At 39.5% G+C, this 206,588-nt stretch overlaps 2 protein-coding genes and 1 long non-coding RNA gene across 4 annotated transcripts; 1 reads left to right on the top strand and 2 right to left on the bottom strand.

Annotated features, from left to right (window-relative positions):
* Nucleotides 1-24,184: 24,184 nt before the first annotated feature.
* Nucleotides 24,185-99,043, bottom strand: LOC137296492 (TBC1 domain family member 10B-like). The gene is made up of 9 exons (XM_067828284.1): nucleotides 98,605-99,043; nucleotides 88,514-88,613; nucleotides 78,265-78,372; nucleotides 69,260-69,366; nucleotides 58,993-59,173; nucleotides 43,057-43,131; nucleotides 41,106-41,220; nucleotides 33,374-33,528; nucleotides 24,185-29,860 (listed from the first exon to the last, which is right to left on the bottom strand). Exons 1-9 carry the CDS (start codon nucleotides 98,766-98,768, stop codon nucleotides 29,744-29,746), a joined length of 1,122 nt encoding a protein of 373 aa, XP_067684385.1. The 5' UTR covers nucleotides 98,769-99,043; the 3' UTR covers nucleotides 24,185-29,743.
* On the bottom strand, nucleotides 66,994-68,805 carry LOC137296501 (uncharacterized). The gene is made up of 3 exons (XR_010957645.1): nucleotides 68,739-68,805; nucleotides 67,362-67,448; nucleotides 66,994-67,139 (listed from the first exon to the last, which is right to left on the bottom strand). It is a non-coding gene; the product is annotated as an uncharacterized lncRNA (long non-coding RNA).
* Nucleotides 99,044-99,045: 2 nt separating the features above from the next.
* Nucleotides 99,046-203,587, top strand: LOC137296459 (ataxin-2-like protein). Of its 2 annotated transcripts, none has more exons than XM_067828252.1 (20): nucleotides 99,046-99,761; nucleotides 108,757-108,793; nucleotides 115,537-115,590; nucleotides 116,930-117,001; nucleotides 124,851-125,004; nucleotides 141,851-141,975; nucleotides 145,012-145,100; nucleotides 153,980-154,180; nucleotides 158,893-159,104; nucleotides 161,528-161,725; nucleotides 163,306-163,349; nucleotides 169,415-169,512; nucleotides 177,253-177,313; nucleotides 181,038-181,200; nucleotides 182,590-182,750; nucleotides 183,842-183,974; nucleotides 187,569-188,174; nucleotides 189,691-189,813; nucleotides 198,417-198,518; nucleotides 202,985-203,587. In XM_067828252.1, the coding sequence occupies exons 1-19, from the start codon at nucleotides 99,679-99,681 to the stop codon at nucleotides 198,470-198,472; spliced, it is 2,670 nt and encodes an 889-aa protein (XP_067684353.1). In that variant the 5' UTR covers nucleotides 99,046-99,678; the 3' UTR covers nucleotides 198,473-198,518; nucleotides 202,985-203,587. The 2 variants fall into 2 exon arrangements, with proteins under 2 accessions (XP_067684353.1, XP_067684358.1); XM_067828257.1 differs by having other exon boundaries at nucleotides 99,447-99,761; nucleotides 189,694-189,813.
* Nucleotides 203,588-206,588: the final 3,001 nt, after the last annotated feature.

Genomic DNA, 206,588 nt, shown 5'->3' with positions numbered 1-206,588 from the left:
AATGTGTATATTTTTTTATCCTTTAGTTTTATGAATTTACTGGAATCAATGATTGATAAAAATAAAGTGTAATTAGGATTCCTCTGTCATCTGAAATGTGAGTGACATGTCCTTTGTTCTTTTTTTCGTCAGAGTGCTATCTTGTGTGGTTGGGACATTGTTGACCCTGTGCACTCCCCACACCCCTACATCCCAGAGAAATCATGAAGTTTAGATGTGAAAACATGCCACATGAAACTAACACTAAGGATGCCCTCCAGATGTCAGTATCAGATGGCCGGTCAAAGACACACAGTTTGTGTCAGTATCAGATGGCCAGTCAAAGACACACAGTTTGTGTCAGTATCAGATGGCCAGTCAAAGACACACAGTTTGTGTCAGTATCAGATGGCCAGTCAAAGACACACAGTTTGTGTCAGTATCAGATGGCCAGTCAAAGACACACAGTTTGTGTCAGTATCAGATGGCCAGTCAAAGACACACAGTTTGTGTCAGTATCAGATGGCCAGTCAAAGACACACAGTTTGTGTCAGTATCAGATGGCCAGTCAAAGACACACAATTTATGTCAGTAGAAGGTCTCCAACCTGAGATATTTTATCACAATTTTTACACAATGTGCATGTACATTTTTCTGATCGTATTTGCATGATCATCTCTTCCCACTACATGACTGTCATGACTGTACTTCCCATTTAAAGTTTACATTCACTGTTGTATACATAGCCACGTTCTTCAGGCAGCTGTTCTAAGTGAAGTTTTGGAAAATATTCCACACAGTTAAAATGTATAGTTAAAACATGAACTGATGTATTATGAGACATATTTGTAATGTTTCCACAATTATTTTCAGGAGTTCACTAAAACTAAGTCTCAAAGTCTCATTGAAACTTGGGGAATTCTTAAGACACTTTCTGCTTCTAAATGCCCTTCACACATTGGCATCATATTTGCATATTTTTTATCAGTTTGATGCATGATCCTCGTACAATTCATTGGCCTGGAATACAAAACATGTTGGAGGCATGCTCCTTTAGGTATTATTTGAAAGGAAATGACCCTTAATTCCAACCTTATATAATGACTGTTATGGTTACGGTCTTGCATGCCAGTGACTGTTCAGGTGTAAGCATTTCGTAACTAGCATGATTGTCTGGTTGTGGGAAATTGACTCAGCAAAAAATTTGATGTCACAAGGAGCTACTTACAACTTATTGACAAGAATGAAATTAAATGAGGTGGCCACATAGAGTCGGTACAACTCTACACCCTAGACATAACCTGTGTTCAGAGAGTCTAAACCCTCCTGACTAACATTTCATTTATCAGGAATCAAAACATTAACGATATCACATGTACTTGACTGATACAGAAATTATCTTGCCCTAAAATAAGTAATGCAATACAGCATATGACACATGCAACAATAACTTCTGTAATGACCACACAGTGGTAAGTGCTTATATTGCTAATCCTACTTCAAGTAATCTTGTTCACACATTTACTGACGTTTTGCATGATTACTCTGGATGACCTGAAGGCTAATTTCATGTGTGTAAGAGATTGGTCATTACCTTAGGTTAGGATTTGTATGGAAACATCAGTGAACTAGTATTTATTCCATGCTAGCTTAAACCAATGTCTCCTTCTGCTAAAAATTAAATGCTACACCTTTTACCTTTAAACACTCCAAAAAATGAGTAGTATTTCAGCAAGCAGGGGAAGCTTTTCTTCCTCTTGAGTAGTATAGGGAATGACAGTTCTAAAACACTTTCAAGAAAAGTCTCTACAAAGCCTTATTTACTAAATAAGGCTTTGGTTGGGCCCTTAGTTCTTGCTACTATTACCCCTACTACTTAACGTGTGTTGGAGGTAACACTGTGCCGTACGGTACGATCAATAATTCTTCTCTTACAAAACCCCTACCCGGCCCATCCCTCAAGTAGTACAAGTTAGGTTCGTCGGCTTTCATATCCACTTTATCTATGTTGTAAGTTTTGACTGACCATATAGGATCGGTGGCCCGCTTACGGCTATCACCCTCGTGTTCCCCTGGCTGGTATAGATACATTACTCCTACTACTTAACGTGTGTTGGAGGTAACACTGTGCCTATGTCACGTTTATATCGATGAAACAGTTTAACGTGAACCGCCTACGATCTCTTTGGTGTTCATAATAAAGGCTTGCTGGGCTTTTTGTATCCCCTGTTCTATGTACTTTTTTTTCTCGTCCTCGCTGATAGCAGACTTACGAGACTTGGATCGAATATCTTGTTTCATTCCGTTATATTTTTTGAGTTCAGATAGGATTGAACGAAACTCCTCTTCTGAGATCTTACTGTCAGAGAGTGCCGTGGAAATACGCTCACTCACTGTGTTCAGCTTTGCTTCGGCCAGAACCCTGATCTCGTCGTGTTTCAATGCCTTACGATTAAGTCTGCGTGATACTAACTTAAGCGCCAATCCTGCTAACCCTGCCACCCCTGCCGTTATTTCAATACCTAGCACTATAGGTGCAGCCACGATGGTAGCCAACAACCCAACGCCTGCCGCCCCTAGTCCCATGCTGGTTGCCATAAGTGTAGTGTCAGCCCCGTCCATGATATTGAAAGCTCTATTGTACTTTTTACATAGTGCTTTCCGCGTGTCACGGTCTTGTTCTAGTTGACGTTTCACATCACATAACTGCCTCAAGCGGAACCCATCTACGGTTTCCAGCGTCTTCGCTACTTCCTCTACGACTGGGTACAGGCCCATCCTATAATATATATTTTGAAAGATATTTTAATTGGGTTTCAGTTAATAGTCTATCAATGTATTTGAAACCTACAAGGGATAGATCATAACTAATGATAATAGGTGAGAGGCTAATAGACTTTTCTGTTGTAATAAAAACCCCACTGAGGCTTATTAAGCGGTTTATAGAACCCGTGGGGGAATCTCGTTGTATAACAATACGACAATATTGGTCTAAGTGTTCGGTATACCAGTGTATTACCAACCCGGGTAAAATTTGGCGTCCTTTCGAGGAGTTTACCTGGTCAAAATACGTAAAGACGACTTCTATGATGAGTGTGTAGGGGGAGGATATTCTATCAAGAGACCCCGGGGTCAAAAATTTACTGCTAAATGTTAATTTATTATCTACTCCAGAACTTAACCCATTTGTTTCGTTATACAAACTTATCGGAGCTCCTAAGGGATTCTCCGGAATGAAATCCCCGGGCCAGATACCGTTGTTCCTAATCTTAGAGATCTCCCACGTATCTGCGTCTATTGTGATATAAGGTGAGGCGAGTGTTAAGTTGATCAGCCATTTGGGCTCTTTTAAATCTGATAACGACACCCGTCTGTACACGTTGTCTTTGAAGTGCAGGATATATAATTCATCTTCCTCACCAGGCTGATCGAATCCCTCCGTATCTCCTAGGTCGTTAAGCGTAGTGTTGGGACGATGACTGGTCATTATTATACTATTACGATATAATTTCCAACTGGTTTTCTGATAATAATTCAGGGGTGAACTTCATACCCATGAAGTGTATGTTGTCAGGCAGGAAGATCTTGGTTAGTGATATCTTGTTTTCCATGATCACGTTGACCCCCTGCAGACTGGTGTTGGAGCCGACATTCACCCGCACGATAACGTTGCAAACTTGATACTGGTGTCGTTTCACCCACCCGAGTTTGATTCCCTTCACGATCTCGACATCATTCCCCGATGGTTCCCCTAGGTAGACTTTGATGACCAGTGTTGAGTTTGCCGGTAGACTCTCTAGTATACTGACCACGCCTTCGAATTCAGACACCAACTGCAATGTCACGTTTTGTATGGTCGGTTTACTCGATAGCATGTGGGCTGCCATAGTGTTGACTGGGCTGACGACTACGCTACGTCTCTGAGTTGGGACGTAAGCCACGAGCAGGGTTCCATTGTTCACGACTTTGTTTAGGTGGTTGTCTTTGTTATCCGTAAACACGTAAGGGGAGACGAGTCTAATATTGAGAAACCAGTCGTCGTTATCGGGTAACAACACCCACTTGTCATCTTCGGTGAAGACGAGCATATATGGCTTGTTTCGGGCGACGGTAGTGCTCTCAACATCGTCTAAGTCGAACAGTTTACCCCCGAACGATGGGTATATTATCCAATTATTATTACCGGTGTTGACAAGGGCGTACTTAGTGTTGACTGTTGCTCTTGTGGTATCTACTATATCACTTAGGGTTCCACCGGAGGGGATTTCAACGCGTTTGTAAATGTTGTTTTTCAGTTGCAAGGCGTACGATTTACCATCTACTCCGGGAGCGTCGAAACCGCGCGTGTCTCCAAGGTCGGAGATCCCGATATTGACGCATTTTTTCACTCCGGGCCCTTGTGCGCTGGTCATTTTACATGAAGCGTTAAGCTGAGGTATCCTATATTTACAGGATTATGATTTATATCTAACACCGATATTGTCAGCTCAGGTATGTTGCCCTGGGTTAATCTCTTATACTGTCGTGGTGAAAATGACTCGGTTCTACCGTCGTTGTATTTCTCAGTTTTCACCGGCACTGCTCTCAGTATAGTGGAAGGGTGACCTCCTTGAATGTTGTACGTTGTGCTCACCTGACCGAGATGAATGTACAGCTCTCGGTACGGTACTAGGTCGGGTAACTTCGTGCCTGTGACGGTTGTTGTTGGTTTTATCTCGTCAGGAGACATACCGAGTATCCTCGCTAATGGTCGGCCGAGCCTCAAGGAGGTTCTTCCGTTGTTGATTAACACCACTGTGCCGTTTCAGTCGTTCATCTTGAGTTCGGCTCCCAGGGGTTTGAAGACCTCGTCGTTTAGAGAGCACACGCTGTAGTAGCCGTCAGTTATCTGACTGCGATTTCCACTGACGAACAGCTTATTGTTGCTGGCGTTGATGTTAGTCCATTGCGGTAGGTAGGTGATATCGCAGAGTGTGACTTCGAGTTGACCTGACGTGTTATCGATCGCGTGCGTCAGCTGAACGGCCTCACCGCTCGTTATTCCTGGAAGTGTTATGTACATATTATAATATATGAATTATATATTATAATATGGATTTAGCACACTTGAAAATCGTGGTGAATGCAGATGGTACGGGGTTTAAAACAACCTTTATTGATATCTTTGAAAACTATATCGTGTCCGTTAATAACGCGCAGGCGGTGGTAAACTGGAATCAAAACCCAATGCAGTTTTGGCAGAACCAACTCAACTTTGCTGTGTGGTGTGCGACGACAGGGTCGGGTGTGACACTAGACTACGGTATAGATGAACTGAGTAAGGCGGTTATTTTGTTTCATATTTATTATCAAACGAGACGAATATTGAAGGAAATAAGTGCTCCTCTTCCCCAAGATAAAGCGTGGAGTATGACGAATAACCCCTATGATAGACGCGCTTATGAACGTGTTTGTGGGGAGTTTGAGATTCCAACGAATAAAGACTTTCGCCTTCCTGGTGTGAACCATGGTCTCGGTATAGTTCTCGTGTACTTCTACAGGTCCGGAACATATCAGGCCGGTTCTAAAGATGGTTCATACAACCCAAACCGTCATACATTTACAGGTCCCACAACGAATGAAAAGATCTATGTCAGCTGTATAAAGCAAACCAATCCTGATGCAGCCACAGCCTGGACTAAAATGATCTCAAAAACATCGAAAGAATTCACTCGTGCTGGTACAATACGCTTGAACGACTCGATTCGAACGTACGTGTGGGCGCTGTTGGGTGCGCAGTCGATGACGCGTTCCAACATCCTAGGTAAGAGAACTGCTTACGACGCTCAGACACAGTTCGTTGCCAACGTTGATGATGCTATCAATGCTCCAGTTGATATCCCGCGGGCTATCGACCGTTACCAAAACGTGTTAGAATACGCCAGATCGAAAGTCAACTACGTGTTCGGCGTGGGGTTGTACATGGCTCCGAGTGATATGCAACTGAGAGTAAAAAAAGTGGTGGGTTATAACAACAAAATAGTCATAGCCACGGTGGGTCAAAAGTTGGGTATCAACCCCGATATTAACGCCCCCTATATCCCACACATCCCACCACGTGAAACGGGTATAGTTGCGCCGCCCCCGGAGCCTAAAGTTCATGTGTCCCCCACACACCCTCATATGCATGTGGGGGTACCCCCCTATCAGCAGCATATTGATAATAAAACAGCCCTAGTGGTTGGTGGGGTAACTTTGGGACTTATTTGGTTAAAGATTTCTTAGCCGCTACGTACACCAGACCCGCCACGGCGACGATGGCTGCCCACATGTTTTGACTGAACCACATGGCAGTTTTAGCCAGAGCGCCCAACAACCACGAGACGATGCTACCCAGGATGCCGGGAAGGGCTTCGGCGGCTTTACCAGCCAGTTTAGCTAGGCCTTCCCCGAGTTTTTTTATCCAGTCTTTAATACCACCACCTGTGGGAGTTCCCCCGCCGCCAGGTGTGGGGGGTGTGGGGGTTCCTCCCACCAGTGACACCACCAGGGTTGATATGATGAAACCCAATGCAGTCAGAATGCTGGCGATGGTGATCCCTTGCTCCCGGAACAATATCCGAATCCTGTCTGCTAACGTGGTGTCTCGGTGGAGGACTTGATTGATGGTTTCCCGTATACGGCTGACCTGGGATCGAAGCTTTTCTTTGAAGGAGGATGCTGTCTCCAGCCAGACCTTCTTTTCCTCTTCCAAATCACGTATTCGTTTCTCGATGGGGGCTTTCAGAGCCTCGTCCTCAGTTTCACCGAGTTTTTTCCTTTCATAGGCGATGTGGTCGTCTATATCACTCATTTTGGCCGTGCTTTTCCAGAGATGACCACGAATGGTTTGCATTAACAGGTCCAACCCCCGCAGTTCCCTAAAGGTACTTTTGAGCCCCGGGAAGGGCTCGTTCTCGTAGTCGGCCAACACCTTTTTAATATCATAAGTCATGTTTTGACCCGATGGGGCGTCCCTGATACCTTCCAGACTTTGAACTAACTCCGGAGGAATCTTAGGTCGCGCGCCACCGTAATATTCTAAGCCTAGTTTATCGCGGATAAAGTCAATCCCATATTTTCTGGCCAATGTTGATAAGGCAAGCGGTTTTCCCGTGCTTTTATTCACGAGATCGGCATCCGGGTGAGCCTTCAAACGCAGCGTTTTATTGATGAGGGTAAACTTGGAATGTTCCCTTCCCGGCTGCTTGATGTTGTCTCTAGTTTCAATTGCGTTGTAATAATCGTCGACGGCGCCCTTAATGAGTTCGGCCCTTTGCTTCGATAATGAGGTCTCAACTGCGTCGACAGCCGCCTGTAGGCCCGTACTGAATGAGGTCTCCTGGTCATCATCGAATGCCTGGGCACTATCGCCCGACATCTCCGTCATATCTATGTCTTCATCCATTAGTATTAAAAATATATTTCTTTTATATAACAATGTACGGTAGAAAATTAGATCCTTTCAGAAGATTGAGAGAGCCATTAGGCGCCAGAGCCGTGCGACAGTCGGTGACCATCACCAACAATCCCAGCAAGATAGACCAGAATCAAACTCTGCTGGTTAGATTTCCAAACCTTGGTGAGAATGACCTCATTGTACCAGGCACTGTTCGACTGGCGTTCAATATCACGTTGACCTCCGACAACGACAAACGCGAGCTAGTGCGGAACGTGGGTGGAGCTATCATCAAGAAAACGACCGTCAAGATCAGCGATAACGAGGTGCTGAGCATCGACGACAGCGACGTGTTTCACTGCTACGGGGATCTCTGGAAAAGCGAGGGAGAACGAGTCAATGATGTGTACCAGGGCATCAGCAAATCAACCCGGTCGCGCATAGGGTATGCCTTCACGCCAGACCAGCTAGACAAGCTATTGGACGGTGAAAAGGCCATCGCTCGAGCATACGGGAATCGATTCTGCGTGCCGCTCGACTTCGAGTTGCTCACGGGACACGCGCCGTTTTACCAGGCCGCGCTGGGTGATAGGCTCGAATACGAGCTCACGTTTAACGACTATAGCAAAGTAGTGCGTACGCCGAACGGTGATGAGGCCAGTTATACCATAGACAACATCTCTCTGGAGTTCGACATGGTCACTAGCCCGGAGCTGGCCAGGCAGGTTCGAAGCCAGTACTCTGGGAAGATGGCTATCCTGTACAATCGCGTACTGAGGCATAGATCAGTCGTGCGAGATAAGAGCGACACTGTGTGGAATATCAACCTGAACGTGCCGGCGCGATCGATGAAAGGTATCCTGGTCGTCCCCGTGGAGGATTACGAGCCATTCCGGAGGGACAGCGAGAAGTTTTTCAACCCCGAGATTGAAAAGGTGGAAGTGACCATCGAGGGCGTGCCCAACCAGCTGTTCAGTCATAGTATGAGACCACACCAGCAGTGGGATGAGATAAAAAAGCTACCAGTGGGGGATTATATAACAAAGGACCTGGACCTCGGCTCCGTGCAGATCGGTGAATACCTGACCACCAAGTACGCCCTATGGTTGGACATGCGATCCACGGATGATGATAAACTGCACGGTAGCGGGCGCCGTATAGATAACGGTAGCGAAGGGATAACCATCCAGATTACTAAGAAGGCTCAACCCGCTGGTAAGTTGAAATTATATCTGTACGTTATTATGGACGCGCAACTTAATATAGACAATGGGAGATTCGTGCAAGCCATCTACTAGTGGGGGAGACCCCCAGGGGTACCCACAACTACCCACTGACCCACACTGCGCCATAGTGTGCGGGCAGACTGGCTGTGGGAAGACCGTTTTCGTGTTGGATATGTTGGAGGGTTACTACAAGGATGTGTTCGATAACATCGTTATCATGTGCCCTACTCTGAGCATGAATAAAACGTACGCGCGACCTTGGGTGATGACGGACCCGGACGTACACAAAATCGACCCTGGAACACGCCTGCAGGACTGGTTGAAAGCTCTTCACGAGAAATTTAAGGGGGAACCGACGCTGTTCATACTGGACGACTGCAGCACTAATCGCGAGATAACAAAAAAGAGAGACATGCTATCATACCTGGCCTTCTCCGGCCGGCATGCAAATCACAGCGTCTGGGTGCTAACGCAGAAGTTCAACTCGGTGTTGAAAGACCTCAGGGAGCAGACGCGATGGGTGGCCTTATTTCACTGCAAGGATAGGGATTCATTCGAGGAGTGTTTGAGAGAGAACGATGTGATGAGCAAATTAGAACGGGAACGGGTGAAGAAACAGCTCGCTGAAACTAAACACGCTAAGCTCGTTCTAAAAACCGACCAACCAGTAGCATATATAGTATGCTAAGCAAAGCTAAGCAAAGCTAAGCAAAGCTAAGCATATAGCTATGATATTTGAAGTATTTGTCGTGTGCAACTTAACCTTCATTTCTCTGTGTTTTGTCTGCATCGGGTATTATATAGTTAAAACTAAATCTTACTTGTTATATTATAAGATGGAGTGTGAGGAATTGCTCGAACAGTTGGGGGTCTCCCCAACGCCGCCGGCAGGCCCCACTGTGGGGGATTCCCCCAAGCGAGAGAAACTGGTGGCGTTGGCTGTTGGCGGCAAAGCCAAACATTACTTTGGAGACTACACTCCGGATAAAATTCACAAAATGTCAGCCGAAGAAATCGATAAGCTGTACGCTAGATACGAGTCCCGGCTCGGAGCAGAAATGACAAAGACAATAGGATCGGCTATGACCCAGATATACACCGGTATTGTGTCACACTTCCTTCCCATTCCACCAGAGCGCCGACTTTACCTGTGGGAGGACCTCGAGAAAGACCCTTTTATCGAACACGCCGTGAGCTCTATCAGCTGCGAGCTGTACCACAAATATGGTATGTTGTTGGCTCCTGTGACGGCGGCGATTATCACGGCAAAACATTGTCAATTTGAGAGAAAGAATAATAATAATAGTATAGATGGATGCTGCACAGGAACCAGTGGAGGTACCCCCAACAGTGGAGGAGACCCCTTCACAGGAACCAGTGACCCCAGTGGGGGTACCCCCAACAGTAACCAGGCAGAAGAATCCTAAGAGAGTAGCTGCCGGTAAAAAACGGTGGTGTAACCAACATAAAGTGACCAACCCAACCCGACTGTTGTTGGCTGTAGGCGTAACTGCTGCCGTGGTTATAACATGGTTATACGTGGGGGTACCCTCCCACAGTGAGGGAAACTCTGGGGGTGTGGGGGGTACCCCCACGCCGCCGGCAGGCCCCACTGTCGACCCGCATATCATGTTATAATTTTAATATTTTATATCATATACATAATGTCTGAGGGGAAAACGTTCGTCAACGACGCATACCACGCCACAGTGGTCGCCAGTCTAGCCGTAGGGTACGCTCGGTTGACTAAAATGGTGCTTAAACAACCAACTATCAAGCTAGATTTCAACCTGCAGGATATGGGTATGCTCATAATGAACCTTGGTATGGCGATGGCCACAAAAGACATCCTAGTAAAACAAGGAATAATACCTGATAATATAATGAAATAAATATAGGGATGGCCACGATAGCTATGATGGTCGGTGGGGCGTTAGTGAATGCCCTGGCATTTTCCGGGAGTAATTTCCTCTTCTCGAAACTACGAGATGATCACGCGGCTGAAATACAGGAAGAAAGGAAGCGACACGATCTCGCTACTGAGAAATTACAAAGAGCACAGGCCGAGTACGCTAAAAAACGTCTCCAGAGGATCGATTTTATTAACGAACAACTCCAGCGTGAAAACCATGCCGTTCAAACATTCAACGATGTTGATGAAGCAATGAAAGAATACTACCTACTAACTGGTAAACAATTGGAACCGCTAAATAAACCCACACTTGCTCAGTACTACACACCATCCAAGGGACAAATGAATCGTGAACTGGGCTTCATAGTGTTGGGTATAGCAGCTACTGCGTTGGTTGCGAAGCAATTAAATTAAAATACCTATATAAGTAAACATGAGACCCGCTCCATACCGATGCGAATACATACTTATGGGGAAGACCGAGGCCTGTGGTAGGAAATGCAGGAATCAGGGGTTCTGTTGTTTCCATATGGGAAGTCCTAACTACACGTGTTCTGTGTGTGGTATCGGGGTTAAAGGGCACTACTGTCTATGTAAAGCTCACGGAGCGAACGTAGTCAGACATCAACTCATCTACGAGAATAAAAAGGGCTACATAAAAGAACGTAGGCGACTGCTCAAGATAGACTCCAGTGCGTGAAAGGGTTACCTCCCTTTACTGTGAAGCAATTAGACATTGGTTCTCTTAGGTGTAAACACTATGTCTACTGTACGCGAGCTCAAGCGGGTCGCAAAACAGAGAGGTGTGATCGGGTATTCTCGAATGCGGAAGTCAGCATTGTTGAGATTACTAGGTTTAGAAGCCCCTCCTACGGTAAAACAATTAAAAGCTCAAGCAAAACAGCTTGGATACACGGGTTATTCAAACCTGGGGAGAGGAGGGTTAACCGCATTGTTATCACATGCCCCCGTAGCACGTCCCACTGTAAAACAATTGAAAGCCGAGGCACACGATTTGGGTTTAGGCGGGTATTCTCGTATGAGAAAACCACAGCTTTTAGAATTATTACGACAGAATAGAGCTATTGACCTACAGTTCGTGCGCACTGAGCGCGCTGTAGGCAACTATTTGAGAGGTTGGCGCATGCACGTTGATAGAAACATAGACATTACAGATATCAAGCCTCTGATAGCTGATAAGGTCAACCAGGAACTAAATAACCTAGGAAGTATCAAGTTTCAGATCACAGTGAAAATGTCGCTCGATAAGCAGGTTGGGGGCCCCACAGGGGCCACTGAGTATGTTCAGCCTTACTTCCGAGGTCAACAAGAGGTCGCCACACATACAGAGACCATTGATACATCAATCGATACCAGTTTTCAGCAGATACGAGAATACCTAGAACGCTACACACACTTGGGGTCCGGGTGGGTTGTAGATAAAATCGATAATGTCTATCTAGACATAGCTAACTACGTGCCGTTCAGAGGCGGGTCATACCTAGCCTTGCCTCCCTACTATAGGAACAAACATGCTATAGTAAACGTTAAGAATAGAGGAAACGATTGCCTGAGGTTAGCTATCAGGTCAGCCTTATTTCCAGCTGACACTAATCCGAACAGGCCTTCTAATTATCCCCAAGACGATGGGCTCAACTGGGATGGTATAGATGAACCCACCCCCATATCCAAGATCACTAAAGTAGAAAAACAGAATAATCTGGCTATAAATGTCTTTGGGCACGAAGGTAACACAACAATAGTACACAGGGTCAGCCCGGTGAAGGATCGCCAAGTTATCAATATATTCATGATCCAACGAGGTGAAAAGTATCACTACACGTGGATAAAACATCTCAGCCGGTTGTTTCACGACCAGTCGAAACACGATGGGGAAAAACACTTTTGTGTATGATGCCTACACGGTTTCAGTCGAGCTGATTTATTAGAATCCCACCGGGAGGATTGCCAAGGTGTGGGGCAGACGACCATACGAGTCGACATGCCTAAGGAAGGTGACAATATCCTAAAATTCAGTAACCACAAGAATCAAATGTCTGTGCCTTATATTATATACGCCGACTTCGAAGCCTTAGTTGTGGGTGGGGATTCCACTAGTGATACCGCCGTCGAGGCTCCCTTCACCCACAAAACACAAGAGCATAAAGCCTGTTCGTTTGGATACATTGTCGTCCGTTGTGACGGGGAAACGAAAGCTCCGGTAGTATATAGGGGCCCTGACGCGGCTGAAAGGTTTCTAAAGTGTTTGCAGGAGGAAGAAAAAATTATTAGGAATACATTGTATAAAATCGCTCCCATGCGTCTGACCCGAGTCGACAGGCTAGCCCACGCTAGTAGCACTAACTGTCACGTGTGTGACTCACCACTTAACGGTGATTCGGTGAGAGATCACTGCCACATAACTGGTAAGTATAGAGGCGCCGCTCACAACGCGTGCAACCTCAAGCTTAAAATCAACCCTAAGACAATAAACATCCCCGTTGTATTTCACAACTTGAGAGGGTACGACTCACACTTGATCATGCAGGCCATCGCGAAAATCGATGGTAATATAACGTGCATCCCCAACAACATGGAGAGATACATCTCCTTCAGCTTAAACGGACTTAGGTTCATTGACTCGTTTCAGTTCCTCCTGTCGTCACTCGACAGTCTGGTCAAGGCCAACAATACCTTCCCTATCACCGATCGATACACAGACGCCGAGACTAGACCCCTGCTTATGAGGAAGGGTGTGTACCCCTATGAGTACATGGATAGTTGGGCCAAGTTCACCGAGACCAGACTACCCCCTATTGACTGCTTTTATAGCAAGCTGAATGAGGCGTCCGTCTCACGAGATGATTACTCGCACGCGACTAACGTATGGAATAAACTGGGTTGTAAGAACCTGGGTGATTATCACGACCTGTACTTGAGGACAGATGTACTGCTGTTAGCCGACGTGTTTGAAACGTTTAGGCGGACGTGTTTCAAGCAGTATAAACTCGACCCCGCATGGTATTACACCAGCCCAGGTCTGTCGTGGGACGCCTTGCTTAAAAAGACCGGAGTTAATTTGGAATTGCTCACAGATTACGACATGCACCTATTCATTGAGAAAGGCTTGCGAGGTGGGATTTCCATGGCATCCAAACGATACGCGAAAGCAAATAATCAATACGTGAAAGGTTACGATCCTAACAAGCCAACCAATCACATTCTCTACCTCGACGCAAACAACCTGTACGGCTGGGCCATGAGCCAGTATCTACCTACAGGGGGATTCGAATGGGTACCCCACGTTGATGTTATGGGGGTTGCACCAGATTCGAACAAAGGGTATATCCTCGAGGTTGACTTAGAGTATACCAAGGAATTACACACATCGCACAACAGCTACCCCCTGGCCCCCGAACGTATGAGGGTTAACCCAGACTGGATGTCTGAGTACCAACATAACTTGTCAGGTGGGCGTGTGACAGACGTTGAAAAACTCGTGCCTAACTTAATGAATAAGACCAAGTACATCGTTCACTATCGCAACCTACAGCTGTACCTGTCGTTGGGTATGAGGCTGACCAAAATACACAGGGTGCTCATGTTCGACCAGAGCCCATGGATGGAGCCCTACATCAGAATGAACACAGACCTACGAAAAAAAGCCACCAGTGATTTTGAGAAAAATCTCTACAAGCTCATGAACAACTCGGTGTTTGGTAAGACTATGGAGAACCTGAGGAAACGCGTGACCGTGAAGCTGGTTCGGTCGAGTGAGGAAGACAAGCTCAGGAGATTGATAGCCAGTCCGGCATTCAACCGTAGTAAGATATTCACAGACAACCTGGTTGCCCTACACATGAAGAAAAGCCACATAAAATTCAACCGGCCTGTTTACGTGGGGATGAGCATCCTCGATTTATCCAAACACCTGATGTACGACTTTTACTACAACGAGCTCAAGAAACAGTACGGCGACAGGTGTGAAGTGCTGTACACTGACACGGATTCCCTGCTGATGGAGATTCGAACCGAGGACGTGTACGAGGACATGAAAAAACACCTCGATTTATACGACACCAGCGACTACCCTAAGACCCATGCCATACACAGTACGGTAAATAAAAAGGTCCTAGGTAAGATGAAGGACGAGTGTGCTGGCACGCCCATAGCCGAGTACATAGGTTTGAGACCTAAGATGTACTCCATACTGAAAGCCGACAATAGTGAGATCCGGAAGGCTAAGGGGGTTAAGAAGTATGTGGTGAAACAACACATCAAACACGCCAGATTCAAGGAAGCCCTGTTCAAGACCCGTACCTTTAGACATAAAATGAACACACTTAGAAGTGATGGACATAAGATATACGGACTGACTATAAACAAGACGTCCCTGTCGCCTATGGACACGAAACGTTGGATAGCTATTGATGGGATAAACACATACGCGTATGGACATGAAAAAATTTGAGGCTATTTACTACAGCCCGCGTGGGTACTGGAAAGGAGCTAGCGCAGTAGATAAGCTAGCTAAAATAGCGCGAGTACCCCTGGAGGAAGCCAAAGCGTGGCTTGAAAAACAAGCCCTGTGGCAGATCTATTTGCCGGCACCACGCTACGTGCCTAGAAGGAGGTTCGGTATTAACATACCTAATAGCGTTCACCAGGCAGACCTACTGTTCCTACCCCACAACAAGAGGTACAAGTATGCCTTAACCGTAGTGGACGTAGCCAGTCGTTACAAGGAAGCCGAACCCTTGACCACGAAAGATTCGGCTCAGGTAGCCAGAGGATTCGAACGCATATACAAACGCAGCCCGCTGACGTGGCCAACAGAGCTGCAAGTTGACCCCGGACGGGAGTTCATGGGTGCCGTGTCACAACTGCTAGCCAAACACGATACAAAGATCAGGCGTGGCACGGCCGGAGCCCATCGCAGCCAAGCCATAGTTGAGAGATTTAATAGGACTTTGGCTGAGCACTTGTTTGGCCATCAGTATGCTAGGGAGATGGCCACCCCTGGAAAACGATCGACTGAATGGGTCACGAGGTTACCCAAGGTGGTGTCGGCAATCAACCATGAAGTCACCCGTCTCACCGGTAAGAAACCGGCAGACGCTATCAAACTAAAATCAATAGTTGCAGAGTCGGCCGCTCCATTGCGTGGGAAGGAGAAACAGATACCAGATAGGGCCCTAGTGAGGTATCTATACCAGCCGGGGGAACACGAGGGTGATAGCCGTAAGCGGGCCACCGATCCTATATGGTCAGTCAAAACTTACAACATAGATAAAGTGGATATGAAAGCCGACGAACCTAACTTGTACTACTTGAGGGATGGGCCGGGTAGGGGTTTTGTAAGAGAAGAATTATTGATCGTACCGTACGGCACAGTGTTACCTCCAACACACGTTAAGTAGTAGGGGTAATAGTAGCAAGAACTAAGGGCCCAACCAAAGCCTTATTTAGTAAATAAGGCTTTGTAGAGACTTTTCTTGAAAGTGTTTTAGAACTGTCATTCCCTATACTACTTCTTGCTTGCCAGTGTGGCAGCTGTGAAGAATGTACGCTTGGCTTGTCTGTGCCTACTTAATTTATGATTGTGATGTGGCCTTTTAAATTATTCTCTACCAAATTCAACAAACAGTAAATGCCAAAAGTGAAAATTATTACCAAACACGCCAAAGTGTTACTGCCATGACCTCTCTAAGATTAGCAAATTGCAATGTTAATCACTATCTACAAGAAATTAGCCTACATCCAAACAGTAAATATATCACTTAACAAATTCCTGGAACAAATGCCCTCACTATTTGTTACTGATCAAAATATAATAAACAAATGAACCCGATTTACCATGCTTGACGACACCACCCCAAGAATGCTAACTCTTCTCATCTGAAGCGCATTATAACAAACCCCAAAGTAATTAAACACTCATGTTAAATTTCATTCTTATAAACCATTAGACAAGCACATTTCATTCACTCACAGAATACCACTGACCGAAAAGGTAGCACATAACTTGAATTATATGGTAATGGAAATGGGTGAAAAGTTCAGCATGGTGTTATTCCGATGATTGGGAGTGTACAACTGTTCCACAGGAGAACAATAAATCCATTTCTCATAGAATCTATTATTTTCACTTTTAGAAAAATATCTGTAACAATTCAAAATAGTAAAAAGTGTCATCATTTTACTGTTTTGTTTTTATTTTTGTTTGTTTTATATTTTTCTCTGTGTGTTAGATTGTTTAGTGTACACTTTAAAGAACAATAACAAAAGCCTGTTGATTAAATACTTGTTCTTTTCTTGCTTTATCCAATAATGATTTTGTTTCCCTGGCCCATTCCCCAGTTTAAAAACAGGATTCTGAAATAAAGCGATAACTGAAAAAAACACAGCAACTAAACAAAACTCACAATAACCATTTATGACACCTTGTATTATACTCAACCACAAAAAGTACTGCCCCAGTTCACAATACCAAGTATATCATGTTAACAAGTCCAACCAAACTATTAAGAAAGTAACAACTTTATAATGCAGATTGGATAACAGGTCTAACACCAACATTTTGGAAGAACTCCCCTATCAGAATCATACACAAACAAGGCGAAAACATAATCAAATGATATCAGGCTATATGCCCAACATCCAACATATGCAAAAACCATATTTTGAAACCAAAAATCTCTAACAAAAATTCGGAACAGGCCTTTGCAGAAATCGCTCCACCACTGGTCATCTCACACAATATCATAACTCAAATCAGAACTGCACACAATGCGAAAAAACACACACTTTCAGTTTATTTGTATTTTTTCAAGGCCCTTGATATCCTCCAGTGCTTGGGGCTGATTAAAACCTCTATGGTGCACACTGACTGTTCGCCTGACGAGCTGAGACAGTGACCCATGTTGGCTGAAATGGGAGACAGAGTGAATGAAATATTCAGTCTAGATGGGTTTGTACATGGTCAAAGGGATGGGGTAAGGCCTCTGCACCAGCCAGAAACAGCCAAGAGGGTGGAGGGAGGGGCCAAGACATCATTGTACATTTAAGGCTTTTCTGTGCACTAGAGAACTCCTATACAAGACCTTAAATGCACAGAAAGGTCTTAAGTGCACAATATATATTTCGAGAAAAGACACAGCAAAAACAAGATGCATATCATTTCCTACCAGTCCTCTGGGGTGCTTGGGGCTGGATGAAGCTCTACTGAGAACCTGGCAGCACCTGTATGGTGCACACTGACTGTTCGCCTGAGGTGCTGAGGTGAAGCTCTAGTGAGTGGCTGGGAGCACCTCTATGATTGTTCCCCTGACATGGCAAGAGAACGACTTATGCTGGCTAAAATGGGAGAGAGTATGAATGCAATATTCAGTCTAGAAGAGTTTGGGGATAGGGATGAGGTGGTGCCTCTGCATCAGCCAGAAACAGCCAAGAGGGTGGGGGGAGGGGCCAAGACATCATTGTGCATTTAAGGCTTTTCTGAGCACTTTTAAGACAGCTACATTGACCTTAATAAATGCTTGTTCACAACATAGTCTAACCTGATTATATAAATCTCAAATGGTAAGACTTCTGGCCTTATCGCCCCATAAATTTCATTCTAGTGAAACGTTATCACTTGAATATATATATTTCTTAACTGAGCTGGCAGTTTTAACATGTTTCTTTAATTGTATCATAACATACTGTAACATATGCTCATATTCAACTCATAAGAATGACACTCTAAGAACGTTTTCTTCAAAGTTAAATTTTAGTTGGGATAAGTCTTTCGTGTCAAAAATTCTCGTCAAAGTTGGCAGTACCCTGACAGCCATGGAAGGGTATCATTACATTGGCATACATAGCTAGCCTTACTTGCATTAACCCTATCAGAGTTGATGCTTTTCAGTCTTTTGATTAAGTGGAGATCTGGCAATATGTGTGTATATATACATTGTATAATTATTTAGTTAGTTGTTTGTCAAGAGTTGTAACTGTGTTTAGTCGGACTGTTAAGTCAGAATTGAGCAAAGACATGTAAATGTTCTGACAGCAATGCTATTGCAGTACGGTGGCTGATCTGGAGGTGACTTGAAAAAAATCTCGCTTGAACTCCGTCACCGCCGGAAGCTTTAATAAAGCACATTATACTGAATACACGGCACACATAATTTATGTTTATATATACCTCACGTGGATATTGTAGCTGTCGCACTGTATAAGGCGATGACAGACGATGAAACGTGTTCGTTCACTCCCTCCATCAGTTCAGCGGAAGATATTGTGCTGTGAATGTGACGCAGTCACATAAGCTCCGCCCACTGATGAATATTAATACTTTCTGTGCACTTAAGACCATTGTGCACTTAAGGGCACCACATGAGATGTCTGCTCAGAATAGACATTTTATTTCAGATGCTTAAAATAAGACTTTGTAAGTCTTTGAAATTATCAGATGAATGAATAATCTTTATTCTTTGGAAAGAAGCAATGATTCCTGTGGACTATGCCTCGAGGAAGTGTGCAGAATATTTTTTCTCATATGTTATTCACATCATGATCACTGGGGAAATCTGCATAAACATTTACCCAAAATAAAGTAATAAATATCTGTGATCTGACGCTATTAGATATAAGATCGTCAGGGAATCCCATATCTAAACCACAAAATACAATTTGGAGAAAATTAACATTACAGTACAAGACAACAAAAGAATATGCGCTTCTCTAAATTGTTGATTTCCTTAAGGCTGAATAAATGCATGGACAGAAAGGAAGAAAAAAATGGGAAAAGGAAATCATATTCATCAAACAAAATAAACTTTAGGAAACAATGAAAAACACTTTTACAGGCAGCTTAAAATAAGTGGCGAAAGTAGCATGATAAATGGCCTCAAATGGATGCCAATGAAAGGTTCTGAAAACAGTTTCAACATACGTAAAAAAAACCTCCTGGGACATGACTTATGACACTCTTTTGCAGTGACGACATTGTCCTAAAAAAGAAACTATAGCTCCAACAACACCTCACACCTAAACGCATTCAACACGGGTGATCAAAAGTGGAAATGAAAACAGTAGAAACCAAAAACATAACTCACCGAGACGGGTGCTCCTTCCAGTGACACCATGTTTTGATGTGTGAGTTTCAGGACGCGACCGACAAATCACAGAAGGGAGCCAAGAAATCTCAAGTATTACCGACACCGCTTCTGATAGGGGCGTTGGGTTTATGTTATAGCCGCTAAACTACCGATATCGTTGCAACTGTTTTGCGAGTGGGCTGCGTTTGTTTACATTTCAAATTTGCCGTAATTGATTCAATGACCTAGGAGTGGGGAGGGGGCGTCCTTATCGAGTCCTTCTCTAAAGATATTAGTGTGACAGTGCACAATTTATCTTTGTATTCTTCATATTTGTATATTTTTTTTGTATGTATGTATTTTGTATATATTTGCCTGAAGGTTCAAATTCATTTTGAAGAGTTGCTAATTTTGAAATGTCACTTTAATTAGCCTTCATGTCATGACTCAAACTTATGTAACTCCCCTAGCAAGGATAATTAATACAGGCCATATATCATTGAACATGTCAAGCTTAAAACTCAAGCTATTGTTTATTGCACCTATAAATTATCTTAATGACACACTGTATAGACATTCAGACCACAACTGTAATAAATTCAGTCAAATTAACCCCAAGCTAATTAGCCCCAACTACGGTTGTCACGGCCAGGTGACATCAGCTGTAGGAAGTTGTAAGACAAACCGTAATTCAGCTGGTGCAATAATCCTGTCATGGTCACATGACCACCCCTCCAAAAATTTATTTCGGCTTGTCCAATCAGCAACCGTTAGTAAAAATATCTGATCGTGGTCAACCAATCAAAATTGTAATTAAAACCCCTATTGTACCTTTTCGGCCAACCACAAAAGAAGTCCAACATTGTTCTGAAGAGAATGTCGGTTACTTTAGTTCATAAATTTGATATGTGAAAAACAATAGCCAAAACACACCTTTTCAAGAAACATGAACATTGCATCAAAACGCAACTGTCATGTCTCATTCATTTTTCAGTTTTTTGCATGTGCAGTGTCGTGTGTATGCGCTTTGGACAGCGAGTTGTAGGGTCGAAAAATAGTGTGTGGATCTGCACTGTTGTGAATTAAGACAAATAGTTGCCATATTCGGGCATTGTTCATAGTTCGAAACAGTTGTGTAAATTCAGATAACTTATCTAGTTTATGTAGTTTGGAAAAGGTGTCAATATTTAGTTTGGTGGACAGAGTCATAAAAGATGTCAATTTTTAGTTTGGTGGTCGGAGTGGCAATAACATTGTTTGGTTACCATTTAGTTGAGCACATTTTTTTTCATATTTAGTACTTATAAAATTTGTTCAACAATTCCACTGCACAACAAACATTGATCAGTGATGTTTCGGCTATAAAAAGAGGTCAGTGACTTCTTATCAACACACTTGACCTCACAATAAATGTTGAAACATCTCCGTGACTGATCACTGACTTACAGAATTCTACATTCTATTTAAGGATCTAAACTTGTTACCCCATATGAACCAGCTGACATTAACATGACATTTGACTCGACAAATGTAATACTCTTCATTTGAAACTTGGCAAAGTAATGATGGATCGTTCAGCTTGCAAGGGGTAGGAGTTATTGAGCATCTTGTAGAAGATCAAACTGCACCTATCTTGGAATGCAAGTTCGAGACAAACTACAGAATGCCCAGATTCAAGATAAACTTTGGGCCCAGTATAAATCTCGCTTAAAGAAAATCTGGAGCTCAGAGCTAAATGCATGAAACAAGGTCAAAGCCACCAATACTTTTGCTCTGCCAGTCGTCTTCTATTCCTTTGGAGTAGTTGATTGGACAAAACAAGACATCCAGTCTTGACCGCCTGACCAGAAGGATCATGACTGATAGCACAGCACACCATCCTCGTTTCTCTCTTAATCGTTTATATATGCCGATCAATTCAGGAGGTCAGGGTTTCATCAATGAGGAGGCTCTACATGATTGAATTTTATTGTTTACTTTTGCAAATATTTATTCATAGGGTGATCCTCTGGTGATGCATGCCAAGACTCACGATGTATGCAAGTGATTCCACAGCCATTTTAAGCGTGCCAAGGTTGTTGGATACTATCTTAAATTTGAGGTAGGCACCTACACTTCCTACTCCATCACACACATTAGCATGTGCCGCATCAGTGAATACAACTATCTTTCAGCAGGAAGCATTGCCGATCTTCCTGAACACAAGCTTTGCTTAATTTTCTTTCAGCTTTCTGATCACCTTAATTGCTCTCAACAAGGCTTCTACTGTACCCTTCTTGAACTTGGTGCTGAGAGCAATCATTTCAAAAGCAACGTCAGGACGACAACCTTGCACAACCCAGTTGAGTCTACCAACCTTCTGTCTCAATACTATATGTTCTTTCACAGTTAGACTTTCAGCTTTTGTGATTTTCTTTCAGGTGACACATTATCGAAATCTAAATCTTGCACATATTCATTCTGATCTAGCACAATAGCACCAGGATTCTGCGTGATCTGAAAACCAACATATTTGAATTGTCCACTTTCCATCTTCCCAGCTTTGAAATACAATGTACTGAACTAACTGTGCTATGATTATGTCAAAACGAGGTTGTCCACAGTGTAAGAAATCATCAAAATGACAAGCAATCATTCCTATAAGACATCCACCATATTTCATGTAAAACAATGCTGGGTCATATACTGATTGAATACATCCCAACTGCAGTAGGTGATCTCTCACACTCGGGTAAAACTGTCTTGCAGCATCATTCAGTCCATACAGACAATGCTTCAGCTTCCACAGTTTGTCATCAGCTACATTAGCGTCCTTGGTGGGGGATAATATACACGTCTCTGTCTAAAACTTTTCCTTGGAGAAATGCAGACTTGATGTCTATGGTCTTTTGCCATGCTGCAAGAGTTAAAAACATTCGTAAATTCGTAATGCACTCTTACTGACAGTTGGAGAGTCCCTATCAATGGCTACATCTTCCTCAAATCCCCTTGCCAATAGCCTCGCTTTAACTTTGTCACCCTTCTGACATATTACCCAACGAGTGGATATAGCACATAGATCCATGTCCGTGATGTGCTCAAAGCTGATGAAAAGCTAATTTGTACAGGTATGTCTTGAGTTGGTTCCTGAACAAGGATACATCAGCAGAGAGGCGGGGATGCTGAGGAAGATTGTTCCATTCTACAGCACCAGAATATGAGAAGGTTCTGTGTCCAAGTAAGGCTGATCGTACTTTGGGGACTTTGAGGGGACTTTTACTCTGAGACCGCAGAGAAGGTGAATGTGAAGTGAGGATACCGGAGAGGTAGACCAGACCAGAGAGACAACGAAACACAATGCAGAAGACGTTGAAGTAAATTTGTTGTTCAACTGGTAGCCAATGGGGTGACTGAAGAACAGGCCTGATATGTTCATACTTCCCTGTTTGAGTGAGTTGTGAACTCACTGCAAACTCTGTAGTTGAGATTTAGTAGCACCCATCAATTGACTGTTGCAGTAGTCTAATTTCAAGACAAGACGAGACAGTGTAAGAGCAGCTGCTGAGTTTCTAGTGAGGCATTTCCAGTGTTCCTGAGAGAGGTGAAGGAGGCCTGCAGAGTATGAGAGATGTTATCATCAAATGACAAATCTGCATCTATTATGACACCCAGGGCTCCGACTTTCTCAGAGAAACTGATAGACGATCCATCAAACTGATCTGATCTTGAAAGAACTGACCTCACACTGACTTCTGCGCTTGGCTTTCCCAACAAGAATACATTCAGTTTTACCACTGGTGAGTTTTAACTCATTGCTGAACATCCATTGCTTTACCTCATCACAACACTGACAAAGATCTTTGAGAGCAGTAATAGATTGGACACGGTCTGGGGGGGGGGGGGGGGGAATGTGTACATCTGGATTTTGATGACTAGAAAACGGGAAACAAAGAAAGTATCACAAAGTTAATACACAGTGATTGTGATTGCTGCTTCAAATAATGCAACTGTACTGACCAACTTGTTGATCTGATCCCGAAAATTCACAAAAATCAATGATAAACGAATCACAGTAGAATCTTTTCCAATCTTCTGAAAGCATCCTCTGATAATTGTGAGGTCTAAATGGGTGCGCTCTTACATCACGAGTTCAAGGGCAGATAATTCCATGGGGAGGGGCATATGACAGGGGAGCTATGACTTACGGATCGTTTTTACTCTTCCATTTTTTCTCTATGTAACCATCGAAAGAAGACAACCATAATCAGGAGGGAATGTTTACGCCTATAACTAACGCCTTGCTTGTCTACCACAGAATGTGTTTTGGCGAATGTTTTCTGAACATATTTCACTTTAAGGCAGTATTGGTAATTGTGAAAATGTTAATTTAATAGTGATAAGTTTCTTTTGCCCGTTAGTTTAGTAACACTATATGCTTTTTCCAAGTTGGCAAGTCCTGGCTGTATCCCCTTAATTTAATGCCTTTGAAAGGCAATAATATTACAATTACATATGAAGCAGCTAGGATTTATGGACCACCAACCTGTCCCTGAAGGCACACTCTTTCTAATAAACCACAAAGACAGTATAAGGTTTGCATGCTCGTGTATTAAAACATAATAATGGCAATGGCAACTTGAATCCAGTAAAACATACATATTATGAACATAAAAAGAGTGATATCCCTGACACCAGATTCAACAGTAAGGACAATTGAAAGCATGCATCATTAATATAATTAGCAACCAGATCTTTTACAGAGACACAATACCTCTCTACCAGGAGAGCTTATCACAGCTACAGAGGTGGTAGCATCTGGTGAATATATAAGCAAGGAAGGCATTTTCCATCTAAGACGGCGTACTGTTGAGGGTACATTTATGTCTTGGGGTGTTCTGAGAGGTAATGTATTAGAATAAAAAATCTGATTGTAATGAGAAGGGCAATGAAAATTTCAAGTATGAAACTTGAAGCAACTGGTTTTACATGAATGTGTTCTTGCTCATAAAGTTTGTGTGTATTGAAACAGATGATGAGTAATCAAGTGGCTGACATCTATACTATCTATATCTGTGACACTTTGTACAATATAAGTTCTTTACTGGTCACAAGGGGGCATGGGTTGATGTAGATTTGATGTTTGTTATGTTCCTGAAGGGTGGTGTAAAGTCGCAGAGGTGTAATTCCCTTCTTAATATTACTACATTTGAATGTTTTGTCAAAATCTATTTATTGGAATGCAAGACAAATCTTTTCATAGCCACTGCCAGATTTTGCAGACAAGCAAAACAGATTTAGAGTTATCTCCCTTCCATCTATTTGCATTTGGAAAACATGAGTAATTTCTGTGCAATATGCGTGTTTCAATGTTATTTGAGATATAGAAATACTAACACGATGTACCGAATGAGTTGACATTAGGAAGCGGGATACAGCTAATCAGAAAACAACATTTTTGTGTGACTTAAGATAAGATGTAATAGTCTGATGTGTTCAGTGTGGCTAACCTGAACATTTACTAAACTGTTAAATGTCAACAAAAGTAGCAAAAAAAGCTGGCATATTAAAAAATTGGATATAAACTTCTTTAACAATTTGCTGTGTTCATCACTTGTGGAGGCAAACAAGAAAGTTTCATTATCACTGATTCAATGACTACTGAGATCAAGATCACAGGGTAAGGAAATCCATTTTGGTAAAATTTAAAAGAATGGTCAAAGTACAAAGGTGAAATCAAAGTTTGAACTTTACAAAAAAACATCATTAAACTCTGAATGTGTTCAGCAGCAATACAAACAACATGTATTGAAATGTGGTAACACTGGAAAACCAAAAGAGTACTGGCCATAAGTTTCATTTTCAAATGTAGGTCAAAATTTCAAAACAAATAAGTGTTAGCCTCATTGTTAACAACAAATGTACCTAATTTCATGGTATGGACAAGAAATGTTTGAATAATGACCTAAAACAGATTGCACAATATGGCTGACAACAGTGTTAATTTAATAAATTTTGCATATATACAGTGGAAAAGCTAAAAAATATCTAGTTATTTTTTAGGATAAACATATAGAACATGATTCACATACAAACGCCTGAAAATATCTGAGAAATCAAAAGAGCAAAGGATAAATTTTGAGAGAATATAAAAGCATGGCTGAATCACTTTCAAACTTGGTATCTTGAAATAAGTGCAATGTGTTGAATCTAAGGATTCATTATTCATTGCATTTCATTAGGAAAAAAGACAGAATAATGGCTTGTAATGGGCTTTTCAATATGCCTGTTGTAGGAGTCAGATTCGAAACTCACATTTGAACCTCCTTACAACATTCCACAGTCAACACTGGTGGAAAGAACAGCTTTAAGTTTCATTGGTGCAGTGGCTTCTGACGAGTCGTTTATGTGTAAGCAAATGTATTTTGAGGGAATCTAACATAGGAGTAATTGCAAAGGCCAACTGACATACTTTACAATGGACTAAACATGTTGAGTTTAACACCATATAGTACATAAACAATATTTCACTGGACAAAATATATACTTACTGAGCTATAGCCATAAATATGTTTCTCAGTTTTTACGTCATGACATGATATTTCAACCAGGACAATATTAATTCTGTATCAGATAACAGCAAACACCATTCTTGCAAAATTTCAGCAGATATTTCAAACAAAACACCAGGGTTGGAGTACCTGAGAACTGTTTTTGTAAAGGTCAATCCAGATATAATTGCTCTGGAAATGTAAAACACAAATTAAACTCAAGAACACATATATGTATATCTAATCTGAATTCCTTATCTGAAAAATTGGCTATTCAGTGGATAAAATGATGGCCACATATTGAAAAATTAGATCCCAAAATGCTTAACAAGTTCAGGATTAATCATGTATGGTATGTTGTGTGCCAAGCTCCAGTAAGATAGAAGGTTTTGGCAAAAACAATGATGCACAATGGACAAACACGACAAATGCCAATTTGCCAAAATACAGCCCCACCCGCCAACCAAAAACAGCCCACCAAGAATGTAACTGGAAATATTTTATGGTGCCAGAAAAAGCAGTCCCTAACACTAGGGTGTTTGTGGTAATCTTCTACATTTACTGCATAAATATTGACAATTTTATGAAAAGACATATGAAAATAACTAAATGTTATGATCCCAATCCTGCTTATGGTTAATGGTTTATGGCTAGAGTATTTCATTAAACACATTTATTTCTGAGCATTCTAAACAAACCAAAACTGTATCATCATTGGTTCACAACACATCATTTTCAATTATGATGTACTTCACAAAACTGATCCCCAAAGTGGTCACAGATAAATAGTTCTTCATCACCTGGTATGTCAACCGATACACTCTCAACCATAATTCATTCTCTTATAAAAATTTGATGTCAACATTTTTTTATTCAGATATGTTTGTATAAATATCAAAGACTGAGGCTAAATAAAAAAGTGAAGTGATTCTCGGGCATAGGCCACTTTTATTGTGTGCACAACATTTTTTTATTGTCTTTTGAAATAAATAATATTGACTTTGCCATGTCCTGATCATCCATTTGTGCACTATATGAATGAGTGTCTGTAAAAACAAGCGTGACTGAATCTACAACTCATTAACACATGCTAAACTTTTCAAGCTGTATTTCTGAAATAAAAACAAAAAAGTGTTCTACCCTCGCAACTTTTTTTTCTATAACATTTTTAAAAAAATGGTCCTACCACCATTGTCACTTTTGAAAAAAAATGTGCCAGTGAAACATTTAATTTTTCTATGCAGCCTAACTGGTCACTTTTAGCGTGCCATGTATCTGTGCAAATCCTTCAGACAATGAATACTTTAGTGGAATTATTACTTGTTAGTAAATGCATGACCAACACTACACAACTTTGAAATAGAAGGAACTGTGCTACAGACAATTATCAAAGAAATATGTCAGTTGAAACGTAGGCTGCTGAGGGCAGTCACATTCTAAGTAGAGTTCTGTTTGCAAGGTGTACCTCGATTGACATACTGAGTGATATGTTAGTAAGCAAACTCATTAGAGAGTGCATTTACAGGTCAATGGCATCAAGGAAATGTTCATAACCAATGACTTTTGGTTGTTGGCCTTGTCAAAATAAAACAAAAACCCAAACACCTAATTCAGCTGACTGAGGGAGTGAGTGACAGGCTGCATGGACAAGCGGAAGTTACTAGTACTGCCAAGTAACACTCAAGCAAAAGTAGGAAGTAAATGCAAAAATCTGAGTTTAAACTACTAATCAAATTCCTACACATTCTTGTATACACAATGCTAGGGAATTTATTTATTATTATCAATCTTATTGAAAAACAACAATGCGCAGCTATAAAATATAGAAAATTGTTTGCCATCACTTGTCCTTGTAATATTACAGCACTCTATTCTAGGTATGTTTACATTTTGGACATGATGTTTGACGAGTTGCATCAACTCAGAAGATTGTGGAAAGTGACAGCTATTATCATGTCACCAACAAGACTGATCCATCAGTGAACGTGTTTGAACCCTTTTTTACCACAAGTAATTACATCATATAAAGGCACACCCTCAAGCAGGTGTAAAGAAAGACTGCATCATAACATTTACCAAAACAACTTAGAACACAATGGTCAATCAATATATTGGTCAATGATTTGAAAAACTGCCCTAGAACACGTAAATATTGTGTACTCTTACAAAATACACAGAGTCTATCCCCTCTGCTTCAGCAATACCAAATATACGCTAGAAACTAATCATTCAGTCATATTGCTTGTTTAAAGAGATAAAATTTGTCAACAACATTAAATTCTGTGAATGTTTTTAAATGACATTTGTTGATAACATATAGGACTCAACAGATTAACATTTTACAAAATGGGAATAACCACACAGTTTGACCACATGGCTACATATCCTAAACAAGTCAAATCTGGACAGCATGCTTTCAACTGCACAACATATGTCAAATCAGTTTTCACACAGGCATTCTAGTATACTGCTGACCATGATTCAGTCCTATTTTGTCCTACATCATTGTTCACCAAGAAAGCTGCTTTTTTGCACTTTCAACTAATAGCATAAAGCAAAAGGAAAGAGTCAGAAACTAATAGGCAATCAGCAATAAATAAACAATAAATAATACACAAACTCTTCTTATTTACAACTTATAGAAGTTCCAGTCAAAGTGGAAAGATTGGGATAAACAGTACATGAGAACTAATACTTCAATCAGATTTTGAAGATGTATGTTAATATAGTACTTTGGATGTCATACTCTTTAACTGGCAATAAGAACCAAACCTCAGCATTCATTTGTCAATATTATCAATAGCAAGCATTCCATATTTAGGCTTCAGTTCGCAATGTCTCACTGTGCACCTGTTTAAGCTGTTAGTAGCAATGCTGGATATCCATATTCAGTCATTGATCTAAAAATAATGCAGTCTTCAGTCATGAAAATTCCAGAATCACTGATCACAAGCCCAAATTCAGTCTGAGCAAGATAAAAATACTGTGTCTGAAAAGGTCTTTCCTGACTGAATGCAGTTAAAGACAAGACCTTAATATATGGTACACAAGATTTCTCAGTAAAGAATTAAAAGGTAGATACCAAGAAAACTAGAAATATCTTTTAAGTCAGCCTTTGAAAACAAACAAAACTTGGAGTCTTTATTATTTGGTGTATCAGCCTGTTTGTCACAACCTGTTCACATGGAATGTCAGCATACATGAGGTAAAGCACTTGCCAACATATATGAAACACTTAGTATCTTGCATTTACCAGGATGTAATATGTTTTCTCTCTCTTTGCTTGTTGTCAAGACAACAATGCTTTATAAGCATTGACTGTAAGCAGGTGCCAAAGGGTGATGATTCTACAAGATTTCAACTCACACCCAGACCACCCCCACCTCCAACAGAGGGGGTATTGTGCCCTTCTGACAAAAAACATTATAATGCCAAGCATGTGCATGGACATGCATCTGTGAATGCTTCCATTACAAAGATTTAGTTATGGTGCCTGAGAACCAACTTTGGGTTGGATGGAGTGGTGGAGTAGGTCCAGACTCACAGCTTCTGATTTGTTCCCACAAATATATGGAATCAACAATAATGTGGAATGATGGCTATGTCTTGTTTTTCTTGTTGGACCTGGAACCTTTCTCTTTCTCTTTGCGTCGTTTCACTATCTGCCGCTGATGTTCCTTCTCCATATCACGCTCATTAATATTCAGTTTCAGTGACTGGAAAATACAACATGAAAACTTATTAAGAGAAAAGGAAAGAAAAGGAAAATATTAATTCTTTAAAGAAAGTCTTAGTCATGTCTGTATACTACATTCTTATTTAATTCATGATAAGGCTTTCTTAAGAAAGTTTGAACACAATTTAAATTTCATACATTTATAATCAATATTCTGGAAACAAATTTCTTCCACATTTCAAATTCAGTGATATCTATCAGGGAAAACCTGTGGACAACTATTACCACAGCTCCTTGTTATCAATAAGCACTTTTAACCAAGAGAGCATACGAAACCATTCAAATGAACTTTTTCCTTTGATTTTTTTTATTATATTATCAAAGCCTATTTCTATGATTCTTGTTTTAAGCAACAGTTGGCAATGTACCAGCTATATAATGGCAATCAACCAACTCACTGATCCTGAATACCAGTGAAGTTGAAGCTGATTATGCCGTGGCATTGCAGGTTTTCTGGACACAGTTACAATGGATGGGTGTACCTCTTCTTCTCTTAGTTGTGAACCTATAGTTCTTTAAAATCAAATACTGACCACCCCTACCATTAGGAATGAATTTGACATTCACTTGCTGTATAGAAATCGTGACTGACTTGATAACAGACCATTTATATGCCTGTTAAACAAGAGTTATCAGAAGATGACATGTCCTACCGGCCCCATTGATTTAAAAGGACAAATCATCTGACAGTTACTTGATGTTTTTTTTAGACTAAGTTTGAATCATTTCCATGAAAATCATCAAAAATATAAATGCCATATATCTGTAAACAGCAAAAGGCCCCACTTCAAGATCTGTTTCACATATCTGCCAAGATCTGTTGAAAGATATGAAATGGTTTTTGAGTTGTGCTCTGGATACAAAGAGCAACCCTCCATTTTGTGACTAAGTCCAAATTGTTTCCATGGAAACCAGGAAAAACAAAATTGCCAAAACTTTGTAAACAGCAAAAGGCACCACTTTGTGGTCTGCCTCAATGATCTGCCAAGTTTTGCTGAAAGATATTACATAGTTTTTGAGTTGCCTCTGGAAATGAAGCCCATATCTCCATTTTGAGACTAAGTCTGAATTGTTTCTATAGAAACACAGAAAATGATAAATCACAAAAACCTGTAAATACTAAAAGGCACCACATATATCTACCAAGTTTTGCTGACAGATAATAGGAAGTTTTTGTGTTATGCTTCGGAACTGAAACACACCTCTCACTTTTGAGACAAAGTCTGAAACATTTCATGGAAATTGAGACAAAAAAGAAATCAGACAAACCAGTAAATACCAAAAGGCACCACTTTAGGTTCTAAGTGGTATATCTACCAAATTCTGCAGAAAAATAATGTTTTTTAGTTCTGCTTTGGAAACAAAGCCCATCATTCCATGTTGAGACTAAGTCCAAACTGTTTCCATAAACCACGAAAATATGAAATCACAAAAACCTGTAAATAGCAAAATATACCACTTTAGGTTCTGACAGACATATCTGACAAGTTTCACAGGTTTTGCAGAAAAATATTGAATGTTTTTTTTCAGTTAAGCTCCAGAAATGAAGTCCATCCCTCCATTTTGAGATTAAGACCAAAATGTTTTCACGAAAACTGAGAAAATGATAAATAAAAAAAAATCTGTAAACCTGTAAATAGCAAAATGACTGCGGACGGACAGGCGAGGTGTTGACTATATCCCCTGCATTACATGCCGGGGTATATAAATCAGCAACAGCAAATCATTAACCTCAATTCAAGAATGGTAAACGCCGTTCACCTGGATGAGACTAATTAGTGTCACCCACCATGACCAAATTTCATGGTGAGCACTGTAATCACTAACCCGTGTACACTAAACCTCTTTTATCCCTTATCATAACTTTAGGGTGGTGGGTATGTGAGAATGACCTGAAGCGACATCACATAGAACCATGTTAAAGGTCACATGCAACCTTTATATCAACCACAATTATAACACAGTTATCACTTATTTGTGATATATAAATTGTATTGCTGGTAAAGAAAAAACAAACTAACAAAATTATAAGCATACAATTGCAAATAAGAGTGCAATATTTTGTACTTGGGTTTACCACCCTCTGAATGAAGCAGCTGCAATACCGAACTCAGTCAAGAGTCACTAACAAAGATTTTTCATTGGCCACTTGTTCATTCGCAGATATGCTTAGCTGGCCCTTTGTTTATTACTCAGATGCCCAAAAGATATTAATTTCAAACTGCAAATGGTCAGTGATTGAAGCTGTGTATTGCATATTGACATTAGCAAACAGGCAAGCAGACATATATGAGTCAGTACACCAGACAATGAGTTTTCTGTCACAAGTGTTTCACTGATATTAAGATTTCTCTGTGATAGATTCTGCTTATCACAATCAACATGTTTTTCTTTTATGTAACGAGCAGTTTACAGTATGCAGTGCAACACAGCTGTTGAAACGACATTTTCAAGTGAATTGTTTGAACTCCAATTTTTCATTGCAATTTTTTTTCAACTTTATAGAATGAATTGGCATTTTTGATGATTTGTTTCGGGAAGTGCATACTGGAAGGTATCAGAATCTGTAAAGTTGTGTTTTTTACGTTGCATGTGACCTTTAACTTAGACAGACTTATAAGCCTGGTGAGGTTATCCCTTTGTTCCATACAGGTTTTTGAGTTTGTGAGTTCCAACAACTTCCTACCTACACCAAATTCAGAGTTGTCAAATTGTTGTCTGTCTCTATTTTCATCATATTTTCCATCACACTTTCCATGTTGTCAAACTGTGATGTGTGAAGTGTTGTCAAACTTGTATTGTTCAGAAATGACCAATCGCTGTCAACAAAATTGTCACATGACTGCACCGATAGAGACACGATGCTCAAATGACATGTAAATTTGAAAACATGAGTTTAACAACTTTCAAAACCTTAAAATATGCAAGACCTTTAAGGCATGCAATACCCATAGATATGCAAATTACAGTTAACACTGAAATCTGAAGTACTCTAACGAAAAAGACCCTGTGAAGATCCATGTTAGAATTGGTCTTCAGTAAACCATGCTTGTCATAAGAGGCAAGTAACAGGATCGAGAGGTCAGGCTCACTGACTTGGTTGACGTATGTCATTGTATCCAACTGCATAGAAATGATAATCATGCTGTTGATCACTAGATTGTCTGGCCCAGACTCATTATTTCCAGACTGCCAGACTAGCTAGAAAATTGCTGAGTGCTGTTGTTTACTAAAACAACAATTTACCAAGAATTATGACAAATGAATGGATTTACAACATCATTTATTCTACCAAGGTGATGTTTCGACATAGATTCTTATGTTATCAAGCAAGTGAAACGTCGAAATGTTGCCTTCTCAGAATAAAAAAAGCTGTATATCCATAAAATTGTCATAATTCTCAACTCAACTTCTAAAATGCCCATCAATAAAATCAATTAACCAAGCAACTAAAATAAAAGATATCAACATTAACACAAATTGAAAGTCTCACCTCCCTAGCTAGTGTTTCTTCATCAAATGCATCCATTGGAATGTTTCTGAGTTTTTCTAAAGTTTCATAGAAGGATGTACATTCAGCCAGTTTGTCACCGCCACTTAAAGTCATTTTGATAAGGACCAGGGCAATGCGGAACATCACTTTTACACCTGTCATCAAGATAAAAGACAGGTATTAATACATCAAATCCCACCTCATCAGCAGTAACCAGAAAACATGCATAAATTCTTGATACATCACTGCCTCAAAAGCAGTAATAGACAAGGCCAACATAACCTGCTTACTACAAATCACACATGAAGAGAGAAGACAGGATGAAGGCAGATAAGTCACGTGAGGTAACATGATGGTGTGATCCAATCCTATCATGGCACTGTAAATGCCACAGTTTTTTCAGGTCTGTGTATGTATGAGCAGACGTTACATCAGTGAGTGAGTGAGTGAGTGAGTGAGTGGGTGGGTGGGTGGGTGAGTGAGTGAGTGAGTGAGTGAGTGAGTGAGTGAATGAATTTGAAGTGGGATAGTTTATGTTTTCTATGAAAAAGGAGCTTCTGGCCTAGCTAGGCTACTTCTTCCCCATCCTTGATTTCATATCAAAAGGTGGAAATTCTGGCCTAGCTAGGCTACTTCTTCCCCAGCCTTGATTTCATATCAAAAGGTGGAAATTCTGGCCTAGCTAGGCTACTTCTTCCCCAGCCTTGATTTCATATCAAAAGGGGGAAATTCTGGCCTAGCTAGGCTACTTCTTCCCCATCCTTGTTTTCATATCAAAAGGTGGAAATTCTGGCCTAGCTAGGCTACTTCTTCCCCATCCTTGTTTTCATATCAAAAGGTGGAAATTCTGGCCTAGCTAGGCTACTTCTTCCCCATCCTTGATTTCATATCAAAAGGTGGAAATTCTGGCCTAGCTAGGCTACTTCTTCCCCAGCCTTGTTTTCATATCAAAAGGTGGAAATTCTGGCCTAGCTAGGCTACTTCTTCCCCAGCCTTGTTTTCATATCAAAAGGTGGAAATTCTGGCCTAGCTAGGCTACTTCTTCCCCAGCCTTGTTTTCATATCAAAAGGTGGAGATTCTGGCCAAGCTAGGCTACTTCTTCCCCATCCTTGTTTTCATATCAAAACGTGGAGATTCTGGCCAAGCTAGGCTACTTCTTCCCAATCCTTGTTTTCATATCAAAACGTGGAAATTCTGGCCTAGCTAGGCTACTTCTTCCCCATCCTTGTTTTCATATCAGAAGGTGGAAATTCTGGCCTAGCTAGGCTACTTCTTCCCCAGCCTTGTTTTCATATCAAAAGGGGGAGATTCTGGCTTAGCTAGGCTACTTCTTCCCCAGCCTTGTTTTCATATCAAAAGGGGGAGATTCTGGCCAAGCTAGGCTACTTCTTCCCCAGCCTTGATTTCATATCAAAAGGGGGAGATTCTGGCCTAGCTAGGCTACTTCTTCCCCAGCCTTGTTTTCATATCAAAAGGTGGAAATTCTGGCCTAGCTAGGCTACTTCTTCCCCAGCCTTGTTTTCATATCAAAAGGTGGAAATTCTGGCCTAGCTAGGCTACTTCTTCCCCAGCCTTGTTTTCATATCAAAAGGGGGAGATTCTGGCCTAGCTAGGCTACTTCTTCCCCAGCCTTGTTTTCATATCAAAAGGTGGAAATTCTGGCCTAGCTAGGCTACTTCTTCCCAATCCTTGTTTTCATATCAAAACGTGGAGATTCTGGCCAAGCTAGGCTACTTCTTCCCAATCCTTGTTTTCATATCAAAAGGGGGAAATTCTGGCCTAGCTAGGCTACTTCTTCCCCATCCTTGTTTTCATATCAAAAGGGGGAAATTCTAGCCTAGCTAGGCTACTTCTTCCCCAGCCTTGTTTTCATATCAAAAGGTGGAAATTCTGGCCTAGCTAGGCTACTTCTTCCCCATCCTTGATTTCATATCAAAAGGTGGAAATTCTAGCCTAGCTAGGCTACTTCTTCCCCAGCCTTGTTTTCATATCAAAAGGTGGAAATTCTGGCCTAGCTAGGCTACTTCTTCCCCATCCTTGATTTCATATCAAAAGGGGGAAATTCTGGCCAAGCTAGGCTACTTCTTCCCAATCCTTGTTTTCATATCAAAACGTGGAGATTCTGGCCAAGCTAGGCTACTTCTTCCCCATCCTTGATTTCATATCAAAAGGGGGAAATTCTGGCCTAGCTAGGCTACTTCTTCCCCAGCCTTGTTTTCATATCAAAAGGTGGAAATTCTGGCCTAGCTAGGCTACTTCTTCCCCAGCCTTGTTTTCATATCAAAAGGTGGAAATTCTAGCCTAGCTAGGCTACTTCTTCCCAATCCTTGTTTTCATATCAAAACGTGGAGATTCTGGCCAAGCTAGGCTACTTCTTCCCCATCCTTGTTTTCATATCAAAAGGTGGAAATTCTGGCCAAGCTAGGCTACTTCTTCCCCATCCTTGATTTCAAATCAAAAGGGGGAAATTCTAGCCTAGCTAGGCTACTTCTTCCCAATCCTTGTTTTCATATCAAAACGTGGAGATTCTGGCCAAGCTAGGCTACTTCTTCCCAATCCTTGTTTTCATATCAAAAGGTGGAAATTCTGGCCTAGCTAGGCTACTTCTTCCCCAGCCTTGTTTTCATATCAAAAGGTGGAAATTCTGGCCTAGCTAGGCTACTTCTTCCCCAGCCTTGTTTTCATATCAAAACGTGGAGATTCTGGCCAAGCTAGGCTACTTCTTCCCAATCCTTGTTTTCATATCAAAAGGTGGAAATTCTGGCCTAGCTAGGCTACTTCTTCCCCAGCCTTGTTTTCATATCAAAAGGTGGAAATTCTGGCCTAGCTAGGCTACTTCTTCCCAATCCTTGTTTTCATATCAAAACGTGGAGATTCTGGCCAAGCTAGGCTACTTCTTCCCAATCCTTGTTTTCATATCAAAAGGGGGAAATTCTGGCCTAGCTAGGCTACTTCTTCCCCAGCCTTGTTTTCATATCAAAAGGTGGAAATTCTGGCCTAGCTAGGCTACTTCTTCCCCAGCCTTGTTTTCATATCAAAAGGTGGAAATTCTGGCCTAGCTAGGCTACTTCTTCCCCAGCCTTGATTTCAAATCAAAAGGTGGAAATTCTAGCCTAGCTAGGCTACTTCTTCCCCAGCCTTGTTTTCATATCAAAACGTGGAGATTCTGGCCAAGCTAGGCTACTTCTTCCCCATCCTTGTTTTCATATCAAAAGGTGGAGATTCTGGCCAGCTAGGATAATTCTTCCCCATCCTTGTTTTCATATCAAAAGGTGGAGATTCTGGCCTAGCTAGGCTACTTCTTCCCCCATCCTTGTTTTCATATCAAAAGGTGGAGATTCTGGCCAGCTAGGATAATTCTTCCCAATCCTTGTTTTCATATCAAAAGGTGGAGATTCTGGCCAAGCTAGGCTACTTCTTCCCCACCCTTGTTTTCATATCAAAAGGGACAGTTGCTAGCCAAGCGGGCGAGTGAGCAAATGAATAAACGCTTTAACCATGTTATGTCAAATAAGGACAAGTCAAATTGTATGCAAGATGTTTTGTCTCAAATCGAGGATCAAGCAAATATTTTAACAGGTAGATTTCACCTACAAAATATAGCAAACCAGTGTCAGAAAGTTAGAAACAGAAATGTGTAAACTTTGAAGTTTTGGCCATTAGGTGTTAGTGGGTAAAACTGACTTGAAACATCAAAGAGTCAATGAATAAAATGACTGACTTGAAGATGACTGAATCAAGGTGAAAACGATGGTGGATCAGTGTGGAATGTGAGATGTTACGGTGGATCAGTGGGGAATGTGAGGTGCTATGGTGGATCATTGTGGAATGTGAGGAGTTATGATGGTGGATCAGCATTGAATGTGAGGTGTTGCTGTGGATCATTGTGGAATGTGAGGTGTTATGATGGTGGATCAGTGTGGAATGTGAGATGTTATGGTGGATCAGTGTGGAATGTGAGATGTTATGGTGGATCAGTGTGGAATGTGAGATGTTATGGTGGATCAGTGTGGAATGTGGGATGTTACGGTGGATCAGTGGGGAATGTGAGGTGCTATGGTGGATCATTGTGGAATGTGAGGAGTTATGATGGTGGATCAGCATGGAATGTGAGGCAGTGTTGTGGATCATTGTGGAATGTGAGGTGTTATGATGGTGGATCAGCGTGGAATGTGAGGTGTTGTGGATCAGTGCGGAATGTGAGGTTCTACAATGGTGGATCAGTGTGGAATGTGAGGTGTTGTGGATCAGTGTGGAATGTGAGGTGCTACAATGGTGGATCAGTGTGGAATGCGAGGTCCTATGGTGGATCAGTGTGGAATGTGAGGTGTTATGATGGAGGATCAGTGTTGAATGTGAGGTGTTTGTGGATCAGTGTGGAATGTGAGGTCCTATGGTGGATCAGTGTGGAATGTGAGGTGTTATGATGGAGGATCAGTGTTGAATGTGAGGTGTTAGTGGATCAGTGTGGAATGTGAGGTGTTGTGGATCAGTGTGGAATGTGAGGTGTTGTGGATCTGTGTGGAATGTGAGGTGCTACAATGGTGGATCAGTGTGGAATGTGAGGGCCTGTAGTGGATCAGTGTGGAATCTGAGGTGTTATGATGGCAGATAGTGGTTTTGGACCACGTCCTTTCAAAGGGGCCAGTTTAAAAAACTGACCACTTGGGAAGGACCTGATCGAAACCTCACTATTATCTATACTACTGCAGCTGTGCATGCAAAATTTGAGTAAAATCGGCGGAATAGTTTTGGAGCCACAGACTTGGAAAGGAGCATGGGGTCAGCTTGGGAAAAGGCAAAATGTTCAACTTTTTGTTGTAATTAAATCACAATTAATCGAATAAAGTCATCAATGTTGTTTTGCTATAGCGTAACCATCTGCCCAGATACATGCAAACTTTCATGAATGAAAGCCTTGAGTTAATTTCTTGTACTGTCGCGGTGAAAACAATTCAGTTCTGCCATCGTTGTACTTTTTCATTTTCCCCGGCATGGCTCTCATCAGTGTGGAACAGTGGTGGTCTTGAAGGTTATCTGTCATGCTCAGCTGATCAAGGTGACGAGGTTCGGCAATTTTTAACCCGTGACAGTTTCTTGAGGTGCAATGTCGTGAGTCGTTAACCCGAGTATTTTTGCCAGATATTGCTTAGTTTGACGGGCTGGTCTCCGTTCATCAACTTGAGTGTTCCATCCGACTTGTTGAGTTTCAGACTGGCTTCAAGGGGTTAAAAATTTCCAGTATGTGATATCACAGAGCGCGACCTTGAGTTGTCCCGATGTGTTTCTGATCATGTGCAGCAACGGCATGGGTTTGCCATTTATGATACCAAGGAGCATGATGTACATATTGAAATAATGTATATGTATATGTTTATAATAACAATTCAATATGTCTACACCCAAGTACATGCCAGGAGTAATGTATTCTAAGAGCAGTAACATAAGCGCTACCGATTTCACGCACATGAAAATATTGGTAGATGCCCACGGTTCCCACTTTCGAGCTTTACTTTTTGATGTCTTTCTAAAGTAAAGACCTAATTCAATCATGGCTGTACAAGATAATAAAAATAAATAAATAAATAAATTTTAAATAAATTTAAATAAATTTACATAAATTTCATTGCAATAAAATGAGTCGGTCCATGTATTATTTCCACGTTTATTACCAGATCAGATGCATCCTGAAAGAAATCAGTGCCCTGATTCCGCAGGACAATGCATGGAAAGCCATAAACAATCTGTATGATCAACAGCCATCTGGTGTTACCAGGACACGTTGGAATACACTGATCGAAAGTTTCTTTTGTGTGTGGGGTTGCACATGGTGCTGATTGACATGCAACTGAGGATCCACCAAGTGGTTGGCTACAACAACAAAAAATTGTCACTGCTGATCAAAAGTTGAGCATCAACCCCGACATCAACATGAGCTGCGTCGCTAACTAGTGAAACAGGGGTTGTCAAACCCTCCCCAGAGCCACCACATGTGTGATATGCACGTGAGGAGGTGAACTTTTGGCAACAACTCAATTGTAAAACATTGTGGCATCGCTGTTGGGTTGTACCCCATTTAAAGTCTTTCACGTCACCATCGCCTTTTGGAAGGGAGCGGGTGTCATACCGCCGCAAGCATCACCCGTCAGTGCTAGGACCAGAGTCGATACAATGAACCCAGAACAAAATTCAGATCCTGTCAGCTAACATGGTGTCTTGGTTTAGAACTCGGTCCAGGGTCTTAGGCATGTGGCTGATCTTGGGTCAAAGCACTTCACGATTCAGAGAAGCTGCTTCCAACTGGGTTCGTTCTTTAGTCTTCCATGTCACGCAACCATACCTCAATGTGACGTGTCATGTTGTCGTCGTCTTCAACCATTTTAGAGTTTGGTTTTCTTGTGAGTGATGGGCTCATCGATTTCGTTCAGTTTGCCCATGTTGTTCACGACTTGTCCGTGTACTTGTTTTAAGGCCTTGTTCTTGCCCTCACTTGCGCTCATACATGAATACATCCATGGAAGCTGTGGAAGTCTTGGAAGAGAAAGCATGGCTCAAGAAGCAAGCCATCTGGCAAGTCTACCTCTCAGTGCCTCGACACTTCCCGAGGAGAAAATTCAGCGTTTCAACGCCGAAATGAGTTCACCACGCCGACCTCCTGCTTTTCCCGCACGACAGGCTGCGACACAAAACCTACAAGTACGCCCTGACTGTTGTGAATGTTGCCAGTCACTACAAAGAAGCCGAAAGAAGTCATCAAAGTCTCGTAACGCGTCTACAAACACAGTTGATTGACCAAACCCACCGTGTTGCAAGTCGATCTGGGATGCGAGTTCATGGAAGCCGTGTCACAGCTGCTGGCTAAACACGACATCAGAGTGAGACGAGTTCATTGAACCCAGCCATCATTGAGAGATTCAATCGCACCCTAGCCAAATACACTTTCTTGCATAAGTACTTGCGGGATTTAATTGATCCCGTAAACCTAAACATGGATCGTATGCTTGATGCGAGTGGTGGATGCCATCAACCACAAAGTCACCAGACTCCTGGTCATGAGACCTGTCGAAGCCATCAGAATGAAATCCTTCGAATTGTCACTGGAAGTGGCACGACGTCGCGATAAAATGGAAGAGGAACCATTACCCGACTGGGTCAGTGTTAGGTACTTGTACCAGCTAGGTGAATATGAGGGAGATGGCAGAAAACGCGCCACAAATCCAATATGGTCCATGAAAACGCATGACATTGACCTGGTTGACAGCAAACCCAACCTGTACTACTTGAAAAGTTGGCCGTTGCGAGTGTTTGATGATTGTACTTGCAACATGGTCCTCTCAATGATTGAGCTGACACCGTCTTGGTACACAAAATTGTACAGCTCACCGACTGTTTTTCTCTTTTTCCCGACCCACACCATGCCCCTTTCCAAGTCTGTGACTCGAAAACTATTCAGCCGATTTTACTCAAATTTTGCACGCACACCCGCAGTAGTATAGACAATAGTGCATTTTGCATCAGGTCCTTCCCAAGGGGTCAATTCTTTAAACTGGGCACTTTGGAAGGACTGGGTCCAAAACCACTATCGTATATACTACCTGAAGTATTATGATGGGTCAGTGTGGATGTGAGGGAGTATGTGAGGGAGTAAGTGAGTGAGTCAGTGAGTGAGTCAGTGAGCGAGCGAGTGAGCGAAAAAGTGAGTGAGTGAAAGTAAAAACAGGGTTTGCAAACCTTCACACAGGAACATGTCCCATATCCGCAGGACACATGCCCAAGGTAGGTTTCGGGTAAATACACACATGAACCACTCAGTCATATACATTATAGGCTCAACACGTTGTTTTTTCTGAAAGATAAAATAGAAAAAACAATCATAAACATGTACACAATCCATAACTTTAATAACTTTAATTTTGGTTTAACAATTTCAAATTTCTAATACTTCAACCTAAAAAATTATTCACACAGTACATATCCAACCCTTGATGATGAATAGAAACAAATTTAGTTAAGGTGCAATTTCATTGTCTTTTTGCAGTACCTGCACTAGGTGCAAAATGGCTTTGCAGCACCTCAAATATTTGGGTTGCACTATAAAACAATGTCCCTGGTTGTTAAAACATAACAAATACTTATTCAGTTACTTTCATAATAAGTATTCAGAATCAGATAAATTCAAAGGAAGTAGACTATAATTTTGCAAGGGCAGTTTTCTTCAACATTTTAAAAATGCATATGCACAATACATAAATCATATGATTTGACTCAATATTATATAACTATAAAGTTAGAGGGAGGTTCATGATCACCTTATTCGTTACCCTGTATTTTTTAACCAAACAACAGTACAATCCAAATCCGTTTATCTGGTTGTTTTGGTTTCACTCGAAAATCGTCCAGATAGCGAGACATCTGGTTAACTTGATCAAACAAGCAAACCATGAAAATTAAGTGAAAGCAAAAAGTGAAAAATAAAATTCATGTACGTATATCAATAAATCAACAGTCAACAGTAGTAACACTAATAGTAGTAATAACACATAAGTGAACCGATAATACATGGATTGGTGAAAAGCAGGTTACGATTTGTAAGGTTGTCTTGGACGTAATCATGTAGCGTGTGAAGCTTCTGGTGGTACTTTTCATGAAAAACGTAAATCAATGACAAAAAAATGCATATTTCTTAAATGCCCTGAAAACATGACATCACGTCAAAATTATGCTGTCTGCAGAAAGTTAACTTCCGGATGGGACCACATGACTTACATCATGTGCCAGGCTACTTTGAACTTGCATCATGACACACAGTAGGAGTTGATTTATAACTGTTATATACAGTACAGTTACAGTGTAGTTTACCGTAATCCTACGCTTTCTTTACTAATGAGATGTTCTCACATCTGCCAAATCCTAATGAACAACCTGAGTGAAATGCGTCACTAGTGTTTTGATGGCTAATTAATCCATTCACATGAAATGCCTTCTGATAGATTAAGAATGAGATCCCATAGTAAACGGTATTGACATGACACATACACAAGCACCTGTGCACAGATCTCTCTGTCTGGATAACTGGATCATTTTTCAATTGAAATCTATGGGAATGGTTTGAAAATTCAGCACCCGGATCCGGAAGCGAGAGGTCTGGTTAAGCGAGTACAATTAATGAACGCAAGTTTCGTTTCATATAAATATCCTCCAGAAGGCGATGTTTGACTGTATAGTGGTCATTCACTTCCCGACCAATTGCTTTGAAGGACACACCTGAGGTATGCAAAAACCTTCTTTGTACCCATGTAGCTTAAATACTGAAATAGCATTGTGATGATTGGTTTGCCACTGGACATGCTCCACAGGGTGTGTTTTGGATACCCTTTCCACGAGTACACTTGTAATAATTTCTTTACTGTACCTCACGATCATATGTATCAAACAAAGGCTGAAACTGAACACAGTGTTGTCTACATATAGCTGGAAAGTTGCCAACTAGCTCACTCTTTCAGTAAACCTTTGGTTTGGTTTTATACACAGTACCTTCAAAAGTGAGAGAAAAGAAGGCTTGCATGAACTTTTGAGGAGTGAGATGTAAATATAGGAACATACCTACTACATTTACCTATATGGGTTTGGATACTTGCAGAAAATATTTTCGTCCAAATCAGTTCCAAAGGTTTATACTCACAAGATGTTTATAAACAGCAGGAGATGTCTTCTTTAAAAGCCCAAACAATACATCACCATCTAGTTGGATTGCCTCCTGAAGTGCAAAATGAATGTGAATGAGTTTTAATTGTGAACTCACTGTGAATATTCATCTCTGTGAATCCCTTGTGATGCTTAGATTAACAAATGCAGTCTGCAAATTGTGTTACCTACTATCTAACAATGTGTATTATGGCTCTAGATGAAATATAACTATCAATATGCTCAAAAAATACATATGCAATGTGCATGCAAACCTTGTAACCTGATTGCAACTCCATCCAATGCCGAAAAGAAAAGGAACCAAGGCACCCATTATTAAAATAATGAGATCACTACAAAATATAAAGGATGTTTTGCAGGCTACTTCCTCCCCAACCCTTGTTTTTCACAGCAAAAGGGGAAGGTTCTGGCCAAGTCAGGCTAGTTCCTTTTACAAACCTTGTTTTTTATTTCTAAATATCTATATTTAATAAATAATCTTAATTATTTCATAATTTGGAAATAACTAATAAGTGTGAAGCATTGCCTAACTAGTCCTTTTAACCAACTCTCTATTCATACAGTCAATGGATCTGAAACTGTATCTGGTGCTGAAACAGCTGTGTCTAGTTCTTAAAACAAGTTTTGAAATTCATGTTTACAATCATTCAATCCTTCTTTGAAGGTAGCATAAGAAACTATTCCTTGATGAGTTTGACACATATTACACCCACTTCAGTTTGCTAACAGACCAGGTCAAGTCCTTGCAAGTCAAGCAGCATCTGTCCCTCTTGCACTATATTAGAACTATCCTGTAGTGGTTTCTTATTCTCTGAATATAGTCCTCCTTGGGGTACATATAAGCATATAAATGCCCATGTTAAATCCCTAGGACAGTTGTAAGATGTTTTAGATTGTGAACCTTCGCTAATTTAAACTGCTCAGATAATTCCCTCTCCCTCAAGTAAACAATCAAAGCAAAAATAAGGGACTTTGGCAATAAATCCCAGCAAAAAACCTTGGCAGTATAACTCAAGCAAATGTTTTCAAGGCTGTAGAGCATAATGGGAGGAATGCAAAGTATATAGAGCCAATCACCATAGAAGCCGGCACCAATGGGATTGGTAGAAAGGTTTTATACACCCGTTGCCAGTTAAATCAGTAGATAATGGCTCCTTCTCAAAAGCCTCGAAATCTCAATCGGCTAGAGAGGTGAAACCCTGCCCACTGGAGGGAGCTGATTGACTGAACCAAGCATGCTCGTTGGAGTGTCTGTCAAGTACTGACGAATGAACGTACTCGGTTGTCTCCAAATAGCCGCGAAGAATTGCAAAACAGAAACTAAATCTTTAGAAAAGAGATCAGGAATCCCTGACACACCAAAACCCATAACAGGCCCATCTGTCCTCATACTGAACATTTGTCGAATCCCTCAGTGAAGCCAATCAGTGTGTCTGCAACTGATGCCGGAATTCCAAAGCCATGCAAGGAGCAGAAGAAGCTGGTTGCAGCAGGATGCAACAGGACTCTGGGAATCAGCGGTATTGGTGGGAAACGTCCACAGTACCCTGTCCATCCAATTGAACTGAAAGGCATCACTGGCCTCCAGATGTTCACCACAGATCAAAGGTATTTCTGTGAATGAGGATGAACTGTTATGTGGAGATAAGCGTCCTTCAAGTCCTGTTGTGTAAGTGTTCTCAAGTTGGCCAGTGATTCCATCTTGATTCCATCTTGTTCTTTAAATAAGTTGAACATTTGTAGATCTATCATCATCCTCCTTTCGCCCATTCTGCAGAACAAGGAATAGAAACTGCAAGACCGGTCCACTGGGGTGGATTTCTACTATTGCTCGCTCCTAGTAGAAAATATCGTCTTCCTACCAACTAGTGAGGTACTGGAAGTAGGTTGTCCCATGATAAGAGAAATCCCTACTCTAATACTGACCAAATCCATCTGTTTGGCATGATCTGTTTCCAGTTGTCCACATACTCCGCGAGAATGAGACACTGGCTGCATGAAATAGAAATCTGTTTCCAAGTTGAGAGACATTTCCAAATTGCAAGGCTGAGTAAACTGGGTTGCAAAATCTTGACTCTCTGACCTTGAGTCTCTGCCTCTGCTTCAAATGGATGGGAATCTCCAGAATGCTGATGTTGAAGACTAAAAACACTTCTTAGCATCAACGGCTCATTCAAAGGCATAACGTTGAAGTGGTTCTTGATGGCTGTAAGTAGATGACTGGATAGAATTACCTGATGAAAGCCCCTTAATTCTGAACTGTGACCTGCTCCTGTTCTGGGAAAGTAAGGCAGTAGCTAGTCTCTGATTAAAGTTCCATGACATAACTGCATCCTTAGCCACTAAAGCGTTGCTACATTGTCCATGGAACAGATACTCTGACTCCAGGGGCTGTTGAAAAAGTAAATCCGTTGGCAACTGACAGTAGGCTTCTGACAGAATTCAATCTATGTGCTCTTGCCATGACTGTCAGTCTTCCCAGTGTACCAAGCTGGTTTTGCATAGCATCCACCACCAACTGATAAACAACATCCAAAAAAAGGAATACAGCATAGCCACTTTATCTGCAGACATGGATACTAATGTGTCCTTTTTACTGACTTAATAATCCTGGAACAGTGGTGGCAGCATGGTTTCTACTCCCGTCGCAAACCAACCTGTATGATATGAAATGTCTATGGATGCATGGGTAGCAGCATTTATCTCCTTGAGATCTTTAAATTGACAGCTGAAATAAGCTTTAAAATCCTGGTCCAGAGCAAAGTCCTTATCCATCTGTGGCGCATTAGCAAGAATAAGTCTATCATGGATGATATAAACTGATCTGAGACACTTTAGGAAAATCGTTGAGAGAGGATGCCTTGGCCAGGTTAGAATTGTAAGATTCTAACATAGATTGCAGTGCAGTGAAGGAGAGACAATCTTTACATCCTTTCCGAAGGCCGGCAGCCTGAAGTTGGTAATTCCCCTTCTGGTTTGTCTGATTATGGTGGGACTGTGCTTGGGTATAATCCATGAATCAGTTTAACATTTTGCCTGAATGACCAAACCAGGGTAAAATCCTCAGATGAAGTATCCATAGGCTAAACCATGAATAAACCCTCCATCATTACAAAGTACGGCTGGGAAAACGAATAAATGGAAGCACTCTCTGAGTCCAATAAATATGATACCAGAGGCACAACTGGATGCCTGTCTGTATCAATATAGTCCGTAGGGCCCCTGGCTGAACCAGTCAGAACATGATGGGTAGACAGAAATCCCACTGCTGTTAGCTCCAGTGGGAGTTGTGGCGAGCTGATCACAAGAAGGCTGGGAGATGAAAGCCGGAGGACCTGGTCAGTCATGCTAACTGGCTCAAGGCCATTCCCCATGTAGGACAAGGTGGCAGGCTTTTTTGTTTGTGTTTGTGCCTGTTGGTAGATTTTTCATTTCCATCTAGTGTACGTGTGAACCATACACCATTCAGAAAACATGTGAGTCAAAACTGATAGTAGGTCACTAGGACCTACTTTTGATGTACTAACACAATTTGTCAAACACAATCAAAGAAAACAAACATAATTAAAGCAGAATTATCACCTATTTATGAAATATAATATAGACTGATTGTGAACAAACAAATAACATTATAAGAGTATGGTAAAAAAATCATGAGTGCAAAATTTGGTCCCTGAGTTTACTTTCCTCGAAACAAAGCAGCCAGGAGACTGAACCCAGTCAGCGCGGGTGGGTGTGCACTCAAGTGTAACAGTCTTTCATCAGCTGGTTCATTTTGTGTATATGGAGATGATCTGTTTGATTGGCATTTTAGAAGTATTGTGAGTAAAAAGAAAGTAAGATTCTTTATGAATAACAACTTCTTTTACTGTACATAATGCGATGTTTTGGTATGGATTCATATACCATTGTCAGGCAAGAATGATACTTGCATTTGATCCCATCAACAAATACTGATTTAGTGTGGTGAACGACCATATGGCTGGAAATGTTCGTTCAGGAGCCAGTCATCTGAGAAAAAATGGATGCAGTTTGTTTGCAGCCCACAGACAAAATCACATGTGGTGCACAAGTATCACACTTGTCTGTCTGTGTAATTACATACGAGGGGATGTCAGTAAGTTTTGAGCTTTGAGCATTTATCACACCCACGTTTCACAGCCTATGGTACGACATTGAACCTTGGGGTGTAGCTGATGTGATATATAAGTTTTGGTATCCTACTCTCAGAAGTAATTGAACAGCTCACATTGACAGAAAGAGACCCCCCTCACGGCAGTGAAAATGAATAAAATTGAGTATAGAGCAGTAATTAAGTTTTTAGTTCTTGAAGGAAACTTGGCGAAGAACACTGAAGAAAGGCTTTCAGCAGTTTATGGGAAGTCTTCCCCTTAATCTGCTACCATCAAACGATGGGTCAATGAATTTAAGCAAGGTAGAGAGTCTTAAAGATGACCCCCGTCCAGCTTGCCCAACAACAAGGACTAGTCAGGAAAACATTGACAGAGTGGAAAATCGTCGAATCACACTCCATGAGTTAGAGGAGACCACAGGCATTTTACAAGGATCCATCGAGACAATTCTTCATGAACATCTCGTCATGTCTAAGGTGTGCGCAAGATGAGTGCCAAGAATGCTTACAGATGAAATGAAGCAAGAAGGGTCATCATAACCAACTCCATGCTAACCAGATACAACAAGAATCCAAAAGATTGTCACTTTAGGCTAGTAACCTGTGATGAAACCTGGATCCACCACTATGATCCTGAGAGCAAACAAGAATTCATGGAATGGAAACATGTCACTTCTCCCAGGACCAAAAAGTTCAAAGCCTCCAGATCAGTGCAGAAGGTAATGGTGACAGTTCTCTGGGATAGCAAAGGCATCATCCACATAGATTACTTACCAAAAGGAAGAACAATGAATGGAGAATATTACGCTAACTTGTTGAGGCAATTGCTACAGTCAATCAAGGAGAAGCGCCGGGGCAAGATAAGACGTGGTATTCTTCTACATCAAGACAATGCTCCACTACACACCTCTCGCGTTGCAGCCACTGCTGTCCAGGAATGCAGGTACGAAATCTTGCCGCACGCCCCCTACTCTCCAGACCTGGCACCAAGTGATTACCATCTGTTCCTAAATCTCAAGACACACTTGTGTAGTCATAGATTTCAGGATGATAATGAGCTTATTGCTGCTACTGAGGCTTGGTTTGAGGACCAAAATGGTGCCTTCTACAGAGATGGCATCAGTGACTGGCAGAAAAGATGGAACAAGTGTCTTGACTCACAAGGGGACTATGATGAAAAATAAATGTGGTTCATACCAATATTTTGTGTTTTTCTATGCAAGGCTCAAAACTTATTGACGCCCCCTCGTAATGTGAATCAGGTGACTCAGAACTCGGGTGTACGAGCCATAAATCAATGTATTTTGTTTATGATGTATGGCCTGATAGGTGTAAGTTCAAATTGCATGTGGTCAATGATTGAAGTTGTGTAATGCATTTTGTCATAAGCATACAGGCAGGCAGACACATAGGTATCAATAAAACAGTTTTGTCTGTGACAGGGACTGTATATCACAATCAACATATTTCTTTCTATCTTCCAATAGACATGGATTGTATCATTTCAGTTTAAAAGCTGAGCATATTTTATCAATGAAATTAGTATTCCTAATGCTACATTTTCTTGAAAACTTGATTTGAAAAACTGGAACCAAGTATGGGACCAGTGTAGTCTTATTACCGCAGACCCAAGATAATCACAAGAAACATCATGTGTTCTCCAACTTCAACCACAGCGATACTCCTTGCTCACTTGCTGTGTTTTCACGAGTCGGCTTCCTGATTCAAACTGGACAAACCTTGTCATTGCATATGTGTGCAAAGGGCTCATTCCCACTTACCCAACATGCTGGGGGGGATTAAAAGAGATTAACAGTTAATTGTGTAGGGTGAATTTGTTAACCCTGCTTTGGCTGTAACATAAGTTCACCCAGCACTCCAATCAAAGCTGATCAGAATACTCTCACGATCACAGGTGAACATATTTCACAAGATAAACCATGTGAACGATATTTATATCATTTGCTACAAATTGAATTTAAACTGCATGAACTATGCCAATGACAAGCATTATAAAGTATGGAGATTTCCTTGTTTGGCAAAGTATGGTAAACTTTCAAGTAAACACTTGTTTCATTCCCAATGGGCACTGCAGTCAGGATATAGTGGCTGTAAGTTCACCATCAACACCAGACTATCAAGACCTGTGGCGGTCCTTAGAAGCTGCTAGGTAAATCCTCAGTGCACGAACCAGACACAAAGATAGATCTTCTGTATCGTCTGGACCCAAGATCATAGACAGCGGTGGAATCATAAAAGTATGGTCTGGTTGACCAGGTAGTTGATTTGGGGCAAGAAAATCCCACTGCAAATCAAAAAAAACCTTTGCATGTGTAGACTTTTCAAAATGTACCCAAGAAACGTCAACTCAGAAATATGTGCAGCTGTAAGGACTAAAATAAAAAAGGTCTTGAAAGTGATATCTCAAAATCTTTCTCTTCCAGAGATTGAGCAAGGATGATGGAAAGATCACAAGCCGGAGGTCAGAATTTCCGGGACAGGTCGGCTGGCTAATAAGACCTCAGTAGAGACTGGAGCTCAAGGACAGTGGATATCTTCACGCATGAAGTCGACACAATAACTGTGGTGGCCAAGTAAGTCAATATCATAGAACCCGTAAGCTTTTTGGAGGTACTAAGATGCTGAAGGTATTCTGCTACCATCTGGGGTGAAGCCGTGGTTGGAGATGTAATACACTTCACCCTACAGTATGTTTAAAAATTCTTCCACTGATCACCATATAGTGACCTAGTGGATCTGTGATGTGCCATAGTAATGGTAGCAACCACACACTTAGAAAATCCTATAGCTGTCAATAACCGATGAAGATGCGCCAGACGTGAAAATGGAGTGTGAGCGGAGACCAATGTAGTTGTTTGGAATGCGGAGGCATCAGTAAATCTTGCCAATCAGGAAGTACAACTGGATTGGGTTTGGCTGGCCATAAGGGTGTGATCAAAAGCAATGCCATCCTCTGTGTCAATCGCAGTATGCGTGGAAGAAGGGCCACTGACGGAAACGCATAAACGTTGAGATCCTCCCACGGAATTGTTACATCTTGACAAAGCCAATGTATCAGGAAATGGAGAAACAAAGAGAGGGAGCTGATGATTGAATCTGAAGCAATGAAGGACTGATGCTAACGTCCGGAGCCTCCCTTGTTACCTCGTCATTGAAAGGAAGGCGTAGAACCTGAACGCAGGTCTGGGTTGGGTGGAACATACCATAGTATTCCAACTGTAAGCATTGGTATTTCCGCTACTAAACCAAAACCTGTAAGTGAGCATCCTGTCCAACTCTAGCGGCCACTTCTTGAATCACTCCATTAAAGAAAGATCTACCTGACCAAGGCAGACGAAAAAGGTCAGTACGGAATCTATCCTCCCTAAAATCTTGACTTGGAGATTGAGAAGATCATCATACACCCACTTCTTTCCGACGTTCCATCCTGGGTTGTTACGATGACGACGGACCCTCATCTAATCTCCGATGATCTCTGTCTGCCAAACATTGACTAACAACTCAACGATACCCTGAAAAGGCATCATCACCAAGACCAACACAGTAAGTAGATCGATGCGACCATTCGCAACGCTGCAAACAACACACATAGCATGCAGGTCTACTGCAGAGAAGTTGCTATTACATTTGCTGCAATGTTTCTGTTTCTTTGAGACACTGTGATTAGATCTGCTTAGAAAAATACCCAAGCCTGTCAGAGAAAAAACACACGTCCACACGGTGTAGCCACAAAAAAGAAAATGACAGGTACAGATTGTCACATGATGATCTGAGCATACACCTATGTACGGAGATGACTGACAGGTGCCAATGTCAGGGTGGGGGCAGAGGTTGGGTGGTCAGAAGCCAGTAAGATTTGATTCAATTCAGCTCATATAAGAGATACCAAAACATAACATGACAACAATTATAGAAAGTCTCACTGTCAACCACACATTACCGTTAACTTCAGTTTTGGGGTTCAGCTTTCAGTATACTCAAAGTTAAAAGGCAAGATGATGGTCAAATATTACAATATCAAAGAAAAAAACCCGTGTAGAACCCTACCATGTACTTACATGTCCCCAATTTAATACCATGCTGAACAAAAATAACTGACATTTTACACATTGCGGTCATGGTTTATGTTAACTCTGCTTTGAAGAGCGTTTTAAAGCCAGGGACATTATTTCATGATAAGGAAATGACATTATCACTAACTCTGTCACAGTGTACATTATTATTATGTTTAACAGATTAGGATAGATATGCAGTAGAGAGGGTTTGGGTGATCCTGGCACAGTCAGGCCGGTAAGGCTCATCATCAGCTCACGGCCCTCGCCCACTCTACATGCAGCCTATACAGCAAATGGGACTTCTCCCAGGAAACACTGCCTAGTCGAACCCACCAAGAACTTTCCGGAGAATATGAAGGCTCCCCAACACTGCAGCCTTCAGCATTACCCAGATTGTGCTTCCATTGGAGAACCCGGGCACTCTCCTTATCTGCGCCAAGAGATCAGGAGGTACCAAACCAAGGGCACTGAGAACTATGGGGAGCCTGACGACAGTGTACTTGGGAAGTCAGCGAGACATTTCAAAGGCGAGGTCCGCATGTTTATCATGCTTCTCCTGAATCTTGCCAATCATGTTGCTGTCAGGAGGGACAGAAAATTCAGTGATATAAATAATTTCATTGGTTTTATCAAAAAGGACAAGATCAGGTTTGTTGGCTGGAATTTGTCTCAGGCTGTATACTGGCCTATTCCAGAGAAGTTTAAAAGCATCATTTTCCCAGGACGCCCTGGACATGTTCAGGGTTGTACCATGGATGGACCTCGGGGTCAAAGCCACAGGCATGGTAGAGACGATAGTAAAAGCAGCGAGCCATACCATCATGTCTTATTATCATTATTACTATTTATTTATTATTATCAGATATTTATACAGTGCACATATCCATGCAAATATTGCTTGCACTAGGTGATTCATTTATTTCATGGTATTCATTTCCCTTGATCATTGGATGTCCGTCACAGTGTCACATCATATTATCAATCTCAACACCCTGGGGAGTTTATTGTGCCTCTCTCATCCTAATGAGGCACCCAATACACAGCTGGGTGGACTGGGACGCAGTCACAGTACTTTGTCCAAGTTTACTGCATGTTGCTGTACCCCCAACTACAGTCCATTTGATTCCATTTGAGACCGATGAATTGCTCACTAACACAAAATCTAACAAGAGTCATTAGAAGATGACATATCCCCCGGCCCCAATATGTTTGAAAGGACAAATCATCTCACAGTTACTCATTGTCTTTTTAGACTAAGTTTGAATTGTTTCCATGGAATTCATGAAAATTACAAATGCCATATATCTGTATTCAGCAAAGTCACAATTTCAAGATCTGTCTCATATATCTGCCAAGATCTGTTGAAAGATATGAAATGGTTTTCGAGTTGTGCTCTGGGAACGAAGCCCATCTCTCCATTTTGAGACTAAGTCCGAAATGTTTCCATGAAAACTGAGAAAATAATATATCACAAGATCCTGTACATAGCAAAAGGCACCACTTCAGGTTCTGATTGATATATCTACCAAGTTTTGCAGAAAAATATTGAACGGTGTCTAAGTTATGCTCCGGAAACAAAATGATTACGGACGTACACATGGATGGACGAGGCGTCGACTATATCCCCCCACATTTCATGCCAAGGGGATAATAATTACAACAAAACCAAATTTTGCACAGCCACATGAAATTGACAGACCAACTCTGATGATGTGGCTCATAATTTGGGACACCCAAATAAAAAAGTTGTTTAACAAACGACCATCATTTTCTTGTCACCTTCCACTATTTTTGAACGAGGGGGGCACACTTGCTGGTAGAACAGCCAGGTAATCAGCAAGCATGTGTTGTGAACATGGGGTCATCTTAAAAGCCGTTATCTGGTTACCACTTGAGATGCTAAATCAGAGTCAGTGTTGCCACTGTCAGAAGACGCTGTTGTCCGAATTGGTGTCGCTGTCATCAGAGTCTACCCTGATGACGACTGGTTTGATGGTGGCATGGTCCAGTCCACTTTGTTCCCAATAATGTCTTTCCATTTCATTCTCAACTTTCTCAACACACTTTTGCCATGTTCCCTTCGTGATGGTGTCTATTGACTGTTGAACAATCGTCTGTACATCCTGAAGTTTGAATGTTACATTTTGCCTGCCAACATCCGATTTCATGATCCCCAAATGAGTTCTATTGGGTTTAAATAGCAATGATAGGGTGGCAATCGCAAAACTGAATGACCATGTTCTGTAAGGTACTCATCAACTTTAAAGACAGGTGTGGTTTTACTTTATGATGTCATACAGAACAGGTCTGGTTGCTTTTTCTGGATATGATATTCCTTTGTTTTGCAACCATTCTATCATGCCCCCCTTCTTGCTGTTAGATGTTGGGGCCTTTGTATTAGGTACGCCATGATATGGAGCGTTATCCATGACAATCAGACTTTTGGGGGGCAGTGCTGGTACCAGTTGATTTTATACCCATTCTAAGAAAACCATCCCGTTCATTTCGGTATGATAGTCTCGGTTGTCTTTACATTTTGCCTTGAAGACTAGTGACCAGCCAGGTAGGAATCCCTGACTCTTGCAACCAGAATGGAGCACAATCAGTTGCTCTCCCTTGATAAATGGTAATTTTCTGGCACAGGACTCTGAAGAGGAGCTTGCAAACCAATGTGTCCCTGTGGTATGGGAAGCATTTACCCATGTTTCGTCAAGATATACAGGCTCGTAACCCTCTGTACGTTTCTTTCGAATAGTGCGTAATTACTGATTACTTAGTCGAACAATATCAGACCTCTCGCACAGTGCACGTCTATTTTCTGAGCCTACTTTTTTGTAACGGAAACCAAATTTGTGAAGCATCTTCCATAACTGATATTTTGAAATGACCAAAGAATGATTTGTCTCCATATGTTTTTCAGAGTACATATGCTTTTCAGAATACGCAGAGATATAGAGACTTAATGGCGTTTCTAACCAGCTGTTGTTGAAATGAATCGACTTTCTCACATCGTGTGGGTTTTGACACGGTCCCCTCAGTTGTGCAGATTGAATTGGTAGTTTTTCAAGATAGTTTCTAACTTCCTTTCCGTCATCCCAACAGCACCTGCAGTTCGTAAACGATACTTAGACAAAGCATACTGAGGCCTACCCCTTTCACCTTTGTTTTCTAAATATGTTAAATACTTTGCAAATAATTGACTTAGTGTTGTGTGATAATCTCATTGTTTCAGGCACTGCAATCACGAATGTCTAGTTTGCCGAGCAAATCACATGAGTCAATTTCACACATGCACCTTGCCCACCTGGCTGTTCTACCAGCAAGTGTGCCCCCATCGTACAAAAAAGCGAAAGTTGACAAGAAAATGATGATTGTTTGTTAAACAACTTATTTATTCGGGTGTCCAAAATTATGAGACACATCATCAGAGTTGGTCTGTCAATTTCATGTGGCTGTGCAAAATTTGGTTTTGTTGCAATTATTCGATTTTGTGTTTTTTTTAGCAATTCATCGGTCCCAAATGGAATCAAACAGACTGTAGGTGGACTCATGTGGCCACCATCAGGTCATATAACAATGGATTCGTGGGTTCTTTTGAGTGCACAGGGTTGTGTACTGCACACTAGGGCTGGTGACAACACGGAAAGAGTCTGCACACAAAGCTGACTCCAAGGTTTTTACACCCAGTCCCATGTGGGCTCGATCCCGACACCTCAACCTGGATCACTAGCCTAACGCTTTAGCCAATTCATCCACTACGCCCCTGATCAGAATAATGTTTGTTCATATAACACTGAGCACATTAACCACTAAAATGTAGTAACATGAAGACTTAAGGGGAGAAAAGGGTCAGCGATTGTGGACATGGTTAGTAGTACATTTAGAATAGATACACAAACACAAAAACAAATTCAAGGGAAGGGAAGTAATAACAATTTATGGAACCATTTTTTAAATCAGGTTTGATAATTATCTCTTCAATAAGCATGCAATCTTCATGTAACATCAGTAGTTCCAGAGAAAACTTGTTCCCACTTCACACAGTATGCACGAAAGCTAAGAAGAATGGAACAAGGGCAGCAACTTAGTTCAGACAACAACTTTCAAGGTAATTTTAGGTCATGTACAGAAACATCAGTGTGTGAAATTTGAGCTCGCTAACTTTATGCGAAAACGTCTCCTCATTTCATGCAGTTTGTGCTCAATTGAAAAGCATGGAACAATGCCCATAACTACGTGAAAAATAAATAAATAAGTTTGAGACATTTCAGCTCAGAACAACTTTTTAGAAAATTGGTTCCAATTGAGAAGCAGGTAGATGGGCAAACAGACAGACAGACGGACAACTACACAATGTGTTGGCTGTACCTGCATTAGGAACAAATGTCCAACTATGAACTGTTTCACCTAAGCCTTTGCAAATACTAAATACACATTTATAACGATCTGAACGTGCATCCATTGAAATTGAAGCAGTAGTTTTACTGACTTATGAAAGTCAAAAGGAGTGCATGTATAGAAGGAAATGAGAACATGGGCAAAATGTGTTGTGAAACTGTAACTGTAATACTGCAGATACCCCAGTCCTCCTTTGGAACAACCTGAACCCTGTACCTGGAGGTCCTCCCATGTGTGAAAACTGCCAGTTGTGAGACACATTAATTCATGGTTCAGAGCATATAGGTGTTGATTTTACATGCCTACAATGTAAGTGGAAACAGCCCTTTTGCTGACGAGTACCCACAGGAGGCATAGTTCATTAATGTGTAAATTAATGCAGAGGCCAGTGATTATTAAAGAGCATTATTGTTTTCAAAAAAATCAATAGATACAGAAATGATGAAATATACTAGCCACATAGAGAAACTGTGCATTGTCAAAATATTATCCCAGTTAATAAACATGATAACAATGTCAAAGGAACATATAAACTTTAATGGAAGCATCATGAGACCATGGCAAGTCGGGAGAATTTCAATTGAAAAGTCAATCATAATGACATCATGAGTCCACAAGCAGGACAGGGGTCAAACAACCATGTCACAAGTTCTACCATTGGCATTTTTGAACAGAAATGCATTGATGATGCAAGGAAGGCTTGTGGGATGTCACGCCAGAAGTTCTGTCGCATGGTCAAGCATGCTATCTGGCGGATGAGAAAGATGGTGTAGGTGTCAATCCATCTCGTCCCAAACATCTCTATCAGGTGAATCTGCAGGCTAAGGTAGTAAGTCAACATTGTGGTGGTGCAAGAAATCCATAGAAATCCTTGCCGTGTGAGGGCAGGAATTGTCCTGCTGGAATGTTAACCTAGGGCCATGACGTGGCAGAAAATGAATTGCCACAGATTTGAGAATCTGATCCCTGTACCCCACATGTAAGTTGCCTTGAACAATCACCAAAGGAGTCCTTTGGCGTGCTGTTATTCCACCCCAAATCATCACAGAACCACCATCAAAGTGATTCCTCTCCAAGACGTTCTCCAAAGCGTCTTTAGGCACGTTGACGTCCATCACCATGGGAAATGTTAACTCTGGACTCATCTGTAAAAACAACATTTCTCTACCAAAACAAGGGTTTGCAGACATGATTTCAGCACCACATTCAGAGAACTTGTCGATGACCTTGTGTAAGGACAAGTCGTATGGCGGGATGCTGTGATCTGATCCCCGATGATGTGAACGCTGTCGAACTGTGTTGGGGTGAATACGACAAAGTGATGGGATGATCCAGGCAGTCAGCACTGCAGTCTCAAAACTGTGGCGAAGATGAGTCACCCTTATCTATCTGTCCTGTCTTGACGTTGTTACACGTGGATGTCCAGAACATGGCTGATTGATGACGTCATTTGTGTTCTGGTAGCATCTCACCAGTGTAGAAATGGTGTTCCGGTGGCAGTGGAAATGTGCAGCCACCTGTTGTTGAGACATTCCCCCATGGACCATCCCAATGGCCTAATGACGTTATGCAGACGTTAGCCTTGGCATGCTATGCGTCTCAACAGCCATAAATTTTTTTAACGATCACAAGGGCAAGGGTAATGGTGATTGAAAACAGCAGTTCATAAAGACATTTATATAAATTATGGTTGAACAGTTACTGCAGTCCGATTTTATTATTTAAAAGGAATTAGTTAGATACCCCATCAGTATATCCATAAAAGTAAGAATTATAGCAAACTGGACTAAAACGTTATGTTGTAATGACAAATTAAATGCCATGTTATACAATGTTATGCAAAATCTATATTCTTCAAACGCTGAGTCTAATGTTCCATTGTTATCAGGTATCATGCGTCTCATATCATTTGTTCGTTAAGAACCTTATTTGTTACAATTACCGTATTATCATAGACTCTGGTTTAATAAATTTAGCAATTTCCACAGGTTGTCCATTGAAACGGGACGCTGCTTTTAAATTGAAAGGTGTCAGTATCGTCCTGCCTCAAATGCCCCTAGACATCCGTTTCTTTCCCAATACCTGTAAAGTTACAAAATTTATCAAAACCCAACTTTGTTCAAAGTTTTAATGTGATTTTATAGAACAAACTGTCTGTTACATACAACATTCACTTGCATAGCTAAAACCTAAATAGCTAGGGTTAATCTATTCTATCATATATGGGAGTAAGGTGTGTTTTCTTTGCTAATTACCTTTTCCACTGTCTCACAACTGGGAGTCTCATAATTGGGAGTTCTCACTAATGGGAGCAGACCCGTACTTGAGTTACCCATCCCAATTTACAATATGTACAGCAGAGTACTTTTATAATGAACACGGATATAACGAACTGACGGCTATAGCGAACTGTTTTAAAAGTCCCGAATAAACCACTATATGTTATCATATAAAAAAAGTCACGAATAACGAATTCTCTATAACAAACTTACCAGCTATAACGAACTGATTTGCAATCCCTGCAAGTCCCAGGTAACACTAATTAATGGTATGAATAACGAACTGAACAAACTCAATCAGTGTCATTGCCGGTTAGCGATGCTCACTTTGAAATCCTCGACAGTCCCAGTTTACACTTATTAATGGTGTGAGTAGTCAATTGAGCAAACTCAATCAGTGTCAATTAGCAACTCGGTCTTTGGCGATTTAATAGAAAACAACAAGTGCATCCCCACGAAAGGCCTGTGTATATGTCTCCCAGACAAACTGGAAATGTGGACAAAAGCTTTTGATACTCGTGAGACTTTAAAAATACGATATTTTCAATGACAAGTGCATAGTGACGAGTGACTTGTGTAACATTACTGACTTTGTAGTGAAAAGAACATAATATGAATGAATGAATGTATGAATATACTGAGTAGGAATGTGTTATAATGTTGTTACTGTTCTTTCAATGGATTTTCGTGAATAGCGAACTACGGATATAACGAACTAATTTCAGTGGTCCCTTGTAGTTCGTTATAAAAGTATTTTACTGTATATGGAAATTTCATTATCTTTTGTACAAATATGGCTGAGTCCCATTGACATAGGGATTTTTCAAGGTGAGTTGACAGGTCAATGTATCAAAATCATTTCCCACAGCTAATTATGAGATGGACATTGTATGACAAAAACACAACATTGTTTCATGGCAGTGGTTAAATTCAGAAAATTTTTTTACACCACCCAAACTTAAAGGATCACACATTTCTGCAGAAATTTCTGTTGTTGGTATAACACGTGATATTGAGCATGAACTCACTAGGCCTGGACTGTAGTACCCAGGAAGATATTTTTCACATATGGCCACTAGGCACCAGAAGGCCTGTTCAGCTGGCATGTGCATCAGAAGTACTGCGGCTATTGGAGCATGGGCCTGGCAATATCCCTCAGCTGGATTGTAGATTGTGTATGCCTTCAATACAAGGAATAAATCCTCTTGTCTAAAAAGGAAAAAGACAGAGCAATGAGGATCTGTAACACAGATCATACAAGTCATCACAAGATGACATATCCCCCCCGGCCCACACATATGGCAAAGGACTAAGTTTGAATCGTTTCCATAGAAAGTATGAAAAATGTAAATGCCATATATCTGTGAAGAGCAAAAGGCACCACTTCAAGATCTGTTTCACATATCTGCCAAGATCTGTTGAAAGATATCAAATGGTTTTCAAGTTGTGCTCCGAAAACAAAGCCAATCCCTCCATTTGAGACTAAGTCCTAATTGTTTCCATGGAAACCGGGAAAAATAGAAGTGCCAAAACTTTGTAAATAGCAAAAGGCATCACTTTGGGGTCTGCCACACATTTCTACCAAGTTTTAGAGACAGATATTAAGGAGTTTTGGAGTTGTGAGACTTAGTCCGACACGTTTCCATGGAAACCAAGATGATAATAAAACATAAAACCTTGTACATAGCAAAAGGAACCACTTTAGGATCTGATTGATATATCTACAAAGTTTTGCAGAAAAATACTGAACGTTTTTTGAGTTCTGTTCTGGAAATGAAGCCTCTCCCACCCCATCATCAGAAAACAAAACAAAAAACAACAGAAATGCCAAAACTCTGTAAATACCAAAAGGCACAACCATAGGTTCAATTTATTATATCAATCAATTTTTGGTCTAAAAATATTGAATGTTTTTTTAGTTCTGCTCCAGAAACAAAATGATTAGGAACAGATGGGTGGACGGATGGATGGGCGGACGGATGGACGGACAAGGCGTTAACTATATCCCTTACCCCCCAGCATTACATGCCAGGGGGGATAAAAATGCTGAAGTTTTACAGATACGTTTGCTGAGATTTGGAACATGATGTTGAAACTGTATACAATGAAATTAATACATCCTGAAACTCAATATAGTTGCAATCAACTTTCACAAAGAAGAACATCTCTTGGATCTATTCCTAACAGTGGTTGTGTTTTACCTGGATGTACATGGATATTGAATTTCAGATGCTGTATTTCCTCAATATTTGTGACTATTAACTTTGCAAACTGGACAGAACTTTGCTTTTTTGAGTGAATGACATTCAACATGACTTTCACATCTGTCAGATCAGTAACATAGTAGAGTGAGTGAGCTGGGTTTTACACTGCTATGAGTAATATTCTGAGGTACTAAAGAATTTATTTGAAGTTGGCCATAACTGTTACAAACAAGAGTCATCAGAAGATGACATATCCCCCCCGACACCCAAATATTTGAAAGGACAAATCATCTGACAGTTGCGTCATGTTTTTTTAGATTAAGTTTGAATCGTTTCCATGGAAGTCATGAAAAACATAAATGCCATATATCTATAAACAGCAAAAGGCACCATCTGTCTCATATCTGCCACGATATGAAACAGTTTTCGAGTTGTGTTCTGGAAACGAAGCCTATCCCTCCATTTTGAGACTAAGTCAGAATTGTTTCATGGGAAACCTGGAAAAATAAAAATGCCAGAACACTGAAAATAGCAAAAGGCACCACTTTGTGGTCTGCCTCAAATATCTGCCAAGTTTTGATGTAAGATATTGAATAGTTTTCAAGTTGTGCTCCGGAAACAAAGCCCATCCCTCCATTTTGAGAGTAAGTCAGAATTGTTTCATGGGGAAACTGGGAAAATGATATATCACAAGAATCTGTAAATAGCAAAAGGCACCACTTTAGGTTCTGATTGATATATCTACCAAGTTTTGCAGAAAAATATTCAATGTTTTTTTTAGTTATGCTCCGGAAATGAAGCCCTCCCCACAATTAGACTAACACCAAAATGTTCCATGCAAAACCAAACAACAATAAAAATGCCAAAAGTCTGTAAATAGCAAAAGGCACAACTATAGGTTGAGATTATTATAGGTTTGACTTAAAAATATTGAACGGTTAAAATGATTAGGGATGGACGGACGGACAGATGAGGCATTGACTATATCCCAAACATTACATGCCAGGGGGGATAAAAAGTTCATTTTTTACTTGACATTTTCTGAAATGTTATCAAAATGCTTCATAAAATTACCTCCAGAAGCACTGATACTTACCTTGCAAAGAGGAAATGAATTGAGCAATCAAGGCCCCGGATCAGTGCATGTTTTGCATACTTGATATATTTGTGATTACAAGAATCAATGGCGTAATGCATGACTTCACTTCCTATTTAATGACAATATTTTCAGTTTTGGGAATCACAATTCTATATCAACAACTATAAGATGTTAAGTCGATTGCTCAAGGTGTGTTGATAAGATAGGTGCACATCAGAATTAATTGCCTTCCATTTCATTTCATTAAGGGCAATGTTTTAATGAAACTGAGCTCATATGACATCCAGTTTACTTTTCAAGATAGAAATTTATTTTGCTACAAGTGATCACATGAACGAGTAATGTGAGAATGATACAAACATGCTTGTACACGTAGAGAGTGAGTATACATTTCAGTGCAAACAGATGGTGAGAAATACTAGTAATTAAGAAAGACACAGTCATTTCAGAATTTTTCAAGGCAACTGTCACTAATCAATCATCCTCACTGAAAAGAACCAGTAATTATCATTGGTAACAACATGAAGAATTCTTGCAAAGACCGGAAGGGCCTCACTTTTCCCAAACTTCATCACCTAGACACAAAAAAAGCAGAGGGATAGTGGTATCCTTGGTATATCCTTGCAAGATATAAACAGTCTAGTGTTGTGGTCTAACTCATCGTCTGTGAGCCTCCGTAACAAGGAGATAGAGCATTATTGAACAATGTGGCTGATCTTGTTGGTACCCTGAAGGAGGCTTGCAATAACGCAGATTAAGCCAGAGCTTAAAAAGGTTCTGCTAACAATGCTTAGAGAACCACTTGGAAAAAGTCCTTTGTATTCCGACATCTTTCACGGGAAACACTATCATAACAGGCTGTTCAGTGACAGAAAGGCCATCCAAATGAAGAACATAGTCTAAGGCCTTTTACTGGTACTGTCACAGCCTTTTGTTTTGACTATGTACAACGTGTGTAACCAAGGTCAGAAGAAAAGTGGTTGTAAAAGATGTCTGGCTTGGCCTGATTGCCAGAACAAAATCTTGTCTCAGTGGAAGCTGGATTGGTTCTTCCATGATTAGAGGTAGAAAACTTGGAAGCCATTCTTGGCATGACCAAGACATTTGATAAATATCAGTTCACTACCAGACCTTATGGCACTTAAGTAGACAGTATATTCATGGGTTGGACTGGCCTGTTTGCCTACTCAGTTACTCAATGGTCTCTTACCGACCAGATGATGAGGCAAATACAGACTATCATCATTTGAATGCCTCCTCTATGACCGTGCAAAGAATTCTTTTAGTGACATTCACAACTTGTTACAGATCACCAAGGTTTTTTATGGATTAATCTTTTCCAATCTTTTCCACACAATAATTCATGTCAGTTCATCTAATGAAGGTGTCTGTAATGATTCTGAAATGTTGTGTGGAAAAGATTGAAGAGGATTAATCCATAAAAAAAACCTTGGTGATCTGTAACAACTTATGAATGTCACTAAAAGAATTCTTTGCACAGTCATAGAGGAGGCATCAATATCTCTGAAATCAAAAGATCTCATGAACAATCGTTTCCAAGAGGTCTGGTAGTGACACAACACAATGCAGTACTTGAAGGCAGGGGTGACATTTGTAGTATTGAAAATTAGCGATGGATTATGTCCTCGTTAGACTGTGTTTGGCAGTCAACATCTAATCCAGTACCACTCACATCCTTTCAAATAAGACTGGATCTTCCAAGTTGTAGAGTGTCCAACAATATTTATTGTTGAATTTCATCCTGGTCTGAATAAGTTATCGATTTTCAAAGAATGAGTAGTCATAACCAAGGCTATGTGAGGAAAAAGTCAGTTGCATGAACAACTGTTATTGCTATTTTCAAAGGCACAGTGCTGGAACTAAGTGTCTAAAGCTGGACTGATGTCTGAAATTTCAGTCAATATGAAACCACATAACTTCTTGTCTGTACATAAAAATGGAAAAATGTTTGGGATTATTGCCATGAAGGAACATGCATTTTGCCACTGCACAGTCCTTCTTGTTTTCTTCTTGAAGATATAAAAATTCGACTGTGCCCTGTTTGACCTATTACAGTATTATATATATTGATGTTATCCACTAATTTAAGAATCAAACCCTAGCAGTGCAGTTGGATGGGAAAGAGTCTACTCTGGTGTCTAAAGTTTTCAAAAATGTACTGAGCATTATGGTGAAATTCCTGTGTGCTTTCACAATGGCACACAATAATCTCTGACTGAATACACCTATGTCATGAAAAAAATTGTGTGTTGTTTTTCATCTATTTTAGGAACACAGTCTTCGGGGCTAGTAAGACATGACAGGTGGCATTTGAACATGATCTTCTTGAACTTAAGCAGTCATTTGGGTAGATGGGTGGAAACTCACATATGGGGACTTTCCCAAGAAATGGCCAGTGTGTTGGGACCTCAGACCACTGAATCTGTGACTTAAGACATGCTGGCAGTGGTTTGTTAAATAAGTTGGTGGACTACGCTTGCCTGATATTGCTCTAATAACTTTAATTTGTTTAAATTTTAATATTTGCATTTTGTTTTTATTAGGTTGTAGCATTCAACAGAATCACTGTTTTCGTCACAAAATGAAATGATACAGACAATATATACTAGGGTGTGTATGCAAATTATGATTCACACTGGCAAAACATAAAATGTCTAGGTATTATGTTCCTGTTACATATTCACTATAATTATCAGCTGATCGCTTCCTCTTATTAAGTTTCAAAATGCTTACAAGTATTATTATAAATTAGTAATTAGGATCATAAGACCAAAAATATAGACATGCATTGACTAGTGTCTACATAACTGGCAAGTGAACGTTTATAAACCAGTGAATTTATCAACTGAAGAAATTTACCGCGCAGTATTGTCACTTCAACCCCCACCTCATTTCTGTGATAGAAGTCATTATGTTACAAACTGTGTCATGCAAAATCACTTTGGTCATGATTCAAATACATATTTAACTACTAGTAAATAGTAGTTTTGATTTTCTAGTTTGATGAAAACACAGTCTAAGTAAACTTATCTCAGTGTTACACTCCACCACTAAATCTAACAAACCCTAATAGAAAGTTGCGTCAGGTAACCTTTGAGTGACCTATGACCATCCAATCAATAGAGAGATAGTTAAACAGATTTAACCAATCAGACAACGGCTCCTACTTAAGGATTGAGGGACTTGCAAAATATTCAGGTCACTGACACATATCTCTCCACAAACAAAAATCTGCGTACAACACAGTTATTTTACCTGCAGTATATACGTTTTGGGGTTTCTGTTCACATGGTTACCACTAGCTAATATTTCCGCAAGATCACATCCTTGAATATTCTCAAAAACACTGTTTTCAGCGACTGTTTACGTGGTTGTAACGTGCGCTGTGTGCATCACCCGGAAGCGACTGTACGCTAAATAGTATTCGGAATCGTTTGGGTACAAACCTTTTCGAGATAAAAAATTCAAAAGATATATGCGAATGTCCACTTTTGCGATTTGGTAAGCTGATTGGTCACTCTCAAAGGTTACCTGACGCGACCTCCCATAGGGTTCTGAAAACAAAACATAATCTCATTAATTCTAACAGGCTTTAGCCGATGACTTCACAATTTTCAAAAAAGGCGATGTCCTGTGTGAGGATAAATGCTATTTAAGTTGACTTTACAAAATCAAAATTACTTTCTACTGGTAGTAAAATATTTGATTGATAGACAATAGGATTTATGCATGACAGTGCTTAAAACAGAACAACTTAATTCTTGGAAGCGAGGTGGGTGTCAATATAATATTACTTACAATATTATTGTCACTTCGACCACAGCCTTGTTTCCATGGAAGAAATTGTTGTGTTCCTGCAAAATCCTGTTGTCAGCAATGCGTAGTAAGTAGTCTTGATTTTATAGTTCGATGAAAACAAATCTCAATAGCACTTTCTATCCTGGATGCGAGTTAGGGAACGAACCATCCGATTTAGTACATACCAAAAGCTTCCACAATGCTCACTTAGTACTCAACAAACTACAGGGTCCGATGGAAATCTGTGCATGGTGACACCATCACCCGACCCAAAGGACCAACTGACGACAACACCACAATTCAGCATGTCTTTGTTGATGTTGAGAAATTAACAATGAGCTTCCTACACATTTTCTATGCAACTAAATGAAAATCGTTTCTCGTATGACGTCACTGCAGGACTCTGGCAACAGAGTTACATAACCTGTCTGTGGTTTTGCTAGCAGGCGAGAGTGTAGCAGACAGCTTTTTAGCAACTTTTAATCGCTTGGTATGAGTTTATCACAAGTTTCATAAGCATGAGTTTGGTTTTCTGCATAACACTAACAACAAGTCATTCATAAGTAATGGTCAAAAGAGTAGAAAAAATTGAGTTTATTTGTTCTTTAATGTTTGAAACCATAACCACTATTACTTAAGCAGTTTTGCATGAAAAGAAGAAAGGTTGAGTTTGTTTAGCTCCACAATATTCCAGCTATATGGCGTCAGTTTGTAAATAATCGCATATTGACCAGACAATCCAGTCTGGATTATAGAGCTGTTACATTAAACATGTGAAAAGCTATAATCTAAGATGGCTGACCTCTCTTTCCAGTGATACATGCAAAGGGAAATAATACTTTCAGGCCAGGAAGTGGCCTATTTATTACTTCACATTCTGGCTATCATGTTTTGTGTTGTAATCTTTAAGTACAGTAAGCAAAATATTGCACAGTAAGTTAAAAATTACACTTCAAAGAGGGATTAAAATAATTCCTTGAAATCCCTTGAAGTTCCCTTCCAAAAGAAGCTGACATAATGCTTGTCACTCTCTCCTTATAAAATTGCCCGACGATGAGGAGAGAGTGACAAGCATGGTTAGTCATGTAACTGTTTTGGCGGGAGAGGGGATGCTTCTGGTGGGTAAGTGTATTTTATGTCTGCTTCTTTTAGAAGGGAACCTCGAGGGATTTCTGGTATTCCACTACCTTTCCTAGAGAGGAGGAGATAAGCAATTAAGCATGATTCAGGATAAGGAAAAATAAACAGATTTAAGTCCTATTGCTGGAGGGAAACATGCACAAAAAATGAGCATCATATGTCCGTATAAACTTCCTTGGAAGATATCAGTGAACTCTTGTTCATCAATAATGTTTTCACAATGCAGATGACAAAGATCCCAGGTAGCATTCTCATGTTGGCCTAACGCAATCCTGACCATCGGGCAAACAATGACCCAACGTTTGCAAAGAAGCGTTGGCCCAACGTTGGCCCAATTCCTAAATAACTCCTACCTACCCTGAAATGTTTGTGGAAATCTCACATATAGCTAGCAATATATTCTTCAAGTTGAATTCACTCTCTGTCTGTCCATGTTTGATGGTCCTCTGGACAGCTTGATGTAGGCTAAGAAAATTTCAAGTGTTTCTGAATAGAATGAACAATTTCTAAGTCTATATATATCACAAAAGATTCGCAAAAATATTAAACAATAGTTGATTTTCAAACTGCTAACTATTAGAGAACAGGCCCTGGAAAAATTATTCATGCTATTTAAATTTTTCTTGGCCTTACACCAGAAATTTTAACACCATGGGCAAGAGTGTGAACAGCAAAACAGCCTCTGCATTTGATGTCCCACAATTCATCTTCTTGATCAGTTAGAAGTTTGGTTATGACAGCAACAAAATAAACAAAGATAATACTGGTTAAGGTGACTTTAATTTATTTCTTAAATTACAAGTCCAAACTTGGCAGGGCATCCTTCTGTTTTCAGTCATCAAATGAAGAGGACGAGGAAATAATCACAGGAGGTCTTCATCTGTATCCAAGGTCTGTCCTTGGGCTTTGGCATCTGAACAGAAAAATTACCTAAACATCTAATGACTTCATAAGACATCTAGTTTTGATATAAGCAAGCATTTACTGCTTTACAAAACATCAATGAATATCTGGTGTCGCTGAAACACTGGAGAAAATACTTAACTGATACAGATATATCATGTTTCACAGTTAAGTTTTTATGTAGATACTGTCATTCTGGAAGATGTTTCCATTATTTTTGCCTTGTGCATACCTTTTGTATGGGTACATCAGTTGAAATCACCACTCCTGTATGTACTGTCCTTCAAGTGAATATGCTGCCACGAATTGTACACATCACCTGCACAGAAACCACAAGCTATGACATTCTTAATTTAACCAATATACATTAACCCCATGTGTTAAAAGTGTGATGTCGCAGGTGTCAGTTTGAGTGATTACTGCAAAGCAGTAAATTTACCTTTCTATTATATTTTACATGCTATTAAAACTGGTAATTCAAATACAGAATAGATGCAAAAGTACATGTGTTGTAATGATTCAGATGTTGGGGGAATTCTTAAAATAGCGTAGCTTTGATATCAGAAAATATCAAAAACAATGCTGTCGCCTCAAATATGCATACTGTACTTGTTGCGACTTTGTTGACTTACATGTTAATTCAGTGTAGCATATATAATTTTCACTGATTTAATTACTGAAAGATGCATGTCAAGTTCTGTACATTCTTGAACAATTATCCTGCCTATGATCACATAAATTCTGTTTATTATTCTGTTTTTAATTGAATGGCAACAATTAAATAAACGTATTTTCAGTACAGTGCCGTGAACCTCAATATCATGGCGGCCTATACGACTGAGCATTGTGGAACATTACCAAAGTTGATAAATGTGATGTCAATAGTTAAATACATTGTGGTCAGAAAATTGAACTGAAACTGTGGGTGCACAGCCAAGCTGATTTCACATTTGCCTGTCAAATGTTGAAAAGATCCATCTTGAACTCACTTCATGAAAAGTATTTATGCTGCACTGATATTAACATGTTAGCCTATGGAAATTACATCAAGGGAACAAATATAACTGGCACCCATTAGTATTTCAATTAATTCACTCTAATGCATAATGTTATTCACAACTGTAGTTTAAATGTTATGTTTTTACTTTAGCCACAATCAAAAACTAACCAAATCTTATTAACAAATGCTATTATCGGCACCATTCGGCAGTGATGTAGGTGGATGGTAGGCTGTCGATCTCTGGACTGTTGGAAGTTTGATCCACACTACACTAATCACTTACCGACTTGTAACTTTGGACTTACATGCATTGTCGATCACACCCAACGAAATGATACTGGCAAGTTCGGTGTTCAGCTGATACTAAATGTGGTGTTTTGAATGCCACCAGAATGATCATGTTATATCTGGTGGTCTTCAGTCATAAATTTCGTTAGCCGAGAACTGCGATGTGGTCATTTACAGCCGTGACATAGATGTTTTCAGTTTCAAGTAAATATAATGATTCTCCTTGGTATTTCTGAATGAACCATGACTGTTTTTCAGTGGGCACAATTTGGAAATTTGAATAATGTTGAGCATAATAAAAACACATAATGAAACACTCACCGCTATATATTTGAGGAAACCTCAACTCCAGTGGCCAAGCTTGTGATCATGTTGCGTCATCTGCTTGAAAAATAAGGGTGCCCTCTGGAAAAAGCTAACCGTTTGAAATAGCATCCCTTGAATAAAGTATCCATGATGATACCCAACGTTGGGCCAATGTTGGGTCAACGTATAAATCCGATCGCGATGGTGCCAGCCATTGCCAACAATGGGCCAATCTGGGATGTAATTACCAAAAGCAAGCACATGAGAATGTGTAATACTCTTGCAATGAAAAGGAAATTGAAGTGTCAGATTATCTCTCAAAGGTAACCGGGCCAACGTGTCTCCCAGAGAAGGCATATCCTAACTTCTGTGTCAACTAAACAAAGAACAGAAAGAAATGGCAGTATGTTGTGTCATGTAAAGAAATAATATACACACAGATAATAGACTAGTCAACAGATGGACAGACAAGACAGACAGACAGTAGCAATATGACAGTAAAAGGTCAAATGAGCAAAATAAATAAAAGACATTACCCATATCCTCCTTGTTTAGAAAACATCTCATGAAGTGGGAACTGTCGGTGTAGGTCTTTTGTTATCTCATCCAGACTTTTAGGATCACCTGGCAGTTGAAGATATTTCTGTAAAAGCAGTAGTGTTACCAAATTATAAATGTTTTTTTTATTCTTAGCTCACCAATATTAGTGCAGTATGTTGGCAAACTGTAAACAACCAAGTCTGGACTAAACAATCCAGTGAGTCCTACTGTGAATGTTCCGTGCCATCAAGAAATGATGACCACGCCAATGAGTCACACAAACAGCATAGGTTGCTGGGGAAACTGTTCTTACCAAGAATCTCTATGGCATAAAAGCTGTCTGCATTACAAATGTTCCTCCTTGATTTTAAACTTTCCCATGTAAAACATCTATCATTAATGTATGAACTTTTCAAATTATTATTTGAGTTTTGAATGTCTGATGTTGTAGAGTGCTGTCCTACTTTACACTGGGAAACTTATAAATATGTAGTTTTCTGAATAAAAATACTTTATACTTATCCTGCCTCATGCTTATTGCTTATCTCCTCCCTGGAATCCCTTGCAGAACACCTGGAATCCCTTGAACTTCCCTTCTAAAAGAAGCGGATGTACAATACACTCACCCACCGGAAGCCTCCCTTTCCTGCCTGTGGGTCACATGACCCGCCATGCTTGTCAATCTCTCCAAATCTCATTCGCCCGACACGAGAATTATAGTGAATTCAGCATGCCTGAGTGGGTCAGCTGGGAGGGCTTACGTCCTCAGTCAGGATAAGTATAAAATATCAGTTTTATTCAGAACAATTTTCCTTATCCTGACTCATGCTTACTGCTTACAGAATCCGACGGAAACGGCGGTGGGTCAGGCCACGATGGATTCTGTTGGCTGTCACATAAGTACCTCCAGTACTTCCCCTCTCATGGGAACTGTAATCGCAATACTTCGGTACTGTCCCTATTCATCTGTAAAGATGGGAGGATCACATCCAGTAGAACTTGTCTTCTGTAGAAGCCTTCATAGGCTGGAACGTGATGATATGTAGATCAACTAGCATCCTGCTAGTGTCTAGTGCAACTGTATGTCAGGATTTACAATCAAGACAAGTCACGACCCTTCTTCATGTACAAGTATCTTAATTACGACTACAGGGTCATAATCACTCATGCCAGTCTGTTCAAGACATGCGCATGGACTCTCAACCATTATACTCTGCAGAGCGTCTTGCTCTCAACAAGTCATGTGATAAAGCGATAAGGTAGATAATGGTTGGCAAACACTGTTCAACTTCCAAAAGCAGCAATCCATTATAGTTGATAACAAGCAATTCCCATACAGAGCAAGTGTTGCGAGCACCTGAGATGTAACATGCCTTTATGTGCAGATTCAGACAGTCGACTATGTTGAAAAGTAGAATGTTGATTCTAGCATTAGCAGGCTGTGAGATCTTGTTGATCCCTGCTTGTTTATGTACGAGGGTTGGCTGAAAAGTTCTCAGTCTGAGTGGTTTTTCCCCACCAGGTAGAGACAGGTGTTTGCCACCAATAAGGACAATCATCTAGTGAATCATAGACACAAGAACTACAAACGGACTAATAGTTTTATCTCAACTACAGCTCTTTTGGTAAACCTACCCTCTGAAATCATCAGAAATGGACAAAACTGAATACAGGGCAGTCAAAAAGTACTTGCAAAAGAAAGGGATGTCCCCAAAACAGATACATGCTGACATGGTCTCCACTCTAGGGGATGATGCTCCTTCATTTTCCACAGTAAAGAAGTGGGCTTCAGAATTTAAGCGTGGCAGACAAAGCCTTGATGATGACCCACGCTCAGGAAGGCCTTCAACAGCAACCACTCTAGAAAACATCACGCAAGTGCTCGATATGTTGATGGGTGATCGACGATTGACTACTCAACATATTGCTAGTGTAGTGGGCTACTTTCATGAGAGGGTTAAGCATATTATCACCAACGAATTAGGAATGACTAAAGTTTCTGCAAGATGGGTGCCAAAGCTCTTGACAGCAGAACAGAAACGTGTCAGGTTCCAGACGTCCCTTGACAATTTGCGTCGTTTTGAAGCAGATCCCGATGATTTTGTGGCACGATTTGTAACCATGGATGAGACCTGGATACATCACTTTCAACCAGAAACAAAACTACAGTCAGAACAGTGGAAGCATCCTGATTCACCAGCTCCGAAGAAAGCCAAGTCTGTTCCTTCAGCTGGAAAGGTGATGGCATCAGTCTTTTGGGATTCCAGGGGTATTCTGCTCATTGATTATCTTGAAAAAGGTCAAACTATCAACGGCAGATACTATGCTGATCTACTGAACCAGTTGCGAGAAGCAATCAAAGCCAAACGATGAGGGATGATCGCGAAAGGTGTCCTCTTCCACCAAGACAATGCGCCTGTTCACAAATCGGTGGTGGCCATGTCAACAATCCGCGATTGTGGCTTTGAACTCATTGACCATCCTCCTTATTCACCTGATTTGGCTCCTTCTGACTTCCACCTGTTCCCCAAAATGAAAAAGGAACTTGCCGGTCGCCATTTTGCAAGTAATGATGACGTCATTTCCGCTGTGACTGATTTTTTTAGGGTAGATGAAGAAGATTTCTTCCTGACCGGTATTCGGGCTTTGCAGCATCGCTGGCAAAATTGTGTGAACTTGGAAGGGGACTATGTAGAAAAATAAATTACAAACGTGGACTTTGTAACTTTTTTTCACAGTGAGGCTTAGAACTTTTTAGCCAACCCTCGTAGCATACTACTGTAGGGTTGTCTGTGTGAACCATCAGTCGTTTGTTCCTCAACCTGTGAAGGTCCCGGGGTAGCATAGGCCTTCAGCAACCCATGCTTGCCATAGAAGGCGACTGTGCTTGTCATAAGAGGCGACTAACGGGATCGGGTGGTCAGGCTTGCTGACTTCGTTGACACTTGTCATCGGTTACCAATTGTGCAGATCGATGCTCATATTGTTGATCACTGGATTGTCTGGTCCGGACTCGATTATTTATAGACTGCCGCCATATACCTGGAATATTGCCGAGTGTGGCATAAAACTAAACACACACTCACTCAGTGTTTGTTCCTCAATGCTGTCGACCAGAGACGAAATACTTTGATTACTGCTTTCATCTCCAGGTGATATGTTTAGATTCCTCCTACAACCTCGTTGTTCAGGTAAGCACCCCAGTCTTAGAGTAATACATCTACATAGGGATGCTTGATGTAGACCGGCTCTAACAAATACGTTCCTGCGCAGGCATTCGACTGGCCACCATAGTGGGTATGGTCTCAAGATGTCAAGTGTCGTAAACTGGTCAGGACATGAAACTGTGACTCAGGAACTGCTGTCATAGACATAGTTGTAGGCGTCTTCCTCTGGTCATATCCTGAGATGATGTGAGCAGACCAAGTAGACATTGTCAATGTCATAGTGGTAACGGAGAGGGTAGAACTTGTTCTAACATCGGCTTGAAATTTGACCCACCGATTCTCTGGGACAATGATGTATTTCAATGTAGTGATGAATCAAATCCCGAGGAATTTAGATTCACAAGTCATCTGAGCTGAGCTAGCAGCTTGATAGTGAAGTCCAACTGAGTTGGCTTCTCTCATGATGAGGTTGTATGCCATCAAGATGCGTCATTCTTTGCCTTCCAATCGTCAACACTGTACATTATGAGCGAGTTGACATTTGAAGGAGATCTATTTATAGCTGGCTGGCTGTCCAAGTAGTAGAAACTGTCATTCATTGCTTGCAAGCCTCCTGATAGGCAACGTTGAATCTGCTGTTAGAAGACCTCTATGCTTCCTGAAGAATCAAATGACTCTGTAAACTGCTTATCTAGTGTGTAATCGACGTCTTTCCAACATTGAAAAGGCTCTAAACGACGACTCCCTAACACTAGAACAATAACACCACATGTGTTGGTATTTTTCCACCGAACATAATACCGTCATTATTATGGTGTCAGCCAGTTTGTGTGGTTGATCCCTGCTGTCTCGAAGAATCTTCATGATGTAATCGTCGTTGCGAAGTCCCGTATTCCTCCAGTAGAGTTGAAGACGTCCACCCACTTGAGGTGGTTGTACGGGATGGAAAACTCCAGCCGTTCTGAACCTGATCTTCACTGTTTACCTCCCTTAGCGTTCCTGGCAGGGCGACCTGACATCTGGGGAGCTTGTTTCTTCCATTGGGGTGACAAAAAAAACCTGTTGATTTGCCTCCCCTTTGTCAAAATGTCGACAGACTTGATCTTCATGACCTCTCTGGAGTCCTGATTGACCAATATAGCATCCTCTTCAATGGTCCCATCAAAGACTGTAAGCGCTGATCAAGAAACTCGATATAAAGGCCTAGTAAAACTTTCACTCCAGGATGAAGGGGACAGAAGTCTGTGTCGGCGTAACAAATTCAATCCTGCAGAAGTCGCCGCAAGGTGCTCCAACCTATACTGCTGATCATTCTGAGTAATGAGAGCCGATAGGATCATCCTTTCTTCCTCGTTTAATGAACTTGGAAATGAGTGTCTCGTTGAAAGCTCTGGAACAAGCAAGTCTGAAGAAGGTGCGTCAAGTGGTGGTGGCCAACTGCGCAAGACGCTTGTCCTCTAACATGCATGAGCTTCATTGGAGTCCTTTGATGGTGAGAAACCATTCGTGTTCCACGGAGTAATCTCAAGAGTCCCGGAAGAGAACCCCCTCTGGTGAATGTGATTGACAATGTCTATTGCCGTTCTTTCACCAGTGACTGTGAGATGCAGAGATGATCTCCATGGAGTTAATGGCATTCGGTGAATGCCGATGTTCCTTGCTTCGTGAGTCCAAGTCACATGAGTGGTAAATGGCTATATGAACGTGACGGTGTCGAAGGACTGTGGTATAGGTAGAGACGGCTGACTCACAGAAACATCTGATGCGCTGATCGAGGATGTAGATGAAATCTGCGTAGATTGATGACCCTCTGACGACGACGATGTTGTGGGAGTCGGTCTATGTGTCATTCCTGAGGAGGGACGATGTCATCAATGGAGGACTTCTTAACTGCTGTAGAGTGTTGACTCAGCATGATTTCATCCCTCAGGTCATAGATGTTGACAATGTCTGCGTTGAAAGAAGACTCTCTGAAGTTGCTGCATCATTGCAAATTCAGTAATTGAAGATCTAGTTGATACTGCATGACGTGCTGAATTGCTGAAGGACTTCGTAGAAGAGCTGGTCCACTGTTTCAGCGCAGATCTATGCATTGGAGACTCATCTTGAGTGACATAGATGACTTCAACTTCTTAGTTGATTCTGACAACGACCTCTCCAGATGGCATCCCAGGTCTGGCGACTCATTAATGTCCGAATATCAGCATTAGTTAGCATAAAGCTACCAGATGCAATAAGGAACACATTGCCAGAGATAGCTTGAGACAGACTATATGCAAATGTTTAGCACGTATTTGAACAGTAAACAAATACAAACAAAATTCTTGCCATGTTCAAAATGAACACTGCAAGAACAAAATCACTGTGCAAGAAGGATGTAAATTCTGCATAAAATCAGCCACAGACAGCCATTACCTACAATGGGAGCATGATACCTCACATCCTCGATATCTCCAGGGTATACGTTCCGAAAAGTCTCCACTATGCCCTGGACGAATCTACGGGTCGGCCCGATAATTTTATTACCTCCCTTGGCTGGCTTTTTATCCAATCAGGTGTCTACGCTGGGAAGTTGAGCGAACCAATCACAATTCACTTTCGCTTTTCAAATTCTCTAACCGATTAAACTTGGCAAACAAACCATGCAGAGGTTCTCTGAAAGGGGTAGATGGATTTCTTGCACATGTTTCTAAAAAGGTTTCGGACCTATAAATTTGCCTGTATGATTTCCTCAAATTGTGAGTCGCAGAAGCAACTGCTACCTTTGTTGACACTGGCAAGTTCGGTTATAATGGATGCCTTGCTGATTGGCTCCTGTGAGAATGCGGAGCCAGCAAAGAGAGGTAATAAAATTATCGGGCCGACCCGTAGATGCGTCCAGGGTATAGTGGAGACTTTTCGGAACGTATACCCTGGAGATACCGAGGATGGATACATCAGTGAAAAACATAATCTCACATGATGAAGTTCAACAGCATAAGAAATGCGTAAATTTGGCACCAAATCCATATCGTGGTGATAATAAATACAAACAAAAGCTTATACTTCTAAATCATACATAGAGGACTGAGATAAAAAGGGATATAAAAGGATATTATATGCCGTATAAGGCACTCAAGTTGACTCCAGGAGAACGCTTCAGGCGGTGAAGAGAGAGTGACAAGCATGGCGGGTCGTGACCACAGTGGCGGGAAAGGGAGGCTTCTGGTGGGTGAGTGTATTGTACGTCCGCTTCTTTTAGAAGGGAAGTTCAAGGGATTCCAGCTGTTCCACTTCCTTCGCAGGGAGGAGATAAGCAATAAGCATGAGTCAGGATAAAGAAAAATAGAAAGAATCTAGACTTGCCACATGGGCTATCTTAGATACATTTGTGTCAGGGTCTGTACGACAGACTACATCAATATGCCATCTATTCTGGAATTTAGATTTTGAATGTACCACTTTCTTAAAAGAGATATGTTTCGCCTGAAATATACCCTGACGATAAAATTATGCATACTGCCATTAAAACAAATGTTCCACATAGCGCAAGTAATTTTGAAATTTTTATAAACATTAGCAAGAAAGCTATAAGCATATTTTGATTAGTGACATTTTTTATCAACAAACTGTACAGTTATATAAAGCTATTAAATCTCAGATTACGTAATTTATCTTGTTCTTACAACCAGGGAGTGAAAACAACTGCCAATCAAAAATCCCAAAGACCTGTTTGGAACTACATCTGCAGTAGTAAATATGAAGCTCAGAATCATGAAGTTAGACATGATAACATATACCTCCAGGGTGTACGTTCCAATAAATCTTCACTACAGTGCACCTTGGATACATCAATTGCACGACTTGATAATTTATTACCTCCCTTTGCTGACTTTGAATTCTCACAGTAGCCAATCAGCTAAGCCAGCCTTACAAACAAACTTGCCAGTGTCAACAAAGATAGCGGTTGCAGTTTGTTTGAAGTGCGACTCACACCCTGGGGAAATCATACAGACAAATTGACAGGTCAGTGCAAGAATAGAATACCTCTGCATCATTTGTGACGCCAAGTTTAACTGTTGATAATCATTTAAAAAGCGAAAGTGAATTGTGATTGATACCCTCAGCTTCCCTGCACACACACCTGATTGGATAAAAAAGCCAGGCAGGGGAGGTAATAACTTCACCGGGCCAAGATGCAGATGCATCCAGGGCATAGAGGAGACTTATTGGAAATTGTACCCTTGAGATATGAAGGATGGCATGATAACATCCATGTCAAAGACCATGTCTGAAGACAAAAGACCCTTGCAAAGACTCAGTTTGAGTGAGAGAGTGAGTGAGTTTAATTTGGCAATATTTCTGCCATAATGTCACTAAAACAGTATGTACTCCATGTTTCATCTTATGAAATCTGTTGTAAAAGACAGAAAAACAACTAGGATATCACAGCTACAGTTTTGAAACCAGCATGTAACTTAAAATTGTAGTAATTTTGTACAATGCAGTATTGGTGCATAGGATATTACAACATAAGATTGCCAGGAACTTAAGGTGCAGCATCATAATACAGACCATGGGAACTTGCAGTGCCTTTGTTACCTGCATGGACCCCAGCTGGATTTACACCATCCCTTCAGCCACTGACGTTTGTACTCAAATTTAGCCGTAATTCATATTTTCAGAAATACCATGTTTTAAAATCTGGTTAGTTGAAATTTACTCTGCAATTTAATTTGCTTTATCCTTTTGAGGGTACAGCCACTAAAAATCTTCACTGCTAATTGAGACTCATGAGTTTCTCACAAACATAAAATCTAATAATTGAAAGAAAACCAAATTTTACATAGTCACATGAAATTGACCAACCAACTCTGATGATTTTCTAATAACCTTTGATATGCGAATAAAAAATCGTCTAACAAACGATCAATATTTTGTTTTGGAACAGCAAGGTAATCAAGAAGTGTGTTCAGTAAAATTCAAATTTCACATGTGCACCTTGCACACCCTGCTGTTCTTCCAGCAAGTGGTTCCCTCTTATTAAAAAAATGTGATAGCCTTTTACCACTGTAATTTCTTAATCATACCAGGAGGTTTCAGTCTAAGTAAATTTAGTCTCAGTATTAGTTGTTACAGTCTCTATACTGAATCTATTACTGACCTAGTAGGTCGTGTCAGTAACCTTTGAGATTGACCAATCAGAACACAACTTACCAAATCACAAAAATGGACATTCGCACATACCTTTTGATCTTTTAACTCAAAAAGGTTTGTACCCAAATGATTCCGAATGCTATTTTGCATACGATCGCTTCTGAGTGATGCACATGGAGCATGTTAAAATGCTATCAACTGTGAGTAAACAGTCACTGAAAACATCGTTTTTGTCAATATTCAAGCATGTCATCTTGCAGAAACAGTTGCTAATGCTAACCATGTCATCAGAATGCCCTATACTGCAGGTCAAATATCTGTGTTTCAAGTGGATTTTTGTTCGCTGAGAGATCAGTGTCAGTGACAGGGAAATATTGTAAGTCCTGCCAAACCGTAAACAGTAGCTGTTGCCTTATTGGTTATCTCGCAAAGGATTGGACAAGTCATAGGTCGCTCAAAGGTTACCTGACGCGACCTCCTACTAGGGTTTGTTAGACTAAGTGTAGAAGTGTAACAAATAATACTGAGACAAAATTTACTTTGACTGCAGAAGGTGTCTTCCTTGAAAAATACCAAAAAGTGAACAAGGGAATAATGATGGATGTCATGAAACTACTGAGTTATTTTCTTTTATGTAAGAGTCACGCTGGCACAGTAAGCAACATTTATTCTTGTACTGAAAATGATATATCCAATACCTCAAACCTGCCCTTGTTGTGGTCCATGACAAACTTGCTCCCACAGAGAAACTGCCATGCTCGAGGTCTCAAAGATGCTGGTATGCCCTTCCTACATCGATCCTTTACCTGCAGTAGAAGCAGGATTGTGAAAATGGTGCATGATGCCCTGGATTATGGAAGGACACATATGAGTATCCTTCCCATTCAATGATCTTAAATTTGAATACATCTCACACACAAAATAAATTTAGGAGCCTATTAACAATTCTTGATATGGCCATTGCAAGACGTGGAAATTAGGTACATTACCAATGTATTCAGTTATCAATCTCAAACTCCTTTTTTTTTAAAACAAAATACCAGATAATACCTGGTACTGCACCTACAAGAATTCAATTACATAAATAAACATAAGTGTAAAGATGTGTAACTGTTGAATCAAAACATAAAAAAATTGTTTGGAAACAATGTAAATAATCAAAGAAATGTTTGGTGTCTTTTGAAAATATATCACGCATGACCAAAGAATTGAGAAGGAAATCTATCTAACTCTGAACAGCTCAGAAGACTGCCTTCATAAGGTGAACTCCTTCATCAGTTTCACAAGCCCTAAATTTGGAGGTTGTCCATGTGGGCTCTGCATCCTGATTCAGAAAAGTCTGTGAGTAGATCTAGATGTAAGGCATGTGGTAAAGGAATTTGAGTATCCAAAGATCTCAAACAGGATTTAAAGAAAACTGGACACTGCATCACCATGCCAATCTCTATAAAATGCATATGAGTCATGGAGAAGTTTGGACCCATTTCATTAAAAGATTGAATTTATAGAATTATTCCTCACAAATGAGTCCCTCAGAACTCCAAAATGGTGGAATTCTAAGAATGTTGAATTCTGAATGTGTCTGCTACTAAATACCCTTCAAACTAGGTTTGATCCAAACTCATGATAGATGTTAACAGGCAGTACACAAATGAAATCAAATGATAAAGAGTTGAATATCGCTGACGACATCATTGGTGGTGTTCATAGCAGATAAATGTACTTGGTGGTCATATGAATGATGACACAGTCAGATTATGGATAAAGAGTTTATACAGAAGACTGTATGTCAACCTGAAAAAGCATAAACTAGATACACAGACTATGCAAGATTTGAGTCAACCTCTTCTTGTCTTGTAAGCAGTGCTGCTGGCTGGAAAAACACACAGTTCCACTGACTAATCCAGATAAAAGACGTGCAGAGACTACCATGTGCGAAGTCTTTACGAAAAGACTGGAAGAGACAGGCATGTCTGGGTGAGTTTAATGAGACAATCTGCTGCAACAGTTCCAGTATCTCTACTTCCTTTACCATAAGAGGAAGTCTCCTCAGAAGAAGGTGCGTGTGGCTCTCTAAAAGGCGTTAACTGCAGCTTGACACTCTAATCTGGTAGAAAGGTCAAGTAGCAACAGCATTAGGAGAAGTATGAGTATGTTTGGACAATACGTTTTTCAACTTCTGACTTGCGGAAAGCAAAGCTGGCAATGCAATGGAAGAAAGATCAATGCATATTCATGTAAATCAACTGCTGTACACAGCCATATAACTGCTTCTGGTGTTATTTTATTCAACTGTTTATGTGATCATGAAGTAAAACTAGTGAGACTACATAACAAGTGCTATAGTATAGGGTAGCAGCTAAGAAATTTTTCTATTTCATGTAGCATGATTACATCATAGTGCTACTACTAGTCTGTTAACAGACTGTAATAAATTGTACTGATCAAAGACAAATAAATACACTTTCGAAAGCAAGAAATCATCTTATATGAGCTGAAAGTCAAATTTGAAAGTCAAATTATCAGACATTGACATGAAGATGGGGAAAAGTTGTTTAACAAACAATCACACAATCAGTGATATATCGACAAAGTCAACTGCCTGAGTCCTGGGAGTGACTGAGCTGATTATCTCGGAGACTATACTGAAATATATGAGTCCCATAGCTATTTTGTGAGCCCCTAACAAAAATTAATGTCACAAATATTATTCCAACAAGTTTATTTTTACTGTATATCATTACATAGGTGAGCTTGACTGGTCTGGAATATTTCACAGGACAGAGCTGGTAGTATGTAAGTCTTAAAGATCACTTATCTAGCCTCACGTAAGAATGTCGAGTTTTGATTGGTCCACGTGACTCTGATGAAATACCTTATCTAGCCTCATGTAAGAATGTCGAGTTTTGATTGGTCCACGTGACTCTGATAAAATACCATGTACGAAAGTCATATCACCCCGCTACACCTCGGTGACAAATCGAAGTGAGAAAAGCGTGCTTCAACCAGCCTTTAGTAATGTGCGGTGCATTGAGGTCAAACGATCAGCTACTGTCAACATGACAGCAAGTCGATTCTATGTGTGTTGTTTTGTTTTGATTTAGTGAAAACATTCAACTAGATAAATGCGTTATCACATCGTGTCTCGGGAAATACGGGGTTCTATCTGCCCCTCGTAAAAACAACCTTACTTGGGACTGCTAAAATCCTGTATTTCCCTTGACACGATGTGATAACTTATAATATACTCCTTGACATCATTATAAATGAAACCCCGTCATTAAGACTGCTCAATTCGATCTTCAATTACCTTAAATCAACCTTTTTGACAACAGTGCACAATTCTCAGCTGCAAACGAAATTTCAACCAGAGTGGCATGTCTCCATAACGTAATAGTAGGTATAGATATGAGGGTCTATGCAGAATTCATCTACATTTCAGGGGGTAAACTATTTTGTTTACAGGTGTGTGCAATCCTGAAATCGCAACAGCTGTTGTGAAAACTGAAAGCTCTATGTTCTCACAATCTACTATCATTTAGTTTTGTCTCCTGCTTTGCCTAGTTTCCGAGTTACAACCCTTGTTTTCATAGATGATTTTGTCAAAATCACTTGGTGTCGCTAGGTTGTAATCCGTGTTGGTGGTATAAACCTACATGTTATTTGTCATCATTCACTAGATGCTCAGTTAATGAATTTATAACAAGTATAATTAGTGGTAACGCCACTTAGATTACCCGACAAAGGCCCCCATTTGGCATTTCTTGTGTCTGGATCGATCAAAGGATTAACTGATAACACGCTGATTGATTAATTACTTTTATGTGGATTTAAATGGGGATTTGTCAAAAGGTAGTGTTTATGTATGTGCATTTACAAACCTATACTGAATAGCCTGACATTGCTCCTATAACTTTAATTTGATTTAATTTTAATATTTGCATTTTGTTTTTATTAAGTTGTCGTAGCTTTCAACAGAATCATTGTTTTCGTCGTCAAGTGTAATGATACAGACAACATACACTAAGCGTGTGTACGAATTATGATTCATATAGGCAAACTATAAAATGTCTAGGTATTACATTCCTGTTATACATTCGCAGATCGCTTCTTTTGTTAAGTTTCAAAATGCTTACAATGATTATAAAGTAATCATGATTATGAGACCAAATATACAAACGTATACTGACAAATGTCTGCATACTGGTGAGTGAACGTTTACAAACCAAGTAAATTTAGCAAGTGTAGAGTATTTTCACTTCGACCCCTACCTCGCTTATGTCACGTTACAAGTTGTGTCATGCAAACTCCTTTTGGTCATGATTCAAATACATATTTAACTACTAATGGAAAGTTCTAACTAGATAGAAACAAACCATAATCTCGATATAATATTACTTACAATAACGTTGACACTTTGACCACAACCTCACGTCCAAGGAAGAAAGCGTTATATTCATGCAAAATCCTTTTGGTCAGCAATGTGTAGTAAGCATTCTTTATGTTATAAACTCGATGAAACTTGAACTCCATTTTCTATCCTGGAACCGTGGTAGGGGGCGAATCATCCGATTTAGTATATACCACAGGCTTCCACAACGCTCCTCAACGTAGTCAGGCTCACTGACTTGTTTGACACAAGTCATCGGTTCCAAAATGCGCAGAGTGTTGCTTATGTTGCTGAACACTGGATTGTCTGGTTGAGACTCAATTAGTTACAGACTGCTGCCGTATTGCTGGAATATTGCTGAGTGTGGCATAAAACTTAACTCACTCATTTGTACACTATCACATCTGACATAGATGTTAACAGATCGCTGGCAGTGGTTGGAGAATCATTGTTGATTTTACCTTCCTTGAGAATTTCATTGTCTTCAGTTTCAAATTCAAGGATAATGTCAACAAAATCTTTAAACTTTGTCAGTGGAATGTTTTCACAATCTAAATGAACAGATTTCATCAAGGCAATAGCTGCTTTGTCTGGTCTTTTTATACATACCTGCACTTGCAATCTGGAAATCATCACAAAGTTTTGGAGCCTGAATGGACAGTTTATGATCGTTATAATTAATTGGCATTAACTCATCTTTCCTGTCACATGTCTACCATGAGTATTCAACCAATGTGACTGAAATGTCCTTATTTTAGGTCTTCTGATAGTAGCGTCTGCTTCCTAGCAAACCATTCACTCTATACCCTTGTGTCAGTTTTGTATTTTGCTGGGCAGCATGCTGACTGCTATTCTGTGATAATAACAGGACAGAAATGTTAGTTGTATACAAATTTGCTTCGATATTGGCTGCTTACTTATTTTCACCAATCAGCTGTTGCATTTTGAAGAAAATTTAGATACGTAATCAGGAGTACATAGATGAGTTGAAGAGACTTTTGTTTCATTATGCACACATTATTAACCATGTGCATGTCATTCATAATGGTGATAAATGTATTGCCTATCCACAAAAAGTGGCACTAGTGTTTCATCACAGCTTGTGTCCAAGTGGACACACACGTATACAAGATATGCGTCCTCAAGGCAATGTGCGTTGCAAGGTAGCACCGAAGACCCGTGCTTGATTCCCCATATGGGTAAAATGTGTGAAGCCCATTTTCTGTAATATTACTGTAATATTGCTAAATGTAAAACTAAACTTACTCACTTAAACAAAAGTAGGGGATATTGGATTTAAAAGATTGATAAAATGATGAAGCCAAAGAGGAAACAGATGATAAAGAAAAGATTAATGGAAAATATGACAATTTATTCCATTCCTTTGGAAACGTTTCATCTGTATGGATATATATTACTTTTTCTTACATCTGGCTAGTGCTGTGCTCGCAAAATGGAATATCCCCTATCTGTTTTTATAGTTGTATAAATGCAGATAAAAGAACATACAGAATGAGCCCAGTCCATCATTACAGTACAAATATATGACAGAATATGAGGTATTTACCTTGATGAAACATGGGTCCATGCATGCATGTCATAAAAAAAGTGTAAAAGTACTGGGTATCAACAGATGTCAAAATCTCTCATAAACTACCTTTAAGTAAAGGTGAGGGACTGATCATTGTGCATGAACGATTTTAAGAAGGGCTTCATATAATTTTTCAACATCAGGAGTATGTACCCCTTATTTTTTCAATACAGGAGTACTGTAAAAACTTTAGAGTACTGAATGGAAATTCATGGAGTATCAGTAATCTTATGTTTCCTTTGATATATGCATCACAGCATTGATACTTTTGTGTAAACAGGGCAATAAATAATAAAACTATAGTTTTTCAAATAAACTCATCCGTAATTGATTCAAAGACTGTACACCATTGCTATGTTTCCTAAATTATTTCCTACCATATGGTGCATATCCTTTATCCGTACATACGCTGATACGGCCCTTATCTGGAGCCTTGATTAAGCAAAGGATTTCTTACAGGATAGTATGTCATGCCTATCTCCCTATCAATGTACAAGACAAAAACAAAAAGGTATCAACATTAAATTCCCTAAAAGACCACATGATATCTTGTATGGAGGCATGTGATGTTCCACTTGCCACTAAGAGTACAAAACCTGTGTTGTATGTGTAGGATAAAACATGTCCAAGGGTTTTTATGAGATTCAAAACTGTAACCCGAGGGATAAAGTCGAGGGATGTAAGGGTTATGGGTTTCAAATCTCATAACATCTAACTAATGAACTTACCATTTTTAAAAATGTATTTTTTAGTGCTTTTCGTAATCACAATTTGGTTTCTTTATACCACGCTGAGTGGTACACCCAGGTGTCGCATTAATGCAGAAACATGCGTTTTTCTTACAAAAAATAGTAAGACTACGCAAAAAATATTTTGTGCAGGTGTTTTGGACACATAGATTCTGATTTATACCTTAAAAGAACAACATACAAACAATAAATTTTAACATGATTCAGGATTGTACTGAAAATTTCACACGCAAAAGATCTGGACTGCATATTTATAATTTTATTTCTGCATGCACTTGTACAAAACCTACTGCAATCACTGATCAACATAAAAAAAAATTACAGAAAGTTGTGCCAAGACAATATGATGACATCACATGAGACCTATAAAACCATGCCTATGTACAAGGTGGATACTGCCCTCTAATCACATGGCTACGAGGTCCTGAGACTATTGTGCATAGCCCTTTCTAATTATAACTTAAAGCAGTCACTAAAACAACTTCCACCCTCTAGGTGCATGAAATTAGAGTGACAAAGTAGTATGGAAAAATGATTAACTTTTATGCTATTTAAGGCAATTTGTTGCTTTTGAATGACAGACAGACAGAGACAGACAGACAGTTTATTTGTATATGTGGCCGTAAGGCCAATAGTACATCTGAGAAAAATCTTTACAATGCATATATGCGCAACCTGTAATTTCCTGTGTTGCTGTTACATGAAAAACCATCTCTAGACACTCATTTATAATTTACATTGCTTTCTCTGAACCTAAGTATGTGATACAAAGCAAGAGCTACCTTAAACAATAGGTCCGTATCTTCTGTGCGGAGCAGCATACAGAATTTTTGTCTCGAGGGTTGGTTATGAAAGAAAGTAGGCAGATATTTTTTTCTGATTTCTGAGTATTGTGGGCATATAAGTAGTACATAGTACTCATCCTCTTGCGATAAATTACAGAAGGGACACTGAGTATCTATTGTATTTACAGTTTTGGCAAATTGTACAGCTTGGACATGAAAATTGTGGGCATTACATCTAAATTTAGTGAGCGCACGCTTACGTTGTGGTGATTTAATCTTTGAATAGTAAATTTCTGTATTAATACAGTATTTATATTCTCTATAAAAGTTTACAGACGTAGATGAAGTTATTTCATTGTACCAGTCTTGTTGATAAATATCTTTGCATCTCTGTCTGAATACTTCAATGAAATATTTTGCATTGCTTACATTTTGAGCGAGCCATACATTTCCAAAACCATGACTAAAAAGAGTAGTTCTGACGAAGGAAACCCAGTTAGTATCCCCTGTATCATCTAATGCTTTAAGCATTTCATAACTGCATCGTGAATATCGTGAAATTGGTTGTCTCATCAATCTTAGCCAAAATGATATAACCAGAGAGCGGGCGTTAATAAATAATGGAAAACGTCAATATTCAGCTAAAATAACCTTGTTCGCGGTTCTGTAACCAACACGTAACAGGAACTTACAGAACTTTGAATGTACCTTTTCAATATTCTTATTTATCCTAGTACCCCATATTTCAGAGCCATACAGCAAAATTGGTTGAATTTTCCCATCAAACAGTTTAAAACTTGAGTGGATCGGTAGTTCTTTGTATTTGCAAATGAATTTCTTTATGACATGTAGGGTTCGTTCGGCTTGCATAGATAATGTTTCGCAGGCTCTGGAAAATATATTTCTACAAGAAAATATGATACCTAAATATTTATATGATACCACCTCCAACGTTTGGCTGTTGAGGAACCATTTTTCACTATTGGAAATTTTACCTCCATTTTTGAAAACCATTACTTTAGTTTTACCTATATTTATCTCGAGGCCCCCTTTCAGACAATATTCATTTAAAGTATCTATCTTACATTGTAACTGGACAACAGAATCAGCAAGGATCACTACATCACCTGCAAATAGCAGCACTACAAGATCTCTGATATGTTCGTTAATAAATACACCTCTCGTATCATTTAATAACAGTTCCTTGACAAGTTCTTCGACATATAACAAGAAAAGAACCGGTGATTGAATGCAATCTTGCCTGACTCCCGCATATGTATCAAATACATCACTCATTTAAAGTTTATTAATTCTGACAGATGCTCTCACGTTGGTGTACACATTACGTAAAAGACGCTGGAGTTTACCATGTATTCCTGACTGTAGTAGAACATATAACAGTTTTGTTCTATTAACAGAGTCAAACGCTTTCTTAAAGTCTACGAAAAGGCAATAAAACTTCCCCCTTTCTTCCGTAGGTATTTATGGATAATACTATTTAGAGTAAATATGTGGTCGATAGTTGAATATTCTTCTCGAAATCCAGCTTGGCACTCTGATAGAAGTTCGCATGTGGACACCCAAAACTTAATGCGATTGTCTAATACGGTGGTAAATATTTTATTTAGCGTATTCAGTAATGCAATGCCTCTATAGTTGTTAGGGTCACTACTTTCTCCTGACTTATGCAGAGGTACTATCAGTCCTACATTCCAGGCATTGCATATTTTACAACTTATCCAAGCAGACAGTTATTCAAAGGTTGAGTGCCATCAGAAAACATCAGGACTTGACTGTAAGTCAGGTATCTGAGCAGGACAATACCTATATTCAAACCCAATTTCATTACGTTCAATAATTATGAGCCTGCAGACATGCCAGATGTAACCAGAGGCAGTGGAACAGGACAGTCTTCAAGTATGGTTGTGTTTGTGACGGTGACAAATTTGGAGAAGGTAGCCTTATGGTTTGGGGAGTTATAAATAATGACATCAGTTGAAGTATGAGGGCTATCAGTGGGAATACCTCTATTCCACAATAGCATGTCTAAATGTTGAATTTTCCATGAATATGACAAGTCCTTATCTTCAGCAGAAAGCAAACCCAATGAAAGTCCATCAAAGTCACTGACAAATTTCCTCTGTCTCTTGTAAACTCCAAACATATGGTGTTGTATATTGCCTCTAGGATTGAAGATACTCCCATGTTTTTAAGGCATGTGAAACTGTGGCAAGTGAAATGTAGACTATTATTGTGATATTGCCAGATTCAGGAATCTGAAAACTAGGCAGAAAGAAAATTACAGATCCAATGTCAGCATCGTCAATCACTGGACCATCATGTCCACCTTTGATGATTTTACAGATTGCCTCAAAATGGGCAAGTTCCAAAATAAGAGTGGTTCACAATATGGAGTCTCTAAATGACAGCCATCATCCTAATGATTTGCTGAACTGATTGCAGCAAGCCAAGGTCTTGACACAACCATGGCCTCTCTTAATACAAAAGGACATCTTCCACTGGTATCAGAGGCTTGTGTGGAGTCAGTCCAGGGCCAACACAATGACAAATGCTGAGTTAGAGTTCTCTATGAATTGTGAAGGTCTTTTGTTCTGGGTTCCTGCTAACGTGCTTATGATGGTCAACTACCCAAATGGAAATTGATGATTTCAAAATTTTCATGTGATTCATGTCTTAATCCTGTCCTGCAGTGTGCCTCTTGCATGTCACAGTAGTTTGACACCCAGTCCAGCTGTCATCCATTTGCACCCTCTAGACCTACTTCCTCTACAAATGTTAATAGAAAGCTGAGAGTGAAGAGGATTTCTGTTGAAGGATTCATGGCATAAATGTAACAGAGGTCAGGTAATCGCAAGAATCATAATATTAGCTTCATCATAGCCATTTTGATCACTATAGTAATAGACAGTCTTGAGGTTGTTAATGCTTTTGCTTCTAGAGCAAGCTGGTGAGACACTGCCTGGACCAACCTACTGTTATCTCATTAAACAGTTGTTTGAAAACCTTTTTTTTAAAAGTTAATGTTAGCTATCGTGTTTGAGTTTATTGTTGACGGGCAAAAAGAGGTCTATCTGTTAGACTACCAGTACTTAAAATATTTAACCAGGACATTTCAAATTAGGATTGTTATTTATTTATTTTATTTTTTTTCATTTATTACTTCCTCCAGAGCAGATTATTTTTATTTATTAACATCGTTAGGTTGAAACAAACAAACAAATATTATTGACCACTGCTCTGATCAATTACATAAACTTTTAGTTTCATAAAACCAGACTAAAAGCACACACAGAAGATAGATGAATGGTGGACAACGTACTGCTATGCCAGAAGCTAACAAGAGATTTAGACTGCAATAAGATGATAAAGAAACAATGGAAATGGTAGTCAAATAAGACAATTTACACTTACCTTCTTGAACCTTTTGCTCATCCACTTCTCCCAGTTTTCAAACATATCAAGCCACTTAATTTCTCTCTTTCGAAGAACCTCAGGAGGTAAACGATGAACACTGCAAAGAACATTCACAAGTGAGGGAAAGGGATTGCATGACATTTTTACATGAAAGACAAAATACTTATGTATAAATGTTATTTTCTGAATAAAATTGATATTTTATCCTTATCCTGACTCATGTTTAATTGCCTATCTCCTCTTCCTGGCGAAGGTAGTGGAACACCTGAAATCCCTTGAAGGTCCCTTCTAAAAGAAGCAGACGTAAAATTCACACGAGTTACCTCCCCTCTCACACACTTGGTCGCCTGATCAGCCATGATACTCACTCTCTCCTATAAACGCCCGACAAGAGAATATACAAATTCAGCGTGTCTGTGAGGGGGTGCTGGGAGGGCTTTCATCATGAGTCAGGATAAATATAAAATATCAATTTTATTCAGAAAATTACTTATTTTTCCCTATCCTGACTCATGCTTAATTGCTTACAGAATCTGACGGAAATGGCAGTGGGTCAGACCGCGCTGAATTATGCTGGCTGTTCCAAATTACATCCAATAATTCCCCCCCCCTAACAGGAACTTGTAACGGTGATAATTTGGTCCTGTCTGTCTAAAATTCATTGTAGATTCTGGGAAGTTCACATCCAGTTGAACTTGTCTTCTGTAGATGACTTCATTGACTGACACGTGATGCAACTAAATGTCAAAATTTAGCAATCAAGACTAGTTGCAACCCCTCTTCATGTACAAGTATCTTCATCACGAGTAAAGGGTCATAATCACTTGTGCTAGTCTGTCTAGGACGTGTGCATGGACTTTCCACCATTACACTCTGCAGAGCGTCTGGCTTTCACAAGTCATGTGATAAAACGGGTGAGTGAACCCAGCGCCTTCAGAGGGCCTGTTAGTTGCTGAGCAATAACAAGAGGCCCAAACTGATGAATGCCAGAGACATCCTATGTGGCTATGTCTCATAGACAATGGTTGGCAAACACTGTGTTTGACTTCCAAAAGCAGCCCTCCATTATAGTTGATAGTGAGCAATTCCCATGTAGCGCTAGTGTAGAGGCCAATGTTCTGATTTCTGAGGTTCGCGGAGGTTCCAATCCTGCTGCTTTATTGGCTCTCAATATAAAAGCTCTGATCCACACTGAGATAGTGTTGTGGGATACTTCCGTAAGTATCTCAGTAGACATAGGGATAAACAGGTGCTTGCGATGCATATCTTCAATGCTCTGACTGGACATAATGATAAAACTTAAGAATCATAGGGTCTTGAAGTTAGTGCTGGTATGTGGAATTGTCAATCTGGTTGACCTGGCAGTTGATTTTTTGCAATAAAATCCCATCATAGACCCAGATGAGCTGTCTGCTGATGACTTGCAACAAAGCTTGTGTGGTTGAAGTCTAGAGCATGAATTTCTGACATTCATGCAGCTGTAGATAAGGCAAGTAAAAACAGCGTCGTCTGAGTTAGCAGTTCAAATGAGGTGTGCTTGTATGCATCACTTGTAAGCTGTTGAGTATGATGTTCAGATCCCATGCTGGGATCTATGTTGTTGATCTACCAACTTGAAGGAGCGTAGCACGGCAAGTACCTAGGGTACTTCAGTCAGCTTGGTCCCCGTTTCCATGGTGACAACTGAGCTGAAAGCTGGCAAGTATGTACATAATGTAGAGCCTTTCAGACCTCTGGAATGTCACAGGTGTCATACATATTCTGCTATCTGCGGATATGTTGCCTTCATTGCCGTGAAGCCTTTCTTCTTGGCATATGTCTCAAAACCGCTTCCACTTGTCATCATAAAGGGTGTGAGTGGATTTCCGTAAGGTTAAGGTAACTGCTTTCGCTGCTCTCGTTGAGTATCCTCTGTGTTTTAAACATATTTTGATGTCCCACATGTGAAGTCAGAACGCAGATGGGTTGCTGTATGCCTGTTTCGTGTGGGTATGGACAAGAAGATTTTCCCAATTTGGCAGTTGTAGTGTTGGTTGTCCTAACTCCTTTATGAGTGTTGGAAATCAATGTTTCATTGGCCAGTAAGCCCCGAACAAAGTCAGTTGTAGGCTTCTGGTTCTGTTTTATTTTCTCGATGATTTTTGGTAGCAGCACTGGAGGGGAAACGCAAATGCATTTTGTCCTTCCAGTGGGATGTTGAGAGCGTCTGTTGCCCAGGCTAACAGATCTGGCACCGGAGATACAAAGGTTGTAGTCTGTTTGTGGAACCTTGATGCAAATAAGTCTATTTGCGGCGATCCAAATGTCTGGCTGATTAGTTAAAACGCCTTTCGAAGCAGCATGCACTCTGTTGATGATGGACGAAGAGGATGAGATAAGGCATATGCCACGATGTTGGAGACTCCTGGTACGTGAAAAGCTTGTATTTGGAGATTCAGACTGTCAACCATGTGGAAAAGTTGAAACAACAGGTGTAGTAGAGATGGCAATCTCACTGACCCTTGCATGTTTAAGTAGAAAGCCACTGTTGAGTTGTCTGTGTGGATCATCAGTAGCTTGTCTCTCAGTGTCGTCGACCAGTGATGGATAGCATGAATCACCACTTTCATCTCCAACTGGTTGATGGGAAGAGTTCGATCTTCCGTCTTCCAGATTCCTTCTGCAACGTCGTTGTTTAGATAGGCACCCCATTCTTAGAGAGACATGTCTACATAGAGATGGTTGTTTAATGCTGATTGTAACATATAAGTTCCTGTGCAGACATTTGACTGGCGAGTTCCCATAGCGGGTGTGGTTTCAAGTTGTCCAGCATCGTAAACCAGTCAAGACGTGAAACCGTGACTCAGGAATCGCTGTCATAGAGATAGTTGTAGGCGTCTTCCTCTGGTCATATCCTGAGAAGACGTGAGCAGACCGAGTAGACATTGACACTGTCGTAATGGTAGTGGAGAGAGTAGAACATGTTCTAACATCAACCTGAACTTTGACCCATCGATTCTCTGGGACAGTGGTGTATTTCCATGTAGTGATGAATCAAATCCTGAGGAATTTAGATTCACATTCCATCCGAGCTGAGTTAGTAGCCTGATAGTGAAGTCCAACTGTAGACTGAGTTGACTTCTCTCATGAAGAACTTGTATGCCGTGAAGATACGTCATTCTTAGTTTTCAGATCATCAATACTATTCATTATGTGCATGTTGACATTTGAAGGCAGTATATTTATAGCTGGCTGCCTGTTCGATCAGGAGCTGTCATTCATTGCTGCAATCCTTGTGATAGGTCATGTTGAGTCTGCTGTTAGAAGACCTCTATGCTGCCTGACGTATCAAATAATGCTGTAAACTGTTAATCTAGTGTGTAATCGACATCTTTCCAGCACTGAAAGTCACTGACAACTTCCTGATACTGGAACAATAACAACACATTCTGCACAGGGCGTTGTCTCTCAAAGACCAATCAGATTGTAGATGTAACGTCACCAGCTTTCTTTGCACAGCATTGTCTCTCAGGGAACAATCAGATTGTAGACATGACGTCACCGATGTAGCAGACAACTGATCATCGTGAAATCTTGTTCAAACAGTGATACCCTTGCTAGCATTTAGGTTTGTCTGTAACCATGCTGTTTGGCAAGCACGTGTCTAGATGAGTAAAGCGTGCGAAAAAAATTCTGCCGCTTGAAGCTGATGTAGACAAACTGTCTTCCAGGTAGATGTGTTGGAATTTTTCCCCGAAGATAATACTGTCATCTCGTGTGATCGGAGGTGTAGTTTGCAGTGGTATGTTGTAGTCGCCTCGAAAAATCTTCATGACGTATTCATCATTGAGAATTCCCCAATTCTTCCAGTAGAGTTGAAAACATCCACCCACTGGAGATGGTTGTGTGGGAACGACTGAGGGTGGAAAACTCCAGTTCTTCCGACCCTAATCTTCAGTGTTTACCTTCTGGACGCTCTGGTATTAAACTTCCTATCTCTCATTCTCTGGACTCTGGAGAACTTGGACGTGTTAATGTAACGCTGACTTGTCTGCTTGAGCACCATTGTCAAGGTGACAATGAACTTGTCATCATGACTTCTCTGAAGCCTTGGGCAATCATCCTTACTACCTCTTCAATCTTGTCGAAGAAGTAGATTCAGTCCCACAGTAGTTCGAGACGAGGTGTTCGGACGTAAACTACTGATCCATCTGAGTGACAAAAGTTGATAGGATCATTCACTCTTCCTTGTTTGCAGGATTGCTTAACTTCATATGAGAGTCTTGTTGACGGCTCTAAATTGAGCCTGTCAGAAGAAGGTGCGTCTCGTAGAGGTGTCCCCATGGTGAAGAGGGAAGCAATGAGCATTGAAAGGAGGCAACTTCGTTTGAGTCCTTGGATGGTGAGACTAAGTCCACACTGTTTGTGATTCACGATGTGACTTCCGAGGGACGTGAACCCGTGACGAGAACTTCCTTCGGAGAAGATGATCGGTAATGTCCATCTTCATACTTCCCTGAGTGCGACGCATTCGATGAATGCCGACGATCCTTATGTGAGTCCAGGTCTGAAGGGGATGACAAGTACTGATGGCGCCTTCGACAAAATGGGGAGACTGCTGAAGATCTTCTCCGCTGACGAGAAGAAACCTGAGTGCAGGCACTCACGTCAGCGTTGTCACCCACTTGAGTGCACTTGTCTGTGCTGATGACGCCTTCGACAAGTTGAGGAGACGGCTGAAGATCCTCCCCATTCATGAGTAGACCTGTGAGTTCACTCACCCACGTGAACTTCCTCACTCAAGTGAGCATAGTCACCCACTCGACGTAGGAGGATCTCTCTCCGAACTGCAACGGATGATAAGGACGACCTTTACCAGGCTCATGTTGCATGAAGGCGTCTGCGTTGAACAGCTGCGTTGAGTGCAGTCACGGCTGACTCGTAGATGTCTCCGTTCTTCTTCAACATGACCTTTACAAGCTCATGTTGCATGAAGGCGTTGAATGGCTGCTGACTGCGCGAAGTGCAGCATCAACACTGGCTCATCATAGACATGCCGTTCCTGTAGGGGGACGATCTCGTCACTGAAGGACTTCTTTGTCGAAGAATGCTGATTCTGCAACGACTTTGTCTGCGACGACAATGGTGATCTAGACTTCTTAGGCTGTGACACCCCCGTTCCCGATGAAGTACTCTTCTGTGGTCTAGCCGACAATTCGCTGGACTCAAGGTATAACCCCGGAGACACACCTGACTGGTAACTGGAATGAAATTCAGCAGTTAAAGAAAAAACAATTACCCAAGGCTAAATCACCCGATTAGACATGTCTAATAATTCTGAAACAGATAAATTTCTGCAAATTTCACAGCAAATAGTGGAAGAACATAAGGGCTTACACGTTGGAGCAGGTCAAATGCTGACAGCCATAATCTACACTTTGAACACAATTTCATCAACAGAGACTAAGTCTCGGTTGACGAAATATGTGCTATATCAACACCCAGTAATCACAAATAAACAAAATGTGATAAATATACATAAACCAAAGACTGCATAGGACATAAAAATAGTAAAAGGACCGAAACAGTTGAAAAACTTATCGCCTTAATGGAGACCCCAGGTAACTCCAGCCACCCTCGTCGGGCGATAAGGAGAAAGTGAGAATTATGTCCGATCAGCTGACCAAGCTGACCATGTGCACAGGAGGGGAGGTAACTCATGGGTGAGTGTGAATTTTACGTCCTCTTCTTTTAGAAGTGAACTTCAAGGGATTTCAGGTGTTCCACTACCTTCGCCAGGAAGAGGAGAGAACGCAATTAAGCATGAGTCAGAATAAGGAAAAATTTAAACTTTCTGCTATCAGTAGTGACTCAAAAGAATGCATATACAAATGTAATAAAACAAGACAGACCAGCTTTGCAAAGAACTCTACATAAGCTCATGAGTAAAATGATAATGCATTGCTGCTCACCTTCCAATCTAGCAAGCAGTCTGAAGAAAAGTGAGAACTTAAACCAACACACTGCAGTTCAACATACCTTTCTAAAAGTACTTTTTAGACACTTTAACCTGATATCAATTCAAATTTGATGGTGATGTGCAATATTCATGAGGCCAGACCAATTTTATTTCTTGTTTAACAGACTTTTTCCTCAGAAAACCTAAAGGCAGACGTGCAAAAAAAATAAAAATCAAATCAAATCATCAGTCAAAGCAATATTCTTTCTAGATATTATTTATAGTACTTCACACTGGCAATTTGTTAAGTGTATAGGGGGGTTAAAAACAAGCAAAAAAAAAAAAAGACAAAAAGAAAATTAAAAAAATCTGCAGTTTGAAATCAACATCTATCAGTCTTATAAACCATAAACAAAGAGCTGGCTAAGCATATCGGCAAATGAACCAGAGGCCAATGACAAAGCATTGTTACACATGAGTGCACACCCATCGGCCCTGACTGGGTTTGGTATTGCGGCTGCTTTCTTTCAAGGGAGATAAACCCAAGTACAAAATACTGCACTTTTGATTTGTGATTATACCAGTATAATTTGGTTTATTTGTTTTTTCACAATCACCAATGCATTTCATATATCATGAACATGTGATAACTGTGTTTAATTATGTTTGAGTTTTTGGTTGCATGTGACCTTTAACGAGTACTAAAGACATCTGATGATGATGATGACAGGAGATGAAAAATCTTCTCAAACAACATAGTTTGTGTCAGTATGTTGAAGCTCCAACATACTTAGGGGGACATATCCTTGATTGGGTAATATTCCCTAAAAGTAGCTCCTTGGTGTCTTTAGCCTCTGTGCTGGATATATACAAGTGTGAGATCACTTTTTGATTTCTATTACCCTCCAGGGCAGACCTCAGCAGCAGACTAGAAAACAATCCTCTCACATTCACAGGACTATTGATAAGGATGAAAAACCAACTTGCTGAGTTGTATTCATTCACACTGTCATCTCACCAAAATGAACATGCTCCATCAACTTTGAAAGAGATCATTGTCAATAACCACAAGCACTCCTTGGTACAATGACCAAGTTCTCTTAGTTATGTGTAAATCCAGAGCTGCACAGTGAAAATGGCTGAAAAGTCACCTTGAAATTCACCTACCAATCATCGCCAACCTCTGGCTGTAGCGCTTGCGCCGACAGCTTTACTTGTACTTCTGTAGTATTTCACATATTGACACATCCAAAAAACGATAGGTTACAAGAGTTAAAATTACTGTGAGTATTTTATGTTGTAGACGTTACAAATAGAAATTCCCCCGGAAGACGAAATCCAAACAAATTGGGGGGCTGTCACGTGACCATTTGTGTGCTGACATGAACTTATGATTCATAAACGATGAGAATTGAATGAAAATCATCCTGGCTGTGTTGTGAATCTACGACTTGACAATTCAGTCCACAAAAAGTGCAGATTTTAATGTGTCTGAATATACCCATAATGCTAACAGTCAATCACTTAAAGGGGCACTGATGCGGAGCGAATAATGTTTCTCGCCAATAGTCTAATTATGAAACCAAACTGCAAATTGGTCAGCGCCCGCTCCCTCGACCGTGACGGACAAAGGGACTGGGCTCTTGTCCATATTAGCAGAATTTCTTCATCTAAACAGTCAGGAGGCCGGATGCCCATCATATGCCATTATTTCAAAAATATCCATGGTATTCCTTATCTGATCGTAACAAAATATACCAGCAGTATAGGGTTTTTTTTTCTGATGCCTGGATGGTATAGTGAGTGATCCAATTTAATCCTATTTCTGTGTTTTTTACCTCGATATTTAATTACGTCATGTGAAAATATGATGTCTACTTACACGTAGCAAGCCATTTGTTTCATATAAGTCCAAAAGATTGCAAAGTTTTATATTTTGATAGTTTTGACGGTTGGCACAGTTGTCATAGCAAACATCATACGTAACTTTTGGTAGCTAGCATGGTTCATTATCTATGATAATAAAAAAACACACATTCGATTTATCTGAATTCGTAAACTAATAATTGTTAGAGAAATCTGAAAATTTTCAACATAAAATGCGACACCGAGATTACATCTTCCATGCTGTAACTCATGTTTGATGGTATAAACCTACACGTGTTGTTTGTTCACTTGATGGTTAGTTAATGAATATATACTGGGTTGATCAAATATCGATCAAAGGATTAACCGATAACACACTGATTAATTACTTCCACAGCGGATTTGTCAAAAAGGCAGTGTTTATGAGTGTAGCGTTACATAATCTATTCTGAATACATCCTGTCATAAAGTATGAGTGTAAAAACAACATCCTTCCTACAAAGAGCTAACCGCTACTGCCTTGATTGATTAATTGTTGCTCATTATTGGCTAATTAATGGTGGACATGACACAGTTAGTTGCCAGGTGTGTTGTCCTGGGTGACCAATGAGATTATGTATACACCAGTGTAAAAATTTCTCAAACGATGTGTCCCTTTTTTGCATATTAGACTGTTGAAAGACACAAGACATAGAGAAGAATTATTTACCAGTTGCAGATGAATGGACTATCATTCTTTTATGTGGATATTGATTGATACATTCCTGAATGAGGTAATAGCCTGACATTGTTGCTAACTTTCGTCTCTCTTAAATTTAATATTTGCATTTTGTTTTAATTTATTTCTTGTATCATTCAGCAGAATTTGTATTACAGAAAACATGCACTAGGTCGCGAATAGGGTGTGTGTGAATTATGATTCATGTTGGCAATCTATACAATCTTTAGGTATTAAAATCATGTTAGAAATTCAATGTAAGTATAAGCAGACCGTGTGTTTTTTTATTATTAACTTTCAAAATGCATACAAATGTGACAAGGAACTAATTAGATTTATAAGACAAAATATAAAGACGTACACCCACTTCGTTATTTTTCAGTCCCAATGTTTTTTTTACATCACTGGCAGATGAGTAAACTTCAAGATGTTTGATTTGTTTTTATAATAACAAAGGAAAATGACTTCAACTTTGTTGGACAGTCTACACATAAACGATCAATTGCACATATGGTAAGAGCAGCAGAGATCACGAACCAGTCACGAATTCTGGGATACCATCCGGGTACTCACGGGAGAAAAACAATAACGAAAGACACAAGTCCACGGAAATTGCTCCGCATCAGTGCCCTTTTAATTATGTTTGTTGTTTGGGTTGCATGTGACCTTTATTATTTAGTATCGGCCAGAGTGCAGTTTACCAGGCGCGCTACCTGGGGACTTCTGAGCGCTTGCTAAAGAACGCGCTGCTGTATCCTGAGCGCTTGGGCACCCCTCTTCTAGCAGTCTAAGTAAACTTAGTCTCAGTGTATTTCGTTACACTCCACCACTGAGTCTAACAAAACCTAGTAGAAGGTCACGTCAGGTAACCTTTGAGTGACCAATGACCCTCCAATCAAACTCAATAAATTTAACCAATCAGTCAACGGCTACTGTTTAGGGATCGGAGGGACTTTCAAAATATTCAGGTCACTGACACAGATCTCTCCACAAACAAAAATCTGCATATAACACAGATATTTGACCTGCAGTATATACACTTTGGGGTTTCTGTTGACATGGTTACCATTAGCTAATATTTCTGCAAGATAACATTCCTGAATATTGCCAAAAACACCATTTTCAGCGATTGTTTACTCACTGTTGTCATGGCTGTATGTGCGCCGTGTGCATTAGCCGGAAGTGAGCGTATGCTAAATAGCATTCGGAATCGTTTGGGTATGAACCTTATCGAGATAAAAAGTTCAAAACTTATGTGCGATTGTGCACTTTCGCGATTTGGTAAGTTGTGTTCTTATCATGTGGTCCATCTCAAAGGTTACCTGGCTTGACCTCCCATAAGGTTTTGTTAGACTCAGTAGTGGTGTGTAATGAAAAGTACTGATGATAAGTTTGCTTAGACTGCCCTTCTAGATCCTTAGCCCTTGGGGACCCCCCTTCTAGATCCTTAGGGTTGGTGAGTAAAGTTTAGGGTTGGCATACCTTTGGTGCGAGTATATCCATCCGAAAAAAAATTGCGCCCGGTAAAGTGCACTACTCCCTATAAAAATCAACATCATCTCTTACTCTTCGGTGTCTGGATTTGTGTACTGTTTTCCTCCCATAAATCCGTATCTGTCAACATTTGCCACAACGGAGCCATTGGCACTGCTCTTCCCCAAACCAGACACATCGTCATCACTTCCATCACTGGCAGAATCCATCGGTTCATCTGGATTAGCATTAGCCATGAGACACTTCAGAAAAACCAAACCTCACCCCCGACAGTTCTCACATAACGTTACTTGTCTTGTACTTCCGTAGAAAAGGAACACCTTTGAAACTACTAGATGTCTGCCGAAAATATTTCCGAGTTTTATATTCAGAGCATATCAAAATACAGTACATCAGTAAATATGGTAAAGTAAATCCGTCAACATGTGGAGCGTGATTCCTGCATTTTTTAAACAAATATGTCCTGTAGTTACAGATCAAAACAAAGTTTTCGTGAGTTTTCCGTGTTCTTACAGGAAGTGCGGTTTGGGAACATTGCGCATGCTCATACCCTCTGATCCAGCTATTTGAATTGAAATAATCGTTTTATATGACCACCTGCGGATTACTTTATATGTTTCAATGCATTTGAAATATGCATTTGTAATGCTGTGTTATCATTCTTCTATACTCTTTTATTCTTTCGTAAACTGCATTCAAATATTATACTTTTATTCCAATGCATGTGGACGTGTAACATACTGGGGAGAAAACCGGCTTTCAAGAATATAGGTCGATGCGATTTAAATGTTTGTATCACTTTCCATGTCACCAGTGTCCATTAAAGTTGCACTGCCTCCATAATTGGTAGTACACGTTGATAGTGATAATTGACACAAAATGTAAAGACTTCAGAAATCATTCCTGGTGACATCATAAAATAGTCCGACCGACATACTGTATTCTGTCGCATGTCGCACTTGGTCACTTACAGCTGACCAAAATCTTTTATTTGTATACAAAGTAGTTTTTAAAAACTAGTTTTACCCAAATTTACATGCGACAGAGTAACCACTGGAGTTTTCTTTAAAATATACCGTGTGTTGCAATGCTCCCTTGATCTGCAGCTGAGTTAATACCTGATTATTGGCCTTCCGAGGAGTAAGAATGTCCACCATAAACTACAGCTCGAAGGGTAGAGCATCAAATCGGGGAAGGCAGTCGGGCGCTAACTCAAGCCACACATCTAGGTTTGTTGTCATTCTGAGTGAGATATCTCTCACACAAGAATTATTGATAAATTATTTCAGTGAAGTTGTCACGTGCAATGATATTTTTTTCATCATCAACATAAGTTACACGATCGTCCAGTTGTTGCCCTTGGTTTATGAGCAAGTTTTGAGGCTCAATTGACTTAAGTTACCATTATCGATATGTATCTGGGTTATTTTTAGTACAGAATAAGTAATTTACATTGGGAATAATATGCGAGGATGTTATTTTGTACTAATTTAACAATCGTTTAAATTTTGCCAAGCTAGTGTCATGAAACTGTTCTCAGAAAGGGAAGTGGGATGTGATGTGTGCTTTGCCCCATGTTTTGCTTCCAAATATACATCCATTTATAATTGGCTTATGAAAGTGACCCTACAATTATATTGGAAGTAAGAAATATGGAACTTAATAATGTTTTCCTTCATACATGAAGTCGTGGCCGTACCACCCTTGCTTATTTGATAGAATCACCAGACAGAACAATCTGTTGCATATTTTCCATCAGTTATGAGGTAGCATCAGGTATTCTCTTAGGATGTGCATACAGTCCCACCTGACACTCAGTTTAAAAGGTAAATGATGTAGCAGAACATCCTGCATCAGCATTAGCACAGAGACAAAATGATCTCGCATGACAGTTTGTTTATGTAAGCCAAACCTTGGAATGCACTGTTTGTGAGTTAATTGTTGCCAGCTTATTTGAAGACAAAAGATAATGCAAAACAGAAAAATAATGTCAGTTATTAGAATGCGTATGTGTATACAGCAGCACTGACATCTGGAATAAAGCCCTGAAAACCTTTTGTAATAGCTAAGTACCTCGCTTGCATCATGTATCACAATCAAACATAACATATCTTCCGAGTAAAGACGTGACCTGGTCATGCCTAGCATGATCACTTGCTTTGAAGGCAGTTTGGCTCTTAAGGAATCTCATTTTATTTTCGCTCCATCCAGAGAGACCCACAATATTGTATATTGTAGCCATATCATTTTCTCCATCGGTGATTCCAGGCATTAATGAATTTTTCAAAGCGTACAGTTCTGAACACTTAACAGTGTCCCCCCTGCTGTGATATTGCTGGAATATTGCTTGAAAACTGTGTAAAATCCATCTCCTTTACTTCTACACAGGACCTTCATACTGCATGTAAGGATCTTTAGAACTAATAATTGGGGGTCCAAAGGATCCAAGTTAGTGAGTTGAGGTAAAACCTTGCATTGCATAATGAAACGTACATGATGACATGTGAATATAACTGTTCAATTTAAATGTTCCACTGGTTATTGAAATATGTATTGCAGTTACATTCTGCTGCTATGTGTTTTGGTTGTTTCTGTAAGAGCAGTTGCATGCATCATTTCATTCATCAGTCCACATGATTAATGATTCATTCCAGACTCTAAAGAAATTATCAAACCACAGTTACTTTACAGTACCCTCATACTGCCTGCAAGGACCTTTTAAACTAATAACTGGGGATCCATGTGAACCCCATGTTTGTGATTGAGGTAAAATGCTGTTATCATGTTCATACCAAGCCAGTCAAATATAAATTTGAATGATCATGCTTCTGAGTTTCATCCCTGGTCGGACTTGGTTTTCAGAACATAATTGTAACTGGCAATGTATCAGGATATTCCCTTCTAATAGATGTGTAACTGGGTTAGTAGGCTACATTAATGGACCTTTTTGAGATTTACAAGTAATTCTTTCCACACATGGGAAACCACATAACCACACTGTACTTATAGGTAACAATTCATGCTTTATCAGAAGAGTGTTCATGGAGGATGAAAAGCTTTGCGTTCCTAAATTGCCTAGTTCAGTGCACTGCATGCCATAAAGCCACCTATAATATTTTGGAATTTAGACACCATTGCCTTGCATATGTTGTCATCATCAAGTCAAATTAGCTGTGAGAAACTTTACTTTGTTTTGTTGTTTCCATGGAGACAATGTGTTTTTCTGTTGCTTGTTCCCAGAACACAAAATGCTTTGCACACTGGTAGAAAAAGTTGTGCTTTAAATGTAGATTTCTTTGCGTGAAATCTGGAGGTTTTGGCGATAAATCGAACCCTGCAGAAAGAAGTTAACGCGAGTAGAAGTGTTTTCTCCAAATTATCAACCATTTTTCTGTAAAATGTCTTCTAATACAATATGTATGATATACATCAATATGCCCCAGTGCCTTGTGATAGATCTCCATGTGGTGCACGGTATTGTGAGTGTGTTGACATCACATGGCCAATTTTCATGAATAGCTTGTGCATTCCATGCACTGATGCGAGCACATGGTTTGGAAACAAACTGGCAAGATGTCCGACAATCAGAGTCAGACAACAAACCTTTTTTAAGAGTGATAAACCGCCATCGCGAGGATAGAATTTTATCAACCACTTTATATGTTACCTCCTGAAAAATAAACCACAACATGTTTACATCACTGCATATGGGATATCTACCTGACATGCGGTATGACAAGTTACTTCAGCCCTCAGGATTTTCCCTTCTCCATAGGTTTACTTTTGCTTCCAAAACCATAAGAAGTGTTTTATCCGAGTTATGACCAGTCGTGAATGTAAAACAGAAATACGTATTGTTTTCAATTTGTGCAAATGTTTTGTCTACATGTACTGAGCAGAAAAACATTGATGGAACAGCCCGCAAATGATTGAACAGTGGTGTCAACTGATGTACAACTGGCTGTTCCCATCCTGTGAGGGACACATGGTTCAACACAATGATCTTTCGTAGCCTAGTGGATGAAAACGCCAAACTAGAGAGCAAAGGGGAACTAGGTGTTGCCACAATATATTGGAGGTTTCCAAAAATGTGATATTTTATGATCAGTGGAAATTCGGCATGGAAATGTTGTATTTTCTTCTCAGGATGCACAGAGGCACTGGAAGGTAGCCTTGCCAGATGACTTGTATTATGAGCCAGGATTTAGCTTTCTCTTCTGAGACTTGAGCTGCTTTGGCGAGCTTTAGGACTGCATCCGCTCCTTTCCAGTACCCGCACGGGCTGTAATAAATTTTCTTCATGATGTATGTACGCATGCATGCACATGCATGTCCATAAGCGTAAGTGGTGATTCTATTGATGGCAATCCATCATTTCATGTCCAGAGGTCTTGTTGATCACATGCCTTTGTCAATGTGACTTCCGCTGCAATCATAGGCGCTTAACTCTGATATATATTTGGAAGTATGACCACCTAAATATATAAGATATAGAAAGGTGTGACACTAGCAATGGCGGCCCGGCTCGCCTCGACTCGTTTTTGGTCTGACGAACGCTTCCTTAGCTTTGATCGTTGAAAAAACTGCACAATTTATCCTCCGTTGACCTCTATAAAGTACCTTGCGTATCACTTACATGCTGATTTTATTTCCCTTTAAAGCTTTCAAAAATTTTACCGTCCATTCTCGGACGAAGTCAGGACATTTGCCTGGAAGAAAACAAATCTCAAGCTACAGACCTGCACCAAATAGTGGAGCGAGTCCCTGATTAAATATTATAGATGCACGTTAAAAGAGGTGGGAATAATAAAAAATGCAATCCAGAGACTCGCTCTGCTACTCAGTGCTGGTTTGTAACATGAGATTTGTTTACTTCCGGGCATACGTCCTGATCTAGTCCGAGATATATTTAGGTCATACTTCCAAATATGTACCAGTGTCGACCTTTGGATCCCATGTCCAGCTACAGCGTGCACTTGGTGGTCAAGTACTCCTCGAGCGACACAGAGACAGTATTGAGATTCTTGGCCACTGCCTTGGTTATCAGTGTGCGCTTGAGGAAGGTTAAGGGAAGCTATGACTGAAATCTGCCCCTCAATCTGCTCTTGTGAGCGTCAGCTCGGGAAAACCCCTTGCTTTGTTGTCACTGGCCAGACATCGCAGTGTTGGGTTTGTCTGAGACACATTGAATTTCCAAGATTACAACCGACGTCTTTCTGATGAAAACCACCAATGCCCTGCACAACATGTGAAGCAAACTTGGTGCCACGGCTATCACATTGGATTGAGACAATTTGACAGACATGCTGCAATGGGTAGAGGTAGCATCGGATGGACAAAGCAACATATTGTCCATGAAACCCTTTATGACCTTCGCGAACTGCAAGGGTTGTGCAAAGACGCCATGTTGGCCGACAGGCATCACCATCATCAGCATTCTGACGGCATTGGGCTTCATATTGACCTTGTCATATCCCTAACGGGAGGAGGAAGTAGTGCTTTGCTGCCATCACCACCACCACCAGGCAACGATGATGTCAGAGACTGGATTAAAAAAACATCTGAAATTGCTTGGCCAAGCTTTCTTGCAAAGCCACTGAAGGGCTTCTAGGAATCCTGGGCACCGGCTTGGCACGTTGTCGAAGATGGTCATGTGGCTCAGTGAAAACCTGTAGGTTTTCGTTGTCACCATTAAGGAATTATTAACCAAATGAGGCAAAACCCCACTGTGAGGATATATGCAGAGGATATCGAGGCTGCTGCCACCGTTGGCGTGAATTTAATAGTGGTATTGTACCTAATTGTAATTGCCGGTTGCGATGATGGTCTCATTCTTGTAGCCCACCAGTTTGTGGATCTTCAGTCAGATGTCGCTCAGAGCCTTGTACAGTCCCACACCGAAACTTAGTTGACTTTCAAATGAACATTTTCCAGTAAAATTTGATTGATGGCACTTCGCAGATCGACCCACGCAACTATGGAGTTCTCAGTGTTTGCCATGAACTGTTTCTGCATTTGTACGTTGTCCCTTCACCCAGGATGTTGGCCATGTTTGCATCTGCACGTCTTGGGTTGCTCTATCTTGGAAAAGGTGAAAGTGACACCACCTCTAACATTTATATGATCATTTCACCATTCGATGCTTGACAGAGCAAAGTCCTGACGTAGTAAACCTTGTGTCAATAAATCATCGCTGACTTCCTTCACACACCGTACAGAATACCCAAACCAAGGTTTGTACCCAGTATACGCAATCCGTTTTCAGATCGATGTCAAATTTATTTGTACGCATTCTGATCATAAAGATTGTTTTCTATGTTCCATGCCTTGTCCTGCAGGAGCGGTATGCCGATTGGTTTCAGGATGCGTCTGATCTGGTAGTAGGCATGAAACCAAAACAAGCACTGACTCAGTAAATCTGGACAAATGTTTTGTTCATGCCACACCTGGTCATTGGGCACCACACGGCAAAATTGAATTGATTTTGCTAAAATTGCATAGGGTTGTGAAACAAAACGTGCACCGTTTCTGCATTTTTGACCGAAAGCTAATACTTTCAAAATACAATAAATCAAGCTCGAAAGTGGGAACCATCCTGGGCATCCACCAGGATCTTCATCTGCGTGAGATTGACAGCAGTTTTAGAGTAAAATACACCCAGTGTGTACTCTTGTGTAGACATATTGAATGTATATGGTTGTGTCTTGAATATATGTAATATGTATACGACGCTCACAGGAATCACAAGTGGCGAACCCATTCCACTGCTGCATGTGATCGATAACGTTGGGTCAGCTCGAAGTTGCACTTTGCGGTATCACTACTCACGATGGACCAACATCAGCAAACACAACAACAATGAACGCAGCCAAATAAAGGACGGCTACTTCAGCATGTGCTTGCTGAATGACGAAGTCTTCAAACCCTTGGAAACCAAACTTGACTCTAATGTCTTGTATTTGACAGCATCCACGGAAAATACTCTTTGAGACTGAGCGGAGTGCTTGCAAAAGTGCTCTGACAAAATGCTACGACCGAAAACCGTATCAGGCACTAAGTTACAAGACCTTGTTTTGTACTGAGAACTGCATTTATCTCAATCAGCTGAGAACAATTCTTAGACCCCTCTGCAGGCTGTTGAAATCGGAAAAGTACAGTGACTACAGAACCAAATCATTGCGCCACTGCAGTACAAGAAATTAATCTGAGGTACCATCACCTAATTAAACTTTTAGGAATTAGACATTAAACATAATACATGAATATAGGCTACATAAGCGTAGCGCTTCACATAAAATAAAGATGACTGCGACAGAAAATGTCCTACCTTTGTGATCTCTGACCTCGGATACACTGGCGTCTTCAACAAACCTGGGGTCGAAGGCAAGGTTTATGGATTTGAATTAAGAAACAATACTTACAGGTGAGTGGAAGTCTGTGGTGGTGTTGGTAACCTTGGATATATAGAAGATGTCGAGACAGGAGGTCTCATAAAAACAACCAGTACAATCTCATTCTCAACTACAACAACACATTGGTGACAGAGACTGGGGAAAATGAACTTTGACAATGAGCCATTTTCAGTATTATTGGCCATTTTCTGGATTTAGAAAGGGCCACTGCCCATGTATCAATAGTAAACTTCAACATTTTGATGGGCCATTTTTCATTCTGATTTGCCTTTCCCAATCCATGGGATGATGGTTCAGGTGTTCGATGGCAGTCAAGGCGACTTATGAGAGGTGTTGAGAACTTGGATCTCTAAAAGCATGTTGTACCATTAGGTCCTAACTGATAACCAGTTGATGTTCGACTCACCCCCAAATCGATTGGCTACTCGATATCATACTTGTTTCTCCCAATTAGTCGAGGGGGTGTCATTCCAAACAAAGCTGGTCACTTTCTAGTGAATCAATGGGATACGAGTTTCCAGCTGGTGTTGGAATTAGAGGATTGCAAGCAAGGGATACAAACAATCCAACGCTTTATATCAAAGTTTTTCTCGGGGAGAACCAAAATATCAGATTTTTACTGGGAGTACACCTCTGTTGGCCTTGAAAACATCAAAATCATTTGTGCTGGATTTATATGTAGAAATACGTCATCGCTTATGCAAGTCTTAAAGACATTATGATAACCTTGGGTAACAAAATTGAACCAAGTCTTACAAAAGCACCATCTGCAGCGTAGACCAGAAAAAAAGGACAAGGACTGCAACAAGCTTGGCAAGCCTTCCTCGCGAAAACCAAACAAATTATTATTGAAGAAGATTCACGATAGATCATTTTGCAGCTAGCCATGCATGATTAGTCAAGAGACATGCACACTGTAACTCTCCAGTGGGGCTCGAGACGGTAGCAAGGTGAGGACTGCCGCCACCTGCATTTCATTTGCCTTCAGACAGCTATCGCCCTTTAGTCAGCCAGCCAGGCAGCCATGCATTATTAACAGAGCCGAGAGAGACATGCTGCATCTCGTCTGCCCACAGTACTCAAACAGAGCGACCCCGAGACCTGCATTTCATTCACATTCAGACAGCTGTCGCCTCGTTAATCAGCCAACCGTACATGTGTAGCAGATCTGAGAGACGCACTGCATCTAATCTGCCTTCAGTGCCTGCTCGAAACAACCTTGAGACAACCTCCAAAGACTGTAGGGAGGCGACGACTGCTCATTCACCTCCAGACACCTCTCCACTCATTACAAGCACGTCCCAAGACGGTGGCAAGGCAAAAGCACCTCTCGCCTTGCTAATGTATAACAAGTACAAATCGCTGGATTGTTAGCTGACCACACTTACTAAAAAGTGATAATTTCCTGAACTATTTGACTGATGTTCATGAAGTTTTGCATGCAGTTCATGTGCTTACGCTATAGCTAAACAGGGTTTGGGAACAGTCTCGATGACTTCATTAGATTACTTTTAGCTTTTAGCCAGACCCACCCCCATGTTCACTTAAAAGTCCACATCTTGAAAACTATTCAACTGAACGAAATGAAATTTTGCATACATCTCTGTAGCAGTATACACAATAATGGAACTGGAATAGAACCTTCCCAGAGCCTTAATTTTTAAGATTACGGGAAGGACCAGAGCCAGTTCCACTATTGTGCGTACCACTAATTTTATGTCGCTGTGTGCATTTCATGATACAATGCAGGGTTATACCTTGACTCAAAACCATCAGGGTCCTATGGACCCCTAATTATCAATTTCTGAGGGTCTTTGCATGTAGTATGAGGGTCATGTGAAGTAGTGATTGAGTTTAGTTTTCCGCTTGTTTTAGCAATATCACCACAGGGGTACACTGTTAAGTAACAGTGTAGAGAAACGCAAGTTGTGATAATTTTTCTAGAGCCAGGAATAAATCATTGATCATGTGGACTGGTGGAGGAAAGTGTGCTGCATGGTGCTGCTTTGAAAGGAACAACAAAACAAAATTGTGAATCCTTCTGGAAGCAGAGGATTATTTTCCTGTGTCCATTATCTTCTGGGTGCACATTTGTGTGTGTTCTGTAAAAGCCTGCAATGGTATACTAAGGATGCTGATGTCCACTTGTAATTGTAAACCATAAGACAGGCCCACTGATCACTCATATTGCTTGTTGTCTTCCTAGTCTGTTGAGTGTTAATGGGATTATTCTTGATCTCATCATGTTTCACATGTTGATTTTGTAATATGGAATTGAATTAATTGTAACTGAGTGCACGAAATATGTTATTTATAAGGATTGTCCATTTTTCATAAGGACTTAAGGTCAAACTGTGTTATTTTATGTTACTGGCCTCTAGCAGCGTTTAAAATTCCTGCCTGTCCAGAACAGTCTTTTGTCATCTCAGACGATCAAATTTCAAAAGTGCCTGTCCGGTGGTTTGGTTGATGTTTTTGTCAGTAAATATTTCATAATATTGGACAGGTCCTCTCGTCGTCAGTTTGAGGTGTTTAAGTTGCTTTAAAAATTATGTGAAAATACTTACAATTAGACAGTTTATGTCATGATAACCAATCATGACATGTACTGTCAGTTTACCTAAGCTTGCTGTTATTGTTGAAAACCAGACAGGCAAGTTTGTATCCATTTCTTTAATGTTGCCAATCCCATTTTCCGGCTTGGAGTTTTAAACACTGCATCTAGGTCTGTAAATTGTGTATTTTTTAGAGGTTCATAGATAAATCAAGTGTATACATAACCTGTTTATTAGTTTCTTGTATACATTTTCAGGAGTGGTTCAAAGAGATCTTCTTCAGAACGTTTTCTGGTAAGAACTATTGAATTCTAAGAATTTGTTTGGTTTTTTTGTTGGTTTCTTCCCAGGCAGTGCCTCTCACCAACACACTTTGATGACTTCTTTGACAAGTAAATTACCACATTAGTTACTTTGAAAGTTCCATTTATTGCTATTTTCGTGTAATTTTTTGCACACTCTAGTTGAAGGTTCAAGTGAATATATGTAATGCCACATTGTCTATCTGTCTTAAAGGCCAGGTGTGCAAACCTAAAAAACACCTGTTATTTCCCATATTTGAGCCCAGTGCTAAACTACAGAAAATGTCCCTTCTCGTTCACAAATAAAAAACAAGAGCAATGATTAATCCTGGGGCTTTTGTGTAGGAGAAAACTCTTCTCCTCGCTTTTGGTAGACAATGTAAAACCGGATGGGGAGGAACCCCAACAGTTTTACATTGTCTACCAAAACCAAGGAGAAGTGTTTTCTCTTAACGTATATACCGTTAATGATGAGTAATTACAATGTAGATGATCATTTAACGAAGCTACATAACAATGACTGAAGTGTGTGTAAAATCAATTTAATGGCAGTAACTATAAGTAGATAATTTAACCCCACCACCTTCGTCAGCCCAGTGGCTGTGCGGTAGAGAGTCTGCCTACGTATCTGAGATTTTTGCATTTCTAATCCCCCTTGGGAAAACATGTATTGTGAGTTTAATCTTGAACGATATTTTGCAATTGATTTCAGACACTCATATATCATTTGAATAAATTTGAATGTTGATGTTCGTATAAACTTAGGAAATGTAAAACCTGGGAAGCGGTCTTACTAACGAAAAGTAAAACGTGGGAAGAGGTCTTTATAGCAAAAAGTGAAATCTGTCCCTCCAAAACAAAAACCTCAAATAGGGTTAATCTAGGAAAACAAGAGATGACCTAATATATAGTGAGACGCGCACTTTAACATTATATTTTCAGGAAATGCCTGAAAATGTTCCTGTGGTTTCAACCCGCCACGGCAGCAACTTTTGGGTTTTCAATGATCTTAAGCAACTTTTTTTATGGAGCCCGGAAAATGTTCAAATGTAAGAATGCTGTTAGGTAATAGTAAATGATAAACATGTACTATTTATATTTATGTGGCAATTTTGTTCAGTGATAAAATTTGCAATTCATCGGTCCGTTTCTGACTCAAATGGACTGTACAATGGAATGAACTTTGATATAAACGGAATAATTCAGATCACCTGAACTATAAACAATGATTAACTGTCACAAACCTGAACTTAAACCCTGCTTTTGATGAAATGTTTACATACTTTATTCTTTTCTTTGGAATTTGTCTACAATGATATCATATTTTATTGTGACTGCCTTAGAGTCATATGGATTGAGATTGTCTATTTGTGTATAGTGGACCAGAGCTTGCTTGAGACCCTCAAGACGTTCCTTTTAACAGGAACTTTACTCTTAACAATAAAATTTGAAGTACCAATTTTGGCCCATGGGTTCAGTCTCAAGATGTTGCCTCCTGTGGACTTTACACAGAAATCCCTGCCCTAATCAGTGGATTGAGTTTGTACTCATTCACTTTATAGTTAAGGTCAAATGACTTTTTGATGTGCAATTTACAAATAGTGATTAACGTTTAAATCACCAAAATATATTAACATTTAATGTGATGCTATTAATACTTATTTGCAAAACTGAAAAGATACAGTGGCACCACACATTGTCATCAACAAAATACAAAACCTATTTGGTGGAATGAGGGACCAAATTGTGCAAAATGGCAAGTCTGACAATGAAAAGTATTATTTAATACATAGGTTTGAAGCTTAATACAGTCATCCCTCGCAATAACGCACTTCACGATACCACGGATTCGGTTAAACTAAAGGTTAGGCGATGGCTCCCATGAAAACGTTGAACTGCGATCACACCCATTCATGAAATCAAAAATAGCTTAACAAATCTGCTGTTGGACTCTAGTCTAGTTAACGTACACTAGTTAAATTCAGTGCGGATGGCAACTGAGAGCGTTTATCGTACATATGCATTGTATTTCAGATGCTTAATACATGCAGGGTTTTCTGAATAATAATCATACCAACATCGTAGTAGTAACTTTTGAAAGACAAAACACGTCATCAGTTGAGTTATGACAAGTACTTAAAATGTTGGCTGAGATGCAACACATCACAATTAAACACAGTCATCCGAGAATGTATGGTGTCAGAAAACAAATTTTGTTTGATTAAATTCAAACCTCATTGTTATTCATTAAAACTGTTGACAGACACATCGGAGACATCATGAAAGAATGGCATTACCTCATTCCATACGCGTACAACCTCCGCTTACCACATTTGTGAGGGTCTGTTTTTCACGCCCACCGTGATAGCACCAATTTCACATTATTCTTAGCAACCACAAACAGATTACAGCCTAGTATTCCATGGATTCCCTGACCCGTGTTATTGACTCATTGTAGTCCTTTTTAACAATTAAATGGTCAACATTTTGTTTTTTTACAATCAAAGTTGCAATTACTGTGGGAAGTCAACAGTGACTTATCAAACTATCCCCTACGTAAAATGTATCCAGACAGGCAACTGCATGTGTTCATAGTTATGTTAAATATGTTTGCAGAAAACATGCATTATATACTAACCCAAAAGCAATATATAAGATATCTGTTACAATAACTGCTTAATATATAAAATATTCTGATAACAGAATAGAAATTCTTTGATGTAATATTATAGGATCATTAATTTTACGTGAATCACTGGTACATTGAACCAAAACAACTATGCACATGTGATCGCTATTTCTGGCTTAGTTGAATAACAGGTAGCATAACAGTAACAACAATTGAATTATCATGTCTAGTGACTTTTTATTGCAAGTTTCCCATACATACGTAAGTTTTCATTTTCAAAGTTTGTTTATTTTCACATTCAACAAAACGATATAGTTTTGACTTAGCACAATACTCGAAATAGCAATTTTGTTATGTCCTTGGAAAATACAATTTTACTTGGACCTTGTGAAACATTATGTAATAGGTACTATAACGCGGATGTCTAAAAAATAACACAGGGGTCATCCGTGGACCCCCAGACCCCCCTTATGGCAAGGGATGGCTGTACGATTGGGGCTTGATGCACTGCATCCAGATATAAAATTTTCAAGAATAGACTCATAGTGACAAAAACGTCATTGATCCAAGCCTGTACGTCTTCCCTCACCACCATCTTTAGTGATATTTATGCCATTTTTTGGATACCATGACTGCTGTTTTTCGATGCTATGGCTGCCATTGCGTACATTCAGCAACCATTCTCGGGTGCTGTTGTATTTGATATGTGACTTACGTTGCCATTTCAAACGAATAGTTTTCTATCGCAGAGCTTTTGTTTCGGTTTTAGAGGACATTGTTGCAGTGTTTTGAGAGTTTATTTCTGGGGATGTTGATGAATTTGTCTTCTTGTGTTGTTTTGCTTTGTGAAAATGTATTGGTACCATTGTATTCATCAATCTATGTTTGATTACAAAGTCTATTCAAATATAGTGTCGAGATTTTGAGACATAACTAAGACTATACACAGGTGTTCTTAATCTGAAAGATGAAGAAAACATAAGAAAATAAGAAGATGCAGTAAAAGTAAAAGGACTGTACACATTTGGTAGAGGGACTATGGTATGGGGCTGCCATTTACTCGAGATAATCTAGTACTCAAACCCACGCAATCGGTCAGACACCCTGTTGCCAGTAATCAGCTATCTGAATACCAGAATCTGTTTTTCACTGAGAAAGTGTGACCCCATATATAACATGTTTCATTTGACTACTTTCTGAGTCAGTTCACTCTTAGCAGTTGGGTACCTGACTGTGACTCTCTTAGTCCAGGATTGAACTAGAATCTGTACTTTACTGAGAAAGTGTGATCCCAAATGTGATGTCCTTTGGTACTTTTGTCAAGTTTTGTTTATTTGCTGAGGTATGAGAGAAATGTGTGTGAACTGAACAGAAATAGGTTCTTGATGTATGACACCTACAGTCCATATGATTCCTTTTGAGACCGATGAACTGCTCACTAACACAGAATCTAATAATTGCAACAAAACCAAATTTTGCACAGCCACATGAAATCGACAGACCAACTCTGATGATGTGTCTCATAATTTGGGACAACCGAATAAAAAAGTTGTTTAACAAACAATCATCATTTACTTGTCACCTTTCGTTATTTTGTACAAGGGGGGCCTCTTGCTGGTAGAACAACCAGGTGGGCAAGGTGCACGTGTGAAATTGACACGTGTGATTTGCTCGGCAAACCAGACATTCGTGATTGCAGTACCTGAAACAATGAGATTATCACACGACGTTAAGACAGTTATTTGCAAAGTATTTAACGTTTTTAAAAAACAAAGGTGGAAGGGGTAGGTCTCAATATGCTGTGTCTGAGTATCGTTTACGTACTGCAGGTGCTGTTGGGATGACAGGAGGGAAGTTTATAAAACTATCTTGAAAAACCGTGCCGATTCAACAAGCATGGACACAACTGAGGGGACCATCTCAAAACCCACATGATGTGAGAAAGTCGATTCATTTCAACAACAGCTGGTCAGAAACACCATTAAGGCTCTATATAAACAAAATACCTTTGTCTCTCTGCGTATTCTGAAAAAAACAAATGGAGACAAATCATTCTTTGGTCATTTCAAAATATCAGTTATGGAAGTTGCTTCATAAATTTGGTTTCTGTTACAAAAAAGTAGGCTCAGAAAATAGACGTGAACTGTGCGAGAGGTCTGATATTGTTCGACTAAGAAAGCAGTACTTACGCACAATTCGAAAGGATCGTACAGAGGGTTACGAGTCTGTATATTTTGACGAAACATGGGTAAATGCTTCCCATACCACAGGAACACAATGGTTCGCTAGCTCCTCTCTAGAGTCCTGTGCCAGAAAATTACCACTTGTCAAGGGAGAGCAACTGATTGTGCTCCATGCTGGTTGCAAGAGTCGGGGAATCCCACCTGGCTGGTCCCTAGTCTTCAAGGCAAAATGTAAAGACAACCGAGTCTATCATACCGAAATGAACGGGATGGTTTTCTAAGAATGGGTACAAAATCAATTGGTACCAGCACTGCCCCCCAAAAGTCTGATTGTCACGGATAATGCTCCATATCATGGTGTACCTAATACAAAGGCCCCAACATCTAACGGCAAGAAGGGAGACATGATAGAATGGTTGCAAAACAAAGGAATATCGCATCCAGAAAAAGCAACCAAACCTGTTCTGTATGACATCATAAAGCCGAACAAAACCACACCTGTCTTTAAGGTTGATGAGTACCTTACAGAACATTGTCATTCAGTTTTGCGATTGCCACCCTATCATTGCTATTTAAACCCAATAGAACTCATTTGGGGTATCATGGAATCGGATGTTGGCAGGTAAAATGTAACATTCAAACTTCGGGATGTACAGACGATTGTTCAACAGCCAATAGACACCATCACGCAGGAAACATGGCAAAAGTGCGTTGAGAATGAAATAGACATTATTGGGAACATAGTAGACTGGACCATGCCACTGTCAAGCCAGTCGTCATCAGGGTAGACTCTGATGACAGCAACACCGATTTGGACAACAGCATCTTCTGAAAGTGTCAACACTGACTCCCATTGAGCATCTCAAGTGGTAACCAGATAAAGGCTTTTGAGATGACCCCATGTTCACAACACATGCTTGTTGATTACCTGACTGTTCTACCAGCAAGTGCCCCCACCACCACACACACACACTCTCGTACAAAATTTGGTTTTGTTGCAATTATAGATTTTGTGTTAGTGAGCAATTCGTCGGTCTCAAATGGAATCAAACGGACTTTAGAACCCACATCTATGCAGTTCAGTATATGCACTAGTGAGTGGATCTTTGATGTGGGATGTTTTGTGGCAGAAAAAAAATGTTTAAGTGTTCGATGACCTTGTATGTTGTGATGATACATTAGGTTTGGTGGGGTGGCCTACTGGTTGGAACATTCAGTGGCAAGGACATGGGTTGAATTCCGTATACGAGAACAGATTGTGAAGCCCCTTTCTGGAATTCCCCTGATGTAATATAGCTTGACATACAGGAACTGGTGGATCTTTTTCCATAGTTGCAAACATTAACAGTATCCTGAACTACATTTTGGTATATTTTGGTCTATTGATTATCAAACATTTTTGGGGTCTAATTGTTTTCCACACTGCACAGCCATAACTCTGAGCATATGACAGTGAAAATGTCAATCAGTTAGTCCTGGTAATTCACTCTCTGATTGTCACAGTGTCTGTTTGATGTTTTCTTTCATGCGTCTTATTAAATTCATTTAAATGATTACGAAACATAGTGGTGCAAACTTTGGCAAAATCATGTCACCCACTCAGACTATTTATAGTGTAAACAACTCCAAGCAACACCAAGGATTCAGCCATCACTGTAGACATATTAGATTGTATATGTTAAGGTGTGATAAAATGATGTGGCATTTAAATAAGAAAGGTGGCATTGTATCTGCAAGATAACCTAATTATTTGTATGTTTTTGGATCATGATATGAATTATTTTCAGATAGACTGATGGCAATGCAAGATTTTCTTACATTATATGTGATATATGATATGTGGTATATTTCTATATGTTAGTTCAAAAACATCTGACACCAGTTCATTCTTGGGGCTGTCAATTTGACTTTTCTCCTTTTCAGCCAGAAGGTGTATATGGAAACTCAAGATTTACACATGTGATATATTCATTAGTGGTAAGTACCATAATTAAAGGTTGCATGCAACGTAAACACAACTTTGCTAATTCTGATTCATTTTGGCATGGACTTACAGTAGCAAATTATCAAAAATGGAAACTTCAACTAAAAAGAACCTAGTGAAATTGGAGTTGAAATGATTCAGTAGTTTTTCCCCCAGCGCAGGGGTAGGTTTCACCAGCTCTGCTGCACTGCGCCCATAGCAAGTGCACACTGAACCAGGGAAGGTGATTCGTAAAAACACAGCAAGTGATGTGTGCAAAGATTATCACTGCAGTTTGAGTTAGAGAACAAAAGATGTTTCTTATGATTACAAGCATTGTGGGTCTGCAGTAATAAAAATACACTGGTCCCATACCTGCGGATGTGCAAACCAAGTTTTCAAGAAAGTGTAGTATGAGAAATACTAATTTCGTAGTTAAAAATTGCTCAGCTTGAAAACTGAAATGATTTAATTCATGTCTATGGAAAAAATACATGTTGATTGTGATAAGCAGCCTCTGTCACAAGCAAAACAGTGTCTGTTTTATTGATACCTATGTGTCTGCCTGTCTGCTGATGATTGGACTGAATACAGTATTTATGATGAATTGTTTCGGTAAGTGCATACCGAATGGTAATAGAATCTGCAAAGTTGTGTTTTACATTGCATGTGAGCTTTAATGAAGGGATGGGTATCAGATGATATTGAAGATCAGTAGTACCTACAGACACCATGGGCAAAATACCCATCTTGTGAAAAGCTTATCTAGAACTCACTATCTTGTGTTGAACTGGTGCCTTTAGATCATATAAAATTTGTATAACATTTGATTTTTCATATCAGCGACTTTAACTTTGACATCTAAAAATGGAAATTGTGCTTATTTCCTGTGAGCATATCTTGAAACAGTGCAATATTTCATTACCTGGTGCCTTTTGATATTACAGATATTAAAGTCTCGCTTACTAATGATATGTATCCACCATTGTTGGGATACTGGCAACTTTGGTCTCTTGATACAACTTAAAGGGAGAATCTCATACCTGATTTCACTTTACATTCTGTACAACTCAACTACAAATTCTAATGTGCCCCAGTTTTTGGCTGGCATACTTGACACTTCTTTGTGCAGAATAGCATCTTTTTAGACTATGAGAAACATGATTGTGATTTATTTATGCAAACACACCATGATGCAACTGTAATTCTGTTTGAGATATGTTACACCAAGCTCACTCACAATGGGTTAGGTGAGTGGGGTGATGTAATGCTGACGTACACCTACCATCTTTTTATCTCCCCATTTTAGCTGTTGTCATGTGTCAGATGACTTGAAATGCTTTGATATTTCAGGGCTGTGTAGTGCAGGTTCAGGTTAAGAATGGATGTTCATATGAAGGTGTCTTCAGAACGATCTCACCAGAGGTATGTTTGTTTCTAGATAATTCTTGCTTTTGCTGAACTGCACCCATGAATATGTACCAGAGTTTTGTCAGATGTTACCTGAAACTCTGCATGGATTTAGTTCACATTTGGTCCCAAAGAGTGTTTTACATGCCAATGATCCAGATAAGAACCTGGTTGTATGAAACCTTCATTAACTGCTGGCTACATTAAAACTTTATGATACATTTAATTCTTAAACATAATTATATCATGAATATTAATCATTCTTTAAAGGTTGATAAATCTGGATCCAGTAAATTAGTAAGTAATATCTCACAATTATCTAAACATTTGCATCTCAAAAAAGGTAATGTTAATAAAAGCAAACAAAACATTTTCGAAATGTGTAGAAAAAAACTGGCAGATGCAATTGATTCCAGCTTGATCATGTGCCTTACAGTCAGCAGTCATCTTTGTTCAATTTCTTAAAACGTGTTGAATCATGGTAAAGTTATTTGCACTAAACCCAGTTTCATTCATGGTTTAGTATGGCATGCTCTTGACTGCATGTTTAGACAACACTTATGATGAGTATTTTGAACTTGACCAACTTGCTGTCACTTGAGTCAAACACTTCTTTTTCAGTGAATAAAAACCTTTCATTCCTGAGGATTCACAGGCCCCCCTAAGTAAAAGGAATTACAGCAAATTTGAAGGAATTGCATCTCAAATGTAATCAAACGCAGCCCACTCGCGAAACAATTGCAGCCATATCGACAATTTAGCGGTAATAACAGAAACACATCGGCCATATCATAGATTTTTCGGCTCACATCCGTGATTTGTCGGTCGCGAGCGGAAACTCACGCAGCAAACCATGGCGCCGTTCGAAGAAGCACCCGTCTCGGTGAGTTTTGTTTTTAGTTCCTACTATTACATTTTTACACTTATCCATCTTTGATCACCTGTGTTGAATGCGTTTAGTATTGAGGTGTTATTGGAGCTATAGCTTATTTTTTTAGGAAAGGACTGTCACTGCAGAAGAGTGTCACAAGTCATGCCCCTGGAGGTTCAGATGTAAACAAGGGTGGTCAAAGATGGATAAGTGTAAAAATGTAATAGTAGGAACTAAAAACAAAACTCACCGAGACGGGTGCTTCTTCGAATGGCACCATGTTTTGCTGTGTGAGTTTCCGCTGGCGACCGACAAATCACGAAAGTGAGCCGAAAAATCTCCGAAGACGGCTGAGCGTGTTTCAAGTATTACCAACATTGCTTCCGATATGGCTGATGTGTTTCAGTTATTACCGCTAAATTGCCGAGATGGCTGCAATTGTTTTGCAAGTGGGCTGCGTTTGTTTACATTTGAGATGCAGTTCCTTCAAATTTGCTGTAATTCCTTCAATTACTTAGGGGGGCCTGATTCAGCAGTGTTAAAATGTTATGCTTTCTCAAGTAAATCTGAAATAAATGAATGAACAGAACATTTTATCATCAGCTATTTTCAATTTGGTTACATTCACTACTTAAGAATGCTATTTATTTAACTAAGCATCTGGTGATTTAGTGTAGGATATAACATGACCCAGAGGAATTATTGGATAGGAAGCCCCCCTTTCCACTTTTAAATAATGCCCACAGGTCATGTTACATCCAACTTTAACCTGACCAAAGCCATACTCTAGATATAATCAGTGCTGGAGCGATTAATCGTAGGATCGGTTAATCATTTGATCCAAGTCAAAATAAACAATTGTTGATTACTAATGAACTGCAGATCGATTAATCAGAAAATAATGGTTTTATTCTCACTTTTCATGTTTTCTATTACCTATCAATATGGGCCTCACTACTAAAAGCCATCATAGCGCTATGGTGATCGTATCTCTTATACTTTGACTTATACTTACACTGTTGTAACGACTGTGATTGCTTTGAGCAATGGGACCCTGGTCGCCATTGCTTGTTCACTTCTTAAACATTGCTTGTTTACTTCTTAAACGGAAGCTGTGTACTACGCATGCCTCCCCTGTTAGCCAATGGCAGTGCTAGATAAATTTAGATTGGGATGTCCCCTTCCCAAAAAGGTCCCGACGTCAAAACATTAATTTTGTCAAAAGTAAAGCATCTGTCTCAAACACGCACTCAGTGTTAATATTTGTGAATATTCTGAGGTTTATAGCGCTGACAATACATGAATAACTGAAATCTTCCATTTGTGAAACGCAAATCTACTAAACCGTCTTAGTAGATATATCATGATAAAAATAATAAAGTTTCAATGTATTAAATTTCAGAACCACCATATTACTCTGTGTGCCACAGTATAAGTTAAATATGAAGTTAAACAATATAATATTGTCTTTAGGAAAATATCAAAGTACAGTCATCTCCATGGGAATCGGTTTTAGCGTCTTCATTTGTAAGTTTGCAAAGTACAAATTTTTCCTTATCCTGACTCATGCTTAATTGTGTTCTCTCCTCTTCCTGGTGAAGGTAGTGGAACACCTGAAATCCCTTGAAGTTCCCTTCTAAAAGAAACGGACGTAAAATTCACACTCACCTATGTATTGCCTCCCTTGCCACGCACATGGTCAGCCGACTGCCATGATACTTCACGCTCTCCCTATCTCCCAACAAGGGCAGCTGGAGGCACCTGGGGTTCCATACACAGGGATAAATTTTTCATTCTTTTGGTTATTCTAAATTTGTGTTGTATGCGTTTTTTGGCTTGTATATGTTTATTATCATTATATAAATTTGTGATTATTGTGCCTTTTTCTAACACTTTTCTAAATGAGACTTAGTCTCAGTTGATGAAATCGTTTTTTCAGTGCAGATTACAGCTGTTGGCGGTTGACCCGCATGTACATCTTCCAGCATGTAAACCTTTATGTTCTGCTCATACTCATTTTAAATTTTGCATTAAGTTGTCTGAAGCAGAATTCTTATTATATTTATGGTCTGTTCACAGACGTGCTAGAGATAAGCAACATTGGCTCACATTAGCCATGTCTAATCTAGTGAAATACAATCGGGTAACCATTTAATTATTGATACTGAGATTCATTCCAGCGAGATGCCAGCTGTATCTCCAAGGTTGTGTCTAGGGTTGGTCTATCTGTTGAGGCAGGGCCGTCACAGGCCAAGAAAACTAAGGCATCGAAGTCAAAGTCTTCATCTGTAAGATCATCGCAGAATCATCCCTCATTGATGAAGAAATCATTCGGGGAGGAGATAGTCAAAGAACGTCAATTTTTTTCTGTTGATGATACGGAGTGAAGACATCAGTCGCATGTCGACTGCAACCTCGGGCATTGTAGACAACTCTTCAACACAGTTGTCAATGCACGCTCCGCATGCATTTGGTGCAGGCACTTTCATACAACATTTCACAAGGCAGATGATGAATCTAATGGAGCGACGATTTCAAGAGGAAAGACGAATGCACTCATCAATGATGTCGACGGTGATTCAGTGAGAGCATTCATCTAGACCTGCACTCACATCTGAGGATGAAGAGGAGGTGCACGTACGCACGCACTCCAGAAGATCCAGGTCCCGATCATTGGGTCAAAGCACAGAGAAGAATATACCAGCGCCGAGTGAGTGCACCCACATGAGTAGTTATACTTGATGGAGTGACGTCACACGCTTGCGTGAGTGCACTAGTGGATGGACCCGTCAACGGAGAAGGTCTCCTTCAGTCTCCCCTATTCATAGAAGATGTCGTATGCAGTCACCCTCCCCTTCGGACTTAAGACACACAGAGTCAGGATCGTCGGAGATCTATGAATTAGTCTTACTCTAGGAAGAACAAAGTTAGACAACATTGTGATTTGTCGCCAGAGAAAGCCCTATTTTCTGACCCAGAAGTCACATCGTGGATCATGAATGGTCTGGACTTAGTCTCATTATCCAAGGATTCCAACTAACCCAACACTTACAGGGTGAAGAAGGAAGACATGCGTTAACGTTTCCGGCTATAGCTCCAATATCCACGTTTCTGAGAAGTTTGAAATGCAGAGGATATTCAGCGAGAGCAGCGAAAGCAGTCACCTTTGCCTTACAGAAATCCACACTCGCACACTTCATGACAACAAGTGGAAACGTTTTGAGACATACACCAGGAAAAAAGGGAAAAGAAGGGGATTTTTCGGCGAACAAGGCGACTCATCCTTAAATAGCAGATTATTTATGCTATTTACGTCATTCTAAGGGTCTGAAGGGTTCTACATTTTCTAAGTACTTAGCTGCTCTCAGCTCAGTCATCATCATGGGAACAGGGACCAAACTGACTGAAGTTCCAGAGCTTCTTGCCTTACTACGTTCGTTCAAGTTGGAAGATCAACAACACAGATTTAGAGCTTCAGCATGGGACCTAAATAGTGTACTCCAACATCTTACAAGTGATGCATATGAACCACTTGATCGGACTTCAATTGAAATGTTAACTCAAAAGAAACTATTTTTACTTGCCCTGGCTACAGCTGCAAGAATGTCAGAAATTCATGCCCTAGACTTTAATCGAACAAAGTTTGATACAAGTCACGAAGAAACAGCTCATTTGAGTCTAAGATGGGATTTCATACCAAAGAATCAACTACCAGGTTAACCGGATAGACAGTTCCGTGTACCGGCCTTGTCTTCAATCTTTGGACCTCACGATAGATTTATCATTATATCCAGTCAAAGTGTTGAAAATATACATTGCTCGTACCAAGTCTAGAAGACAATGGTTCAAGCACCTATTTATCCCTATATCTACTGAGACACTCAGGAAAGTATCCTGCAACACTGTCTCAGTGTGATTAGAACTGTTATACTTAGAGCATATAAAGCAGCAGGATTGGATCCTCCATGAGCCTCCAACCCACATGAAGTCAGAGCCTTGGCTCACTATCAACTACAATGGAGGGCTGCTTTTGGAAGTCAAACATGGTGTTTAACAACCATTATCTATATGACATAGCCACAGAGGACGTCTCTCGCATTCATCAGTTTGTGACACTTGATCAGCAACTAACAGTTTCCTGACGACGCTGACTTAACTCACCCGATTTATCATGTGACTGGTGGAAGCCAGACGCCCTGCGGAGTATTTTGGTGGAAAGTCCATGCACACTTCTTAAACAGACTAGCATGAGTGATTGTGACCCTGTACTCGTAATGAAGATACTTGTACATAAAGAGGGGTTGCAACTAGTCTCAATATCTGTATCTTGACATTTAGTTGCATCAGAAACTAGCAGGACGCTAGTTACTTTTGATGTCATCACGTGCAAGTCAACAAAACCTTCTATGGAAGACAAGTTCGACAGGATGTGATTCCCCCCGAAATCTACAATGAATATGAGAAAAATAGGACCAAATTATCACCGTTACAAGTTCCTGTTAGGGGGGAAATTATTGGATGTAATTTTGAACAGCAGAATCCACCGTGGTCTGACCCACCGCCATTTCCATCGGATTCTGTAAGCAATTAAGCATGAGTCAGGATAGGGAAAAATATGTAATTTTCTGAATAAAATCGATATTTTATGCTTATCCTGACTCCTGATGAAAGCCCTCCCAGCTGACCCTCACAGACAAGCTGAATTCTTGTATTCTCGTGTTGGGCAATTATAGGAGAGAGTAAAGTATCATGGCGGTCAGCTGACCATGTACGTGGCAAGGGAGGTAATACATAGGTGAGTGTGAATTTTACGTTCGCCTCTTTTAGAAGGGACCTTCAAGGGATTTCAGGTGTTCCACTACCTTCGCCAGGAAGAGGAGAGTATGCAATTAAGCATGAGGATAAGTATAAAATATCAATTTTATTCAGAAAATTACATTTCTAAATACAGCAAATGTCTATCAAAATGAAAACGAAATCTATTTGTACAGAAATTATAATTTGTCCTTTAAAAAAATAATTTTCAAAACAAACATTTTATCTAACACATCCACTTTATTTCAAGTTCTTCTGTCGAGCAGGCTGCATGAGAACTAATTAATATTCATGAGCCAAAACTGTTCCAACCTCATTCATCAAATCATGTAGCCATATGTCACAATCCGACCCAAGTATTACAGTTTAGCCATTTTCTAATTGACTGAAAGGATTATTCTTTGAATTGATCTTTGGTATTTGCATACAAGCATGTGACAAACTTCATGCACTCACCATGTTCCATCCGTCAAATTTCGCAAACAGATTCTGAAACTGAAAGGTATTTCAGGTTAGCGATATGTTTATATTTGTTATTGACAGATTTACGTGTGGTGGCTGAATTATTGAGTTGTTTCGATGTCATGAATGCTGTGGAACCAGTCTAAGTAAACTTATCCTCAGTACTTTTCGTTGCACTCCACTACAGAGTCTAACAAAACCTTATGGGAGGTCAAGTCAGGTAACCTTTGAGATTGACCAATCAGAACACAGCTTAAATTGCGAAAGTGCACATTCGCACATACCTTTTGAACTTTTTATCTCGAAAAGGTTCATACCCAAACGATTCCTAATGCTATTTAGCGTACGCTCGCTTTCGGGTGATGCACACGTCATACGTACAACCATGACAACGATGAGTAAACAATCACTGAAAATAGTGTTTTTGGCAATATTCAGGTATGTTATCTTGCGGAAATATTAGCTAATGGTAACCATGTCAACAGAAACCCCAAAGTGTATATACTGCAGGTCAAATAACTGTGTTATATGCTGATTTTTGTTTGTGGAGAGATCTGTGTCAGTGACCTGAATATTTTGAATGTCCCTCCGATCCCTAAATAATAGCCGTTGCCTGATTGGTTAAATATTTTTAACCTTCTCGCGTTTAATTGGACAGTCATTGCTTGCTCAGAGGTTACCTGACATGACCTTCTACTAGGTTTTGTTAGACTAAGTGGTGGAGTGTAACAAAATACACTGAGACTAAGTTTACATAGACTGGCTGTAGAACATGCCGTTGAATAGATTTTTCTATTTCAACATAAAGAGAATGTCTTTGTCCACCCTTCAACAACTACACAAAACAGAAAGACAGGCGTTTATTGTTTTTCTTTATGATCCGATGACACTTCAAGTGTCAGTAGCTTGATAGCGTTCACAGTTGACAACCCAGAAGTTAGTTGGCTGACATTGGTGTTTGACAATGAAATCACAATACAAATGATTACAATCGATCGATTATCAATTGGACAGAAGCGATCATTGATATGGCATTATTTTAAACGATAACCAGCTCTAGATATAATCTCAGTAGTTGCTATTTACTGTTGAAATCCACTGGGATCAGCCTGGCAGCCGACGTCTTGCCTTGCACATGCTTGATACATGCTGTCTGTACCCTGCACATGCGCTGCCCGCACTACCCATCTTGGGAGGAATACATGGTTCACACCAACAATCAGTCAGTCTTAGTCTCCACAGTGATCCTTTGTAGCCTAGTGTATAAAACCACCAAGCTAGTAAGCAAAGGGTTGCAGGTTCGAAATCAGGTGATGGCACTACATGTTGGAAATTGTTGATAATGTAATATTTTATGATCACATTCAGTGATGGCAAGTGAAAGTCTTTTTAATCTTCTGAACTAATAATTCAGAGTCAAGGGCTATTCCTCAGAAAATCCTCAGGCAGAGAGATAATATTAAAGCGATATCTAAGGGATAGAGGGATGTTATGAAGATAGGGCACAGGAAAGTTATGAAGATAATTGTTTGTGAGAGAGGGACATTATGTAGATAATTGCCCAGGGAAACGAGATTTGATTTGAGGGATATTACAAGAAAGAAAGACCTTTTTTAGGCTGACCCTGAACAAAATGTCCCAATTATGTATACATCAGTATCACTGATCTTGCCAAGTCAGCACACACTAACCATTGAATAAATATTTCCTCAACAGATGAATGTGGTTTTAGAACTGGCACACAAGATAGAAGACTCAAGATGTAGCAGTATTCCATCCAGAGATCGACTTATAGAGAAACTTATCTTTGGAAAAGATGATGTTGTTTCTCTAAATGCTGCCAATGTTGATTTGGATTACGCAGTCAAAGGTTGGTGTTTTTCAGCTCAATTTGACATTGTCGATGAGAGTTTGCTTTGAATCTTTGGGTTTATTATAGGTTGTCTGCACCATTTACTGCAGACTTAGTACCTATGGGTGATAATATTCTTATTTTTCCTTATCCTGACTCATGCTTAATCCTCTCAATGCTGCCGTCGAACCCTTTCAACAGGAGTGCAGAATAATGATATCTCCAAATAAAACTTGCAATAATTATTCAACGAGTCGGATTTACATGTCGTATGAATTATGTATGGAATGCACTAATTCTCAGCTTTATAAATAAATAATCTTGAATATGTATATGTACCTTAAAACGAAATGCCCATGAATTAAAAATGTGATCGCCAAATTTCTTGTCACGCATTCGAAAATAACTGCCATTGTTGACTTTCAAGCACACAACGTCGAGTGGTATCCAGTCTAATATTTTCTTCATAATGAAATATTTTTTGAAAGTTCTTTGACGGAGAGAAAGCTCATAAGTTTCCCATTTTCTAAAATTTGGTAACTTTCGGCTTAAATAATTACAAACAAAACCAATCTCAATGTTACATCATTGATTGGACGAACAGGAACGATCATGGCAATGGCGGTAAACAAACAAGTCTACATGCATCGTGATGCCAAAGAAAATGTGCCATCCTTTTGATATATCCAACTATTTTTTCTGGAATTAATTATATGGTGTGAATAGGTAAATGTTATTGTCTCTGCACAGAAATTACCATATTTAGCAAGTTTATTTTGATTTTGTTCGATAAACCTTCCAACATTCACAATGTTGACAGCCGTAGGTGACCAGAAAGGGCATGGCCAACCTTGTGTTTTTTCTAAGTGACAAGACACGAAAGATGTTTGAAAATACGCATTCATAAGCAGAATCTGAACTCATATACATTGAAAGAAAACAACACAATACCTATATAATGCAGATCATGAAACAATATCACAATATTTGTAATTGTACCCACCCTTGATGAAACCGGAAGCGCGTACACGACATGGCACTCGTGGAGGTAAGCGAGTTGGAAAACGACCATTGATACATTTTCTAAATTGATTCAAATTCATGTAAGATCCATACTATACACCAAAATTACCTTTCAGTCATCCTCAATTATTAACTGTTAGTTGTGTTCAATAGCAGTTGTCATTTGTTGCTTGTGTTGTAGTATTTCTCCTCAGGTTAGCCGTCTATGTGTTGATCTTTAGTTTGGCAAATCCGAAAACGATGATTTTTGCGGTCTATTTTTTTCAAAGAATGTTCTGACACGGGGAGAATGATAAATTGTCAGTGTGTCGCAGCAATAGCATTATATTGTTCTGCGTATATCGTCACAAGAAGTACAATTTTGATGATTGAAGATGTCATGAATAAAATCATTTTTCCTTTCATAGAAACGAACGAAACCAGAGCTAGTGTGAGAATGTAACGTACAGTAAATGTTTTTCATAAAAATTAATGACTGCTTAGAAAACAACTGTCATCGTCTTTGTGAATCAGTATTTATTTTAGACATTAAAACAGCTAAACATCACATATTTTGTTCACGAATTTGGAGCAAAATTGAAATTATTTTGTTACTCCAAACAGCAGAGCTTTCGGAGTCAATTCTACCTAGTATAATGCAGGTAATGTTTCAGATCAAATTGTTTGACGTGTGTGCATATTTGTATTTAAAAAAATCATGTCATGTGGCTCAGTCCGTGGCTCCATACAGCTTTTAGATATTGCACTAGTGCAATCTGAACTGCAAAATGTACCTCATGTTTATGGCCATACGTTTTACCTACTTGCACACTGTCTATGTTCATATTTTACTGTTAAAACAGACTTCATCTGGGAAACAGACTGATGATCCAAACTCTTGGAGCAATGATTACACTGACAGTGATTGAAAGACAGGCTCATCTTTTTCTTGTGATGAAATTTCATGAAGTAATATGAAAGTATCATACCAAACCTGGAATAATTTTGTTGTAGTGATGTTTTGAATATGGAATATCAAAACTACAAGTGACAAGATAATAAATTGTTGAGCAGGAGGTGCAACCTGTGTTAGTCTTTGGCATCAAGGTAATCATGTAAGGTGGCACCAGGGACAAACAGATTTTTTTTTCCCTAATACTGAGCTCTGCTGTGAGTGGTTTTTGTTATCCAGTTTGGAGCTATTTCATTAAGATTTCAATTTTGATTTTTTTCATTGCCATGTGTATATGCAAAGACATATATATCAAATACTTCCAGATCTTAAACGAAAGACTGCTCAGTCCTTGGCATTTTGTTAATCAAAGAAGACTGTTCTTGGTGTTTCTTGTTTTATGATGGTTTAGGCTATTGAACACTTAAGTAATTGGAGCATATCAGAGGTAATATCAGACACTTCAGCAAACAGAAACAATCCTTGAAAGTTCAATAGACTCATTTCATATTGTGACACTGCTCCTAAACCCAGGAAAAGACAATAAGGTAGAATAATTTATATTTACAGAATATGAAGCCTGTTTACTTTCACCAGAGACAATATAACTTATTATATGTATATTGTTTCTTTTTGTTTCCGGAGCATAACTCAGAAACTGTTCAATATTTTTAGACCAAAGGTGATAGATATAGTAATCTCAGCCTATGGTTGTGCCTTTTGCTATTTACTGATTTTTTGGTATTTATAATTCTTTTATTATTCCATGGAACATTTTGGTGTTAGTCTTATGGTGGGGTGGGCTTCGTTTCCGGAGCACAACTCAGAAACCATTCAATATTTTTCTGCGAAACTTGGTAGATATATCAATCGGAACCTAAAGTGGTGCCTTTTGCTATTTACAGGTTTTTGTGATTTATTATTTTATCGGTTTCCATGGAAACGTTTTTGACTTACTCTCAAAAGTGAGAGGTGTGTTTTGTTTCTGGAGCAGAACTCAAAATCTGTGCAATATTTTTCTGCAAAACTTGGTAGATATATCAGTCAGAAGCTGAAGTGGTGCCTTTTGTACAGGTTTTTGTGATTTATTATTTTCTCGGTTTCCATGGAAACGTTAAGGACATAGTCTCAAAATGGAGGGATGGGCTTCGTTTCTGGAGCAGAACTCAAAAACCATGCAATGTTTTTCTGCAAAACTTGGTAGATATATCAATCGGAACCTAAAGTGGTGCCTTTTGCTTTATACATTTTTTTTTGTGATTTATTATTTTATCGGTTTCCATGGAAACCTTTCAGACTTACTCTCAAAAGTGAGAGGTGCGTTCTGTTTCCGGAGCACAACTCAAAAACCATTCAATGTTTTTCTGCAAAACTTGTTAGATATATAAATCGGAACCTAAAGTGGTGCCTTTTGCTATAAACAGTTTTTTTTGTGATTTATTATTTTATCGGTTTCCATGGAAACCTTTCAGACTTACTCTCAAAAGTGAGAGGTGCGTTCTGTTTCTGGAGCAGAACTCAAAAACTTCCTAATATCTGTCAGTGTTACTTGGTAGATATGTGTGGCAGACCCCAAAGTGGTGCCTTTTGCTATGTACAGGTTTTTATGATGTATTATATTCTCTTTTCCATGAACACGTTGCTGACTTCGTTTTCCAGAGCACACTCGAAAACCATTTCATATCTTTCAAAAGATCCTGGCAGATATATGAGACAAATCTTGAAATGGTGACTTTTTTTTTATTACAGATACTGTAACTCGTGAAATTTTTGTGACATGATATTTTTGCATCACGATATTATTGTGACTTGCCTAATTATCAAAACATAGTTTAGTTTGACAGTTTCAAAGCTTTCTTGCATCTGAAAGTTTTATCTGAAGTAAATCCAACCACATATTAAAGTTTGCCGCTCATCTTGAACACCATTTAGTGGAGTACTTCCGCATGTATGCAATCAGTGATGTTTTCCGTAAAACAACACTTGCTCCATAGGTCATATATGCTTCAAAGGGATTAAATTAGATGGAATGACTCTAATAAAGTGGCACTGATTAAGGACCAGTTTAGTCAGTGTTGGCGAAGCTGTTGATCTCCATATAAGTGTCATGAAAGCTATCCATGCCCACTGGATGATCTCGGCCTTTCAGTCTCCAAGAAATGTGTGTTGCGTGGTTGCCGCCTGTCTGGAGTATCGGACGAACTGATTTAGTGACTTTTGTTCAGATATCCATTGTTTGACATGTGACACGTGAGTACGAGTAATGCTAGTAGTTAGTCATTCTCCGCGTTGTTGTCATTGCTTAATATATGTATTGTCTAGATCTATTGTTAATTTATATGAAGTGGTGAATAATAAAGTGAAGATAGGACAGGTTGTTTGCTGATTATTCATTGCATTCTACCAGCAAATTGCGTCATGATATTTTTGCAGGCTTAAGTCATTCGCGATTTTCACAAAAATATCATGCTCGCAAAAATTTAATGATTTACAGTATATGGCATATATATTTTTGATGAATTCCGTGGGAACAATGGTCTAAAAAACACAATAAGTAACTGTCAGATGATTTGTCCTTTCAAACATGTAGGGGCCGGGGGCATATGTCATCTTCTGATGTTTTATCAAATGATGACATTTTCTGATAAATATACTGTTACTACAACAACATAAATGACATTAGTCATGTGTGATTCAAAATAATTCAGCAAACAAAGGGGTACTGTTGAAAACAAAAGAGCCGATCACCCATTTGTATTTGATGCACATTTTGGTGCGATATTATGAAGAAATAAAACACACAAAATAATATGTAACATCTATCCATATGTTTTATGGCATACATGTAGTTGTATTAAAGAATTGTGTAAAATTGTCAGTTTTCCACATTACTGAAAGACAATAATTAAAATTTGGTTATTTGCATGTTCCTAATGCATTGACAGATCCTGAGTGTCTTTGCCCATGTCTTTTTGGAACAGAAAAATGATTGTCATATTATTAATATCAATTAACATATGAAAATATATGAAAAGATTTTAAAGTTGTAGCCAGTTATGAAACATAAAGCATTGACAAATCTATCATAATTATTCAACAAAAACGTTAATTTATCGCATAAAATTATGAATGTAATTCAACTTGTTCTGAAGTGAGACATATAATTTTTCCAATCATGTAATATGAACGCAATATTTATCAAATCATCCCCGATTTCATGTGAAACTATAACTGAAAATATATTTTAGTTTCTAAAACATGTATACTGCAGTTGCTACTACACTACATCGTCACAAAAAGAAAAGCATGAATGTTATTTTGAAACACAAATGCCACGCCCATATCCGCGCACCTGTTGTTGAGCATGATGTTTGTACAGGTTTTTGTGTCGGACCATGTGAAAAAAAGAATAAGCTAGGATCAACATGCACCACAATTCTATCTTTGCTATCTTTATAATCAGTGGACAATAAAGTAATGTGCCTAATGTGAACAGAAATTCAAATAAAAGATACTGAAAAACTTGCATCTGCTGTGTTGATCAACTATTGTTTCTGGGTCACGGGAGCATACAAGGTCAAACTGGTTCGGCTATGTGCGAATTATATAGTCAAAAATACACGAAGAAATTTCTATGAGCTCTGATTAATTTTAAACAGTTGTTTGTGCTAAATTTGGGTTTGTCAGACGAAATATCTCCTCCAACTTTTCTGTTAATATTCAATAGCGAATGGATTTCATCAGGCAATCCCTGTCTGTGACATCACATCCAGTGACCGTTGCACTTACTAGAAAACAAGATTTCACGATCATAATTTTCGTCTGTCTCTCGTCATACTAAATGGAAAATGATACATGGAACACTTGTAGAATGAGACATTCTCCCTCTTTTGCCAGGTCTTACACAGAAGAGTTCTGTAGTCTTTCTTCTGACCCAAAAAGCTATATTTTATGTAGGAGTTGGACAAAGCGCGCCATGTTTGTTTTTCGTACGTGTAACACGATCTAACCGCTTTTTGCGGGTTTGTACAAAAATTAATGAACCATAACACTTGAAATTTGCATGATTTATAAATCATGTATTTTATTCTGCTATTTTCATGACATGACACGTTTAAATACTGCCATTTCAGTAAGACCTGTCATGACATCGAAATACGATTTGTCTACGGCGAACGTTTTCGATTATTTTTTTTCAGAATTTTTAATTTGTCCCCGCGCGGATATTTGCCGATATAAATATATGAAATTAAGGTCAGATACTTATGAAATATCACTGGTAGGAATATTGAAATTGGTTTGCAATAATTGGACAATTTATACAGTTCCCAATATAAAACGCATCCGACTGTCAATCGACAATTTCAGGTAAATTCAGGAAAATTTACTTTAATTATGTTTGTCTTGTAATTAATGTCTGTACATTTGAAAATATCAGGATATTTTTTATAATAATGTTTATTTTTCTATCTAGTATTAATGAGCTGAATATTTGTTCAATTGTTCCTTATTTAGTGACACAACGACTGTTTGAAATCACCCACCCTCTTATCAGTGCCTTATGCTGAAATTAATTCAGCAAGCTAAAGGTTAATTGCTTATCTCCTCTTCCTGGCAAAGGTATTGGAACACGTGAAATCCCTTGATGTTCCCTTGTGAAAGAAGCGGATGTAAAAATACACTCACCCACGAGTAGCCTCCCTTTACCAGTGCACATGGTCAGCTGATCGGCCATGATTGTCACTCTCTCCCTATCGCCCAATTGGGGTAGCTGGAGGCACCTGGGGTCCTGTATACGGCAATAAGTTTTTCATTCCTTTGGTCCTTTAACTAAATTTGTGTTACATGCGGTTTTTTGCTTTTTGTGCTTCATTATTATCAGTTTTGTGATTATTGTGTCTTTATTTAAAACAAAAATATGTCTACAGTTGAGATTACGGTTGTCGGTGGTTGACCTGCTCTTACTTTGTAAGCCCTTATGTTCTTCTGATACTCGTAAATTTTGTATAAATTTATCTGAATCAGAGTTTACTGTATACATATGGCCTCTTCACAGACGTGCGAGAGACAGGCAATGTTGGCTCACATTAGCCATGTCAAAATGTGGTGAGAGAAATTCAGGTAACCGTTTATCTATTGCTGTTGAGATTCATTCCAGTGATGTCAGCCGTATCTCCGAGCTTATGTCTAGATTTTACGATTATCAGTTGACTGCTACACTGGTGACGTCACGTCTACAGTCTGATTTGTCTCTCACAACATTGGTCTCTGAGAGACAGTACCCTGCGCAGAATGTGGTGTTATTGTTCCAGTGTTAGGAAATTGTTTACGTGTGGTTACAGACTTTCAATGATGGAAAGATATTGATTACACACTAGATAAGCAGTTTACAGAGTCATTTGATTCTTCAGGAAGCATAGAGGTCTTCTAACAGCAGATTCAACGTTGCCTATTACGAGGCTTGCAGCAATGAATGACAGCTTCTGATCGGACAGGCAGCCAGCTATAAATAAACTTCCTTCACTCATAATGAGCAGTGTTGATGACTGGAAGACGAAGAATGACGTATCTTGACGGCCATAACCACTGTCCAGGGTTTACTGTAATAGTCACATGACTTCCATGTTCAGTATATTTAGAAATGGCTGCCATCTGTTTGGCAGTATGTCAAGTACTGAAAACATTTAGCCTATTGAGATGCATTTATATTTATATATTTAGTTAATTACCCAATAAGGATAAGAAACGCTGTGTAAAAGTTCTTTTAAACATAAACAGTTCTTTTAACTAGTGAGAGTATACAAAATGCTAGTTTCTCCTCGAAAAATGCAATTACTCATATATAAACAGACATAAACACCCAACAGCTTAAAAAGTTATCTGGAACTGTGGTAGTGTTATCAGTGTTACACAACCACTAATTTTTAACTTACCTTACCATAGGTCTTATGCATATTACCTCAAGCTTCGCTAGTAGAGATCAGACAGACGTTGATTGGCCATTCCCTGAATGGCTACCTCGTGTAATCTACGGATGTAGTCACGGAAGTGACGTGATCTCCCTACTTGCGGGAACGCGAGCCATCCCAAAATTCACTTTTACTTCTAGCGTTCGTCTGATCAGATGTGTTTGTTTCGCTCAGAGTTTTCCTATTGTGTTGAATAAAGTTGTTGTTCAACAGGTAGATGTGTGTTGTTTCCCTAGGTGTGTGGTTAGTTAAATTGAATTTAACTTCACTTACCTTGCTACCTCGTGTTGTAAATGTTTCCTTTTTTCTCACTTCGATGTGGGTTTTCCTGTGTCGTTTGTGAGGTGTCATGGCGGACTTGGAGGTTCTTTATTCCGTCAGGGATACTTCCTCCATCTGTTCTGCTATTTTGTATGGTATTTCCTCACGGTTTTTGCCTTTTGTCATGTGTTCTTTATCCCACGTGGCATGTTTTGCAGGTAGCCATGTTGGTTGCTAGCCGTCGCTTTCGCGAGCTTACAGGCGTACCCACTTTAGATTGGGGGTGCGCTCTTGCTGCACTTTTTCTGTAGGGGTGTTTTTCGTTTCAACCTCTAGCGTTATTGTTTTTTTCACGCTTCGGGTATGTTTTTATCTGTTGCAGTTAACTGTGTATGACTCGGCAGTTTTGTACTATCTGCAAGGGGCAGAAGTCAGCCAAGGATCCCCACCCCTGGTGTCCGGATTGTGCATCACAGACCTGTTCCCTTGACAGCCGCTGTCAGCATTGTACAAGTCTTTCAGTGGCGGACTTCAAGACCTTTTTAGCTGTCCGTAGGAAGAGGTTTACTTAGCGGAAGAGGAGAATGTCTTCCCCAGCTTCTTCATTAGGTTCCTTACAGGACGACCCGGAGCTGCCTACCTTTACAGCGCCAACGCCGACGTCTGGTTTGGAGCGCTCATCTACGACGCCAATTCGATCGTCTCCGGAGCCACTTCGCTCGGACGCCTTTGTCGACTTATCCCGTTCGGACGCCTTGGCGCACCCAGAAGTTCAGAGGCTTTTACTGTCTCTCCTGACGCCCAGCACTTCTACTAGAGAGCCAGCGCCGACCTCAGCTGCTGTACCAGCGCCGATGTCAGCGCCTACCTTGATTCCCGAACTTGTTTCAACGTCAACGCCTATGCCTATGCCAGCGCCAGCGCCTACGCCCACGTCAGCGTCCACAGCCTTGATGGGGACACCCTCACTGGTTCCAATACCAGCGCCTATACCTACGCCAGCGCTTGTTCAGACGCCGGCTCCTGTGCCTCTGCCAGCGCCTTACCGGATCCCCAGGACTTCTCACACGTTATCTAGAGAAGAGGTACTACAACGTCAACTAGACGAGCAGCGCGCTCGGCGCTTAGAAGCGGAACGCTCGCGACGCAGATCGCGGTCCAGATCTCCGAGAAGTCGGCGCTCCCGTTCTCCTCACCGTAGTCGGCGCCGGCGCTCGCGCTCATGCTCACGCTCTCCTAGACGATCCATGGAGGATTCTTATTCCAACAGGAGCAGACGGCGCTTCCGTTCGCGATCCAGATCTCCTCGGCGTGCTTCCAGAACTCAGCGTTCACGTTCACCAGAGGCCCCGCGAGTTTCACTGAAGGATTCCTCTACTCGGACGCCATCTACCTCTTCCACCCAGCGGCGGGATTCGACTTCAGTCTCTTGGGAAGATTTGGAGGAGCAACACTTCTGCCCTGACTATGAAGAAGAGGCAGGTGTAGGCGAGGATGATGGCACCTATCTACCACTATCGGCAGTGTTTGAGTGGATTGCTGACAGGCTACCTGACTGTCCTTCTCCATCAGTCGATCCTAATAACCCGGCGTCCATCCGTTTGTCCCCGGAACTACTCATTCCACCTCATCCTATGGTGGCGGATGCAGTGTCTCTCCTGGATGAGGATTTTGCTAAGCTGTCTCTGAACCCTACGATCAAGGCGTCGAAGTCAAGGAAGTCAGATTACAAGATCCATAGCCTAGACTTCACAGATAATGGTGCGGCTCAGGACGACTCACTCAAGCGCTTGTCAAGTTCTTCACTCTCAGCTTATAAAGTGCAGGACTCCAAATTAGCAGCCATTGACACGGCGCATGCTTAAACCTATTTCGGCGTTAGCCTCGGCTACTTCAGCGGCTGCAGCAGACCTATCAGAGGACAACGCCTCCAGGGTGGATCATCTCACGACGATCTTCCAGTGGCAGGGCAAAGTTCTTCATGACTTACTCGGTCACTTACGTGCGGCATTGGCTATGACTACTTCGGTTCGCCGCTCCGGCTTCCTGGATGCATGTAATTGGCAAGAGGAATTTAAGCGCCAGTTGCTTCGGGCTCCTTTCACTTCCAAGTTTCTGTTCGCCGACAAGATTTCGGAGGTTTACAAGTCGCACGCGGAATTAACGAACACTGAAGTCGCGCTGTCTACCTTTGAGGCGCTTGGTTCTGCCTTTCGTGGCAGAGCCAGAGGAAGTGGAAAGAAGCGCTATGTTCCCAGGAGGGAATCCATCCGCTCCTCTTTTGGGAGGGGACGTGGCCGCACTAAGGACAATGACGCTCAGCGGAAGCCCCAGGAGCGCAGCCGGGACACCCCCAGGGCGAGGCAGAGGCAAGCGCCCCTACTCTGGTCGCTGAAGCCGTGGATGTCTACGACTGGGACCTCCCACCCCCAGTCGTACCTGTCCATCCGACTCCAGTAGGTGGGAGACTAGGGATCTTCTGGACCAACTGGTCATTCCTAGAGGATCCATTTGTAAGCAAGATTCTGAAGTCTGGCTACAAACTGCCATTGGTCGAGACTCCACCGCTGACATCTACTCCCCAGTCGCGGATATATCCTCAACACCAACTAGCTCTCCTAGAGTCCAGTATCGACATCCTGTTATCCAAGAGAGCCATAGAGACAGTGCTGGAACCCCACCGGTCCCCGGGGTTCTACTCACCCATCTTCCTGGTGCCAAAGAAAGATTCCGACAAGATGCGCATGATTCACAACATGGCGGTCTTCAACAGACAGTATCTGTCCGACCCTCCTCATTTCCGGATGACGTCCCTAGAGCAGATTCGAGCCAAATTGTCTCCCGGGGCTTGGCTAGCCAGTCTGGACCTACAGGACGCGTATCTACATGTTCCCATACATCCGCGTTACAGGAAGTACCTGAGGTTCATCTTCAACGGAATACATTACCAGTGGAGGGTGCTTCCGTTTGGAATTTCTACGGCCCCGTGGCTTTTCACACGCATCACGCTTCCGGTTACCAGGTTTCTACATCTAAGGGGAGTGGACTTTGATCCATACATGGACGACTGCCTTCTCAACCACGGCAGTCCTCTACTGCTACGCAAACAGTTGGACTTCTCCACCCGCCTGCTGCATCAACTGGGTTGGATGGTCAACACCAACAAGTCACATCTGGAACCAACTCAAGAACTGACCTTCATCGGGGGATTATTTTTAACGAAGGACAATCTTGTCAGGGTCCCTCCAGATCGGTGGCTGAAGATTCTGGCGTTTGCAGATCGATGTCTCTCTCAACCCATGACCCTCAGAGAGTAGCAGTCTCTGTTGGGTCTTTTGACATCGGCGCAGGATCTTACTCTCAGAGGACGCCTTATGCTACGGCCCTTACAGAGGTTTCTGTCACCATTCATCCAGATGAACGACCTCAAGTCACAGGTTCTTCTACCTCCACATCTACATCAGTATCTCCGGTGGTGGATGGTAGAATCGAATGTCTGCACCGGCGTCTGTTTGGAAGACTCCAGTCACGACCACGAGTTGTTCGTGAATGCGTCCCTACTAGGGTGGGGTGCACATCTGGCCGGCCGAACGACCTCAGGGCTGTGGTCCAATGCCGAAAGGTCGTGGCACATCAACAACCTGGAATTGCAAGCCGTCATTCTAGCAGTTCGCCACTGGCTACCGATTTTGTCCAACACCAAGCTCCTGGTGGCGTCAGACAACTCCACAGTCGTCTGGGTTATCCGGAATCAGGGCACGACCAGGTCCAAGCAACTCCTAGACCAGATGTTTGTGTTAGCAGGATCACAGTCAGGGTTCGTCACATACCCGGCTGCAAGAACATTCTGGCAGACGCGCTGTCGCGTCCAGGCAGACCTTCACCGACGGAATGGATGCTTCATCCAGACGTGTTTCATCAGATTTGTCTTCGCCACGGGAGACCTCTGGTGGACCTCTTCGCCACCAGCTTCAACCATCAACTACCAACTTACGTGTCTCCCGTACCGGATCCACAGGCTTGGGCAGTCGACGCTCTATCTCTGTCGTGGGAGGGTCTAGACGCGTACGCTATTCCACCACCCGTTCTTCTCCCGGAAGTGATTGGCAAGATCAAGCAGACACAGAACCTGAGACTGCTTTTGGTCGCGCCCTGGTGGCCAGCCAGACCGTGGTTCCCCGATCTGCGACGCCTCGTCAGCGGAGATCCGGTTCAGCTTCAAGATTTGCCACACCTTCTTCGTCATCCGCACAGCCAACAACTCCATCCAGATCCGCTGAGATTCCATCTGCACGGCTGGACCATCTTCAGAAGGCATTAAGGGCGAAAGGCTATTCCTCGCGTGTGACGAATGCCATAGCCCGAGCTCATCAGACATCCACCAGATCCCTCTATGATGACAAGTGGCGCTCATTTGAAAGCTTTTGTGCTCAGAGATCACAGGATCCCATGACAGCTTCCCCACAGTTCGTGGCGAATTTTTTTATGTTTCTACGTAATTCCAAGCATCTCAAAGGGAGTACGTTGGGTGCCTACTTGTCAGCGTTGAACTCCGTCTTGGCGGTCAAGACGGATCGTCAGATTTCTAAAGTTCCAGAACTGGTTGCCCTGCTGAAGGCGTTCAAGTTGGAGGACCAGCTCAAGTTCCACCCTCCAGCTTGGGATCTGAATGTCGTTTTACAACACCTGAGAGGCCCCCCATATGAGCCCCTAGAGGACGCTTCTTTTGAGCTATTGTCCAGGAAGACGGTCTTCTTACTTGCCCTAGCTACGGCAGCTAGAGTTAGTGAGATTCATGCCCTGGATGTCACACAAGTGCGTTTTGAACAAGCTAGGCATGGCCGAGTCCACTTGGGTTTGCTGTGGGACTTCATTGCCAAGAATCAGCTTCCCAGTCAACCGGATAGACTTTTCTCCATCCCGCCTTTATCGACCATCCTCGGACGACATGATACGGAGGAGGAATTCCTGTGTCCTGTCAGGGCCCTTCGATGTTACATCCAGAGGTCTGCCTTGAAGAGACGTTCCCGGAAAAGACTGTTTATCCCTTTTTCTTCATCCTGCAAGGGGGAAGTAAATAGGAACACTATTGCCCTGTGGCTGCGGACTACTATCCTGGAGGCGTACGATGCCAAGAGTCTTCCCCATCCGACGGCAAACAACCCCCATGAAATTAGAGCTCTGGCGTCCACTATGGCCCTCCACAGGAACTGTACGGTGCCACAGATTATGGAGGGTTGTTTTTGGAAGTCGGCCACTGTGTTTGCCTCACACTACCTGAGGGACTTGGCGGTCGAGGACATGGAGGGGCTTCAGTCTTTTGGCCCGTTGGTGGTTGAACAGCAACTCACCCGGCCTTCCGCCCATTAGGTAATTATGCTGTTCTTACCATTGGTCTTAAGGTTAACCTCACCCCCTGGGTGCGTCGGTTTCTCTTTGGAGTTCCCATGGGTTATCCTTTGTCCTATTTCCAGGTTTGCCCTGTGACGTTGGCATTGGTCTCCCGGGTCTCCTGTGCATGTGCATTGTCTGCTGAAGAGGTGAAGGTCCTCCGGAGTCCACACCACCGTCCTCTCTGTCGAAGCCATATGCATAAGACCTATGGTAAGGTAAGTTAAAAATTTATTAAAATCTAAATATTTTAGATATTTAAATACTTACCTTACCATAGGGCGGTGACTCCCTCCCAACGCTGGATGCTCCTCCCCACTTTGGACTCTTCGGACCTTTCTCTCCTGCTGCCAGTAAAAGTGAATTTTGGGATGGCTCGCGTTCCCGCGAGTTGGGAGATCACGTCACTTCCGTGACTACATCCGTAGATTACACGAGGTAGCCATTCAGGGAATGGCCAATCAGCGTCTGTCTGATCTCTACTAGCGAAGCTTGAGGTAATATGCATAAGACCTATGGTAAGGTAAGTATTTAAATATCTAAAATATTTAGATTTTAATAAAATTGTAGGGATGGCAATTTTCAGTGAATCTGCTGAAATCTGTGGGTTTAAATGCAAATTAATCAATCCAGGACACGGTTGGGAGCCTCTGGCCTCCATACCTTCAGGTGATTTTCACCTTCACCTGTTGCCATTCCTGAAATAGTAATAGATACAGAATTAGCTAGAGGAAGTTACCCGAGACTGTAACATCAGCACATTGTGAAACAAACATACACATTGAACACAGACCAATTCATGACATTCCTCTCAATGTGCCCAGCGAAGTTTTAATTGGTGCCTTTTGCTATGTACAGGGTTTTTTTATTTATTATTTTCTTGGTTTCCATGAAAACGTTTCAGACTTAGTCTCAAAATGGAGGGGTGGGCTTCGTTCCCAGAGGACAACTTGAAAATCATTTCATATCTTTCAAAAGATCTTGGCAGATACATGAGACAGATCTTGAAATTGTGACTTTGCTGGTTACAGATATATGGCATTTATAATTTTCATGAATTCCATGGAAACAATTCAAACTTAGTCTAAAAAGACAATGAGTAACTCTCGAGTAGCTCTCAGATTATTTGTCCTTTCAAACATGTGGGGGCTGGGGGGATATGTCATCTTGTGATAAATCTTGTTTTTAACTTTAGAGATATTGGAACTTAAATATGTTTTGCGGAATTTCTCTTAGATAGTGTAATAGGGGGTGAAGAGGGAGTGTACTCTATGAATTTAGATTACACATGTGCCTTATAAGAGCTCTAAAGGTGTGCATCTCATATTTTGATTTTGTATTCATTTATTTTTCCAATTTTAATGCAGTTTGAACTTTCATAAAGTTTGTTGAATTTCTCTCTGAATATAGTGTTATGGGGGTTGAAGTCTATGCACTTCTCCAGAAATGCTGTTCAACAGAATTGATTGAGCTTCTAAATGTGTTTCACTGGGACTCTAAAGGTGGCCATCTGATACCGTGTTCATCCAATTTCTTGATTTTGTATCTTGTATCAGATGTTTGAACTTAGTTGAATTTGGTTCTATTCATCCTGCTCGTCTCATACGACAAGGGGTGTACTTTCCTGAAAAACCACAGCACAAAACTCATTTAGCTTACATATGTCTTTTATGGAGACTCTGAAAGTGTGCATCTCTTATTTTGTTTCTGTATTTTATAGGTTTTTGTATGTTTAGAGACATTTGAACTTATATCTATCTGCTTGAATTTCTCTCTGATGATAGTGAAATAGGGGATTAACTTAAGTCTGTCCATGGTTCCACAAGAACCAATCAACAGAATTAATGAAGCTTATACATATGTTTCACAGGGACTCCAAAGGTGTGCATCTCATAGTTACTTAGATGTTTATTGAACTTGTTTCATAGAAATTAATCACCAGGGCAAACTCGGTGTAGGGAACACTTCCTACAGCAGCTGGGGCATCTGTGTCCCTGGACATAATTTTGTCTTGTTTCATCTACATTTCCCTTTTATTTAGGTTGGGGTATGGCTAGAAACCTTTCTCTCAATGCCTGTACATAACAAGGCCAAACTTGTGATTGAAAAGTGAATGAATAATTTAATGAAAATAATATTTACATACCCTATTTATGTACCTTGCTTCAGTATAACGTAAATACGTAGTCACTTTACACGTATTTGTATATACTCGCATATGGAAATTGTGTGCATGCAATTGGGTTTATCAATTCACCCCAGAGAGATGACATTCAATATAAGGAAAAGAAATAACTGTTTATCAGAATCCTGTTCAAAATCTTACCATCGTTGCCTTTTGAAACAGACCCCAAATCCAGGCTACTAGATTTCAAGACAATGCCAACTTTACGCTTGAAATCTATAACACGACTGTTGAAAAGAAGTTGCATGGACTAAATACAACCATGTATTATTTCAACCATGTGCACACAGGAAGAATAATAGATATTTCAGTGTTTAACTCTCCACTTTTTCTGGCCCCGAAATAGAAAACAATCATGGAACCTGTTAGGGCTATAATCCTAGATCCTATTGATGCATATGAACATATTTATGATCAATGTGACGACATTGCAATGTGTTGCATTAGGCATTAGGCAGAGAACCGTTGACTAGATTCTTTTCTTATTTGGTACCTAGGTTCACCACACCATAAGAAACGTATAAGTCAGGTTTGGTGACTTTGACCTTCATTTCAAGGTCACATTGGGACTTTCACATTTTAACCTTGTCTCTCTCTAGAACCGTTCTCTGGATTTTCTTCTTATTCAATACCAAGCTTTATCTAGGAAAGGTGCAGGGCCAGGTCGATTTGGGTCATGGTGACACTGAAGATTTACAGCATGTTAAACTGCATGTTAAGCGTTCCAGCGAGGTATCTCAAGAACCGTTCACTGGATTTTCTTCATGGACTTTTAAGACTTCCCTTGAATGTTTTTCAAAAAGCAATTTCTTTATCACTACTTTTACCTATTTCATGCACTAAGATATTCAAGTCAAGGTGAAAGTTTGTGTTGCCAATGTTAGTGTGTTTGAACTAGACAGCAATATATCAAGAGAGGTTGACTGGTCATATTTTTGTTGACATTTAGTTTCACCTTAAATTACGACCTTCACTTTCATTATTTTTCAAATTGTGGTGTGGGGTCTTGTCACCTTAGTGACAATGCGTGTTGATTTTCAAATTTGACCATTTTCTTGTTTCATATCTAAATTTGATCACAGATGAAATAATTCTTCTTTTCAGATACATTCACTGATACAGCAATAAGCCGCTTTAATGGCCAGTCCTATGATAGAGAAGTCAGGGAATTACAGCCATGGGAAGGAGATACTGGAGATGATATTAGTCTTATGGAAAACGACTCATCAGTAAGTAGTTATAATCCATAGGTTTCTTGTTATAACCTTCAGCTTCTTGATTTTGAATTGTACTCTATTTTCAAAGTTTTTCAGAAACATATAGTGTCAATTTTTGTAAATCAGTTCATGATTGCTGAACTGAAGGGATTTATTGTATTGAAAAAACTGACACACAAAAGAAAGCCATTAATGTCATTTTTGATGGAAAGGATGAAGTCATTGTCATATAAACAGTGGTGGTGTCTTTGGTTGCAAGGTATTATAAATTACAAACCTAACGTTTTCCCTTGTTTCATGCACTTTTATCACTGCTGAATGTTTTCCCACCCATTTTATCAGTCCTTTTGTCTGTCTCTAGACCATTAAATATTTCTAATGAAACATGTTTTACAGATCAGTCAGTTGGTAAACTGGATATTGAGTTTGGATGTTTAAAATGCTAAACAGCCTTTGTTTGTTGTTGGCCAAAGTGTAGGTATCCTATGGCATTGTGCAAATACTCAATTTTTATCCGCCCAGCATGTAATGCGGGGGATATATTTGACGCCTCGTCTGTCCGTTCGTCCGTCCGTTCGTAATCATTTTGTCTCTGGAGCATAACTCAGAAACCGTTCAATATTTTTAGACCAAACTTGATAGATATAGTAATCTCAGCCTATGGTTGTGCCTTTTGCTATTTACAGATTTTTGGCATTTATATATTTTTTGGTGTTCCATGGAACATTTTGGTGTTAGTCTCATGGTGGGGCAGGCTTCGTTTCCAGAGCAGAACTCGAAAACCGTTAAATATATTTCTGCAAAACTTGGCAGATATATCAATCAGAACCTAAAGTGGTGGCTTTTACTATTTCCAGGTTTTAGTGATTTATCATTTTCTCAGTTCCCATGGAAACGTTTTTGACTTACTCTCAAAAGTGAGAGGTGTGTTTCGTTTCCGGAGCAGAACTGAAAAACTTCTTAATATCTGTCAGTAAAACTTGGTAGATATGTCTGGCAGACCCCAGAGCGGTGCCTTATGCTATTTCTTTTTTTTTATGTATTATTTTCTCGGTTCCATGAACATGTTGCTGACTTCATTTCCAGAGCACAGCTCGAAAACCATTTCCTATCTTTCAAAAGATCTTGGCAGATATACGAGACAGATCTTGAAATGGTGACTTTTTCTGATTATAGGTATATGGCATTTATACTTTTCATGAATTCCATGGAAACAATTCAGACTTGGTCTAGGAACACAATAAGTAACTGTCCGATAATTTGTCCTTTCAAATATGTGGGGGCCTTGGGAATATGTCATCCTCTGATGACTCTTGTTTTTGTTTTTCCATGGAACATTTTGGTGTCAGTCTTAAGGTGGGGTGGGTTTCGTTTCCGGAGCAGAAGTCAAAAACCATTCAACATTTTTCTGCAAAACTTGGTAGATATATCAATCAGAACCTAAAGTGGTGCCTTTTGCTCTCTACAGGTTTTTGTGATTTATTGTTTTCTCGGTTTCCATGGAAACGTTTCGGACATAGTCTCAAAATGGAGGGATGGGCTTTGTTTCCAGAGCAGAACTCAAAATCAGTTCAATATTTTCTGTAAAACTTGGTAGATATATCAATCAGAACCTAAAGTGGTGCCTTTTGCTCTCTACAGGTTTTTGTGATTTATTGTTTTCTCGGTTTCCATGGAAACGTTTTGGACCTAGTCTCAAAAGTGAGAGGTGTGTTTCATTTCCAGAGCAGAACTCAAAAACTTCTCAATATCTCTTAGTAAAACTTTCTAGATATGTCTGGCAGACCCCAGAGTGGTGCCTTTTGGTTTTTAAAGGTTTCTGTGATGTATTATTTTCTTGGTTTCCTTGGAAACATTTTGGACTTAGTCTCAAAATGGAGGGGTGGGCTTCGTTCCCAGAGCACAACTCGTAAACCATTTCATATCTTTCAAAAGATCTTGGCAGATATATGAGACAGACCTTGAAATGGTGACTTTTTCTGATTACAGATATATGGCATTTATATTTTTCATGAATTCATTCTGACTTGGTCTAAAAACACAATAAGTAAGTGTCAGATGATTTGTCCTTTCAAATATGTGGCGGCCGGGGGGATGACTCTTGTTTATTTTGATCAGCTGTATTATTTAATCAGAATCATTGTTCTGTGTTAGTTTAAAAACTTTTATCAAGGTAGTCATAAGTATATAAAATGTTATTACAGTTGGATGAATTGTTGTGCAGTTTACTAATAGACAAGAAAATTATGACTGACTGAAATGTTTTACGGGTTTATTTTACACTGGAGGTACATAATAGCCTTGATCAAGGTCAGTTTCATTCTTGGAGTCTTTTAATTTTTATTTCTTTAAGGCTAGTTGTTAGCAGTGTTCATTAATGGTGTTTCAAAGTAACAGGACTTTGGATCCTGTAAGTTTCAGATGTCTGGTTGACCCTCTGAACATTCACAGAACCCTCAGAACACAAATTAAACACACATTTTTGATTTAACGTTTCTAAATTATTGACAAATGTAAAATTTATAAACAAGTCACATATGACAACTTCAGTCAAAATCATTGTGAAATATACAGTTGGAAACTTGAGGCTTACGGTTTGTAGACCTCCATCAGACTGTTGACGAATCAGCAGGATTATTCAGAGGATCCGAAGCTATTAGTGAACACTGTGTTAGAGCTTTGGCAGGAAAGCCATTTTCCAGCTGATGGCAAAAGGCAGTAGGATTGGTGTGACACATCCCATGTAAATTTCTTCTCCTCAGAACATGCTGAAACAGCTAAACAGGGAGAGCTCAAGTTAGCAATGTTTGTTTTTCCTTCTGATGTATTTTGTGGAACAAGTGTCACTCTATCAGTGTAGTAAATATTTGAAAACCAATACTGGCTATACATTTGTCAAGTGGAATATTTCTTATTGTTAACAACATATTCAGGAGAGCTACCGTTTTTCCATTCTGGAAACAAAAAAAACCCACAGTGATTTGAGACAGTTGTGTATGCTTTGACAAGGTTATTTATTTAATATGTTTTCTTTTTTCTCTCTTCTAGAATGGCTGGGATCCAAATGACATGTTTAAAACAAATGCTGAACAGTTTTCAGTGAAATCTACATATGATGAAAATCTTCCTCAGTATACGTAAGTTATACATGATACTGGTTCAGTGTGTGTTTTATTTGTTTAACAAATTATAGGCATTAGTTCAATGTGTGTTTTGTAAACAAATTATAGGCAGTAGAACTTAATTAGTATTTGAGTCCATTATTTTGGTTTTTATGCAAGAAATCAAACAAATTTTTGATTACCTGACTGTTAGGAGTAAGCTTTCTCCATTGTAAGCATCTAATCCTCAGAAGCTACATGATCAATGAAGCTGAAACTGCACTTGCTTTTTCTCACCACATAATGTCACCAATTTGTGAAAGATGTTACAGTCCCCCTATTGCCTATTGCTCAGCCGTTATTAGTTCACCTGTCTGAGAGTCAAGTGAGCCTTTTCATCCTTCACTGTGGCCAAGCTTTGTAAACATGTCTTCAGAAACCTTTGAACCTGACTTCCACCAATGATGACATAATTTAACCCATTCCAGACCTTAGGCTGGTTTACTGGCCAGGCAGTAGCTAACTTTAGGAAGCTACTTAACACATCATTCATTTATTAAATGAGTCACTTTTCACAATATCTGAAAACACTTATTGCATTTCATTTGACAATATATTTTGACAATTTTAAATCTTTAAATGAAAAAAAACCCATTATTCTCAGACATGTTTCTGCAGTGTGTCTACATCAAAGTTGTCAAAGAGAGAGGTAATTATGTTTTGAGGAAATAGTTGAACAAATTGATTAAACTAAGGATTTAAATCAACAGTACTCACAGAAGTTGTCACTGTACAACTTGCTATTTCCATCTTATTTGTGTTATCATGAAACGTAAGTCTACTAGTACTAACATCACCACTTAATTCACCTTGAACTTCATGACTCGGCTAAGATATATGCATGAAGCATCTTTGTCACAGGTCACAACCTAAAATACTGTCAGAAATAGAAAAAAAGTTAATATTAGGCTCTTGCTCGATATCCCTCAAGTTTGTAGGGATGAAATGGGATCAATGGTAAGAGGATATCCAGACATGTATTTTTACTTGTAAAATCAGGCCAAACTTAGAAAAAATATGAATTACTACTGAAAACAATAGATAGACTACAGGTGGCACTTAAGTGGCCTAACCAGGTATGACAACAGACTGTCAACTCACCTGTCATGAAACTAGCTGCCTTCAGGTACAAACAATCTTTTCATAGATATTATGTGCTTTTCTTGTGTGTTGAATGTGTCTCATCTGTTGATTAGAATCTTGCAAGTCTCTCTTTTATGAAGTTAATGATATGTAAAAGAGTTACCTGACACCCATAGAAAAGCATTGTTTTTACTGTCTCAAGGTGGCATGACCATCTGAAGATCAACGGAACTGGATATTGTAATGTACATTAGGACATACTGTGTACTTCCCTACTTAAATTCCTCTATTAGATTATCATATCTTAGCTGATATCTCTATCTCCCAGCCTGACTCCAACCATCGTCTGCTTCACCTGTCCTGGTCTTGCTATTGAGGTGCCCCCACCCACCTGTTTTTTTGTAGTGATAGGTGAGACTCCAAAGTTTGTATTTTTCTGTATCAGCCATTAGTTATAATGGAGCTAAGTTAAATTTCAAAATGGGAATTCAAAAAGTGCCCTTTGTTATACAATATCATCGCACACTAATTTTCATAAAACCATGATATCTTCCAAATAGTCGTTTTAGAGTTTGAAAAACTTCCATTGCTCATTTCTGCACTAATCTTTCCACAGTAAAGTCCTATTTTCACATATCCTATCTTCCTACAACTTGAACTGTAGTCAGGCCCAGTGTATGAAATAGCGTCTGCCAGGCGTCTGGTGCTTGCGTGTTACGGGCCAAACCATTTTCCAAGGGTATATATTTTACTATGTCTCACTGACTACAGGTGATATTTTGAAAATAGTTTACAATTGTGGTAGCTAGACAACGTCTCTATGTATAGTCCATGATCTATCAAACCGTAACTTCCTCAGATCAGCCTAGTACCTTTTCTCCAACACTAAACGTGATTGCTCTAAAGAATGCCTTCAGCAACCAAGTCGTCTTTGTTAAATTTTCTGTTGCGCATGTTTACTTTTTTTTTAAAAATCCTCTGTGCCAATTGCATGAAGAGCATATAGAGACTATTTTTGCCAAAGATACTGACCATTCTGACTTTACCTGTTTGTCTCGTTCACATGGCAGTGACATTAAATGACAACAGACTGTCAACTGAACTGTCATGAAACTCGCTACCTTCAGGCACAAGCAGTCTTTTCAAAGTAATGCTGACACTAAATGAATCAACAGGGACCACCAAGCTATTCTTTGTAAAATTTGCTTTGGCATATGTTAAAGATTATCTCACGATATGTACTTCTTTGATAAGAGTACTTTAACACCTTACCTCTGTTTCCTGTTTTCAATACATGGCTGGTTAAATGTTCACAGGGCCAGCAACAGTTTTCAGTTATCACACCAGTGGGCTTCCTGGTATTTTTAGGAGTTTCATACACTGTTAAGCCAAACTTATTTTAACAGATATTTCATACTATCGCACATCAAGTGCATATATTGTATGGTTAAACATGAAAAACTTTTTTTTTCTATTTCTGACAATGCTACACTGTTTGTACAATCTTGTAAAAGACTGGAATTTTTGGATTTGGCCTTAAAAACCCTGCCTTGAATTTTGCATTTATAGATTAAAATTACGCAATGGTAGGATATATTTCTCTTGGTAAAATGATAGTTCTAAATATTATATTTTTACCAAATACTGATTGAGAATTGATCCTGTTATATTACTGGATATGTTATAACTAGAACGCAGGGAAGCATGTGGGCAGCTCATTGCTATTTCTGACACTGTATGCAAGACAAATACGGTAATTTTAATCGCTTTGTATGAAAGACAACTTAGAACTGAAAAGGTAAATAATCTTGTCAAGTGATGTTTAATTGCAAATATGACGTCTTCACTGACAATGTAGTTTTCCCTTATTTGTTCATGCAAAACAATATGATGTTTTCTTACTGATCACCAGAAAAAGAATTTGACGAAAATGTGTGCCACACGGAGTGCCACACGCTTCTGCAGGCTAATTTTTTGGGTCTTCAAAACCTGGCTTTTCTGCAGTAATATACAGCAATATTGCTGTCCTTTCCGATTATTGCCAATTACGCAAGTTTCGTTACCTTGTGTGACTCCTGCCAGCGCCACCATTAATATGGAAAGTAGGTTGTAATGCTGACACTGCCCAAAATCAGAATTTCAGATTAACTAACAGCGCTCAGAGTCTTGTTTGTTAGTAATTTTCATTAGGTTTTCTTTTATAATTGCTTGTTTTATTGGCTTTAAATAGACGTCTATATTATAATAGTATTTCAGAAATCTTTTTTATGCTAATTTTCTATTTATGTTTAATGAAGGTATAAAAGAAAACGATAAGATGATATTATGAGTTGTTACAAGTGGGAACAAAAATTATGGATTATAGTCAAGTCTTGTTAATCTGACTTCTGTTTCTCTGACAATTGACTATAACAGACAATTTTGTCGGTAACAAATTGAATAAACCTAGTTTGTAAAACTTTTCTATCACATATATTGTACTCTTCATTAATTCAGCAGATGAGTGGAAATGAGAAAGACTCAGCCTCCAGTCCAAGCACCTACCCTCTATGTTGTCCTCATTCCGGGACATCTCACTGTCTCACGCAAGAGGCATGCATCACGCTCCACTGCCTAGTCACATGACCATTTCTTCTTGATATTCTCCCTCTTGTCACTGATCATTGCAGACACTAATTTGAGAATTAGAAGTAGTTTTCCAAACAAGAATATATGAAAGGGAAAAAAAAACTACATCTTTCATTAAGAAGAGGAAAGTTTGTGTTAAATGTAGAATTATCCTTTCAGTTGCTGGTCCTTATACATCGTGTGGATTGTATGGGTTTTGCTCCTGGGATAATCATCATTCCTATCGTAAACCTTTAACTTAGGAAGCTTTCACTGAATATACGAAAGATGGGTCACTCTTGCTTGTGGACAGAGACTATCAGAAGACATCAGGAGAGCATGGCCCAAAAGTCAAAAGTAGATTGTTCAAAGAAATTAGCAAAAAGGATATCTTAAACACCATCATCCGAACCTACAGATGAATTTCTGGGTGCGGATGCTTCTTCAGATTCCTACTTACCAGAGATTCTTTGCTTTTTATTGGGGAATGAAGATGCAGACTTGTTGCATCGGTCATCTATATTGTTAAGAGTCATGATCATAGATAAGATGAACCAGATGGGAACTTGGGTTGCTTTGGACCTACATTCAATGTTGTCACATTACTTACGACATCAGGTGCAACAAACCTACCTATCAATGATCCTACTACACTTCAATCAGTTGATCTATCTCATATCATACCGACAGTGGCAAGAAATCCATTGAATCTTTCACCACATGTACCATCAATCGCTTCAACGGTTTTGGTGGTCCCAAAACATCCATTTATGGTGCTCCCCCTAGGGTTCAGAAAGGGCAGGGTAAATGCATGGAAAAGGGCACTTCATAACCTAAAAGGGTATGTTGGTGAGGAAATTGAAAAAATAACAAAATGTAGATGAAGTTGAATTGTCTTATAATTTCAATTCTAAAGTTCTTTTTTGCTCACCTCAGTTTGTATTTAAGATTTGTTGAAAAAAAGCATTTCAAAACATTAATCTGTTATCACATTTGTTCACAATTTCACAAAACACACAAACAACAATTTACAGTTTTCTTTTCTTCCTTGCCCAGTACTTGTTTACAACTTTTTGAAGTCAATGTCTGAAGCTGAAGATGCATTCAGGCTAATCATGAGAAGCCTGTAGTAGTTCTGAACACTGAGTCTGTTTCTGTGATCTGTCATTAGCAATTTCAATCTGAAGTCTGTGATTAACACAGTGTACATCAATCAAAGCTCGGTTAGTTTTCTTTAGCTGTGCCACAACACCATTCTTTTTACCTGTCATTACTGCCAGTCCATCACATGCTAAACAAGTCATCTTCATCTGGTCAGTGTTGTTCAGAACTGAATGTTAAAATAGCGAGTTTACAAGGTGAATCACCTTTCTCAGTCTAATATATGGTGTATTTGTGTGCATTCTTGAAGCAGGAGCTGGCCAGACAAAGATCTCAGAACTTAGTTTTCTGGAGCTGTCTGTAAATCCATGTAACGTTTAGTACATCCCTTTACAAATTAAATGTTGGATTGGGAAACCACTTTATTGTGAGCTCCCATCTCTCAGTATTGTGCTTAGTATGCTAGGGGATTTCATGTATTAACTCATCGCAAGCGCACTTGTTATACAGTAAGAGAGGCCTCCCTTGTGCATACAACTTATCTTGATAGTTAACAGTATGAGACTTTGCCATCTGCACTGTGACATTGGGTAATATGTAGCCTGCCATCCTACCGTGTGATGTATTGGGTACAATACATGAGATAGGATAAGTTTAAAAATTTGAAAATTCTAACCATAAATTGTATGTGTATATGCTTAACCTTTCTCATGCAATGAATGTCCACCCAGCCTCCCCACAACCTTGTTATATGTTTTCTCCAAGAGGAAGAATGATCATTTAGGAATGGTCAGGTGACTTGGCAGTAGAGTGCTGTATACCTCTTGCGACAGACAACAAGATATCCACAAAGGAGGACATAATGTTAAGTGGGTGCTTGAAGCGGAACCCAAGTTAACTTCACAATTTGTTGTTGTTTCGACTCATTTGTTGAATTAAAGAGGGGGAGAGTACAATGCCTGAGATTAAATCTGTATAAAAATATTCAATTTGTGGTTAAAATCTTCAGTGTAGTCTCGTGAATCTGATAGTCCCACATTCTGACTCAGACTCCCCCCAATTGACAACTGTATGTTGTTAGCACTTTGTAATTAGTCCTGCTAATCCAACATTGAGATTTGCAATGCGTGTGATCAGTTACCCATAAATACTATGCCATGTGCCACTCAAGATGTTGTGATACCAGAGGAGCATTGATAATTACGAACACAAATTCTGCCATGAGATGAACGTCGTATAATTGCCATAAAACAGGAAGTCAGAATATTTATGGTTTGCTCAGGGAGCATTGTAGATCAAATGTTCTACTCTCCCAGTTTTCACGTACACATATCTTGTCATACATATTGTTTATGTATGAAAGGTGTGATGCACGCACGCACGCACGCACGCACACTCACTCACTCACTCACTCACAAAAAAAAAAAAAGTGAACACTATGGATATGTTTTTCTATTTGTGACATATCATTATATCCCAGTAACTTTTATGTTTTCCTTTTTAGCTCATTGGAAAATTTGAAAGCTCTGAACATCAACTGTATCATTGTACCCTTATTAAGAGTATTTTCACAGTTGTAAGAAGCAATTTTATTGGAGAAAGATTTGTTTCTTTTGATGCTTTTTTGCCACAGTATGCTGTAAGAATGATCTAAGGAAGTCATATTACAGCAATAGATACCATCCTCATAAATGAAAACCTTTAGTTTTGGACAAATGTTTTGGGTAAAATAATGCTATTCTAAACATACTAAGCAAGAAACCACTACCTGTGCTAAAATGATGGAACGTGTTGGATGTATCATACTAGGTAATGATCTGTGACAAAAATATTTTTTGCATATATTTTTGCATTAAACATCGTGTCTGAACAGGAAGATTGGTGAAGCAAAAGCTGAGATGTCAATTTTCAGTGAGTTGACTTTCATTACACGATTATGTAAATTATGTAAAATAGTAATTTGTATGTACATTTGACAGCTGATGCAGGGGGATATAGTAGTGCGGGGGAATATAGTTGATGCCTCGTCCACCCATCTGTAATCATTTTGTTTCCGGAGCAGAACTCAGAAACCGTTCGCCAAACTTGATAGCTATAATAATCTCAACCTATAGTTGTGCCTTTTGCTATTTGCTGAGTTTTGGCATTTTTGTTTTTTACTCCATCTAACATTTTGGTGTTAGCTTTATGGCTTAATACCTGTTAGTAAAACTTTCTAGATATGTGTGGCAGACCCCAAAGTGGTGCCTTTTGGTTTTTAAAGGTTTTTGTGATTTATAATTTTCTTGGTTTCCATGGAAACGTTTCAGACTTAAGTCTCAAAATGGAGGGATGGGCTTCGTTCCCAGAGAGTAAAGCTTCCTTTACAGGTTTTTGGCATTTATATTTTTTTCGTTTTTCCATGGAACATTTTGGTGTCAGTCTTATGGTGGGGTGGGCTTCGTTTCTGGAGCAGAACTCAAAAACCGTTCAATATTTTTCTGCAAAACTTGGTAGATATATCAATCAGAACCTACAGTGGTGCCTTTTGGTATTTACAGGTTTTCGTGATTTATTATTTTCTCGGTTTCCATGGAAACATTTTGGACTTAGTGTGAAAAGTAAGAGGTGTGTTTCATTTCTGGAGCAGAACTCAAAAACACCTTTTATAATTTTCATGAATTACATGGAAACAATTCAAACTTAGTCTGAAAAAACAAAGAGTAACTGTGAGATTATTTGTCCTTTCAAACATACATGGGTGGGGGGGATATGTCGTCTTCTGATGACTCTTGTTTATTAATTTAATGGTTTCCTTGGAACATTGTGACATTTTCTTTGACAGTTTTATTGTGGACCTAATGCTGAAGCATGTGCCTGAGAATCGTTTTCAGTAACATTGCGGGGAAAAAGGTTATGATTTTAATTATACTGGCAATGAGTGTTCGTTTGAAATGTAACAAATGTTTACTGACGTTGTGAAAAGTGAAAGATTTAAAACATGAATCATAAGTCAGGTAGGTTCTTATTTAGTATGTTTTGTACATTTTAGTGTACTTGCTACTTTTCACTTAGTTTACTCATCCAAATTGAGTTTTACAAGATTCTTTAGTTTTACGCCACACTCAGCAATATTCCAGCCATATGGCGGCGGTCTGTAAATAATTGAGTCTGGACCAGACAGTCCAGTGATCAACCGCATGAGCATCAATCTGCGTAATTGGGAACCGATGACATGTGTTAACCAAGTCAGCGAGTCTGAGCACCCGATCCCATTAGTCGCATCTTATGAAAAGCATTGTCGCCTTTCATGGCAAGCATGGTTAGCTGAAGGCATATTCTACCCCAGGACCTTCACAGGTCCTCACTGTGAGTGTGTGAGTGTTAATATGCATGCACATTTGTGTGCTAGTCGTAGTTGTGAAATGACAGTTCACTACCTATCATCACATTTCAGTGGATAATTCCTCAATTTGCAATTACATGGTCACAATATGATTTGTTATCTTCCACTCAGGCAAAAGTGCCTATGATTTAAGGCATTTTTTTTCCACAGAACTTGAAATCTGAGACGCTGTCATTTGTTTTCAGATCCTTGTAAAAAGGCTGTCAAAAAACAGTTCATAATGTTCATTGACCTCTGGATTTTCACCTTGTGTAATTTTTTTTTATCCTTGAAATATTTGAAAGCTTTTAGTTGAGTCTTGTGCCATATGTGTACTGATGAGACAGATTACTTATAATCTAACATAAATATTGTCATGGAAACCTGTGAATTGTTTGGTGATTACACCACTTTTCCAATTGCAAGGTTTGACCACATAAGGACAAAACAAGGTAACATTGAATTTTGCCTTCCTTGTCAGAGAAAAAAAATGAAAATTCAAATGTATATTTTAGAATTGAAGGTCAGTGTAAACAGCAACATTTCTTGCTTTTGGCAGTGCAGTGCCATGCTATTCTTTCTCCCACAATGTACAAATTCAGGAAGGGTCTTGTTGCTGTAAGACCTCCTGTCGTATCCTCCTGTCCAAATGGTTAATAGCGGTATATATTGGGTTAAGGATGTCTGTACTTTCCTGTAGAACACAGCTAGAGAAAAAAGATACCAAAGAATATAAGCAACGTGAAGAAGAGGCAGCTAGAATAGCCAAAGAAATTGAAAGAAGTGAAGAGTACAAGGCCAGGCTAGATCTAGAAAATGGAGATGGAGAAGAAGAAGCAAAGTTTAGTGCTGTTTTACGACCCTCGGAGATGAGAGGACAAGCTGGAAATGGCTCTGGAAAGTAAGTACAAGGTTGTTAAATTGTGCTATGTTTTTCAACAGAGATACATGTCATTAATATCGATATTGTGTGACTATATTCCCACAATGGGATGAGATCATTATGCTACAGTCCACATATCTGTAAACCATGGTTTAATAATGACTGGAAACTTCCTGAAAAGACAAGGAAGAAGACCAAATATTCTTGTTTGTAAGAGATCCACCTTGGGGTACTTAGAAGTATTGTTATGACTGTAAATTAACCAATTAAGCTGAGGGAATTTGCCCTATGCGAGACCTCATTACCTTTCTTTCTTCTTCTGAGGCAGGTTGTTATCCCCCTCATCTGTCTGCCTGTCCGTCCGTCCGTCCATCCGTCCGTAATCATTTTGTTTCCGAAGCATAACTCAGAAACCATTCAATATGTTTTAGACCAAACTTGATATATACACCTGGAAATTAATCAAGCAACACCCCAATTTTTTCTATTGGAGCAACTTTGAAGTGTTCTGACAATCAAAATATGCCGGGTTGATATAGTTTGACACTTTTTTATTCAACAGACGATCTCTGACAAACAACTTAAAGGGAAAAAGTATCAAGACTTTGCTTTATTGCAACGAAATCCAAATTCTTAAAACTGTCTTAAATTCATGAAAAAATGGACACAATTTACTATTCATCCACAGACGTTGTTGTCAGGTGTATTAACACAAATGTCACATGGAAAGAAAGAACAGTCATCTGAGAGTCTGCACACCGACTTTCATCAATATCTAGTGTGTCCTCCCTGCGCACGCACCACCGATTCCAGACGCCTCCTCATTCCTTGGATGAGTCTCCGGATCTGATTCTGGGGGATCCTGTTCCACTCCTCATGCAGGGCAGCCGTCAATTCGTTGAGATTATGGACTGGTGGGTCTCTCTGCCTCACACGACGGCCAATAAAGTCCCACAAATGTTCAATGGGGTTGAGGTCAGGGCTCATGGCAGGCCATGGAATTCTGTCAATTGCATTTTGCCGCAAAAAATCATTTACAGCATGCGCCCTGTGAGGTCTAGCATTGTCGTCCATAAATATGGGTCTCGTTGCCAGAGGATGGTTCTCAAAATGAGGTACCACAGCCCTGTCAAGAACCTCCTGTTGGTAACGAACACCGTTAAGGTTGCCACGGATGGTAATGATATCCAACTTGCAGTTCATGGAAATGCACCCCCATACCATAACGGAACCTCCCCCAAAGGCCACAGTCTCCTGGATGTTCCGTGGAGCCATTGCTGTGTTCCTCTGCCTCCAGACCCGAGTACGACCGTCCACCATGTGCAGCAAGAACCGGCTCTCATCTGAGAAATGGACCTTCCTCCAAGAGGCAATGTTCCAGTGCAAACGGTCATTACACCAGGCCAGTCGGGCTGCCTTATGGGCTGGAGACAGTCTGGGTCGCTTGATTGGCCTCCTTGCCCGGTATCCTGCAGCTTTCAGACGATTCCGAACAGTCCTGTTCGAGATGGGTCTCCCTGGAAGCCACTCCTGTCTCAACCGAGAGCTCGAGTCGAAGGACCTGCGCCGTACAAGTCTCAGTAAAGCTCTGTCCTCCCGGACTGTGGTCTTCCTGGGTCTTCCTGGTCTAGGCAGGTCTTTAACTTCATTAGTGGCCCGGTATTTTTTCAAAAGTTTTGAAATTATGGAATGATGTCGTCCGATTTGAGTCCCGATTTGTCTTAGAGACATACCAGCATTCCTCATGCCGATTATTTGCCAACGAGTGGCCTCTGATAATTTCCTACGTGCCATGACATTGAAATGAATGAAAAACCGAATGCAATCGACAACCTGCGCTTGTAAACACCCCAGGGAAAAAGTGCATTTTTCGAAAGTTGAGGTTAAAGCAATGCACGTGCGCTGTGCAAGCTTCACGCGCGTCATATCAACCCATGAAAAGCTCATGCTGTATGTCAATACATCAAAATTGAATAATCAATCATCAAAATTACTTCGTTAAACTTTGTTAAGTTTTTATGTGTCTTTGAATTTGGTGTTGCTTAATTAATTTCCATATGTATATATAGTAATCTCAACCTATGGTTTTGCCTTTTGCCATTTTCAGATTTTTGGCATTTATATTTTTTTTTGTTTTTTCCATGGATAATTTTGGTGTCAGTCTTATGGTGGGGTGGGCTGGGCTTCATTTCCGGAGCAGAACTCAAAACCCATTCAATATTTTTCTGCAAAACTTGGTAGATATATCAATCAGAACCTATAGTGGAGCCCTTTTGCTATGTACAGGATCTTGTGACCCAGTCTGAAAAGTGAGAGGTGTGTTTCATTTCCAGAGCAGAAGTCAAAAACTTCTGAATATCTGTAAGCAAAACTTTCTAGATATGTGTGGCAGACCCCAAAGTGGTGCCTTTGGTTTTTTAAAGGTTTTTGTGATTTATTATTTTCTTGGTTTCCATGGCAACATTTTGGACTTAGTCTCAAAATGAGGGATGGTCTTCGTTCCCAGAGGACAACTCGTAAACCATTTCATATCTTTCAACAGATCTTGGCAGATAAATGAGACATCTTGAAATTGTTACTTTGCTGATTACAGATATATGGCATTTATAATTTTCATGAATTCCATAGAAACAATTCAAACTTAGTCTAAAAATAACAATGAGTAACTGTGAGATGATTTATCCTTTCAAATATGTGGGGGCCGGGGGGATATGTCATCTTCTGATGACTCTTGTTTGCTGTTCAAACACTGCACCAAAGTGCACTTCATTGTCTGCATCAAACAGTCATGACGTGCTTTCAAGAAATGGCAGTTTCTTTTTTGGTGCGACAGATGGATGATGCCTGTTTATTTCCCTGGAGTAGACAACATCCAAGCAGATGTGCTCTCGCTGCAGATTCTAGTCCCTCTCAAATAGATGCTCCATCGGGGCATATTCTGGATTATCTTCCAGTTGTGCAGGTTGTTCAAGGTGGATCTATTTGCATCTGTGGTGAAGAACCAGATACCAATTGTCTTGCTCTTAGATACTGAAGAGCACCTGCATCTGTTGCTGACAGATTCAGTACGAGGATAGATAGACCTGATATGAATGCTTGTGTGTCAGCAGGGGAATTCCTGATCCCTTTTCTGCAGATTTAGTCATAGTTTTTGAATTTCTGCAGTTACTGCTAGAAGCTGGTCTCTACAGTGAGGGGATACTCCATGACTATTTCTGTATGTCATATCTCTGTTGATAGTGCACTTCTGGATGTGGATAGGATCAATCCCACATGGGACTTGTCAATCGTCTTTATTGGCTGTCTGGTTCCCTCTTTCACTCCAGCTGTTATCATGGAAAGTGACTTTTCATGTCACTGGAATGTCTGGCTAGAGAGTCGACGACATTCACACAATGTCGAGCCATCCTGACCTCACTGTTTTTCATGAGGAGAGGGTTAGTGTTCACCTGCCAGATTCTTATTGTCCTAAGAGAGATAGCTCCTTCAATGCAGCTGAGCCTATTGAACTCCCTGATGTCTGTAAGCCTCCATCATCTAGTACCTCACTTTGATGTGCTCACGTCTTGAAGATCCATAAGACTCTGAAGTCTTAATAAAATGAACAAAGCACATTCGTTCGGGAAGGCTGATCTTCCGTCGAACAAGCAGACCTTTTCTGGGTGGCTTGTCTCTGCCATTTGTACGAGTTATATTAACAAAGGTTTATCGCCTCTTGATGCAGCTTGGCTCTTTCAGGTGATTTACTCTGCAGCTATTTGGATATCTAGCCAAGTATGTACATTAAACGCAACCAACTCGACAAGCATTCTTGTTAGTGTGCCTGGTTTGGTCAGTCAGTTTTCAGCGCTGGTCGCTCAATTTCTTTAGAAACTTTGCCACTGGACAAGTATTTTGTGATATTTACATGTAGAGACCTTGTTAAGGCCGTCATCTATAACCTTCACTATAGGAGAGGGTGTGGAGTGGGGTGTCTTTAGTGTTTGATTACGTATTACTATATGTGTTTGACCCAGATTCATGAGTTATGCCCTTGCCTGACGCTGATGGAATTTGGAGGATGTGTCTTGGTAATTGTGTTTTTCATCCATACTTAGAATTAGTGGAATTTCGCCCGTACCATGGGTTTTCTGTGGCTGACAGAACGATGCTCCTGACTTAATCTTTGGGAATCTTTCTCCTGCTTATAAGTACCCTGAAGAGGATCTCTTATGAAAACGAATAAAACAAACCTATCGAGGTTGATCATTCTTTGAAGAGTCCACCTTTGGGTAGTGCAAAAAAAAAAGAACCACATGATACCCACCCCATTTTTCCCAATTACATTCAGCATAGAAAGAGTGGTAAGTGGTTGCTATGCAAAATATACTTAAAACTGTCATAGGGGTTTTTAGAATCATTAAATGCTTATATGTATCCCAAGGAGGACTATCTTCAAAGAATCATCAACTTCTACAGGTTTCTTTGGATATTACCATTGCCTAAATAAGCAAATAAAGGAACAAAAAAAATTGATACTGTATCAGTTGGATGTCATTTTCACAATCTTCATTGGCATACTTAAACAGATAATGTTGAATGTTTCTTATAGCCACAGCCATTGTCTTGAAAGTTTTACAACAATCTCATTAATTTTCTTCGGGCAATTTGTGATTTTGAATTTTAGAATAATCATGAAAAGTTAAGTGAAGATATCAACGCTCATGGGCTTTGGATTTTAATCTTTGCAGGTATATCCCTCCTCATAATAGAAGGGGCAACAGTGGAATGCCCCCAAGGAGAACAGTGTCTGATCATGGTGGGCAGCAGAGACAGATATCTCCACATAAAACACAACTTCCAGCTCCAGTCCAACACTTACATCAAACATCAGCAATTAATTACTCATTAGGATCAAAAGATGAACATGTACCTCCCAATATAAGTTCAAGTATAAATGGGGGTGAGTATATGTGTGCTTACTGTAAGCTGTGTGAAACATGTATTATGTTGGAAAGAAAATCTCCAAATTTTCATCATCATCGTCATACAAAAATGTATCTGCCCATTCACAAATGGATCTGCAGTGGAGCGAGTATATTATAGCTCTCCTTAGGAATGAAAGTTCAATTGAGAGACAAAACTTAAACATGGCGATATAAGTTAGAAACAGAAGTGAGTTCGTCCCCCAAATTTGTTTATCACTTGGAAAACTTGTAAATAATATATAAAATGCTTTGCCAACCCTGTTCTGCTTAAGATAATGCATGTCTGAAAGAATGTTATGACAGATGTAGTTTTTAATTGTCATTTTCATTTATAATGTATTATTTTCCCACTTAGGTGCAGTGTACAGGGCCTGTACACTGCATGTGGTCAGTTAAGCATGTTTATGAGCAGGAAACACACCTGATTCTTGCAGCGAAAATTCACTTGATCTGGAAAATATTTAAGATATACCAATCTCATCGGCTACCATGCACTTGTAACTCTTTTCCTGCTCAGGGTGATATACACAATGAAAAAATGGACTAGCAATATTTCACCTGCAGTGGTGCAATCTTGCTATAGCCAAATCGGTACACGTGAACAAAGGAGTTTTTATTATCCCTTGTTTTATTGTTTTGGAGGTGGTATTTTAGTTTCTTTATGTGTGACCATGCAAACCCACGAAGGTCCCGGAGTTGAATAGGCCTTTAGCAACCCATGCTTGCCATAAAAGGCGACTGCTCGCTGACTTGTTGACACATCATCAGTTCCCAATTGCGCAGATCGAACCTCATTTGTTGATCACTGGATGTCTGGTCCAGTCTCTGGTCCAGTTATTCACAGACCACCACCATATGGCTGGAATATTCCTGAGTGTGCTGTAAAACTAAACTAACTCACACACTGTGACCATGCAAATTCGTCTTTTCTGAAGAAGAACTTTAAAACTTTCATTGTGTCTTGACCAAAGTTGGCACAAAGGTAAGGTGATGAACCATTTGATAGTATCTGATTTCTGAATAAGCTAAATATTTTCTGTGTTTCCATGGCAACAACTTTGACTTTGACTGAAATTGGTGTTTTTAACCCCTGGGCATGTAATGCGGGGGATATAGTTGACGCTTCGTCTGTCCGTCCGTCCGTCCGCCCGCCCGCCCGCCCGTAATCATTTTGTTTCCGGAGCATAACTCAGAAACCGTTAAATATTTTTAGACCGAACTTTAAATAGATATAGTAATCTCAATCTCAAAAGGTTGTACCTTTTGCTATTTACAGATTTTTGGCATTTATTTATTTTTTTTTTTTTTTTTCCATGGAACATTTTGGTGTTAGTCTCATGAGGGGTTTGGGCTTCGTTTCCAGAGCAGAACTCAAAAACCATTCAATATTTTTCTGCAAAACTTGGTAGATATATCAATCAGAACCTAAAGTGGTGCCTTTTGCTATGTAGAGGTTTTTTTATTTATTATTTTCTCGGTTTCCATGGAAACATTTCGGACTTACTCTCAAAAGTGAGAGGTGTGTTTCGTTTCTGGAGCACATCTCAAAAACATCTTAATATCTGTCAGCAAAAGTTGTTAGATATCTGTAGCAGATCCCGAAGTGGTGCCTTTTGCACTTTACAGTTTTTTCTTTTTTATTTACTATTTTCTCGGTTTCCATGGAAATTTTTCAGACTTAGTCTCAAAATGGAGGGATGGGCTTCGTTTCCGGGGCACAACTCGAAAACTATTCAATATCTTACTGCAAAACTTGGCAGATGTTTGAAGCAGACCACAAAGTGGTGCCTTTTGCATATACAATGTTTGGCATTTTTATGTTTCCTGGTTTCCATGAAAACAATGCTGACTTAGTCTCAAAATGGAGGCATAGGCTTTGTTTCTAGAGCACAACTGGAAAACCATTTCATATCTTTCAACAGATCTTGGCAGATATATGAGACAGATCTTGAAATTGTAACTTCTGCTGTTTACAGATATATGGCATTTATATTTTTCATGACTTCCATGGAAACGGTTCAAACTTGATCTATGAAAACATCAATTAACTGTCAGATGATTTGTCCTTTCAGATATGTGGGGGCCGGGGGGATATGTCATCTTCTGGTGACTCTTGTTTAAGAGAAGAATTTTAAGACTTTTCAATGATTCTTCACCAAATCTGGCACATATATAGGCCTTATCTAGTGAATCTGGTACTTTTTGAAGTGCCCACCGCTGATAACACCACAGTTTGTTTAACAGGTGTAAATTAGATTTACAGCATTGAATGCTGATAAACTGTTTAGGAAAACTCTTTTTCTTGACATACGATGCTATCTACATCATATCCAGGTGAGCTACAGTGTTCTATTGTTTGTTTTTTTTAAAACAAATTCATTCTCTTCTGACTTTGCAGATAAGGATCAGAAACAAATTGAGCCTGTTGTAAACAAATCTAGTCCAGAGCCAGCTTCATTAGTCACAGTATCAGGTGGAGGATTATCCCAACAACTTTCCCCAGTTACTGTAACAGCAGGGGACAATTCCACATCGCCTCAATCAGATTCTGTGTCAGCATCCAGCAAGGGAGATAGGAGAAATCCAAATCCAAGAGGTGAGTCCAGCAGTTATTATGACAAATTAGGTTAGTTAAAAGATGATGTAAAGGGCCTCTTAAACCTCTCAGTGAACTAAATAAATGTAAATAATGAAAAAACAAAAACATGCACAGTACCTTTTTATATCCCCCGGCATGTAATGAACGGGGATATAGTCGACGTCATGTCTGTCCATCCGTTATCATTTTGTTTCCAGAGCATAACTCAGAAACCGTTCAATATTTTTCTGCAGAACTTGGTAGATATAATAATCTCAACCTATAGTTGTGCCTTTTGCTGTTTACAGAGTTTTGGCATTTTTTTTTTCTTCTGTTTTTCCATGGAACATTTTGGTGTTAGTCAAATGGTGGAGTGGGCTTCGTTTCTGGAGGAGAACTCCAAAACCGTTCAATATTTTTCTGCAAAACTTGGTAGATATATCAATCAGAACCTACAGTGGTGCCTTTCGCTATGTACAGGTTTTTGTGATTTATTTTCTCAGTTTCAATGGAAACGTCTCGGACATTGTCTCAAAATGGAGGGGTTGGCTTCGTTTCCGAAGCAGAACTCAAAAACCATTCAGTATTTTTCTTCAAAACTTGGTAGATATATCAATCAGAACCTATTGTTGTGCCTTTTGGTATTTACAGGTTTTTGTGATTTATTATTTTCTCAGTTTCCATGGAAATGTTTCAGACATAGTCTCAAAAGTGAGAGGTGTGTTTCGTTTCCGGAGCAGAACTCAAAAACCATTCAATATTTTGCTGCAAAACTTGTTACATACATCAGTCAGAACCTGAAGTGGTGTCTTTTTGTATGCACAGGTTTTTTGTGATTTATTATTTTCTCAGTTTTCATGGAAACATTTCTGACTTTGCCACAAAAGTGAGAGGTGTGTTTCATTTCCGGAGCAGAACTCAAAAACTTCTGAATATCTGTCAGTGTAACTTGATAGATATGTGTGGCAGATCCCAAAGTGGTGCCTTTTGCTATTTCCAGGTTTTTATGATGTATTATTTTCTCGGTTCCATGAACATGTTGCTGACTACATTTCTGGAGCACAACTCGAAAATCATTTCATATCTTTCGAAAGATCTTGGCAGATATATGAGACAGATCTTGAAATGGTGACTTTTTCTGATTACGGACATATGGCATTTATACTTTTCATAATTCTATCTCAACAATTCAGACATGGTCTAAAAACACAATAAGTATCTGTCAGATGATTTGTCCTTTCAGATATGTGGGGGCCGGGGGGATATGTCATCTTCTGATGACTCTTGTTTAACAGTTTAAGAATCTGGCACAGCAATCACGGACTGTGATGTTTGCTCATTCAGTTCAACTACATTTTCTCATGTCCATGCTGTCTCCATTGCACTACGTGTAGGGTGTAGAAGGGTTAGCAGGGACAAGCATAGGGAATATGTATTTATCATGTATGAAGTATTTATCATTATGGCAATATTTTCTGACATTAGGCCAGTGATATCTCCAGAACAAATGCTACATGCTTGTTACAGTTCTTGGTTGACCTATACCGTCTTACCCTCAAATTCTTTGTTTGTAATGTTACCTTTACATATTGTTTCAGGAAGAACAATAGCAGATCTAAAAGAATTTGGAGAAAATTTCAAGGTAGGTCGCTTAAATGCTTTGAAGACTGTACTGTGTGATTACAACATGACAAATCTCAGGAGTATGTTACTTTTGAGCTCACTTTACTCTATGCCGTGGTAGTTTGTTATCCCGCCGACATGTAATGTGGGGGGATATAGTCGACGCCTCGTCTGTCCGTCCGTCTGTCCTCTGTCCATCTGTAATCATTTTGTTTCCGGAGCATAACTCAGAAACCGTTCAATATTTTTGGACCAAACTTGATAGATATAATGATCTCAACCTATAGTTATGCCTTTTGCTATTTACAGATTTTTGGCATTTTTATTTTTTTTGTTTTTCCATGGAACATTTTGGTGTTAGTCTAGTAGTGGGGCAGGCCTCATTTCCGCAGCAGAACTCAAAAACTGTTCAATATTGTTTTGCAAAACTTGGTAGATATATGTGACCCGAAAGTGGTGCCTTTTGCTATGTACAGGTTTTTGTGATTTATTATTTTCTCGGTTTCCATGGAAACGTTTCGGACTTAGTCTCAAAATGGAGGAATGGACTTCGTTTCCGGAGCAGAACTCTAAAACTGTCCAATATTTTTCTGCAAAACTTGGTAGATATACCAATCAGAAGCTGCAATGGTGCATTTTGCTACTTACAGGTTTTTGTCATTTCTTAGTTTCTCGGTTTCCATGGAAACGATTCAGACTTTGTATCAAAAGTGAGGGATGTGTTTCGTTTCCGGAGCAGAACTCAAAAACTTCTAAATATCTTTCAGCAAAACTTGGTAGATATGTGTGGCAGACCCTAAAGTGGTGCCTTTTGGTATTTACAGGTTTTTGTGATTTATTATTTTCTCGGTTTCCATGGAAACGTTTCAGACATAGTCTCAAAAGTGAGAGGCGTGTTTCGTTTCTGGAGCAGAACTGAAAAACTTCTAAATATATTTCAGCAAAACGTTCTAGATATGTGTGGCAGACCCTTAAGTTGTGCCTTTTGGTATTTACAGGTTTTTGTGATTTATTATTTTCTCGGTTTCCATGGAAACGTTTCGGACTTAGTCTTAGTTGGAATATAGCAGGATTTCAGAATAAAAGTATAAATAATATTTCTCAAACATTATAATATCATTGTTCTCTCTGAAACCTGGACTGTAGGATTTGATTACTCATCAATATTTCATGATAAAAAGTGTGATTGTGTTGACACTGTGAAAAGTTCCGTTACAGGCAGACCTTCTGGTGGTGTTGTGCTTCTAATAAGATCTAACTTAATCAAATATGTGAAATTTGATGAAAGCGTTGATAATGCTGTTTTTTTTAATACTAGATAAGTCCATGTTTGGCTTTGATAAAGATGTCCTTTTGTCAACTGTGGATGTTCATCTACCCGGTTCATCATGGTATAACCATAAACCATTCTCTTGCGGATTGTCATTTTATTTTGAAACTTTGCTCGGCCTATTGTGTGATTTAGAAGATCCATATGTTATCATAGGTGGTGACTTTAATGTAAGAACTGGCGAAGAACCTGACAGTGTTGAAGATAGTATCGCTGAAATCATTGGAGATGAACACTTTAATGTCTGACATAATAAATACAACACGTAAATCATGTGACAAAATTGTTAATGAATCAGGCAAGAAACTTCTAAGATGGTGTGCTGCTTTAAACCTGTTCATTATGAATGGCCGTTGTGGACAGGACGAACTTGGCGATTTTACATTTATAAGTCATTCTGGAAGGAGTGTCATTGATTATGTTATTGCCTCACCGTTTGTACTCCAAAACTGTAAACAATTCGGCATTCCCTCTCATGGAGAGTGTGATCACCTACCGTTATCTTGTCAATTTCAACCACGTGATATCCATGTAGAAAACATGCATGATGAAGAAGCAGGCACAGCTCATGCTGATCAATATCGCTACGTCTGGGATCATAGCAAAGCTGAACTCTTTCGTGAATATTTATTGTCAGAAAAAATTGTGAAAAAGATGACTGATTGTTTAGATCTCATGTTTGATAATGTTTTTGATGCTGTTGAACTATTTACTACAGCGATTTGTGAAGCTGGTATATGTATGGAACTTAAAGTTTCTTCTGGTTTTACCACTTCTAAACCATGGTATGACTCTGAATGTCGCTACTATCGTGCAGAGAGGGAAAGGCTTTTACGTGTCTTCAGAAGATGTAGAGATGATGAGTCCCTTAGAGATTCTTTAAATATGAAAAATAAGTTTACGTCTGTCACGAGAAATAAGCAACGCTCCTACCACAATAAAGTCATACAGGCTCTGAATGATAGCCCCAGTAATAGCAAGACATTTTGGAATGTTTGAAAAGGTTTTCTAATCCAGCCTGTATTATCCCTAATATTCCACTCCTCGAATGGTATGATTATTTTTCTGGTATTTTCATGGCTTCCAATTCTAATGATATAGATGAACTTTTTTATGCATCTGAGATTTGTGACGATAATGCTACATCTATTCTGGATTCCCCTATTTCAGTTGATGAAGTGTTAAATGCAATTGATGCCCTTAAAAATTCGAAATCGGCTGGTGATGATAAGATAATTGCAGAGTTCTTCAAGCACTCGCGTGATGTGGTGGTCCCTATAATAACTGCTCTCTTTAACATTCTATTTGATAAAGGTACTTTTCCTGAAAACTGGTCTGTCGGTATAATTGTTCCCATACCTAAGAAGGGTGACGTAAATGATGTCTCCAATTATAGAGGTACCACTGTTCTCAGTGTTTTTAGTAAGTTATACATTTCAGTCATTAAGGAACGGCTGCAATTTTGGTCTGATGCTTTTGGTAACATTTCTGAGTCGCAAGCTGGATTTAGAGCTGGGTACTCCACTGTTGACAATGTTTTTATTTTATATGATATTGCAGAAAGAATTCTTTCCAAAAGACAAAAATTGTAAGCTTTTTTCGTAGACTTTTCCAAGGCTTATGATTTGATTAATAGGTCAAAGTTATGGTTGATTTTGAATAAAAAAGGTCTGTCTCTTAATTATTAAGTCCATTTATTATAGCGTCAAATCTTGTGTCAAAGCAAATAATATGTTTACAGAAAGGTTTCAGTGTAACATTGGTGTACGTGTGTTAAGCCCATTTCTTTTTGTCCATATTCATTAACGAGTTGGTAGAAAATATTGAAGCCGTGTGTTATCCAGGCATCCAAATGCACCCCGAGTTGACACAGTTATTTCTCCTACTCTTTGCTGATGATGTTATCCTCTTCTCTGACACAATATATGTCTACAAAAGCATATAAATGTTTTAAATCAGCATTGTTTTGATTATGACCTTACTATAAATTTAGATGAATAAAAAATCTTAGTATTTAGACACGATGGCAAGCTTTCAAAAAAAGAAAAATGGTTTCTTGGAGATATCCGCATTGATTGTGCATCTTCTTACAAGTATTTGGGTATTCAATTTTCGCAAACATTAGCTTGGTATAAACATTTTGATAACTCAGCTTTACAAGCTAAGAAGGCTTTGTTTATTATACTCAGATCTATTTCCAAATAGCAATCTTCGAGTAGTCACTTCTTTTTTAAAATCTTTGATTCTAAAGTTATGCCTATTCTGCTTTATGGCGCTGAGGTATGGGGTCTAGACTGTGATCTCAGTTCTCCCATCAAGACTGTCCATACTTTGGCTTGTAAAAAAGTATTAGGTGTTAAAACTACCACCTCTAACCAGGTTGCTAGGGGGGAATGTGGAAGATTTCCTGTATATATCTTTGCGTATAAGCGCTGTATTAAATTTTGGCACAAGTTGTTGAAAATGCCATCATCACATTTTCCCAGAAAATGTTATAATTTAATGTTATTGGATGTATCCAATGGTAAAACTAACTGGGCTGCAAAACTTAGAATGTTGTTATATAAGATGGGGTTTGGGTATGTGTGGGAAAGACAATGCATTAATAATATTGATGCATTTTTATCAGAATTCGTGATGAGGGTGGAGAATATGTACATCCAGGGTTGGTATGAATCTCTGTCATCAAGTTCTAAAAGTTATTCTTATTCACTATATAAACAAGTATTTAGACAAGAATATTATTTACAGTGTATACAGGTGAAGAAATTTCGTTTTGCTCTTGCTCGCTTTCGTTGCAGTTCTCATCAGTTAGCCATTGAAAATCGTAGATATCATAATATACCTAGATATCTCAGATAATTTAATATGTGCTCAGGTAACCATATTGAAAATGAATACCACTTTCTCTTATTTTGTCCAGCTTATAATCATCTGTGCACTCTTTATATTCCTCAGTATTATTATAACCCTCCTACTCTGTTTAAATTCAATGCATTGATGTCTGTAGACAACCCAGTGGGATTAAGAAATCTTGCAATGTATGTCTTCCATAAAAGCCGTTTGTTGGCTGCAAAATAACTCCTACAATGCTATGTATTATGGGCCGATGGCCTACATACTCCTGAATAAAAGAAAGAAGAGGTATGGGCTTCATTTCTGGAGCAGAACTAAAAAAAAATTCAATATTTTTTAGCAAAACTTGGTACATATGTGTGGCAGACCCCAAAGCGGTGCCTTTTGGTTTTTAAAGGTTTTTGTGATTTATTATTTCCTGGGTTTCCATGGAAATGTTTCGGATTTAGTGTCAAAATGGAGGAATGGGCTTCGTTTCTGGAGCAGAACTCCAAAACCGTTCAATATTTTTCTGCAAAACTTGTTAGATATATCAGTCACAAGCTTTCAGGTGCCTTTTGCTATGTACATGATCTTGTGATTTATTACTTTCTCGGTTTCCATGGAAACGTTTCGGACTTAGTCTCAAAATAGAGGGGTAGGTTTCGTTCCCAGAGCACAACTTGAAATCCAATTCATATCTTTCAACAAATCTTGGAAGATATATGAAATTGTGACTAAGCTGGTTACAGATATATGGCATTTATAATTTTCATGAATTCCATGGAAACAATTTAAACTTAGTCTAAAAAAATCAATGAGTAGCTCTCAGATTATTTGTCCTTTCAAACATGTGGGGGCCGGGGGGGATATGTAATTCTCTGATGACTCTTGTTTTGTTTTTCCATGGAACATTTTGGTGTCAGTCTTAAGGTGGGGTGGGCTTTGTTTCCGGAGCAGTACTCAAAGAACGTTCAATGATTTTCTGCAAAACTTGGTAGATATATCAGTCTGAACCTATAGTGGTGCTTTTTGCTATGTAGAGGTTTTTGTGCTGTATTATTTTCTCGGTTTCCATGAAACATTTTGGACCTAGTCTGAAAAGTAAGAGGTGTGTTTCATTTCCGGAGCAGAACTCAAAAACTTCTTAATACCTGTTAGTAAAACTTTCTAGATATGTGTGGCAGACCCCAAAGTGGTGCCTTTTCTGTGATTTATTATTTTTTGGTTTCCATGGAAACATTTCGGACTTAGTCTCAAAATGGAGGGATGGGCTTCGTTCCCAGAGCACAACTCGTAAACCATTTCATATCTTTCGACAGATCTTGGCAGATAAACGAGACAGACCTTGAAATTGTGACTTTACTGATTACAGATATATGGCATTTATAATTTTCATGAATTCCATGGAAACAATTCAAACTTAGTCTAAAAATAACAATGAGTAACTCTCAGATTATTTGTTCTTTCGAACATGTGGGGGCGGGGGGAATATGTCATCTTCTGATGACTCTTGTTTTTTATGTGAAATAATGCTAAATTATTTGTCAGTGTATTTGGGGACCCCTAATATTATGAGTTTAAGCCATAGCAGACACCATGTATTATAACATATTTAGTCAAAGAGAGGCATTTATCCATTCATTGATATTTCAAGTTTGTTTTAGTTTGTTTTGTTTTATTACAAAGAAAGAACATCATGCATTGGTAATTGCAAATTGTTTGAAAGAACATCTGATTTGTTATTTGGGAAATTTGAAGGAACTGGGCTTAATAACTTCTACTTACTGTGAGAAATGGGCTGAATACACTCAAACTCTTCTCCTAGTTACATAGAAACAAGGATACTATTTCCCGTGCTTGGACAAGACATGACATGATGCATAATGCTACATTACCATGACTATTTCTCTTTGCAGTTGACAGAAGAACTAAAAGAAACAAGAGCATCTGAGAAAAATGATGAGAAACATCCAGAAGATGAAACAAAAGATGACCTTAAGCCTAACATCGCTGAGTAAGTTGCTTGTCTCTTTGCATATATTTGAGCCGTCTCATCAGCAATGGGAAAAAACTCTACCATTTATGTCACAGGTTTATATACCTATGTTTCTCATGATTTAGGTCCAGATACACTAATTTTTTTCATACTTTATAACTAAATTGCGGCTCATAGTTGACTAGATACAACCACACCTAGACAAGATTTTTGATAGTTTTCCTTGATGTATTCATCTTGCAATTAAAGCATGATGCAGATACATTTTTCAATTGTCTTATTAAAGGTCACATGCAACCAAAAAATCAAACATAATTAAAACACAATTATCACTTATTCGTGACATCTAATATACGTTGCTGCTTATTAAAAAACAAATAAACAAAATTATAAGTGTGCAATCGCGATTCAAAAGTGCTATATTTTGTACTTGGGCTTGCTTCCCTCAAAACGAAGCCCTCGGGGACACCGAACCCAGTCGAAACGAAGCCCTCGGGGATACCGAACCCAGTCATAACGGGTGGCTGTGCACTCAGTGTAACGACGACTTCCGATTGGCCTGTTCATTTGCTGATATGCTGAGGGTTCATTATGTGTACAGAAAGATGATCTGTTTGATGGGCCTTTAATAAGTATGGCGAGTCACAAGAAAGTAAGATTCTGTATGGATAACAACTTCTTTAATTGTACTTGATGTATTGTTTCAGTATGGATTCATATACCATTGTCAAACAAAATCATATACACTAGAATAAGTTATTATCCCTAGAGAATGTATATAGAGATGTTGGGTTTTGTAAATACACCTTCTCTGAATTTGAGTTCGATCAAATCAAAAATCATTTCAGCAGATATGGTGAACTACTGCCTGACTGGAAACTGTCATTCGTCCAAGTACAAAGCAGGACTTGAAAGAGTTTGCACCAGTTTCCGTCAAATCCAGTCATCCGAAAAATTGGCTGTAGTTTGCTTGCAACTCACAGACAAAAAAACTTGTGTGTACAAGTATCACACCTGCCTAATTACATAATGTGGCAGAGACTGGACTCGGGTGCACTAGTCATAAATCAATTTATTTTGTTTATGGCGTATAGCCTGATAGGTGTTAAGTTCAAATTGCATGTGGTCAATGATTGAAGCTGTCTATTGTATATTGTCTTTATCAGACAGGCAGGCAGACATACAGGTGTCAATAAACCAGACATTGAGCTTTCTCTGAGACAGAGGCTGCTTACTACAATCAACAAGTTTTTTTATGTAGCGAGTAGATTATTTACTTGTTTGTGTACACAACCAACATTAGACTACTGCTCACGACCTCATACTTCAAACAAGCTCCGCGAAAATATTCACTGCGCATGCGTTATGGGCGAAGCTCAGCACAGCTGTTGAAACCAGTTTTCCCCCCAGCGCTGGGGGGAATTTAGTGAATCGTTTGAACTCTGATTTTGCAGGCTTTTTTTTCATCGCGTTTATTTCAACTGTAGAGACTGAATTGGCAATTTTCATGATTTGTTTCGGTAAGTGCATACCTAAAAGTATCAGAAACTGCAAAGTTGTGTTTTACGTTGCATGTGACCTTTGACATCAACTGTGTTGTCACGGTAAGGGCTGTACGCTTGAGAACTCCAGAAGAAACTCTCCCCATGGGTACCTGCACCCTTTTGATGAACAGCTGTTAACAAGATTCCTCTGTGAAAACTATGCTGTTAACTCATCAAGGCCGAGAGACCTGTATGTGTGGCAAATTAATTAGCTTCTCACAGCGAGAACTGCGTATTAGGGGTAATAAAAAGCACCTCTTGGCCGCATGGTCGTCAGCAGAAAGTACCTCTCATTCAGCAAGAGACTCGCATATGCATTTTACATTTTGAATTCGTACTGTACCTATTATTTCAATCAATTTAGCAGTAATGATCAAAGATTAGCTTTTTATCCCCCCGGTATGTAATGCGGGGGCATATAGTCGATGCCTTGTCCCTCCGTCCGTAATCATTTTGTTTCCGGAGCATAACTCAGAAAAACCGTTCAGTATTTTTAGACCAAACTTGATAGATCTAATGATCACAACCTATAGTTGTGCCTTTTGCTATTTACAGAGCTTTGGCATTTTTATTTTTTTTGTTTTTCCCATGGAACATTTTGGTGTTAGTCAAATAGTGGGGCGGGCTTCGTTTCCAGAGCATAACTCAAAAACCGTTCAATATTTTTCTACAAAACTGCAAAACGTTTCTGCAAATGTGTGGCGGGCCCCAAAGTGGTGCCTTTTGCTGGGGGCCGGGGGGGATATGTCATCTTCTGATGACTCTTGTTTTTGATTACAGATATATGGCATTTATATTTTTCATGCATTCCATGGAAACAATTCAGACTTGGTCTAAAAACAAAATCAGTAACTGTCCGATGATTTGTCCTTTCAAATATGTGGGGGCAGGGGGGATATGTCATCTTCTGATGACTCTTGTTAAAGTTGACAATAATACATAATTGAGTATGAAGTGATAACTCTTGCATCTACTCATAGTATACATATATAGTACACATAAACCATACGAAGGTAACTGGAGCATTTTGTACATCTTGATTTGAAATGTGATTTTTCAATGCAATTTACATAAGCATTGTGTAAGAAACGTTTGTATTTGATCTCTGTAATTATCTTATCCAGTGTATTGATCACGTGTATCAGATCCATTGTCAATAAAAGGAGGATAATATGTCAGTTACAGAATTGATGCGTATAGTCATTCAATCAGACAACACTAAATGAGATATATGAACCCCTCTTTCAACCTCAAAATAACAGCCTCTGGCAGAATGCATGTCCAGGTAAAGTTTTGTCCCCTGACAAGTGTAAAACAAACTAAAACGCTGTTACATCATTGGACAACCTGTTTTGTGGAGTCACACCCATTGTTAATCTTCTGATTGTCGTTTGCTTTTAAAACAAATATAAGTATGCCCATCTTCATAAATATTTGGGGAGATTCAACTGCAAGTGTATACATCACAATAAATCAGTATCGTGTAACTTTTTTTAAATCTATAATACATGTACTTGAATTATGATATTTATTCGTAACAATGTGCAGATTATATTGAAATGTTCAGCAAGCCATTATCTTTGATGTACAAGTAGTGTGAGCAAACTATATGTGGAAATAAATACTATCTCTACTCAATGGTTGGATTTGGTTATCCGAGGTAAAAATAATCAGATTGTAGCTCTTTGAGCGCTTTAAAGAAAAATAAACTCGTCAAAGTGCTTGTTTAGTCCTACATGTACATTTCAGGCATCCTTACAATTATGTATGTACACGATACACAAACTTTTTCATGATAGCTAGAATTGATAAAGCTGAAATCCAGCTTATCGGTTGGTCAGCGATCTAACCAATAGTCAGTCTGTATCCAAGCTGTCTAGTGACCTTTTGTGCTCTTCAGAAATTTAGCCCATGCCCCATCAAATGTCACTTCCTATATGACAGGTATCTCATGATACGATTGGTCATAGATAACAAATCAGGGACTATACTGAACAGTTTAGATACAAAACATCCTATTCGGGAACTTTGATGACGCCCATCCCATGACCCTTTGTCTTATGTATGTGCAAGGAATAGCACTATACAATATGTATACATGTATGTTTGTGTAATAACGTGTATTTTTGTGTTAAATCTAGATGAACCAAAGTGACAAACTGTGAATCTGTTCCATGTAAGTCACACACTAGCTTATTAGTACTCACCTTAAAATATTCAGTATACACTGAAACGCTTCTTTCATAGAAGATTATTAGGCATATGCGTAAATTCTTCTTTACTGTCATTGACATATATGTTTTGAACAATTTAACCTCACACAATGATATGAAAGGGACAATTTGTTTAAGTATGTCTTACATACAAAGAATGCAAACATGTGTTAAGAAAATACACATGCACACGCCACCAAAAGTCAACAAGAGAAGGTGCAATAAAATTACGTAAAACGTTACATATATGACATGTGTTCACTCGTGCTTTCTTTCAACATACACCTTTACAACGCAACTAAACAATTGAACAATCAGGACTTCCTCGTATGACGAGACAGTTTCCTTTAATCTCCGAAACCTGACAGGGATATCAGGCGTGAATAGCCCTAATTAGTCTCACCACAGCCAGCCAGGCAATCAGCATGGGGTTCAAGGTGTTGAGCAGTGAAGTGGCTCTTGGGCTTAATGAGTTAAAACACAATGATGTCACAGTTATGTATGCCATTGAAACTGTCTTCAGCAATAATGAGATCATTCCACCCCACCTCCACTTCAGATTAGCCTAGTGGGTAGTGGTGTTCCCCTCCATGATATTACTGTAATATTGCAAAAAAATGGCGTAAAACCATGCTCACTTGCACTCTGTCTTTAGATACATTCATGACCATTAGAATACTTCAGATAATTCTTTGATTCTTCTGTGAAGAGTAAACTGGCACAGTCATGTCATTTAACCCTTAGATTGTGTTTGTTCCAACCTAGGTGTGTTTATTGATCACATGGAAGCAACCTGGGTGTATTGCTAGAGATACCAGGGATTGGGAAAGGCAGGGGCACATTTTCCACATTTGAATGAAAAATGGCCCATTATAATTTGGAAGGTTTACTATTGATACAGTGGCCCGTTCAAAATTCAGAAAATGGCTAATAATCCTGAAAACGGCTCATTGTCTCTTCCCCAATCCCTGGATACTAGCAGCTCCCTCAATTGATTGCATAGGATTTTGCCACTAATTGATATCAACCTTAGAATTGTCCGAGCTGTTGTGTGGCAGTTTGGTGTGAATGCATTGTTGTCCTCCGCTGCAACGCGGAGCAGGGGACTATGTATTCAGTGGCAGCTGTGCGTACATTCGTACATAGGTCCCAATTCTTGTTAACAGGATATCTCATGAACTTTGGCCACTGCTCAGATTCTTGTCAACTCGATATCTCATGAACTATTGTACCCAGTATCTTCAAATTTGGTGACGGCCTACCTTGGGGAATTATGCAGACAACAATCTGTTTTGGTGACCTTGACCTTATTTTCAAGGTCACCACAGTTAGATTCTTGTCTCTGACAATTCTAAGGAGATAATATTGGGTGATATTGTTTGATCTGCAATCATCCAAAAGGATGAAGGATGTCACGACAACTCTTGATATGACATATCAAACAGGGGTTAAAATCCCATCGCCTGATGCCTGAGACTACAGTCAGATGCCTGTAGTCAGTTTTCATTTCAGGCAATGAAATAATGGCATTTTACTTGTCCATAGGCTATTAAATAATTTCCACTTATTGGAACTGTCAGAAACTGCTAATAAACTTGGATTTCTTTTCATGTCTGCACATAATGTAGCTATTAAATTTCACATTAATAAAGAAGTAGAGTTATTGTTCTTGGGAATTTATCACTCTTTGATAAATAGTCAAGTAAACTTTAACATAAAACATTGTATCATAAATTTAGGGCAAGTGGAAAGTTAGTCAGCACAAGCTACTTCCTTGAAGTTGCAAGTGGATTTTAAGGAATTTGGAACCTCAGGTTATATTTCAGCCTTGAAAAGACCAAAATCCCAATTTCATCTACTACTGTAAGGAAAGTTCAGGACCTCTTGATTCTTTTATATGTCATTATCAAGCTCCACAAAAGGGTCACAGGCCTTATGAAGTTATATTGTCTTTGACATCTATTTCAGGGATGGCACATAAATCACCAAGTGTTATTAACATTCCCTTTGACAAAGCAACTCTATGAAAGTGACGCTGAGTGACACTGAACCGTGTCCTCTTGGTTGAGTTGTTTGTTTACTGATTAACCCGATAATCTGCTTGAAGTCGGGGACCGCTAATTTGGCCACTCACTCCGTCTTCGGCAGGAAGACTGACGTAATCAGCATGTTTTCATAGTCAGTTGCCTTGTCTGGCCAAGATTTTAGTCCAAATTCCGAATTATACAGGGTCCGATTTATTCAGCGTTTGTGTAATGATAACTTAACTAAGTTCTGCCGGGACCACCACTAAGGTCTGAATTGTAAAGAAAACTGGTTTACCCAAGGTCCGAATTTGACAGATTCCACTGTAATTAATCAATCAGAGTGTTATCGGTTAATTCTTTGATCGATGTTTATTTTTGTAATTCAGCTGATAAACCCTCTTGTATCACTTACATGCACTTATTACATAACATGCAATACATTTGCCACTACAGACCTGAATTTATAATGTTGAGTTTTTACTCCAGACAAGAGAAACGCCAGATGGGAACCTATGTCAAAGTAATTTTAGTGGTGTTACCACTATTTACACCCGATAAAAAATTCATTAACTTACCATCAAGTGAATGATAACAAATAACACGTGTAGGTTTATACCATCAAACGATACCATTGAGATGTAATCTCTGTCACATGCAGCCGGGAAAACACTTTTGGGCTGAAACTGTTTTGAGGATACCAACGAAACTTCGTCGTTACATAAGAAATGCACATAGCTATTTGCTTTGTACCTGGGTAAATGGGTATAATCAGTTTTTATTTACGTAAGAAAAGTTTCAGATTTCTCTACCAATTGCAAAGTCGTTGTTATTAGTTTACGAATTCAGATAAATCAACTGTGTGTTTTGTATTATCATAGATAGTAAGCCAGAATGATAATTTACGAATGATGTTTGCTATGACAGCTGGGCCAACCCTCAAAACTATCTAAATGTAAAGCTTTGCAATCTTTCGGACTTGGCTTGCTACATGTAAGTAGACATCATATTTTCACATGACGTGATTAAATGTCGAGGTGAAAAACACAGAAATAGGATCAAATTGGATCAGTCACTATACCATCCAGGCATCAGAAGAAAAAAAACTGCTGGGATATTTTGTTACAATCGGATAAGGAATACCATGGGTATTTTTAAATAACAGCATGTGATGAGCATCCGGCCTCCTCATTTTTAGGGTGAAGAAATTCTGCTAATGTGGACAGGAGCCCAGTCCCTTTGTCCGTCACGGTCGAGGGAGCGGGTGATGACCAATTTGCTACTTGGTTTCGTAATTAGACTGTTGGTGAGAAACATTATTCGCTCCGCATCAGTGCCCCTTTAAGAACCATTGACTAGATTCTTTTCATATTTGGTACCAAGGTTCATCACAATATAAGAATGTTTGACGTTCATCTTCATTTGCATTTGATGTTTTACCTTGTCAGTGAGATATCTCAAGAGCCATTCACTGAATTTTCATCATTTTCAACACCAAGCTTTAAATAAGGATAGTGCAGGGCCAAGTCTATTTGCGGTGACCTATATATTAATTTCAAGGTCATGGTGACACTTCAAAGATTTAATCATGTTAAGTTGCATGTTAAGATTGTCAGAGAGATACCACAAGAAGCTTTTTGTTGGATTTTCTTCATATTTGATGTGAAGCTTCATTGAGGGAAGGTAGAGGGCCCAGTTAATTTTGGTGACCTTCACATAATTTGCAAGGTCGTGGCGATGCTTTGAAAACTTAAGCTTGTAAACTGCATTTGGAGATTGTCCACAAAATATCTTCACTTGATTTTCTGCATAGACTTCCCTTGAATGTTTTTCAGTAATCAATTTCTTCATTACTGTTTTTGCATATTTCATACACTATGACATTAATGTGAAAGTCCTGTGTATTGCTTGTTAATATTTGGTGCAAAATATGCTTGTTTATGTACTGTTTTATCTATTGCGTTAATGTCATTTCAGGCGGTCCAAATTGAATCCAATGGCCAGAGAATTTGTCCCAACAGGTCAATCAAGATCACAGGTAATTCTGGTACTCATGGGTGTATTCATGTATGCTTGCACCGATGGGTGTATTCGTGTATGCTTGCTGTGACAGGTGTATTCGTACATGCTTGCTAGTTGTGCACCAAACGATCAAAAAATAGGTTTATTGATCATTTTACAATCCAACTCAGATAATCAATTGAAAAAATCTTGAATCAATTACACTATACTATCTTCAAAAATAACAATGATTGAAGTACATGCAAGTTTATGAATACCTCCAGGTTGGCTCACGAAAGCAGCCGTAATACTGGAAGTCAAGCCTGTTTATAACTAGCAGGGAGCCGTCGTTTTCTTCTTGCTCTGGTGGTGGCTTGCAATATAATAACAGTTTCAGCATGGATACTTATATTATTTAGACCCAGGGTTAATTAAATGTTTGAATATGCAAGCATTGGTTGAGGTTTAGTAAATGTATTATGTTATGAAAACGTGGTTCCAAAAACAATGAATACTCCTGAAAATATAATGTGATGGAAACAACCGCTTTGATTGGCTGGTCAGACTGTCAACAAAAAGCCAGCTTTCCTTCACTACGAGCGAATTGTTCAATTCTTGTCGAATTCACAAAGTTGGAAATGTATAACTTTATTTATTGACATCTACCCCATATATGGACATTCTATTCTGATTTCTGCGTCAAATTTGATACGTAGATCTTGAGTTCAACGTCTCTCAGTTTTCACACACACTAATAATTGACATACATATCATTTGGCTATAAAAATAGTGATCTAAGTTCATACTGGTTGTAAGATACTCCATGATTTTCAATATCCTTTTGTCAAAGTGTTTTTTAATCCAGTTCAAAAGAAGAATCGGTGTCATTCTCGTGTCATATGACATATCTTTGTTACATGTGATCGTGTAGCATTTGTCTCGTCAGCTGGTCTTGGGTTCATAAATATATAGTTGTAGTTGATCATATATCGATAATTGATGGACAGAAGACATGGATAGTCAATCATGCTTTTAAAGGTCTGTTCCCAACACTTATACTTGCACAGTCTTTATGGTAAGTTGAATTATTATTTCGGAATATTGTATGTACCATATTCATAAGAACTATTTAAGACTTAGCCTCACTGCAAATAGTTTTGCTATGTGTTTTCCCCATGCTCTCTGTAATCCATTGATGTTTACCGCAGTAGTACATCTTGAGATTGTATGTCATCCGTAAATGATACATGGTGTTAGTAAAAAACTACAGTACAAATCATGTTTTTTTACCAACTTTTGCCTAATGATAAGGGGAATTGTACATTTTAATCAGAAATAGGCAAATTTTGTTGGAAAAGAAGTGAAGGTGATCCTGTCAAGGGAAAAGTCATTTGACTAGAAAAACTGCATGGTACTGTGAAAGGTTGCCGAAACAAGCAAGCAAATCACTGAGTATGAAATTCAGTGAAGTATTTGTACTGGGCAGCATGTCAGTAGATAACAATTTATTAATCTTAATAAGGAGTGGAACATAAGAAGCTTAAAGCATGTTTCAAGGACCTCTCACTTCAAATTCAGATGTTCAGAAAATACGTATTCTCATAACATTTATTGGAAACAAAAGCCATGAGATTTGAATTATCTTCGCATGGATTCTGTCAACCAAAGATGCTCCTACTCAAAGCAATACCCCATACCAACAATAGAAGAGGTGAATCTTCTTCTCAGTCCTTAATTCCAAGTCAGATTATCTGCAGATACACATGAACTATGAATCCAGTCTCCTGTTTATCTACACTTTCCTTTAGGGATGAAGTCATTGCCAGAAATGTTGCAACAAATGGTAGTCACTATACTAGAAAGGGTACACAGTACACGTGCAATCCTGGATAACTTACTTGTAGGAGGAAAGAAGCAAACTCAGGAAGTATACGTTTTTGAGAAATTACTGAGAAAGTTGTTTCAGCAAATATCTAATGCATGTATATTAGCTAAAAACGTTTTACTTAAATATATTGAGATAGTATTCTCTTACAATCATTCATTACTTTGTGATACCTCCTTGGCCTGCAATACACAAGTGATATATACTGACTCAATATTTCAAAGACCATGTTGGTATATTCTGTCCTTCTTTAATCCTAACTTCAATATTTTCGTCTTACAACCACTGTTTTGTATAGCCATCTGGGGTTGTTAGTTATCAGGCTGGAAAATCCAATTATCTTCAGACAGTATTTGGGCTTTTGGAAGGAGCTGATAATTTAAGATGTCATCATATCATTCCTCTGTCCATTGGAAAGACACAACAGCATCGATCCTTGTGATGATATTCACCTCCACGTGTGAATTGTTTTGAGTGTTGGTCGACAGGTTTCATGGTATCTTTTGTCCAACTTTTCATACAGCTATGAAAAAGCCAGACAGAAGTTTCATCAGAAAAGAAAACATTATCCCAATTTTTGTGAACCTTACACCTTTTTAAACATCTTCTTTCTGTTCATCTTTCATCAGTGGTGAAGGAATTCCACAATATTTCATCCGGTTAAGTCTCTGTAATTCCTGTGGAAGGGTTTCATTACTTACTTGAGGACTTCCTTTATTAATTTCATTTCTAATTTTCTCAACACTTTACAGTTTTCACCTACTGGTAATCGTCACAGGTGATCTGTAGAACAAAACTTCTTGTACGCAATCCCAACTCACTAAATATTCTTCAAAGTTCTGCATTGCAGACAGAGCAATATCATGTGTACCAGATAATGCTTTTGTATTAGTCACACTCCTTTTAAAATCCTCTAGAACCAGCGTTCTTTTCTCTTCTGTTGTCAAATCTGTCGTGTCAGCAAAGGAAGCCTTCTTACAAAAGTTGCCTCACATATTGAGTACCTTATTGCACTCAATTGTTGGGAGTAACACCTATTTTTAAAATAGTTTATCAGTATTATTAGAAAATGAAGATTTCTCAGTAATTTCTGGGAAAACTGCAGTTGAGTGCAGCTTTGGAGTTAATTTTGATAAGTGCCAATTTAAACAGCATGGTCAAATATTTAGGTCACATTATTATTAGGAATGGACTTCAACATGACTCGAATCAGCTCAGCACTGTTGTTGAAAACAAAGAGGATATCCATCATTTCCTTGGATAAGTGGAGTAACGGGCTTAATTCATAACTAAGTTAAAGGTCACATGCAGCCAAAAAATCAAACATAATTGAAATACAATTATCAATTATTCATGACATATAATATACATTGCTGCTTGTAAAAAAATAAACAAACAAAATTATAAGCATACAATCACGATTCAAAAGTGCAATATTTTGTACTAGGGCTGACATGTGATGATTTGTTTCGGTAAATGCTTATTGAAAGGTATCAGAATCTGCAAAGTTGTATTTTACGTTGCATGTGACCTTTAAGTACAGTGTATGAGCCACTCAGAGCAGTGTGAAAGAAGGAAACTAATTCCCAATGGGATAAACCACAGCAGGAATGTTTTGAAAATCTGAAACAATTTTTTGCCATTGGCCTAGTGCTGACATGATTGTACACAAACAAAGAACTTGAGATTCAATGTGATGTATGTTGTTTTGTACTTTACATGTTCTTATCCAAGATAGACGCTCACCTCAGCACAGTTATGCCAGGTTGAGGAAGAGACATTAATTTCTGTCCTAGACAGATTTCAGAATAAGTATAAAAACTTGATTTCTGCAACAGAGGTATTAAGATATATAATCTTTTTTCTTCCATTTCAGAAGCCAGTGCCCCAAACACCTACTCCACCAAGGCCTCAAACTCAGAGTCCTGTTGTACAGCCCATTGTGCCTATGTATAGTTCATTGATTCTCCCAAGTAACATGGTGCCTGTAGGACCGCCTCAGACAGCTCAAAACCAAGGAAATAGATATCCAAAAAGAGGTATAATTTGTTCAGATTTAGAACATTCTATCTGTAAACAGTGTAGCTGATGTCATCAACTGGGTCAGATAACTTCATTAACTGGCATTTAGAATCTGGTGTGATGAAGTGAACAGGGGTTCAAAAAAGGTTGAAAAGCCAGTTGCCACAGGGCAAGTGCTTTCAAGAAAGTAACTTGTCTTGTGTAGTTTTCCACTAGACCTGTTGTTATGACACAATGTTTGATGTTAGTGTTTACTGGACTATTTATCAAAGAGTGATAAATTTCTAAGAATGATAACTTTAATTTATTATTAATGTGAAATTTAATAACTACATATGAGCAGATATAAAGTAAAATCCAGGTTTGTTTGCAGTTTGAAACCATAAGTAGAAAGAATTATCTAACAGGCAAGTAAGATGCCATTATTTGATTGCCCAAAATGAAAACTGACTTGTCCTGGGCATCAGGAGGTGGGATTTATGAACCCCAGAGTGGAAGAAGTTTTCTGAGTTAACAGCTTCTTTTTTTTGCAATAATCTGAACTTATCAATCCTGTACAGACACATGAGGATTTATGCTCGGAGATTAGTGACATGTTTCCAACATGCATGCAAGTGCCATGTTCCATGACGTCAGTGGTTTCATCCTTGAGATACGTTGTTGCACGTGCATTCCAGGGAAGAGAAAAAGAGCAAATGAAAGCCACACAATTCTGTCACTTCGGAGAGCTCTATCTGCTCTTGCAATTGTTAAAAAAATTGAACAGCTATTGAAATGCATAGCATAGCTATTCTAATGTCTGCTCAACGTCTTGAGGCCATTGGAATGGTCCGTAGGGGAATGTCGCAACAACAAGTGGCTGCACATTTCCACTGTCACCAGAACACCATTTCTGCTCCGGTGAGATGCTAACAGAACACAAATGACGTCATCGATCGGCCACATTTTTGACATCCACATGTAACAACGCCAAGACAGAACAAAAGAAAAAACTAAGAAGATATGATAATGGACAAGTGGCAAACTTATTAACGGAAAATATCAGCTTGTAAAGCACATCATACACCATTTGAAGTATAAAATCTAATCCTTCATGGAGGCCAGTGTCAGTGCAGTAAAAGCTTCTGGTTACTGTTGTATAAGAGTTTAGTTAAATAGAGATAGATTTCAGAAGTAAAATTTCAGCCAGCAAGCAACAGAAGTCTCTTCCCAGTGCATGTAATCTTATTGCATAGCTGTTCTGTTGGAAATATATTGATGATTTGGGCCAATGGATGTAGGATTCTCATCATTCTTTGATAAAAAGATGTATTAGATTTCATTTAATGTTTTGTCTACGGGTATTTGTCTTCTAATAATGTTTTTTATCTGATGCAAATGAATTTGTAGATGTGTTTCAATTTCAGCTGTTGTATCAGTACAGCCAAGACAAGATTTCTCAGCTGCGGCTCAACATGCAACTGGTCAACCCCTTTTAGCAAATGCAACAGTGCAAACACAACAGTACCTTCCGTATCCTATCATGCAGTCTGCTGTCATGCACCAACAAACTGCAGCAGGTTATCAGGTAATGCGCTCCCACAGCATTTTAGCTCACATCACCACCCCCAGTTTGTGTCATTTGGATTTAGATAACATTTTGTGCCATGATGCTGTCTTTGACTGCAAATTCTTGGAAAGTATTTTGCCAACTTGGTGCTGTTCTTCTGATCTTCAGCACTTGTTCATGATAGATAGAAATGGGGATGGCGAAAGGTTAGCCTTGCAGTTAAAGCATTTTCTTGTCAAACTGCAGACTCAGGTTTGATTTCCCATTTAGTACAATGTGTGTAGCTGTGATATTGGAGGAATATTACTACATGTGCTATAAAACCATATTCCCTCATCCAGTCAGTTACTAATAGGGCTTGTGTCAGTGTGTCTTAAGGTGTGTGTAGACCCCAGTTGATATCTTTCTTCTGTTAAAGATCAAATAAACACATTTTTTGTACACTTTTAACCATTTTAACACATGAAAGACTTGTGGTTAGTCTTAAGCTGAACACCAAACTCATTCTTAAACTTGTAGTTAATTCATACCAAGCAATTAAAAGTTACCAAAAGCCATCTACTTCACTCTAACCCCTCAACAAACTCGCAGACCTGCAGTGACCTTGTGTGATAAACAATTTTCAATTAGTTGTATGGAAAATGTGTAGGAATCTCATCATGATGCCGTCAGTTGCCTTTAAGTTTCAATTGATGGTGTCACCATACCCAGATTTCCTCCAGACCCCGCAGTTCGGGCTTAATATGTTGCTTGTGAGTGCAAAGCGAGCATTGTGGAAGCCTTTTGTATATACTAAATCTGATGGTTCGCCCCCTACCTTTGCATCCAAGACAGAAAATGATTCTGAGATTTGTTTGCATCGAGTTATAAAATCAAAACTACATACTACTTGTAGATTTGCCCTTTTTAAATATGTGGGTGAGCTGGTGGGATATGTCATCTTCTGATGACTCTTGTTGTGATTTATTATTTTGTCAGGTTCCATGGAAATGTTTCGGAATTTGTCTCAAAATGGAGGGATGGTCTTCGTTTCCAAAGCAGAACTTAAAAACCGTTCAGTATTTCTTGTTTACAAGACAGCAATTTAATAGATATTTCATATGTTGCAGGTAATGCCAGTGTCTGCAAACCCTCAGAGAATGATGAACCAAGCACCTGTGGCAGCATCCTCTCATCCAGCTGCTGGCCTTGATCCTGCTCAGGGGAGTGCACAACATGCACATGCTGCACCACATTTATTTAGTAAGTTATTTATCTGTAATTCACATGTGTGTCATATATATACTGTCAGCAATCTCTTACTATCTGTCGTATTAGATGGGTACTCTACCAACCTAACTCATTATTGTCCCAGCCCCGCTGCAATGCGAAATATGAGGCTATGTATTCAGCAGCATCCGTACATCCCAGTTCTTGTTAGTGAGATATGTCATGAACAGTAGTACCAAATGCCTTTGAATAAGACAGCCTACATTGGGGGATTACACAGGCATCAGTCGATTTGAGTGACCATGATCTTATATTCAAGGTCATGACATTTTCACAGCTTTTCAAACTCTTTTGAAAGTGATATCTCGTGCACTATAGTCCCCAATGATTATGCAGACACCAGTGAATGTGGTTGACCAAGATGTTATGTAAAAGGTCACCATGACATGTTAACCTCTTTTTATCCCCCCGGCATTTAATGCGGCGGGATATAGTCGACGCCTTGTCCGTCCATCTGTAATCATTTTGTTTCCGGAGCACAAGTCAGAAACCATTCAATATTTTTAGACCAAACTTGAGAGATATAGTAATCTCAGCCTATGGTTGTGCCTTTTGCTGATTTTTGGCATTTATATATTTGTTTTGTTTTTAGACCCCAAAGTGGTGCCTTTTGCTATTTACATGTTTTTGTGATTTATCATTTTCTTGGTTTCCAAGAAAACGTTTAAGACTTAGTCTCAAAATGGAGGGATGGACTTCGTTTCCAGAGCAGAAGTCCAAAACTAAATATCTTTCTGCAAAAGAAAGTTCAATTTTTTTCAGCAAAACTTGTTACATATATGAGTGAGAACCTAAAGTGGTGCCTTTTGGTATTTACAGGTTTTTATGATATATTATTTTCTCGCTTTCCCTGGAAATGTTTCAGCCTTAGTCTCAAAATGGAGGGATGGACTTCGTTTCTGGAGCAGAACTCAAAAACTTCGAAATATCTTTCTGCAAAATTCGGCAGATATGTAGGGGATACCCTAAAGTGATGCCTTTTGGTATTTGCAGACTTTTGTGAATTATTATTTTCTTGGTTTCCATGGAAATGTTTCAGACTTTGTCTGTGGAAGGTGTGTTTCGTTTCCAGAGCAAATCTTGAAAAGTTCCTGTCAGCAAAACTTGGTAGATATATGTGGCAGACCCCAAAGTGGTGCCTTTTGCTACTTACAGTTTTTTGTGATTTATAATTTTCTGGGTTTCCATGGAAACAATTCAGACTTAGTTTCAAAATGGAGAGATGGGCTTCGTTTCTGGAGCACAACTTGAAAACTGTTCAAGATCTTGCAGCAAAACATGGCAGATGTTTGAGGCAGACCACAGAGTGGTGCCTTTGGCTATTTACAATGTTTTGGCATTTTTATTTTTCCTGGTTTCCATTGAAACAATTCTGACTTAGTCTCAAAATGGAGGGATAGGCTGTGTTTCCAGAGCACAACTCGAAAACCATTTCATATCTTTCAACAGATCTTTGCAGATATATGAGACAGATCTTGAAGAGGTGCTGTTTGCTGTTTACAGATACATGTATATGACATTTATATTTTTCATGACTTCCATGGAAACGATTCAAACTTAATCTAAGAAAACATCAAGTAACTGTCAGATGATTTGTCCTTTCAAATAGTTCGGGGCCGGGGCATATGTCAACTTCTGATTATTCTTGTTCCCCAAAGTTTTTCTGATCAATGTGTTTATAACTAATACAGTCATGCAATTAAATACATGCATGCACGATACTGGATTTGTAATCAAAGTGTAAGAGTGGTTAAAATAAAAATATTTATCAATTAGAGTTGTGACGATTAATCGATACACAGGTTATCGCGATTCAAGAGCTGCACGATACGATACATCGATACGATTGTCATGTATCGATTGAACACGATACTTATATACCTAAAAATAACCCTGTACCATACCTGAAAAAAATTAGTCAATAAAATTGTTACGATAAACAAGTCGACAGCGAGGAACGGTCATGTTTCAGGTTGCTATGCAAAGCCAACTCTCGTAGTATTTACAAGAAAAAAAGTGGCGGATGGGGTGGACGCGATGAATGAACGGTCACCTTCAAATTGAAAGATATTATGGTTTTAGCAATTTCCTACAAGAATATCATGATTTTATTCCAAATAGAAAATATATCTTCTAATTCTTTGGAACCCTACCTTGCATTACATAAAGGGAACAGCTGTTCTGATATATTCCACAAATGTTTGTGAAATGCAAGTTCAATAATGTAAGACTTGACTTATCTTGACAAGTGGTTGTTCATTATTTTTAATGTGGTTGAGTTATCATTAATATTGAATCTTGAATGATGAGCAACTGCCACATCTTTCAAAATCTTTGAAAATGTTGTGAGTTTAGCAGTTTTATCATGCTTCTATTTTCATGGTAAATATTGTTATGGACATGCTCTGACTAAGATAATTTTCACAAATGTTTTTGTTATCTGTGCAAAAAAGACAGTTGTGCCAATGTTGATCCCTGCTGTTCCATTGTTTGGGAAAACACAACTTTACTGAAACATGCCAAACATTTTTAATAAAATGTCTTTCATGATGACATGTGATATTTTTCTTGGTAGAAGAATACCTTCCCTGAAATGATAACATAGCAGCACATTATTTCTAGTACTTTTATTTTTCTGCATACGAGGACAAAATATCGTGATACGTATTGTATCGTATGTATCGGACAACCAGTATCATGATACGTATCGTATCGTGGCATGGGCGCATCGTCACAACTCTATTATCAATACATATCATTCCATTCACATTAGATTTATTCATACTTCTACTTTCCCCCTAGATTTTTCTAATTAATGTGTTTATAACTAATACAGTCATGCCATGAAATGTACACGTAAACTATGAAAGTGGTTAAATAAAAATATTTATCAATACCTATCGTTACATTCACAACAGATGTATTCATATACAGGTTACAGTAAGATCTCTCAAGCACATCAGACAGACCGGACATTCTCCAACCATGCAGAATTATTTCGAAATCTTTGCTCACCTTTGAAGTCGCTCAAGTCAGATTTGTTTATAAATGTTGTCATAAGAGAAGTAGTCATGTCGTGATCAAACATAGCAGTATTATCAAAACACCATCAGCTCATTTCCAATCATTTGGTAAAAAAAAATGTGAAAAGAAAATGAACAACATCAAAGATTCAGCGTATCACATTTTATCATCAATGTAGATTCCACAGTTTGCGTATATTTCATGACACATTTTAGACTAGACCATTGCACTCACATTAAATTTGTGATGCATAAATTTAGTGATTTACAGTATTCTTCAAATGTAATGGTTTACTCCATGCAAAAACAACAAAATTCAGATTAAGCGAAAAAATGTTTTTTAACTATCGATAATTATTTTGAATCCTTTTGAACGTTTTCACAGCATTTTTGATCCTTGGAACACCACTTGTCAAAACACAGTTTATGTACTTGTCTATATCGATCATTTAGTTCATGAAAATTTACCAGACATAAATTTCATTTGTCCTCTTCATAAAGTTTCAGAGAATGTTGTCATGATGTTCACATTTGTGTTTTGCAGTGCCTACAGGTCATGGGCCAATGCCTGCCCATATAACACCACATCATGGACAGCAGATTTCTCATCCTCAACCAGCACATGTTGGAACTCATCCTGTGGCAGGAAACCCTCAATCTCAAGGCCAGATGACCCCTGTGTCAGGGCCACATCCTGCTCCAAGTCCGGTGCAACATACTGGTCCAGGAGGACAGCAACATCATCCTCAGGGACCCCCAACTTCTGGGACACCTCAGCCACCAATCAATTATCAACAAATAGGCCTGCAAGGTCATCACCAGATACAAGCGGCTTCTCATAACCCAGCATCCCCACAGGCAGCTATGCATCCTGTCTCGCTGCCATATGCATTCACATCACATCCACACATTCAACAGGGAGCACAACAATTTACATTTACACAAGCTGCCCAGCAGCAGACATCTGTTAGTCAGACAGTACATACCCATACCCACTCACCTCACATGCCCCAGCCACAAATAGTGGTTATGCCCCAACCCCCTCCACACAGCCAGGTCCAACACACACACCATGTACCACCACATCCACAGTTTCAGCATAGTGCACATGCACATGCAGCAGCTGCAGCAGCTGGACATCACATGCCAGGTAAGGTGATTTCAAATCATTTAAGGACTGACTTTGCTTCTTAGGTTTGAATAAGAAATGTTTGGTATCATAACTTGATAAACTGAAAAAGGAAACAATTAATCCTTATGAAAAAGTAAAGCTGATATTTAGAACCATTAGATATCTGTATGCAAACAAAATGGCTCTTTAAAATCATAATTGGTGGATGAAAAGTTAAAAGTAATGGGTTTTTTTTACAATAGCTAGGCAACTTATTCTCCAAATTGCCCATGATACAGTCACCTATCAAGGCTATCCACACAACATCATTGCACCACTCATGTAACATTTGAACATGTTGTTTAATGGTTTACCTTTCAAGCTGTTATTGCACATGCTTGAAATGCAAGAATGCCATTGCCAAAACTGGTCACTGTCACTGGCTGATTTGGCTCATAAGTGGTATTCAAACAAACAAAATACCACTAAAGCTTGTTTTGAGCATAATAGTATGCAAATTACATTTCTGTTAAAAATTGAAGGGTACATGAACAATATGATATAACAAATATCTGAAACACTGTAAAATGTATGGACATATGTTTTGGAAAGTTTCAAAATATATCGGCCAGTATCATTACTAAACAATGAATTTCTGTGATGGTGTATATTTTTAGTGAATATGACCATGTTAGATGAGAATGAATATGTACTTAGTGCAGCATTTTCATCTAAATATGGCCTTTATGCAAGAAAATCTGGGCATCTGCCTAAGACAGTTACTGCTTTTATTTCTCAAATGATGTGGGATTGGATTTATGGACTTCAGTTTAGCAATATTCCTGATATTTGTTTTAGATTCGGATTTGTATGCCACTGTCTGCAGTTGTACAGAAATCCCTGAATAGCTACCATTGCCTCTGTGTTTAAATACCAAAGTCTAGGCAATAGTGAGGATTTTTAGTTCACATGCCAAGGTGTCAAGAGCCTGTATTTTTTTGGTCCCCCCGAAAAAAAATGGAATTACGTCTGCAAGTTACATGATAATACTCCGATTACTACACTGGAATAGTAACACTGCAGAATTTGAACTTTGGCTTTTCTCCAGATTTTGTTCTTCGCAAGAATTTAGTGTTATTTTTTATCCTAAAATATGCAGAAAATTTTTAAATATAACAGTGCTGACAGTTACATTTTAACTGTTGATGACATGTTCAGATACATGACAACACAACTTTTCTGGTGCATGATGTTGAGTTATTTCACATTGAAATGTAAGGGTCATAAGGACTGGTATTTACAAATAAGTAAAAGTATTTGTTCACAGGTGTAAGCATGCATAGGTTATTTGGTATGGATGACTTAGCCATCTTGCTTTATCCTCAAACCAAGGAAACAGAGTGTTCGACACAAACTTATGGTTTGAATGTGCATTGCCTAAGAATTGAATAGAATGTGAAGAAATGGATAAACATGCATGGTTTCAAATTATTCGATTAGAAAGACAGGAGAAATTGAAAGTAGATACATTTCAGAGAGCATATTTTTATCGCAGCAGGACCAAATCCAGTCCATGGTCAAGGACACCACATGATGCACCACTCTGGACTGCCTGCCATACCAGTTTCTGCACCCTCTGGTGTCCACCCTTCACCAGTCCACCATTTTGTTTCACCAGGTAAAAATATTCTTTAAAACACCTGCTGTATTGTTGTTATATTCAGCTCATTTGCCTGCTCCCACATGGGTACAACGTGTGAGGCCCATTTTCTGGTGTCCCCTGCCGTGATATCGCTGGAATATTGCTAAAAGCGGCGTAAAACCAAACTCACTCACTCACTCATTTGCCTGGTGACTTCTGTTGTTGTAGTGTGTTGCATTTTATGCGATACTTCTTTGTCAAAGCCAATCAAAATATTATTTGGACTTAGCTGTGGTTACTTCAGTGGATAACAATAAAAAGGAGCGCAAACCCAGTCGCGTGTTATATTGTTACTGTGCAGTCAAGTATGAACGGGATGCTTAGGGAGATATCAAAATCTGACAGTTGCCAGGTCACTGTGATCTTTAAAGCATGAGTAGGAAAAACCCAAAGATGTCATAACTTGTATATCTCCCACAAGTAGTGTGAGTCATGTTTACCAGTCCTGTCAAATGTCAGTGGTATTGTATATGTTGTGGACTGAAAAAACTCCCAAAGCAGCTATTTTGTCGATGAAGCCTGATCCAAGTTGTCATTTTGGGACCTACAATGGTTAAAATGATGGTATTTCTTAAACTAATCATTGCTGGGTAAAATCTTTCACTCGATGATAGTATTGTTTGAGTACTTATTTATGACAAGTAATGGCCTATTAGATGCCAGAACATAATTACTGTGACCGGCTTACTAAATTAATTCCTCAAATTTTTCTTATTATTCATATTTATGTGCCTTTGGCTGCATATTCTCTTATGACATTAATCTAACCTGTAAATGATCACAATCTGGTATTAGTACATAAATGTGATATACTTCAGTATTAAGCATGTATTTAATTTTAAATTGAATTCCACCACGAGACATCAGATCTAGTTTTGCAAGCTTGCTTACCATTTGGAAAGTCCGAGTAAGTACCTGTCATTGGACACATGACAATTGTTCAGCAGCCTTATGGTTTAAATGTCCACTTGCTATGCTGAAGACTTGAGTTCAATTTCCCACATCGATACAATATGTGAATTTTGTTCTGGTGTCTCCCTGCCATGATATTGCTGAAAATATTGCAAAAAGCGCCCATCACCGTGAGTCAGGGAGAGGCATTCTGTCTGCTAGCATGTACAGCTAATCAGGCGGAGATGTGGCAAAGGGGGATAACATGGAGCCAATCAAGAACACTGGGGCTAATCCGCCGGATAGTTGGATGGATCCTGTCCATGCCTGCTAAAAAGGGCTGCTCAAGAGGGTCTGGCGACAAGAGAGCACTGTCAGCAAGTATATGGAAGGAAGAAATAGCTGTGGAGTAGCCCCTGATAGTAGAAGCGGCTAAGTTGGCTTCTAACCAGGACTGCAAAAACTCAACTACAGTTAAAGAAAAGGGATTGAGAACCCTCTGCTGACTCACCAGCAGGCATAATAAGCCCATCTATCCTCATATTGAATGTTAGTCAAATCCCTCCGCGAAGCCAGAATTGTATTCGCAACTGGTGCAGAAATTCTGCTCACTTGGAGGCGATTCTGGACAGTGGCCAGACCACCCATTGACTCATAGGTTTCGGGTGTGGCATGCCTTTCTGGGATAGCAGGTCGAGGTGAAAGGGTAATAGAACAGGAGGCTGAGCCAGAAACCTGTATAGTACCGGAAACTAGCTTTGAGCCAACCAAAGAGGTGCTAGGACCTTGGGAATCAGAGGTAGTGGCGGAAACACCCACAAAAACCTGTCCGTCCAATCCATTTGGAAAGGGAGATATCCTGAATATCTCCGCCCTGCTTCAGGATATGGGTCATCACCATTTGGTAGTCCATCTCCATATGAAGCACACATGCTCCAACCCTCTCCCCAAAGCATTCAAACACAGGCCAGACTGCTCTTAATTCCTAGACACTGATGTGCAGTTGCACCTCACCCTGTGACCACAGGCCTGAGTCTGACCGGTTGCCCAGAATGCCCCTATTCCCCCATCTCGTGAGGAAAGCATCTGTTTGAATTGAGTGGTCTAATGAAGAAATGTCCAAGGGAAAACACCTAGATAGATTCCCTGCCAGTGTCCACCACCTTAAATGAGGAAGAATGGTCTTGTAACTCTGGGTGTGGAACCACATAAGAGTCAAAGCATACTGGATGATTCGCATCCTCAAGCCCACCCTCCAAACAATGTCCACTGTCACGATGTTGCAAACTGGAGCTAAGTCTGAGTTGAAGCCCTGGGGCACTCAAGAAGTTTTAAAGGGGCACTGATGCGGAGCAATTTCCGTGGACTGGTGTAAACTTTTGTTATTGTTTTTCTCCCGTGAGTACCCGGATGATATCCCAGAATTCGTGACTGGTTCGTGAACTCTGCTGCGCAGTCCGTAAGCGCAATTGATAGTTTAATTATAGACAGATCAAATGAGGTGAAGTCATTTGTACTTCATTACAAATGTATTATGAAAACAAATGAAACACTTTGAAGGTTAATCATCTGCCAGTGGTAGAAATGGTAAAAAACTATTAGGACGGAAAAATAACGAAGCCAATGTACGTCTCTATATTTTGTCTCATAACCCTAATTAGTTTATTGTCATATTTGTATGATTCTGAAAATTAATAAAAGAACACACGATCTGCTTATACTCATCGTAAATTTCTAACATAACAGCAACATTTATACATTGTATAGATTGCCAATGTGGATCCTATTTCACACACATACGCGATCTAGTGTTTGTTTTCTGTCATACAGATTCTGCTGAATGCTACAACAAATAAATTAAAACAAAATGCAAATAATGAATGTAAAACAGACTAATTTTATAGCAACAATGTCAGGCTACTACCTTGTTCAGGGATATATCCATCAATATCCACGTAAAAGAAATCGTATTCCATTCATCTGCAGCTGGTAAATAATCCTGCTCTGTGTCGCGTGTCTTACGACTGTCTCCTTTGCGAAAAAGTAACACATCGTTTCACGTCTTTCGTTGGTGAAAACTAGATAAACCTCTCATTGGTCTCCCAAGATAGCACACCTGGCAACTAATTGTATGATGTCAACTATTCGAAGTAATTTAGTTCACCAATATTGAGCAATCAATCAATCAACGCAAGCGTGGTTAATTCTTTGAAGGGAGGATGTTGTTTTTGCACTCACACTTTACGACAGGGTGTAGTCATCTACACACACTGCCTTTTGACAAATCCGCTAGAAGATAAAAGTAATTAATCAATCAGTGTGTTATCGGTTAATCCTTTGATCGATGTTTGTTTTTGTAACTCAGCTGATAAACCCTCTTGCATCACTTACATGCACATATTACATAACATACAATACATTTGCCATTACAGACCTTAATTTATAATGTTGAGTATTTACTCCAGACAGGAGAAATGCCAAATGGGAACCTTTGTTGAGTAACAAGGAAGATGTAATCTCTGTGTCGCATGCAGCCTGAAAACACTTATGGGCCGAAAGTGTTTTGAGGATACCAACGGAATTTCGTTACATAAGGAATACACACAGGCAATTTTGTGTACTTTGGTAAATAAGTGAAATAAGTTTTTTTTACGTAAGAAAATTTTCAGATTTCTCTACCAAAGCCAAGGTCATCGTTTTTTTGTTTACGAATTCAAATAAATCAACTGTGTGTTTTATTATCATAAATAATAAACCATTGTAGCTACCATAGCTACCAAAGTTTACGTATGCTATTTGCTATCACAGCTCAACCAACACTCAAAACTACCTAAATATAAAGCTTTGCAATCTTCCGTACTGAAACAAATGGCTTGCTACGTGCCTGTAGACATCATATTTTCATGTAACATGATTAAATATCGAGGTTAAAAACACAGAAATAGGATCAAATTGGATCAGTAAGTATACCATCCAAGCATCCGAAAAGAACTACACTGCTGGGATATATGGCTACGATCAGACAAGGAATACCATGGATATTTTTAAACAAATGACATGTGATGGGCATCCGGCCTCCTGACTGTTTAAGTGAAGAAATTTTGCTAATATGGACAGGAGCCCAGTTCCTTTGTCCGTCACGGTCGAAGGAGTGGGCGCTGACCAATTTGCGGTCTGCTTTCGTAATTAGACCGTTGGCGAGAAGTATTATTCGCTCCGCATCAGTGCCCCTTTAAGTGAAGAAATTTTGCTAATATGGACAGGAGCCCAGTTCCTTTGTCCGTCACGGTCGAAGGAGTGGGCGCTGGCCAATTTGCGGTCTGCTTTCGTAATTAGACCGTTGGCGAGAAGCATTATTCGCTCCGCATCAGTGCCCCTTTAAGTACAATTCTCTGAACATCAGAGATGCGGTCTTGAGACAAAGACCATGCCTGATTCTGTCTCGAATCTTGCACCAAGAAGATCAGATCCTGTGTGGAAACAAGTTCTGATCGCTTGAGACAAATAATTCAGCTGAACTTGGTGAGTATACTAATAAAGGAAAATGTCGCAATCTGTTTCAAATGAGCAATGAGCACATAAAGGAACCAGTCATCTAGGTATGGGTGGGAACACCAGCTCTACTTGTTTAATGGGCATTCTAGAAGTTTGTGAATCAAAAATTAAACATGCAACTTTATGGTTTACAACTTCTTGTTCATTGCGTGTTTTGATGTAGATTCTTACATCGTTATCAATCTAAAAGTGAGTACAACCAAATAGTGAGAAGCTTGTCCTGTTGAAAGAAAATCTTAGGTACTTCCTGAAAACAGGATGCTTAGGGACATGCAGGTAGGCGTCTTTGAGGTCGATGGATGTGCTCCAATTGCCCTTCTCCACTGAACTCATCTTGACTGACTCTGCCTGTAACATGTTGTTCAGACCTGTTCGATTTAAAATAGGTGTGAACCTTCTGTCCTTCTTAGTGACCAGGAAATAGGTTGAGCAATAACCCATTTCTTCCTGTCCCACCAAAACCACCTCGATGGCTGCCTTGACCAGTAATGACTGCACCTTGGCTCAGAGGGCTTCTGCCTTCTCTGGAACAACCGGCACCAGAGTGTGACAGAATTAAGATAGGTCTTGCTTCCACTGTGGCATGTGTCCTTCCATGACTGTGGATAGGACCCAGGGGTTAGAGGTGGCTTTTTCCCCATTCCAAGAGGAAGAGGGGAGAGCCAACCACCCACAGGGATATGTGGCAGAAGGAAATGAACCCCTGATGGCAGCAGAACACTACTTGGTAAGGGTTCAAGAAGGACTCTGTATTAATTACTGCTGGCAAAAGGCGCCGCGGCCTTGTCCTTGCCTTTCCTCTGAGCCCATTTTGCAGGTTCCTTTGCTGGAACCGAAGGATACTTGGAGGCAAGGACCATGGGGTGTGCATGATAGGGCTCTCAAGAGTCCAAACTTTGGGACTTGAGTACTCGAGGGATCAAACCCAACTCAGACCCGTGTACCCGGCAATCTGGATGTTTTCTAAAACCAACATTCAAGCATTCACATGGCTGTTCTATCTTCCCCATTCTACAAATAATGCGACCTGTATATGTGAATCTGAACAGCATTGAATAAACAATTAATATTCAGTGTCATTGAAAGCATCTGTCACCCCTTTACTATTGCAAAAAGCATGTGAAGACAGCGTAAGTATCACTGTGAAATTAAAATCTCAGAATTTTATTCAACTTAGTATGAAAGTGGTTTGCAAATGATCATAGTTTCAGATCACTGTTATTGGTTTTCAGATCACTGTTATTGGTTTGTATTAAAAGGGGGAAGCATAGTAGTTAGAACAGCGATACAAATGCACGTACAATACTCAATGAGCGTTAGCATTGACCAGGTCGTCTTGTTTTCGGTATTTCATTTAATATTCATATCCCCTTGTAATACAGACCAATAATAGCGATCTGAAACCTTGATCATTTGTAAACCACTTTTGTCTTAAGGTGAATAAAATTCTGAAACATAATGTACAATTGGCAAAATTATGAGAACTTGTAATCTTTATTTCATTTTGTTCGATTTACCTTTTCTTTTTTGTTTAAAGTGAAATTCATCGGTACATTTTTACTGCAAACAGACTATAGATGATATGTCAAATAGTCGCTGAACCTTGAACATGGTTAAATATATAAAACAGGGTGGATGGGTTTTTGGGGACTTACTACTGTGAATATGTTTTGGTTTTACAATGAAGACTAAGCACTTATTGAGTAACACTACACTGAACTTCTTCCAAAGCTCCACTGAACGGAGATCACATCAGTGGTATGAATTGTGATTAAAACTTAAGCTATTTCACGATTTAGGTCTCCCAAGTGTGAATGTTATTTGGAATTCATATGTATGTGTTTATTGTTGAATATGTAACTCTGAAATGCGAAGGATAAGAAGTGATTATCTATGTAGAAAACAAACGTGGAGACCAATTGTATGAAATTGTTTGTTTAATGAAATTAATGCAAGAGCTCATTATTGAAACACAACATATTTACCAATTTCATTTATTTTTGCTTTTAGAAACTCCTGTCAAAAGTGACATAACTTTATCACGAAACGAGTCAATAATACAATAATACAAGTTCTTGAAATTAGAAATGTCAATGCAAACGCTTATGCACTCACATATGGCCTATAGAGGGGTGACTTTTGCTAATAAAATTAACATAGTGCCCCAGCATTGCTTGCAATTTTTTTTTTTTTTTTTTTTTTTTTTTTTTCTGTCTGCAATGCTTATTTGAGAGTGAAACACCACAAAGACGGAATTTTGGGGGTTTTTTACCACAAAGTCCAGATCAAAACGAAAGCAAACCTAATCATGCTGATACTGAACGACCCTGCAGACCTGGCATGAGTGGTGAGACCACTTGTAAAGGTGTAGTAATGAAAGCGATGACAGCACCCGTATTACCCCTTGTGGAGACTGCACATTATGTCCAATATGAGGCTGTTCACGGAAGACATTTGTTGTTCTAACAAATTAGAAATTAGTTCAAATGTTAAAAGTTGTGATACAGGGACATTTGTTGCAGAAGGTGCCTGGGATGTTGATGGGATAACTGGTAGGGAAAACGAGGAACAGACACACTTCGCCCATTTAGGAGCTGTATCCATCGATACAGATTGCTGATGAGGAAGAAGAACTCCTCTTCTTATTTTTTCTATTTTAGCTTTTTTGGATGGTGGCTCCTGCACCCAAATATTCCCCACTGTCTGAATCAATGACCTGTACAAAATCATGTCAGCATGGTATGTCTCAGGGATGAGAAATTTCCGCGGATCCGCGGAAATCCGCGTTTTTTACATCCCCAGGGTCATTTTTCTGAAACGTCTAAATCCGGGGAGGAAATATTTAGGGGGGGTGAGGTTGATTGTGGGGGTGCGGGGGCCACACATGTTCCATTGTGTTAGTTTCAATAGCCAAGGTACAGTCGTAAAAGTGCCAGCCAGCCAGCGATAAGCTGATGAGATCTATTGGCCCAGCTGTTAACAATTACAGGAAGTGTCCTCTATATACCATCATTAACAATAAGCTCACATTTGATTGGTCAAGGAGGACAAAATAAGCCAATCACCGTTTAGTTTACGTTCAGAGTCTCATCTTTAATGGCGGTCCATTCAACACGAGATCTTATCAGAAACTGAAGTAGAAATATGAGTTAACCATGGTTAGAATAATTACGAAAGAAAGCGAATCCCTCGTTAAGGAGATCGATAAGGAAGTGAAGAACAAATTCCGATTTGAATGGCTTGAAAAGACCGTAACGTTCAAGATAAAGATCGGTAAGAATACTGAGGATGTTGTGGAAAAACTTGGAGACTTTATCGCTAAATGTGACCTCCCAGGCAAAGCACAGTGTACCTACTGTAATGACATCATTAATTACGGGTCTCGTGGATGTATAGCTTTGGCTGAACACGCTTCTAAAGGGAAAAAACATGCTGAGAAAGTTAGTCTTCGTCGTTCTAATTACTCTTTGGGATAGTATGTGTTACAGTGAACATGTAATAAGAATCTGGTAAATGGGTTCTTTCTGTGGTTATAAATTCCTATAAATTTTGTAAACTGTACCAGAAAGATGTTACTGCATAAACTGATATTTTGATAAATATACAAAGTTCTCAGAGCCTACACTTGGTGACTGGTGATATGACTGGAACTTTTCTCGGAACTATTCACTTTAAAGAAGCTATGGACATGTTCATACAAGTAGAACTTTAAAAAGTGTTCCTCGTGATTGGATGTACTGTGTGTAATCAACAAAGTGGTAAATATATTTTTATTCAGCATGGTCTGTTAGATTTTTTCCTTTAAGAATTGCAATTTTCATTCTGTATATATACAGTGTTAATATTGATTTTAGAAGCCATATTTAGTGTGTAAAATGCCAAAATCCCAGGAGCTTTCGGGGGGCTTCGCCCCCCTGGAGCCCCCGACCAGGCTCCGCCCTAGACCCCCGACTAGTTTTCAGCTGTAAATGAAAATTTCCATTCTCATCCCTGATGTCTTGATCGTATACCCTTTGAACTGCAAAGAAAACAGAACCACGCTGTGACAAATAGCAAGGATTTTAGCTGTCATGGATTTTAAACAAGTGCATGTTATTTGTGAAGTTGGTGAGGGAATTCATTTCTGTTTTCAGTGCCGTCTCATGGTCCAGGTGGTCCTGTCCAAACAGGCTACCCCCAGGCACAGTGATCTGGCTAGGATGCATGCCAGCTCATCTAACCTGATAACGTGTGTGGTATGTATATGAATTAACACTGAAATTACAAGCAAAAAGTATGTGTCATTGAAAATTAGAACATCAGTACGTCCACTGATAAATGATTTGTCATAACAAATGCATGACAGCCTGGATACATGCCGTTACAGAAGGATGGAGTAAAAACTAAAGTCAACTGTGTCAACATTTGGTGTAAATACAGTTTGTGTTGATTTAGGGGAGGCATCAGCAGCTGCACCTTGAAGTACACAAGTATTTGAAAACACTGTGTGTTACATTCCAGTTGTCAGTATGAAAATTGACCTAACTTATCTTTGTGGCTAAGGATGATGTTTCAAGTAATTTCAACATGGCAACTTTTTTCTTGATGTGTGATCTTGATTTCTTGAACGTTTGTTTGAAATATGAGCACTGAAACAATAAAATTTTATACTGTTTGCATCTCAGGCATCCATTCAGCGATTATCGTAGCGAGCATCGTAGGAAGAATTAACAAATTAAAAATAAGTCTTTGAAGGGCATTTAGAAGTGGAATACATAAGAATGAAGATTTTATGGATATTAAGTTCTTTATATGAGAACACAACGTTTTGGAGTTAATGCTTAATCCTTTATAAGGTGATTGATAATGGGGTACAGAGCTATATATATATGTGCAGATAAAACAGTAACAAAGTAACAAGTGGAATGAATTAACGAAAGCTGGAAGCCAGTATAAACAAGCACTGATAGGAAGCCGACAGTTATGATAACAATGATGGAAGCCAATGGTAATACATTACAGATGATACGATATGTTTACATAACACAGATAGGAGATAGGACGATGTACATGATTGGGGATAAGGATGGAAGCCAATGGTGATACATTATGCATGACTGGATGATGTTTACATAACACATGATAGGGGATAAGGATAGGCATGTTTACATGAGGGTTGATGATGTACAAACACAAGTAGATAGGTGAGATTAATTTATCAATAAGTCCCAGGCACTTGGTAGGTACACTCCTTGGTCACGGTTGATTGCTGGTTTCTGTCTCCGGATCTCGATGGCCTCTTGCAGTTTCCTTTGGCACCAGTTGTTGTTGTTGGTAGATAGTATCCTAGTGTCCTCCCATCGAATTGAATGTACAGGGTTCTTGAGAATGTGTTCAGAAATGGCCGATTTCTGGTCGAGTTTGCTGACGGAGGTCTGGTGTTCTTTCATTCTGGTGTTGATTGGTCTCAGCGTTTCTCCAATGTATAGGTCGCCACATCTTTCTTCTGATTACTTGGAGTACTCTCTATATGTCTCTCTCTCTCTCTCTCTCTCTCTCTCTCTCTCTGTGTGTGTGTGTGAGTGTGTGAGTGAGAGAGAGAGAGAGATTCTCCAAAGTCGTGCATTTTTTCCCCCCTGCATGTAATGCGAAGGGATATAGTCGACGCCTTGTATGTCTGTACGTAATCATTTTGTTTCTGGAGCATTCAAAACCATTCAATATTTTTAGACTACACTTGATAGATATAATAATCTCAGCCTATAATTGTGCCTTTTGCTATTTACAGATATATGGCATTTTTGTTTAATTTTTTTTTTTTCATGGAACATTTTGGTGTTAGTCTAATGGTGGGGTGGGCTTCGTTTCCTGTCAGTGTTACTTGGTAGATATGTGTGGCAGACCCCAAAGTGGTGCCTTTTGCTATTTCCATGTTTTTCTGATTTATTATTTTCTCCGTTTCTATGGAAACGTTTCGGACTCAGTCTCAGAATGGAGGGATGGGCCTCGTTTTCGGAGCAGAACTCAAAAACAGTTCAATATTTTTTTGCAGAACTTGGTAGATATATCAGTCACAACCTGAAGTGGTGCCTTTTGCTATATACATGCTTTTGTTATTTATTATTTTCTCGGTTTCCATGGAAACGTCTCAGACATAGTCTCAAAAGTGAGAGGCGTGTTTCGTTTCCGGAGCAGAACTCAAAAACCATTTAATATTTTTCTGCAAAACTTGGTAGATAGACCAAAATTGGTGGATATAATAAACTGAACCTATGATTGTGTGTTTTGCTATTTACAGGTTTTTGGCATTTTATTTTTCTGTTTGTTTTTCCATGGAACGTTTTGGTCTTAGTCCAATGGCAGGGGTTCATTGGTTTTCTGCGAAACATGGTAGATATATTAGTCAGAACCTATAGTGGTGCCTTTTGCTATGTACAGGATCTTGTGATTTATTATTTTCTCGGTTTCCATGGAAACATTTTGGACCTTGTCTTTCGTGAAAAGTGAGAGGTGTGTCTTGTTTCCGGAGCAGAACTCAAAAACTTCTTAATATCTGTCAGTAGAAGTTGGCAGAGTGGTGTCTTTTGGTTTTTAAAGGTTTTTGTGATGTAATATTTTATTGGTTTCCATGGAAACGTTTCAGACTTGGAGGGATGGGCTTCGTTCCCAGAGCACAACTCGAAAACCATTTGAAAACTTTCAGCAGATCTTGGCAGATTTATGAGACAGATCTTGAAATTGTGACTTTGCTGATTACAGATATGTGGGATTTATAATTTTCATGAATTTCATGGAAACAATTCAAACATAGTCTAAAAAAACAATGAGTAACTGTCAGATTATTTGTCCTTTCAAACATGTTGGGGCCAGGGGGATATGTCACCTTCTGATGACTCTTGTTTAGTGATTTATCATTGTCCCAGTTTCCATGCAACGATTCTGACTTACTCTCAAAAGGGATGGATGGGCTTTGTTTCCGGAGCACAACTTGAAAACTTCTTAATACCTGACAGCAAAACTTGGCAGATATGTGAGACAGACCACAAAGTGGTGCCTTTTGCTGTTTACGTATGTATGGCATTTATATTTTTCATGATTTCCATGGAAACGATTCTAAAAAAAAAAAATCAAGTAACTGTCAGATGATTGGTCCTTTCAAATATGTGGGGGCCAGGGAGATATGTCAGCTCCTGATGAGACTTCTGTTTTTACTTGACAGCGGCATATAAGTAAATCATCTAAATATCTCAATATTTCTCAGTTTGATACTGTGGTTCGTGTGCCACAGATATGTGTGGCAGATCCCAAAGTGGTGCCTTTCGCTATTTACAGGATTTTGTGATTCATCATTTTCCATTTCCACAGAAATGATTCTGACTTATTGTCAAAATGGAGGGATGGACTTTGTTTCCGGAGCACAACTCGTAAACAGTCATTAACATTCATTTTATGACGAAACTTTGTTAGCATAAAAAAACTTTTGTTCAGTGATGAATCAAATTTTTTTATAAATTCCTGTTTGTTTAGAAGTTGATTGATATGTCAAATCCTACATACTGCCTTCCTGCTTTATTTCATATCAATACTGAAATATCCTTATAAAGAAACACATATTTACTTTGAAGAGTTCGTTGACATTACTTTTTACAGACGGTGCCACAAGGGATGACATTACAAATTTCTTAACAGTTGTGACACAAAACATGATGGTGAAATCTTATAAAGCTTTCAAAATGTATGTTTCGTATATTCAGAATGCTACAAGTGTAGTTGACAACATTGCAGGGTAAAACATAGCAGCGAAATATACAATTTTAGCACAAATTGTGAGGTTATCTTGTATGGAGAGCTATATTCAAATGCAAAATTTAAGGATTTATGCTAAATAAAACATGTTTCTGATTTATCTTTCCCAAAACAGTCAATTACAAGATACGGTCATTCTGTGTTAGTTGAACCCTAATTATCTGATTCCAATGATTGTCCAAATGGAAGCTACGTGTAACCAATCTTGTTTACTATGTGAACTCATTAACTGTTGATTCATTTGTCCAGTGCTTCATTCTTTGGATCTGGACATTAATTAACAGTAATAGATAAGGTGTATTTACACTTGGTTTTCCTTCATTAATCCAGCAGGGCATCAAAAAGGTTCAATATAATTACCTTACCTTGTGAGCAACATTGATAAGGCTATAATTACAGTGGAAGTCGTGGTGGCTGAGCGGGTTAGGCGGCTGACTTTATGTGGTGGCAGTTAGATGCCTGTGGGTTTGAATCCCAGATGGGATTTGTACTTTACCAAGAAAGTGTAATCCCAAATATAGCATGTTACATTGATAAGGCTGATTGATCTTCATTGGTAAACTTCAGTGGTAATTGATATGTGAGGTGACACTACTGAGTTGAACGTGTTGTTAATGTGTGATTTTAATCAATTACAACATCCTTATGGTCTAGTGACAAAGGGAAGTAACTCTACTGTAGTGGTATACATAGTGGATCATTTTAGTAGTCCGTACATTTCACTATCCAAACATTTTTGATGAAAATCAGAAGTGTTCAATTAAATGGGGCCTGACCGTACTTATTTTAGGTTCCTGTGTTTAACTGATTGTAAGCTGATTGTTAGTAATGTTGAACTAATGCTGCACTATTGCCTTTCATGGATTCCTCTTCATCAACCAGATGTCACTGATAATTTCCTTTTTTTGATTTTCAGAGTGCCCCGAGTTTCTTCCCCAGCAACCTTGACATCGTGTGATAAAATTGAAAAAGACAATGATCATGATGCAGATGCAATCAGATGAGCATATGATGAACTTACAGATGAATTGAATGGCTGTCCCTTAAGGAGAGCCCACCTACGAGAAACCATTGTGATAATATGAAGACGTTAACTCAAAGACAAAGTGATTTTATAATTGCAAACAGTTTCCAGTTAATGCAAGATATTTCACCTCAGATTCAATCTGTCGGCTTGACATGTAGGAATATACATACATGCTCCAAGTGAAGACATGCTGATCTTTATGTGGAGCAGTGAGCTTCATTATCGTAGCTGACAGGTTTTTGTGTCCAGAATAACTTCCTTTGGACGATGAACTAGCAGTGTAGAGACTGATCCAAGTCTGTGGTCTTTTACAGACAAAAGTAACTGTATTAAAAACTGAAGTGGTACCAACAAGCTGAAGCTGCTTACATTTTTGAACTCTCAACATACAACTTCACAATTATATATTGCAAATAGCATACACTTATTTGCAAAGATAAAAACATGAAAGCGTGCCACAGTGTCAATAAATTGGAATAAAGCATTTTTTTTAATTATTGTGAAGGGAATTGTCTGATTGTTTTTGTTAAATTATCCCTTCTCTTTTATCGTAGTATTAAATTTAGTACCCTATCAACAAAATATTACAAAATGCTGTTCACATGCATTTACATCTTTCAATGAGTAAATGGTCAATATATTACAAATATATCCCTATAAAATATTACAATTGTATCTCAATAACCAGAACACTTTATACAACAGTTTACGTAGGAAACTTTATACCCATCATGAACCTCTGCTTGAAGAACATGCTCAAGTGGCAGGAGACCCAAAACATCTGATGGACCTTTCAAAGAACTAAATGTTTTTTTTCCCCAACATGAAATTGATTTACTAGATGACATTATTTTTATGAAACTTACTGCAGACTGTCCATTACATGAAGTTAATTTGTGAGTCTATGCTGCCATTCGAACCTTGGAGGAACTTCTCACTGTATCAAAGAAAAATCTGATACTAAGTACAGTAAACCAAAGAAAAAACGGTTCCATGTAAAACTAACAGAAACTAGAAAATCCATTTCCTGGATAGAGCTGTGCCTGAAGTCAAGATCATCAAGGGAATCCCATGTCTATCTTGGAATGCAAGTTCGAGACATGCTTCAGAATGCCCAGATACATGACAAACTTTGGGCTGAGTATAAATCTCTCTCGTTTAAAGAAAATCTGCAACTCAGAGCTAAATGGTGGAAACAAGGTCAAAGCCACCAATACCTTTGCTGTGCCAGTCCTCTCCTATCCCTTTGGCGTAGTTGATTGGACAAAACAAGACATCCAGAGTCTTGACCGCCTGACCAGAAGGATCATGTCTGATAAAAGAGCTTTAATCATTTATATATGCAAATCAATTCTGGAGGCTAGGGTTTTGATTAATGTGGAGACTCTTCATGATAGAATTTTATTGTGTACTTTTGCACATGCTATTTACCGGATGATCCTCTGGTGAAGCATGTGAAGTATCCTGACTTACTTTGCATATAAATTGCAGGGACGACATTCACATAGTACATGCTGCGCCATAAAAGTCATCAGCAACCCCCACCATATTCTTTATGAGCAGTCAATAATTTATGTAGACGGTGTAAACTGGATGTGTGCTTGTTTTTGTTGATTACACTGTGTCAACGAGTCGTTAATTCGATAAAAATAGCCTCTGTTTCAAATCCGTTGCCACACAATGCATTTTTCCATTGCATCCCGAAGCTCTATAAGCTTTGAGAATGTGGTCGTTACATGAACGAAAACTGACGCACTTACGTTGTCCTTGTAATCAGGTCAGCGCTGGCGTTATTTGTTTAACGCTTATTTCAATGTACACTAAACCTATGTTCTAATGAATATAATGACGTCATTAATGCTCTGTGTAATATGACATAATGGGCATTAAATGTGACAGATTTACAAAGCTACTGCTGATTAAGAAATTCTGAGACACCGCAATTTTACACTGCAGGACAGTACCGGTCAATTAGCATTATTTTTCGTCCTGACAAGCTAGATCTAGGTCTTCTTGCTTTGACCACATTCCTCAGCCGGGGCAATTTCAAGCTTCCCTAATTAGTAATTATAGAATCGCAGAGTGAACTATAGGTTTAATACCAATTTAAGTTTAGGCTTGGCCGATGGGCAGGCCCACATGCCAGTATCATAGGCGCTCGACAATGATATATTTGGAGTATGACCTAAATATGTAAGCAAGGAGACTATATATCGAGGGAGATGAAACTCCCCGAAAAGCCCCTGAACGTATGTCTCGGATCGTTGCTTAGTATTTATGATTGAAGATAAGTTAACTATTTTGTCACTTCAGTTTAAGTCAAATAATTGGTATTAGTAAATATATAGTGTCCGTGTTAAGACAGTAGAATTGTAGTACAGTTCCAAGTCGGTATGTTATAGCTCACTGGCTTCTATTCTCGATTCACGGCGAAGATAGACTAAATTGTGCCGATAAAAACCTCTTACACACATACGTTTAAATTTTAGAAAGGAAACATACCTTTAGTTTAAATGTATTTACAAGTAATATTAATAGTTTTATGACTTAAAGGTGTAATTGAGGTGTGTGAAAAATATGACACAACTCCGATCCGTTCTGATCCGCCATCGAAATGCTACACGCCATCGTTTGTGTGTTTCAAGTTATTTCTTCAAAAACATGTTTCACATGTCACTTTTAAGTCACATTAGGGAAATCCATCAGGTGAAATGTGTTCGCAAGTAATAGTGATAGTTTCATAATCTAAAAAAGAATGTTAGACTGTGTTTGGGGTGTGTGAAAAATGTGACATCGCTGATCTAATCCGCCATTGAAATACTACTCGCCGTTGTTTGAGTATTTCTAGTTATTAGTTCGTCTGCCAGTCCATCTGTCTGCAATCATTTTGTTTTCTGAGTGTAACTGAAAAAACATTCAATATTTTTAGACCAAAAGTGGTAGATATAATAAACTGAACCTATGATTGTGTCTTTTGCTATTTACAGGTTTTTGGCATTTTTTTCTGTTTGTTTTTCCACGGAACGTTTTGGTCTTAGTCCAATGCCAGGGGTTCATTGTTTTGGGGTTTTTTGCGACACTTGGTAGATATATCAGTCAGAACCGAAAGTGGTGCCATTTTCTATCTACATTTTTTTGTAATTTATTATTTTCATGGTTTCCACGGAAACGTTTCGGACTTAGTCTCAAAACTGAGAAGTGAGTTTCGTTTCCTGAGCACAACTCGAAAACGTCTTAATATCTTTCACCAAAACGTGGCACATATGTGTGGGAGACCCCAGAGTGGTGCCTTTAGCCATTTGCAGATTTTTATCATTTATCATTTTCCGAGTTTCCATGGAAACCAATATGACGTGGTCTCAATAGGGATTGATGGGCCTCGTTTCCGAGGCAGAGCTGAAAATTTCTTCAATATCTTTCTGCAAATATTTGCAGATATGTCAGGCAGACCCTAACGTTCTGCCTTTTGCTATTTACACATTTTGGTGCTTTA

Source organism: Haliotis asinina, chromosome 1 (assembly GCF_037392515.1).
Source record: "Haliotis asinina isolate JCU_RB_2024 chromosome 1, JCU_Hal_asi_v2, whole genome shotgun sequence".
Lineage (NCBI taxonomy): Eukaryota > Metazoa > Mollusca > Gastropoda > Lepetellida > Haliotidae > Haliotis > Haliotis asinina.
The sequence above is the reverse complement of the archived record's forward strand: the minus strand, read 5'-3'. Positions and strand labels throughout refer to the sequence as shown.

Coding starts and splice junctions, on each gene's coding strand:
- LOC137296459 (XM_067828252.1), top strand. CDS start 99,679: ATGTCCACCATAAACTACAGCTCGAAGGGTAGAGCATCAAATCGGGGA. Junction 125,005..141,850: donor TTTGGATTACGCAGTCAAAG/GTTGGTGTTTTT, acceptor TCTTCTTTTCAG/ATACATTCACTGATACAGCA. Junction 159,105..161,527: donor AAGTTCAAGTATAAATGGGG/GTGAGTATATGT, acceptor CTGACTTTGCAG/ATAAGGATCAGAAACAAATT.
- LOC137296492 (XM_067828284.1), bottom strand. CDS start 98,768: ATGGCTAATGCTAATCCAGATGAACCGATGGATTCTGCCAGTGATGGA. Junction 69,367..78,264: donor ACAACAAGGGCAGGTTTGAG/GTATTGGATATA, acceptor CTGCTTTTACAG/AAATATCTTCAACTGCCAGG. Junction 59,174..69,259: donor TCTAAACAAGGAGGATATGG/GTAATGTCTTTT, acceptor TTTCCTTTTTAG/ACAAGAGGATTTATTCCTTG.